The sequence below is a fragment of the Sinohyriopsis cumingii genome, chromosome 14 (genome assembly GCF_028554795.1).
Source record: "Sinohyriopsis cumingii isolate HCF-2022 chromosome 14, ASM2855479v2, whole genome shotgun sequence".
Classification (NCBI taxonomy): Eukaryota; Metazoa; Mollusca; class Bivalvia; order Unionida; family Unionidae; genus Sinohyriopsis; species Sinohyriopsis cumingii.
In genome coordinates this window covers 91860596-92109865 of record NC_142974.1, presented here as the reverse complement: position 1 = coordinate 92109865, position 249270 = coordinate 91860596, and the positions used below count along the sequence as shown (strand labels likewise).

The 249270-nt window shown below is 34.9% G+C and overlaps 7 protein-coding genes across 7 annotated transcripts; 1 reads left to right on the top strand and 6 right to left on the bottom strand.

Annotated features, from left to right (window-relative positions):
• Positions 1–8453: 8453 nt before the first annotated feature.
• On the bottom strand, positions 8454–14454 carry LOC149784390 (uncharacterized). Its single transcript, XM_089933262.1, has 3 exons — positions 13823–14454; positions 11293–11482; positions 8454–10779 (listed from the first exon to the last, which is right to left on the bottom strand). Exons 1-3 carry the CDS (start codon positions 13955–13957, stop codon positions 9782–9784), a joined length of 1323 nt encoding a protein of 440 aa, XP_089789388.1. The 5' UTR covers positions 13958–14454; the 3' UTR covers positions 8454–9781.
• Positions 14455–33371: 18917 nt separating this feature from the next.
• On the bottom strand, positions 33372–40500 carry LOC149784389 (uncharacterized). The gene is made up of 3 exons (XM_089933261.1): positions 40149–40500; positions 36668–36866; positions 33372–35562 (listed from the first exon to the last, which is right to left on the bottom strand). The coding sequence occupies exons 1-3, from the start codon at positions 40281–40283 to the stop codon at positions 34661–34663; spliced, it is 1236 nt and encodes a 411-aa protein (XP_089789387.1). The 5' UTR covers positions 40284–40500; the 3' UTR covers positions 33372–34660.
• An 11724-nt stretch (positions 40501–52224) lies between these two features.
• Positions 52225–230481, top strand: LOC149784385 (uncharacterized). The gene is made up of 9 exons (XM_089932983.1): positions 52225–56432; positions 191616–191821; positions 195030–195089; positions 200684–200899; positions 208383–208523; positions 210837–212754; positions 221778–221858; positions 226899–226975; positions 230377–230481. The coding sequence occupies exons 2-9, from the start codon at positions 191648–191650 to the stop codon at positions 230479–230481; spliced, it is 2772 nt and encodes a 923-aa protein (XP_089789109.1). The 5' UTR covers positions 52225–56432; positions 191616–191647.
• On the bottom strand, positions 73197–75180 carry LOC149784388 (uncharacterized). Its single transcript, XM_089932984.1, has one exon. It carries the CDS (start codon positions 75178–75180, stop codon positions 74092–74094), a length of 1089 nt encoding a protein of 362 aa, XP_089789110.1. The 3' UTR covers positions 73197–74091.
• LOC149784387 (uncharacterized) lies at positions 91548–102899 on the bottom strand. The gene has a single exon (XM_089932448.1). It carries the CDS (start codon positions 100147–100149, stop codon positions 97936–97938), a length of 2214 nt encoding a protein of 737 aa, XP_089788574.1. The 5' UTR covers positions 100150–102899; the 3' UTR covers positions 91548–97935.
• On the bottom strand, positions 173870–179366 carry LOC149784386 (uncharacterized). The gene is made up of 2 exons (XM_089933260.1): positions 179131–179366; positions 173870–175775 (listed from the first exon to the last, which is right to left on the bottom strand). The coding sequence occupies exon 2, from the start codon at positions 175734–175736 to the stop codon at positions 174141–174143; it is 1596 nt and encodes a 531-aa protein (XP_089789386.1). The 5' UTR covers positions 175737–175775; positions 179131–179366; the 3' UTR covers positions 173870–174140.
• A 6631-nt stretch (positions 230482–237112) lies between the features above and the next one.
• Positions 237113–245606, bottom strand: LOC149784384 (uncharacterized). The gene is made up of 3 exons (XM_089932447.1): positions 245063–245606; positions 243552–243863; positions 237113–238747 (listed from the first exon to the last, which is right to left on the bottom strand). Exons 1-3 carry the CDS (start codon positions 245391–245393, stop codon positions 238326–238328), a joined length of 1065 nt encoding a protein of 354 aa, XP_089788573.1. The 5' UTR covers positions 245394–245606; the 3' UTR covers positions 237113–238325.
• Between the last annotated feature and the right edge of the window lie 3664 nt (positions 245607–249270).

The following is a 249270-nucleotide window of genomic DNA, read 5'->3' as shown; positions in this document are numbered from 1 at the left end:
TGTTGTAACAAAATAAAATCCTATCTCCCTCAATTAAGAACATTAAAAGATATTCTTCAATGTGTATATCATGCCACACCTGGAATATTCTTCTTCTATCTGGGCTAATAGTGATACGGAAAATCAAGAAAGACTACTGAAATTTCATAATGGGCAGCTAGAGTTATTCTTGATGATGATTTAGATACACCATCATCAAATCTTTTCTTTTTTTTTACGTCCCAGGTTTCTATTTCAGCAGACGACTCATCTTCAGAAGGGTTTGCTTACAAGTCTATAAATCCTCATTGGTTCCTGATTAACTTAAGTGAAACTTTAAATTTGTTGAACATATACATATGTATGAACTAAGATCCATCTGAAACAACAATTCATATTTACCTAATTTACCAACTTCAGAGTTTTAAAGAAGAGTTTTCCTTTTTCTGGACCTACACTATGGAACTCCATACCACCGATATAAAGTAGCTGACTTGTGCCAAGTATTTGTTTTTAGTCAAAATCTACAGAAACATTTGTTTTTATATATGATTTTATGTAATTTAGGTAACATAGTTATTTCATGTACTCACCTATAATGTTTTACACATGTTTACTACTACCTTTTGCATGAAGCCTGTATGTTACTCATCCTTAAAGCCTTGTGCATATTTTATAGCAATAGATCAATTATCTAGTGTTTAAAATCACTGGTTGTCTAAAGACACCTCATCACGTAACAATTGTGTATCATATATAAGTACAAATGTATATGAAGAAGGCCTCAAGGAAGATTGGTCAGTTGAATAAATGAACTTTAAAGTCATCATCATCATCATCATTATTATTATTATTATTATTATTATTATTAGAAAGAGTAACAGCATGACAGTCCAGTTAGAATGTAGGTTTAGCAAGAAACTTAATTGTAGAATATTTACAATTTCAGTATGATTGGAAAAATATATTTTTGGTTAAGTCTCTTGCATTTCAGTTATTTTTAAAGTGGGCTATGTTTTACTGTCTTATGTCCATTCAGGTCTGTAATAAAAGTCGATATGTATTCATGGTTTGTTGTAGCCAAGTCATAGCTAAAAATAAACCAACTTCAAGGCTGTTGAACAATAGCATAGCCAGTTCCAAAGAAGAAACCTTTTGGATTTGGACACATCAAAAACTTCATTGGAAGTATTCCAAGATGTATGCATGCCCTAATAATTCACAAAGTTTCAGTACAATACAAAACATTATTAGTCAACAGATTTATAACAGATAGACAGTAATGCATTTAACTGTGGCTTAGTTGGACTTGAGCCAGCAAAGTCCATTATACCATGGTCAGTAAACTCAGTGGGAATTTTAGCTAAATTACTGGTACCTATTAATTCAGGTTTTTCCAGGAGCAAAATGTCTGCACTCAAGAGTTTTTAAAATTGCTGTTTTTCCTGCTGTTGATATATTGGTTTTCAGTGACCTTTTGAAACAAGTACCTTTATTCTAGGGATTTGATGGAAAACATTTTTCCTTGTTACACATCTAATTAAAATAAAAGTAAAAAAAAAAAAAAGTTAAAATGGAATGTACAGCAATAAGAATTCACATTGTTCTCCTTCACATACCTCAAGTTCTCATTTTAACTAGCTTGTCCAGGCAATGTTTTCAATGTTTCACTGATTTTCATCCTGGCTGCATTTTGAGGTCAACATGCCCACGCCATTCAAAGCATACTTGTAGTGACCTACTTTTCAGGATTTTTTTGACATGGCTTATATATTTTATATGCTTTTAATATTACACTGTACTACTAAACTGAGATCATTAAAAAAAAGTCTTTTTTATTGTCCCGGTAATAAGCAGACCATTGGGTCGGTGAACCATCCCATGGTCACCTTACAACTAATATAGCCTAGGGACAATAAATACAGAGTAGGAGAAAAAAAACATGCACACATGCACATATTTATGTATTACACAATCTCTTATTTGACAATTTTGAATACACTTCTAGGTGACACACTGTACACTATAACATGACGCTATTAAACATGAATTTTAGTTAAACACATCATTCTAGTTACTGCGGAATTATGGCTCCCAAATCAACATAAACACTCCTTTCCTTTCAGATTCTATTGCAGTATATTTTTCCAGATTATAGTGATCTTTAATAAAAACTTTCAAACCATCCAATCTAGGCATATACCCTTTCATTATATATATATATATATATATATATATATATATATATATATATATATATATATATATATATATATATATATATATATATATATATATATATATATATATATATCTGTGTGTGTGTGTAGTATTTGGCTAAAAGAAAGAAAAAAGAGAAAGGTTGTTCATATATTCCATGTCTATTTGTATATCCTAACATAAGTTTTTGCACTTGGCACAGTATTTTTATTCACTTTATTCTGAATCCAAAGGATAACTTCATTCCTCAGCTTGATTATCACATTTACATTCCTAAAACAAATGCAGTATTGTTTCTGGGGTACTTTTACAAAAAGCTCATTTATCAGTGCTGGACAATTTTATATTATGCAGAAAAGAATTCAATGGCAAAATTCTATGAGTATTACGAAAATGAAACCATTGTAATTTTGAGTTTCTTGTTAATTTTAAAAACTATATTATATATGTCAGGCCATGTATCCATATTCAGATTGAAAATTTCATTCCTTTTTTTTCACTAGATGTTTTAACATCCTGTTTTAAAAGTAAATTGTACTAGTCTTTACATTCTTTATTGTTATGAAATACTATTTCTAAATTTAAAGGGATAAATGGTCTGACCAGTGTTGATTTACCTAACTGTAACATTTTACAAAAGGACTTTACACACTGAATTATCCCATGAAAGGCAAGGAAATTAATATTGAGACCTGGATCTTTGCAAATTTGTCCACATTTGAGATAAGGAACTTGTTACTATATTTAACTACATTTTTCTTCTCCCACTTTTCTTTGAAAAATAGGGATTATTTAACTGGAGCTTTCTGTTTATCTCTCATGTTGCCATTCTGTTCCTCTGTTAGTCTCAAATTCATTTTTGCACAGTAATTCTCCTAATACTTATTGCAATCCAACCAGTTATGTATGCAATTTGATGTTGATGGGACTTCAGCTGTCAACATCGTACGTCATTGATTGGTTGAGTTTTAATGCCTTTAATTGTGAGACCCACCATTATAACTCCGTTAATTATTATTAGATTTCAACCAAATTTCTTAAGCAGCTTTTTATGTGGCCTCATTTAATTCTGATTGTCAGCATAATTTCATTGTGGACTTCTCTGGTGGCCTAGTTGTTAGAGCATCAACCTTGGATGTGGCAGGATGCAGGTTCAAACCCCAGCCAAGATATACCAAAGACTTACTATAATGGTACTAGCAGCTGCCTTGCTAGGTACTATTAGCATCAAGAGGTCAGTGTTAGGACTGGTCAACCTGGTGTCAGGATAATGTGATAATGCTAGACATCACTTTTAACTGTCACACTGCAGACATCGTAGCAATATGACTTAAACATTATTAAAGCTATGTTAAAAATCCAAATCACTCATTCACTCAGCATTCATTGTTCATAGCAGAGTTATAGTCCCTGATTGTTAGACCCACCTACTTTTGTTTCTGCATGATAACTCCAACATGATATTTAGATTTCAACTAAATTTGGTAGACTGTTTGATATGGATGGCAACTTGTCTGAGTTTGTTTGCCAGCTTTCTGTGTTCATATTTAATGGAAATATACTAATCCCTTTGCAGTTGGATTCATTCACTTTGAACTTTGCACAAAAATCTCTTTACATTGTTGGATATCAACTATATGTGGTATGCAGCTTGATACTGAGCAGATGATTGTTTGATTGTCAGCACCTTTTAACTGACCTGTTTTTGTTAAGCCCTGACATGGCTGTGGAATGGGCATACTGTGTTATCCTGGTCCATCTCTCTGTATATCCATTTGTTCCATAATCTGTCTGTGATTCCTTAGTTAAGTTTTGCATTCAGGTCAGTTTCTCAAGCATTGTTTGCCCCAATCATCCATCTTTTTATGTGTCTTGGTGAGTACAACATCACTATACCAAAAGTTTGTCACTGTGACCTAAATTTCTTTGCTTTTTTGGGTTAAGTCAGTTTCTTAGGCATTGCTGGCAGTGACTTTTAATATCAATGTATCTTTGTTTTGTGCAATACAGTTGTGCCAAATATAGGTCACTATGACCTAAATTTCATGATTCAGAGACTTTGGTTCAGTTTTACGTTTAGGGTAGTTTCTCAGACTTTACAAGTCCCAGAGTTATGCATCTTGGTATGTAGATGCATCTTAGTGAGTAAAACACTACGATACCAGAAGCATGCCTCTAAATTTCAGGCTTGAGTGACTCGGTTTTTCTGTTTTAATGGCAGCAGGGGAGTTAAGTGTTTGTGCTATTAACTGTGTTACCCACTTGAAATAAATACAGTATTGTTATTGTTCAACATGTTGTTATTATTATTATTACATGTATTATTATTATTATTTATTACTATTATTATTCTTATTCGCTCAGCTGGCCATTATAAATGCCAAGTGAATTATTGGTATGACCATGAGTTTGTAATTCATCACCCATTATCCATCCATTTTGTGTCTTTCAACATTTTCTCGTAACAATATTGACTCTTGAGGCCAGGTTTTTCATCCAGTTTGATCAAACTTTAAATAAGGGTTTATAATGATCAACATCTTGGACATGTTTGACTATGAGTAAGAGCTATATATTTATGAGATAATCTTGCATCTGATTGCCTGGGGCTCTTACCACTCTGGAGACCATATTTCTAATCACATTTTGGTTAGACTTGGAATAAATGTTGGTTACATCATCAAGACTGCAGGAGCAAGATTCATACATATAAAATGAGGTGATCTTGCATTTGGCTGAGCCTATAACCATCCTGGAATCCATATTCCTGATTAAACCTAGACTATACACTAATATCATCAAGATCTCAGTTATGAGCAAGATACACAAATGTTAATGGGGTAATTTTAGATTGAACAGCTGAGCTTATTATTCTGGGAAAGCAAGGGAAGTAACCTATAATGACTACTCTATTTATATTTTGAGAGAGTGACATATGTAAGGTGAAGTGGTTTGCATTTAAAACATGCACAGTGGAGAGAATGTTGGCATACCTCTATGCTACATTAATGTAATGTGGATGATATTTCTTTGGATATTGTACTTTTGGAAATTGTACATGATCATAGCCCACTGCAAACTTAATGACTGCTCCCTTGTGCAAAAAAATCAGCCTGAATTAGTCAAAAGTACACTGTCCATAGCAGCTATTAAAATAGTGAAAATGAATTTTGCCAGACTAGACAATACCAGCTTCTGAAAGTGCAATGAATGAATTGCCAACTATATAAAATGTAAAAAAAATAGTTGTTGGCTCTTTTTTATACAATTTACCTCTGAAGTTCAGGAAGTGAAAATGACCAAGTGGAGCTAGCACTATTTTGAAAGGTGCACATCTGGAGTAAGGCCAAGCTGTATTCTCTATAACCCATATTACACCCATCAATCATACACCAAAATAAAGGGAATTAAAGTTCTTTGAACTATATACCTAAGATATACAAGGCCTTTTTCTAAGCCAGTATAACCAGTGAGGAAAGCCGGGGAAATTCCTTTTCTTTAAAATTCTAAACCTATGCAAAATACGAAACTGTAGAGCGCCACCTTTAAGAATAGAAGATGCATACATTTCGATAGAAAACATTATAAAAATAACTAATTCAAATTAGGGAGTATAATGAATATAAGGCCATCACATTTACACTTGTAAAATGATACCCACTTAACACATTAACTCCTGGTGATGCGTTTACGTGGCAGGAGGTAGTAGCCTACTGCTGAGCTCTGTAGCGTCAAGGTCATGTATGATACACTAAATTGGGTGGTATTATAGAAAGGTAGACAGATGTAGCTCTACAATGATACCAAATGATATGGAAGTTCTAATTGCACTACAAAATTCAGAGGAAAAAAACCTCATCTTTTGCACCCAATTTTTTTCCACCCAAAATTTGTCTGTGCTCGGAATCCAATTTTGTGTTTGGATTTAGACTTTTTGGTCTCAGATCTAAGGCAGACTGGTATGAACTGCAAACAGACTGATGAACCTTTGCAAAAAGTAGGATGAGATGGGCATTTGTAATAAAGAGTCATCTTGATACAAAAATAATGGGTCCGTAAAAATTTAAAAAATAATTTAACTTTTACTCTTTAGCTCATGCAGGAGCCAAATAGCCAATGAAAAAATGATGTTTCTGACAGAACTACCAGTAGGCATTATGTTATTGGAAAATCACCTGGAAGTTGATTTATTAGGATTTATTCAGAAATAACTCAAATTGCAGGCAAAAAGAACAAAAACCTCCAGGGGTTAATGTGTTAAAGGATAGCTATTAATGTAGAAGTCAAATTTTGTGTGTCTTGTAACTGTATTTTACAGACAGGTTTTGACAATGTACTTTAGGACTGTTGATAACTGCAGGTAATCTAGTAGGCACTAAATGATGGGTAAATATGTTTCAATATTAGCAAGATGTCCAGTCTAGAAGTGTAGAAAACAGCATCATAGGTTATTGTTTATGAAGAAGTTGTCATTGTTTCTTTCATGTGTACATATTCTTTAGTTGATCTATATGTCTATCTTTGCATTATGATACAGAAATTTTTTCCAAAAGAAAGCGTGTTCTAGTTACAATACATTTAGGTTAACTTTGTTTTTGTGGTCAGAGACTGTAAAAGAAGGAAGCTAGTAGAAAATATACCACCTATTGCTGTCAAACTTCATTTCCTACTATGACGGTGAAAATCTAGTTAACTAAATACGCGCATGCTCATGTAATTTGAGAATTGACCCGTATTTAAGGTTTCAAGACAGTTTGATGCATTGGAGTGTCACATGGCTGGAACATCATGGGCAGAATATACTTACATGGCATACTGCATTTAAAAAAAATATATTCAAGGATATCTGTTGAGTCTGATAAAATAAGTCAATGTTTGTTTGGCCATTTGCCATGTTTTTGTGTACAGAAAATGTTGCCATGTACTACCTAGAGCTTCCAGTATATTACTTTGGTGTAAGGAATATTGGGCCATGTACTACCTAGAACATCCACTATTATACTTTGGTGTAAGGAATATTGGGCCATGTACTACCTAGAACATCCACTATTATACTTTGGTGTAAGGAATATTGGGCCATGTACTACCTAGAACATCCACTATTATACTTTGGTATAAGGAATATTGGGCTATGTAAGACCTAGAGCATCCAGTATATTACTTTAGTGTAAGGAATATTGGGCCATTCCTAGAGCAGAGGTGGGCAAACATTCCAGTGCAAGTGCCGCATACACAAATTTACACCTTATCGCAGGCCGCATAGTTTATTAAGTAAAATAATTCATATTTGAAATAACAAAAACAAAAGGTTTTTCTAAACAACATCTAATTAATTTTCAGTTGTTAATATGTTGTTAATATTTGAAAACTTAAACTTAAACTTCAAAAGAAGCACATTTATTTGATAAACAGAGTAACATAAACAGAGTCAGTGCGAATGATGACTTGTTCCTAGGCCGCATGAAAACCCTTGGCAGGCCGCATGCGGCTTGTGGGCCATAGTTAGCCCACCCCTGACCTAGAGTATACAATATATTACTTTGCTGTAAGGAATATTGGGCCATGTACTACCTAGAACATCCACTATTATACTTTGGTGTAAGGAATATTGGGTCATGTACTACCTAGAACATCCACTATTATACTTTGGTGTAAGGGGGGCCCCGAGTGGCCGAGTGGTCTAAAGCGCTCACCGTTCCAGATCACTGCCATCTCACCTCTGTCTGCGTGGGTTCGAGTCCAAGGCTCAGCTAGCGTGGGTACGTGGGAAAGCCTGCCAGTAGCTTCTTGTGGGTCGGTGGTTCTTCCCTGGGTTTTCCAGGGTTCTTCCTCCACCAGCTATACTGGCCGCCATGTATAGTCTATCTTGTGCTGAAAAATGGCGTTAAACCCTACAACAACAACAACTTTAGTGTAAGGAATATTGGGCCATGTACTACCTAGAACATCCACTATTATACTTTGTTGTAAGGAATATGAGGTAATGTGTTACCTAGAGCATTTACTAGAGTACTTTGATGTAAGGTAAACTGTGTCATGTGCTGTCTAGAGCATTTAGTTGATTACTTTGGTGTAAGGAATTTTTTTTATGTGTTATCTAGAGCAAAATGTAAAAGAAGAAATACCATTACTTTCAGAATAAACTTAATGCTAATAAGTGTTGATTTTATTTTCACGCATTTTTCTGTATTTAATATACAGAGAGAAAATTAATAAATGTAACATGGTTATGCAAAACTTGAATTTTCTGTTTAATTTAAGACTTAATCTAACCTGCCTTAAATGTAGTCTGTATAAGTAGCACACACCCTCACAATCAATGTTGTATCTTGCACACACATGCGAAAGAAACATTTCTCTCTATATTTCTTTGTTTTTCATACTTGCACACACATGCAAAAGAAACATTTCTCTATATATTTCTTTTGTTTTTCATACTTGCACACACATGCAAAAGAAACATTTCTCAATATATTTCTGTTTTTCATACTTGCACACACATGCAAAAGAAACATTTCTCTGTATATTTCTTTGTTTTTCATACTTGCACACACATGCAAAAGAAACATCTCTCTGTATATTTCTTTGTTTTTCATACTTTCACACACATGCAAAAAAATGCTAGTCAATATTACTTGTACAGTCACACTTTGCCTAACAAATTTTATTTCTCTCCATGCAAGCAGCATACATTTTTTAAACAATATTTTCAATGTAAATAATTTAGTTGTAAAAAATAAATATACAATAAACTAATCCTGAATATGCTTCATACACACTAATAATATATTACTGTCATATTGTCTTGTGGCAAATAAATTGGATGGTCTCTGGCTCTACAATGACCATAGGATGGTCTCTGATGGTTTTTGGTTGTAGAATGGTCTTTGCTTGTGCTTTTGTGATTTATAACAAATCTGAGTCATGTACTTCATAAGTTTAATGAGTTTCATACTAGGTCACGTTTTGTTGTTGATATTTTCCCCAAAATGTATCGTCATTTACATAGTTACTCAGATCTTGAGGACTTTATTTCTAGATTTTAAACACGTGTCAGGAAAATATCATAAATTGTCTTCCAAACTTTCAAGTGATCCTTGTTTTTCCTCTTTTTCTTTCAATCAGCTCTGCTGTCTGCACTTGTTAAATATTTGGGAGACATTCTTTTATCCAATGAATATGTACTGTCATAGAGAGGCCCTTTGTCCTTTGATTCTTTCTCTTCATTAATTTATGCAGCTCTTAGGGAACATTTGGTGGTCTAATGTCATGAATTTGCATTGCAGCCTGGCCCATTAATTTGTTGTACTTCATGAGTTGTTGAATTGCATTTCTAGATAAAATTGTGCTACCTGTAGTGTGGAACGTTTTCATTCCTGGAATAGTTTTCTGAATAAGGTGATCAGGTTTGTGAGTTGACTCAGCTACTCACTTATAAGTCAGGTCCATTTGGAAACAACATGGAGATTTATATCTACTTTATCCCCTACCATATTCCCAAAGAGACGCTTAGAAGCCTGGCAGTTGTCTCTGTCGTTCTACTGGAGTGTGGAGTCCTTGTAGTCAGACTGCATGTTGATGATCAGGGCTTTTTGGAACTAATATGTGACTGTCTTTTTATTATTGGTGTCCTTTTTGTTCTTCCTTTTTTACTGTTGTATTGAAACTGTTGATTGACTGTTGAACTTTGTCTTGTTGACCCAGTTCTTTTTGTCTGTGACACTTTTAAATCTACCTTCTGTCGATAATTAGCATTTTCACCATTCACCTTGGATTCTTGCAGGTCTTTTACTAGTTTTCTCAAGTTTTCTAATGTTTTCTCCTTCTCTACATGTTGCATATTTAGCTGATAAAGGGATTCACACTTCTGCTGAAGTAGTAGCTTTTCATGTCTTAATCTTGTGATCTCATCATTTTTTAAATCTACCTGATTTTTCATGTGTTGTTGCAAGTTCTCCAGTTTTGTTATATTTGTTGAATTTTTATACAACTCTGTCAGCATGTTTTCATTGTTCTGCTTTTCTTGGTCAATTTCTTTTTCGTACTGTTTATTTTGCTGCTTTATTTCTCTCACCAGGTTTAAAGTGAAAGACTTTTTCTCAGGGTCACCCAAAACTTCATGGATTTTGGTAATATGGCTTTCTAATTCTACAAGTCTATCAAGTATGATATCAAGGTCATTTTCAATAACAGCCAGAGTGACATATCTGGGAATATCACAGGGAGATACTTTGTCAGCCACATTATTATTTACCTCATTTTCAACTTGTTCCACATGAGGTTCACATTTTTTGTGGAGTTGATTGAGCTTTTTTTGAAATTCAGCCAGTAGGACTTCTGAAGGCTCAGGGCTGGTGGCTTTCTCCATTGTGTTAATGGCAGATTCACAGTCATTTGGAAGAGGTTGAACATGTTTTCGCTCTTGTTGTAACTGGTCTGCAAGAAACTTTTCCATGGCCTTTATGTCTTCATGGTTTAATCTCTTGCTTTGGCCAAACTGTTTGCGCACAAAGATCCCAACCTTGCCTTTGACATCAGGGTATGCTGATTGTTCTACTGATGTTTGTCTTGAAGATGCTTCTGCATGGAGAGAAAAAGAAAGCGAAGATAACATAATTACAAAATGTGTAAGCAAACCAGTCATTTTGTGTACTATTTTTTTTAGGTAAATTCTGTTTGATCCCATTAATGGACATTTACAAATTTACCTTCAAGGAAGTTACAAACTTTAGGGTTCTTAAATGAGGAACTCTTTCAGGGGTTGTTAGGCATCCCTGTATGAATTCATACAGATTTTCCGATTTTGTTTTTACTTCTTAACATTTTGCTTTCAAATACATGAAGGTCCATTCCTTCCCACCCCACCTCTCAAAATCATTATGAGTCTAGACACCATTCAAATGCCACAAAAATATTATTCCTTCAATATTTGGAGCTCTAATGTGAAGAAAAAGCACATTTAATTACATTGGCATACAGAATATACAGTTTTTTGGTCTAATTGGTCAAAATTATCCTTATTACATTTCTTATACAAAGCAGTGTACAAATTAAATATTAAACTTAAACTCTAGCTGACTGAGGTCTACTGACCTGTCTCAGTTTTAATGCAGGCTTTAGCATTGACCATGGTCATGCTTTGGTTGGCTGTATTGTTCAGCAGTGTAGTCAGCCAGGGGTAGTCCTCTTGAATTGCCCTGATGAACCCGTCAAAGGCACAAGGGCCGCGCTTTAGCAGCATATTTAGCATCTTGGACACCTGGTCGGTTTCCGTTTTCTCTGCCTAAAAAGCAACACACGCACCAAAGGTTATGACATATTTAGATTTTGGAGAAATCAGTAATGTTCATATGGGCAGGTTGATTTTCTTAATCATTGATGGGCAATGTATTTAATTAACCAAACAATTTCAGAATACTTGTCAGAGCATTTGATTTTAAAAGGTAAAACTATTTAACATTTTCTTAGAATTCATATTTATATCTACTGGTAGATAATGCTATTCACACAGATGTTATTAAAAATGTTATCTTTCCTGTGAGAAAATGTCAGGGTATGTAGGTATAGTACATGGCTTTTATTCTCTTCATCTGGACACACGTTAGTGTCTATTCTTACAGTACACCTAGCCATAAGATCAGGAGAGTTTTTTAATGCATGTGAATCTGTCATGCTTTGTACATAATGTGCTCTGTGTTGGGTATCTGTCAGCTTGCTGGTATGCTATTTTCAACCACTGAACCTTACGGCATTCAAATTTTATAAGAAGTACCTTTAAGACTTTATATGTTGTCAATTAGTTTATTTGTGTGGATCTTAATTTTCATGTTTTAGTATAAACTTTCTTTTGTTATGATGTAAAATGAATATGGGAGATAGCATACCTGCCAGAAACAATATGTCGTGCAAAAAACATAATTTTTTACTATAAAAAACCCCACAGTCATGTTAGAAAAACACAATTTTCAGTACAGGGGTTATCTTACTTCCAAGAGATAGAGAGATGGATGTTTATTGACACCATCATATATGCCCATAACCTGCATAAACAGTAAACAGTCATGTTCTAACCTCATTGTATCTTATACATTTGATCAACATACAGGTGAAAATATGGAAAGTTGGTCAGGGATAAATTACCATTGATTGATTGGTTCTCATTAACCAAGGATTTTCATCTTTAGATTTTAGCCAATTCCCAACAACACAAAAATATAAAAACCTTGAAACAACCTCATCCAAGAAGAGCATTTAATCAGGTTTGTTGGAGAGCATGCTAGACACAAGGCTTGTTAATTGTGTAGAAATGATGCCTGTGTCATCATACATGGATGCCATTACTAAGAAGAGACAAACATAACAAACAACCTCTCAAGAACTATGCAACAGAACTCTATGAAATTTTGTATACAGATCATTGTGGCAACAAGTGTTTTCAAACTTGTATAAAAGATGCTGATCTGCTGTGTGGTTGACCATCATTCATAAAAATGGAAAACCGTTTCAGCTTCTAACAGAGCACTCAACGTAATTTAATAAAATTTTACAAAGTGTACTGTCGCAAGGTCTTTTTAATTTATACAAATCATGGCATGGAATATGGCTACTGTTTTAGCAGATTTTTATGACTTGATCAATCGAATGTAATCTAATACATGTATTAATCATCATGGTATCAAGTCCTTTCAGATAGGTATGTATGATGCAAGTCTGCCTGGCAACAACCCCTTTCAGATGGGTACACATGATGCCAGTCTGCCTGGCAACAACTCCTTTCAGATGGGTACATATATGTCAGTCTGTCTGGCAACAAGTCCTTTCAGATGGGTGCACATAATGTCAGTTTGTCTGGCAACAAGTCCTTTAAGATGGGTACACATAATGTCAAACTGTCTGGCAACAAGTCCTTTCAGATGGGTACACATAATGTCAGTCTGTCTGGCAACAAGTCTTTTCAGTGGGTATATAATGTCAGTCTGCTTGGATAAAAGTCCTTTCAGATGGGTACATATAATGCCAGTCTGCCTGGCAACAAGTCCTTTCATTGGATACATATGATGCCAGTCTGTCCAGCAACAAGTCCTTTCAGATGGGTACAAAAAGGTCATTGTAACTGGCATTGTAAAAACCTGGAATATTTTTCTTCTCAAGAATGGCTATTAATTAAGGTTCAACAGTATGTATTTTGGCACTGAGGTCTTTTCAGCTTGTACAAATGTGCAGATCTGCCAGAGTTTGGTTGCTAGAAGTAAAAAACTTTTATTATACGTGTATATCCAAAAAAGAAATTACTACAGGAAGCATTCTACTGGCCTAGATTTGTTGAGTTAGCTGTCAGGAATATATCAGCTAGGTGAGCAATCTTGGGCCTATGATTTATGAATTATGGACATCAACATTAGAAGATACAGCCTTTAGCAACATAGAAAAATCTAAAAATGACTAATTGTTAAAAGTAATCAAGAGAATTAATGACCTATTTTTATAGAAAGTATTCCACTAACTCACAATACATGGCATATATTGCTGAAGTATTTGACCTTTATGTCCATGTCAGCCAGGTAAGTGATCTCAGACCCACTTGGGTTACTTGTTTATCACATGACCTTAAGATTAAGCTTACCTTGATTATTTCAATCATGTCCTTATCAAATACCCCATTCTGATTCAATGCAGCAAACAGTTTCTCTGTTGGCATGATGTCATTCATCATTTGGACTTGATGTTGCTTTATTGCTTCCTTCTGTTGCCAATTCATTTTGATTAGATTTATACCTGATCAGTTATTTGAATTTTTTTTAAAGAGACTTCCTGGCGAATTGACTTTCTTTTGTTGTTTCTTGACTTCATCAAACAGTGTTTGTAATTTTATATACTTTTTTATCAATGTACTCTGCTGACAGAATGGTGAAATAAAATGTTCACTTTCCTGAACAAAATATGATCTCGTAAATGGTTCTGCAAGAATTTGCTTGCATTTGGCACCTGATTTTAATTGTACAGCTGTATTTCTATTTCAGCCTGTCATATTGCTGTGCACAGGAGATATCCAGAAATCAAATAGTTAAATTCTTTATATTTCTTTACTGTCCAATGGTAATATCAAAGTGGCAAGAGATTTCCGAAGGCCAAAATCACAAATAGCCCAGTGATGACAGGCTGTTATTGTGAGTCCTACTGCTCCAGTGACTTGATTATGTCACATTATATCAGTTCCCAATAGTTCTTGTAAACTGATAGGTAGTTAACCAACATTTGAATCAACAAACCATCATGTGACCAACAGGTGAGAGATTGTTAGGCTATTGGGTTACAATATCTACATGATTGCACCATACCCCTCATTAATCAACAGATAATCTTGTCCTGTCAGCTACTACAAAATCATGTATTTTGATAGCTTAGCTCAATTCTAGTATGTGTCAATAATGCTTCTTAATGCAGAAGTAGTTAGGCAAATGAGTCTTTATCATATACACTGACCATAGGTTTTAGAATTGTGGCAAATATGATTATCAGAAAAACTGTGTTGTTGTTTTGGGGCATTTAGCAGCCTAGTGTATCCAAGTGTTGGGTATTGTTTGCTTTGGGGCAAAGATTTGCTAGTTCCAACCGCTCATAGTGATATCTATTTCAGCAAAGTATTTATTTTATAGTTTATATAAATACCAATGCTGTTGATTTTTAATCATGTGAGGGTTTAAACTGTAGGAAAAATGGTGTGTGTGTGTGTGTAATCCTGATTGACAGAAAAAAGGAAATAAAAAATAACCAGTTAATATTCAGCAAGTTCTTGTATCCTTCTGTTCCTTATTTTATACACCAGTCACATGACACAGCATATCTGACTTGTTCCTTATTTATACACCTGAGTCAATGGGCACAGCATATCCGACTGTTCCTTTTTTGTACATCAGTCACAGGTAACAGCGTATCCAACTGTTTCATTTTTGTACACCAGTCACAGAGCACAACACCCCCAACTGTTCCTTATTTTGTACACCAGTCACAAGGCACAGCATATCCGACAGTTTCTTTTTTGAATACAGTCACAGGGAACAGCATGTCCAACTGTTCCTTATTTTGTACACCAGTCACAGGGCACAGCATATGCAACTGTTCCTTTTTTGTACACCAGTCACAGGTAACAGCGTATCTGACTGTTCCTTTTTTTGTAAGCCAGTCACAGGGCACAGTATATTGGACTGTTCCTTTTTTGTACATCAGTCACAGGTAACAGTGTATCTGACTGTTCCATTTTTGTACACCAGTCACAGGGCACAGTGTATCTGACTGTTCCTTTTTTGTACACAAGTCACAGAGCACAACATATCCAACTCTTCCTTATTTTGTACACCAGTCACAAGGCACAGCATATCCGACAATTCCTTTTTCGTATACAGTCACAGGGAACAGTGTATACGACTTTTCCATTTTTGTACCCCAGTCACAGGCCACAGCATATCTGACTGTTCCTTTTTTGTACACCAGTCACAGGTAACAGCATATCTGACTGTTCCATTTTTGTACACCAGTCACAGGGCACAGCATATCTGACTTCCTTATTTTGCATCTGCAAAATAACTTCAGTAGTCCACCATCTACCATTACCACACTTTTTAACTTGGAAACCAAGGTCACTTAGACTAAGAAGGGAAATGGTTTCTGTATGATATATTGAGTTTATTTTTCTCACCAGCTTTGATCAGACCTTTTAGGTGGTTTGCATTTGAAACAGAGAAGACACATTTTGGATTTAAAAGGTCATAAATTCTGGGTCACACTAACTGAAAGAAATGTTTTCTATAAGACCATTTCAGTTTATACCGCAAACAATAAATTTTGCACTAATGGCTTGCATTTGAAACATTGAGGAAGACAACTGTTGATGTGTGATGTGGGTATCAAAGGGTCAGTGGTCAATAGACCCTAACTTAGATGTTGAAAATATATCAGTGGTCCAGTTGGCTGATTACCTTTAACATTATACTGAATAAATGCTGATATCACATGAATGAAACCAAAACCAATGCCCTACATTATATATATAACAAGAAAGGTATGAGATGATTCTAAGCAAAAATAATATATATATATATATATATATATATATATATATATATATATATATATATATATATATATATATATATATATATATATGGTAAAGCCTCTGTGAAGTCAAACTGATAAGTATATTACATTTAAAACTTGTTATCTTCTTTTTTTAAATCTTTTTTTCTTCCCATTTTTGATTATGCTTATCAAACTTAAGATTTGAACCAAAGTATTGTTAAGTAAAAGCTTCTAAGCTTTTGTTGAGATTGTTTTAGCCACTTCTATTGTGTAAATACTGCCAAATATAGGACATTGTATAATCTACTTGAGTATTACCAGGTAATTTTGAAATCAGCAGTCTTGTTTGCTCTCATCTCAGTAGGACTTGTCTTGAACCTTCCACTTGAGTACATTGATATGTAGAATAGTATATACAATATATCCACCTGTAAAACACCATGGTTAGAGAAAACAGGATAGATTACCCACCTGTCCTAATTATACATGGACTTGTATCCATGCAGATGGTAGGGAAAAGAGGACAGAAAATACCCACCTTTAATCATTAAACATGGAACTGTACACATGCCAAGGATAGAGATAAGAAGACATCTGTCATCTTTCTACATTAATATAGAAACATGACATATTACCCACCTGTTATCAGTAATGTCCTTAGATTCTAAGCAAGCTTTGTCAGTTTTAATCTTTTTGGAATAAATCTGGAATCAATATTACCCAAACGTATGGAATAAATTGCATGTATAAAAACAAAAAAATGGACATATCTTGATTAGAATCGTTGTGAAACCAAATCGTTGTGAAACCAACAAAAGTAAAATCTTATATTGGACCATAGAGTTGATTATATGATCAATAAATATATGACAAATCTTGCTTAAACTTGTAAGTTATTTCAAAAATCAGATATGGAAAATTCTTCAAAAATTATAATCTTTTTGTGTTTTGTTGATCAATATTGGTAAACAAAAAATAGCTACATCTCTGGTCAGATTTACTCCCACAGAATTCCTGAAATTTACTGCTAAAGTCAGTGATGAGTTAGATTGTCTAATATTACTAACTGCATTATAAACCTTCTGTGATTTCGACTTGGGTTTTTGCTTTCATTTAGTACAGAATAGGCATTCATCTATACATGGAAGGGTGGTTTGATAGCGTTCCACAACTTTGGACAACACTTTGGAGGTATGATATTAAAATGTCCACTGACAATAGCAGTTAGAAATAGGTCCTTGGATGACCTGAGGCTATTTGCACACAAACATTAATGTGTATAAAACTATACTGATAATTGGACTACATCAAATATTGTATGGTCTCTGCTCATTTTCTCTCAGTAAACTTTACTCATCTCTGATGATCAAACTTCATTATTTTCTCTCATGACTCATCGTTCAAAATTAAATCCTGTGACAATCTCATTCAAACGTGTCTGTTCACTCATTTTGGATTTGGTGAGTTCCTGTTTGGCGATTTCAGCTTGAGTGTGATTTTCATCTACTGTACTATCAACAAATGCACAAACATTGCTGAGCTTATACTTCAGTATACTTAATGCCCATGTTAATAGAAACAACCTCTTCTGTTTTTGAGTCAATGGTCCTGTTCGAAGCAGCCAAATTTGTGGACACAATAACATTTATGGCATTTTGGGTTATCATGTTTGAATTGTAAACATTCTGTAGAATCTATCATTTGACTGAGTTATTGTCTTTTATCCGTACGAAGGTAGCCTGCAAATTTAGTTTCCGCTATTTCTCAAATTTAGCGTTCAGTTTTAAATCAGCTTTTATATTTTATTGTCAGTCTTCTGTGTCATAATTCAGTAGTTAGGGCTTGTGGTTTACTGTGCTTTAATTTCAGGTATGGATATAATTTTAAAAATGCCATTGATCAAATAGAAAACCCTGCTGGAAAAAAAATCAAAGATTGTTCAACATCTGGTATCTACGGATTTTACAGGCATTGAAAAATGTCTGGAATTTTTTGGCAATCAGGGTAATGTGCTGCCCTTAACTGTCTGTTGGGTTAAGTTTCGTGTTACTTACATTTCATTGGCACAGTATGGCCATTATTGTACTGAGGTGCCATTAAACAGGCACTGAGGTGGAGCATTCTTGTATGATGACAGCACATTTCGTTTTTAACCCGTTGTAAAATATTGACATAACTCTCATTGAAATATCAGTTACTAAAGTGTATGGTAAGTTTCTTAGGTATTTAAGACAACTATTTAGTATGCAAGCAGAGATCTTAAGAGGTGTACAAAACTTAGGTCTCTTTTAGAACTGAAGTTGGTTGGTGATGATGGTGGGGATTGCTTCCCTCCTTTTTCCAATTGTAAAATGGCAAGGCACAGTTTGGTTGATTTACAATAGATTTTGAGAAATCGGCATGAATCTCAAACTCACACATCTTCGAGTCTGTTTCCATTGTAGAATAAAATTTGCTTATTGGATACTTTTCAGACAGTATTATACATCTACCACATTTAACAGCGTCTAATATAGGGGCCATACTTCTATCAAATGAGTATGTGTATGTGTGTGTGTGATCTGGATTTTTAACCTAGCTTTAACAGTTTTTCAGTCATATTGCTATATCTGCAATGTGGCATTTTATAGTGATGTCTAGCACTGGGACATCATGCCCAAGACATAGCATGATGTCCCACCCAGTCACATTATCCTGACACGTGGCCAACCAGTCCTAGCACTAACCTTTTAATGCTTAGCACTGAGCAAGGCAGCTGTTATTACCATTTTTTTTAAAAGTCTTTGATATCACTCAGCCAGGGTTCAAACCTGCAACCTCCCACATCCAAGTCAGATGCTCTAACCACTAGGCCACCAGAGCTGCTTCTATCAAATGATATTTAAAGTTAAAATTAAATCTATATGATTTCTCGTTGCAATACTTTTATTTCTCAATTATGTCTGAGTATCTTTTGGAGAAAAATATTAGACATAGCAAGCATGATGTCAACAGTGCCATCAACCCATTGTTAACTATAGTATGGCAAACCCATAAATCTGATAAGGAAAAAACAGTTTGCAGAATTTTAAAATTAGAAAAAGAGACATATACTTCTAGATAAACCTTTTGATGCAGCTGATCAGACCCCCTATTTATACAAATATTAAAATGGAAGTGAATTGACATATGAATTGAGTTTTGTAAAAATAGCTTAATATATAAAACCATTAATGGAACTGTACCACAAGATATACATAACATTAGCCGTATACAATAAATGTATGCACAATGGCAGATTAAAATCTCTTGCTACCACAACCTAAAAGACAGCAATTCAAGAAAAGCTTTAGTCTGGAACCGCTTGTCTTTAAACATAAAACCAATTTTACTCAATGCTTTTAAAAATAAATGCTTTGACCTCATGTTAAATAAGAAAATATGTATTTTGTATAAGTCTGTCTAACCTTGTATTAAATTTGATATTGCACAAAAGTAGAATATAGAAAAGGCCTCAAGGGAGATTTGTATTAATTGAGTTAAAGTGTCATTATTATAAAAACCATTTAAGTTCTGTACCAAGTTGAGGCTAAACTATGTAAATGACATATGAAACTTTTGGGGTCAAAAGGTCAACAGTCAGATTTACAAAACTGGTAGAAGGAGAAATATTTTCTACAGTACCATTTCATTTCTATATCAGCAGCTTCAAGTAAACACTGAAATTGGCTGTTTGAGACAAGAATACTCCTGTCGATATTTGGGTGAAAAGGTCAAATGCCAATGTCAGAGGGACTACAAGTAGGAAGGCACTTTCCACAAAATAAGTCCTATGCCATCAACTATGACGAAACTTGGCAAATGTCTAACATTTAAAACAAGGAAGATCAATATAGTTGGGGTTCAAAGGTCAAGTATATAACCAATGAAAGTGGGTTCTACATAAAATGAGTCTAATAACACTTTTCTACATGGCAGGCATATAATGTACGATTATGGTACTCGTTTTTCTTTTAATTTCAGAATGTTCATGATATCCTTGTCACTAAACATGAGAATCATAGGCTGTTTTTGTATTAATGTATAAAACCTTTATTTGGATATATTCATATATTTCTCTTTTATATATCCCATTAATATTTGGAGATAATTGTACATTATAACATCACAAATGTTTGATGATTGGACTTTTTCAAAACAGTCTTACCTTGTCATGATCCATTTGGTTACCTGGTTGTGAACTGTACTAAAGTGTATGTCAACATGGTAATGTTGACACATTTACTTTGATGTTAATTGTTGTTCTTAAATTTAATACTAATATAGTTTAATCAAATAATACTAATATAGTTTAATCAAAGTCACTTCAGTCCTGAATGCTGAATGCTCGGCACTTTAAATATCATCAAAATATTTCCAGGCCAATATTATTCATTGCTATGGACTTCTAATAAGGGGGGCCAAGTAGTTAAATGGGTTTTAAAAGAATGTGTGTCAGGTCTATCAAAACAAATGACAGGATAGTAAGACATCCATTCTAGTTTGTACTGGATCACACCTTTAGGTTGACCTGGTCCAAAAATGTCCATGTACTTTAACATTGATTTTTACTGTATGTATTTCTCAGGCATATAAATAATGACCTTTCAAAGGACTAAGGATGTATGAAGATCCAAATAAAGTGAATAATCACAGTTTAAATATATGTGTAACTAAATTCTAAACAATTATACCCATTACTGAAACCCCCAGGACTGAGTTCATACATGACCTGTTTGATTTGTGCTAAAGAATAGCAATCCATATATTTTACCGCATTAAAAGCAAATTTTGTGAGTTATACAGGTGACAGTCAGTGAGAGTTTTGTATTTTCCTCAAGGCATAAAACTGTACAAAATTTTTAAGTATTCATTGTTCAGTGAAATTGAATTTGATTGGATTATGCATTTTGCTGCCTGTTTCATTTTCAATCTTCAGCAAATCATTGCATTTCAGATGAGGTGCGATGGTATTCTAAGGTCATTGAATGTACATTATAACAAGAAATAAGGTGTACATTTTATCATACTATGATTATTCAACATGCATTCAATGAAATAAGATGAACTTTTCTCACATACAATGAAATAATACACATACATGCCATATTCCTATACAGTGTCAGGTGCATTTAGAAGCCTCAAAAGGTTATATTAGGGACTGTATGCATGACTCCTAAAAGTGACATTGCCCAATGGAAAATAAGTTATCTTTTCAAATAAGCTTGCATAAAATCACTGAAAATTCAAATGTGATGACCAAATGAAAATAACGTCAGTTTTCTTTTATAATAATAATAATAATAATAATAATAATAATAATGACCTTATTTAAAGAGGGTAACACAATTAACTAAAAACTAATCTACCTTGAGGCCCTCATACAAAGGAATTCATTTATTTAAGCTGCATCTCTGAAGTCACTGGATATATTGGGTTTGGAAGAAGGAAATAGAGTGGGCATTTCTAATCTCAACTGGAATACTATTCCAGAGCAGAGTTCCAGAGTATTGGAAACTTTTTTTAAATAACTCCTTATTTGGTTTGGGAATTTTATACTGTTTGGTAGACATGGATCGCAGGTGGGGAGTATTACCAGGTAGCCTATACTGAAATAGTGATTGTAAATATTCAGGAGCACTATTCTGAGATATCCTGTACATTAATTTGGCTTTTCTCAAAACAGATTCGGTCTTTAATAGGTAATATTTTTAACCTACCAGCTAAACTTTCCTTGCTTTCTTTCTGGATTGATATTAGCCCAAATGCTCTTTTTTGAAGATGTGCCAGCTTTGCTGTTTTTATCATTTGAATTACCCTATACTGTACTACTGTAGTCCAAATAGGGTTGTATGTAACTGTTATAAAATAGTTTTCTGTGCCTTTCAGGGAGAAAATGTCTTATCCTCCTGAGAAGCCATAAACTTGAATTGACTTTTTTACTGATATGTTTGATATGTTCAGTCCATGATAGGTTATTATCTACCAGAACACTAAGTAGTCTCATATGACAGACCATTTGCAAATTTGTATCCTTCCATGTCAGACATATAGTTCAACGCTATCAAGATTTGTCCTTCTTTGCCGTGTTGAGATAAGTATTATTTTAGTTTTACCAGTATTTACCACCATGCCATTACATGTGCACCAGTTTTCCAGTTTGTTTAGTGCATTCTGTAAGGAAATTTTGAGCTCATGCTTTGTGTTTTGGATGTCTGCATAGAGATCTGTAGATGATATTGAGTCTGTTAGTAAAAGTGGTAGGTCATTAATAAATAAAATGAATAGTAATGGACCTAAAATTTTGAAGCATTTAAAACAATTACATGCAAAACATAGTTGGTAGATTTGTAAAATATGACTACTGCATACATACATGTGTCAATACTCACCAGACACATTATTAAATATATAAAAAATATACCAAGTTTATGTCTTTAAAATACATTAGAATATTGTATTAATTAGATGCAGTTTGTGCAGTTCTCAGTATTTGGGTGGGGGAGGGGGTTGAAGGTAATGCAGGTGTCATTTATGAGTTTATCTTTGCACTTGTTAGAGACTAGATAGTACCGAACTTGAAACTTTCCCAAAGTTCTTGTTGAATTTTTCTTAGCATAAATAATGGTCTTTATGCACCTGCGTTACTTCGAGTTGTTGTTGTTGTGGGGTTTAACGCCATTTTTTCAGCACACGATAGGCTATACATGGCGGCCAGTATTAATGGTGGAGGAAGAATCTGGGAAAACCAGGGAAAGAACCACCGACCCATGAGAAGCTACTGGCAAGCTTTCTCACATACCCACATTGGCCGAATCCGAGACTCGAACCCACGCAGACAGAGGTAAGATGGCAGTGATCCATAACATTAAGTGCTTTAGACCACTCGGCCACTCGGGGCCCCCATTACTGTGAGAGAGTGTCAAGTATGCTGAGTGGTTTTGCTATGTCAGTGGATGTTGTACAATCAAGAATGACTGATGTCATTATGGTGTTTGCAGTGTGTGCAAAAAATAAAATGTTCCCTGCACTTTAGAAAGTCAAACTGTGGACTTTGAAATTTAGTTTAGCAGGGTTTTGTTTGTTTTACAGATGACTCATCCTATCCTGAATCTTGGTTGCATTTGACATCATGCCTTGTACAGTGCATGATTCCGACTATGGAAGTAGTCATATTTTGTGTTTAATATATGGAGTGAAACCCAATGTCAAATAAATGTTGCTACTTATCACAAACTGTCAATAATCTTTAATACAGATGGCTTTAACATTCTCATTGAAAGTAATGATGTTTAATAAACTTTTGTTCTTAACACACTTCTTAATTTACATAACTTCAAATGAATTGGGTTGTTCCATTTTGCCAAAACAAATTAAACTAATGGGGTATCGCACAGCAATCTTAACTCATTTTGCCTTGGAGGTTTTTGTTGTTTTTGCCTGAAATGCGAGACGGAAAGACATTTTGGGGGCTATTTCTGAATACATTGACTTTCAACAGATTTTCCATTGCGCATGAGCAGAAAGATTTTTTAAAAAGTTTTTTTTATTTTTTATTTATTTTGTTTATTTTATTATTATTTTTATTTTAATTTTTGCTCAATGGACCCAACCCATCATTTTCGTATGGAGACCACTCTTTATTCCAAATGCCCACCTTATCCTCGTTTTTGCAAAGGTTCACCTGTCTGTGTGCAGTTCAGACTGGTCTGCCTTAGATCTGAAACCAAAAGGTCTCAGATCTGGACACAAAATCGGATTCTGACCATGATCAAATTTTGGGTGAAAAAAACGGGTCCAAAAACTTAGGTTTTTCCTTTTGTATTTTTGTGCAGCTAGAACGGCCAGATTGTTTGGTATCATTGTAGCGCTATATCTGTCTGCTTTTTTGTATTACCACCCACTTTGGTGTATCTTAAATGACCTTGATGTTGCAGAGCTTGGAAGTAGGGTACAGCCTCATCATGCCTACAGGCAGGATTGAGGCTTTATGAATTAAAAGGATTTAACCCTATTTACAGCTAGTTAAGTAATCTGTGAAATCGCAATTGCTAATGTATGACGGACTTACCTTTCAATTGTCTCTACAGTAATATATGGTATTAACTGCCATGTGGATAGTTTTATGTTGACTCAGCATGACTGTTTACTATTTATACAGACTACATGCTAGGGACATATATTGTGCCAGCCAAAATCTCTTTTTCTCCCTCAGTTGTTTTTTTAATTATTATTTATTGAATAATACTGCATAGTTATGTATTTCAAAACACAGCTATGTTGGGGAGTTTGAGGGTAAAATGTGTGTTTTTCATGTGACTTTTGTTATGGCAGGTATGGTGATATAAAACTAATCTCATGGACAGACATATAAAACCTTGCAACGGTTATCAAAATAAGTCATTTGTAAATAAAATATAAAACACTAAATAAACATAGTATTATAAAGAGTTATAAGTATTGCTTAGTGATTATATTGTGTAATCATATCCTTTATACAGTGGAATAACCTGAATTACAAGATCGTAAATCATTACTCTTTTGTAGTGACATATACTTTTTTCTTTAGTGCCTTAGCTTTACTGATTTACCTCATTTCATTTGTCTTGTGGAAACAAAAATATGGCTTGCTGACCCACTAGACATGCTGACCAAAACCTAGCTTCTTCCTCGGTCAGGAATTACTTCTTTTATTGAAATCGCTCATAAAGCATTGCAGTTAACATTCCAGGGGTCAGCAGCAGACCTGAGTGAGTTTCACAGTAAACCAGTCCAAAGAGTATTTGAAATGTTAATTCATACAGCAGTGAAATGATAAATAATTAAAACTCAAGAATGAATTCATACCTACTTGTGAATCATATAATCTAAAAATATAAAACCACTAAAATTGGATTAAATCCATGATTTAATGTGACAAATATCAGAAACTAACTCTCTGTGTGTGTGTGTGTGTGTGTGTGTGTGCGTGCGTGCGTGCGTGCGTGTGTGTGCGCGCGCGCGCACGTGCTAATCAGATCTGCTGGGAAAGAAAACTACAAGTACAATTCCTTCTCCCCAAACCCCAATAAAGATTCCATGGTTGGTTCCTTGATATGCCAGCCATGAATTTACTGAATTCTTTTTGCCATGTACTATAAATGCCAGTCCAGGCCAACTCTGAGTGGACTCGAGTGGCAGTTACATTTTTGTCAGTCCCCTATTTCTTGTCATAACAGAGCAAAAGACAGAAAATGTCAACACAAAAAACAATATATTTAAGCACATAATAAACAGAATGTAGGTGTAAAGAAGGCTACATTGGACTAATGAGATAATTTGTTCAGATTCTAGCTCAAGCATTCAGAGACAAATGTATATGATGTTATGTTTATTCCATGACTTCAGATAGATGTTTTCTCCAGAGAATGGGGTTTACGATCTGCACCATAAATATTATTGAAGATGCATTACCAAAATAGTGGCAGTAACCATGGCAGAAGGTACAAACAGGAGATACACTAGTGAAGGTGCAACGAATACCATATATTGTGGCCAAAGATAGAAGGTGCTCAAGATGTACTATATTACATGATGATGGTACGGTCAAATCAGATAACTATACCAAGATTCATACAGTAGGATAAGGTGCATACATTACAACCTCCAAAGTTGCACATAGTAGACTAACTGAGTGAGGATGCTACCCAGAAGGTACACAACCCTGACAAGTATAATGACAGTACCTTTTACACCATAATGTGTATTGTGTCTCCAGCATTGATAATTACATATAAAGAATACAAATAATATGGTGAATCACAATCCTTTCAAGTACACTGGATCCAGCAAGGGATCACATGTGTCGGGGATTGATTAAGATATGGCTTATCAATTTCTAGGTTAATACAAATATTTTCCACTATCAGCAACAAGCTGAAATAAACTAGTTGACACATAATAGAGTTAAAAGGTAAAATTCCTGTAGAAACAGCCATGTAAAGTTTTGAAACATAACCGTTTTTCTGTTTTATTTGTTTGTCTTGTCTATGTTTTGTATTTGCCTTTGAAAAAGACTCATTAAAGAGTGGAAAGCACTCGGCTAGCTTAAGATACTAGTTTCGCACTATTTGTTGTCAGTTTATTGCATATATATATATATATCCCGATGGTGCACACACTATAAAAGTAGACTGTTACAAACCTATCGTATAAAAAAAGCAAGAGTTTTAAAGGTGTACCTACAACCACATTGAGGGTTCAGTGTACCAATCAGTACTCTCTAGAGGTAATCATAACCACTATGTTTAGAATATCATTTCCACGTTAGTGTACCATCTCAGGATTTAACATGATTCCTTCTGAGTACAGTGGCTTTCAGAGCCATGTTTGGTTATTAGAAGGTGCAAATAAAGATGGAATTGTGTAGCTGTATGCTATGAAATCAGATTGAATCTTTCCCACTGGGAACTGTTTGCACATGACCATGAACTGTTTGCACACGTCTTTTATACTCGTCTTTTATACTTGCTATCCTAGCAATGGGGGTAGCAACCAATTGGAATACTCATTACACCACTGGCAAAAGTAATCAAACATTGCCTTATCCAAACAAAGGGAGGGCAGAGACAACATTGCTGATTACTCACTTAACAAACCTAATAACATTGCATGATTACTCATTTAACAAACCAATCAACATTACATGATTACTCAGTTAACAAACCTAACAACATTGCATGATTACTCATCTAGCAAATCTAATAACATTGCTGATTACTCATTTAACAAAGTTCTTCTTGAATTGATAAGACTACTATAAAAACATACATACACCTGGTAATTTATGTAGAATGTATGAAGAATAAACTATGGTCGTATGTTCAAGCTAAGTTGTACACAAAAGAAAAGAGCCCCACCCCATTTTACTGATCAATCCCAGAAACTCTTGAAGAAATTTATTTTCATAACAGTATCACATCAATTTGCACTGATATAGTGTGATTGTATAGGAAGCTGATTAATATTTGACAATTGGAAAAAGTTCCCCAAAATTTCTTCCTCTTTTCTTTATAATTATAATGCTTTAGCAGTTGTACAATTTAGTTACCATTGCAATTAATATTTTATCAAGGGTGTAAGACTAAGAGCCTTATACCCTTGATAAAATATTAATTGCAATGGTATGTAAAACTTTAATGGCAATCACTGACATTTAGTTACAGAGGATAAAATATTAATTGCAATGGTATGTAAAACTTTAATGGCAATCATTGACATTTAGTTACAGAGGATAAAATATTAATTGCAATGGTATGTAAAACTTTAATGGCAGTCATTGATGTTTAGTTACAGAGGATAAAATATTAATTGCAATGGTATGTAAAACTTTAATGGCAATCATTGACATTTAGTTACAGAGGACAAAATATTAATTGCAATGGTATGCAAAATTTTAATGGCAATCATTGACATTTAGTTACAGAGGATAAAATATTAATTGCAATGGTATGTAAAACTTTAATGGCAATCATTGATGTTTAGTTACAAAGGATTTTAATTTTGGGTCATTAGACTTTTTGGTCTCAGATGTAAGGCAAACTGGTATGAACTGCAAGCAGACAGATGAGCCTTTGCAAAAGGTAGGATAAGATGGGCGTTTGGAATAAAGAGTGGTCTCTACACCAAAATAATGGCTCTCTTTAGCAACAAAAAAAAGAAAAGAAAGTCCAACTTTTACCCTTCTGCTCAGACGTGAGTCAAATAGCCAACGAAAAATGATGTTTCTAACACAACTAGGCAGTATGTTATTGAAAGATGACCGGGGATTTGGTGTTTTTGAGTCTATTCAGAAATAGCTTTCAAAATGTGTTTCCTACTCGATTTTGAGGCAAAAATGGCAAAAACCTTCAGGGGTTAATGTGTTAAGGAAGACACAACACTGGTGTGGCAGGGGATATATGACTGTCTTCTTATTTCACTCAAAGTAGATATATATGATCTCATTGGTAGGACTACACCATGATGAACTATGGCACTTATGTCTACCATTTGCCAGTGAATGGACTACATCATGATGAACTCCGGCACTTATGTCTACCATTTGCCAGTGAATGGACTACATCATGATGAACTATGGCACTTATGTCTACCATTTGCCAGTGAATGGACTACATCATGATGAACTCCGGCACTTATGTCTACCATTGCCAGTGAATGGACTACACCATGCTGAACTATGGCACTTATGTCTACCATTTGCCAGTGAATGGACTACACCATGATGAACTATGGCACTTATGTCTACCATTTTCCAGTGAATGGACTACACAATGATGAACTATGGCACTTATGTCTACCATTTGCCAGTGAATGGACTACACCATGCTGAACTATGGCACTTATGTCTACCATTTGCCAGTGAATGGACTATGCCATGATGAACTCCAGCACTTATGTCTACCATTTGCCAGTGAATGGACTACACCATGATGAACTCTGGCACTTATGTCTACCATTTGCCAGTGAATGGACTACACCATGATGAACTCTGGCACTTATGTCTACCATTTGCCAGTGAATGGACTACACCATACTGAACTCTGGCACTTATGTCTACCATTTGCCAGTGAATGGACCTCAACATGATGAACTATGACACTTATGTCTACCATTTGCCAGTGAATGGACTACACCATGATGAACTATGGCACATATGTCTACCATTTGCCAGTGAATGGACTACATCATGCTGAACTATGGCACTTATGTCTACCATTTGCCAGTGAATGGACCATTAAAGCAGTATTTGGAGAACTTTGTTTTTATCCCTCTGACACATGTTACATAGGGAAATATAACTCTTGGTGTCTGTCAATCTGTCTGTCTGTCTTCAAACAGAATTGGTATTTGGTCTATATGTCAAGCATGTTGTGTCAAGGCATAATACAATAGTCCACATTAAATATTTTTTATGATACTTGAAAATTAGTGAAGCACAAAAGGTCTATAAATTGAGAGCCCTGGATGATAAGATATTAACATTAGTTGTTTAAAAACTGAGAGCAATGAACCATACAGTTGATTCAATAGGAAACGTTATGTAAGCAGGAGATGAGGGGGGAATATGCCATTTCTGTTTGACTTGTATGTGGTTTATCATGAATATTTTACTTGTGATACCCAATTATAGCTGTATGTAGTTTATCATGCTTGTTTGAGTCATCATACCCATGTATATGGTTTATCATACTTGTTTGACTCATCATACCCAGGTGTAGCTGTATGTAGTTTATCATGCTTGTTTGAGTCATCATACCCATGTATATGGTTTATCATACTTGTATGACTCATCATACCCAAGTATAGCTGTATGTAGTTTATCATGCTTGTTTGAGTCATCATACCCATGTATATGGCTTATCATACTTGTTTGACTCATCATACCCAAGTATAGCTGTATGTAGTTTATCATGCTTGTTTGAGTCATCATACCCCATTATATGGTTTATCATGCTTGTTTGACTCGTCATACCCCATTATGTGGTGTACCATGCTTGTTTAACTCATCATACCCCATTATGTGGTGTACCATGCTTGTTTGACTCATCATACCCCATTATATGGTTTATCATGCTTGTTTGACTTGTCATACCCCATTATATGGTTTATCATGCTTGTTTGACTCATCATATGCCATTATATGGTTTATCATGCTTGTTTGACTCATCATACCCCATTATGTGGTGTACCATGCTTGTTTGACACATCGTACCCCATTATATGGTTTATCATGCTTGTTTGAGTCATCTTACCCCATTATGTGGTTTATCATGCTTGTTTGACTCATCATACCCAAGTATGTGGTGTATCATACTTGTTTGACTCATAATACCCAAGTATGTGGTGTATCATGCTTGTTTGACTCATAATACCCAAGTATAGCTGTATGTAGTTTATCATGCTTTTTTGAGTCATCATACCCCATTATGTGGTGTATCATGCTTGTTTGACTCATCATACCCAAGTATAGCTGTATGTAGTTTATCATGCTTTTTTGAGTCATCATACCCCATTATGTGGTGTATCATGCTTGTTTGACTCATCATACCCAAGTATGTGGTTTATCATGCTTGTTTGGCTCATCATACCCCAGTATGTGGTTTAACATGCTTGTTTGACTCATGAGATCCCAGTATGTGAAATTTTGCCATAACCCTCATTGAAATATCAGTTACTAAAGTCTATGGTCAGTTTTTTTATGTACATGTATTTAAGTCAGCCTTTAAATATCAAGCAGAGAAAAACTTAGCAGTTATCCAGAGTCAGTACTAGAACTGAAATGGAGTCATGAGTGACTGTTGGGAATTGCTTGCATCCCTCGCTATGTTTCATAATGGGTTGAAATTTCTAATATAGCAGTATGTGTATGTGGTTTATCTTGTTTGACTCATCATACCCACGTATGAAATGGAATTGAGTGACTGTTAGGAATTGCTTGCATCCCTTGCTATGTTTCATAATGGGTTGAAATTTCTAAATAATAGCAGTATGTTGTTTATCTTGTTTGGCTCATCATACCCAAGTATGAAATGGAGTAGAGTGTCTGTTAGGAATTGCTTGCTTCCCTCGCTATGTTTCATAACGGGTTGAAATTTCTAAATATAGCATAGATTTAAGAAAGAAGACAAAAGTATGACTTGTAGATATGATGCACAATTATTTTTACATATTTAGTTGATGTATGGCACAGTTTTTTGAGAAATTAGCATGAACTCTACAATCATGTCTCAGACCCTTGTTATCAAAACTTGTTCATTGAATCCTTCTTGAAAAAGTATTATACAGGAAACCAAATCCAAGGGATATCTAAGACAGGGTCATAAGGTCTATGAAATAATGATGTTGAAAGCTTGTAATACTGTAATTTCTCATTTTTGTAATACAATCTGAGATGGCATGATGTCAGTGGTGCTGTCAACTGCCTATCAAGTATTTTATGGCAAAACCATAACTGACAAATAAAAGAACATTTTGCCAAACTTGTGTTGAATACATACATATTCTCAAAAAAATCTCTGACTTGAAACTGTAAAAAATAAAGCAAAATGTTGGACATCGATGGATTAAACTACAGTTTGTAATGAAGCTTAACATTAGAAAGACCTTGTCCAAGTTCATTTTGCACCATTTTCTTGCAACGTTATTTTACAGCCCATTTGACTTTGAACTTAGTCCTAATGTTTTGTGTCTGCTCTCTAACGTTTGAAAAATTCATGAATTGAAGTGATATTTATTATAAGGTTTTACATTAAGAAGTCATAGTTCTGGATTTTCATCCTTTTCTGTCAAAATTTTTAGCTATAGCCCATGACTATATACTTTGGACTTCAAATTTTGTTCTGACTTTTAACTTTTGAAGGACTTCATTAATTTACATAAAGATTGTCATGAGAATTTTTTTTTAAAACACGTCAGGTTCAGTTTCACAGTTCTTCCTCTAGACAAAATGAAATTATGAAGAGTGAAATCCCTCTGGATGAAATGAAATTATCATGAGTGGATAAAATGAAATTATCAAGAGTGAAATCCCACTGGATAAAATAAAGTTATCAAGAGTGAAATCCCACTGGATAAAATAAAGTTATCAAGAGTGAAATCCTGCTGGATAAAATAAAATTATGATGAGTGAAATCCCACTGGATAAAATGAAATTATGATGAGTGAAATCCCACTGAATAAAATAAAGTTATCAAGAGTGAAATCCCACTGGATAAAATAAAGTTATCAAGAGTGAAATCCCACTGGATAAAATTAAATTATGACGAGTGAAATACCACTGGATAAAATGAAGTTATCAAGAGTGAAATCCCACTGGATAAAATGAAATTATGATGAGTGAAATTACACTGGATAAAATAAAGTTATCAAGAGTGAAATCCCACTGGATAAAATGAAATTATCAAGAGTGAATCCCACTGGATAAAATGAAATTATGACGAGTGAAATCCCACTGGATAAAATGAAATTATGACGAGTGAAATCACACTGGATAAAATGAGATTATCAAGAGTGAAATCACACTGGATAAAATAAAGTTATCAAGAGTGAAATCCCACTGGATAAAATGAAATTATGATGAGTGAAATACCACTGGATAAAATGAAGTTATCAAGAGTGAAATCCCACTGGATAAAATGAAATTATGACAAGTGAAATCACACTGGATAAAATAAAGTTATCAAAAGTGAAATTCCACTGGATAAAATGAAATTATGACGAGTGAAATCACACTGGATAAAATGAAGTTATCAAGAGTGAAATCCCACTAGATAAAATAAAGTTATCAAGAGTGAAATCACACTGGATAAAATGAAGTTATCAAGAGTGAAATCCCACTGGATAAAATGAAATTATCAAGAGTGAAATCCCAATAGATAAAGTGAAATTATGATGAGTAAAATCCCACTGGATAAAATGAAATTATCAAGAGTGAAATCCCACTGGATAAAATGAAGTTATCAAGAGTGAAATCCCACTGGATAAAATGAGATTATCAAGAGTGAAATCCCACTGGATAAAATGAAATTATCAAGAGTGAAATCACACTGGATAAAATGAATTTATCAAGAGTGAAATCCCACTGGATAAAATGAGATTATCAAGAGTGAAATCCCACTGGATAAAATGAAATTATCAAGAGTGAAATCACACTAGATAAAATGAAATTATCAAGAGTGAAATCACACTGGATAAAATGAAATTATCAAGAGTGAAATCACACTGGAAGAGTGAAATTCCACTGGATAAAATGAAATTATCAAGAGTGAAATCACACTGGATAAAATGAGATTATCAAGAGAGAAATCACACTGGATAAAATGAAGTTGTCAAGAGCTCAATCGATATCACCATTTATCTGATACAATGCAAGTGAGAAAATATAAATTCGTTGATCTTTCATATATTAAGTTATTTACTTAAGGTAATCTAGCAATACAGAAAATCACAACCTACGAATCTGAAAAATGTCAACAAAAAAGAAATCTAACATGTGGTTGAAACTTCAAAACTTGTTTAATATTTGAAGGGGAAAAAAATGAAGCAAACATTTCCTTTGCAATCTTAATCAGCTGAAACAATGAATGAAAGATGAGGAAGAAAACTATAAGAAGAATGAATAATTGTGATACAATATGTTTTACCTATGCATGTAATTAGTCTAAAGTGAACTCACAAAATTGGTCATATTCCAGGGAGGAAGAATCTGTTTTTAGTGAAATATTCAATAAATACATGTAACAATTAAACTGCTAAAACAATTAAATGAACACTAAATCACAAACATAAATTCCAAATCATTAATATTCTTAATCAATGAAACTGAAAATCTTTGTTTTAAGAAATACAAAACATGATCTATTAATGCTGAAAGTTGGTTAAGTTGGTTGGTTGTCAGTTTAGTGCCATTTTTCAGTACATGACTGGTCTGTATATATGGTGGAACAGAAGAGCCTGGAAAAATGCCAGGAAGGATAACCGACCCACAGGAAGCTGCTAGCAAGCTTACTCATGTACTGAGTCTGAAACTCCAACCCACACAGACAGGGTGAGATTTGTGGGTGATCTGTAAAGGTGAGTGCCTTAGATCACTCTGAGACCCAATGCTGTATGTGCAGTTGTGAGACATTGATCCAAAGTTGCTCAGATCCTCTTTCACACAAGAACAACAAAAACTGTATATCTTTTTCTCACACTTGCACACACAAGAACAACAACAACTGTATCTCTGTTTCTCACACTTGCACACACATGCACATAAGAACAACAAAAACTATTTATTTCTCACACTTGCACACATGCACACAAGAACAACAAAAACTGTATGTTTCTCACACTTGCACACATGCACACAAGAACAACAAAAACTGTATCTCTATTTCTCACACTTGCACACACATACACACAAGAACAACAAAAATTGTCTTTATTTCTCACACTTGCACACACATACACACAAGAACAACAAAAACTCTCTCTCTCTCTATTTCTCACACTTGAACACACATACACTCAAGAACAACAAAACAAATTGCAAAGACCCAAACACAGGTGCATGATAAGTATCAGATGCATCACCATGTTTACAAAGTTCTACTGGAGAGGAAACTTGACTCCTGGTGGACATAGTTCACATATTGGTGACTATGTTTGTTGGAACTGAGATATGACTGCAATTTTTTTGATGATATCCTCCTTGTTCTTATATACTTAAACTGTTCTAATCTATAGCTATATAATGTAATAGGATTTGTTGGTCATCAATGGAACAGGCAGCAGCACAAAATAGCTGGTAATCTTCTGGCAGGTTATAGTGGCAGGTAAATGACTATCGGCGCTTGGAGAATACCCTGGATATTTGTCTTGTTGCCCCAGTTCTTGATGCTTTCTTTGTCCGTGATACTGTTAAACCTGCCTTTTGATAATTAGCATTTTGACCATTCAGCTTCGATTCCTGCAGGTCTTTATTAGCTTTCTCAACATGTTGCATATTGATTTGATGAAGGGATTCACATCTCTTTTGAAGGAGTGAATTTTCTTGTCTTAATTTTTCTATCTCTTTTTCTTGTACATCTAGCTGATTTCTCATTTGTTGTTTCAATGGTTCAAGCTTGTTTATATGCTTGGAATAGCTGTTAATGTCTGTCTTTAAGTTTTCATTCTTCTCCCTTTCTTGATTCAGGTCTTTTTCATATTGTTGATGTTGGTTCTTTATTTTCTTCACCAGTTTTATAGTTAAAGACTTTTTCTCAGGGTCACCCAAAACTTCATGGATTTTGGTAATATGGCTTTCTAATTCTACAAGTCTATCAAGTATGATATCAAGGTCATTTTCAATAACAGCCAGAGTGACATATCTAGGAATATCACAGGGAGATACTTTGTCAGCCACATTATTATTTACCTCATTTTCAACTTGGTTCACATGAGGTTCACATTTTTTATGCATTTCATTCAATTTGTTTTGAAACTCTGTCTGCAGGACTTCTAAAGGGTCTGAGCTGGAAGCTTTCTCCATAGTACTAATGTCAGATTCACAGTCACAATAATGAGGCCAAACACATTTCCGTTCCTGATGTATCTGCTCTGCAAGCCACTTTTCCATGGCCTTTATGTCTGCTTGGTGTATTCTTCTGCTTTGGCCAAACTGCTTGTGCACAAACATTCCAACCTTGGTTTTGATATCCAGTTCAGCTGATTGTTCAAATGATAACTGCCTTGAGGTAACTTCTGCACAGAGAGGATAGAAAGTAAATTTAACAGACTAATTCCATAATGTTTGTGCAAAATAAAAGACAGTTGGCTAATGCTATTATTGTACTCTAATTCAATTAATAGATTTGTATAAATTTGCAATCTAGTAAATAACAAAATTTTAGTGTTTTGTTAAAGTGATCATAAAGGGGCTCTGTCCAACTTCATGCAAAATTTGCAGTATGCTATAACTGATGTGAAACATGAACCATATTTTAAGAATTAAAAAATAATTAAGAGAAGAATCTTTCTAAACTGTTCTCTTCAACAGGGATGTGGAAATATTTTGCAGTTAGAATGTGTTATTCCTGTGTCACTGACAAATATGTACATGTGTGTCTACATGGTTGTCAATTTTGTAAAACCCTGCATGCAGTCAACTAAATGAAGCCATCTTGTAAATGTTGCAACCTTAGAAACTTTTTGGTTATGTTGCCCCTATGTTGCCCATTTGCAAAAAGGATGCTGTTATAGACTGTTTTGTCTTGGGTTCATGCACGGGGGTCAAAGATCAAATTTACACAGTTGAAATTACAATCAAATTTTCAAGTATTTACTAACCAAACTTCATTTACTGTCACATGAGAATGAAGCATTAAATATATGACTGATTTAGTGTTATTACTAACTGAGTTACTGATTGTGAGCTAATCTATGAATGGGGGGGGTCCATAAGGGGTTTTGATGGAATATATAGTAAAATGTATAGGGATTTATGATGGCAAGAAATTACAGGTGTTTTTAAGTATATTTAAGTAGAAATCTACAACATAGCAGCATTTTTTAAAATACTTCTCTCTGCTATTTATTTACACTACATCACTCTAATAATCCTGCTTTCAGTGTACAGATAAAAATTATATTATTGTTAAAGACCCTACCTCAAAACATATGTATGAAGTCTGGGAACCTCTATATTAAATTAAAAAATATTTGGGTGATATTATATATGTACATGTGCATGCATCCTCAAGCAATGCATTTATAAAGAGCAGAATTACATGGTCCAGGCTGTTGTCTTGGAAAGCCAATGCATTGGATACAAAATAACTACCTATTACTAACTCAGGTCAGTACTGACCTGCTTCAGTTTTCATGCTGGGTTTAGTGTTGCCCAAAGCTGGGTTTGCCTGTGTCTGGTTGGCTGAACCGATGAGCATTTGGGTCAGCCATGGATAGTCATTCTGAATTGCCCTGATGAATCCATCAAAAGCCTCAGGGCCACGCTTTGGTAACATATTTAGCATCTTTGATACCTGGTCAGTGGCTGTCTTCTCTGCCTATAAAGACAAGTTGAACAGAATTAAAAGAAATTTAGCACAAAGAATCTTAGCAATGCCTGTGATACAAATTTTTTTCAGATGGGTACATATGATGCCAATCTGTCTGTCATACAGGTCGTTTCAGATTGGTACATTAGATGTAAAATCTGCCTGTCATGCAAGTCCTTTCAGATTGGTACATATGATGCCAATCTGCCTGTCATACAAGTCCTTTCAGATGTGTACATGTGATGGCCCCAATCTACCATTCAGCATGTTGTTTCAGATTGGTACATATGATGGTACAAATGATGTCAATCTGCCTGTCACACAAGTCCTTTCAGATTGGTACATGTTATGCCAATTTGCCTGTCATACAAGTCCTTTCAGATGGGTACATATGATGCCAGTCTATCTGTCATACAAGTCTTTTTCAGATGGGTACATATGATGCCAATCTGCCTGTCAACATATCATTTAAGATTGGTACGTATGATACCGATCTGCCTGTCATACAAGTCCTTTCAGATGGGTACATATGATGCCAATCTGCCTGTCAGCATGTCATTTCAAATGGGTACAAATGATGTCAATCTGCCTGTCACACAAGTCCTTTCAGATTGGTACATGTTATGCCAATCTGCCTGTCATAGAAGTCCTTTCAGATGGATACTTATGATATCCCCAATCTGCCATTCAGCATGTTGTTTTAGATTGGTACACGTGATGCCAATCTGCCTGTCATACAAGTCCTTTCAGATTGATACATATAATGCCAATCTGCCTGTCATACAAGTCCTCTCAGATTGGTACATATGATGCCAATCTGCCTGTCATGCATGTCCTTTCAGATTGATACATATGATGCCAATCTGCCTGTCATACAAGTCATTTCAGATTGATACATGTGATGGTACATATGATGCCAATCTGCCTGTCATACAAGTCCTTTCAGTTTTGGAATATGATAGAAATCTGCTATCAATTATTGCCTGTATCATTACAACAGATAATGCTTTTAAGCAAAAACTCCATGAATAGCATTTAACAGAATTTAACTCAGTTTGAAGGGGGGAAAAAGGCATCCTGACAGCAACGTCTTTCACATTTATACAGATCAGCCATAAATAAATACTGCTATACTGAAAACAGAAAAATATTCTTTGAACTTCTATCTAAAGAATCACTCAACAAAATTTAATAAATTTGACAGAAAGACTAGTGACATCCAAACTTTTAATATCCAAACAAATGATGCCAAGCTCCCTCCAGATATGGCCATTGTTACTTAAAATGTACAACCTTTAAACACTGTTTTCTCAGTAACAACCCAACATAACTGAGCCTACTTCAACAGAAAGTACTTTGACATTAAGGCATTGTTAAGTTGTATAAATGCTGTAATCAGATGTACTGTGGTTGTTGTTACTAAGGTAAAGAGGCTTCTAAATGAGTGACCAAATTTTACAGAATGCATGCTTGCATCAAGGTCTTTAATGCATGCTGGCATCAAGGCCTTTAATGCATGCTGGCATCAAAGCCTTTAATGCATGCTGGCAGCAAGGCTTTTAATGCATGATGGCATAAAGGCCATTAATACATGCTGGCATCAAAGCCTTTAATGCATGCTGGCATCAAGGTTTTTAATGCAATCTGGCATCAAGGCTTTTAATGCATGCTGGCATCAATGCTTTTAATGCATGCTGGCATCATGGCCTTTAATGCATGCTGGCATCAAGGCTTTTAATGCAGTCTGGTATCAAGGCTTTTAATGCATGCTGGCATCAAGGCCTTTAATGTATGCTGGCATCAAGGCTTTTAATGCATGATGGCATAAAGGCCATTAATGCATGCTGGCATCAAGGCCTTTAATTCATGCTGGCATCAAGGCCTTTAATGCATGCTGGCATCAAGGTTTTTAATGCAATCTGGCATCAAGGCTTTTAATGCAATCTGGCATCAAGGCCTTTAATGCATACTGACATCAAGGTCTTTAATGCATGCTGGCATCAAAGCCTTTAAAATGTTTTAAAAAGTAATAGAGATTGACAACATAATATGGCATTGTTTTGTAAAATAAAACGTAAAGATATGCAACTTTAAATTAGATCTCAAAAAGCCATGAATAGAATTTGGCCTGATTTGAAAGAAAGCATTCTAGCGTCAATGCCATTTATATTTTTATTTTATTTTATGGCTCTGTTTCCATTTTTTATCATCCATCTATTATGGATTAGCTGTTGCTGCTTTCATCTTAGAGGCTGAAGTTCCAGAGTTTTGAATAAACTTTTGTAATAATTATCTTAGTTTGCCAAAATGTAAGGCCTTTTAATTCTTTTTACACATTATGCCAGTCTGCCATCATAGAGGGCCTTTCAGTTTTGTATAAATTATTTCAGTATGTCACTATGTAAGGCTTTTCATTTTGTGTACATGTATGGCTACCCTTATTAAAAATAGAAGAAAAACATTCAGCTTACTTTTTTTAAATAAAAGGTACTAAAGAGCATTTGACTAAGTTTGACAGAAAATATCCAGGCATGAAGGGATTTAAATTGATACTAATGATGCCAGTTCACCATTACTGAAAATAGAAAAGCCTTAAAATGACTTAAAACACTAAATAGGATTTAACAGTATTTCACAGCAAGTGTCTTGGAATCATTGGCTTTCAACTTTATACCAATACTTCTGATCCACCATCAGATATGGCCACCATTACTAAAAATAGAAAAACCTTTTGAAGGCATCTTCTTTGAAACATTGCAACATAATCTGATTCAATTTGACATAACTTCCTGTCATAAAAGTCTTTTCAAATTTGTACAGATGATAGCAATAAACCTTCAAGTATGGCCACCTTACTTAGAAAAATATTTGAACAGAATTAACCAAATTTGACAGAAAGTTCTTGGTATATTAGACCTCAAAGTACAATCAATATCATGGAAAAAATTCTAAAGGAAGCATCACATTAACCCACATTTCTTAGCCAACAGCTCTTGAGTTCTTGGGCATGTGAGCCACGTTTACAATCTCAGGCTCACTTGGATCTCTTGTTTTATGAATGATGGATATCTATATTAAAATATAGCTGTGATTAGTAAAAATATTAAAATATTTGTTCTTCAAAGTATTGGCAAGAATCTGACGAAGTTTTACAAAATGTATCCTACCAACTTATAGTGCATGGCATGTTGCTGAGACATTTTACACTTATATGCAGATGTATCCTAGGTAAGTGAGTTGTGGTCCACTTATGTCTCATTTTTATCACATGAAGTTAAAATGCACACTTACCTTGATCATTTCTATCATGTTCTCATCAAATATCCTGTTTTGATACAAAGCAGCAAACAGTTTTTCGGTTGGGATGATGTCCTTCACCATTTGGACTTGGTGTTGCTTTATTGCTTCCTTCTGTTGCCAATTCATTTTGTTTAGATTGATCAGCAATTTGATAAGAAAAAATGACTTGCTTGAGATTGGACTGGAATTATTTTAAAACTTTCTTGACTACATCAAATAATCTACATAATTTTGTATTGTCTTTCATCAAGGTACTTTGACGGCAGAGTTGTGAAATAAAATGTTGATTTTCCAGAACTAGAATATAACCTTATAGATGGTTTTAAAAGATCCAGCCTGCATATGGCCAGTGAAGCTAATTGTGCAGATTTATTCCAGATTTTAATCTTATTTCTGTGCAGATACGAGCATAAAATTTTTTTTAAAAACCCAGCAAAGTTATAATAGGATCTAATCAGATTTCCATTGATTTATTGCCTTGATTATTTTGCATTGTATCAGTTCCAATTAACCTGATCACCTGATAGGTGTTTATCAGACTTTGAATAAAGTTAAACAGCAGACAGGTGGTTAGGGTATTGGATTACAATATCTGTATGATTACCACATACATGTACCAACAATAATCTTCAAATCAACCTGGTTCTATTATCTACTACAAAATCTTGTATTTTGACTGCATAACTTAATTATAGAGTGTATCAGTAATCCCTCTTAAACCAGAAGTAGTTGTATAGATAAATGAGTCTTTATCATATACACTGACCATATGTAATCTCTTTAGATATGATTATCAGAAAAACTGTGTTTTTGGTTTGGATGCTCAAAGGTACTCTCCCTAGTCCAGTTTGTCTGAATGTTATGTACTGTTTTGAATTATGTATTGTTTTGAATTCAGTGTGAGAATTTGTTGTCTGTTCAACCAGTCATAATGACAGTTATTTTAGCAAAGCCTTTCCTTTATATTTTATTTCATTACCATTGGATTTTTTTTAAGAGTAAAATTGCACTGACAGATGTTTGTGTGTTTTTAATCTAAATTTCATAGAAAAAAAGAGATATACAAATAATATTAAATAAACTAAAAATAAATATTGTTCTAGAGCAAAATAAGTCTTTAGACCCCATAGCTTTTGACCTTTTCATAAGGCCTTTGTCAGAGGAGAAGGTAGAAGACCTAGCAGTCTAAAAACTTATTCTTTTACAAAATTGTATCTAATTTTAGTTAAATAAACTGCATTACCACTCTTTTTAACTTTAGTGTGCAGAGGTCACAGTGACTCCAAAAGAAAAATGTTTTTTGCATGGACCACTCTGGTGGCCTGAGTGGTTAGAGCTTCCACCTCAGCTGCAGAAGGTTGCAGATTCAAACTCCATATGAGTCATATCAAAGACTTATAAAAATTGTACCAGCAGCTGTCTTGCTTAGCAATCAGCATTAAGTGGTTATTATTAGGACTGGTTGGTCCCGTGTCAAGATAATGTGACTGGGTGGGACATCATGTTACATGTCTGGGGCATGATGCCCAGATATCATAGTGATATGATTCATATTGTTAAAGCTATATTTTTTGGTAAAAAACATGATATGAGCTTTTTATCACATACTGTGATAAACATTGTGAATGGCTTACATTTGAAACATAGAAAACATATATTTGAGGCCAGAAGGTGAAGGTCAATAGAACTGACAAGGAAAAAAATTATTTCTACAAAAGCGGTTTGAATTCTGTACCCCAAGCCTTGAATAAACTTTGTGGTTGGTTTGCATTTGAAGTGGAGAAGACATGTATATTTTGGGATCAAATGGTCAGAGGTCAAGGTTACATAAACAGAAAGAAGAAGTCACAGTTTCTACAAGGACATTTGAGTTCTATACCACAAGCTTTGTTTAAACTTTATGGTTGGTTTGTATTTGAAACAGAGAAGACGCGTACCTTTTAGGATCAAATGGTCAAAAGTCAAGGTAACATGGACTGAAAGGAGGAGTGACAATTTCTACAAGGCTATTTGATTTCTATACCACAAGCCTTGATTAAACTTTATAGTTGACTAGCATCGCAACAAGGAAGACACCTAATTCATTTTATTGTTTAAAAGTCAATGTGACCCAAAGAGGAAAAACTGTTCCAGCAAAATAACTCCAATGCAACAACAATTACCAGACTTTGTCTATAGCTTGCAATTGAGACGAGGAAGACATCTATTGATTAAGTGTTTTTATGACAATTCTAAGGTCCAGTTTGGATCTTCAAGGACCTCAGAGTATACTGATAGAAATAAATGTTATAGGACACTTCTATGGTCCAATATGAATATTCATGGCCATCAATGTATATTGATAGAGATAAATGTTATAGGGAAATTCTAAGGTCCAATATGGATATTCATGACCTTCAATGTATATGATTGGATACAAATAAATGTTAGATGGAGGAATATAAAGACTGTCCATTTGCAGCTTTGTTGTTTGGAAACCTCTTGAATTAGATATGGTGGAAGCCCAATTCATTGGTCCTATTTAATTTTTTATAGCTTTGTAATTTACTGTTTGTTTAGGTTACATATTATAAGCAGAGTGCAAAGTGTCAATACTACCAAATCTTTACATTGTGCAATGTACTCCTGTTTTACAAAGAATGTGAAATCCACTTGAGCATTGCTGGGTACAAAGCAATCTTATCTGCTGTCATGCCAGTAGGACCTATTTTGAAGATTTCACTTGCTTCATGACCATTGATATGTAAAACTATACAGAACATACTAGGACCTGTACATGTGCCAAGAGTAGAGAAAAGATAACAGATCACCCACCTGTCATCATTATACATGGACCTCAAATTATGCCAAGGGCAGAGAAAAAGGACAGATTACCCACCTGTCATCATTATACATTATTATAGAAAAGATAACAGATCACCAACTTGTCATATTTATACACAGACCTGTACACATGCAAAGAGTAGACTAAAGAGGACAGATTACTCATCTGTCATCATTATACACTGTACATGAACCTTTATACATGCTAAGAGTATAGAAAAGAGGACAGATTACCGACCTGTCATCTTTACACATTACTATAGAAAAGATAACAGATCACCCACCTGTCATCATTATACATGGACCTCAAATTATGCCAAGGGTAGAGAAAAAGGACAGATTACCAGCTTGTCTTCATTATACATTATTTCAGACAAGAAAACAGATCACCCACCTGTCATCATTATACATGGACCTGTATACATGCCAATGGTGGAAAAAAGAGGATAGATTACCCACCTGTAACAAACATTCCTATATAGATAATTCTAACCATGCCTTGTCAGTATTGTATTTACACAAGAGTCATGTATTTCTCTATCCTCCAGTTTGGTCATGTAATGAATGCTTGTGTGAAAGAAACACAAACAATGGCGCATGACGTAGCAAAAACTAGGTATAATTTTGGAGCTATCTTTTGAGGGCGATTCTCCAAAATCAGTATGAATAATAAAAATGTATTCGCTTCAAGATTTCCAGTTTTTCTCCATTTTTTGGCAAGATATAGAATCTAAATGAGGGATTCTTTCTAATGTTGGGAGAAGTATCATGATGAAGATTTTTATTTTTTTTTATTTCGTATTCTTTATTCACCCCAGTGCTTTTATGTTCTCTCCAGTTCAAGTGTTTGAAGACCATAACGAGCTTGTCTATCATCCTGTTTGTGCTGAATGGTTTATCAGAACCCCTCCAGGCTTGGGGGGGTGTATAGCTGATGTCAGCCATTTTGTTTTGGGCATAATCATCATGATCTTACACGTTTAATTATTTCTTGTACTTTCCTGTGTATAGATTACACTTTTAGGTACACTGATCTGAATAAAACTAAATACGGCAATGCAAGGCTGTCATTCCCCTTTTCCAAAATCTGTATAATCCCCAGATATTATTTATGTGTGAGAGAATTCTATGAAAAAAGGCCCATGCACAGCACTTGCATATTCAAAAGAGAATACATACTAAGCATGTACTTTATTATTGTTTTAATTAGGGACTTACTGTTTAATTTGGGGGAGGACAGCCTGGGATTTTATTTTGAACCAAGATATTTTATTTTTGTTTACCTCAAGGTACTTTTTGAAAAAATTAATTTGGTGGGTATAATTGTGTTTTTTTCTTCTAAGAATACGAGCAAGAATATATTTTTTCAAGCTTGAAAAGAGGAATGGAAATTGTTTTTTTGAAAGAATATTGTGCCCTCCTCCCCCACCCCCAAAAAAATTAAATGGTTAGAAACCTGACTGAAAAAGGATTAAACTTGTATCTTGCCTTAGAAATAGCTTTAATTGGAAGTTTTAAAATAGATTCATCTTATCACATGGGAAAAGTCAAAACAATATAACATAAAATGGAGTACCATGCAATACAACTTCTGTAGATAACAAACCATATCTGTCAAACTGTTACAAAGGAAATTACCATTTCTTCTGTGACAACACTGCTACTTATTCCACTGACTTTAGACACGTATTAGACCAGTGGTCACGATGTGCCTTTTGCTACACATATTAGGAATTCTTTAGTTTCAATATTTTTGTTTTTATCTATCATTCTGAACCTTTGTATCCATTATTCACATTTTTGTTTCTGTAATATAACTCCAGGTACATTCAATATATGTCATTTTTGGTGAGAGCTTTGATATACGTACAATAATTCATGCAACTATCTTGTAATGAACTATGATACATAAATCCTTTGCCATTGATTGATGAGACTATCTCATGATGAACTATTCTAAATGTTCCCTTTGTGAATGATTGATGGGATTATCTCATGATGAACTATTCTAAATGTACCCTTTGTGAATGGTTGATGGGATTATCTCATGATGAACTATTCTAAATGTACCCTTTGTGAATGATTGATGGGATTATCTCATGATGAACTATTCTAAATGTACCCTTTGTGAATGACTGATGGGATTATCTCATGATGAACTATTCTAAATGTACCCTTTGTGAATGACTGATGGGATTATCTCATGATGAACTATTCTAAATGTACCCTTTGTGAATGATTGATGGGATTATCTCATGATGAACTATTCTAAATGTACCCTTTGTGAATGATTGATGGGATTATCTCATGATGAACTATTCTAAATGTACCCTTTGTGAATGATTGATGGGATTATCTCATGATGAACTATTCTAAATGTACCCTTTGTGAATGACTGATGGGATTATCTCATGATGAACTATTCTAAATGTACCCTTTGTGAATGACTGATGTGACTATTTCATGGTGAAACTTATACATGTACCCTTTGCCAATGATTGATGGGACTATTTAATGATGAACAATGATATATGTACCCTTTGCCCTTCACTGATGCAACTGACTCAATATGAAATATGATACATGTACCCTTTGTTAATGACTGATGAGACTATCTCATGGTAAACTATTTCTACATGTACCCTTTGCCAATGATTGATGTTACCATCTCATGATCAACTATGATACATGTACCCTTTGCCAATGATTGATGGGACTATCTCTTGATCAACTGTTCTACATGTACCCTTTGCCAATGATTGATGTGACTATCTCATGATGAACTCTATAATACATGTACCCATTGCCAATGATTCATGGGACTATCCCATGGTGAACTGATACATATATCATTTGCCAATAAAGAAGCTATTAAAGCAGGATTGGAAAATCATATTTTTATCTCCAGGATGTGTAGCATGAGGGTACAGGTGATATCTGTGTCTGTTAATCAGTCTACCTGTCCTAAAAACATTCTTGGTTGCAGAGCAGAACACTCCAACATTTCAAGGACTCTTTCAATTGAACATTGTACACATGCCGATTATGGTGTGTAGAGGTCCCATTGGATACATAAAGCTTTCCACAGTCGATACATGCCTAGGCTGTTAGATTGAATATAAGATGTGTATAGTCAGATATGTAGCATATAAATTGACAGTGTTGGTCTGTCTAGAAATTGAGAGTACTGGACCATAAAGTACTTTCAGTAGGACTTTTACACAAGTCAGATACTGGAGGGAATATACCATCTGTGCATGGTTCTTGATTATTATTGATCAATACTATGGTTCTTGGCTGTCCAAGAGAATTGGTATTATTTTGATGTAGTCCTTCCTTGACCCCATCTGTCCTGAGTATCCTCAAAAGATTTCAACCAAATTTTGTGGAGGGGATAGTATTTATGAGATTTTTTTATATCTCATTTGAATTATAAGATTCTGTGTAATCTATCATGTCTTTGAATTATGGTCTATGATCCACATGAATTATCATGCAAATTTACTTTCCTCTAGTTTTGCATTCAGATTTAGTGTTTATCACACCGATGACTAATGTGTTATTGATGTTAATATACCCACATCATAACTTTCATATGTGTAACCCATGTAATAACACATCATTATCTCACAAATGATTCCATAACATCTGGGAAAAGAAAGGAATAATAACAGAGGCTTCCAGATATATGTCATTTCACTATGCACTCTGGTAAAGTGGAATCAGTATTTTTCATCGTGTAATGAATAGGATCTTGCATTTATCATGTGATGAATAGAATCTTACATTTATGATGTGATGAATAGAATCTTACATTTATGATGTGATGAATAGAATCTTACATTTATCATGTGATGAATAGAATCTTACATTTATCATGTGATGAATAGAATCTTACATGTATCATGTGATGAGTAGAATCTTACATTTATCATGTGATGAATAGAATCTTACATTTATCATATGATGAATAGAATCTTACATTTATCATGTGATGAATAGAATCTTAATTTATCTATCATGTAATGAAATCCAAGAATTCATTGACTAAATTAATTCTTTTTACTTGTCTTTCTTCTAGTGTCCAAATATTTTAAAGACTCTGACATTTTATATATATTTTTTTGGCCAAGTCACCATTGTGTTTTACAAGCCTTTCAGTATGCAGCATTTAATCAGACTTTCAATATACAAGCATTTAAGGAACTTTTCAATATACAAGCATTTAAGTCAGCTTTTCAATATAGAAGTATTTAAGTCAGCTTTTCTATATACAAATGTTTAAGTCAGCCTTTCAGTATACAAGCATTTAAGTCAGCTTTTCAATATAAAAGCATTTAAGGAGCTTTTCAATATACAAGCATTTAAGTCAGCTTTTCAATATACAAGTATTTAAGTCAGCTTTTCTATATACAAACAATTAAGTCAGCTTTTCAATATATAAGCATTTAAGTCAGCCTTTCAATATACAAGCATTTAAGTCAGCTTTTCAGTTTACAAGTATTTAAGTCAGCTTTTCTATATACAAGCATGTAAGTCAGCCTTTCAATATGCAAGAATTTAAATCAGCCTTTCAGTAAACAAGCATTTAAGTAGCTTTTCAATATACAAGCATTTAAGTAGCTTTTCAATATACAAGCATTTAAATCAACCTTTCAATATGCAAGAATTTAAGTCAGCCTTTCAATAAACAAGCATTTAAGTCAACTTTTCAATATACAAGCATTTAAATCAGCATTTCAATGTACAAGCATTTAATCAGACTTTCAGTATAGAAGCATTTAAGTCAGCTTTTCAATATGCAAGCGTTTAAGTCAGCTTTTCAATATGCAAGCGTTTAAGTCAGCTTTTCAATATGCAAGCGTTTAAGTCAGCTTTTCAATATGCAAGCATTTGAATCACCTTTTCAATATGCAAGCATTTGAATCACCTTTTCAATATATAAGCCTTTAAGTCAGACTTTCAGTATACAAGCATTTAAGTCAGACTTTCAGTATATGAGCATTTAAGTCAGCTTTTCAATATGCAATCATTTCTGTCAGCCTTTCAGTACACAAGCATTTGAGTCAGGTTTTCAATATGCAAGCATTTAAGTCAGCCTTTCAATTTACATGCATTTAGGTCACCTTTCAATATGCAAGCATTTGAATCACCTCTTCAGTATATAAGCCTTTAGGTCATACTTTCAGTATGCAAGCATTTAAGTCATACTTTCAACATTCAAGCATTTAAATCAGCCTTTCAGTATGCAAGCATTTAAGTCAGACTTTCAGTATATGTCCAATTTATTCAGCATTTCAATATGGAAGCATTTGTCAATTTTTCAGCATAAGGAAAACAGGAATTATCCAAATTCTGTTCTTTAGAGTGATTTCCCTCCTCCATTTCTGAAAAGGGACAATTTAAGAAAGTAAACAATCAATGGCTTGTAAATGTGATGCATGAGTTTAGGCATATTCAGCTGATTTTCTGTTTATTTTTTGAGAAATTACCATAACTCATTACAACTACTAGTATGACCCAGGTTACCATTGTACAAAACAAAGTGACTTAGATCTTTTCCAGACTTTCAAAAGCCAAATACTAAATCCAGTTGATTGTTCTAGATCATTTCAGATACTGGTGAGACATCTGTGCTCCATGAACACATGTTGAAGTTTCAGTAGGTATGGGGTCTGGATCTAATTTGTATGCTCCTTCCATATGGAGACATGGATAACCCATGTCCATCAATCCCATCCCTGCACATCAGATCACATCCGTCACAATTCTGACTTCCGCTCAACAACTTTTAAAGGATCTCATGGATTAAAATACAATTTCTTATGATCCCTAACATTAAAATTACCCAGGCCAATTTTGATTTTCCCTTTTTCTGGCAAAATATTGTTACAGCTCCTGTTTGACTTGGAACATTTTCCTTCATTTACATGTCTGCTCATGTAACTTTTGAAAAACTGAATGGATTTAAATCATTTACATGTCTGCTCAGTAACTTTTGAAAAAATGAATGGATTTAAATCATTTTTGGTGTAAGGCTTTACATTAACAGGGCCTAGATTTAATCATTTTTTGCCTAATAACTTTTGAAGGAATTTAAATCAGATTTTGGCATATGCTAAAACATTTGGAAGATCTGGGTCGGGTTCAGTTATCATTGTTCTCCTGTAAAAGTATAGGGGTTATGGCCCCTGTTTGAATCTGCAACATTACCATGTGAATTTAGTTCTGCTGAATTACTTTTAATGGATTTCATTGATTTAAACCAGTGTTTCTCAAACTTATTTGTCTTGCGGCACACCAAAAGATCTAAAAAAAATTCACGGCACACCTGAAAAGATTTAACAATTTTTGTGATGAAGAACTTATTTATTTTTATATATATATTTAATTTTAAATTTAATGTGAAGGATGTGCCTGCTTTCAAGAGCAAAACAGATTGAAGCAAGGCTCCAAAGTTGACAAACAAGCATGCATTTCATCGTCAATTTTAAGAAGTCTCTCTCGGTGACTTTAGATCTGATTTCAGCCGATGCTGAAAATCCAAACTCATAAAACCACGAAGACACAAATGGCAGAATTACTTTGCTTTTGAACTGATTGCAGGATATGACTTCTTGATTGAGATCCAAAACTAATCCAGGATCTTGTCAGGAAATATTGACTGAAAAAATGTATCGTTTTTTAAATCAATGAGCTGTTCTTCTTCTTCGGTTGTAAGATTTGTAGTTTCTTTGTTTCCAAATGGATTGATCACCCATCCATATTCATCGCTTGCATGTGATGGGAAGTAATGCTGCAGTGCCGATTGTAGGTCTCTCAGTGTGTCCAGAATTTCGGTGATAAGATCTTACACAAGTCTCACATTACAAAAGGAACCAATGAATGACAGACTGACAGCTAGATTGTGTTTTTATATATGTTACTTTTTTAAACTTTTGCGACATTGATTTACCATTTAATTTTTCGATATGTTCAAGGTTTCAAAATATTATTTTAAATATTTTTCACAACTCCCGTGGCACACCTGCAAATCTTTCAGTGTGCCCGCTGCACACATTTTGAGAATCACTGATTTAAGCCATATTTGATACAAGACTTTACAGTTAGAAGATCTAACTGAAGGTGAAGTTGTTTTCAGTTTCATTTTCCAGTCACATATTTTTGAAGGACTTCAATGATTGAAACCAAATTTGCTATGAAGTTTTATATGATGAAGACCTACCTATACTAATTTTCGATTTGATTTATACTATTTTCAGTCAACATTATATGGAATTATTACCAGTTACAAATTTCTCATTGCTTTGGCAGGGGCATATTTGGCATATGAACACATTTCTGGTTCCAGTTTTATTTCTGAGTTTAATTCTTATTTTGGCATTCCTGCTGCCAAAATGGATATAACTTGAATTTCCCAGCTGAGTCACCTGCTTGCTGAATTAAAATGCTTTGTCATTTAATTACTGTATATAAACAAAGATCAAATTCAAGGACAGAAGTAATCACGAGAGGTTTTTCATTTTGTTCAGTTCTGGGTTTGGTTTATTTATAAAACTATTCTGAGAATAGCGATGATGTACCTTTTTTCAAGCTGTACAAAATTTAGGTGTATGTCTGTCAATGAGAGAGCCACCATTTTATATAGGGCAGTAGCTTTACTCTTATAAGATTCCACATTTAAGGGCCCTGGCATATATTGGTGTAACTATGTAAGTAGTAGGGTTACTACCTGTTAAAGATTTTAAGGATTGTAGTGAGTTGTGTATTATAGAATTGTACCATGTCGATTTCTTAATGTTTTTCTTGTTTTGGAGCTCTTCAGGTGGCAACCCTTCTCAGTAGAAGTGAAAATTATGTAGTTTTGTAAATGGATGGAGAGGGGCTAGTTGTATTTAAAAGGTATTTACTCTCAAATAAATGTTGCATTTGGGAGTAGTTTCCTTCAAAACTATGTTGCATTTGGGAGTAGTTTCCTTCAAAACTATGTTGCATTTGGGAGGTAGTTACTTTCAAAACTATCTTATATTTGGAAGGTAGTTACTTTCAAAACTATGTTGCGTTTGAGAGTAAAGAGGAACTTGTTAGTCCAGACTCTCTTATGTCCAGAACCCTAGCTATCTGGACATAGTTCAATAAGAATTAAATGTTAATATGCTCCGTTAATCAAAACATCTGCATTCCAGATCCGGAAATCAAAATTGGGGACCAAAGTGTAAAATTGCTATGAAACTTGCCTCAATAATCTGGAAATAATCAGTCCAAAATTAAGAAAATTTGAAGAATCATATAAGAAAATTTAGTCAGATGGACTACACATTTCTGGAGGTACATCGATTTATCATTCTTTGTTTGGTCAAATTTAGTGGCACATTAAGTTATAAATTGATCATTAATCATGTGTGTGGAAAAACTTGAAGTAACAAGACCACATTGTACAACCAGCATTTGTATATACACTGTCTGTTTTCACTACTTGCTGTCAGGGGGTGTTAATAAATAAACACACTGATCTCCAATCATCCACTTATGACACAATGTATCATTAATAAATTAAGTGTTTCATTAAGTCGCTTTGTTGTTTATCAGTTGTATGCAACATTCACAGTTTATTGATGGATGCACAAGTAAAATTGATCAATTTAAGCTTTAGACAGTATAGGGCTTCTTTTCCAAATAAAAAGTTATGTCAATTATTGGCTCATTAGCAGCTATAACAGTTGCAGAATATGACTTACAAAAATGACTGCATTTTCCTTAGTTTACCATAATGCATTTAACTGTGAGATATAAGTTTTTTTTCCTTGTACTATTTTACATTATTATGATGAAACCATCAAGCAAATGTTTAGACATGTTGAGATATTGGCCAGGATATTAAGGAATAGTTGCCAGCACAAAGAAATCCCCTAAAAACTACCATTTTAGAGATCTGCCAGCATATCATATCTGACTCAGCCATAGACATTGGCAAGTCGACAATTGCAGGTATCATAAAGAAATAAGAACAAATTGTTGTCCATACCTGCCGACTCAGCAAACCTATACCCTCCATGTCAAATATGATGAAAAGTCAGTGTGGTTCTCAGACATGTTGGCCTGCCACACTATTTTATATTTGCATGTATGTACAAGTGAATATAATAAAGAGAAATAAATACGAGTCAAAAGATATACTTTTTAATTTAAGAAACCTTTATTGAATATAAAGTGCATACACAGTTAGTTAATCCATATACATATATACGGTATAACGACATCATAGAATAAAAAGTGCATGATTATTTTATCCAGAAAACTCGTTAATCCAGATATATTTACGGGGAATAAAGGTGTCATGATTAAAGAGATCCCAAGGTAGTTACTTTCAAAAATATGTTGCATTTGTGAGGTAGTTACTATCAAAACTATGTTGCATCTTGAAAAATAACCTAATGATCAAAACACAAAATATCCTAAAACTTGGATACTTGGAGAGATACTGCTGTATATACACATGCAGTTGCTTGACTAGTCAAGTCACAATTGGCTTGAAACAAGTGACCTATGCCACTCACTTAGAAGTCACATGCAGCTCTCCACAGTGAGCATTTTTTGTTCTTACGGCCATCTGATGAATAGACATGTACATGGATATTTCAAATTGTGACATCAATATAAGAATTTGAAAGCATGTAATAAACTCAAAATGAAAGAGACATTGCTTGTTGACATAAATATAATGCAAAGAAATGCACAAACAGGATTCACATTGGAAACATATGCAGTTTATTTTTAACTGCATAGTCAAAATTGTAGACTGATAGCATTAGTTATCATAGGGAAGATAGTGAAATTTTAAGGTGCAAGATGTTACGAATTATGTTACGAGTTTCTTTATGAAATAGACTATGCTCAGGGGAATTAATTGCAACAACATGATAGTCAAAAGATTCATCAAAGCCAGTTATGTATTTTAAAAAGTGAAAAATAGCAAGACAACAAAACTCATTAGAGATGGTCAGTGGAACTATTCAACACAAATGTAAAATTCATGGTTTAATTGTGTAAAATATTAAAAACCAAGTGTACTTACACTTCCGTTTTAATCATGCACATATATTTAACAGAATGGAATTAATCCTTGCAACAATGGGCAGTGTTAACGGTGATAGACATCGAGTGTAAATTTCTCAAGTTCGTAGTCTTTGTCACTCATCAAAATCTACTGCAATAGCAGGTTGTTTTTATTTCCATCATAGGACATGTAATAGTCATATTGTCTGTCACATGTAATAGTCATATTATCTGTCACATGTAATAGTCATATTGTCTGTCACATGTAATAGTCATATTATCTGTCACATGTAATAGTCATATTATCTGTCACATGTAATAGTCATTTTGTCTGTCACCTGTGTTGAATCAAACTTTTCAAAATTCACCTGTTGATGAAATCACAACATACTATTCCTAAAACAAAACCCAAGTGCAGACTTGTCTGTCTGATGCTAGTGGTATGCATATGGCATCAGGCAGCCCAGGCATAGAGTCCTGACTTTTAATGTCAACATCAATGGCAGCCTGCTTGCTGATAGCTTACACACATGAAAGAATAATTACTTGGTTGTAATACACGTTTCAAGTTGCTTGAATTCTTTGTACAAGATTACATTAGATTTTATTTAATCATGAAATTAGGGGCAGCACATGGAGAATTAAAAACAACGGTTTGTAAAGTAAGAAAAATCATTATAATATTCAGTAAATTGTTTCAATGTGGTTTAATAGTCCTAAATCATATTTTAATACATCACTGATTATAATCTGTGTAGTATTGATACATACACAATAAACTGAGAGATGAACACAGTAATTTATAATGAATATTTAATTAAATTTTGTTGATAGTATATGGTTTGTTTTGATAACCTATTTCTAAAAAAATTGGGAAATGTTGCTGTTCCTTCATAATAATTTAATCTGTGTGGCATAAAGAAATCACATCTCCTTATTCCTGTTGATTTTTTGTATCATAAAACTGACTTATATATGAGTATATATGGTGTATGCCAGTTTTAATCTTGTGTGAACTGATGTGGTAATGAGGTATATATCTTAAATCTGCTTGGTTGGTATTGGGACCCCAATTAGTGTGAAGTGTATCTTAAATCTGCTTGGTTGGTATTGGGACCCCAATTAGTGTGAAGTGTATCTTAAATCTGCTTGGTTGGTATTGGGACCCCAATTAGTGTGAAGTGTATCTTAAATCTGCTTGGTTGGTATTGGGACCCCAATTAGTGTGAAGTGTATCTTAAATCTGCTTGGTTTGTATTGGGACCCCAATTAGTGTGAAGTGTATCTTAAATCTGCTTGGTTGGTATTGGGACCCCAATTAGTGTGAAGTGTATCTTAAATCTGCTTGGTTTGTATTGGGACCCCAAGTAGTGTGAGGTACTTGACTTTACAAATCACATAACCTTATCTCAGTCTACATCAGTTTGATTATCAGCTTGATTATTGTTGGTATGTGAAGATACTTGCCAGTAGCTTTTCATGGGTTACTGGTTATTCTCAAGCCTTTCATATACTAAATATATTTGCTGCCATGTATGACCTATCATGTGCTGAATAATGGCATTAAAGACACACAAAAATACAGTTAACCTCCACCATTTCTGCAGAGTGTCTTATACAGTGACCCTGTTTATTTCTTTGACCATCTGTCCATCTGACTGTTAACTTGAACAATTCTGTACAATAGTACGGTTATGTAGCATATACCTCTGCCAAATGTTGTGGATATATTGCACACAGAGTAAGGAAGAAACCTATTAGTTTTTGGGTGAAAGGTCAAAAGTCAAGGCTGCTGTTATTGAAAGAAGAAAATGGTTTCTGCATAATATCTTCCAAGTTCATAGTTACCAGCCTTTGAAGCTAGCTTGTATTTGGATATAAGATATAACCTTATTGAAATTGCAGTCAAAATTTAAAAGGTCAGGGTCACTGACACAAAAAATGGCTTCTACACAATGACTCAAGTTCTCCACCTTCCACAGTTACCAAACTTTGTGGATGGCTTGCATTTAGGGTAAGATAGAACCATATTGATTTAAAGTTAAATTTCAAGATTGCTGTGACTGAATGAAGAAAAAAGTTTCTGCACAATAACTGGAGCTCTCCACTACCCACAGTTACCAATCTTTGTTGATGGTTTGAACTTGGGGTGAAGAAGAAACCTGTCAATTTCAGTTATCAAAAGGTCAAAGTCACTAGAAATGAATAAAGAAGCTCATTTATACATGATAATATTAGTTATGTACTACAAGCCTGGACAAAACTTTGTGGGTTGTCTGCACTTGGGGTTTTGCAGAATCCCATCGATCTTGAGGTTAAAGGTCAAGATTACTTTGTAACTGAAAGAAAATGGTTTCTGCATAATAAGATTAATATATATGACAGACCTTGACCAAATATTGTAGATGGCTTGTACTTGGGGCAATGGAAAGGCTTTTTAATTTGAGAGTTATGGGTCATGGGTCAAGGTTATTGTAACTGCGGGAGGATTAGTTCTACATCACAGATGTGGACCTAATATTTTGGACAGTTTGTACTTGAGGTGAGGAAGAAGCATAGTGATTTAGAGGTTAAATTGTCAGAGTTCAAGGTCACAGTTACTGATGGAAGAAAAAATTATTTATTCACAAAAGAATTTTAGCTCTTAGCCATTAAGTTTAGTTCAAACGTTGGTCATAGTTTGAGGTTGTGACCCATTGTTCAGTAATTTCCAGAATCAAACAAGCCTAACTAGTTCCTATATAAACGACTATTAAGCATGTGATGAACATATAATGATGTTCCACCCAGACACATTAGTCCTAACACTGACCTCTTAATGCTGAGTGCCAAGTGAGGCAACTGTTAGTACCATTTCTATAAGTCTTTGGTAATTGACTTGACCGGGGTTTGAATTTGAAACAGACACTCTAACCTCTAGGCCTCTAGGCCACCAGAACATTCTCCAGTTAATATGATTACCAGCAGTGTTTCATCACATTGCAGAATTAAAGCCCCCTGCCTGTCCATTGCTGCCACAAAACTTTATAAGTAAGTATCATATTGACATATTTGGAGAGAAAAAAATACAGTAGGAAAAATGTAAACGCATTTAAAATGCACAAAACACTTTCATATTAAACACTTACTCTTACATCATCATATCTTGTACTTAGAGTTAACACACAATTGTCTCACTAAAGTGCATTGGGTTTTAATAATCCGCTACATCCTGTTCAATACAGCTTCTAAATCCCACTCAGTACAGCTGCTATACATCATGTTCAGCACATTACTAAATCATGAAAACAGTACTAGCAGCTGCCTCGCTTAGTGCTCAGCATTAAGAGTTTAGTGTTAGGACTGGTTGGCCTGGTGTTGGGATAATGTGACTGCAGCAGCAAAATCTCTAAGGAGGTATGTTTCTCTATCCCACCAGTGTCAAAAAACGTTGTTAAAAAATGTCTCAGTGAACTTGATACCAAGAAAGCTACAGGACTTGATCAGATAGTCCACGACTCATTAAATCTTCTGCCTTTGCTATTGTAGATAGCATAACATTCATAATTAATTTAAGTATTGCAACCTCATCTGTCCCCAAAATATGGAAAACTGCAAAAGTAACTCCTATTCACAAATCTGATTCTAAGGATGATGCTGATAACTACCGACCAATCTCAATACTACCAAACTTGTCAAAATTGATTGAAAAACATGTCCATGACTCATTCATGTCATATTTAACCAAACACTTGCTGTTACACTCTAATCAATCAGGCTTTAGACAGAACCATTCCTGTGAGACTGCCTTGATCTCCCTAACTGATAAATGGCTTCAAGCACTTGACCAAGGTAGAATAATAGGAACTGTATTTATAGATTTCAGTAAAGCTTTTGACATGGTGGATCATGAAATCCTTTTGAAGAAACTGAAAATCTACCAGTGTGATGAAAGAACAATTAGATGGTTTACTTCATACTTAAATGAGAGAACACAACATGTTTACATAAATAATGTTCTGTCTGAACCTGAAACAGTTAGATATGGAGTACCACAAGGCTCAATTCTAGGTCCATTACTATTCATTTTATTTATTAATGACCTACCACTTTTACTAAGAGACTCAATATCTACAGATCTCTATGCAGATGACACAACATTGTCAGACATCCAAAACACAAAGCATGAGCTCGAAATTTCTTTACAGAATGCACTAAACAAACTGGAAAACTGGTGCACATGTAATGGCATGGTGGTAAATACAGGTAAAACTAAAATATTACTTATCTCAACATGGCAAAGAAGGACAAATCTTGATAGTGATGAACTATGTCTGACATGGAAGGATACAAATCTGCAAATGGTCTGTCATGATAGGCTACTTGGTGTTCTGGTAGATAATAACCTATCATGGACTGAACATATCAAACATACCAGTAAAAAAGTCAATTCAAGTTTATGGCTTCTCAGGAGGATAAGACATTTTCTCCCTGAAAGGCACAGAAAACTATTTTATAACAGTTACATGCAACCCTATTTGGACTACTGTAGTACAGTATGGGGTAATTCAAATGATAAAAACATAGCAAAGCTGGCACATCTACAAAAAAGAGCATTTGGGCTAATATCAATCCAGAAAGAAAGCAAGGAAAGTTTAGCTGGTAGGTTAAAAATATTACCTATTAAAGACCGAATCTGTTTGAGAAAAGCCAAATTAATGTACAGGGTATCTCATAATAGTGCTCCTGAATATTAATACAATCACTATTCAGTATAGGCTACCTGGCAATACTCCCCACCTGCGATCCATGTCTACCAAACAGTATAAAATTCCCAAACCAAATAAGGAGTTATTTAAAAAAAAGTTTCCAATACTCTGGAACTCTGCTCTGGAATAGTATTCCAGTTGAGATTAGAAATGCCCACTCTATTTCCTTCTTCCAAACCCAATATATCCAGTGGCTTCAGAGATGCAGCTTAAATAAATGAATTCCTTTGTATGAGGGCCTCAAGGTAGATTAGTTTTTAGCTAATTGTGTTACCCTCTTTAAATAAGGTCATTATTATTATTATTATTATTACTGGGTGGGACATCATGCTACATGTCTGCAGCATGATGCCCAAGTGCTGGACATCACTATAAACTGCCACACTGCAGACATCATAGCAATATGACTGAAAAATTGTACATTAAAATTCCAAATCACGCACACATCGCTAAATCCATTCAATACAGCTGCCACACATTACCCTTTAAATACAGCCACACCATCCCATTCAGGTACAGTGACAGTGTCCCATTCAGTACAGCCACACCATCCCATTCAGGTACAGTGACAGTGTCCCATTCAGTACAGCCACTATAACCCTTTCAGTACAGCCACTACACATCCCAAGCACTCATGCGTCTCAGCTCAAGATATGCAACCTTGCATATGTTCATGACATGTTGGTGCAATGTGAGAGTACTGTCCAGAGTAACACCTAGGCTTCATACTGATTGTGTGAATTTACAGCCACTACATCCCACTCATTACAGCCACCATAGACCACTCCTGGAGTGGCCTAATGGTTAGAGCATCAGCCTCGGATGTGGGAGGTCACTGGTTCTAACCCCAGCCAAGTCATACCAGAGACTTATAGAAATGATACTAACAGCTGCTTCACAGTGCATTTAGATTGGGATTTCATTTGGATTTGATGTGCAGCTTTTTTAACTCTATTGATCAACGACTAGTTTTTGTTTTGTTGTTCTAGGTTTAATGCCATTTCTCAGTGCAAGATAGACTATACATGGTAGTTGATATAATTGGTGGAGGAAGGACTGGGAAAGTCCTGATAAGAACCAGCAACCCATGGGAAGCTATTGGCAAGCTTTCTTACATACCCACATTGGCCGAGCCCAAGACTGAAACCCATGTCGACAGAGGTGAGATGGCAGTGATTTAAGTAAGCTTGAAGATCACTTCACAATCTGCAGTCCAGTCAATGACTAGAAGAGCTTATGTAATGATCTGTTTTCTGGCCATTTGTTTTCCATCTATTAGCACATTATTGCTACTCCTGCAAAACTACTTGAAGGATTGCCATTAATCTTTAAAACACATTCATCCCATGGTGTTATTGTTCATAAATGAAAATGGTGACGTTCAGACAACCTTTATGCCCACCCTGGTTGCCATCTTCACATTCTTGTTGTTGCTGTTCTTATTAAATGGTGAGTCATATCAACATGGGGTTTTTATCAAAAGCTTTATCATGCTTACTTGGTCCTAAAATTAAAAATGGTGCCATTAAGACATCCAATATGGCTGCCATTATGACCATCTTGAAACTCCTGTTATTGTTAGTTCTATGACCGAAAGGATTTTTAGTGTGGGGGAAAAAGTAAAATATACAAGTTTGAAGGGGCAGGAAATAACGGAATAGCAGTACATGTACCAATATTAGTTTTCTAACTAGTAATATGTTGGGTGTGAAAGTCTGGGAAATATAAGAATTCCTGGGATAGATGTGGGGGAAGCAATGATAAATCTGGGTAACTAGGTCAGCATCATGACAAATCTGGGTAATTGGGTCATATGTAATGCTGTTTTAGCACCATTTAGTCATAGTATGTATAACCTGGGAGGAAGGGGCTGTCTTTCATTTAGCAATAGTTGGCCAATCATATTCTGTATGTAAGGAAAGGGGGGGGGGATAATGATATAGTAATAATAAGAGACATGCTGCACATAGTCATAAGAAGAAGAAGAAAGAAAACAAGAACCAGACACAAGTTTGATATACAAAAATTGGAACATAACAGAGATAGGATACCTAGCAGACATAATGGAGTGATAGTGTAGAAATTGGAGAGGTGGATGGAACTTTAGAGGTGTATATTAGACATAAACAGTAGCATGTGAAATGACTTTGTGTTTTTATTATTATACCACTGGTCTCCCCTCAATGCAAAGTCAGGAAATAGACCCGACAAGTCAGACCACGCCTGACGGATCAGAGTTCTTTAAACAAATAGTCCTATCAACATGAGGATTTCACTTTAAGGACTTTTTATGATTGGTCTTAAATGAAAATGGTGTATAGTCATTATACTAAGTTAGTTATCCTCCAAATATTAATTATTATTATTATTATTATTATTATTATTATTAATACTATTATTATTATTATTATTTTATTAACTTTTACTTTAGCTCATTGTTTTTATCTAAATAGTCCCTGGAAACCAATTTATCAAGTCAGGTACAACTAACATTGCTTAAAGGGCCTTGTGTTTTTATGCATTCAGGAATTAGCTTTACAAAAATAATTTATATGTGGTGTATAAGTCACTTACACTCATTGCTTAAAAAGGGTCTGTGCACTACATATAAGTCACTGTGTATTCACTTTACCTATTTCACACTCATAAGTGACCTATAGGTGTAGATTAGGATTTTAATTAAGTATTTCACTAATTAACAGGTTTTGACTGACTGGTGGCTGTGTAGTTTTTCTTTCATTTTACTTTGGTTGGTAAATGAATGCCATCTAAAAAAAAATCAAATGTCAGCATGTGAAACATGCAGTTTTTTTTTGTTGGTATATTGCATAGTGCTGGAAAGGACAGTAAGCAAACACACACAAAAATCACCAAAAGGAACATACTGACATTAGTTCCATCTGCAAACAAAATTGGTTTAATTCTGGAAATGTATAATTTGGCTAAAATCATGATAGCATTCAACTCAGAAATCAATCAGGCTCTGGATTTTCACCACTGAAACATCTTTTTTTAATATCAATTAATTTTTTAGCATGCATAAATAAATTTCCATGATTTTAATGACATATGCATACTTTAGTTGTTAGTGCTGGATAATGTTGTTTAAAATAAAATTACAGAGAAGAATGTATTGCAGAATGCTGAACTAGTTGTAGTTTTAAGGAGTCCCCAAAGTGTGGTTGTGTTCAATTATGCCTCCATTTTACAACGTACACTTTTAATCATTGAAAATAAAACATGATGAAATTATCTTTAAGTTATAAAAAGTTTAACAGAAATTCATAGTAATATCTTATTTGTTGGATTTGTTATTTTTTGCAGTAAAACTTGGATGTGAAACTGTTCTGCACTAACTGTTAAAGCTGTCAATGTCCATGAACTTACAATTTACTTAGACTCATCTTATAAAGGCTTGTACCTTCTACCACCAGGATGTGTAGTGACTTTATAATTCACTTATACTCAACTTATGAAGACTTGTACTCAACCTTTAAAGACTTGTACTCAACTTATAAAGACTTGTACTCAACTTATAAAGACTTGTACCTTCTACCACCAGGATGTGTAGTGACTTTATAATTCACTTATACTCAACTTATGAAGACTTGTACTCAACTTATGAAGACTTGTACTCAACTTATAAAGACTTGTACCACATACCACCAGGATGTGTAGTGACTTTATAATTCACTTATACTCAACTTATGAAGACTTGTACTCAACCTATAAAGACTTGTACTCAACTTATAAAGACTTGTACTCAACTTATAAAGACTTGTACCTTCTACCACCAGAATGTACAGTGACTTTATAATTCACTTATACTCAACTTATAAAGACTTGTACTCAACTTATAAAGACTTGTACCTTCTACCACCAGAATGTACAGTGACTTTATAATTCATTTATACTCAACTTATGAAGACTTATACTCAACTTATGAAGACTTATACTCAACTTATAAAGACTTGTACTCAACTTATGAAGACTTATACTCAACTTATAAAGACTTGTACCACCTACCACCAGGATGTGCAGTGACTTTACAGTTAACTAATATTCAGCTTTTAAAGACTGGTACAGAACTGAACTTATAAAGACTTGTACTCATCTTATAAAGACTAGTACCACATATCACCAGGATGTGTAGTGACTTTACAATTACACATATACTCAACTTTTAAAGACTGGTACTCAACTTATAAAGACTTATACTCAACTTATAAAGACTTGTACCACCTACCACCAGGATGTGCAGTGACTTTACAGTTCACTAATACTCAACTTTTAAAGACTGGTACGGTTTGAGTCCCGGATTTGGCCAATGTGTGTATGTGAGAAAGTTTGCCAGTAGCTTCTTGTGGATCGATGGTTCTTTCTGGGGTTTTCCTGGGTTCTTCCTCCACCATTAATACTGGCCACCATGTATAGCCTATTGTGTGCTGAAAAATGGCGTTAAACCCCACAAAAACAAACAAAACAAAATAAAGACTGGTACAGAACTGAACTTATAAAGACTTGTACTCAACTTATGAAGACTTATACCCAACTTAGAAAGACTTGTACCACATACCACCAGAATATGTAGTGACTTTACAATTTACTTATACTCAACTTATAAAGACTTGTACTCAACATATAAAGACTTGTACCACATACCACCAGAATATGTAGTGACTTTACAATTTACTTATACTCAACTTATAAAGACTTGTACTCAACTTAGAAAGACTTGTACCACATACCACCAGAATGTGTCGTGACTTTACAATTTACTTATACTCAGCTTATAAAGACTTGTACTACATACCACCAGAATGTGTAGTGACTTTACAATTCACTTATACTCAGCTTATAAAGACTTGTACTACATACCACCAGAATGTGTCGTGACTTTACAATTTACTTATACACAACTTGTAAAGACTTGTTCTCAACTTAGAAAGACTTGTACTACATACCACCAGAATGTGTAGTTACTTTACAGTTCACTTATACTCAGCTTATAAAGACTTGTACTCAGCTTAGAAAGACTTGTACTACCTACCACCAGGATGTACAGTGACTTCTATGTAACTTTTAAGTGAAATATTGGTGAGGCTTGGATTAATTTTTTTCACTTATATTGTCCTGATGTATGCATACATACACTTTTTTACTTACTTTACATATGCAGATTATAAGTAACTTGTAAGTGACCTGTAAGTCCCCTCTATGCCAAGCAATTATCACTTATAAAGCTGAATATTAAGTTCATTTTATAAGGAAAACATTCATACCTCTTTTCTATTATGCTTTTTTGGCTGTATGTTTAAACAGTTGGGAATTGGGGATCATGTCCTGTTCAAGTTAAATGGTAACAGTTATGTTGCGTCATTTGACTATTTTTGCATATGATTAATACAGATACAAATTTTCTAATTCATAGTTGAGGTAGGATTCATTTTATGAGTATTTTGGACTGATTTTAAATAATAATATTTATAGTTTACATACAGAAATTACCTTCTAGCTTTTGATCATTCCAAGGCTGTATGAATTTTCTTGGTGAAGGTGAACAAAAGAAGTGACAGAAAAAGTCACGTAAAATGATTTTATTACTCAACTTGGCCAATTATTCTCAAATAAATGAGGCTAACATTTGTCAAATCAATGCTAAAATGTAGATATATCTACCATAAACATTTATATTATGAAACATTATGTACAACCAATTTGAAATCACTTAATTTAATAATTGGCAACTCTGACATCTTTTACTCTAAATTGCTAGATTAACCATGTTAATGAGTTTAATTGACTATAAATAAGGAAAGAAACTTTATAAATATAGGTGAATTCATGAATAACTAAACGATATATCTTGGTACTCAATTTATGTAAGATATGTAGACTGATATAGGTGTAGAAAATAAGCATCATTATGTGCTATTATCAGATGATGTATTGAAATCTATGGGCAGATGTTAGGTGTCAAGGTCTTCAAATAGCTCTTGTGTTTAAATGAAACTATGTTTTTTTAACCATCTTGGGTTTATAGTGACTAAATGGAGATTATTTTATAAGAAATTAACAGATAACAAATATAGGACTGGCATCAACAAAGCCTCACATTGATATAAGATTTTGAGTAAGTTAAAGTAATGCACTTTGACTAAAATCACCTATTGCCATCTTTAATGGTCATACACCAGAATGCAGTTGCCTTTATCCATCATCAGTTAGCACAGGTTGGTTATTGCTACTCCAAAACTACTTGGAGAATTGCCATGAAAGTCACACATTTGTCCCAAGGTCTAGTTGGTACTCGACGAAAATGGTGCCACTAGGAAATCCAGTATGGCTGCCAGAGCAGCAATCTTGAAAATGCTGCTATCTCTATCCCACCTGAATAAATGTTTATTTCAGCATGGGGTTCTCAATAAAAGACTTCTTTGATGTCTAGTTGGTCATAAATGAAAAACGGTGCCAATTTGACATCCAGTATGGCTACCATGGCAGCCATCTTGAAAATCTGGTTATTGCTACTCAGCTTGAAAGGAAAGTCATGTTGACATGGAGTTTTCAATGGAAGACTTCTTATGATGTCAAGATGGTCCTAAATGAAAATGGGGCTGATCTGACTTGCAGTATGGACACCATGGCAGCCATCTTGAAAATTATATTATCACTGCTCCTGCTAAAGAAAGTCAAGACTACTTGGGGTTTCTGCAGAAAGCTTCTTATGGTGTCTGGTTGGTCCTAAATGAAAATGATGTCCAACATATTATTCCTTTTCCAGTATGCATGGTCCTATTGAGATGGAGTTTTCACCAATGGGGTCCTGGTTGACTAGGTGGTCTAAAGTGCATGTTTTTACCAATCACAGCCATCTCACCTCTGTCCATGTGGGTTCAAGTCTTGGGTGTGGCTAGTGTGGGTATTTGAGAAAGTTGGCCTGTAGCTTCACATAAGTTGGGGGTTCTTGCTACAGTTTTCCCAGGTTTTTCCTCCACCAGTTATACTGGGAATCATGTAACGCCTATAAATCGGGGAAAAGGATGTTAATGCCCACAACAACAACAACAAACTAAAGACTTGTTATGATATCTAGCTGAAAATGGTGATGATCTTACATACAATACGGCCATCACAATGGCCATCTTAAACATTTTGTTGTTGCAACTCCACCTGGGAGTTTTCACTGACAGTTTTCTTATGTCTGATTGGTTCTAAACAAAAATTGTACTGGTTACAGATCTAATATAGCTGCCATGGTGGCCATCTTGAATGTCATTATCATCCAGTAATACAATTTATCAGTGACAGATTAAATACTCAGCAATTAAAGAGATTAAATGATCTTAAATTGGATTCCCAGAAATTATTCTTGGCTGCTAGAGATTTTAACTCACTTTGATAGAAGTGAGATGGTGGTGATCTGTAAAAGTGAGTGCTTTAAATCAGTAGGGTCCCCCTTCTGAGATTAGGGAATTTCATATTCTTGTACATCATTACTGATAACAGCTCTTTCTCTTTACATTTCCATCCATCACTTCTGTTCTATAAATGGCATGCCTTCTGAGAATAAGGAATTTAATATTCTGGTATATTATAATTACCATAATATGTGTCACATTCTACATTTGGGGTTCTGTGTTCAGGTCCAAGGTTATGGGTCAATGATTTACATCTGGGGTTCTGTCTTCAAATCCAAGGTTATGGCTCAATAATTGGCATGCCTTGTGAGAATAAGGAATTTAATATTCTGGTATATTATAATTACCATAATATGTGTCACATTCTACATTTGGGGTTCTGTCTTCAAGTCCAAGGTTATGGGTCAATAATTTACATTTGGTTCTGTCTTCAAGTCCAAGGTTATGGGTCAATAAATTAGGTTCTGTCTTCAGGTCCAAGGTTATGGCTCAATAATTTACATTTGGGGTTCTGTCTTCAAGTCCAAGGTTATGGGCCAATAATTTACATTTGGGGTTCTGTCTTTATGTCTAGTGGCTGAGTGGTCTAAAGCACTCATCATTACGGATCACTGCCATCTCACCTCTGTCTGCGTGAGTTCGAGTCTCAGGCTCGGCTAACATTGATATGTGAGAAGGTCTGCCAGTAGCTTCAGGGTGGGTGGTTCTTCCCGGGGTTTTCCAGGGTTCTTCCTCCACCAATTATACAAGCCGCCATGTATAGACTATCTTGTGCTGAAAAATGGCATTAAACCCTACAACAACAACAACTGTCTTCAAGTCCATGGTTATGGCTCAATAATTTACATTTTCATCAGACTTTTCGTACATCTAATTTTCAAGCCATTTGATATTAATGGATGATATGCGGTATATTTATACATCATCACTAGAAATTGTGACATATATTCAGAGTGCCTATCTTTAAGGTCATAGCTTATATTCATCACTTTTCCATTGTACTCATAAATTTCAAGGTCATTTGAAATAAATGTATGAAACTTCATATACTTACGCATTACTAGAAGAGCTGTTATCAATGTGTAATCTTTTCCATTTTCCATCACACTTTCCCTTCCACTCCATAACTTTAAAGCCATGTGAGATTAAAGGATGAAACTTAGTATACTTGTGCTACATCACTGAAAAATGAGTTGCACACTATACTGGTGGTATCCCATCTTCAAGGTCAAGGTCACAGTATAATAATTGTCTTTTCCTTTTCTCAAACCTTCCATTTCACTCTTTAACTTTAAAGCTGTTTGAGATGAAGGGATGAAACTTTGCATACTTGAAACTTTGCATACTTGTACATCACTAGAAGTTGTTGTGTACCACACTGGAGGCCCACACTTTGAGGTCAAGGTCACGACTCAGTCATACATTCTTTTCCTGTTTTTGACTGGAGAGCCATTTTACAAACAGGGATGAAATATAGTATGACTATATATCATAACCAAAAAGGCATGTTGCATTATGTGCTGGTAGTCTACTTTTCAAGGTCATGGTCTTGTCAGTATAGTAGGTTTCAGTCAAATTTGTCTTTCTGCTTTCTAACTTAACAACTGTTTAAGATAAATATATGAAGCTATGTATTCTTACCAATAGAAGCTATGATACATTGCATGTTTGAGCTTGTATCCTTAACGTCTATGTCAAAGGTTCGTTATTTTCGGATTTCTTTTGTTCCTGCTTTGTATCATATAGACTCTTTTTGACCCAGTAATGAACATGGTACATTTTTGCTTCTTAATTTGAGGGCATCTCATGTGTAACAGTCAAGGTTTTATCTTCAAGGTCATGGATACTAGTCAATCATTTTCTGCAATTTTCGTCTAATGCCCATTGCAGTAGGTTAAAGAATCTTTGTTAATTTCATTATCTGCTCAGTAATTTGAGAATACTATCTTAAAGGTCAAAGGTTTCGTTATTGATAAAGTTTGACCTCACCACAGCAGACAAAAAAATGGACTGAATTTGCTTCATAGTTTTAAAAGTTATTGTGGGCAGACTTATGACTTTTCAAAAAAGAAGCATAATGGTTAAGGACAAACATTACTTTCTACATGGTTAGTTTGTCTTATACATGTTTCAAAGCATTTGACAGTTTCAGTTTTAATGATCATTTGCATTATTAATTATATGTAATAATATTATATGTAATAATATCATATGTAATAATATGTAGGATAATAATTGCTTATTCTTCACCTCATATTTGTTCTTTTATAGAACTACTTATCTGACAATTTACAATTGAACATTTGCAAGCACACTTGCAATACTAGTATACATATGTACACACACACACACACACACACACACATGCATATGCACACATGCACACACACACACACACACACATTAGACCAGAGAGCACTAGTGTAGCATTAATGATACACCACCCTTTGAGAGAAAATGGCAAGCCCCCTTTATCCAAAAAATTAAGAATTTAAAGGGCAAGTTGTGCTCAGGTTTTACAGATGTTGTAATTAAAATTAATTCTATTACAGTACAAGTCACACGGGTTATGTACACATTCAGCACTATTTCAGTAATGGCTGTCATTTTTTAGAATTTCATTCTACATACCTTAAGTGGCACATTTTCAATTTATTTGGATTCATATACGTCCATATTCCTTTGGAAGGTCATTATATAGATGCTGGAGAGGTGCATATAGCAAAATCAATATCAAAGTATGTAGACATATTTGGATGAAATGAACCTAAAGGTATGATCCAGTACAATCCATATTGAATGTTGTGCACTCAAATGTCACCATGAAAGCTACGCATATTGAGAAACAAATTCGTACTACTTGCGACTGTGACAATTCCACTCAACACGCTCTTAGTTTGACCCAAGTATACTACTACATGACCACATTGTAAAAGTCCATAGTGATAGATAATTTTCATCTGGAAGTTTCTTGGTGACCGTTATGGTGCAGAGCATTCAGTAATCAGGTTTGAATAGACTTTGATTAAAGAAAATTAGTGATAAATTTTAAAAGAACAATTTATGTTTAATTTAAAATGAGCAAAAGCACATACATGACCCATGTGACTTGTACTATAATTGAGTAAAATTATATGTTAGCCCAGATTTTCCCCTGAAAGTTATCCCATTCTCTTTGGGGGGTGGGGGGTGGCATTGAGGATGGGTAAAAAATATATAATGAACTCTGAGAGCAAACTTTAAATTTTATGTTGACAAATGCAGACGTTATTTAACGTTTACAGATGACACTCCTTAAAGGGCTACCAAGAAAGCTGTTTGTTATATACACCGATCATCATCTAACTCTTACAGGAATCAAGGAGCATTAGTCAATCCAATGGAATAAAACAAAATAGAAGTATCATCAAAATGACAGTGATAATCTAATCATCACAATGACAGTGATAATCTAATCATCACATTGACAGTGATAATCTGATCATCACAATGACAGTGATAATCTAATCACAATGACTGATAATCTAATCATCACAGTGACTCTGATAATCTAATCATCACAGTGACAGTGATAATCTAATCATCACAGTGACAGTGATAATCTAATCATCACAATGACAGTGATAATCTAATCATCACAATGACAGTGATAATCTAATCATCACAGTGATAGTGATAATCTAATCATCACAGTGACAGTGATAATCTAATCATCACAATGAAAGTGATAATCTAATCATCACAGTGACACTGATGATCTAATCATCACAATGACAGTGATAATCTAATCATCACAGTGCCACTGATAATCTAATTATCACAGTGACAGTGATAATCTGATCATCACAATGACAGTGATAATCTAACAAAAAGTGACTTTTAGAGCAGGTTAAACAGAAAAGTTAGCAGCATTTCATGAACATTTTGGGTGAAATTTAGTGAAGTTATATAACAGGTTGAATTTGTACATGTGCAGTGAATTCATCAGACAGTCAGGTAATCTGGCAGTTTCATAGGCAGACAAGCTTATTTCCCCAGACATTATTATGTAGTAAATCAGATATAGCCTGGCACAAGAGTGGGATGCAGATCATCTTACATGTTATACAGTCAAACTGGCCAAGATGATAGTCTATTCATTGGGCTATTTTATAGTCATACAAGATTAATGCTCCAGATGTTTTTAATGTAATACATAATACAGAGATCAGCTTGAGAGTGGGCTATTTTACAGTCATACAAGATTAACGCTCCAGATGTTTATAATATAATACATAATACAGAGATCAGCTTGAGAGTGGGCAGTTCTCCATTATAGATTAAACAGAGATCAGCTTGAGATGGGCATTTGTCCAGTGTAAATCAAAACAGAGCTAGGCTAGGAAATGGGCAGCTATCAATTGTAAATTAAAAATCATTGTGAGAGTGAGCAGTTGCTCATTGTAGTTGTCAGTTTAAAACAAACAGATAAGCTTGTGAGCAGTTGTTCATTGCAGTTGTCCAATGTAAATTATACATAGATAGTTTGAGACTGAGGAGTTCATTGTAAAATCAAACAGGGTCCAGCTTGAGAACTGGCAGTTATCTGTTGTAAATCAAACATAGCCTAGCTTGAGTGGGCAGTTGTCCATCACAGTGGTTCCTAATTTGTGGCTTACGGACTCTTTGGTGTCCACAGGGCTAGTTAAAGGGAGTCAGAAAGTACAACTATTAGCATATGGGGGTCTGCAAAATTATTTTTGATGTTAACAAGGGGTTCTAATACTCAGAAAGGTTGGGAACCACTGGTCCATCATAAATTAAACAGCCTAGCTTGAAAGACTATACGCTGCAAATCAAACAGCAGTTGTCTTTTGTAAACAAACTGAGTCTAGTTTGAGTTGGTACTTGTCTTTTCTAAATGAACAGAACCTGAAGCTTGAGTGCGCACTTTTTCATTGTTAATCAGAAACTGGCCCTACTGGGCAGCTATCAGTTGTAAACCGAACATGAGAGAAGGTACTGGAATGTTAAATAACATTCGATTAACAGCTGGTGGTAGGAAGTGGGGGATTGATCACTTAATATAAATCTCTGCTAGCCAAGGTTCCAATATGTTAACCCTATCTACAGCTTGGCATATCAAGTAGATTTTTCTGTACTTTGGGTTTGTGAATTTCATTGGATGCAGTGGCAAGCCACCACATCCAGTCAAAGTTAAGTTGTTCAAATTTGAAGGTTGTTCCTACATTATCAGCACAAGGGAAGTAAACAACTTGAATGGATTCATAAATAAGCAATTTTCCACTGCTGGTCTATGTTCGTACAAATACCTTTCACTCAAATAAACATGTAATGGCTTCTCTCTGGTACACAGTCATACTTTCAATGTTAAATTTATGAAGTCAGTTGCCTCCACCATTTTTGGTCGATGTACAATGCACCACTGTTACATGCTAATGGTTAGTTGGCATTGCATACTAAGGGAGGCAACTCATGAAATCCAATAGATGTTGCTAGGATGAAGCACTAAAATATGTGTTCGATCTGCTATGATGTAGATAGGGTTAACATATCCAAACCTTGGCTAGCAAAGATGCTTAATACACATTTTCAATGATCAGCTTCATGTACCATACTAATTTCAGTACAACCCACCATGTACAATATAGATTTTGAATAGGACAACATAAAATTATAAATAACTCAATAGTCAATCCAAAAATATCCTATACTGTCAGTTGAAATCATTGTTAGCCTGATTAAGATATTACAATAACCCTGACCATGGAAACCAAAAATAAGCACAAACACAATCTCAAAGATATATTCCCAGAATTATTTACATGACACTGGAAAGGCAGGTCACCAGTAAATATTAGGAAAATCATAATTCTTTATGCTATAAATTACTGCAGTCTTTGTATGTGTTTACAAGTAATCGACAAAGAAACAATGTACAAGGACTTGATAGCTGTTGTCTATATTTTAATTGGTTAGTCCCTTTCTTGCATTTAATGAATTCCATTAAGTTCCATAAGAAAAGAATTAAGTAGTTTCTATTGTCATGATTGGATTAGGGATTGTGTGTGTGTGTGATTTTGATTTTTAATGTAGCTTTAACAATTTTTCAGTCATATCGCTACACTGTCTGCAATGTGGCAGTTAATAGTGATGCCTAGCACTGGGGCATTATGCTGCAGACATGTAGCATGATATCCCACCCAGTCACATTATCCTGACACCAGGACAACCAGTCCTAACACTAACCTCTTAATGCTGAGCGCCAAGCGAGGCAGCTGTTAGTACCATTTTTGTAAGTCTTTGGTATGACTCAGCCGGGGATCAAACCCACGACCTCCCGCATCCAAGGTGGACGCTTTAACCACTAAGCCACCAGAGCAGTGTGGATTAGGGATCAAATAATAGGATATAACTAAAGCATGTTTTCATTATTGGATTAGGGGTCAAATGATAGTATATAACTAAAGCATGTTGTCATTATTGGATTAGGGATCAAATAGTAGGATATAACTAAAGCATGTTGTCATTATTGGATTAGGGGTCAAATACTAGTATATAACTAAAGTATCTTGTCATTATTGGATTGGGGATCAAATAATAGGATATAACTAAAGCATGTTTTCATTATTGAATTAGGGGTCACATGATAGTATATAACTAAAGCATCTTGTCATTATTGGATTAGGGGTCAAATAATAGGATATAACTAAAGCATGTTGTCATTATTGGATTAGGGGTCAAATAATAGGATATAACTAAAGCATGTTGTCATTATTGGATTAGGGGTCAAATGATAGTATATAACTAAAGCATCTTGTCATTATTGGATTAGGGATCAAATAATAGGATATAACTAAAGCATGTTGTCATTATTGGATTAAGGGTCAAATACTAGTATATAACTAAAGCATCTTGTCATTACTGGATTGGGGATCAAATAATAGGATATAACTAAAGCATGTTTTCATTGTTGAGTTAGGGGTCAAATAATAGTATAAAACTAAAGCATCTTGTCATTATTGGATTAGAGGTCACATGATAGTATATAACTAAAGCATCTTGTCATTGGATTAGGGGTCAAATAATAGGATATAACTAACAATTGTTATTTTATATATCAGACCAAAAGTCTTTGATAGTGATTTGGTATGTTGATGAATTTTAAATTTTAAAACTTACCATGGGTCAAAGATAGGGGCTGGTGTAGAAGTTGTAAAGAATTGGTTATGGCACTTTAGATGGTATTTAGAGTTATATTTATTTCAAAAGTTTCACATTTTTCTTAACACAAAACTTTGTAAATGAAGTTATACAAGGAAAACACATCATAAGTGTAATCAAGTTTTGGTTCTGGTCCCCAGGTGATTGTCCAAGGGCAGGGTGGGGTGATGGGACTGTGATATTTGTGGGGAAGAGTAAGAGGGGATATGTGGAGATTTCTGATAGTCTTACAAATAGCACAACTGCATAGTGATTTCAGTCAGAATCAGACCCATTTCCAGAAAGAGGATTTTTTTTGTGATGGCATGTTCTAGTTCAAAATGTACTTTCATCACATCCTAAGTATGATTTGGAACCTCAAGATTTTAAGAACTATAAGTCATGATATATATATATATATATATATATATATATATATATATATATATATATATATATATATATATATATATATATATATATATATATATATATATATATATAGACACACACACACACAGAAGAGATAGTTAATTCATTGTTTGAAGAATACATCCCTTTTCTACAGGGTGTTATCTCACTTTGTCCACAGTTTGTGGAACCTCTATTTTGAGAATGTGTATGCATAAATTCCATGTATTCAAAGATTCTAAACAGAACTTCTACAATTTTCATTTTATTCATTTTAACTGATGGTTTTTGTTTATGTTGTCAGACTGGAATATCTAGCCATTTTATCAATAATATCCTGATGTCACAAAAAGAATTGTTGCACTTAATTTTAAAAATTAAAATGTTTAATTTATACTTCATATTTTCAATGAAAATTCAAAGTATAAAAAAATCTTGTCATTTTTAAGTCTTTATGGAAGCTCTGGTTATTTCATTCTATGAAGTAGGTCATGTCAGCATATCATTCTATGAAGTAGGTCATGTCAGCATAACATTCTATGAAGTAAGTCATGTCAGCATAACATTCTATGAAGTAAGTCATGCCAGCATAGAAAATTTTGCAACAAATTCATTTTAAGGGCAAAAAATACATTTTCCACCATGATATAATTTCTTTTTGGTGATGGAAAACATATGATGTGAGACTATTGAAATTTAAATGGGAAAAATAGACTTTGCCGTCCAACATATTGCACTGCAGACAAGAGAAACAATTCCTAAATAAATCACTCATTGTGAACAAGGTGTGTAATAATTTATGTAATTATAAAAATAAATCTTCATTCAGGTGTGTCTGTGTGCAGAAGCAGAACATACAAAGTATACATTGATACACAATTTTACAACAGCACTTGTTGAAAATAAATGTATTTGTGCATATTGTGCTGGCAGATATGATTCTATGCAGTTTGTTAGCAATAATCAGTAGAACAAACAATATAGACCCTGATATGCATGTACATTGTGCAAGGGCAGATCAGAGTCTATGTTGATAGCAGTTGGACCAGAGTTGTTAAAAAGCATGTATAGTATTTTGGATGAGTACTATTTCATACCTATCAACTTTTCATAAAGCATCAATCCATAAAAATGAGGTTTATTTCTTCTCTAATTTTGTCTTCTGAGAACATTTAGTTAAGTATTGAAGTTTGGGGAAGGAGGTATTTACCTAAGATAAATATAATTCTTACTTTTTTGATCATTCATATACCTGCCAAATAAACATTTTTACTATACATGATATCCAAAGACACAACCAGGTGCATCAAGAGGTTTTCTGCAACATGACCACTTATAGACAACTCTTGCAAGTTTTCCATTTTCATCATAATGCTCTTTGATTTCCCTCCCCTTGTGGTGAAAGTGACATGCTTTGTAATGGTTTTCTGGAGGCTTAAAGAATTGCTGACACCGTAGACACTGTGCCACACCTGTATGGCTGTTTCCATTACGATTTGAGTAAATTTGCTTCTTTAGCCTCATTTTCCACATAGCCATTTCTTCTCCAGGAACTGGGTAGGATAATAACTGATCACCTTCAACATAAGTTCGTTCTCGAATTGGCAAACCAGTGGTAGGGCTCTTATCCAGTGATTTTGCTGTTCGTGGAGTTTCCGTTTCATTAAGGTGGAAGTTGGATCCATTATGACTCTCATTATAACGCTTTACAATTTGCTGCAGTTTTTGAGCCTCTCTCTTCAAGGACTTCAGTTCACTAGTAAGCCACATTATTTTATGATTTTTCTCCTCTATCTGTATCTGGTAGTCTTTATTCTGCCATTTCAACTTTTCTAAACTTTCCTCTAGAGCTTGAATGCTGTGCTGATGTTTTCTATGTGCTTTTTCAAAGTCTGCCATTGAAACATCTACGACCCCTGCTTTAACTTTAAGTTGTCTAATCTGAAACTTAAGGCTTTCAATAAACCTGTGCATGATAAATTCTTGGTCCATTTCTCTGTCGCCCTCTTCATCTTCCTCAAGGATTGAGGGGGTGGATCGTTTGAGGCTAGACTGAATCCCTTTCATCAGTTCTTGGATTTCGCGCTGGGTGTTAAGCAGAATGCGGTGCTGACGATCAATCTCATGCATTGCAGTCTGCAGCCGCTCCTTCCACTGGTTCCTCTCGGCCTGCAGCGTCTTAGTGATGACTTCATCAAGATGGATCTTTTTGCCATTTATAAGGTTGTTGCGCTGTGGATTGACAGCCAAGATCATCCCCACTGTGTGCTGGATGTCATCATCGATAACATCCACCATACATCTGACTGAATCTCTCTGAATCAATGGGTTGTCACTTTGAGTGGCAGACACAGCTAGCATTATTGGTTTATTTCTTTGGTACTTATCCCCATTGGTTGATCACGCTGAGTTCCTTTGATTTGTTACACTGGGAAAAGAAGAAAGATTCAGACATAAATAAAGCAATGATATATATTTATATCTTTGTAAATATGTACTTTGTCTGATAATAGCCCCTCTGTCTTAAAATTTACCATTTCTTATTTGATTATTTTTTGGGCCAATAGAAATTTGCAGTGGTGGATTTTATGCCAGGAACGTCTGTGTTCTTCTTGAAAATGTAGAAACATACTGATATTTTGTCGTGATTAAATCAAGATTATTTATTTATTTATTGCAGTAGAAATGTTGTCATGATATCACAAAAATACTTTGATAAGCAAAATAGTTTATATTAATTGTTTCCAGATAATTTGCAAATTTGGCATTTATCAATGTACATGTACTAAGCAGAATTGATTCCCTATTTAATTTATTCACTTGTATGTTTATATACCCACTAATGTGATATTTTCACAGAAACTTAATTCATGAACAAAAGAAAATGTGAACAAAAGTAAACATATGAAAATTACAACCTATACCAGCTAGCATGATTTTGATAAGAGAAATTTTTTTAATACAAATTTTCTTTTGTAGACAGTTGGATAATAGTAGTTAAATAATTAAAACTTTTGAATTATCGTATAATTAACTGAGGAAATAAAAAATCATCCCATGAATTAACAATCTCCAGTTAACAATTATATCAGAAAAGGCCTAAATTATAAAACAATGAATAATTATGGTACCTAATTTACATAGTATTGATACTGTGCAAAAATCAACAACATCACTGACAGAATAATGAACAATGACCTAGCCAAATACAAACAAATTATGATTTTAGTAGGTGGAAATGATGCCTGTGAGGGAAGGTCACTAAATCAACTCAAAACAGATTTTGAAAGTTTATTGTATGCTGCTAGATATTGCAGCCCGAATACATGTAAATTAATGATATCGGGACTACCTCCTCGTGTGGACACCAAGGCCAAAGAAATAAATGATCTGATAATTGACTTATGTGAAGATTTCAACCTACAGTACATTCCACAATATAAATCTTTCTTCATTCAGAATCAGGATGTCACAGAGCCAAAATTCATCTAAGCAGAAAAGGAACCTCTCAGCTACTGAGAAATATTAACATGTATGCCCCTATTTTCAAGCACTTTAATGAAGAGTGTTGTCTCAACTGTGGAGAAACTGAGCACATGACACAGGTATGCCATCATGGCAAACAGATCGAGTGTTTTAGGTGCCATAAATATGGACACAAACAAAGACTTTGTCCATCAATGTATACATATTAGGAAGCTGGCAAAGAGGAGAATGCCAATGCTTCATTTACAAAAAAACTAAATGTACCCAGTGGGACTCTTGACTCTAACTATTCAATGGACACTATTGTAGATGCAAATGTAAATGGATTTTCAGGGTTTGTATGTGACTTTGAAGATGCTAATATATATGAACATTTAAATATAGAAATAGGAGGTCAGAATGATAAAAGTAGTATGGAGACAATCTCAGTGAGTACCCCATTGCATGATGACATACATGTAATTGATATGAAACTAAATACAAAAGGTTTTAACATAGGTCACTTAAATGTACAAGGTATAGTGGGAAAGATAAACCAGATTAAGTTAATGTTGTCTTCCATGGAAAATAATATACATGTTTTAGGATTCACTGAAACCAAATTAAATGCTAACCACAATGATGATCTATTTCACTGTCAAGGCTACAATAAACCATTTCGTAGGGACAGAGAGACAGCCGGGGGGGGGGGGGTCTTGTTGTATACATTAGGGAAGATGTAAATGTAAAAAGGCGACTTGACTTGGAGTCACATGAAATTGAGAGTATCTGGGTGGAAATTTTTCAAAATAATACAAGATCTTTCCTAGCTGGTTTCATTTATAGACCACCTTCCTCCAAAGCATTTTGGAATGATAACTTTTTGAAACAAATAGAAAATGTTCTAGCACAGGAGAAAGAAACATATATACTCGGAGATATAAATAAGGACCTTCTCAATACTCAAATAAGGAACAACTGGATGGAATTTATTGAATCATTAGGTCTAGACCAGCTGGTAAATGAGCCTACAAGGGTGACAGAAAAATCAAGCATCTTATTGATCACATTTATACTAACCTACCAGACAATGTGGCTTGTGTTAATGTACCGAATGTTGGTCTTAGTGACCACTATCCTACTTTTTTGACAAGAAAGATTAAATGCAAGAAAAATAAGAAAAATACACATAAAACGATCACTTACAGATCGTTCAAAACTTTTAATGAAGAACAATTTCTCAGTGACCTATATAAAGTTCCATGGAATATGATCCAAAATTTGGATGACATATATGAAGCCATGAGGGTGTGGACTGACTTATTTATGGATGTAGTATCTAAGCATGCACCACTGAAAGTACATCGAGTAAAGACTGATATTCAACCTAATTGGCTTACTACTGAAATCCTAGATGCTATGAAAACACGAGACAAATTCAAGGCTATGGAAAACCATGCACAATATAAAGTATGGAGAAATAAAATAACAAGTATAATCAAAAAAGCTAAAAAAACTTATTATCAATCATTGCTTGAAAACAAAAAGAGCAACACAAACTCCATTTGGAAAGTCTTCAATGAACTCACTGGAGGAACGCACAAAAAACAAACAAATAAAATTCACTCACTTCTGGTAAATGACACCATAGTCACTGATGAAACTGACATTGCAAATGTTTTCAATGATTTTTTCATCAACATTACCACAAAGTTAAAAGAGCCAGTGATAGAAAACAACTTTAATGAACTGAAAAAGTTCTGCAGCAGTAAAATCTCAAAGGAGGTATGTTTCTCTATCCCACCAGTGTCAAAAAACTTTGTTAAAAAATGTCTCAGTGAACTTGATACCAAGAAAGCTACAGGACTTGATCAGATTGATCCACGACTCATTAAATCTTCTGCCTTTGCTATTGTAGATAGCATAACATTCATAATTAATTTAAGTATTGCAACCTCATCTATCCCCAAAATATGGAAAACTGCAAAAGTAACTCCTATTCACAAATCTGATTCTAAGGATGATGCTGATAACTACCGAACAATTTCAATACTACCAAACTTGTCAAAATTGATAGAGAAACATGTCCATGACTCATTCATGTCATATTTAACCAAACACTTGTTGTTACACCCTAATCAATCAGGCTTTAGACAGAACCATTCCTGTGAGACTGCCTTGATCTCCCTAACTGATAAATGGCTTCAAGCACTTGACCAAGGTAGAATAATAGGATCTGTATTTGTAGATTTCAGGAAAGCTTTTGACATGGTGGATCATGAAATCCTTTTGAAGAAACTGAAAATCTACCAGTGTGATGAAAGAACAATTAGATGGTTTACTTCATACTTAAATGAAAGAACACAACATGTTTACATAAATAATGTTCTGTCTGAACCTGAAACAATTAGATATGGAGTACCACAAGGCTCAATTCTAGGTCCACTACTATTCATTTTATTTATTAATGACCTACCACTTTACTAAGAGACTCAATATCATCTACAGATCTCTATGCAGATGACACAACATTGTCAGACATCCAAAACACAAAGCATGAGCTCGAAATTTCTTTACAGAATGCACTAAACAAACTGGAAAACTGGTGCACATGTAATGGCATGGTGGTAAATACTGGTAAAACTAAAATATTACTTATCTCAACACGGCAAAGAAGGACAAATCTTGATAGTGATGAACTATGTCTGACATGGAAGGATACAAATCTGCAAATAGTCTGTCATGATAGGCTACTTGTTGTTCTGGTAGATAATAACCTATCATGGACTGAACATATCAAACATACCAGTAAAAAAGTCAATTCAAGTTTATGGCTTCTCAGTAGGATAAGACATTTTCTCCCTGAAAGGCACAGGAAACTATTTTATAACAGTTACATACAACCCTATTTGGACTACTGTAGTACAGTATGGGGTAATTCAAATGATAAAAACATAGCAAAGCTGGCACATCTTCAAAAAAGAGCATTTGGGCTAATATCAATCCAGAAAGAAAGCAAGGAAAGTTTAGGTGGTAGGTTAAAAATATTACCTATTAAAGACCGAATCTGTTTGAGAAAAGTCAAATTAATGTACAGGATATCTCAGAATAGTGCTCCTGAATATTTACAATCACTATTCCAGTATAGGCTACCTGGTAATACTCCCCACCTGCGATCCATGTCTACCAAACAGTGTAAAATTCCCAAACCAAATAAGGAGTTATTTAAAAAAAGTTTCCAATACTCTGGAACTCTGCTCTGGAATAGTATTCCAGCTGAGATTAGAAATGCCCACTCTATTTCCTTCTTCCGAACCCAATATATCCAGTGGCTTCAGAGATGCAGCTTAAATAAATGAATTCCTTTGTATGAGAGCCTCAAGGTAGATTAGTTTTTAGCTAATTGTGTTACCCTCTTTAAATAAGGTCATTATTATTATTATTATTATTATTACACAGTGGAATATTGTTAACTTAAAATAAATAGCATGAATAAATTATATTTGAATGTGTATGAATAATGTTTCTTTTGTAAAAAGAGCTGAGCAATGTCATTATTATAATGGTGGAATGTCACATTAAATAAATCTGGCTACACCCAGTTGTAAACATAATGAAAACATCAGGCAGTTTTCCACAAAATTATAAGTGACACAGTGTTACAGATAGGGCCAAAATTCTATTTATTATAGCGTTAACACTAAACAACTTTGTATGAATGTCACTAGGGTAAATTTTTAATGCTAGAGTTGTACGATTGTCAGTGGGGTAAATTTTTAATGCTAGAGGTGTGTGATTGTCACTGGGGTAAATTTTTAATGCTAAAGTTGTTGCATGATTGTCAGTGAGATACATTTTTTAACGCCAGAGGTATATGATTGTCAGTGGGGTACATTTTTAATGCAAGAGGTGCGTGATTGTCAGTGGGGTACATTTTTTATGCTAGAGTTGTATAATTGTCAGTGGGGTCAGTTTTTAATAATAGAGTTGTATGATTGTCAGTCAGGTACATTTTTAATGCTTGAGGTGTTTGATTGTCAGTGGGGTGAATTTGAAACACCGAAGATGTGGATAAGTTATCACACAGCATCTCCATCTTTAGAATGCATATCATTTTATGGTAGGAAATGTGGAACATCAGTTTTCTGCAAAATAAACTTCATGCCAATTGGGTTTGAGATTTTAAAGTCACAGTTGTTGTGCATGGTTGTCGAGTGAAAACCATCTCAGTGTTGGGCACCTGCTTGGTACATGTAGTTCTCAAAGTAATTAGTTATTTTGCAGAAGAATGGTCTGTTAATGGTCCACTTTTCTATTGACTTTTTACTTGTTTTTGTCTCAGAATAAACATTTTTCCTCAGTCATGTAGAGTTTGATTTTTACTCACTGTTGGAGGATGTGAGGGAGGGTGGTGGGAAAAAATGTGTAAAATAACTTAAAGATTTGTTTGTCATGGAAATATTTTATTTATGTAGTTTTCCATCTTCAAATGGGCGTTACAATACAGTATGTGCATGTTAATTGTTAAGTATCACAGTGGTGCATGCGGATATATGAATCTTGCACAATACAGAATTTAGTCCTACCTAATAGTCCCTCATTAGACATACAGGTGTCATGCAAAATGATATTCCGATTATTTCCTTATTAGACATACAGGTATCATGCAAAATGATATTCCGATTATTTCCTCATTAGACATACAGGTATCATGCAAAATGATATTCCGATTATTTCCTCATTAGACATATAGGTATCATGCAAAATGATATTCTGATTATTTCCTCATTAGACATACAGGTGTCATGCAAAATGATATTCTGATTATTTCCTCATTAGACATACAGGTATCATGCAAAATGATATTCCGATTATTTCCACATTATTCCACATGCAAAATGATAGTCCAATTATTTCCTCATACAGTGGTATTGTAATGTCCTATAAGTGAAAGGATTGCTTGACCAGCTTTGTTTATTGCATAATTGAGGCATTTGCAACCTACGGCCCACAACCTGGTTTTATCTGTTTACATTTACGTCATAACGTGTAGTTTTATGCATCCCATACTCTGGAGTACATTACACATGCCCTTCGTTCTTACTGAATCAAAGAAATATAAAAATTCCCAATTTAATTACATTGAAAAACAAAATGTTTAATTGAATACACTATGTCTGTTGTATCTATTAAGCTGTTTATATATGGATCAGCTCATGAACCATTACATCTTGTATTTTTCATGAAGGGTCACTATTACATTGTAGAATATTGACCCCAGGGTTGTTATTTTAAGGGGTACCGGTGAGTATTCTATGTAACTCTGGTTGCATGTACAGAATAATGGATTGACAAACATAGGGCTTGTGCATGATGAATTGCAGACCCTTTGTTAAGATACATTTTTTAGAGTTTCTTTAGTGATAACAATTTATGGCCATTATTTTCTCATATCTATTGTCAGAGAAAATTGGCTTTAGGATCAATGACAAACAATTGCTAATTTTTTGTACAAACATAGTCAGATAAAGAGAAGTCAGTTTGATCTGCCTTATGAACAAAATCAATTTTCTTAACCTATATTTAGTATTGTGTATTGTTATTGAATAATAGCAACTTGTCTTAGAGATATTTAATTACGTGTTATTTATGTTCTATCCATGAATGGTAACAAAAGGCATGGCATATGGACAATGCCATTAGACTTTTTGTTTGCATTGTATTATATATGACTGGTTTATGTCCAATGCTTTGCCAATAATCTTTTGTATATCGAGCTTTGAATTACACTTCATCTGAATAATAAGTAATACAGAATGACTTTTGTTGGGTTTTTTGTGTGTAATTGAAATTGATTTTATTATTTTCACAGCATATAGTGCAACTGCAGGAACAATATGAAAAATCAGTGATGAAATAGATGGATAGGGCATTAGTGGTTGTAAATGCTGCTGTCAATATTACATACAATAATGTTACTGTCAATAATGAATACAATAATGTTACTGTCAAAAATCCATACAATAATGTCACTGTCAAAAATCCATGCAATAATATTACTGTCAAAAATCCATATAATAATACTACTCTCAGTATTGCATACAATAGTGTTACTGTCAGTAATGAATACAACAATGTTACTGTCAAAAATCCATACAGTAATTTTACTGTCAAAAATCCATGCAATAATGTTACTGTCAAAAATCCATATAATAATGTTACTCTCATTATTGCATACAATAATGTTACTGTCAATAATGAATACAACAATGTTACTGTTGAAAATCCATACAATAATGTTACTGTTGAAAATCTATACAATAATGTTACTGTCAAAAATCCATACAATAATGTTAGTGTTGAAAATCCATACATTAATGTTGCTGTCAAAAATCCATACAATAATGTTGCTGTCAAAAATCTGTACAATAATGTTGCTGTCAAAAATCTATACAATAATGTTGCTGTCAAAAATCCATACAATAATGTTGCTGTCAAAAATCCATACAATAATGTTGCTGTCAAAAATCTATACAATAATGTTGCTGTCAAAAATCCATACAATAATGCTACTCTAATATTCTGTACAATAATGCTATTGTCAACATTCCATACAATAATGCAACTCTCAGTATTCCATACAATAATGTTACTGTCAATGTTGCATACAATAATGCTACCATCAATATTGCATACAATAATGCTACTGTCAATATTGCATACAATAACGCTAATACAAATTCCATATTTAAATGCTGTACTTCAACCCTCTTTGCTAACACAGCAGATTTTGAGTCAACAACTCATTCCTTACTATTTATCTGTCCATGAAATACTTAAATCCTGTTCATAGACAACACATTCTCTCCTATTATACTGCCAGTAGTATGCTTACATCATGTTAGCTAAAACAATAAACTTGAGTATACGTCTCATTTCCTGGTCTTTTAGTGACACACACAAATCATGTTTGCTAAAATGCAGATTGACATCATACTTACGGACTTAAAACCCCTTCGTGCTGGTATGTTTTCCCCTAATGCCTTTTTTAAAATAAAAAGGAATTTAAAGAATTTTTTAATTTTAGTCACTGTGGTCATATTAAATGGCAAATTGGCATTATTTGTATAAATTTAAAAGCCTCAACTTGCCAGAATATTTTGTCAGATTTGGTCAACCGCTTTTGAGTGGCTGTGGGTTGGCATCATTTGTACAATATTGCAATAAAATTTGTGCCATGTTTTCTGTCGATTTCAGTTAAATTCTGTTGCATGGTTGTTTATGTTGACTGTATACATGCATTTGGATATTTTGTTGACCATCCATACATCAGTATGTTATCAGTTTCATACCCACACAATAACTTGATTTGTCCACAATATATAATTACCAAACTTAATTTGTGGATGGCTTGCACTTTGGGTAAGGAAAAACTTGATTGATTTTTGGGGTGAAAATGTCAAAGGTCAAATTTGACAGGATTCTCAAGCAATAACTGGAGTTCTCCACCATGTGCAATTACTCAACTTTAGGGATGGCATGCACTTGGAGTAAAGAAGAACCCAATTGGATTTTAGGTTAGAGGGTCAAGGGTCTTTAGGGATGGCATGCACCTGGAGTAAAGAAGAACCCAATTGGGTTTTAGATTAGAGGGTCAAGGGTCTTTAGGGATGGCATGCACCTGGAGTAAAGAAGAACCCAGTTGGGTTTTAGGTTAGAGGGTCAGGTGTCTTGGGGTAAGGCAGAAACCTATTGGTTTTAGAGTTAAAAGGTCCAGGTCACTGACAGAAGGAATTCAAATGGTTTCTGCACAATAACATTAGTACTGTGTAATATACATGCACCAGAATTAGAGGTTTGCTTATGTTGTAAGAAATATAAATTTGGGGTCAAAACCTCAATGACCAGGGTCACTATGAAAGAAAGAAGAGTATGGTTTCTGCACAAACATTGCAGTTCTTAACCATATACCTTTTCCAAAAGCTTGCAGATAACTTACACAATGGGTAAGAAATAAACCAATTGATTTGGGTGCACAAGGTCAAAGATTAAGGTCATTGTGACTTAAGAAAACAAAGGTATTTGCATAATAACTTAGTTGAAGAACGTATACCTTGACCAAATGTTTTATAGGGCTTTCATTTTAGATGTGGAAGAGATATGTTGATTTTGGGGTCAAAAGGTCAACTTATTATGGCCCAAAGTAAAAAAATTGGTTCTGTCAATTTTTTACATGATATATTTATTATTATCAGATATTATTATGCATATTTAAGTTATATTGTGTGCTTAACTTTTGTCCATCTTTGTAAGTTGTAAGCAGAATGTTTGCATAGCATTTAAGTGCAAGGTCAGTCTTGTTTACAGTTAGACTTAGTTTTTCTTTCGGAGTGCTTCATATTCTTTTATGACGTAGGTCAAGTGAAATTTAGTATAAATAGGGATATGATCAACAAATAATACTGTTCTATATCAATCTGTGGGAATCAAAATGTGATGAGAGTTTGAAGTTGTTTTGTTAAAATCAGATGTAATTCAGGTGGAATTATTTATTTAAAATATTCTTTGAAATTACTAAAGTATTCATTGACTTTTGGATTAATACATTACTTTGGGTTTCATGAACTCATTCAGAGACAAGCTAGATTACATCATTTTGTTATATTGGGCCATTCAAGACTGTTGGAATACATTTGGAACATCATGTAATTTTGAACTTGTGATAGGACATTTAGGATATTTTGGAATTTAATTTACAATTTTATAAGTATCTCTTGAATTTTCACATTGTATTGCTTAGAAAGATTTTACTTGCATTGTTTGTTTCACTTTTTTCTGTTTTGTATTTTAAGACCTACAGTTGTAACAATTTGCATATTGACAAATCTCCATGCTCTTGCAGTTTTTTTTAAGAGTTAATTCCCCTTTCATCCTGCAGCTGATTGAAGTATAAGAGAGAATATTGTGAATACCACTAGTCTTGAACATTTTGGCTCATCTGGTCTTAGATCCAAAGACAAGTGATAATAGTTCATCTGGCTGACTTACAGTGTCCATTGGCACAAGTTTGTTATCAATATTCCTCCTAAGCTGTTTGGAAGATTGCCACAAAACCTTATAAACACATTTATCCCAAAGACTAGTTGTAAAAGAAAATGGTGATCCTTGCACAGCCAATATGGCCACCATGGCAGCCATCTTGAAATTCTTGTTCTTGCTACAACTTCTCAATGGATGGACATATTGATATGGGGTTTTCATTGACAAATCTCTTATGTATAGCTAGTCCTGAATGAAAATGGTGCCAATCTTACATGCAAATATGACAGCCATGCTGCTACCTTGAAAATCTTGTAATCAGACTGTGAACATGTCCAAATAGTGGTAATGTTTGTTTTTCTGCAGAACATGTCCAAATAGTGGTGATGCAATCAAATTACTTTGAGAACAATTGAAGTAGATTCATGAATTTGAAGACCCTTTTGTAGATTTATTGTGTATGCCAATGCTTCAGAATTTTTGTTTCTAGCACATTAATAGCATCTAATAATTTATTTTCAATATTTGCGGAAACACATTTTCATGGAATAATAAAGACAGGGTCAGCAAATCTGAAGCCATTTTGAACTTGATTCAAGCTTGACTATATGTGCATCACTGCTGAAATACCTTGTAAATAGATGTTACAGAAAATTCATAGATGATTATTTGAACTCATTATTAACCTCATCCCAAGCTAACTCATTCAAATACAAGCACTTCCTCTTGAGTACAGCTGTGTCACTAACCAAAATGTCACTAACCAAAATGTCACTAACCAGAATGTCACTAACCAGAATGTCACTAACCAGAATGTCACTAACCAAAATGATGTTTCACTGAAAAACTTTTGGTTTTGGCACGCAGGTATAGAATAATTACCTGGTTATAGATTCATTGAAAACTGAGAATATTGAATGTAGAATCAATTTATCATGACTCTCTCAATGCAAAAACAAAGGTGTCAGAATGTGTTATAATAATTCTATTTTGATATGCCTTTACATATCAGATGTTTGCGGACGACTATATTAACAAATTAATTTTGCAGGGCAGTCATGTTTTCTTAGCTGGACTGTGTACAAACATTGCTAATGCAGTATATGCTATATGCTATCACATATTGAACACTTGATGAAAACTGTCCTCGTAATGGAATAAATCTCATGCTTGCACACAAGTCATGAAAATTACAATAAATTGTATTGTGTTTACTTAATCCAGGTCTTTTAATCTCAAAATATATTAGTTATGTTTGAGTTAATGAAATCTGTGCATGGCATAACCAATTTGTGTTTAATCTGAAAATTATTTCTAACCTAATAGTGCAGAATGTAATAACATCAATATTACATTCACCGTCGTGAAACTCACTAATGTTAGTGTCTCCTTGTAATAATGTCAAAGAGGCCTTGATTAAGACTTATTAGCTTGTTTTTATTTTTTTGTGTGCAAAACTTACTATCAAGATGTTGCATCAACTGAATGCTAAGATATATTCCCACATTGATATAATAGGTTGTGATTAATACATGGGTGGGTTTTGATTGGCAACCACTGTGGTTCAGCTGAAAGACAGTAAGCTTTTTAAGAGAGCTAACATTTGTATGAAGTTTAGACTTTTAGTGTCTGTATGTTTGTAACACAGCTTTAAAGGACTGGATAGGATTCCTAATACTTGTATTAATGATAGAATTCTTCTGTCCACTACACTGAAATTAATATCATCCAGGGAACATACCCATTCTATTTCACACAGAGAGAGGGAATGTGTGTGTGATTTAGATTTTTAACGTAGCTTTAACAATTTTTAAGTTATATTGCAACGATGTCTTGTCTGCAGTGTGACAGTTTATAGTGATGTCTAGTACTGGGGCATCATGCTGCAGACATGTAGCATCATGTCCCACCCAGTCACATTATCAACACCAGGCCAGCCTAGCACTAATCTTGTAATGCTGAGCACCAAGCAAGGCAGCTGCTAATACCATTTTTATCATTCTTTGGCATTACTCAGAGGGGGTGGGGATCGAACCCACAACCTTCCACATCCAAGGTGGACACTCAAACCACTAGGCCACTGAAGAGGCCATCTCAGAGTAAAGCCTCACAGTATTTGGACCATCTCACAGCCTCATTCTCTTAAATTCAGTTTATCACAAAATAGTAAATTTTATATGTAGAGAATTTTTGTTTGCAATATTTATTTTAAATTTTAAATTTCAGTTAATTTAAATGACATGATGCAAAGATATAAGACTAAACAGACCATACTATGCAAGCATTTTCATACTAAAATGGATTTTTTAAATAAAAATATGATCATTTCAGTCATTATTGGGACCATACATTTTTTATTTTGTTAACACACTGTGAAGTGAACTCAAGGGACAGTTTGTTAACAAACTGTAAAGTGAACTCAAGGGACAGTTTGTTAACGCACTGTAAAGTGAACTTGAGGGACAGTTTGTTAACAAACTGTAAAGTGAACTCGAGGGACAGTTTGTTTAAATTTTGCATCAATGTAAAAGTCTTGCATCAGAAAAAATATCTGAATTTATTCAGACTGATGCATTAAATTAAAACAGATACGGTCTTTGTGTAATCACAGCATGTCGTCTTGTTGGCTGAGCTCACAAAAGGGCTGTCTCATATTTTTAGGTTAAATGGTTTAAGTTTTGCTTTACTCCAGTAACAAATTTAATAGAAATTAATTCAAAATCAGGGGTACCTTAAAGCAGTTTGATTGACCGTAATGTATTAAATGACTTAAGGGAGTGGCAATATTGAACTAACATATGATAAGAAGAAACGTTGGATTGAATGAAGCTACACCTCAAGTAACTTCCTGCTCTAGTAAATCTGTAATGTTTTATTATATAGAGACAATAATAATGGTATACTATGCATAGCATGTTTACGAACACTTGAATGAATCATAAAAAAATAATCACTGGTTTAAAATTCAGTACTGTTACTAAGAAAATTTAAACAGTTGACTTGAATATGTAATACTTAAAATTTTCTTCCTACATCTTGAAGAGTTTAATAATTATTGGATATCACCTTTAATTGATAAAATGTTAAATAATTCATGCCAGTATTGTTAATGTTTTGTACATAGTGTATTTGTATGCAAGTAAGCCAGTTACCTGAGCGTAAGTGATAGTTACATTCCAAAGATTGGTAACATAACTCGAAGTCGCAACTCAAATTTTTTGGGTTCACTGCTTTTAATTTTCATTTAGTAATATGTAATTTCGTTAACTTTAGTACCGTTTATTAACGTCATTTACTAGTCTTACCTTTTGTATTTTAGACAAATAATTTCATTACTTTTTAGTCTTCACTAAAACAAATTTAATTTTTAAAAATGTGCTGTTTTTGGGAAGGAAGTATTATACAGATGTTGAGGATTAAAGTTCAGAGGTCATGGCCACAATAACCAAAAGAAGGAAAAATAGTTTATATATGTTTACTTGTTTTCTACATCATTTTCCAACAAATTTCATGAAGGGAAGGATACTTATAATGACATCGCTTTTGGGGTTAAAAGATCAGAGTCAAGGTCACAGCGACCAAGAGATGGAGTTTATTTCTGCATGATCAGCTGAGTTCAGTTCAACATATCTTAATCAATGGTTTGTACTTTTGGAGAAAAAAATATTAGATATTGTATTAACAGTCAAAAGATCACTTGTCAAGGTCACAGGAAGGAAAATGATTTATGCATGATTCTGCTTGTGTCTTATTACAATGCAATTAAACACAATGAGATGGGAGTTAAGATTACTCTTGTTACCTCTATGCTTTAAAAAAGGCATGGGGATATTGTGATACAGTCTGTCCATAGGTATATATGGATGGCTAGATGTCTGTAGGTGTTTAAAGCCATCTGACTCCTTATACACTGTTCGAGCTAAACACATGAAATTGAGGTCAGTGATATCTCTGTGGGTATAGATTGTGCCAACATTTTCAGATTGGTGATCATGCCTCTGAGGGTGGGATGAATTTCAGATAAATCCCAAGTAGGTTGTTCAACATGTCTTCAAATTATTTTATGATAACTTGCCAAAGAGTCAATACATGCAGCCTTGGGTGATGCCCAGGGGGTCTTTTCTACCACCAAGAACTTAGCTCCTGGGTCATAAGATGGAAACTATTGAGAGCACAGCCGTATAACTATATATATATATATATATATATATATATATATATATATATATATATATATATATATATATATATATCCTCACCCTATAATGTTATGTACACTTACTGGACATAAAAAAAACATTTATATTGCAGCTGACAATTGACCCCGAGATCTATTCCTGCCCCCCCCACAAGAACTTAGCCCTCAAGTCATAGATTGTAAACTTGAGATCTACCTAGCTCTTCCCTTCTTACATAGTTTTGAAATACATCCATTTATGATGAGCTTATAAAATGGGACTGCTCCAGTGGCCTAAGTGGTTAGAGCATCGCCTTGGATGTGGCAGGTCATGGGCTTGAACCCCAGCTGAGTCATACAAAAGTCTTATGATAATGGCACTAGCATCTGCCTCGCTTCGCACTCAGCATTAAGAGGTTAGTGTTAGGACATGTCAGCCTGGTGTAAGGATAATATGATGGGGTGGGACATGATAATACATAACTGCAGCATGATGCCTCAGTGCTTAGACATCACTATAAACTGATACATGCAGACATCATAGCAATATAAATAAAAGTTAAAAGTCTAAATCACACACACACACACACTCTCTCAATACAGCTGTTTCTAGTTCACATTCAAAGTACAGAGATCTCAGTACAATTGTTTGTTTTTTTAGATCTAGCTGCATTCCTGTGGTGGTAGATTTTTAGTGTTAAGGCTAACATGATTTGTGCATATGTAGTAGCCATTAGCATTAGTTTTTACACTCAAAATTCCCATCTGCATCTTCAGTAATTGATAATATTATATAATCTGGACAATAAACATACATGAAAATAAATGCACACAGAAAATATGCACACATGGGCTTTCCAGATAGACGCACTTACCTGCGTGCAACAGAAAACTATCAATTTGGAGACATAAAAGTTTCTCTATTATTAGGTCCCAATTGTGTGTAAAATGTGACTATCTATATGTACTATCTAATGTTGTTACCTGAATACCATAGGTACTCGCTTAAAAGATGGATCCATTTGCACACACATGAAAAACATAGACCCTTATCTGCCATTGCATCATGCACTGGCAGATCAGGGTCTGTGTTGTTTGTTCAACTGATTACACATTACAAACGGCATAGCTGGACCTGACTTGTAAGGGAATATAGATGGCTTCTTCCTTCTTTGATCCATTACCAGTATCCTGCTGTAATGTAAATGCTGAATTTCACAACATGTTGTATTGTGATGCATTTTACTTCTTATAAACAACTTTTAAAAGACAGGCTACTAATTTAAAATCTATATCTACTTATTATTCAGATTCTAAAGGCTCTGTGGATAATATCTTCTTGGATTATTGTTAATCTTGTATCAGTTTATCCTACATAACTTAATACACTTTGTCCTGATTGCATATTTAACACAAATATAAGGATTTATCATAACTAGAATACTTTTTCTTCTAGTTCCAAGCAGTTGTATGTTAAATTTAGCTATAATTGGAGGGACCCAAGGTGACAGAGTGGTCTAAAGCGTTCGCATTTACCAATCACATCCATCTCATCTCTGCATGGGTTGAAGTCTTGGGCATGGCATATGTGGGTATGTGAGAAAGCTTACAAGTAGCTTCCTATGGGTCTGTGATTTTTTCCAAGGTCTTCCCAGGTTCTTCATCAACCACTTCCAGTTATACTGACCGCCATGTCTAGCCTATCATGTCCTGAAAATTGACATTAAGCCCACAACAGCTTTTGATTGGATCAATAAGGTTAAACAAATGTTTAAAAATGGTTTCTTCACAATTTTATCTTTTGGCTCCTTTACTAAACCAGCAAACATTTGTACTTCTATTTCCAAAGTCATTTCATTGTTTCATTAATTTACAATAAGTGAAAATCTGCTCAATATGTTTCCAAAATTAAAACATTTTCAAAAATTAGGTCAATTTTTGTAGATTCTTCAGAGTGTTTCAATGTAATCACCAACACTGCACAAAAAGTCATGTTGTGTTCAATGGTAAATGGAGGAGAGTTAGTTTGCAAATAGCTAATGCATAGTGATAATAAAGTGCTCTTTATTTCAAGTCAGCATATATCACAAATAAAACTAATAACAAGTATAGACATAAAAAGACTAGGTTAGACATGTTCCATTCATATCAAAGCATCATGATGATGGCAGTGATATAGACACTCATCTGGTGGATGCTAGCTGCCAGTCACTTAACAGTGAAGATTAAAATTAGATTACAAGATTGTTACCATAGTAAAATGATAAATATATGATTGAATATGCAGCCTGTGAAATGGGAATCATGAATACCAATTTATAAAATTAAATTTTCAAAACAAAATGAAGAAGGATGCCTTTTTTTCATCTTGAGCTTCTGAATTTATCTGTGTTTTAATTTACTGTTGAAAAAATGACCTCAATCTCCTGAATGCTTTAGCAGGGCTGTTGTGATATGTCCTCCATACAACAGCTGTTACCACATCTTGTAAACCACCTCAAGAAATTTATCATAAAATAGATGAAGAAAAAAAATGACTGTAGTCACTATTGTGACCAAGTATCAGAAATGTATTATACAAGCTAAACCTTAAGGGAGAATTTGTTTGCAGTTTAAATGGGGAATTCCATATTTGTCTCCCACCCTGTGGGTCCTTTATGGGAGTAGAACATAATTTATACACTCCATACTTGGCTCCCACCCAGGGGTCTATGGAGAAGGTCAAATATCAGTTATACATTCTATACTTGGCTTCCACCCCAGGGGTCCTTGGTTGGTGTCAAACACCAGAAATACCTTTGATACTTCCCACTACAGAGGTCCTTGGTGTACTTAATTTCAATTGCAGCAGTGACATTTATAAATATTCTGCATTAATAAATATTCTTCTGACAAAATTTATATATGCAGTCATAGCAGGAAGGTTATTCTACATGTATGGTGGAATTAGGTAATTGTCAGGCATAGGATGTATGTAAAGTACCGGTGTTGAATATACATTTAAATATGTTGAGATCTGAAGTGATGAGCCAGTGCTGTTTCTCGTGTTGTTTTTAAGTTGATGTATCCACCAAAGCTAAATCAAATTCCCCTATTAAACTGATATGACTAGTTCAAAGTTTGTTTTGAATTTCATTGGTAAACTATCACATGGGTCAGAGTAACAAATTATCAATGAGGAATTTTATGTGACCATTTTTACCCCACTGAAAAGGATAAAATACATGCACATTTGTAGTATACATTATGAAGTATGAACCATGATGAAAACATATCTGAAATAAAACTTCAAAAAACTCATTGCTAATTCCTTGCCTATAATCACACTAAATTAGCCACTTAATAAAATTAGGTAAATATTTAAAGCATGCCTACATAAAATGAAAAAACCAAGCCATCATAAAATGAAATAATGCCTACATAAAATGAAAATAATGCTGACAAATTAAAGTATGTGTAAATGTAACATATATTACAGCTAATTTAAGTTACCATATATACTCGTTTATAATTTGAGCCCAACAGCAAACTACACAGACTCAAATCTGCCAGCACATAATGTGCCAGCGAATCTGGGTCTATTCATTTTGTTTGCAATAATATGTAGAACAACCAGCAGTGAAGTTGACCTGCCAGCAAATTATGCAATGGCATGTCAAGGTCTATGTTGCCTGCAGTTGGACTAAGCCTATAAGCCAGTACATATGATAAGAAAAAGAACTAGAAGCAACTAACACTGATGAATAAAATCACAATGTTGCTGCTAAAACTAATGATCATGCCTATATCTAAAAACCTGTGCATGAGAAATGTACTGAAACACAATAGGTCAAAGTATACATGAACACAGTCTACTAAGGCCCAGTTTATTTTATGTTGCCAGGCTCCTTTAACATATTAGCATGATCTCTCAACCTCCAACATTGTTTCTTGTATGCATATATACAAAATTCGTTGAGACCATAATTATAATAGCTATATGAGAATAAAGATAAAAAAAATAACTTTTGTCTCAAAAGCTACAATGTAACATGATGTAACAGTTTCATGATTGTACACAGTATAAACCTTGTATTATACCCAAAAGGCTTTGTTTTCTAAGGACAACAAAATGCTGTACAAGACTTCAGCTTAAAATGCAAGTCTTTCACTGAATATGAATATAAGATGCAGATTTAAACATTTTGTTAAACTTCCTATTTTTAACCCGAAGTCGTTTCATATTCTGTATACAGTATATGCCGACATTCAGAAATTTTGACCAGTAAGGTTTACCTCAAGAAAGGGCCCCCAAGATGTGGGCCAGATAGCAGTTTTTAAACCCAACTGAATATAAGTCTGGCCCTGGACCTAATGTGGCCCACTGGCTAATTTTTTTCACCTGCATTGTGTACCGCATTCAGGGCACCTTGATGATCAGAATTACCCGAATGTAATAATACAGTTAGGACTGTCTGTATCTGCTTGATAACTGCTGCATTTATAATTTCATAAAATGTCAGAATCAAGGTAAGCAATCAAATTTCATTATTATACCATTTTCTTTGAAATAAAAACACAAAAAATTCACAGTGTCTAACCATTAGGGTAGTAGACAACATCTTGGACAAACAAAGCACAATGGAGTATCATTGCGCAACATTTCACTCATTGCCTGGGACAGTGTTGGCTTGCTGCCTATCAGAATAAATAATGACCCATGGCATGGATTTGGCAATTCCTAAACCCATGTGTTTATGTAGACTCAAACAGCACACTGATATTTACATTTCTGCATTCCTGTGTTGGAGGAAATACAATCTATGAGTAATCCAGTATATTCACAGGTCTGCTTTTCTTACTTTTAAAAAATGTATAGATGCTTATCTATGCAATACTCATGCTTGCCTGAAGACCGTTTGTATAAATTTCAAAACAAAATTCTTTGTTTAATCTATATTAAAAAAATCTGATAAAACAGAAGGAAATTTGTATTCGTCAATTTTAAGTTCTATAGTACATCTTTAAAGTTATTTTCAGATCTGATATCATGACATTTTCCTCTTCTCCTTCTTCTTCTTATTATTATTAGTATTAGTATTACTGCTTTTATTATTAACGGTTGTGATGATTTTCTTTTTAATTTAAAGCCATGAAGGATAAAAAAATGCCCAAATTAAACAAGTAGTTTGAAAGTGATCTTGTCCAAACTTTTACATAAGTTGAAAGTTATATGTTGCTATAATTCATGACTCATGTTTACTTTTTACTGCGCAATCACTTTGGTATTCATGTACCATATACATGTCTCTAAGTTGTGTCTAAGTGGAGAAACCCAGTCTATGACGTTTGTTAGGAGTACTGTGTCAGTAGAAAAAAACAATATAGACTCAGATCCACCTATGTAATATGAAATATCAGATCAGGATTGTTGTTGTTTATAGATGGACTTGTTAGCATGTATATACATTAAGTACATAAATACCTTGACAGCTTAGATCAACTTCCGTTTTAAACGTTTCTTGGGTTATTTTTGTTTGTTGGTTGCTTTTTTTTTCTTTTGACATTCCATTTATTTCAGTACCATGTACATGAAGGTTTGGATATGCATACAGTATTGACTATTCATTTGAGTCATGGTGGTGATGAAATCTTAAAGGTAGCATTTCAGTTGTTCAGTCTCAAGGATGACACTTAATTAACAACAGGTGCTTACAGTATGTGCATTTATTGTCTATATTCACTTTCAAGTCAATACCAAGTACAAAGAACATGGACTCTTATTTGCCATTTGCATAATGCACCAAAAGATCGGGGTCTATGTTGCTTGTTCTTAAACTGCATAGACCCAGACCTGCAAGCATATATTAGGCTATGATAGATCTGGGTCTGTGTGATTTGCATTTGAAATCAACTTATAAGTAGATAAGTCGTTACACAGAGTGCCGGATTACCAAATAGGTAGAGAAGGCACCGGCCAAGGGACCCCCGCGACAACGGATCAAAATAATATTGATAAAACATATTAGGAGATAATTTGCCAGGGAGGCGCCAAGATTTAGAATGCCAAAGCTCCTCCACAGGGTTTAATCCAATACTGGTTACATGAAAGTGAAAATGAAGTGGTAAAATGATAAATACTTAACTGATTCACAGCTTTTGGCAATATCATGGTGAATTCTTCCTTCATACTCTTTATAATGCCTTATACTGGATAAAATGCCTAATACTGCATATAATGCCTTATACTTTATATAATGTCTTATACTTTATATAATGCCTTATACTTTATATAATGAATTCTACTATTAATAATGACTTATACTGTATATAATGTCTTCGTAAAAAATATTAGTTTTCAAAAACTGCTCATTTCCATCAGATAGGGAAATTATACTAATTTAAATTAAATAATGAAATCCCACCCACACCTACCCCCAAAAAGGTTGTAAACTTTACAGTAGTATAGAAAAATCTGCAAAATCCAAATGCAGTGTGGTCTGTGAATGAGGTGAACCAGCATGCAGATAATTTATGGTACATGTATGTACCAGATTTTTATTACAAAGTACCTACAATGTTTGACATGACAATGTTTGCAATCATCCAGTCCTTTAATCCTTAAGCTAATAATTGTAATGCATGAGTTGATAATGTACTAACACAAATAGTTACTACTATGTTCATTTTTAAGTCCAGTCTAGCTGCAAACAACATAGACACTAATCTGCTGTTGTACTATGCATTAGCAGCTCTGAGGGTCTGTGTTGTTTCTGATTACTCTTGACAAATGACATAAACCCAGATCTGCCAGGACACTATGCAGTGTATATTAAGTTATTATGTTTGCAGTTGGAATCAACCCTATAAGCAAGTGTATACTGTATTTATTTGGTTCCGACTTTTCACTTAATACTATGCTAAATTAATACAAAAGCAAGGACAGAAACTGGTACAAATCCAATGGCAAGTACATACATGTAGTTGATAATAGCGTGTCTGCTGTAGAATATTTGAATGGCATCACAAGTCTTTAACTAGGATGTCCATTTTTTAAATCTGATATTTATATATTTTATCCTGGTTTATTACTTCAGGAAAGTTGGCTTTACATATAGTATACAGACATGAAAATTAAAAGTGAATTGGATTTTTTTTGGGGGGGTAACATTTTTATCAATTTTCCTCCAATATTTTGCAGTTTTCACCTTTTTCTGTAATAGCTTGATTTTAGGTCTGAGTACACAAGCACATGTATGTATGTATGTGTGTGTGTATGTATGTATGTGTGTATGTATATATATATATATATATATATATATATATATATATATATATATATATATATATATATACATACATACATGTATATATGTACACATACAGTGTCTCCAAAATCATGGAAAATTGAAGAACTCCATTATTTCACAATTTCAGCAATGTCTTTTTTATGATGTCTTAATTATGGAATAGAAAATTATGCAAATCACGGAAACAAATTTAAAAAGGGATCGGGCACAGTATTTGTACACCAACAAACATTTAACTTATCTGGCACAGTATGCAATAGGGATATAAATTTCTGGGTCAAGATATTTCAGAAACTAAGGGAAACGTGATATTTTTTTAATGTGAGAAAAATTTGATTGAAAGAGGTTATAGTTTCCGGTGATCCTTTGAAACGATTTTCAGAACATAATTGTTTTGCAAGCAATTTACAAGATTAAATATTGCAGTGTGCCTAAATCACAATGATGAAAAATATAATTCAGGAATACTGACAGATATACTGAGAGCTGGGATTGAGCAACGGTTATCATAGTAGACTTGTAACTAAAATCGAGACATTTGAATCCTACCACTGGATCAACCCATGCTGGCTTTACTGTGATTTGCGCATGAGCAAGGCACTTCACTCCAATTACCTCAGCACCAAAGAATCTACTTATGAAGCTTTGGCAGTAAAACACTAAACCAAACCAAAAATCAAAACGATAAAACACAACAAAAAATAAAGAAATGAATGCTATAACTGCTGGTAGAAAGCCAAACTCATAATGTAAAGATTCCTGGTTCAATACCCATCTAAGCAACCCCAGGATAGTTGTCACAGTGTGTCTTTGGGAAAGGCACTTAACTCCCATTTCCTTGTCATAATATAACCAATCAAGTGTACTGTTAAAAGCTGATCAACCTGAACCAGCAGACCAAAAGGTGCACTGTGACTGTAGACAGGAGAAAATACAATTTTAATAATAACAGTTGCTGCTATGAAGTCAGATTTGATTTGATTTATGCAGTGTTTTTTTTTTTTATTCTAGTGTTCCAAACTTTCACTCCTCTTCATTATCATATCTAAATTGTGAGAATAATTGCCAACTTGAACATTTTCTGCCATGTCTCTGTCATAAATGTCACGCCTGGAATTCCTCTTCCAATTAATAACCACTTTACTTTTACACCGGAGAATCCTTTTCCGAATATGGGGAATGGTCATCATTCCTGTTCAATGACCTCATCTCCTCCTCATCCCCATGTATCTCCTCCTCCCCTTCACTGGGTCCTACCTTGACACACAGAACAATAGTTAGGATCATTCCCAAGAACAAAACACCACAAATGATACCCAACACAATCATACCAATGGAGATTATTTGGAACAGTTGATTGCTGATTGGCTCAAAACACCCTTCAACATACAAATTCTCATTCTTTGCATCATATGGAGGGTGAAGTGGGGGTCCATAGAGAGGTGGACCCAATAGATCTGGGTCTCCTCCCTGACAGACAGCAATGTCCATATGATTATCACAGCAGCTCTTTGGTACATAATTATGTCTTTTCTGCTCAGGTTGCATGAGGCGATGCCACAAGCTCTGTTTACGATATAAAGCCCATGATGTGTTGTCATTCAAGCCTCCATAGGCTCCACAGCATTGATAGGTTTGCTGCAAGATATCCACAGACTCTGTAAAATATTGGTTAATTTCACTTGTATTAGTCATGAATCCATAGGTTTGAGTGATACTGTAATGAAATTGTTCCTTCACTGTATTAGTGCTCAGTTTGTCTCGAAATACAACACTCATAACACATGCTCCAGCAATAATGATAGTAACAAGAAAAAGGGAAAACAGGTAACATCCCAGACCTGAACGGTCACGTCGTATCCCACAACACATACAGAATGACAAGAGGAGAGTTAAACCTCCACCTCCTATTAGTCCATAGGCAATGATTTTCGGTAGGTCATTTCCAAACAGAATGGCAATCCGTGTGACATTTACTCCAGTAGTAAGACTCCATATTCCTGCAGCAACAGCTCCAGCACTCACAAGGAAAATGAATATATTTAGAATTTGTAAGGCACAATTCAAACAGGTCAGAGCTGTGAGACCCTCCTCAGGATTAACGCTATAACTTCGATGACTACGAAAAGAAAACACACTTGATAATCTGTCTAGTTTAGGCCTACGTGGTGAGTAAGAACTGGGATCAGCATGTTTTAGTGGGCTACTTTGGTCATCAGTCTGATAGTCATATGCTGATTTACCTGTAGAAGGAATATCTCCCGTAGAAGGTTGACTTTCATTCCTTGGAACAGTCGAACATGTTGCAGAGGAATGCATAGTGTTTGGACTTGTTTTCACAGGAGTTTGATGAATAATGCAGGCTGCCTCAATTGGAACACGATTGATGGGGTGTTCAGCCTTTGAATACCTTGAAAAATTGGTTGCACAGTTAGGAGATGACACATTCGATACACACTCTGAGTATGCTGAGGGCTTGATTTCAGTCAGCTTTCTATCACTTCCAGTGTCTAGTTTGAGTAGCTCAGTTTCAGAAGGATCCCTATGCATCCCTGTGACATAGACGTTGCATGCAGTGTTTCTACAGTTGTCAGATCTGGTTTGGGTTTTTCTGTGGTTTGCATAACAAGAAGAAGACTCCTCATCTGATATTCTGTTGAGGGTGTTTGACCTCATATCATTTCCACTTGAATCAGTAACAAGTCCGGAGTCTGTATTCTTACACTTTACATTGGTATTTCTTGCCTTGGTAGTGTATGGACTCCGTTCATTGTCATATTCCCAGTTGTCTGGAAGATTCTTTACCGTATCAGTAAAATGTGGTTTTTCACTAATTCTGTTGTACTGACAGGAATAAATTGTGTCATCTACAAAATTGTCACAGTAATCTGTATCAAACTGTGTTGTCTCAGATGTTACACTTGTACTCTCTGGAGATGAGCTCCCATGCTCTAAATGGAATTGATCCCAATCAAATAGTGTTGATTTATATTTTTCATTAGAATTTCTCTTAGGTCTGGAAGGTTTTCTGCGCCTGTATTTTTTGTCACACTTGCAAATCAGATGTGACTGAGATAATAACCCACCTTTCTGAGGGATGTGAAGGGATTGTTCACTTTTTAGTCTCTTCTGCAATTTTGCACGTTGTTTAATAGAATTGTCATGTTTTGGACAGCCGTGGAACTCCTCTGTGTCGTCAGTGTCCGATGGATAATAGTGTAATGGAAATGTATATTGAACAGGAGGTTTTTGTATAACTGTCAGTCCTGGTAGGTCGTCTGTTTGGATACCAACAGTTTTTCCACGTTTATTTTCCTTCAAACTGCCTACTTGAAAATCACATTGAATGCTTCTGTCCATGATTTTGAGGAGTATGTTTCTACTTCTACTACAGTATCTACTTCTACAAATAGAGAAATGTCTAATATACACATTGCAGAGAAAATCAGAAGTTTGAACTATAAAAAAAAATTATTTGATCATCAATAATTTTTCACTTGGTACACTATAAATCCACTTAAACTTGCATATTGTTGTATGCAATAGGTAACTTCTGTCCAGCAACACTTTTATTTAGAATCTTTGGTTAGTACGATCCCTTCAGTTTCTATTATTCATAAAGGACTGACTTATGGACACTTACTGTGATATACATTTTGTGCATTCAGCTATTAATGGATCCAAAAACTGGACATGTCCATAAATTGGAATGTGAAATTTGAAGTGTTTGCTCAGTTCATCAGCCTGATTGCTTATTCATCATAGACATTGAATCTCTCACTTGTAATTAATGATTTCTGTCAACATATTCTCATGTAGCCGTCATCACGTTTAACATATCTGAATCCAGATTAACCTCTATTGATAACTTACATCAACTTGGATTTACATGTGTACCAGTAAGCTTTCAATACTGCACAGGTTCAAATTATGAAATCACATGGATTTCTTTCCTTCTGGATCATAGAAATAAAACTGAATCAGACTAATTGTCACTGATTAGTTTATATTGATTGATAAACACACCAGCTTTTATGATACAGTTGCATTCAAAAAGTTATGTTTCAAAACTGTATATATTGTAGGATCAGAATTGATATGAATTCAGTCATTAGACTGCACGAGTTGTTACTATTTGGTTCACTGATTGTTCTCAGGTCTCATGAGACTGTGAAATGATGAGAAACTCCTTTAATTAATTGCCTGCTGAAATGAGAATCACAGTATTGGTCTGAAAATAATTGGGCTTGTAGGCATAATCCACAATGCATCCATCACTCAGCAGATTAAATTCAGTTCATGTTCTTTTTAGTATTTGCTGATGGGATGCATCTCAAAAAGTTCTGGCTGCAGCAAATGATCAGAAATTAAGTCAGCATTCAGAACATAAAGTTTCTAATGGCCACTTTTGCTGTGACCATATTGCATCAGCGTTTAAAAAGCTAATGTCAAACAGGAATAGAAAGTTGCATGTTAATTTTGATTGGTATCTAAATGTAGTATCTTTGCAATTTGCCTGTATCATTGGATGGTATCCTTTTATTTGCCTGGCTTAAAAGCATTGGTACAGATTTCAGTCAGGTGTCGGTAATTATGAATACTGGTCTTCGTTTACACAATTTCTATTGTATCAATAACAGTCTAACAACAAAAGGTGGTGCACAGATATCAGTTTTATGGCATCAGAATAAAATTCTACATTTCTGATTATCATAAACTGTTCATAATACACTAAGTTACACTGGATCATGGGTTATTTCAAATTGAAAAAATGTAATTTAAAGCAGAAATTGTTTTCTTCCAGAATGATCGGCTGAACACAAAATCCTTGATATTATGTGAATGTTAAAAGACAATCAATTCCCAATTTCTGTTGGTCAGGGACTATTATTAAGTAGTATCCTCTAACTTTAAAATGGATTTTGTTACAGGCCTGTAGGGTTCAATGTGCTCATTTCCATTCCCACAAAGGAGGTAGAATCTGCACATTTATATTCCTAATTTGAGAACAACTTTCTCATATTAACGTTTCTGAACAAGCTGTTGTTAGAATGATTTGAATTAGTTTAATATCCCATTTTAGAATAAATTGTTTATGAAAGTAATAATGTGCACTTATTTAGTGCATTTATCAAATCTCCCTGTACGAAACATGAAATCTCAAATAGCCAATTTTTATATTCACTTTGCACTCAGCTGTTCCACAAATTATGAAAGACGAAATCCCAAAGTCAATCATGAAGTACAACACGACTTCAATGTGTTCTCAAAATATGTGCATACAGCTTTAGATGTATCAACAATGCTGCATTTGTAATTCTTGAAACGAGTCCCCGAGGTTCAGTCACACTATAAATGGAGACAATTGAATGGATGCAGTCACACATCACCGTAGGAAAGACATGAAATGGCTGGCTGTAAATAAGTACATGTATTGACCCAGAAGTCACTCCTACAAGTACACTGTACCTTGATCACTCGGCGAACATAGGATAACCAGAACAGAAGTTTATGGTGCTTTGTCCATCTATCTTACGTGGCGGTTACCACATGAAATACTGTGCTAGTCAATCAAGTCAGTTATTCCTCCTAGTGTACTTTCCAATTTATCCACAATCCTTTAGTTCAAAACATCACCAAGTAAACTGGAGCATTTACAAAGACTTAGATGTAATTTCCATGCATAGCTGTTAATATCCAGCAACACAACTTAATCCAGGTGCATTTAGATAAAGAAAGTTTTCAGTCCAGCAATTTAAGTCACAAACCACATTCTCTTTTCTACTAAACACACGTGATTTTGTTTTCCTTACTTGCGTTGTAAAAATGCTTGCGGTAGATCTTTCTCAAGTTACAAAAGTGTATGCATTAGCCATTGAAACTAAATCAAAGGGAAGATTCTAGCAAACACGTCTGTGAAAGACCTATAATTGAACAATAGGACTTTCCTCCCCCCCGAGCTCTAACAGGACTATTAAAACCAACTGTAGACAAGTAGGTGTACCTTGCTCCAAACTGATAAATTCCAGGACTGTTACCTCGTAGGTTTAGCCCCAAGCTCCGAAAATGGGACGTTCATGGGGTAATTTAGTCTGTATAGATAACACGATGACAACTACCATACAGTTCTGTTCAGCTGTGTACTTCTAATTAGAAAGAATTCAGTGAGAAGGGTCGACACTGGTGACGTATGGGCTGCCACAGGTGGTCACATTGATCATTGATGTAGTTTCAGATATTTAGTATCATGACACGTAGGAGAGGCAAGAGCAGACTTTTATATAAGGTATATAGTACCTTATACTTATGTAAGGTAAATACACTCTGTACAAGGGTTACCTGTAGACAGGTGTATACAAACTACCTATTGTGCACAGGTAAATAAAACTTGCTTAGACCAGGTCTAGTGCATATAAAGTTGAGGTACTGAAAGGGTGTTTACCGTGTATAAGGATAGCCTTAGAGACTGACCATTTAATTTTATGGGGAGGGAGGGGTAAGGGTGCTTGGGACTTTGATTTAACACTAAATCATTTTAGTATATATATATATATATATATATATATATATATATATATATATATTAAGGTCACTAATTGATTCTGAGTATGAAGAAAAAATTGAATAGTACAATGCTCAAAAAGAAACCTGTGTTTGTGGAAATCATATTTCTCATTTGATTTTAATGATCACTAACAGTGAAGTATGGGCCTATTAAACACAGACATGTGGATTCAAAGAATCAGGTTGTCATTATTTTATAAATAAAATTCTGATAACCAGGATATTTGATTACCATGAAGAAATTACATATATAATTATGTATATGAAGTAAAAATACATAGATATTTATGAACATGAAATAAAAATAAATACATATGTATTTTTGAACATGAATAATGTTCATGTTCTTTTGAATTGACAACTTTTCTTTTGTGTAGCCATACCCTCATCCTCCTTCTTGCGAACACACATAGCTCACATTTCCTCAGTATGATATAGCCAATCATGTGCTCAAAGTACTTTATATAAAAAAATCCAACCATTAACAACCTTCACCCACCCACCATGTGCACATCAACATAATGGCATATTTATTCATGAGGTTTGGTGTTATTGACAGTTCACTACAGTACTGTTATAATTAGGGATTTTGTTTGTGAGGTCTCCTGTTATTGAGTTCACTACAGTACTGTTATAATTAGGGATTTTGTTTGTGAGGTCTCCTGTTATTGAGTTCACTACAGTACTGTTATAATTAGGGATTTTGTTTGTGAGGTCTCCTGTTATTGAGTTCACTACAGTACTGTTATAATTAGGGATTTTGTTTGTGAGGTCTCCTGTTATTGAGTTCACTACAGTACTGTTATAATTAGGGATTTTTTTTTTTTTTGTTTTTTGGGTTTGGTGCTTTATAGCATAAAAGTAGGTTATTTAGTGCCAAGGTAATTGGAATAAAGAGTTGTGCCCAAGGACACACCATGGTAGCTAACCCAGGCTAGTTTGTTGATTGGATTTTAACCCAAACCCTTTCGGTCCTGAGTCCAGCACACTGCCCACTGAGTGGTCACCATTCCATATACATGTAATTAAGGAGAGCTGTACTGCAGACTATATTAGACTTGTCAAATGTCCCCGCCCAAATAAGTGTCCCAACCCCATTTTGAAATTATTTAAGGCATTATTATACACTTGGGATTTGTTTATCTTCAAACACTCTGATGACAACTATGGTTAGAATTCTTCAATTTGTATTTGTCAATTTGTAATGGATACCATGTATGCCTAATTATATGGTAAAGTAGGTGGCTGGTGGTTCTAGTACTGCTTATAGAATGCAGCTGGAGTGGGCTCTCTCTGAAGTAAGAATCAAACCAACTACAAAAAGTGCCAGCACAGTGACAATAGGGCAAAGTTTATAAAATAAAACAAATTCAGGGTGGAATTAGTACTCTTTGAAACTTTATGACTTTTTACAGCTTATCACCAGCACAGATAAAGAGAGTTGGCAATGGTAGTTGTGGGAAGCAATGAATTTAAGAGTGACAGTTTTCCTTCAGTATTTATCCCACTACATTTTTCAATGTGTCCTGGACACTTATTAGGCCACCATGAACCTTAGAAAAGTGTTGAAGTTTGGGGGATCTTGTCATCTTAGTGAAATGGTGGGTTAGAGAGAAGATTGGAATATACTGCAAATGTGGGAGAATTTTTCATTGCCAACAGTTGCTCTAGTTTAACTTTATGCAGATCACATTTTTATTGAGCCCATTTAAATACCAGTCAGAATATAAATCCATGAAGTACTTAATCAATTTTTGATTCATTTACAATTTTTAGGTGAAACAGGATCCATAAATAGGGAAGATTTTGACAGATAAAGGTTGAAAATGAAATGTGACCTTCATCATCCAAATACTTAAGATCCAGATAAATGTTTTTAACCTTTAAGCATCCAAAAGTCATTGGGTATTTGGAAATCTGGTTGCCATATGCTACATTAGTGTGTTTAACCTAAGCTATACACTGTTTGATTGTGTGTTTAAGCATGGTAAGTCTCATAAATATTGCTAACAGATAAGGTAAACTTTCTAGGTAAATTGTTTCACTAATAGACAGATATTAATAGGGGTACTCCTACTAATAAAAATAATAATTTTATTTGATTACAGGGTTTTTGGTCAACAAAAAAATAGAAGTGAAAAATATATAATATGTAGACCAACTGATCAGAGTTTACATTGTTTGTATTTGCACTTAAGTTACAAGTGAGTATAGGTATACACATTAAATACTATTACCCAATACTACTACCCATGTCCAGCCATCCATTAAGCTTTGAATTTAAACCATTTCAGCCATTGTGGTGGGGCATCTGTGTCCCATTACAACATTTCTAGTTAGAGTTCAGATATGTATAATTTAACTACCACTTAATGAAATGAGGTCATTGACTTCACTCACCTTATAACAGGAACCATGTTATAATGAAATGCATTATAGTGAGGGAGTACCATTAAAATGAAAGGCCTTATGGTGAAGGAGTACTGTGTTATAATGAAGGGCTTTATGGTGAGGAAGTACTGTGTTATAATGAAGAGCATTATGGTGAGGGAGTACTGTGTTATAATGAAAGGCAGTATGGTCATTGAGAAGTATCATAATGAAAGGCCACATGGTGAGAGAGCACTGTAATGAAGGGCTTTATCGTAAGGAAGTACTGTATTATAAGGAAGAGCATTATGGTGAGGGAGTGCTGTGTTATAATGAAAGGCCTTATGGTGAGGGAGTACTGTAATGAAGAGCTTTATGGCGAGGGAATACTGTGTTAAAATGAAGAGCTTTATGGTGAGGGAGTACTGGGTTATAATGAAAAGCAGTATGATCAGGGAGAAGTTTCATAATGAAATGCTATATGGTCAGAGAGTACTGTGTCATAAGAAAAGGGAGTGCTGTGTTATTATACTGAAGTACATAATTCTGTCTACTGCAGCCATGTCTGCCTTGATCTATATTGTATAAAAGTAATATTCCTGTAAGTTGTAATCATTCCAAGAGAGGGCCTTGTTGTATTTTGCCTGGAGTTATGCCATCATTTGATAATCTTGTTGATCTAGATACACTAGATAAGACATTCATTTAGTGCCTTATGATAGATGATACAAGATATCATATCTTAGTCTGCCATATGCTTGGTAATGCTACACATCCCAATACACTGCATTGATTACAGCACTCATTCATGTGAAATAATTCTGTATTGAAAAGGACCATATTTCAATCTCAGCATCAAACTGTTTAAGTTTATTACTTTTTTTTAAATTTTTGTGCAGTTCAAGTTGAGGAATTATTTCATTCTTCATGAAGTGAAAGCCCAAATTTTGGCACAGTGTCCATAAGTTTAGTTTCTTGGCTTGTATGCAAAGCTGTATTGCATTAGTTTGCTTTTTTGACTTGTATACAAAGCTGTATTGCATTAGTTTGCTTTTTTGACTTGTATGCAAAGCTGTATTGCATTAATTTGCTTTTGACTTGTATGCAAAGCTGTATTGCATTAATTTGCTTTTGATTTGTATGCCAAGCTGCATTGCATTAGTTGCTTTTGGACTTGTATGCCAAGCTGCATTGCATTTGTTTGCTTTTGATTTGTATGCCAAGCTGTATTGCATTAGTTGCTTTTGATTTGTTTGCCAAGCTGTATTGCATTAGTTGCTTTTGATTTGTATGCCAAGCTGCATTGCATTAATTTGCTTTTGATTTGTATGTCAAGCTATATTGCATTAGTTGCTTTTGATTTGTATGCCAAGCTGCATTGCATTAATTTGCTTTTGATTTGTATGCCAAGCTGTATTGCATTAGTTGCTTTTGATTTGTATGCCAAGCTGTATTGCATTAGTTGCTTTTGATTTGTATGCCAAGCTGCATTGCATTAATTTGCTTTTGATTTGTATGCCAAGCTGTATTGCATTAGTTGCTTTTGATTTGTATGCCAAGCTGTATTGCATTAGTTTGCTTTTGACTTGTATGCCAAGCTGTATTGCATTAGTTTGCTTTTGACTTGTTTGCTCAGCTATATTTGCATTAATTTGCATTTGATTTGTATGCCAAGCTGTATTGCATTAGTTGCTTTTGATTTGTATGCCAAGCTGTATTGCATTAGTTTGATTTTGACTTGTATGTCAAGCTGTATTGCATTAGTTTGCTTTTGACTTGTTTGCCAAGCTGCATTGCATTAATTTGCTTCTGACTTGTATGTCTAGCTGTATTGCATTAGTTTGTTTTTGACTTGCAACTGTTTTAACTCTGAGGCTGAACACAAGCTTTACCGTGACTCATATTTGTGATTAAAGACCTGTTTGTAATCTGTGCAGCAATCTGATGAAGTGGTGTTGTAATCTGTGCAGCAATCTGATGAAGTGGTGTTGTAATCTGTGCAGCAATCTGATGAAGTGGTGTTGTAATCTTGTGCAGCAATCTGATGAAGTGGTGTTGTAATCTTGTGCAGCAATCTGATGAAGTGGTGTTGTAATCTGTGCAGCAATCTGATGAAGTGGTGTTGTAATCTGTGCAGCAATCTGATGAAGTGGTGTTGTGTGTATTCTTATTTACTGTAAATTAGTATAATATTTGTGAATATCAGTTTTGATGGTTAAAATTGACTTTTTGTTTGATACATTACTCAGTGGACTAGGCAATGAATACTTCATGTTTTAAGTACATTACTCAATGGATTGCAGAAGAAGTACTTATTGTTTTCAGTTTTAAGTGGACAAGGTAATAAGTATTTCATGTTTTCCATACCTTACTCAGTGGACTGGGGAAATAGTACTTATAGTTTTAAGTACATTACTCAGTGGATCAGGAAGGAGTAATTATTGTTTTCAGTAAATTACTTAGTGGAATGCAGATGGGATACTTTTCAAATTTTTAGTACATTACTCAGGGGACTGGGATAGATTACTATATTTAGTACATTTGTTATGTACATATAATTTATATTGTGTGCTTGACCTTTGTCCATAATTGACAGTTGAGTTTTGGTCTAAATGTCTTTTTATGTTTTTGAAGATATTTACTAAATGAATGAGTTCAAGGCCTAGGCTTGTTTAAGAGTTTGGTATTTCCTGGAAGCAAACTTACTAACAATATGTTGAAATTTTCCATTAGATTTTTTAGTTTATTCTATTACAGCATCGGTCAAGTGGGTATGTGTGTTAAAAGATGTTTTTCTAAACAAAGTCTTCATTTATTTTTCATGTTCAGTCCGTGGAATCATTTACTGTTGTATTCAGATACAATTGGAGAGGAAACATTATTTAAGTTATTGGAATTACAAATGCTGACTCTTTGAGCCAAAATGCTACTTTGGGATTATTGAAAGATATTCTGGATTATATTATTTTGATACATCAAGACATTCAAGACATTCAAGACTATTGGTACATCATCACTTCGAAGAATATTGGTACATCAGCACATTCAAGACTTGGAATTCATTCATTCTATGAGTTTGGTCTTGTTATAGAACATTTAGAATTATTTGGGATTTATTTCACAATACTGTGTCCTTTAAATTTTCACTGTTCTATTTTAGGGAGATAAATTATTTGTTGATTTTACTAAAAACTTGGTTTTGCTTCTTTGTTACACAGTTTCAGAACATAGGGACAAAACACATTACACATTGAACTGGGGACAGCATGCTGTTCTTCAGTACAATAATCAGTTGACTTGGGACACCATACTATTGTTCCATACATTACTCATTGGACTCGAACTAGGCTATCACTGTTCAGTACTATACTCAGTGGAGGGGCCCAGAGTGGTCTAAAGTGCTCTCCATTACTTATCACTGCCATCTCACCTCTGTCTGCGTAGGTTCGAGTCTCGGATTCTGCCAGTGTGGGTATGTGAGAAAGCTTGCCAGTAGCTTCTCTAGGGTTCTTCCTCCACCATTAATACTGGCTGCCATGTATAGCCTATTGTGTGCTGAAAAATGGCATTAAACCCTACAACAACATTATGCAGTGGACTTAGGACACCATACAATTGTTCAATTTAGTTTTCCTGAGACCTTTCTTGACACCATGATATGCTTGTAACATGTATAAACAGTAAACAGTTGTGACAAATAATTATAGAAAACTATTCACTCCATGGCAGTTTATACATTTTATTGTCATAGGGGTGATTGAAAGACAACTGTCCTGGCACATTACTTAATTGTCTGGCATTAGCTTGAGTGATGTTGTGTTAAGACTTTGATGACTTACAATAGTTAGGGTGATGTGTTAAGACTCCTTTGTGGGGGAACCCATTGGGTTAATTTGCATAGGTAAAGTATACAAAGTGGTACAACCCAATTCATTTTAACGTTAGGTAAGTTAAAGTCAAGTGTTGAAGAAACAAAAGTAATTATTCTTTATTTTCCTTGACTGATAATGTTTAGACCATGTTTTTTATAATTATTGACGACTTTTTGATTAGCAGCAGTGCTTGTTGGAAGTCAGATTTTACCATTATAACATGCAATACATGATTATTTTGATAGTTAAGATAGTGTAGAAGGGTGATTATTTTTCAAGGCAAAATGTTACAGTGCTGCTGGATTCAGGAAAGGAAGACAGTATAGGTGCATGATATTACCTGTATATTGGCTTACCACTGTATTTTTCTTCTGTGTTACACTGGACAACAAATTTTTACAAAAGTCATGTTACTGAAATAAAATTAGTCAATTCTTATCAATTTTTATGTGCTGAACACGAATATGACAGTCAAATTGCAAAATTGGCTCTAGTTTTTTTGTAATCTGCAAGAAATTAATGTTTACATAACGAAATGCATTCCAATAGTAAATGGTCAACTGTAATAGCCTACCTATAAAAAATCAAGTCATTGACTACATCTTAGATTTCTTCGCCTGTCTCTTGTACAGCTGTTCGGGAGCATCTCTGAGGAGTGTCCAGCAGTAGTCAGCCAGCATTGTAGTGGACCATTTTCCCTGGTATCTTTGTTCCATTGTTGCGATATCTTGATGAAAACGTTCGCCGTGTTCATCACTAACAATACCACAGTTGCTAGGAAAGAAATCCAAATGGGAATGAAGGAAGTGAATCTTTAGAGACATATTGCAGCCAAGTTTCTTATACTTCATCAACATGTCTTCTACTAGTTCCTTATAGTTTTCTGCCCTAACATTTCCGAGGAAGTTTGTAGAAACTAGGCGAAAAGCATTCCATGCTTGTTTCGCGTCACCTTCCAGCAAGTTGTTGAACCGGTCATCTTTGAAAAGCTCTCGAATCTGAGGACCCACAAAAACTCCCTCTTTAATCTTTGCTTCGCTGAGTCGAGGGAATTTTTCATGCAGGTATCGGAATGCTGGCAAAGTCCGGTCAATGGCTTTCACGAAGTTCTTCATCAAACCTAGTTTGATGTGAAGGGGTGGTAGCAAGATTTTCTGAGCCTCAACCAGAGCTGGGTGTTGGATATTCTTCTCTCCAATGGCTACATTCTGCCTGTGAGTCCATTCCTTCCTCATGTAGTGCATTTCCCTTGCTCGGCTATCCCACTCGCATAAGAAACACATGTATTTTGTATATCCTTGCTGCAGTCCCATTAAAAGGGCAACTACCTTCAAATCACCACAGAGGTGCCAGCTGTACTTGTTATACTCAATGGAATTCAGTAGCTGCCTTAAGTTATCGTATGTCTCTTTCATGTGGACAGCATACGCTACTGGAATAGATGGAAGAATGTTTCCATTGTGCAAAAGCACAGCCTTGAGACTCAGTTTCGAAGAGTCCACAAATAGTCTCCATTCTTGTGGGTCATGAGTGATTTTTAAAGCATTCATGAGGCCCTCAATATCGGAACAGAATATCAGATTACTTTCCTTTCTGAAGAAAGGCTCCAATTGCTGGTGGCGCTTTCGATATGCAGTAATTGTGACATCTTCTTCTAGAAGATTCCATTGTTGGAGTCTTGATCCTAGCAATTCTGCCTTGTTCTTTGATAAGTCCAAATCACGAATCAGGTCATTTAGTTCTTCCTGTGTTATTCTGTGTGGGGTTGATGATGCACCACAGTGAAAATCTGGATCACTGCATGCTGATGGACCAGGAGAAGAACAGGTCGACTCACCTTTGTCTTCGTCAGATGAATCAAGAGAATATTCTGCTGGAGGTTCTGGAATAGGAAGTCCCTCACCATGTGGAACTGGTCTCAATGCAGACGGAATGTTTGGGTAGACTATTCTCGACTTCTTTCGCTTCGTTATTCCGCCGGAAAGAGGAGGAACCAAGCAGAAGTAACAGTCATTTAGGTGGTTGCTTGGCTCTCTCCACACCATTGGGACTGCAAACGGCATTGATGACCTTTTGCAATTCAACCACTGTGAAAGCTGTGTTGTACATGTAGCACAGCATATATGCGGAGCCCAAGGCTTGTCTTGGTCACCGACCTTGCATCCGAAGTAAAGATGATATGCCTTCTTCACTTGAGAATTGATACTTTTCTTCTGGTTGGCAAATGTCACTTCCCCACAAATATAGCAAAAATTGTCCGCGGTATTAACACACTTTCGAGGCATTACTGTTCTTTATTGTACGTAAATGGATAAAATAATAAGTTTTATGTAACAGTAGCTTGAACTGTCTCGCACAACGTCTAAAATATTTTAAATGCTGAACCTATCTGATTGGGCTTTATATAGTACACTGCTTACGTCAGCTTCAGCAGCCGCCTGGCATTAGTATAATAGGCCTACACATGTATAGTACACTGCTGACATCAACTTACTTCAGCAGCCGCATGGCATTAGTATTGCATTGCATCAGAAAATGATGCAATCAACTGTGGATGATGTGAGCATGATGGTATTATGCAATGTTACATCATTATTCCGGATGTTGCTGCAGTCCTACTGGAGAAATTTACACAGTGAAACATAGAAAATGAGGTATATGAATATCTTCAAAACGAGAGCCAATACAAATTTTTCACAGTTATATTCGTGTTCGGCACACCAAAATACTACAGATTAGGGCCTTTTCAAGTCAGTAATGATTTCACTGTTGACCAGTGTTATAAACAACATATATATAGTTAAGATACACAAAGAAATTTAATGTATTATATGATACAGACCATTTAATTTTCAGTGGAGGGGGCTGTAATTGTCTTTCAAGTAGATCATTTTGTTTTCACTGAAGATAATACTTTCTTTTCTTCAAATGACATAATGGTCATAATATGGTGTACCGGAAGTTTGGGCTCCAAATCAAAGCAAGATACTTGTTTCAGCCATAAATTTACCCCAAAAATCCCAGGCCTCTGCCCCAGAAAATGAAGCTGTTGGAGCTGTTGGTCTCTAATATAACTACAGTACACCATGGTATGTATCACAGTATGTTCTGAAATACCATGGTACAAAATATTGTATGGTACCAAGCTTTTATCGGCAGAATGACCAAACCCCAGCAAAATTGAATTTCTGAACTCATGGTTGATACGTTTAATTGCACTGTGTGAAGCACATCAGCAAAGGGCTTCATTCTATAGGTTCACACAACACCAACACCATATTGATATGCTTCATTCTATAGCTTCACACAGCACCAACACAATATTGATACTAGTCATTCTATAGCTTCACACAACACCAACACAATATTGATACTAGTCATTCTGGAGTGTTTGAAATCATCCAAAATACAACCCCATCCAGCAGTCAGACTGTACACAAAAGCAGGATTCAATCATATGACTTACATGTTTCAACATTTTACCTTGTGTGGCTATTGGATTTGACATTCCCTTGTAACAATGTACATGCAGAAAAATCATTTCCTATGCTATGAAATATTCAATAATATCTTTGGGAAAGTTTAAACAAAAGTACCATCTGTTCTCTGATGGGTGCTAACATGAACTCCAATAACACTTGCATCACCTTCAGATCTCAGAATAAATGGCATTTTTTTATTCTTTATTTAGAGCAGCAGGAACTTCATCAAGTAGCCTGTATTCCAATGGACTTAAAGACAGAAACTTGGTACAACTTTTTTAATGTTAAGTCTATTTTGTTGTAATTATGTGAGTGTATGCACTGATCCATCTGCCAACTATTTTCTGTATAAATTAAATGCTTGAAAGAAAACTTTTTTTTTCTTCTTTTTTTTCTTTTCTTCAGATTGAAATTTCTGGTTGTTATTTTTTTCTTTCTCTTCAGGCTTATATGAAAACTTAATAAATGTTCTTTTTTCGGTTGCACATTCTTTCTCCCCCAACTCCACTCTCCCCTCCTGCCCTGCTTGGGACAGAAAAACACTCTTTGCATCTCAAAATAGCCCCATCTCTGTCCAGGAGGTTGGCAAGTACAAGGCAAGTTAAGAACATCATTTCCTTGACTCTTTTCAAAGTTACAAATCATCAGAATTTGGCATTTATGAGCTAGAAGTTGAGGTTCTTGCTCACAAAGCTTTGAGAATGCCAGGCCTAGAAATTATATTATATACAATGGTACTGTAAATCATTATTAAAATATAAAAATACTGGATACATATATATATATATATATATATATATATATATATATATATATAGACACACACACACACACAATGGTATGTTATTACATTTCAAAATGGCTTTTACTGAAGGGTTATTTTGGTGTTTTGTATGGAGTCTTGAATGATAAAATGAGACTGCTAGTATCTCATGGGACAATATTGGCTCTTCATAGAGCAATGTAAGCTCCATATGCTCTTTGTTCTTGTTTCCATTTATTACAATCATTGTTTCCATTTATTACAATCATTGTTTCCATTTATTACAATCATTGTTTCCATTTATTACAATCATTGTTTCCATTTATCACAATCATTGTTTCCATTTTTTACAAACAATCATATATTCTATTATTATTGTGGATTCTGGAAAGGACACTCCATCACGTAAATTCCTGGATCACTTTCTGCACAGCTTAAGTTTGCACTATCTGCTGTCTGATGTCCTAAGAAAGTTCCCTCCACTCCAAACAAATTGTTGATCAGAGAGCTAAACTGAGAAGTAGGAGTGCATTGCTGAGGAAACCTACAGTTTGCTGCCAGATGCTTCCAAAAATATGTGCAACAGTGTGACTTCAGGGGAGACCATTTTGACACCTGGTTATTTAGGAAAGGTCCATGATTAACACTGCTGAGTGTAGCAGGTTACCGTAACATACTGCTGTTCCTTGGGAGGCCACTCAGTCATCTGGTTCTTTGAACATGTAAGGCAGGCAACTCAGACCACTACAAATTTTGCTAATCATTATCTGCCTTCCAATCTATCAGGCTTTACAGGGATATTTCCCAGCAGTCTATCAAGCTTTACAGGGTTCTGTTCCACCAGTCTATCAAGCTGCACAGGGTTTTGCCCCACCAGTCTATCTTTCTTTACAGCAGTGCTGTCCAACTTTTTTTACACCATGAGTCACTGAAAAATGTTTTTCTTGAAGCTGAGGACCGCAGTAGAAAACTGAAAGGCAATGACTGTGTAGCTGCTCGAGCTCTGGCAGGCCATTTAAAATCAGACCACAGACCACGGGTTGGACAGCACTGCTTTACATGGTTCCGTACCTCCAGTCTATCAAGTCACAGGTTTTTTTCTCACTCAAGTCTATCATTAGCTTCACAGGGTTCTGCTACTCAAATGAAAGTCACTGTCGTCTGGTTCCCAGAGCCAGTTTCTATTCAGACTCCTTAGGACTGCACATTTGCTTCTGGAATGGTGGGGGGTGTTTACTCTCCAACAGCAAGGTACAGATGAACAGGTCTTGCATATTGACAATCAACACTGAGAATACTTCTGATCTTGTGGACTGTCACCCCCAGCTTATGGTTGCTTGGAAATAATTTGGTCTGTTTAGTAGATTTGGCAGTCTCCATAATCGTTTTGTGCAGTCGAGACCATTCTTGTATATTCAACAGAAAAATGCTGATAGTATTGTGAATTCTGGGAAGGACACTCCATCACGTAAATTCCTGGATCACTTTCTGCACAGCAGGTCCAAGTTTCACACAACACTGAGAATACTGCATAGAGTTCTGATTTCCTTTGGAAGGGCCTATTTTACATGTCAGGCAGGATTCTTAGAGCAAAGAAAATGTTGTTGATTGCAGGTAGGCCAAACTCTTAACATGATGCAGCCATCTCTATGCAGAAGAGTTCACAATTCTAAAAGTGCTTTTGCAATCACATCAGTATAACCATGGTTCTGATCAGTCATGTGACTAGCTGAGTGTCATCTCATAGGATCGTAGGACACTTATGGGAGAAGTGAAATTCAGTTCTAAAAGTTCTTTTGCCGTTATAGCTGCCAGAGTTTTTGCCAGAATCTTGATTGGTCTAAGATGTTTACTGTCAGTTTAACAGTTTTTTGTGGCGTTTTTAATATCAATGCTATAAGAAAGACCAATTAACAATGAAAATTCATAATGTAACTCTCATCATGACAGTGTAAGATTAATATTAAGGGATTAGAGAGTACTAATTTAGTGTTGTTGTGGTGAGGGGTACATGTAAAGGATTATAAAATGATTGGATAGATTATTAGACAGTTTGACAACCATAGTGGGCACCTCTTGCATGGCTTTATCAGTCAGTCAATTCTTCCAGCTGCTGATGACTGCCATTCTTATTAAAGATAAGCTGCCCTTGCTACATAGGCTTAATCCATTGATGGATTATACAATTAATCTAATTGGTTTTCATTGAATCACTGTATCCAATGTTCCAGTAACCTGTAATGGATATGTTATATGTAGTAATTTGATCACTATATTTGCTATAAAACTAGCTATGCCAATAATCCAAACATGTCAGTCCCATTGGAATTGTTAATTTGACCTGTCTTTCTGGTTGAAAATGATTTAACTTGTCTTTCTGGTGTAGAAGGATGTTGACCCCATGTTTCTTCATGGATTGAGGAATTGTCTAATTGTACAACCTTTATGGCTGTATGTGTATGTATGTATAATTTGGACTTTTGATGTTGCTTTAAAAAAATATCAGTCAGCTATGATGTCTGCAGTATGGCAGTTTATAGTGATGTCTAGCACTGGGGCGTCATGCCGCAGACATGTAGCATCATACCCCACCCAGTCACAGTATCCTGACACCAGTCCGACCAGTCCTAACACTAACCTCTTAATGCTGAGTGCCAAGCAAAGCAGTCGCTTGTACCATTTTTATAAGTCTTTGGTATGACTCATCTAGAGTACAAACCCGCAACCTCCTGCATCCAACCTTTATGGCAGTAGCTAATTGATTTTAATGTTATTTTTGCCCCTTGCATAGATTAGCACATTAAATATCTACTCATAATCCAAATCATAAAACTGGCCATACAAGAAAGAGATTTGTCGAATTAGAATGATGGTATTATTAATGTGTAATGATTACATATTGGGTTGAATATTTTTTCATACATTTATTAAGTTTTCAAATAGAAGGAGATGTAAAAACAAGCGTTTTACAAAATACATGTGCAGAATCCTTGGACATCTCAGGGAAAACTTTGTTATTAAGGTTAATGCAAAATTCTAAGATACATGTCTGTTGCCATGAACTAGTCCAGTTTTGAGTAAATGATGCAAACATTTTGCCTTGAAATGATGCTGATGTTATGCTTGTCTGCCTGTTCCAGAGGGAAAGAGTATGGGTTTATGAAGCACATTACCAATTACTGGATCAAAATTTGCTAACTTGTTTGAATTTTATTATTAGTCTAAAGAATTAAAAATTATGTGTGTGTGTTAAATGCATGAGCATTTAGAGGTGCAGAAATGCTTTTAAACTGTAATCCAAGCCTCACATTCAGGATAATGGCTGAGACAGCTTTATGGTCTTTATTGACATGCTGTGGGAAATATATAGGTTGTATTCATCTGGAACAGGTATCACACGTGCTTTTATGCTTTTTGATATTTGATATTTAAACAGATTATTTAATTGTCAGTCAGTAAAAGAAAATTTAGCATTCTATATGTACTCACTTAAAAGTCAAGTCCAACTGCAAACATCGTAAACCCAGATCTGCTGTCACATAATACACTAGCAGATCAGGTTCTGTATTGTTTGTTCTACTGAGTACTCCCAACAAACATCACAGACCCAGATATGCTGTCACATAATGCACTTACAGATCAGGTTCTGTATTGTTTGTTCTACTGAGTACTCCCAAAAAACATCATTGACCCAGATCTGCTGTCACATAATGCACTAACAGATCAGGTTCTGTATTGTTTGTTCTACTGAGTACTCCCCAAAAAACATCATTGACCCAGATCTGCTGTCACATAATGCACTAACAAATCAGGTTCTGTATTGTTTGTTCTACTGAGTACTCCCCAAAAAATATCATAGACCCAGATGTGCTGTCAGATAATGCACTTACAGATCAGGTTCTGTATTGTTTGTTCTACTGAGTACTCCCAACAAATATCATACACCCAAATATGCTGTCACATAATGCACTAACAGATCAGGTTCTGTATTGTTTGTTCTACTGAGTACTCCCCAAAAAACATCATTGACCCAGATCTGCTGTCACATAATGCACTAACAGATCAGGTTCTGTATTGTTTGTTCTACTGAGTACTCCCCAAAAAATATCATAGACCCAGATGTGCTGTCACATAATGCACTTACAGATCAGGTTCTGTATTGTTTGTTCTACTGAGTACTCCCAACAAACATCATACACCCAAATATGCTGTCACATAATGCACTAACAGATCAGGTTCTGTATTGTTTGTTCTACTGAGTACTCCCCAAAAAACATCATTGACCCAGATCTGCTGTCACATAATGCACTAACAGATCAGGTTCTTTATTGTTTGTTCTACTGAGTACTCCCAACAAACATCATAGACCCAGATATGCTGTCACATAATGCACTTACAGATCAGGTTCTGTATTGTTTGTTCTACTGAGTACTCCCAAAAAACATCATTGACCCAGATCTGCTGTCACATAATGCACTAACAGATCAGGTTCTGTATTGTTTGTTCTACTGAGTACTCCCCAAAAAACATCATTGACCCAGATCTGCTGTCACATAATGCACTAACAGATCAGGTTCTGTATTGTTTGTTCTACTGAGTACTCCCCAAAAAATATCATAGACCCAGATGTGCTGTCAGATAATGCACTTACAGATCAGGTTCTGTATTGTTTGTTCTACTGAGTACTCCCAACAAACATCATACACCCAAATATGCTGTCACATAATGCACTAACAGATCAGGTTCTGTATTGTTTGTTCTACTGAGTACTCCCAACAAACATCATAGACCCAGATATGTGCACTTTGGACTCGACTTATAAGTGAGTATATATAGAAGGTTTATTTTATAATTTATGAATGGAATGCAAAGCACGAGTGAGTTTTCATTATTGATATTTCCCTGTTTAATAAACAATACTTAACACATGAATGTAGGCAGATATAAAGATAAGAATTTCCAGTATTAATTGCATACAAATCCCATGTCAGTTGATACAGCAGTATGACATCAGTATAAATTGTATAAAATCACTTTTATGTGGATAGAGTAGTATGAGATCAGTATAAATTGTATAAAATCCCTTTTATGTGGATACAGCAGTATGAAATCAGTATAAATTATATAAAATCCCTTTTTTGTGGATAAAGCAGTATAACATTATCAGTATTAATTGTATTCAATTAAAAAAAATGAAACCTTAAATTGCAATAGCAGTATAAAGGTGTTGTGATATCAACCTAATTAATAATGCAGTTGTGGAAATATGAAACAATGCTTGATCCAATAAACATTTTCATCTTGCTTAAAAATATGTCAGTTCAACATTTTTAAATTAATCATCTCAAAGGAACCTTTCTGAACATCACTCCTTATCTACATTAGCATTTCAATATGAGTACATTTGAAAACTTGCCAGTAGCTTCCCCTGGGTCAGTGGTTCTTTCCGGGGTTTTCCTGGTTTCTTCCACCACCAGTTATACTAGCTGCCATGTGTAATTTATCTTGTGCTGAAAAATGGCATTAAACCCCATAACAACAAAAACAACAAAGATTTAATACTTTACAGTGTAATCCACCAATCACTGTGGCTGTGCTACTGCTTAAAACAAATTCTTAAAAATTGCTTGAATTATTGATTTAATTTGACTGATTTCATTGTGTCTTCAAAGTAACCCCGATTATGTGTCCCATGTCTGACACCATATTTATTACAGTTTAAACACCCTTTTGGCTTTATTTCAAATTTGGGCATACCTGTATTAGCTACATTTTACAAGGTTTCAATTGTATGGGCATCAGCTTTAGAGATTACAACTTTCTAAGATCAATCAATCAGCTTAATCAATCCTGTTAAATGTACTCAAAATCATGCCTTCCATGTTTCTTCTCACCACACTGTCACAACAAGACCAAATCCACTTCTTGTTGAATAATTCAGGTAAAGGATTATCTCACCTTTTTAGGTAAAATAATTCAGAGCCATTTGTTTTTCATGGAAGTAATCATGAGTGGTTAATATCAATATTTCCAAGGTGTTAACTTTCTGCTCACAAAGAACCGTAACAAAAAGGGCATTGCGCCAAATCACTTTCTTGTGCATGTTTCATGTTGTATACCTTGAAAACTGAAATATTATCCAGTTTCATTTGTTTTCAACTGGCATGCAACTGGTTATATTGTTCTTGTAGGATCAGATACGATCAAAATAACTATGCATTGGGTTACAAACTGAAAATCATGTTTTTCCAAAATGTATGACATTACTAATCTAATGTTCTGTTGTTGAACATCCTATTCCAGACATTTGTTATAGTCAACACTTTCAGTAAATCAACTGGTAATGCATGCCATACCCAAGTCTAATTCAACTGTCTTTTTCCTATCAATGTAACGCTCATTTTTTCACAATCACTACTTGAAGAAAAGGATGAAAAGGAAAACTGCCTTCACTTAGTAAAATTTTCATGATTTTTTTGTTCTTGTTAATGATTTATCTACAAAACTGTCAAATTTGGGAGCACCTATATCAAAGAAAATTGTAACCAAGTTGAAACAGATAGGTGTCATCTTTAGAGCCACATCAAAATTAGAATCAATACGGTACATCTGTATTTCAGTCCAATTTAATCCAGTTGATTGATCCAAGGAACACTGGGACCTCTTGTAAAGATTTTATCCAGTATAATGCAATTCTAATAGTTTAAAATTTTTATAATCAATCCTTTTGATTTTCAATTTGCAAGCATATATCTATTAATGTACTCCATAAAATTACCATCTGTTGAATCAGTAGTAATTTTTGCAGCATTCTTTTTTCAAGTACAGAAATGTTGCAAACAAATTTGAGTTATGAATTTCTTTATTAAAAGAAACATGACAATTTTAAATCAGTCTTTGTCATGTCACTTGGCTGAAAATAATTTGTGTATGACACCATTCACAAACTACCAGAAATATTGAATTTTCTTTGGGATTATATCGACAGGCTTTCAGGATTATATCAACAGGCTTTCAGGATTATATCAACAGGCTCACCTGACTTTGAGACCAGAGATACAAAAAAATGTTTGAATTATATGTTTACATCTGCTGCAGCAGTGCTGATCAAATACTAATTGAAATTCGTTTAAGACAGTGTTTACTTATCTGTGTACAGGACTGAGTACTATGACATGAAACAGTAGTGACACATAGCAATACTTGCCTAATCCTGAAGGAGTTGTCTTCCTTTACATTGCTATAAGAATTCAATGAAATGATTCTAAGAAATACCAAGACACTTTTGGTTCATTATGCCTGTAATATGATCATTAAATCTTTTCTAAATACAGGGACAAGAAAACCAATAGTGAGCCAAGTTTACAGAATTCATTTTGCTTTAAAATGGTCACAAGATCCAAATTTGTTTGTGATTAGATTTCCAGCAAGCGTTCTACTTAGACGAGACATTTTAGCAAGGATGGCAGCAATTGTCTAATTTTAATGTCTAAACTGTCATCATATCTCTGTCATTTTGACACCAACAAAAAAAAAAAATGGTTATTGGCAAAAATATGAGACTGATGGTATTTTATCAGTTTATTTGTTACATGAATCCCATTCTGATGTTGTCACCCATGGCAACCCACGATTGGGAATGCAGGTATAATCAAGAAAGCAACAACTACAGGTACTAATGTTCTTTGAGTTTTATGTCTATTTATTTTGGTTGAGTTTTTATACTGATCAATTACATAGAGAATGTAGATTGTAAAGTTCAGTCTTTATTCCTAGGTGATTTCTAACATATAGTCTAATAAACAGTGGTGACATCACACTTGTTAATGAAGGCAATTACTGCAGTCTGCAATACACATTTGTGACTGATCAATTACATAGAGAATGTAGATTGTAAAGTTAAGTCTTTATTCCTAGACAATTTCTTATAGTCTAATAAACTTTAGTGACATCACCTGTAAAACAAGGCGATTACTGCAGATTGTGATAAATGTTAGTGACATCACACCTGTAGAATAAGGCAGTTACTGCAGCCTGTGATAAACTTTATCAACGTCAGAACTTTGGAATAAGGCAATTACTGCAGTTGATGATAAACTTTAGTGACATTACACCTGTGGAACAAGGCAATTACTGCATGACACATTAAATCATCACAAGTGTTAAATGTTTTTAAATGAGTTCAAAATTAACTGGACATGTCAGTATGGAAAACATTCTTTAATCATGATAAGCACAAAAATATCATCTTGAGATATCTGCATATTTTCACCCCAAATCCTCAGAAATCTTTGATCTTAAAAGCAAACTAAAGAACATACTGGTAGTTCATAGGGGACTAAAAGTCTTTTTTGCAGAGTTATGGTAAAATTCTGTACATCTTGCACATTTGCAAAAGGTTAAAAAGAAAGCCTTGAAAAAAAGTATAACATGAAAAGGGATAGTATAGGAGTTTATATATATATATATATGTGTATGTATGTATGTATGTATGTATGTATGTATGTATGTATGTATGTATGTATTTCAGCAAAGAGTTACTATCTTTCCAAGGGACTGTAACATGATATATAATAACAAATCTCAGCAAAGAGTTACCATCCTTCCAAGGGACCATAACACAATACATAATAACATATCTCAGCAAAGAGTTACCATCCTTTCAAGGGACTGTAACATGATACATAACAACATATCTCAGCAAAGAGTTACCATCCTTTCAAAGGACTGTAACATGATACATAATAACATATCTCAGCAAAGAGTTACCATCCTTCCAAGGGACCATAACACAATACATAATAACATATCTCAGCAAAGAGTTACCATCCTTTCAAGGGACTGTAACATGATATATAATAACATATCTCAGCAAAGAGTTAACAGCCTTCCAAGGGACTGTAACATGATATATAATAACATATCTCAGCAAAGAGTTACCATCCTTCCAAGGGACCATAACACAATACATAATAACATATCTCAGCAAAGAGTTACCATCCTTTCAAGGGACTGTAACATGATATATAATAACATATCTCAGCAAAGAGTTAACAGCCTTCCAAGGGACTGTAACATGATACATAATAACAGATCTCAGCAAAGAGTTATCATCCTTTCAAGGGACCGTAACACAATACATAATAACATATCTTAACAAAGAAATACCATCCTTCCAAGGGACTGTAACAGAAAGAAAAAAACATGTATGATTGCAATTCTTACATAAAAATGAAAAAATAATCCTGTAAATTTTACAAGGTAATCTCAATATTTTCGTGAAGGTGCCAGTCTGGCATGCTATCTTTACTTAATCCTTTTCCATGGTGATTTATGCCTATGATTAGGTGATGTTACACAGTCAGTGTACACGATTATCTTGCAGCAAAACAAACTTTGAAGATCGATTGACAGATAAGCGCATTTATGACTCATTAAGCATAATATCTGTCTGTCATTTCTGGGGAAGAGAACAACTACCCACTGTTTGGCATGTAAATGCACCAAATTAGACAGGATCTGGAATATGTATTGCTTGATGCACAGTAAAAATAAACGCTGGAACAGACAAGTGGTGGGGGGAATGCACTTTGCTTTGCAGTGTTTTTTCTATCATTCCGGGTGAATACCAAAGCTGGGTACCACAAATAATTTTGTACCATGGTATTTCTGAGCATACCATGATGTGTACCATGGTATACTGCATTGATATTACGGACCAACAATTTAATGTTTTGGGGTAGGGGCCTGACATGTTTTGTTTAAAATGTATGCTGGTCAGTAGCTGGGAAAAAAAAAAAACCTTTGTAGCAACAACAAAAAACACCATATTACATTGTATATCGATTACATTATTTGAAACAATATTCATCTTGAGATAAAATAAAATAAAATATCTCAGGAAGAAAAAAAAATTCACCCCTTCCCCTTGCAATTTTTTTAATACTGCTTTATAGTAGATGAATTTGCTGTGTTAATTGTTGTATAAGTTATAATCTGAAACTAACTAAAGTGGGATAATTAAGATTACATTATATTTGACACAGTGAAAGATATTAGGCTGACATTAGACAGCTTGTTGGCAACAACAGGAAGTGTTGATAATGAATGCATCAATTCATTAGCTTCACTATTGATATAATAGGCAGGGAAACTTTGAGTGGGATGCCAACACCCAGGCAAGATATTTATCAAAGAGTGCCAGTAAACATAAAACACACTTACTCTACAAAGGAGAAAATGTTTAGTGTACTTGAGAAATGATGTAAAATTCAAACAAAAACAAACTGCTCTCTTAAAACTCTTGGGATGATTCTCATTCTTATGAAGGAATACCTGTAATTAACACATTAACATACAGTCTAGTAAAAACTAAAATATTACATTTTTTAAAATTTAAAATTTTGTTTCTGCCGAAATATCTTTAACAACGTCCCTTTTGGCCACTATGCTGGCATGTGTGATATATATTAAAAAACGTGTTTAAAGGATCATAAATATAATTGTATTTGTAATATTGTGACAAATACAACTGTTTTGTTAAAATAAATATTTTTTGAAATTATTTTGTCATGAAAAATGAAAACTTGCTGTTAAACATCATTAAATTCATAACAAGATTACTTGGGAATTTCCATACATTCCCTGATTACAGAAACTACCAAAGTACTAGTACAATGAAAAGTACAGTGGTACATACCACAGGAGAAAATACCACAGTATGCTGGTAATACTGTGAATATATGTTAAGGCAAATATCTACATGGAAAATGTCTGTCCTGTATGACTAGAAAACCCAACAATTTTTAATTTTGACATGAAAACCCATTCATAACACAGAATAAAGAGTCATTTGTTTTTGGGTGCAGCTCAAAAAAGGATAAGGAAACTAGATCATCATTGCCAATGAAATCTCTGTTGATACACAGATATGATCACGATTCATTCACTTTTTCCAATAATGCTGTACAAGCGTTTTTATGTAAAAATCACTAACAATGCATTGCCTGCAGATAGTTTGTAAAAAAATTCAAAATCATCCTAATATTTAGTAAGAACAACAAAAAAGATTCAATTTCTACCTGATGTATCAATCTTCATGCTGCCTTCATTTCTCTGTCTTCATTATTTTAAGTTAGTTGCAGACCACCACATAGAAAGGTCAGTGATTTGGCCCACTTAAAGCTTTTATTGCTTTGATACTTACAGAACTCTTCAGAAATTAGCATACTGATGTGTTCCTGGTATGAATATGCATAAACACATAGGTCATGACTATTGTCACTATTAATCAGAAAGAAAATATGTATACCCATAATATTTTTATGCCAAAAAATGTCTTGGCTTAGTGTACAAGAGGTGTGGTTACTATATACTTACGAGTCCAGTTGAAAACTGCACAGATCCAAATCTGCTATGACATAATGCACAGGCAGACCTGTGATAATGTAACTTAATATTAGTAGAACAAACAACATGACCCTGATCTGCTAGTGCATTATGCAATGAATCAATGTCTTTTTTGGGGAGTTGGACTCAACTTGTAAGAGAGTACTGACAGTACATTGATTTTATTCATTTAGCAAAGCAAGTAGCTTGGACAAAGAAATGTCTTTTCCTTTCAGAAAAGTGTAACAAAAGGTGGGTAAATACAATTCATTTTTTCAAATGACTAATCTCATGGCTGGTGTCCTTTTGTTTGGTATGCTCATTAATTGACAGTGATAATTTTGAAACAAATGGTTCAAAGATATTCAAAATCAGAGCTATTGCCCACAAAGATAAAATCATTGCTAATACAAATAGGTACATGTAATATGCTTCTGTCTGGGTTGAGATCTGGGTCGTTGTTGTAGTTTTGGTCCATAGGACCTTTGTATATGACCATAATTTATTCAGTTTACTGTCTATTCAAGTTTACCTTTTTAGTAAAACCTCTGAAGAATGAAATATAAGTAATCTGTAATCTCCCAGAATATAACACAGAAATTTGTCTGGAGAGGTGAACATTCTTTCTTTTGCATTGTAAGACAACTAAGTCATCTAACTTTATTTTGTTTTATTATCTTTTTAGTGTGCATTCATCAGGCTGTCCAATTTTTGTTTCTACGTGATAACTTGGGCATGATGACTTTAATTTCCACATGATAATTTGGAAATGATAACTTTAATTTTGACATGATAATCTGGGTGTGATAACTTTAATTTTGACCTGATAATTTGGGTGTGATAACTTTCATTTTGACATGATAATCTGGGTGTGATAACTTTCATTTTGACATGATAATCTGGGTGTGATAACTTTCATTTTGACATGATAATCTGAGTGTGATAACTTTCATTTTGACATGATAATCTGGGTGTGATAACTTTCATTTTGACATGATAATCTGGGTGTGATAACTTTTATTTTGACATTATTTTAGCGTAATAACTTTAACGTCCACATGATAATTTGGAAATGATAACTTTATTTCCACATGACATATAACTAAATTTGAAAACAATAATTTGGACATATAACTAAATTTTGACATAATAATTAGGGAATGATAACTTAAAAAAACTTTGTCCTACGTGACTGGTTTGGGAAGTCAGTATGCCATTGAATTGGGGTTTACATCTAGGTTACAGCAAGCTAAGAAAGAACATTGCTTTCTACATCATAACTGCATGAACTCTGCACCATTTTTTAAATAAAAAAAGAATATGAATAGTTTGCCCTTAGGGCAAGGAAGGCACCTATTCTTTTCTGGATGAAAAGATATTTGGGTCACTGTGACTCATCAGTAAAGGTGGTTAGAAAACAGGCATTACTGGTTAGTGCCAGCATAAATTTCTGTTAAGCATGATGCATGCATGTAACTTACTGTTTAATAAGTTATTATAATTACAGAGTGTTTTAGTTACAGACTAAAGTTTTGAGATTCGTAATGGCTTCAGGTACAGTCTTTAAACCTCAGATACTTTTTTCTCTATGGATTTAACATACATGCAGATTAAATATATCAGTTTCAGATAAATGCCATGCTATATACGGTCAATTTCTTGTTCAGAATTGACCTCTTGAGACCCTTAAAATTACTTAATTATAATAATTCTATGGAAGTCCAAATTAAGTTTTTGCTGTAAATTTGTTGCATCCTGAAAACTGAGCTGTATTTAAAGTTTTCTTCCTCTCTGAAAGCTGGAGATTACTATAGTTCAACTTGAACAGCCAGCCATTTGAATAGGCAGTTTGTTTGAACAATTAATAGTATATGAAAGTGGAAAATCTCGTTATCAGAAAATTATATTACTCCACACACACTCACAAAGAGAAAGTTGATTACTAGAACTGATACTCTGGGTGAAACAATTGACAGATTTATTAATGTGTCATTAATTTGCTGTTTTGGTGTAGATATTAACATAAAAGGTGGAGAATCAATACAAAATGATGCTTATCTTTTTAAAGTTGCTTTAAGTCTGTAGCAGTCATTGCCTCTTTCATCAGAAAATGTGTATTAGAATGTATTGTTGGTTGTGTATCTATAATTGGTACAGGCATATTGTTTAACCCTATAACATGTAATACTTCTGGAACAACCTTCAGGTAGATTTTCTTATTATTTCAGGGAGATTTTCCACACAAAAAATACATGAGAAGGAAATTCTTGATTAGCTTCAGAGAGATATCCACGTTTTGTTCTCACTTTTTTGTTATATGATGGCATACCCCTATCTGCAAGTCAGGATATTTATTGGTCCCCCCTGTCCATTGGGAAGGTTTTGCATGTGGGTCAGTTTGAGGCATTATAGTGTGAGGCATCCCAATTCCATGAAACATTTGGCCAAATTTTAGAGCTCAAAATTCCAGGTATTATAGGGCTAAATTTAGTTATTTCAGGTGCTATGGTATTTATATTAGTTTTAGAAGGAAAGATATATTTGTGTATAAATTTTCTAAATTCTCTACATAAATTTAATAACAGTATGTCTATGATAGAGTAACTCTACAGTCACTGTCAGATTTAGAGGCAGAGATTTGGGGTCAATACAAGGTTACCAGCAGCTATTCAAATGCTATGGTGTCAAGTTACAGTCCAGAGAAATTGAAACAAAGGAGTCAGTAGAACAGTTGGAAGATGTGTTTGTAAAGCTAATTAAAATCAATTATAGCAAGTTTGCCATAATACTTAAACATTAAAATTAGTGACCATTTGAAGGGAAATTTGAATCTCTTTTAGTAGGTATAAAGTGCTTAAAATAGAGTTGAGTAGTTATAGTTTAATTTTGAAGTAATTTGCTCAAAACGATAAAGTTTACAAGTAATTTCATATTCAAAATAATATTTTTGTAAATTCTAACACACAGCATCAGTGGAAAAAGAGTGTGTATGGAGAGTACATATATGGCTTTATTTTGGATTACAAAATTTAGATTCTGTGCATTGTGATATGTAGATTAGAGTTAGATAAAGGGTCTGCACCTAACACAATCAGACCAGAATATTAGTTTAGAATAGGTCTTCAGGGAATGTTTTCTCTGAAGTCCGCTAGGATTGTTTAAATAACCAGGTCAAACATAGTGCAGGGAGTCAGCATGAAGAACTAGGGGCAACATACATCATTAAAGGTAGAAAAAGAAGAAACCCTCTTGCTTGTGACTAATTCCCCATAGCGCAGTGACATCAGAAAGGCGCTACTACAGTTTGGTGGAGAATTTAAAATGGAAATGTTGTGTTAAAATTGTATTCTAAAACTTTTACTGGATTTTGGGGAATTCCATTTTATTTTAGACTGTGCTGACTCCATATGAAAGTTAAGTAGCAAAATTTTTGTATATTCATCTTTAGGACCTTTCTTTACACTTTATTCTACAATTTTACGAAGTGATCTGTCAGGTAAAAATTTGTCATTAGAGATCTATATGTGCCTTTGATTCTTGTGATTTTACTGCATCAAAATGGATAGAAGCTGCATGAATTTCAGTCTCATGCCACCTTTTTCTGGTGATGGAAGCCAAGAACAACTAGCCGCAGCAGTGGGAAAATGAATGGATCAAATAATAAAAAAAAAAAAAACAGGAAACGATAAAGGACTATGATCTGAACACGGACAACACTATTGCATGGACTTCTTAACAAAAAAAAAAAAAAAAAATCATTAACAAAACTAGACATAAAAAAAAAAAAAAAAAAAAAAAGAAAAATTGTTGACAACCAGGAAACGATAAAGGACTATGAACTGAACATGGATAATACATATGCAAGGACCCTTAACAGAAAAACAAAAAGCAATATCGAACACTGGAACAAGGACCTACACTCAGTGTATCAACGGAAAACAGACAAAATGATAACAACCCACACGGAACGAAAGAAACAACACCAAGGAAGAAATGAGGGAGACATGTACAATGGCTAATGACGGTTTCTTAAACCCAGGCCACTAACAAGAACCGAGAGCAAGGCTGCAAATCACCCTTGTGTTGACAGAAAGAACACATGTGGAGAAACACAGCTCCCCGATACCACACATTCTAATGCGAAAGAACCTAACTTTACTGGATGTTGATGAAATTCTAGCCTGTAGTCGGCATCGTGGCAAGCGTGTTTATAGGGTTAAATGGCAAGACTTCCCCAAGACTACATGGGAACCTGAAGAAGCTTTACCGCAGTTTTTGCTCCGGGAATTTCATGTAACAAAGACACAAAAAGGAAAGAGAAGAAAGTATGCAAAGTGAAGATTCCAAAGGGACTTGATCAATTAGTTCTTAAAGGTGGACTCATTATATTTGTTTTGCTGTGCTATACTTTCCTATCAACCTTTTCTTCCATATCTATCCTGCACATCTTCCTTCCTATGGTATAGCAGAACAGATGTATAAATCCCACACTTGGACAATTGACAGCTATGTTGCACATTCCAAATGGATTATTCTTTGCAAACAAATAACTACTGTAATTTTAAAAGCAGTCTATGGCACAATGTTAGTGCCAGTTCTTATTCAGTTCAAGAAAATCTTGAAATCCTTGTGATACCTGCAGATTACATTCAAAGCGAAGTGACATTCATGGAACATTATACAAAGTACTGTAGATTGGTGAGAAGTCAGACATTTATGGAACTGTTGTTCATGTGACTTTTGGTAGACAAAGATGATATATAAATTATTAGTGTGATTAATAATTAAGTGTTTGAAATTATTTTACATATACATGTATCAAGATATTTACCTAAAATTAGCATCCATAAGACCTCTTGGGATTATAAAGTTATTTCTGTTTCTAATTGAAAAGATTGTAATAAATCGCAATATTTTTGTACCTTAATACCCTGCACTATGGAATGTAAATTCTATTTAGGGAGTAGATTTTGTAGGTTTGTAGTGTGCAAGGAAGTGTGTGTGAACACTGATGCCACATAAAACATTATGAAATACATGTCTAAATCCAATTTATTCAATAATTTGACAAAAACAATAGTATGTTATAAAAATTTGGGGACCAAATTTTGCTGGGCCGGAGGGACATATTATAGGGCTAAATTTAGTTATTTCAGGTGCTATGGTATTTATATTAGTTTTAGAAGGAAAGATATATTTGTGTATAAATTTTCTAAATTCTCTACATAAATTTAATAACAGTATGTCTATGATAGAGTAACTCTACAGTCACTGTCAGATTTAGAGGCAGAGATTTGGGGTCAATACAAGGTTACCAGCAGCTATTCAAATGCTATGGTGTCAAGTTACAGTCCAGAGAAATTGAAACAAAGGAGTCAGTAGAACAGTTGGAAGATGTGTTTGTAAAGCTAATTAAAATCAATTATAGCAAGTTTGCCATAATACTTAAACATTAAAATTAGTGACCATTTGAAGGGAAATTTGAATCTCTTTTAGTAGGTATAAAGTGCTTAAAATAGAGTTGAGTAGTTATAGTTTAATTTTGAAGTAATTTGCTCAAAACGATAAAGTTTACAAGTAATTTCATATTCAAAATAATATTTTTGTAAATTCTAACACACAGCATCAGTGGAAAAAGAGTGTGTATGGAGAGTACATATATGGCTTTATTTTGGATTACAAAATTTAGATTCTGTGCATTGTGATATGTAGATTAGAGTTAGATAAAGGGTCTGCACCTAACACAATCAGACCAGAATATTAGTTTAGAATAGGTCTTCAGGGAATGTTTTCTCTGAAGTCCGCTAGGATTGTTTAAATAACCAGGTCAAACATAGTGCAGGGAGTCAGCATGAAGAACTAGGGGCAACATACATCATTAAAGGTAGAAAAAGAAGAAACCCTCTTGCTTGTGACTAATTCCCCATAGCGCAGTGACATCAGAAAGGCGCTACTACACAGGCAACATATGTTTGATGTTGTCTAAATCGGAATTAATCTTGTGGTTGCAAAATTATTTTTGTAGTATTGGAAGTTATTTCAGAAGATCAAGACCTGGAACATGATACTTAATGTGAATTCATTTTTTGTGGTTTTGTAAAATACATGTATTTAATACAAATTTGTTCAAACATAGATTTTAAAATATGTCTTTGCAAAATTGTTTTTACCATATATACTCACTTATAAGTTTAGTCCAACTGCAAACAAAAGTAAACCCTGGTTTACCGTTGCATAATGCAGCAATAGATCAGGATCTGTGTTGTTTGTTCTACTTATTACTCCTAGCAAATGGAATAGACCCAGATTTGCCCACACCTTATGAAATGGCAGATCTGGGTGTGTGCAGTTTTGCAGTTAGACTAGACTTCTAAGCATCTATATACAGAATGTCAATGATATGTTCCATTAGCATTAAATTTATAGCTTGTAGTAACCATGAAATCTTTATAAATTTGTGAGCCACAAATAAAGTAAATCTTGTAGTCACCAGAATCCCCCCACCCCCTTCATCCCACTGTCTTACCACCCCTTTTTCCCTATTTCCCAGCCCCTTTTAAGGCAGATAGCCATCATCTCAAGCTTATTTGTTTAATAGGACCTATGGAAGAAACAAATGTTTTGGTATGCTTATTGTATGCATTTGACCTATGGCTGGTATAGTTGAATAATGATATACAAAGGTCAGATTAACCATTCCCACAAAACTTAGGATTATGTGATAAGATTCTATATATGGTTGAATTATAACCTTTCATTGTTATGACTAAATTGATTTTAGTGTGGGGGAAAATTAAATATACCAGGTTGAATGGGCAGAAAATAACAAAATAACAGATACTAGTATCAGGTTTCACAATACGCATTTCAGAAGAGTTGCCGTTCCTGATAGTGAGTGTTAAATATGAAAACAAGGCTCTCACTGCAGGGTGACTGTTCTTTATTTTGACTTGGAAGTGGAGATCAGTGTTGGAGAGTCTGAATAATATCATGACATCATGTATGTAAACTAATAAAATAAAGATCAGTGTTGGAGAGTCTGAATAATATCATGACATCATGTATGTAAACTAATAAAATAAAGATCAGTGTTGGAAAGTCTTAATAATATCATCACATCATGTATGTAAACTAATAAAATAAAGATCAGTGTTGGAAAGTCTGAATAATATCATGACATCATGTATGTAAACTAATAAAATAAAGATCAGTGTTGGAAAGTCTGAATAATATCATGACATCATGTATGTAAACTAATAAAATAAAGTTCAGTGTTGGAAAGTGTGAATAATAACATCACATCATGTATGTAAACTAATAAAATAAAGATCAGTGTTGGAAAGTCTGAATAATATCATGACATCATGTATGTAAACTAATAAAATAAAGTTCAGTGTTGGAGAGTCTGAATAATATCATCACATCATGTATGTAAACTAATAAAATAAAGATCAGTGTTGGAAAGTCTGAATAATATCATGACATCATGTATGTAAACTAATAAAATAAAGATCAGTGTTGGAAAGTCTGAATAATATCACATCATGTATGTAAGCTAATAAAATAAAGTTCAGTGTTGGAGAGTCTGAATAATATCATGACATCATGTATGTAAATGAATAAAATAAAGATCAGTGTTGGAAAGTCTGAATAATAACATCACATCATGTATGTCAACTAATAAAATAAAGATCAGTGTTGGAAAGACTTAATAATATCATTACATCATGTATGTCAACTAATAAAATAAAGATCAGTGTTGGAAAGACTTAATAATATCATTACATCATGTATGTAAACTAATAAAATAAAGATCAGTGTTGGAAAGTCTGAATAATATCATTACATCGTGTATGTAAACTAATAAAATAAAGATCAGTGTTGGAAAGTCTGAATAATAACAGCACATCATGTATGTAAACTAATAAAATATTAATAAACAAATATAAGTATTAATAATAATAATAATAATAATAATCCCAAATGTTTTTGTTTTTTTAAATAGACACACACACACACAGCCAAGCAAATGAAAAGTTTCTCTTAGAAATTGATTTGATACTAAAATGTGTTTAGAATGTATTTTAACTTATATAGCACTAAACCTATTTAAGCAAGTTCTTTAAAAGTTTTAATTACATTTGTCAATTCATGTTTAGAGGTATATACTGTTTGTCAATCAAAGCATGTTTAGAAGTATGTACATGTAGTTTAAATAAACTGTAACTACAATCAATGGAATTACAACCACTATCCTTGCACATGCAGAAGGCACCAGCCATCCCCACCCTTTCTGTCGAATTTAAAATAAAAATATTCCTTAGTCCCATTAGACTAATACAGACATTTTTGGTCTAGTGAAATCTGCAAGTCTCTGACCAGTGGGCTATGGTTAGTTTCAAACACTGAAAATGTCTCTAGAAACCCATTTTCAGAATCCTGGATCTAAGCCTGACAATTAACATAACAATTTAAATTTAAAATAACAGTATTCTATTGTTCTGTTGTTTTTGGTATTTTAATTAAAATATCATTATACTATAGTTTTGGTATTTTAATTTTTTGAAGAGAAAAAACATTTACTTTAGGTATTTTATTTTAAGTAACATTATTCTCTAGTTTGGGTATTTTATTTTTCATGAATGCAGTCACTTTTCATGTACACAGATAATGCCTGTTCCTTGAATCTTTAATCTAAATGATTTGCCTTTCAGCAAAAAATGCAAAAGCAATATCTTTTTTTCAGAATTTGTTTCTTTTATCACTGTTTTTGTTTTCTCTACTAAATAGTCGTAAATCTGATGGAAATACATTTCTGATAATGTTTTCATCCAGACCATTGAGCATTTTCAGAGAGCTATCCTTTTTCCAGCAAATTAGAGCATAGGTATGAAATACTAGCATGGTATATATATATATATATATATATATATATATATATATATATATATATATATATATATATATATATATATAGATAGTAACCCTAGAGCATTATTTTTAGGTATTGTGAAACTGACCCATTAGCAACAAGTGTGAAGGGAGAATTTGGAAAACATGTGAACATCAGGGACAGGAAATCAGGGTAACTGGGTTAGTATCACTGTAAATCTGGGTAAATGGGTCATATTTAAAGCAGTTTCAGCATCATTTAGTTATGGTATGGTCTAGTGGTGGTGGAGAAAGTAGAAGTAGGGAAATACAGAAAGACATATACAAATATGGGGACTTAATAGAATAAATAGAAGACATAATAGATACAATAATGGAACATAATGGAGATATATATATATATATATATATATATATATATATATATATATATATATATATATATATATATATATATATAGTATTAGAGTAGATAACCATATCCATATCTTGAAACAATGTATATAACCTGTATTGTGGAACTTGGAAAGGTGGACAGAACATTAGTTTGGGTATATATAGATATAAAGTGTTTTAAATATTGTACACCAATGAGGCCTGTCCTTTCCCCAAAGCTAGAAGAAAAGAACCAACGGGTCAGATGTGGTAGAGAACCCATGGGTTAGAGTAATTTCAAATAATGCTTATGCCCGATGAAGACATATTATTTGACAGGAACAAGATTAATTGTTGTTATTATGCTAACCTACCTGAAAATATTAGTAAGGAAGCTTATTCCAGTCTCCTGGCATTGTTGTCCTTCACTTCATTTATTTTAATTGTTTACAATTCAGTTTCTGTAACGCTGTTGCTTGCAGTCATGAAACTTGTGATTGGCATACAGCTGATTGACTACTACACATACAAACTAAAGGGGATCTACTTGTCAGTCTCCCATGACTTCTACTACACCACCAAACTAAAGGGGATCACCTTGTCAGTCTCCCATGACTTCTACTACACCACCAAACGAAATGGGATCACCTTGTCAGTCTCCCATGACTTCTACTACATCACCAAACTAAAGGGGATCTACTTGTCAGTCTCCCATGATTTCTACTACACCACCAAACTAAAGGGGATCACCTTGTCAGTCTCCCATGACTTCTACTACACCACCAAACTAAATGGGATCACCTTGTCAGTCTCCCATGACTTCTACTACATCACCAAACTAAAGGGGATCTACTTGTCAGTCTCCCATGACTTCTACTACACCACCAAACTAAATGGGATCACCTTGTCAGTCTCCCATGACTTCTACTACATCACCAAACTAAAGGGGATCTACTTGTCAGTCTCCCATGACTTCTACTACACCACCAAACTAAATGGGATCACCTTGTCAGTCTCCCATGACTTCTACTACACCACCAAACTAAAGGGGATCACCTTGTCAGTCTCCCATGACTTCTACTACATCACCAAACTAAATGGGATCTACTTGTCAGTCTCCCATGACTTCTACTACACCACCAAACTAAATGGGATCACCTTGTCAGTCTCCCATGACTTCTACTACACCACCAAACTAAAGGGGATCTACTTGTCAGTCTCCCATGACTTCTACTACATCACCAAACTAAAGGGGTTCACCTTGTCAGTCTCCCATGACTTCTACTACACCACCAAACTAAAAGGGGATCTACTTGTCAGTCTCCCATGACTTCTACTACACCACCAAACTAAATGGGATCTACTTGTCAGTCTCCCATGACTTCTACTACACCACCAAACTAAATGGGATCTACTTGTCAGTCTCCCATGACTTCTACTACATCACCAAACTAAAGGGGATCACCTTGTCAGTCTCCCATGACTTCTACTACACCACCAAACTAAAGGGGATCTACTTGTCAGTCTCCCATGACTTCTACTACACCACCAAACTAAATGGGATCTACTTTTCAGTCTCCCATGACTTCTACTACACCACCAAACTAAATGGGATCTACTTGTCAGTCTCCCATGACTTCTACTACACCACCAAACGAAATGGGATCTACTTGTCGGTCTCCCATGACTTCTACTACATCACCAAACTAAAGGAGATCTACTTGTCAGTCTCCCATGACTTCTACTACACCACCAAACTAAATGGGATCAACTTGTCAGTCTCCATTGACTTCTACTACACCACCAAACTAAAGAGGATCACCTTGTCAGTCTCCCATGACTTCTACTACACCACCAAACTAAATGGGATCTACTTGTCAGACTCCCATGACTTCTACTACACCACCAAACTAAATGGGATCTACTTGTCAGTCTCCCATGACTTCTACTACACCACCAAACTAAATGGGATCTACTTGTCAGTCTCTCATGACTTCTACTACACCACCAAACTAAAGGGGATCACCTTGTCAGTCTCCCATGACTTCCACTACACCACCAAACTAAATGGGATCACCTTGTCAGTCTCCCATAACTTCTACTACATCACCAAACTAAATGGGATCACCTTGTCTGTCTCCAATGACTTCTACTACACCACCAAACTAAATGGGATCACCTTGTCAGTCTCCCATGACTTCTACTACACCACCAAACTAAATGGGATCTACTTGTCAGTCTCCCATGACTTCTGCTACACCACCAAACTAAAGGGGATCTACTTTTCAGTCTCCCATGACTTCTACTACACCACCAAACTAAATGGGATCACCTTGTCAGTCTCCCATGACTTCTACTACACCACCAAACTAAATGGGATCTACTTGTCAGTCTCCAGTGACTTCTACTACACCACCAAACTAAATGGGATCACCTTGTCAGTCTCCCATAACTTCTGCTACACCACCAAACTAAATGGGATCACCTTGTCAGTCTCCCATGACTTCTACTACACCACCAAACTAAATGGGATCACCTTATCAGTCTCCCATGACTTCTACTACATCACCAAACTAAAGGAGATCTACTTGTCAGTCTCCCATGACTTCTACTACACCACCAAACTAAAGGAGATCTACTTGTCAGTCTCCCATGACTTCTACTACACCACCAAACTAAATGGGATCACCTTATCAGTCTCCCATGACTTCTACTACACCACCAAACTAAATGGGATCTACTTGTCAGTCTCCCATGACTTCTACTACACCACCAAACTAAATGGGATCTACTTGTCAGTCTCCCATGACTTCTACTACACCACCAAACTAAAGGGGACCACCTTGTCAGTCTCCCATGACTTCTACTACACCACCAAACTAAATGGGATCACCTTGTCAGTCTCCCATGACTTCTACTACACCACCAAACTAAAGGGGATCTACTTTTCAGTCTCCCATGACTTCTACTACACCACCAAACTAAAGGGGATCACCTTGTCAGTCTCCCATGACTTCTACTACACCACCAAACTAAATGGGATCTGCTTGTCAGTCTCCCATGACTTCTACTACACCACCAAACTAAAGGAGATCTACTTGTCAGTCTCCCATGACTTCTACTACACCACCAAACTAAATGGGATCACCTTGTCAGTCTCCCATGACTTCTACTACACCACCAAACTAAATGGGATCTACTTGTCAGTCTCCCATGACTTCTACTACACCACCAAACTAAATGGGATCACCTTGTCAGTCTCCCATGACTTCTACTACACCACCAAACAAAATGGGATCTACTTGTCAGACTCCCATGACTTCTACTACACCACCAAACTAAATGGGATCACCTTGTCAGTCTCCCATGACTTCTACTACACCACCAAACTAAATGGGATCACCTTGTCAGTCTCCCATGACTTCTACTACACCACCAAACTAAATGGGATCACCTTGTCAGTCTCCCATGACTTCTACTACACCACCAAACTAAATGGGATCTACTTGTCAGTCTCCCATGACTTCTACTACACCACCAAACTAAATGGGATCTACTTGTCAGTCTCCCATGACTTCTACTACACCACCAAACTAAAGGGGATCGCCTTGTCAGTCTCCCATGACTTCTACTACACCACCAAACTAAATGGGATCTACTTGTCAGACTCCCATGACTTCTACTACACCACCAAACTAAAGGGGATCACCTTGTCAGTCTCCCATGACTTCTACTACACCACCAAACTAAAGGGGATCACCTTGTCAGTCTCCCATGACTTCTACTACACCACCAAACTAAAGGGGATCACCTTGTCAGTCTCCCATGACTTCTACTACACCACCAAACTAAAGGGGATCTACTTGTCAGTCTCCCATGACTTCTACTACACCACCAAACTAAAGGGGATCACCTTGTCAGTTTCCCATGACTTCTACTACACCATCAAACTAAATGGGATCTACTTTTCAGTCTCCCATGACTTCTACTACACCATCAAACTAAATGGGATCACCTTGTCAGTCTCCCATGACTTCTACTACACCACCAAACTAAATGGGATCACCTTGTCAGTCTCCCATGACTTCTACTACACCATCAAACTAAATGGGATCACCTTGTCAGTCTCCCATGACTTCTACTACACCACCAAACTAAATGGGATCACCTTGTCAGTCTCCCATGACTCCTACTACACCATCAAACTAAATGGGATCACCTTGTCAGTCTCCCATGACTTCTACTACACCACCAAACTAAATGGGATCACCTTGTCAGTCTTCCATAACTTCTACTACACCACCAAACTAAAGGGGATCACCTTGTCAGTCTCCCATGACTTCTACTACACCACCAAACTAAATGGGATCACCTTGTCAGTCTCCCATGACTTCTACTACACCACCAAACTAAAGGGGATCTACTTGTCAGTCTCTCATGACTTCTACTACACCACCAAACTAAATGGGATCACCTTGTCAGTCTTCCATAACTTCTACTACACCACCAAACTAAATGGGATCACCTTGTCAGTCTTCCATAACTTCTACTACACCACCAAACTAAATGGGATCACCTTGTCAGTCTTCCATAACTTCTACTACACCACCAAACTAAATGGGATCACCTTGTCAGTCTCCCATGACTTCTACTACACCACCAAACTAAAAGGGATCTACTTGTCAGACTCCCATGACTTTTAGTTTACACCTATGTATAACCAGGATAATCTTCAGTATGTACATGTTCTTTGTTTGGGTTAGTTTTTAAGACAGTGTTACTGGTAAGGTGATATGAATTTTTGTATACAATTACATCTTGAAGAGTTCTACACCATCATACCAAAAGAGGTCACTATGAGCTACTGTTCATGCTCAAGTGACTGTGTATGCTTTAAAGTTTAGGTAGTTTCTCTAACACTGTTACTTGCATCCTGAGAAGCATTTCACTACCAAACCCCAAAAATGGTCACTATGACCTACAATTACTATTTTGTGTTTTCATCATCACCAGTAAGTAATGATCAGTATAACCTGGTAATTATAAAAGGAAACCACTCTTTGTCATAACTTAGGTATATTGTGGAGGCTGGAGATGCTGGTGGGGTTGATTGGCAGATTGTACCTTCTTACAAGGTGTCCGCTTTATTTGGTTATTGTTATCTAGAGGGTGATCGCCTCTCAGTGTTGTTGCCCAGTTCGAGTAAATATTAATATAAAGTGTGAAATGTATAGAAAGAATAAATAGAGATCTGAGCAGATATATAAAACAGAATGACACGAGCCACCTTACTTGATATAGAACAATTCAATCAATTACATAAATTGATTAATTAATTGTTCTCTTGCCCAAATGAATGTGCTCTTTATAGATCGACAGACAGACATTTGCACCCTTACATACATGTATATTTAGCCAAGCTTTGATGTATTTTGGCAACTATATGTTTTGTTTATTTGATCCACCTGCCAATTTTCAAGACATAACTAATTAAATCGATTTATTTTAAAGTCATACATTTGACACTTAAATGCATGTTAAGGGAGTTAATAGATATTTCTGTAGACATTTATGTCACAACACAGACAGGATTTTGTAAACAATTTATGGGAATAAAAGTTGGGTTTGCCACACTAAGAAAGTGCACGTCATAAAATCTTGATGAAACTTTTCTTTGATATTTTTCAAAACTGAACAGCACACAATGCTAAGTACTGTGTGAAAACACTACATGCCTGTGATATATCTTGGTGTGCAGTAGATGTAGATGTAATAAATTATATGTCATGTCACGATTGTGTGTGTATTCCACATGATCAGTAACTAACTAAGAAATCAGAAATGAGAACGCAAAAGACTGCATTTTATATCAATACACTGTGAATAACTTCATGGGGAAATACAACAGATCTGACAGAATTGGCATACTTTATTTAATAACACATGATGTATAATAATGTACCATTCGGGGTACTCTCATTTTATTATTAAACACATGATGTATGTATAATGTACCATTCAGGGTACTCTCATTGACCATATGGAGATTTGAAAATTGGATTTTTGTACAATTTTTACTTTGAACATGATTGGGTTTTTTTTAATAAATATATTGAATGCCATTCAAGTGAAGTAACATTTTGATATGCACCTGTTTTTTATGCTCTCTTCCTTTGATCCCAGTTTAGCTCATTAGCATGATTGTACCAAAAAAACTTGAGGTAGTTAATAAAATAACCTTTGGAAGGCAGTTTTCTGTGCATATATGGATAACCTGATTGAATTTTCTTGTTGTTTGAACAATTTTGGAATTATATTTAAATCAATGTTATACACTTTTTGGGTTTTTATACTGAAAACCTTGTTAGCAGGATTCTCCAGAAACTGCCTGACTTGGCAAATATAACTAATTGGTAATAGTTAATAAATAATAGGTTAGGTTTTGTATATTTCAAATGAGTTTTCTTTTCTTTTCTTTTTTTACTTTTTTGCCTACAGTACCTGTGTGTTTGAAGTTTCCAGTTCATTTCCAGATCAGTTCTTTAAGTGCCTACAAAAAAAGATTGATTTTTAGCTCACCTTGCCATAAGACCAAGGCAAGTGAGCTTATGGTATGGCCCATCATGCATCTGTCCATCAACAATTGAATGTTAGCTCTCTAGAGTGCATATTTCCGATTTTAATAAAACTTGGAATTTGGGTTTATATCATCAACACATTGGATAGATTTAAAAAAAAGAGCAAGATTCACCTATCTAGAGTCGATATGCCTGTTCTAATTTCAGTCGGGCTTGGAATATGGGTTTTTATCATCAACACGTTGGATAGATCTGTTCTAATTTCTAATATGGGTTTTTATCATCAGGATCTTGGATTGATTCAATAAAGAGCAAGATCCATTCGTGTCAGGGAGATAATCTTGCATCTGAATCATGGAACTTCTTGCCACTTTCGTAGCTATATTTCTTGTTCGATTTTGATCAAACTTGGAATGTGTGCTTATACTTTACTCTTAAGGTTTTGCACATGTTCAGTACTGACTGAGATCCATACATACTGACGAGGTGATCTCTGGAGCCACATTTCTGATCCAGTTTTGATCAAACATGAAATATATACTTAAAAGTTTGATAGTGATTGAAATGTATGCACATTAATGACTTAACCTTGCATCTGAATGGCTTAGCTTGTTACCTTTCTGAAAGCAATGTTTCTGATCTGATTTTGATCAAACTTCATTTAAGATCTTGGATGGATATGATATTGTGCAAGGTCCACAAATACTAATGATGTAATCTTGCATCTGATTGGCTGCACTTGTCATGACTCTTTAAACAATATTTGTGATTCAGTTTTGATAAAACTTAGAATGTGTGCTTCTATCATTAGGATCTTGATCAATTAAAGTAATGAGCAAGATCAATACATATTAATGAAGTGATCTTGCCTCTGATTGACATGGCATTTTACCATTCTTGCCATAATTGTTTATCTCTTGCATTTATTATGAGCAAGAGACTGTCTGTACGAAAACCTGCTTATTCAAATGGTCAGCTGTTAAGTTATTTAAGCCAGATGAATGATATTAGGTCTGATTGGGCCTCTTGTTAAACAAAGAACTTACAATTCACATAGTACTCATTATACTGTAGATCCATTTCTAGCACTTAACACCCTTCCATATTAAACAATTCATGCTAGAAAATTGAGAAAGCATTATCTAAATTGCCTGTTTCTATTTTTATGCTTCAGCGGCACATAATTGCAAATTAGGCATTGCAAATGAAGTGATGAAGTTTAAGAGGGAAATTATAACAAATCCAATTATAGAACTATGTTTTTTTTTGTAAGGAGGCATATATTTAAAAAAAGGATGGTTCTTATTTTGCATAAAATGGATAATTATCTCCAATTTTACTCATAGTGTACTTTCTTAATGGAATCTCCTCTACTTCCACCACCAGAAAAGATTTTATGTGTCTCTTGGTACCAGTATCATTATTAACATGTGGACTTTCAGAGCTCAAAATTAACTTTTTTTTTGTTGCAAGTAGCATTCTGAAAATTTTGATATCTTCATCTAGAACAAAATATTTTCAGTGCTGACTAGCACATTCTGCAGTTTGCAATAAAAAGTTCAAACACTTCAAAAAATATCACTATTAAGAAGGTTCTAGTTCATTATTTTTCAACCAACAATATCAGAACTGTACCAAGCAAAATGCTAGTTGCTAGTGTTAGTTTTGCGCCCTGACATTGATTCCAAATACATTGAAACCTGTCTTGAGAGACCAGATTCTAAATGAGCTGAGATCTCACCTGTCTTGAGAGACAATTATTTTTTGGCAGAAGTGGTGGTCTTTTAAGACAGATTTTACTAATACAAAACATATTACAGTTGACAAAATATAAGAAAAACAGTTGTTACATTACTGTTTAAATTGGTTCAGGTAAACTAAGGAACCATGATGGGACAGTCGTTGACATGTACTCACAATCAGTGGGTTGGTGATTCTAATCTTTGACAGGTGTATCTCTGAGAAATGCATTTTGCCCAAAATGCCTAATCACTCTAAGTTCAGTTAAATCCATCAAACACAAAGAGAGACTAAATTTCAATCCATTTTAATTTGAAGGCTAAATTTAAGATAATAGTTTGAAGATACTGGCAAAGGTAGGACAGCATTATATTTTGAGATGGTATATTAATAGATATGATATGTACAAAAGACAAAAGCATAAGAATTGTTCCTTCCAATATAAATAGTGCAGTGTAAAGCACAGTTACAGGAATGGGTTATGTGTAATTGTGTTATGTATAAATGGGACAGAGAAGATGAAAGAGTTACTTCTTTCAATGCAGAATGAAATTTTCTGAAACCAGATAAAAATTACCTGAAATATTTGTATTTAGCATCGAGAAGTTTGTATTTGCGTGAAGTAGACAATTTCAATTATGTCACACAAAGGACTTGGAACTTCATTTCTTGTATAGCCCACCTTGTGTGTGTCTGCCCAAACCTCTGTCTATATCTAGTATTAATCACAATGTTGAAAGTTTTTATTTCCCTTTATTTTAATACTATTTGATCATATGCTTTTTGGATTTGGGGATATGGCTGAAAGGTGGGCTGGATATACAGGTTTTTGTTAAGAATTAAATCACTGTGTTAATAAATTTGAAGATTTAAGTTTTAAATCTTCAGTTAAAACTTGGATAGCACATTTTGTTTCAAGTTTTCATTGTCATATTGTTATAGGATCGGCTTCAGATGTGTGATATTCATGATGGTACTGAAATATCTATGACAGATTTTGAACTTCATTATCTGTTTATTATGTAACAATTATGTAATGATAACTTACCAATTCCAGATGAATATTTCCATTTAAGTCCGAGTCATTATTAAGTCATTTATCCAGTGACAATACCCTTTGGAAATAAATACGGAATTACTGGCTTTCACTTTTCCAGTCTTTGGAAAAAATATGTTGGATTATTTTTGCAGGACTGAACACAAGATCTCTGTCAAAAACTTCAAAAATGTGCCAGTTCATGACCTTTTACCCTTTTCATTGATCACTTTATACACCATTAGCCTCATGTTCTATTGCAGGACAGCCTGTATTTCTTACATAGTTTTAGTAGGTGTTCCCTCACCTGTTTACTTGACTATTATACTTCATTACAATAGTGTGCCAATAGAAACAATATATACCATACATACTCTCATCAAATCAACCTGCAGACAAAATAGACCCAGATTTGCCATCACATAATGTGCCAGCAGGTCAAGGTCTATGTTGTTTCTTCTGCTGATTACTCCTAACCAGTTGGATAGACCCAGATCTGTCTGCATGAAGTTTGCAGTTGAACTTGATTTATAAGCAGGTATATACAGTACTTGGGTATTAAACAATTCATTAATGAAAAGACATTCATGTTTTTGAGTTCATTGTAGCAATATACAGGACATATCAGATTGTTGGGGTTGGTTTGACATTGCTTCAGTTGTAATATGATATGCACCCTGACCTCAAGTGACCCCACCCCCACCCCAAAATGTTTCCAAAACTTACCTAACATGCATGCATGCTGTTCCTTTTAAAGGTCAGGACATGCTAATGTGTATGTGTTGCTCTGTTAAAAGAACCTGTTTGAATGAATATATTTCATGCTAGACTTCTTACGTTGTCCTATTGACTACTAATAATGTTACAGACCTATAGGCAATTTACACAGACTTAAAGGTATTAAAAACACATTGTTTAGTGTACAGTTAGTTTTCTGTGTGGCTCTGTACTGCTGTCATAATTTCTATATCTCTAGAACAGAGTAAATGCAGTCTTGAAGGCACTGTTACAAAACTTAATCCAGATCTTTTCAAAAAAGTTTAATATATATAATTTGCTATAACTGCCATCAAATGAATTCAGCCTTAAGAAATATTGGATGTATTGTCCACAGTGCCCTAGTTTCTAATTAACAGTACTGCATAATGAATTTTAAATTATCTAAAAGAGCAGGAAATTGAAAGTATATGAAATATATGAAAGTAATTGGTCCAGTGTACTATTGGTTGGAAAAATATGTCATGTAACTTATAATCATTTGAAGACTGACTACTGGTGCCTTGAGACTTATCATGTAAAGAGTGACCACTGATATTACGAGAGTTATAATTATGTGAAGACTGCCTATTGATGTCAAGAGACATAAAAATGTGACAAGTGACTACTAATGTCATCAGTCTGGTATAATTATGCAAAGAGTGAAAGATACTTCAAATTAACAGCTCACGTACAGACACCTGGAAAAATATCTCCATATACAGGATGATCATGCAGCATGAAACCATCCATGAATTTAGAAATTGTGAGTTCTGATGTTGTAAATTGCATTATGGGCTAATCTAAATCAGTAATAAAATATCTACTCTTGACTTTCATATTGTAGGGATTAACAACACTTACTTAAAATGGGATTTACATGTCTGCTAACAAAACTATTGGAGGACTATCCATTTGAACCCTAATGTCCTTCACATTTGATCACCTGACTTTTCAGTCCAGAATGATCTTTCATTTCCCTAAATGAATTAATCTGCAAAATGTGATTAGAATTGATTCATTGATATGTGAGATGTTATAAATGATAAGATCTTTTAAAGTTGACTGGATGTACTAGTGGACTTACAAGGTAATGAAAAGGCAAACATTATCACCCCTATATGATACTTGCTGCAGTGTTTGCAACAGGTGAGATGAAAACCTTATGACTACAGTATTTAACAATGAAGTTTGAGCATTTTCTCAGACTTTCAACATCTCACTAAAGAAGCTTTAAACAATTCGTTATGTGACCTTGCCCTTTGACAGTTTTTTTAACCTATCACCCTTAATTATGTTCCATGTGCCCTCTGGACTTGAGAAAAAAATCTGATGACAGACTATCAATGTTTGCTTTCATAACATTGAAGCAACAGACTATGATAAATCTTATACCTTTTAATCTTCCAAACTTCATGTCACCGTGGGAGTTGGGGGTATGAACAAGTGGTCTAAGGCACTGGCCTTTACAGATGACTAACATGTCACCTCTGTCCATGTGGGATGGAGTCTCAACTTGACTAACATGTCACCTCTGTCCATGTGGGATGGAGTCTTAGCTTGACTAACATATCGCCTATGTCCATGTGGGATGGAGTCTCAGCTTGACTAACATGTCACCTCTGTCCATGTGGGATGGAGTCTCAGATTGACTAACATGTCACTCTGTCCATGTGGGATGGAGTCTCAGCTTGACTAACATGTCACCTCTGTCCATGTGGGATGGAGTCTCAGCTTGACTAACATATGTATATGAGAAATCTTGCCAGTAGCTTCCTGTGGGTCATTGGTTCTTCTCAGGATTTTTTAAGGGTTCTTCCTTCACCAGTTATACTGGCTGCCATGTTTAACCTATCAGGTGATGAAATAATGGCATTAAACCCAACAACCAACCAACCATGTCATATGGCAAACCTCTCTAGGACAACTGATGATAATTCAGGAAATGCTATCAGATCTAAAAACTTGTGCAGTTGATCTCCCAAACTCTTGCTCATGTAACTCAAACCTTTTTATCTTTTGAGTCTTCAGTCTCTTGAGATGTTTCTTATCCATTGTCTGTTCACTAATTGTTATTTGCAACTTCTTAAAATTTTGCTTTTAACAGAGTTTGACAAAAATTTGATACAAAGCATTATTGCATGATACATTTTCAAATGTGTTGAACTGGTGCCAGTTTACTGTCAAATATGGCCATCATAGAAATATAATTTTTTTCAATTAATTCTTCTCAAAAACTGCAAAACAGAATTTGACTGTATTGGAAAGAAAGCATCCTGGCTCAAAGATGTTTCAGATGTGGTCAAATGATGCCAGTCCACCTTTAAATATGGTCACTGTTAACTAAAATTAAATAATAAAACAACTTTATAAGTATAAAAAAAACCACTAATCAGAATTTTACCAAATTTTGACAGTATCCTGGTATAGATAGCTTTCACTTCTGTACAAATGATGCCAATTCTCAATCAAATATGGCCACCATTTACAAACAAAATCCTGAAAACTACTTCTTTTAAAAAAAAACTAATCAGTAGGATTTGACCATATTTAACAGAAAACATCATGATTTGAAGTTTTCAATTTTGTTCAAATATACTGACTTGCCATCTAGTATGGCCACTGTCTCTAAAAATATAAAAGTTTCTAAATGACTTCTTTAAAGCCACTCAACAGAATTGGACCACATTTGACAGAAAGCATTCTGGCATAGATGACTTTTAAGCTTATAGGAATGAATCTATTCCTCCTTCTAATATGGCTGCTATTACTAAAAATAGAAAGACATTTAAATGAATTCTGCAAAACAGCTGGGAAAAACTGGATGATATTTAACAGAAAGTATTCAGGCATGAAGATCTTGTGCATTTATATTAATAAAGATGAGTTGCCATCAGATGTAGCTGCCAGTCAGTGAATATGGAAAAAACTTTTAATGACTTCATCTCCTACACTTTTTAATGTGTGTGTGTTTGATTTAGATTTTTAATGTAGCTTTAACAATTTTTCAGTCATATTGCTACGATGTCTGCAGTATGGCAGCTTATAGTGATGTTTAGCAGTGGAGCAACATGCCAGACATGTAGCATCCTGTCCCACCCAGTTATGTTATCGTTACGCCAGGCCGACCAGCCCTAACAATATCTTCTTAATGCTGAGTGCCTAGCAAGGCAGATGCTTGTAACATTTTTATAAGTCTTTGATGTGACTCAGCAGGGATTCAAACCCACAACCTCCCACATCCAAGGTATATGCTTTAACAGTGGCGTCACTCGGGTTGGTGTCACCCAGTGCGGTAGCTCATAGTGTCACCCCCATGGTCCTCCTTCCATAACAGACCATACAGAATTCTTAGTAATGTCATTTTGGTGTCACCCCCTCTGATGGTGTCACCCGGTGCAACCAGCACCCCCCGCATCCCCCTAGCGACGCCACTGCTGTGCCTGCTAGTCATGTATTTAACTATGATCGGTTATCCGCTTATGAAATCCGACTAGACCGAGCAGTGTGTGCTCTGTAAAATTTGCAATTTTTCATTTTGATGTCACCCCTCTGAGATGGTGTCACCCGGTGCGGTCCGCACCCCCCTAGCGACGCCACTGTGCTTTAACCACTTAGGCCTCTGGAGTGGATGCAACACTGTTTAATAGAATTTTAGCAAACATGATAGAAATCATACATGCCAGTTTGTATATTAACTCATTATCCCCATGTGTGTTTGTCATAAAGTATTACCCTAGTTCCATGCTCTGTAAAATCATTATGATACACCAAAGTGGGTGGTGTTGCAGAAACGAGAAAGATGTAATTCTACAGTATGATACCAGATAATGTAGACTTCTAACTCCTATTAAAAAATATAGTAGAAAAACATCATTTTTGAGACTGCAGTTTTGGAACAGGTGTTTTGTGTCTGGAATTTAGATTTGTTGATATTAGATCTAAAACTGCACACAGACAGATGAACCTTTGTTAAAAGTTGGATATATTTGTGTTTTGGAGTAAAAAGAGGCCAGGACACAGAAGTCAATGGTCCAACAAACAGAATAAACAGAAGTCCTACTATCACCATTCTGCTCATGTATGGGCGAAATAGCCATTTGAAAACAATGTCTTTAATGCGCCTAAGCATCAGTCAAAATGAAAATCTCTCTGAAACCAATGTTTGAATATAATCAGAAGCAAGTACAAAATGTGTTTCCAACCCTCATTTCAGACAAAAATGAAAAGAATCTCCAGGAGAAAATGAGTGAATAGAAGGGAAGTTACCTATAACAAGGACATTTAAATAATACCCTTGGTGTTGCACAGAGTTTGCCTCCACATTGCAGAAAAAAACATAACATATGAGGATAAATGATGTATAAATTTCAATATAGCAAATTATTTAAATTATGAAAATACACCTCAGGCATTATTTTGAATAAATATCATTTAAATGGAAGAAAAAATAGAAAATAGAAATATAACAAGTAATTCCAAGTAGAATAAAATAGAAATATAACAAGTAAGTCTCAAAGTACGTGAAATAAAACTTGCAGGAGCAGAGTTTTGATAATGAGGTTTGTCCAGTCTTTTGAATATATTTGCCCTAATGTGTCAATAAAATGAAGGTATTTTAGTGGTTAGCATGCTGGACACCTTTGCAGGAATAAGTACAAGGTTAACTTCCCAGGCCAGGTAGGGTCAACTAAATACTTTTGGGCTAGAAACTGCCCAACAAAACTAATCAAAGGCACATGGCAAAAGCATCTTACAGGGCTATGCCAAACCAAATCATGATTGTGTTGTGCATCTCTAATGCACACTAATCGTTCCATTTGCTTAGCTCAGTGGTTAGCAGGCTTGACCCATATGCAAGAATATGGATTCAATTTCAAGGCCAAGCTGGGTTGGCTGCTATGTTGTATCCTGAGGCAAGACACTTTGCTGTTATTGCCCAACAACAAAATGGCCAAACCTTTTACACAAAACCCGTTAAAGCTGGCTTAAGTCATCCAAACCAAAAATATTGTATTGTGTTTCTGATGTGCACTAGTAAACTCAAAATAGTACTGACATCTGAAAGTACCTGAAATATTTTTGGCTTGTATGTCATCAAATATATGTGTATATGCATTATTTTTTGGTTTTTAATATATTCAGTGAAATTATTTATAAATTGTTTTAAATTTACATGTTTTTATTGTTCACTTTTAATTTAAAAAGTACAAAAACAAGAAAAAATTACACAAGATGCTTTCCTCTTGAAACGCTTCCAGATTAAATTAATAAGAGCAAAGAAATCCATAGCTTTTCAAGACAGTTATGAGAAATTCAGGTAGTAGATCCACACAGAATCTATAGTGGGAATAGGACCTACATGTACATCTCACATGAGATGACATTTTAGTACATTATCTAGCACTGTAATTTTAATTAGGTACATTTCATTTCACAGTAGCAAGCAAATACAGTCATCTGATTTTTATAGTGTCAAATAAAAAAAAGCTGTAAAATTAATGTAATAAGGAAGATAAATCCATCCAAATAAAATAAAAATGTACATTTCACAGGTCAAAGGGAAAAATATTAAAATTCTTTAAATGGTAAAAAAGAAGCTAAAATAGATGAATTACATGATTAAATGTTCTTTGTTTTTTTTTTCATATCTATAAACCCCATTATCAAAGAAAGTCCAAAATAGTGTGTGGTCATCAGATATCTTTGTTGAATTGACATATAAAGAAAACTTTTTATCTCCCACAGGGGAGGTCAGTTTACTCAACAAAATGTGTTCCTGTCTCAGAGGAGATAAATGTCATGTCTGGTTGAAGTTTATCCATTTGAAGATATGTATGGATCAGTTATGTGTGTCCTATACAAAATTCCATCTATTCTTTGATTTATTTTCTATATTATGAACAGTGCCACTCTCCAATGATGGATTTGATGTTCTGAAGTACATTTTGCCAAGTATATGGTATCACGGTACCAATTGTTTTTCCATATACCTCAATGCTAATGTTTTGTGAAATAAATATACTTTCTGTCCTACTTGGGCATGCATGTCACACACTGTCATATAGAACAATGCTAGATTGTCAATTTGACAATGACATAACCAGGTACTCCATTGCATTTAAGAGAGATAACTCTACTGGAACTAGACAGGGGTAAGAGTTATCTAGTCACAACAAGCACATTTTCAGCCATGTGTACCATATCTTAAAAAAATCATAAAAAATACAAAATATGATCTAGATAGAAATTAACACAAACTCACATGTTGCCAAGAGGCTCAACATTTTTTTAAGCCAAACAGAAAGTACAACTCTTACATAATGCACCAATCACAGCTAGTGTTGTTCTTTAATTCTGAATACAATGTTCCATACACCTTAAGCTCCGCCCACCTGGACTTGCGCAATTGGTACCATTATACCTATAGCAAACCTTAATTTTTCCAATAATCTGTGAAATAGTTCGGGACTGTATAAGTAACAAATATACTTAGTCTCACTTGTGAAAAACAATTTGATGAGGTACTAGCCTATGTCTTATATGAATGTGTATAGAAATGTCATTGAGCTGTTTTAACTATTGTTTTCATACTTTTGCTTCACCATCAAAATCATCTTTTGAAATAAAATGAATTCTTTCAACTATGAGTTGTATCTTATTCATATCAGCAATTATTGAACTTCACATAGGTGATATGGGATAAATCACATTATGTCATATTATGTAATAACTAGGTCAAAGGTCAATGTACCAAATAGTATGTACCTGTCCTACTTCAAAATGTACAATTCACCTAAAAGAAAGGAATTTATATTTGTTTGGTAGGTGCAGAACTTAACATCAGAGACTGGTGGACATAACCCAATCTTATTATAAAGTATAAGCTTTGACCACTTTACACTATCTGCAGATACGAGAGGTCACTAACCACCAGTCCTCACACAAAGGTCCACCTACCCATCCTCTTTGTAACACAAATATTAAGCTTTCCTCCTTTGTAATGTGAATAAAATTGTTTCAGTAAGCCAATCAGTCACCAAATATAGTAAATCACAGCTTCTAAGTGGTTATGTTGGATTGGGGGGTGAAATTAGGGGAATAAAATACAGAAAAATGCCAAATATAAACACCAAGTATAGCACATCAAATGGAGTTAAAAACAGGAGGAAAGTGTTTATCTAAAAGGGAGAGGTAGCTTATGATAAAGGAATTAAAGGAGGCAAAATCAGCAATGCGAGAAATGAGAAGTGAAAGTATGATGACCTTACCTTGGACAAATATATGGGGCAGGGCCCAACAGGTCCAAGGACAGCCCAAAGGCAACTGTGCTATAACATCCCTTACAGGTACCCAAATTTCAAGTGAAGCTGTGTTCATTTCCATCTAATATAAAAGGGTGAATAATTTAGATAATATAGATACATATAAAGTATATTTCTTCTACATAAGAATTTAATAATAATTGGCATAAGATAGAGAGAAACTTATCTCAGATCCAAGCAGAACATACCTTATCAGTTTTTAAACTTGTAAACTTTACTGTGAGAAATTATTAAATTGCTTCTACTTACATTTGCATCAAGATTGAGGGCTAATATAATACTTCACAAATCTTCTCTTTATTTTCATAACCAGTCACTGAAAATGTGAGATTTTATTTCCTTGAAATGTTATGACTGGTGTAAGGGAGATAACTGAATGATATACATAAGGTGTGGTAACCTCTAATACAGTATCCATGTAATATAGATGAGTTCATCAACAACCTGTATTAACTTCATTGCAATTAAATTATCTCAAAATACATTACTGATAAAGTGAGAACCTAACATTTAGACTCCTATATTTAGTGGAGACCTCAAGAGTCATGTAATTTTAATTTCTAAGATGACGCAGCTCTTTCACATTACATAGTTCATATTTTCTACAATGCCGGCATGTAGAGTGCAGCCTTCCATAACCATGCAGATATCATCTCATGCCAATTTGGATTCTTGCGATGGGATGCAAAGTTTCAAGGACAGTGTGGATTTGAATGGAATGAATACGCACTGTGTGACTAAAATGGTTATCATTCTGTAATGTTGGACCAAACATGGAAATTCCACAAGAGCAGCTTGACAGAAAGAAATAGGATTAATTGAAAGTCAATAGTAGATTATAATTGGGCTTATACAAGTGCCAATGGGAAATGAATACTTAAGGAAACTGTTCTTGTTTGTTGGTATTCACTGCTACTTCAACAAAAGGGAATGCAAGAGAACTGAACTAACTACATGAACAATTTCAAAGCAGGAAAGTGTAAAAAAAAAAAGGACAATTAGAGCAGGACAGTTCAAATCAAAGTGTGAAGGAATACCATATCCTTAATAAATTACCTAAAAATTACTCATGCCAGAACATCCCACGTGGTACAAGTGATCTCTCTACAAGTGTACTTAGAGTGTTCTCTATCCTGGTTTATGGCATGCCTTACAAGAACAAGATAGCTGTTTTTGTACACATGATTTTTCATCTTTTGCAGGTAAAATAGCCAATATTTGGCCAAAATCAACTATATTATGTTTCCATAACTTATTTTGTTGCATGCATTCCAATCTAGGAGGTAACAGCACATACATAAAGGCATCAGGTAACACAAGTCTATATCTATCATAGCTATAGTTATCAAAAGTCCCCATCCAAAGCCAACTTGTGCTATTTTCTGAAGATTTCATACATTTTATTCTTAAAAAACTTTCAATATTTGACCAAAACTGTTCAGCACACATTTGTTTTCCTACATCAAACTAGTATAGTTCATAAATGCCGCCCACATGTATGCGTTTCTATGGATACACTGTGAGGCTATTCTTTCCTTTAGGTATCATGGTACCAATTGTTTTTCCATATACCTCAATGCTAATGTTTTGTGAAATAAATATACTTTCTGTCCTACTTGGGCATGCATGTCACACACTGTCATATAGAACAATGCTAGATTGTCAATTTGATAATGACATAACCAGGTACTCCATTGCATTTAAGAGAGATAACTCTACTGGAACTAGACAGGGGTAAGAGTTATCTAGTCACAACAAGCACATTTTCAGCCATGTGTACCATATCTTAAAAAAATCATAAAAAATACAAAATATGATCTAGATAGAAATTAACACAAACTCACATGTTGCCAAGAGGCTCAACATTTTTTTAAGCCAAACAGAAAGTACAACTCTTACATAATGCACCAATCACAGCTAGTGTTGTTCTTTAATTCTGAATACAATGTTCCATACACCTTAAGCTCCGCCCACCTGGACTTGCGCAATTGGTACCGTTATACCATATAGACCATGTCAGTTCATACAATACTTAACAGCCACTTTATGGCATCTGAAACAAGATGACTGCAGAGTAGCTTTGGCTGCATTCTCCCCAGTCATTACCCATAATACCATTGTGACTACTGACAGACATTGTATGGTACAATATACTTTTTCAGATTGTATAAGTAGATCATATTTCTGTAAGGGTTGGGATATTAACAGGTTGTCAAGTTTAATATTTTGCCATGCTTTCAGTGTGGAAAGAACCAAATGACAGTGAAACAAGTTTTTGAAGTGGTTTTTGATGTAATTAAATGATGAAGTATTGCTGTCATTTCCATGGTAACATTAGAGGCTTTGATCCAATAACTGGCACAAGATGGTGTTGTAGAGTGTTGTAACAACAGCTGCAACATTGTCTCCATCTTCTGAACCATCTGTACTATGAAGTCTGTCAGAGTGTCCTTGAAGATCACTTGGCATTACTGAGATGTCATTGGAAAACACCAAGTTAATAGATACATCACTGTACAGCTACTCTAGAAAATTTGAACAAATAATGAGGTTGGAATCAGATTGAATTTTGACACATTTCATATTGTCTCTGCAGACATCTTTTAGATAGGAAATGCAATACATGAAATGATGGGTCTTTGTTAAAAGTTATTTGCAAGCACCTCTACCAACATGACTATGATTGTAAGGTGTTGTTGAGAGCACAATTGCCTGTAATTAATTTTTGTTTTGTTGCCTGAAATTCCTATATCAGACAAACAAACAAGTTTTCAGTTTTGCAGGTTAGGATGTAAAACTTTGCAAATTAAGGATCAATAAAAATGCTGAAATAAAATTCTAAAGTAAAGGTTTCATGAGTTCACAAGTATTTTTCATTTGACTTGGGTCCAGATGAAGCATCCAATAGGTACTTTCTTGAAAGCATAATACATGGTATAGGTATGCCAACTGCAAAGGCAAAATACATGGAATAGGTATACCAACTGCAAAGGCAGAATACATGGAATAGGCATACCAATTGCAAAGGCAGAATACATGGAATAGGTATACCAACTGCAAAGACAGAATACATGGAATAGGCATACCAACTGCAAAGGTAGAATGCATGATATACCACCTGCAAAGGTAGAATGCATGGTTTAGGTATACCACCTGCAAAGGTAGAATACATGGTATAGGTATACCAACTGAAAAGGCAGAATACAATGTAAATGGAATAGGTATACCACCTGCAAAGGTAGAATGCATGGTTTAGGTATACCACCTGCAAAGGTAGAATGCATGGTATAGGTATACCACCTGCAAAGGTAGAATGCATGGTATAGGTATACCACCTGCATAGGTAGAATGCATGGTATAGGTATACCACCTGCAAAGGTAGAATGCATGGTATAGGTATACCACCTGCAAAGATAGAATGCATGGTATAGGTATACCAACTGTAAAGGCAGAATAAAGTGTACATGGTATAGGTATACAAACTGCAAAGGTAGAATGTAAGGTATATGTATACCACCTGCAAAGGTAGAATGAAAGGTATAGGTATACCAACTGTAAAGACAGAATACAGTGTACTGGTATAGGTATTCCACCTGCAAAGGTAGAATGCATGGTATAGGTATACCACCTGCAAAGGTAGAATGCATGGTATATGTATACCACCTGCATAGGTAGAATGCATGGTATAGGTATACCACCTGCAAAGGTAGAATGCATGGTATAGGTATACCACCTATAAAGACAGAATACAGTGTACATGGTATAGGTATACCACCTGCAAAGGTGGAATTCATGACATAGGTATATCAACTGCAAAGGCAGAATATAATGTACATGGTATAGGTGTACCAGCTGCAAGGCAGAATATATGTTATGGAAATACCTTGGTATATCAAAGGTATACCTGGTACCTATTGATTGTCAAATTTTAGTACAGGAAGGTCATATTACAGTCCTATAATCTATGGTGGAACACCTTGAGTACTTTGATGTTGTACAATAAAATGTTGTTGTTGTGGGTTTAACACTTTTTGCCAGCACTTAATAGACTATACATGTTAGCGAGTATAACTGGTGTGATTTGGATTTTTAATGTAGGTTTAACAATTTTTAATTCATATCGCTAGGATGTCTGCAGTATGGCAGTTTATAGTGATGTCTAGCACTGGGGCATCATGCCGCAGACATGAAGCATGATGTCCCACCCTGTCACATTATCCTGACACCAGGCTGACCAGTCCTAACACTAGCCTGTTAATGCTGAGCATCTAGCAAGTCAGCTGACAGACCATTTTTATAAGTCTTTGGTATGACTCAGTAGGGGTATGAACCCATGACCTACCACATCCGAGGCGGAAGCTCTAACCAATTATGCCACCGGATTGTTGGCAGTGATCAGTAATGGTGTATGCTTTAGTGACTCGGCCATCCAGGCCCCCCCCATAAAAAAAATAAAATGTAATGTGATATACATACCATATAAACTTGCTTATAAGTTGGATCCAACTGCAAACAACATAGACCCAGATTTTTTGTCACAGAATGCACTGGCAGATCAGGGTCGGTGTTGTCTACTATTATTCCTAACAAACTGCATATTCCCAGCTGAAAAGGTTGCTTCCTTACTCTGGATCGTTCATGATCATTAGTAATTTCACATATTCAGAAGGGGCCCCAAGTGGCCGAGTGGTCTAAAGCACTCTCCATTAGGGATGACTGCCATCTCACCTCTGTCTGCTTGGGTTCGAGTCTCGGATTTGGCTACTGTGGGTATGTGAGAAAGCTTGCCAGTAGTTTCTTGTTGGTCAGTAGTTCTTTTCAGGGTTTTCCAGGGTTCTTCCTCCACCATTAATACTTGCCGCCATGTATAGCCTATCATGTGCTGAAAAATGGCATTAAACCCTACAACAACAACAACATATTCAGAGCATTAATATCTTCAGAGTTCAAAATTTTCAGCAATATCACACTGCCTTCTTCAGCGACATTAGTCACTGGAAATTTCAAACTCTGAAGATATTTATGATCTGAGTCAGAGAAATTACTAATGATCCAGATCTGCCAACATGTTATGTAATGGTGTATCTTGGTCTGTGCAGTTTGCAAATGGATTTCACTTGTAGGTGATTATATACAGTATAGAAGAATGTTGGAAAACATGACTAATCTAATTACAAATAATCTGATCCTTCAAAAGAAGAATTAGAAGAATTAATAACATTGTGGAATATATTTTACACATACAAGAGAGATGGCTGATTTAATACCCAGTAGTAGAACAGAATTGGTAGATAGTAATCACTATATTTTAACCAAACAATCATTAAAATAAATTAACTTTCTGAATGACATTTTACACAAACCAGGAATTGTTCTAGAGTCCTTCTTAAGATGACAGAGGGTTCTTTTTCCATATGACACCTAAATAAAGATGCTGAACATTTTTTTGAATTAACATTTACCTGAAAATTGCATTAGTTCTAGTTCCGTATAAAGAAGACCAGGTTAGTCAATTAAAAGTGATGTGATTTTGACCTCCCACATCCGTCTGTTAAAAGTATTGAAACATCTCTATTTTTTATTTTTGCTTCCAGAAGAAATATTGGTCACTTAACTGTATTAGCATGAAGTCCAAAACCTGCTTTGAGCTGGATTGGGACTAATATTAATGACATAAATTATAAACAGTTGAAAGTGACCTACCCTTAATCACATAATCATTTTGTCATTTCACTGAAAATTACTTATCCAATACCACACAATCAATTATAAGAACACCTGAATGGAAATCAGATATAAAGTGATGTTATAGAAATTGCATTTAATCAATGTTAAACAGGTAACACAGTCTTGAATGTCCTACTTTCCATTAAGTTCTTACTAAATGGACTTGAAAACATAGATTATGGATCAAGAAAAGAATAATATCCCATGAATTTAGTATAAAATAAATTATATTATACTCACGGGACACTGTCAAGAAAAATATCCTGTAAAGAAATGAATTTGAAATAACTTCATTTTAGAAAACAACTATAAATGATATAATGATTATTTTAATTGTGATTTATAATCTACTAGCTGATAAGGACTTCTTAAACCGATATGGAAATCTGCCTGGCAACTGCTTGGCTTCAGAAATACTGTCATCTGCTTAGTACACTTGAGAGGCAATTATAATCGTCATTTTTCAGCAATATACAAAGAAACATTTGATTTACAATATTTGATTCTCTCTTAAAGTTACAAACTTGGTCCTTTTATGGTTATTAAAACTGAACTGTTGAGAATGAGCTAAAGGTATTAAAATTTTACATATCTACCATAAGGCAGATCATATTATGACATGCTATTGTCCATCGTTAAATCTGTCATCTGTTATTAGTTTCATCTACACATGGTAAGAAGTTCTCTCCCATCTTGTTACCAACTTTGTGAATGGCTTGTAATTGGGGTAAGAAACAAGTTTATGGATGGGGGAGTGAAAGGTCAGGTCACTGACTAAGCATAAAAATTGGTTCATGCACAAAAATTGACCATGTATCTTCACCAGATTTGTAGAGGATTTGTACATTGGGCAAGAAAAAGCTTTAAAATTTTGGGTTAAAAAAGTTAGAAATCAAGATGGTCAGAGTGAAAGAAGAAAAATAATTTTGCTTAATAACTTCAAAATTCAGAATAATGAACACAATACATAAGGAGTATGTATATTTTTTGATGTGATTTAGTCCTCTGTAACTTCTTAACTCTTTAAATCATGGAAACATTTATAATCGTGGAATTCTGTTTCTTTTCTTCATCTCTTCCTCCCAGATATTAGTAGTAGTAGTGGTAGGAATAGTGGTCTTGTTGTTGTTGTTTGTAGTGGTATTTCTCCTGTAGTTGTTACTGTCATAATGCAGCTTAGGCAGTATTGTCATTGTAATCATTGTCGAATATGGTGAGCACTTTGTGTCCGAGCTTTATGATGATTTTATGTACAATGATAAATCTTTTTGACTGTAAAGCAGAGTAGAACTATTCTGTTCTCACTGTAGGACTCACGGTACTGATTCAGTTCCCATAGTAAACCTACACAAACACCATGATATTAAAAATTCAGTAACTTAAAATTTTTGAGTGCTCATGATCAAACTTGATATTTATCAGTATAGATGAAACCTGGACGTCAGCTTGTGTGAGCATGGCATTTTCTAGACCTGTATGTGTTTGAAACATGTGCTTTCAATCCCGGACCAAAGAATCAGGTGCTAATTTTCGTAATGAGTGTTCCAAACTCAAGACTGTTAAAGGACTGAAATTCCATCAATAAAGCAATGCCTCTATTTTTTTTCACTTACAACTAGGATAAGCTCTCAAAAGATTCTTTTTTCTACAACATAACTTACATTATTAACCAATCCTGGTCAGCCTAACCCATATATACTCATTTCCAGGCTGGTTCCCATTTTTCCATACCATTAGTACCGTGTGTCCTGTAGATTACATGTGCAAGAAAGAATATTAACCTGAATTATTATATGTTCATTTTTGTCTCTGTAAACTTTACATTGTTAGAATCTTGTAGTATTTTACAACACTGAACACCTTCATATTGCACGCATGTGCACGACACGTGTGCTTAAAGATATGTATTAGGAAATACTTTGTAAACAAACCATGTACACTCATGTAGGTATGCTTGGCTATGGTCTAGAAATTAAGCCATGCATATTTGTCTCCCCTGACAGCTTTGCTATTCATTTTACACAAACTTGTTATAAATTGTATTTATTTCATCAATAATTGTATCTTCTGGACCGAAGTCAAAAGTAATCTGTATCCTTGCATTTAATGTATCAATTGTATCATCCTGCCTCATCAACTTATTTCCCAGTTAATCAAAAGAATTTTTCAAAACATTTAATGAAAACAGCCACACAAGAAAAAAAGTAATTGAGGTAAATAATCTGTATTATTACAGTGACTTTGATGTACCACATCATGTTCAAAATACACAGCTTACTGGCAAATCTTAATGCAAAAAGGATGCTACCATCTTAAAAAAACACATCTATTTGAAGGCTAGTTTAGCCTCTGCCTCTGTCACTTTTGTGAAAATGATATAGTCCAGTCCAAAGGAGTGGCTCTAATTTATAAAAAAAAAAAAATGGCTAATTATATCAGTCAGCTGAGAGGACGGTGAGATTGTTTATCTAAAGATGATAACCATTCTTCCTGTAAAAAGGTGCTTTCATTTTATCACATTCTTCCTATTACTGCCCATTTTCCTATTTTGTATATAAATGCCTTTCAAAGTTCATTGGCTACATTAAGATAACTTACATGGTGATAATATTGTTATTAAGATCTAAGAGACTACATGACAAACAGTCAGGTAAAATTTGGATCCACACCAACTTTACTTGTGTTTAGCAGGCATTACTGGTTTGTAACAAACCAAATTAGATGTTTATCAGTATCATTGTTTTTAGAAATCTCCTTTGTGATTATACCATCAACAGCAAAATATAGCTGAAAAGTCAGCAATATTTTTTCTTCCCAATTGTCCTGCCCCGCCCTCCTTTGCCATGACAGGCTATAGGCTTCATATACCACTAATGGAGGCAGGGGGGGCAAAGTGGTTCATGTGCAAGACTTGCAAAACCAGTGAGTATAGGTTTTGATCCCACTATCAGATCAGCCCAGATCAGCAACCATGTGTCCTTTTTGGAATGCACTTGACTGTAATTGCCTCAGCACTAAATAACCTACTTTAAATTTGTTGCTGTGCCTTACAATACCAAAGCAAACCAAACATTGATTTGTTACAAAAACTTATATTCTAAATAAAAGTTGGAGCAGTTTTCTAAGAATCCATCATCTTATCCTAGACACGTACACCACTCCCTCGATAACTTGTGCCCTGATAACTCGTGAACCTGCTTATAATGCAGGGTCAAGCATAGATCCCATTTTTTAAACCAGAAAATACCAAAAAATGTATTCATATTTGATGAACTTGAAGAAAATTGCAATCAGAATTGGTAATGGAAACTGATATATTGTCAAAAACGGTAGATAGAACCTGGAAATTTTAATCAACATTATCAAATATCAGCTTTAAAAAGAAGTCATAAATTTGTTCAATTTCTTTCCAAACGACATTCTTAATACATCGTAATTAATGATACTCAAAGAAATTTTGATCAATGAAAATGTCACTTACACCTAGTGGAGGCAGTACTTCAATAAATAAATACCAATTAAATATTTTTTGTATCAACTGAAATGTATGTTCTAGTTCTATCTTTTAGTTCCTTTTAAGTGTAATCATCATAAATGCAGTGTGCCCTCGTGTAAGTAAACATTGAATGTGTCAATCTACCATAACAGCAATGTCTGCAAGCATTTCTCTGAGAACATAATTAGATGCCGACCATGTTTGATATCAGACTAGCAGAAACATTTGTTGTATTGTTGCACTAAAAAAGAAGCTGGTATCCTTTTTTTTTTTTTTCACATTAATTACGTCTTTTGAATCAAATAAAGGAAGTGGAATAAACAAAAAAGTTAAAAGGCATATAAATCCTACATGCTTAAGGACCAGTAGCTCTAGTGGTATGTCGGTTAACCCATTTCAGTCAATCAATCGAACACTGTTATAAATGTTGTTGTGTATGTAATCTAAAAGCTACCTTAAATTAACCTACTCAATCATGACTGTGATTTAAGATAGCAAGGCAGCCAAGCAAAATGAGTACTTTGTAAAATAAAGAGCTTTGTTTCACAGACACGGACCATTGTGAGGAAAACAAGTTTCAGAGAATTCCAGAATTCGCAAGTAGAGATATTCTCAAGGATGATAAGAAGTTTCACTGTTACATGCAATGAAATCATGGCATCAATATTTTACTAACTGAACTATTCAAAAATTGAGTTTCGACATAGACGATTGTCTCGCGAAATCTTGTGGGGTTTTTTCTCCTTTCTTTTAAGGAATTTTATTTGGTAGTGTATCAACAGTTAGTCTGTTCCCTGCTTCATAGACTCCTTGTTTCACAAAACCTACTAAAACACCACTCCGGGAACCAGACTAATCATCAAAAACAAAAATACGTGACATAATACAGGAATGTTTTCGCACACCATATTGGTTGTTAAAACCAGTTGGAATCATTTTATCAATCTCTCAGATGTTGGACATTTTGAAAATAAATGCAATTTGTACAGAATAACAAACACCTTCATCAGAAAAAGCACTTTATTAACAATCATTCTCGACATGATTCTAAAACAAGGATTCAGTGATTTAACAGCCCAGTTTTCCCCCTACCCAACCCCACGGCTCTCTGGATGTCTCTTGTCTAGCAGATATTTGGGAAGTGCCTTGGTAACTTGCGCTCTCGCTTATGGTGCAGTCTAGGTTTTTGGACCCCGATATGTGCGAGTTATCAAGGGAGAGGTGTATATTCAACACTAACTCAGGCCACATCGCTGCTTATATGTAAATAGAATGACACATAAATTCAGCACTAAATCAAGCCATGTCTCTGCTTATTTGTAAATAGAATGACACATAAATTCAACACTAACTCAGGCTACATCTCTGCTTATATGTAAATGGGATGACACGTGTTCAACTCAGGCCACATGTTTGCCTAAATATAAATAGAATGAAAAATGCTAACCTTGCTAAGGCTACATGTCTGCTTAAATGTAAATAGAATGACACATATATTCAATACTGTCTCAGCCATATCTCTGTTTATATGTAAATAGAATGACACATATATTCAATACTGTCTCAGCCATATCTCTGTTTATATGTAAATAGAATGACACATATATTCAATACTGTCTCAGCCATATCTCTGTTTATATGTAAATAGAATGACACATATATTCAATACTGTCTCAGCCATATCTCTGTTTATATGTAAATAGAATGACATATATTTAACACTAACTCAGGCCACATCTCTGCTTAAATGTAAATAGAATGACACATATATTCAACACTGCTAAGACCCCATGTCTGCTTAAATATAAATAGAATGACACTTTCATATTTTCCAATAAATTTTCAGCTCACCAGTTTCAGCTAAATTACATAGAGAGGATCATGGTATGGTTTTGGAGTTCAAGGTCATTATGAATGAAACAAAAAAGAAAACTGTTTTTTTTAAATTTACTTTGGTTCTAGACAGCATAACTTAAAAACATTTGTGGATGGCTTGCTGGTAAAGAAAAACCTTTTTATTTTTGTGTCAAAGTTCAAGGTTGCATTGATAAAGGAAAGTGGTATCTCTATGGTAGGTTTTTATTTAGTCTAAATTCTGCAACTAAACATGCATGATTTGTTTTGGGGTTAAAATGACATATTTGGGATCAAAAGGTCAAGGGCACAGTAAATTATAAAAAGAAAACTGGTCTTTGCAGAGCAAACTTAAATCTAGGCTACTAGTAAGACCAAGCCTTGTGGCTGGCTTGCACATGAAGCATGAAAGAAACCAGGTCAAACATCCCAGGTCAAGGATTATGTTTCACACAGTAAGGAAAAATGTGTCTTTTAAATTACTTTAATTACACATCACACAATGTCGACAAACTTTGAAGAGAGCTTGCTGATATAGACAGGAGATACACTGTGGATGTTAGTTGACAGCACATAAAGTTGAAGGTCAAAATAGCCAAAAGAAAGTTGGTTTTCAGCACCCTCATTTTTAAAAATAAAATCAGAAATGGTTTGTCTTTTGTACAAGAAGGGAATCTAATGATACTGTTTTTATGCTTTAAAAAGATCAAATTGACATAAAATCATTGGTCAATACTGTTCCAAGTGTAAGTACCTTCATTCATACATGACCATTAAATGTGGGCAGGGCATATAATGCACAGTACACTTGTTATCAAAGGTGAATTCTAATGGATGGAGTATGTGAGACTTTACCATGATCAATAACATTCATTCTTTAATCGGATGACATCCTACATTCAGGACTGTATTTAACATATCTTTGTACAAAAGTTTGAAAGTTCAAGCATATTTCTTAATGTGGTTTATTTGCGAAAAATCTGAATCAGTATATAGAGATAGACAGACAGACAGATGTATAACCATAGAATGCTTAAAAAGACTTTTTTGAACACAGTACTAGCTAAATCTCCTAATAATTTTTATGTATGGGAAGGGAGTAAAAACTCACTCTTTCAAGACTAATTACAAGCAGTCTTTAGGGGCCCCGAGTGGCCGAGTGGTCTAAAGCGCTCTCCATTACGGATCACTGCCATCTCACCTCTGTCTGTGTGGGTTCGAGTCTTGGATTCAGACAACGTGGTATGTGAGAAAGCTTGCCAGTAGCTTCTCATAGGTCAGTGGTTCTTCCCTGGGTTTTTCCGGGTTCTTCCTCCACCATTAATACTGGCCTCCATGCATAGCCTGTCATGTGCTGAAAAATGTCATTAAACCCCATAACAACAACAATAACAACAACGAACAGTCTTTCTAGTGACTGCTTTTCCTTCATTTCATCACCTCCCTGTTGTACACTCCTTTTTGTGAAAACCCCCCTACAGTCCCTACTTTTTTTTATGCCCACCATAAGCACACTTGGTGCAGTACCTAATGATGAGATATTTGGGCTGACCTCAACATAAGACACATTTTACATAAGTTTGCAGATTTATTTGTTACTGATTATTCAGAGTGCACGCCTGTTTATTTACATGACACAAATGCAACATTTCAGATTGCCATAAATGATAATCTTGTTCTGTGTTCATAGCCAGTTAAATAAAGTTTCTGTGTGTGTGTGTGTGTATATATATATATATATATATATATATAAAGTTCAGTGTCATTGTGATGCAGTCAATGAAAAGATGTATGCCTTGAAAAATATCAACTCTGCAGCAGAACATGTTTCATGTTGGCCTTGGTGCTGACCCATGCCATAAATGTGGTATTGGAGTACAGTCACATAATCAGCATGCATATCTGTTCACGACTATTATCATGCATGCAAAGAGTCACTGAACAGCAACTATAGAACCTATTGTTTACAAAAAATCCAATGTCATCAGCAGTAGATAGATAGATAGATAGATAGATAGATAGATATATATATATATATATATATATATATATATATATATATATATATATATATATATATATATATATATATATATATATATCATGAGTGAAATAATAGCAGATTGAAGTTATTGCAGTCTCTGATCCTGGTTATATAAAATCAATACTACAAAAATATATCAGTTAAACAATGATTTAATTTTATATATAAGCATGCCAACTGAGAGCCAGCTCAGACAAATCCTGCCAAAGCTTGAGATAAGAGTCTCAAGCCACATGGATCAGGATGGGTTCTGGACAGATGTGTGGAAGTTCAACTACATATTTCTGCATCAAAGCCTTTTCCGTGGGTCAAATTATATTAAAAAGCTAATTTGGCAGTGAGCAGTTATGAAATGTGAAAAGTGATGACATTAGATGTTATGAATGGTTGCTATTGTACTAGCTGCTCTCATCAATGATAATAAAGACCAGCCTCAAAATACAAACAATACATGGGCAAACTTAAGTTTGCTAACATTTAATTCCCAGTTTGACAAACCATATACACATACAGGCAGTTTATTATTGATTTGTTATTGTTGCACACTCATGGGGGGAGGGGGCAGCATCATTACAACAGCTGCTTGTCAATGATGAGTTTTGTTGCAGCAGAATTATTGAAAAACTGCAGCGTACATTTTTGTGAGAATCCAGCAGAAATATTTTGAAATTTACTACAGTGCAATGAAAGATGAAAGTTCCACATGTCATTGACATGGATTTTGAATATTTGAAGGGTCTTGTGCATGCTCCAGAGGTGCAGTTACATACAACACAAATACCTGAACTTATCACATGCTGGCTTTGTTACGTTGTAGTCAGATGTGATTGAGCGACTTAGCCACTAATGTTGTATCATAGCCACTCGATTGACGTGTTTCTTGAATCAGCTGAGGTTACAGAGATATAGATCAGGCAATTGCTCTCCTTGCCAGCAGACATGATTATGGTGATATTCACAAGTTGTCTATTGCCACTCATTGCTGGGTCTGTGGACCTTTTAATACCAATGGTATCTTGAAAGTTCATGATCACTGTCACATTAGTGATATATATAATGGAGCTACACACAGCGCATATAATATATGACTGCATATTTATCCAAGCAAAACAAAATCACATAGTACCCCAATGAGTCTTCTCCCAGCAGTATGGAAAATTATATTCTAATTAGAATGGGTAAAAAGTCATAGATAATAAACAATCAGCAACATCTGGGCTTTTTGTCACCAAAATCATGTATTGAGAGACCCATCGATATTGTTATAGAAGTTTTCACGTATACATTATCAGTATCATGTATCAAGAGACCCAAAAATATTGTTATAGAAGTTTTCACGTATACATTATCAGTATCATGTATCGAGAGACCCAACGATATTGTTATAGAAGTTTTCACGTATGCATTATCAGTATCATGTATCAAGAGACCCAACAATATTGTTATTGAAGTTTTCACGTATACATTATCAATTACATGTATCGAGAGACCCAACGATATTGTTATAGAAGTTTTCACGTATACATTATCTATATCATGTATCAAGAGACCCAACGATATTGTTATAGAAGTTTTCACGTATGCATTATCAATATCATTAGTTGCCGGTGATGAAGTTTGAAGTATTTGAATTATCCAATATACTTTCCATAATGGTACTTAACCATTTTTAGTATTTGCATTTAAGATTTTTTATTGCATATACGTGATGGATTCTGAAATCAACAATGATGTTTCAGAATTTATGGATAGGGTGTTAGATCAGCTGACAGCAGATGCTAACATTGAAAGCAATTAAGTTCTCTTGTTGATGCATATCTGTGTCACAAGGTGTTACCAGGCCCTCAAATAATGTATGTATGGGCAAGATAGAAACTTACTGTTGGGACCACCTGGCTGATGTGTAATTACCAACTCAAGCTAGCCTGGAGTAATAACATTAGCACACGTAAACATGTAAACACCTGGCAAAATGTGACCTCACCATCATGTTTGAAATCAGCCAAAGACTCTTGTTACAATGATTAAGTGAAATTCACAGCCAATGAAAATTCACATCCAAATCCATTCCAGTTACATTCCCCATCAATTATCTTAAACCAAAATGACTCAACTAAAGAAAGATCTTAACTGTTTTAAATAAGGACACACTTATCCAAATAGCAGTTCTTGGACAAAATCAATCATTAGAGACACAAGCAAAGGTGTAATTGGTGTGTTGCTAAGTGGATGTGGTGCCAAACTCCAGGAACATACAATTGGTGTGTTGCTAAGTGGATGTGGTGCCAAACTCCAGGAACATACAATTGGTGTGTTGCTAAGTGGATGTGGTGCCAAACTCCAGGAACATACAATTGGTGTGTTGCTAAGTGGATGTGGTGCCAAACTCCAGGAACATACAATTGGTGTGTTGCTAAGTGGATGTGGTGCCAAACTCCAGGAACATACAATTGGTGTGTTGCTAAGTGGATGTGGTGCCAAACTCCAGGAACATACAATTGGTGTGTTGCTAAGTGGATGTGGTGCCAAACTCCAGGAACATACAATTGGTGTGTTGCTAAGTGGATGTGGTGCCAAACTCCAGGAACATACAATTGGTGTATTGCTAAGTGGATGTGGTGCCAAACTCCAGGAACATACAATTGGTGTGTTGCTAAGTGGATGTGGTGCCAAACTCCAGGAACATACAATTGGTGTGTTGCTAAGTGGATGTGGTGCCAAACTCCAGGAACATACAATTGGTGTGTTGCTAAGTGGATGTGGTGCCAAACTCCAGGAACATACAGTTGGTGTGTTGCTAAGTGGATGTGGTGCCAAACTCCAGGAACATACAATTGCAAAGTGTAACAACTGCTGCAAGATGAAATCCCAAGAGAACAGTGCTACTCATAAACTACAAATGAAATCCCAAGAGAACAGTGCTACTCATAAACTACAAATGAAATCCCAAGAGAACAGTGCTACTCATAAACTACAAATGAAATCCCAAGAGAACAGTGCTACTCATAAACTACAAATGAAATCCCAAGAGAACAGTGCTACTCATAAACTACAAATGAAATCCCAAGAGAACAGTGCTACTCATAAACTACAAATGAAATCCCAAGAGAACAGTGCTACTCATAAACTACAAATGCATGTGTGGTTGTAGATGACCACTGTTGGCCATGGTGCTGGTGGAATTCTAACCACAGCTGCTATCACAAGTACACCAATCAGATTTTTTTCAGAGGTATATCAATAGCAGTTGTCGTTGTGGGCAGTGCTGGTAAATATTCTTGCTGTGATTACACTCAGTCACATATATGTTTGAGTCAGCACTTCTTGCAGTGAAATTGATTTAATAATCTCTACTCATGACCAATGAAGATAAAGAGATTAGCATGGGTGAGTTTGATGCCATGGCAGCAGAAATGGAAACCACCACCATCTCCTGGTGCAGATATTGGAACTGGGGCATTAGTGACCCTGATTTACAGGCAATAAATGTCTGACTGTACTGAGGCACTTCATAAGAACTTCATTTATGAGGCTACACTCATATAGTATTGAGATTTGGAACCATAGTCATCATTCATCAGTTTATAATTGAGTAATCTGTATATTATAGCCATAAAGTACCATATATACTCACTTATAGGTCAACATGAAAATTAACTTATGGGCTTACATGGATTAAATTCATGTGATCAGTAAGTAATTTGATACTAGTGGTTTGTTTGATTACTAATCTAGGTCAAAGCCTTCTGACCTATCATCATATGGACTTTCTTCTTGCATGGGTACTTTGTTGTAACTTGTGATATGAGGACAAAGACATATGGGGATGAAAAGCTTTAACCTAGACCAGTGACAGAATCCAAAACTGCTATTATCATACTACTTTTAAGCATAGGACAAGCATGCCATTTTAAAGTATTTTTTTTAATTTAAAAAGTTAAGAAGTTAAAGAGAACTAAATCACATTAAATGACAAATCATAAGGTAGAGGCTGTTTTTACTCTGTTGCTAGTTCTTTCTTTCAATCATAAAAATACCATTGCATACACACCTTATGTCCTTTTCTTCATGACTGCCATACTCTTATGATTGTCAGGATTCAGGCTAATTTCTATCTGATTTACTAAGATTCTGCTCTCTTTATTTTGTCATAAATGCTTACCTTAATTTTTCCTACTTTTTACCTACTTTATGAAAGAAGAAATAAATATCAGCTCAACCTTATCCTACTTTTGCACAAAAGGGGGCTAGAAACACTGTAAGCAAGTTTCTAATAGATCCCTCTGGTTTTAACTGCTCAGTCTTTATGCAGAACATGTATTTGAAAATGTATCCATTTTGGCAACAATGTTATTATAGTTTCAAAGAGAACCCAAAAGTAATAATACTTTACACCAAAATGGGAATTAGAATATACCAGGGACTTGCAATTCAGTCTATTCAAACTCTTCAATGGCACCATTGCTTTACAAACACATAGATTTTCAAAGCAATAGATATAATTACAGACAGATGCAAATTACATTTATCTGTAAATGTTATTTCTGTGGAGACATTGGGGCTTTTAAGAGAATGAAATCCATGTAAATAGATCTTTGCTTAACCTGTTGATACAAAGTTATTAGATTTTGTTTGTCATTGAGTAATCTTGCATAGAACTCCTTTGTGCTGTTTGTCTTGAGTTTGATACAGTGTATACAACTTACACAAACCATGGCTTTGTTGTGTTTTTCAGCAACTTAAACTTCATTTGTGGTCTAGCCAATATCCTATGATAACATTTCCGATACTGATAGGCCTCTAACCCATTCCCATGACTTGTTCATTATAGCTTTGTTCAAAGAGTTATCAATTATATTCTTCTTATGCATTGTTGTATCTCCTAGGCATGTTACACTCAACATACTGGTAGATTTATTCAAAGGGCAAAATTGATTTGGCATCCATAAAATTAAAAGAAAGGATCAGCTTATAATTTTTGTACCGTATGATTTCACCAAATAGCAATTTTTTTTTTTAAATCAGTACCCTAAGCAGTCATTTTTTTTCCACAAAGAAATTTTAATGACTACTGATACTTTATTTAAAAATTAAGCATCACCAGTTTCACAGTAAGATTTGTGTAAAGAAAATATAGCTCATAGTGTACTCAAATTACAATGCCAGCTTTAAAATAAAACACGTTACTTTTCTGAAAAACAAATATCCAATATATTCACAGAGACCTGGCATTTTCAACTGTTAAATTAAATTCAAACTTTCTCCCTCCTCAAGATTTTATTTTATGAGTTTTGACTTTATCATTTTGCTAAAGTTTTTAATTTGAAGTACAAGATGCCACTTAAGATTTGTATAAGACTTATGATTCCTGAGTATACTCCAATTATCCAAAAGCTGCTTATCCAGATTTCTAAATTAAAGAGAATGTTTACTTGTCATAATTGATTATCGATGCAATTATCCTGACTACAATTTTGGGTCCTGAGAATGAGTTTGGTCATCAAATAGTTTAATTTTACTTAAAATTTGTCCCTCTGTCATAAATGTTGATTTTGTTAGCGCCATTCATAAATACAGGATAATAGAAAACAAAACTTTCAGAATTACCAGGTTATCTACTTTGCATCATGCATTCCATTTTTTGTTGTAAATAACAGTTTTCAAAACCTTTATACAAATCAGGCGATTTACAATATACATGACCAAAGACTTATAAAAATGGTACTAACAGCTGCCTCACTTGGTGCTCAGCATTAAGAGGTTAGTGTTAGGACTGGTCGGCCTGGTGTCAGGATAATGTGACGGGGTAGGACATCATGCTACATGTCTGTGGCATGATGCCCAAGTGCTGGACATCATTATAAACTGTCACACTGCAGACATTGTAGCGATATGACTGAAAAATTGTTAAAGCTATGTTAAAAATCCAAATCACACACACAATATATACATGCATTGAATATTTTGTGAAAGATAGCTGGAAATTTTTTTTTTAAAATATAATGGAGTAATTGCTTTGGTAGTAAAATAGAACCATCATGAGATACCACCCCTTCTTCCAACAAACAGTCATTCAAGGCAGTTGATTTTTCATTATATGTCAGAACACTATATATTTGAATAATCAGTGCATTGAGAGTTTATTCTAACAAAACAAGTGGTCTTTCATGGCAGGTGTTCTTACAAGACAAGTTTTAGCATATTAGCAAAATGAAACTGTTCTTTTTGTGTGCAGTGCCTGGAAATTTCTTTATTTTTTCAAGACAAATTTAATAAACTTGTAAATTTATCCAACTTGCCATGTTAGAGTATTTTGCTTATTGTATGTACTTGCTTATACATCCAGTCCAGCATCAGTCAACGTACACCCTGACCTGCCATTAAATAATGTGACTGCACATCAGAGTCTAAGTTGCTAGTTCTAATGATTACTTCCTAACAGACTGCATACTGGTAGACCCAGATCTGCTGATGTGACAACAGATATGGGTGTGTACAGTTTGCAGTTGAGCTCTACTTACAAGTTGGTATATATGGTAGGTTGCTTGTGATTTGAGTAAGTTTCCTGCTTGGCCTCAGTAATCCCATATGTAAATAATGGAATAGGAATGTGTCAACCCTAGATTACAGCACAGTATTCCCAGACAACAAAAGTTGGATGATACTATTTATTTTCTTCTACTCTTGTATCCAGGTAGAATTGTATATATAAACTACCAACTGACCAGTGGCAATCACAGGTGACCAATGACTTTCATTTTGTCTGTCTGGGTGATGAACACCAGTCATGTTACACTTTTAAGGACTTGCAATGCAGATAAGGTCCAAATGTAGAAATAAGCTGCTTTGAAATCTAGTTTATTTATATATAATTTTTAAATTGAATTATCCACAGTAGTGATTGAGATACAGCAAAATTTTCCAAAACTATCCCCTCTCTTGTGACCTGGTTTTTGCTGCAGGCCTACAATTCTCTAGCTAACCTGGCTTTCACTGCAGGCTGGCCATCCCCACAGTAAGATGACTTTCTATGCAGGCTGGCCACCCCCTCGGTAACCTGGCTTTCACTGCAGGTTTGCCGTCCTCAGTAAGGCCCATTGTCACATTTCTGAAGTTCTTTAGGTTGCTTTATTTTTCTCTCATGAAAATGGACTTGACACTTGTCATGGAAATGTAAATTTTTCCAAGGAAATGTCATGGTCAAATTTTCAAAATTTTGAAAATGGCCATCTGACTGATGATACATTATAAATAATCCACAGGTCAATTTGGAACAAATGGACAGCCAAGTTAAGCTTGCTGTGTTTTTGTACTTTAGTCTCAAGTATGCATACATGTAATTTGTTATTGCATTGCCTGCCCATCCATCAATCCATCTGTTAACATTTACTTTTCAGGGTCATAATTTTGTAATGGTTGGAGAGATTTTCATTAAACTTTGCCCAGTTGTTCATGATGACCATATGATGTGTTGCCCACTGCCTCAAATTCATGACAAGAGAAAATGTAATCCTGTGACTCTTTGGCCCAAGTATAACTTTTGATCTGATTTGTGATGTGATTTGATTTTTTTACGTAGCTTTAGCAATTTATCAGTCATATCGCTACGATGTCTGCAGTGTGGCAGATTATAGTGATGTCTAGCACTGGGGCATCATGCTGCAGACAGGTAGCATGATGTCCCACCAAGTCATATTATCCTGACACCAGGCAGACCAGTCCTAACACTAACCTCCTAATGCTGAATGCCAAGTGAAGCAGGTGTTAGTACCATTTTTGTAAGTCTTTGGTATGGCTCGGCCGGGGATCAAACCCACGACCTCCCACATCTGAAGCGGATGCTTTAACCACTAGGCCATTATAACTTTTGAACCAGTGAAGATACTTTAATGAAATTTTGCCTAAATATATATAAAAAATTGGGACCATGTGTTGCATACCACAGCCATGCCCCAGTCTCAAAGTCAAGGTCACTAAAGGGGAAAATGTTATTCTGTGACATGTATCATTGTTCAGAGCATAAACTTTGAACCACAGAAGAAAGTTTAATGAAACTTTAACCAATAATATCTCACATATAAATGGTACAGCACATATATTAGACATGCCCCATACCTTAAGGTTAAAGGCCATAACAAGGGTAAATGTAATTATGTGACCTGAATCTGCACCTAGAGCACAACTTCTCAACCATTTAAGATATTTTAATGAAACTTAAGCCAATTATATATCATGTATAATGTGTGTTGCATACAAAGGTGAAAGTCACAGAAAGAAAAAATGTAACTTCAAATTGTATACTCAGCCAAAATAATAACTTTTATGTCACTTTAGGTATGTTAATAGACAGTGTATCACATACAGAAGCCATGCTACCTGCCACAAAGTCAAGGAAATGATAAAACGGTGACCTCTATCAATGTATTCGTATAACTTTTTAATTTGGCTGAGCTTCAGGTATTCACATTCATACCCCAAGGGCAAAAGAAGGGCTGTCACTATTTAATCAGATATTTTTTCATAAAATTTTACCCAGGTCTACGACTTATCATAAAATATTCAAGTCCCCTAACTCAGAGGTCAAGGTCATTATCAGGGAAAAGATCATGAGAGGGTATATCAGGTGCCATTTGTGGTATTCTTATTATGATAGATGCCTGTCATTTGTGTCCACATAAGGCTGTATATCAATGTAAAGGTTTTGCTTTTTCATAATGATGAGCTTCTTGAAATGATATATGCATCTTTATAAAAACTGTAATTTGCAAGAACTTAAAATATTTATATGTCTGAAAGTAATAGTATTGACAGAAAAAAATTAAAATACAAGTTTAATAAACAAAAGTTCCTTTAAATTAAAAGTAATTTACAAGCTGTCAAAATTACATACATATATATACCAATAGTATCATCACAGATATGCTTATGGAAAATAAATATTTATGTATATACATTGAAATCATTTCTAGATACAGGTTTTATTTAACATTATTGTTCTTTGCTTCTTTAATCTCCAAGATTTTGTCATATTAACATCCTAAAGAAATCAAAGATGTGTATAAATTTTGTTTGCTGTTTGTTACAAAGATTTATATGTGTTTCCCAGTGCTGCAGCCAACAGCATCAATCCCCAGCATGCAGCATTTCCAGACATAGGAAACTTTTATTAGTTTTCCATGTTCACTGTACTGTTCTATGCGTTCCTTCCCTTTTGGATGATAACAGCAGGCCTTTTTGTGGTTGTCATTTAATGTAAATAATTTGTTACATCTCAAACACTTGGTGACCTGCCCCTTGTACTTTACTGGACTCCTGTGCTGGTGAAGTTTGAACTCATCCAGGTTTTTTATCAGAGATCGAAATGTCGGAGGATTCACATTAGAGATGACAGAGTTTTTCTCCAAGTTCCTAAAGAGAGCTTCCTTGGCCTTTTTCTTTTCTTTGCTTGTATGTCTGGGTTCTTTCTTTGTTTTCTCTTGGACCTCTAGTATTTCCTCCTTCCTTTGTGTTTCCTTTTCTTTCTCATCATCTTTATTTTTTTCATTATTTCCATTGGTTTCAAACTTTGTATTCCATGTATGGAGAGCTGATGGCAAGAGCTTTATATCTTTATGCAAGGATGGAGGAAGATCTGAGACAGACATAAATCCTATTGGTAGCGGTTTCCCCCCACCTAATAAAGGCAGCTGGTATTTTGAGGATTTGCTTGTTTTCCTGAAGGAATCCATCTGACTCAATGCATCTTGTAAGGAATTCTCAAGTTTTTTTGCACTTTTTCTTAAACTGCGTAATTTTTCCTCTGATATCCTAACAGTATTTTCATCTTTGAGCACAGGAGTCGGGGCACTATTCATTGAAGATGGTGATGTACGTCCATGTATTGGAGGAATAACAGGTCCATCTTTCTGAAACTCTTTTTTTTCAAGCTCTTTCTGAAAATCTTTTCTTTCAAAATCTTTCTTCCTTACTTTGTCCCTGGCCTCTTTAAATTTTTGGAAAGTAACTTTAATATCTTGCAATTTAGCTTGCAGTCTGTCTATTTCATCCTGCTTCTTTTGTTGCATTTTGTGTAATTTCTGTACCTCGAGGTTGAGTTGCTTGTTGGCAACCTCAAGGCTGTCCATGCGGTCCTTAACCTCATGTTGAATGCGACGAGTGGAAGATCCAAGGGAGTCAAGGTAGGACTTGAGTAGCTGTGCAAGACTGATGCTTGGACCTTCCAGATCCACCTTCATGACATGCATGCACATCAGTCGGTCTTCCATAAGCATGTTGATCACCTCTGCCAGGCACTGGATGTACATAGGCAGTGCATTACTAGTGTCCTCTTTCTCCATCTGGGCCAGGATATCTTTGTTAACATTACAGCACTCTGCAATCAGCTTCATTTGATCATTACACTCCTGAATAATTGACTCAATCCTCAATGTTTCCTTGCGATGAGCCTCAATTTCTTGCATGGACATTCGAATCTTCTGTGCCCATCCTTCACGTTCCTTTTGAATCTGCTCACCCAACCAGTGGCCCACCTCCATTGCAGTGTCCTGCCAAGATTGGCTGTGAAAACGGGGACTCTCATTCTGGATAAACTGACTCACAGCAGAGACAATATCATCCTGGGTTCGGAGATTGGAGGATTGGGTGGGGGTTGGGGCAGGTGCCAACTGAATAAGAGTTGTCATCATTAGGAGTTACACTAGCTCAATATTTGAGCGTATCTTTTCCTGTGTAAGAAAAAGAACATTAGACAGTTGGATTGTTGGTCTGAGTAATGCTTATTGATTTGCACCAATAAATAAACATAACTTTTTAGTAAGAAAATAACATTTATAATATTTATTGCTAAAGTCATTAAATATTTCAGTAACACAAACAATATTATATACTTTGTAATATTTACATGCAAAATGCAGCTTTTTTTTGTTCACCTCAAGAAAATATTGGAGACAACTTGTTTTACCCCTGGTAACCTTATCACACTTATGGAAGTTCATGTAATATACAAAGGTACAACCTCACTGCATCTCAGCCATTATTTGCCCCTAGATCCTAGGCAACAGTTTGTTCCATAACTCCTTAACTCTGAGAATGGGGACTAAGTATGCTAACTTTGTACATGTATATTATTTTGTACATTCTTGTATATGCATATTATTTGTACATTCTTGTATATGCATATTATTTGTACATTCTTGTACATGCATATTATTTGTACATTCTTGTACATGTATAGTATTTGTACATTCTTGTACATGCATATTATTTGTACATTCTTGTATATGCATATTATTTGTACATTCTTGTATATGCATATTATTTGTACATTCTTGTACATGCATATTATTTGTACATTCTTGTACATGTTTAGTATTTGTACATTCTTGTACATGCATATTGTTGGTACATTATTGTACATGCATATTATTTGTACATTCTTGTACATGCACATTTTTTGTACATTCTTGTACATGTATATTATTTGTACATTTTTGTACATGCATATTATTGGTACATTCTTGTACATTCTTATTTTTTTACATTCTTGTACATGCATATTACATGTATTTGTACATTCTTGGTTAAATCGTTGCATTTAGCTCATGGACTAGAATCATGAAACCTGGTTAAGTGTTGCATTTTGGCAATTGTAACAACCCCATTACAAAATTAGGTCACATTGACCCATATTTCCATCATTAATGACTTTGGTAAACTTTTGTCTTTTAAGTTGTGTTCTTTTAATACAAAAACTGTTAATACTATAATTACCAGACCAGATGACTGTGTCACTGGCAAAGGTAATTCTTTGGTATGACATAGCCATGTGCTGAGAGTTCCAATAAAAAAAAGTATAAAAAAACTATTAGCACCATACTTGTACAGGAAAGTAGATCGTTGTGATCTAAGCAACTGGATATATACCATCCTATCTCAGATCTTGAAACTTGGAATGGGATGCTCCTTGATGAGCACTACACCCTCATTGGAAAGTAGGTCATTTTTATGACATATTTTATGTTTCACTACTTTTTTTGTTAAATGTATAAGAATTTTTAATTAATCACTATGCAAATTTTAGATGTGAAACTTGATACATCTTGATAAGTACATTTAATGCAGAAAAAGGTCTTTTTGACATTGTTTGATGCTTCGCCAACTTTATTGGCATTTTTTAATTTAATGTTCATCTTTTGGGCACTGTTATATGTTAGAATCATGGAACTTGATAATTGTTAGTACTACACTATACAACCAGGGAAGATCTCTGACATTGGATGCTTTGCTGATGAAGGGTAAATGTTTGTAGCTATCTCATTACAACATGCATGCTATACACAACTTTGCTTACACAGAAGGCCCTATCTGACCAGTGATGCTGAAAGCTGGAAAACAAATATGTTTATACAATAGTGAACTTTCCATATTAATGAATACATTGTATATTTTTGATAGGATACACTCAACATGTTAACAGGGGCCCCAAGTGGCCAAGTGGTCTAAAGCGCTCACCATTACAGATCACTGCCATCTCTCCTCTATCTGTATGGGTTCAAATCTCAGATTCGACCATTGTGGGTATGTGAGAAAGCTTGCCAGTAGCTTCTCGTGGGTCAGTGGTTCATTCCGGGGTTTTCCCAGGTTCTTCCTCCACCATTATACTGGCTGCCATGTATAGCGTATCCTGTGCTGAAAAATGGCGTTAAACCCTACAACAACAACATGTTACGAGTGTATTGTACATATAAATGAGTAGCAGTAGTAGAAGACTGAACTGCATGCATTTCAGTGTGGCCTCAGTGTAGTGGCTCATCAAGGTAATTACTGATGCATGAACTATGTAATAATGCTTATTCTTGCTGTCAGTCCAAGGTTACACAGAACCTCTTCCACACAGTAAAACCTGGCTTCTAGTGGTACATGGACAGTGATAATAGCAGTTGAAGCAGATTTTCTGACCAATGATTTGAAGGAGAAAAGAAACAGAAAAAATGTCTGATTTTTATGAGCATTTCAGGGTAATTCTGCTTTGATGTCAAATAAAAGAATGTTCTTTTTCATTGTTTAATGTCTTTTATTCTCAGTCACAGGGCCAGCATTTCATGGACTAATATCACTTTATTCTGAATTTATTTTCTGCCTTTTAATGAATCTTTACAATGGCCTCTAACGACTGCTTAAAGCTTCATAGAAGCAGCAAGCCATGTAGTTATTGATCACATTCAGGTTTAATCATCAGGTAGCTTATATTATTATATACCACCATGCAGTTTTACAAAATATGCCTTTTCCGTGTGTCATTTCTTGTTGCTAAATGAATTTTGTAGCAATTATATGAAATTTCAGTAAGCTTGTCTATTGTAGACACAAGGTCATACATCAAATATTGTTTAATTGTTCTTTTTTCACTGTACATTTTTATAGCTACACTGTATAAAAGAAAACAGTATGGTGTTGATTAAATCTCTTTCTCCATCTTGGAATGAGAATAATAGAGAACTTATTCCAAGCCCAATACCCCGTTTTTGCCTTTTCCATGTGTCATTTCTTGTTGCTAAATGAATTTTGTAGCAATTGTATGAAATTGCATTAAGCTTGTCTATTGTAGACACAAGGATACATCAAATATTGTTTAATTGTTCTTTTTACACTGTACATTTTTATAGCTACACTGTATAAAAGAAAATAGATGGTGTTGATTAAATCTCTTTCTCCATCTTGGAATGAGAATAGTAGAGAACTTATTCCAAGCCCAATACCCCGTTTTACCAAAAATCTCACATTAAAGATTTTCATTCAATTTATTTTAAATTCTTTAAAGTAATTTTGTGATGATTACTTTCCAATGAGTAAAGCTAACATCACCACTATATAAAACAGCAAAAAGAAATGGCTTCTGTACAAACTAATGTTTTATCATAAAGCAGATAGGTACAGTACACCTGTGAGTATAACACGGCCTGGACTTCTTTTCATTATGCAAATAATGATATATTATATAAAGCAGATAGTCTAATCTGCTTGTCAGATAATTCATGTCCACATTATTTTGAAGTAATATTTGAGACATAAATGCTATACCTTGCTTCTGAGTTTTGGGTCATATTTTTCCAGCTTTCTTCTGTCAGTCCCTCCTTGACTCCATATTTAAATGTCCCCCATGATCCCAGTCTGTTTCTGCTCAGCCTACAGAGGAGGTGACTGGTGTCTTGATAACTCAGCTGTCAGCTAGTTTCATATTATTTATGAAATAATAGGCCTGTTGTCTACCCAGTGTTATGATCCAAGATAGGTAATTTAATGTTAGATCCCCACATGACTGTGTTTCAATGGATATCTGTCTTCAAGTCAAATTGATATAGTGAGGCTCCCCAGGAGATGCACACTACATATAGGAATGTATGACAGGTACCAAACACTGACCAAATCCAAAGTAAATAAATATATTGAAGTTGAAGTGTTATTTATTTCTTCAAGAAAAAGGACAAAAAACATCCCCCTATCATGTATCATTTATAAACTTTTTACAATGGAATTTTTTTGCACTGACACTGACTTAGTCCTTCTACAAAATTATTACAAAGTAATGTCATTTCTCTTTTGCCTCTGCTGAAACCTATATTGAGACTTTTGACCACTCAATGTCATTCTTCAAAAAACAGACACTAAGGCTTGTGACCAATCAGTGTTAGTCTTGTGGAACAATTGAAACAGACACTAAGACTTCTGACCAATCAGTGTTAGTCTTGTGGAACAATTGAAACAGACACTAAGACTTCTGACCAATCAGTGTTAGTCTTGTGGAACAATTGAAACAGACATTGAGACTTATATGGCCAGTCAATGTCAGTCTTCAGTAATGGCTGAAACAGACATTGAAACTTAATGACCAATCAGCGCCGTTCTTCAATAACAGGTGAAACATATATTGAAATCTTGACCAATCAATGTCAGTCTTGAGGAAGAGCTGAATCATAGTAAATATGGATTGCAAAGTATAAACTTAACAGAATGTGACAACTATAGGTGAGAACAACACCTTAGTGTATTTAAGAGTTCAAACATATTATAAATCTCCTGATACATATGTACGCTTGTGTGATGTTAGGCTTACTGATACATATGTACGCTTGTGTGATGTTAGGCTTACTGATACATATGTACGCTTGTGTGATGTTAGGCTTACTGATACATATGTACACTTGTGTGATGTTAGGCTTACTGATACATATGTACGCTTGTGTGATGTTAGGCTTACTGATACATATGTACGCTTGTGTGATGTTAGGCTTACTGATACATATGTACGCTTGTGTGATGTTAGGCTTACTGATACATATGTACGCTTGTGTGATGTTAGGCTTACTGATACATATGTACGCTTGTGTGATGTTAGGCTTACTGATACATATGTACGCTTGTGTGATGTTAGGCTTACTGATACATATGTACGCTTGTGTGATGTTAGGCTTACTGATACATATGTACGCTTGTGTGATGTTAGGCTTACTGATACATATGTACACTTGTGTGATGTTAGGCTTACTGATACATGCTTTATAAGCTCATCTTTTCACTCATTATTTATGTCAAACATCGCTTGGTTTATGGATTACAAAATTTCCATTACAGCTAAAGAATGAGCCAATAAAAATGGGATACTCAAATTACTAAAACTATTCTGAGTTTTCTGCAATACATTAAAAATTTGTTGGAATGAGACAGTTACTTATAGGTATGTTTTAAAATAAAATAAAATTGATATGTGTATGTCAGAGGGTTTAATCACTCAGTTTGAGGACACAGGAGTAATAGTTTAGACTGAAGTGAGGGAATCTGTGATGTGCAATAAAATGTTGCATGCTGGGTCAAAGGAATGCATTATTTCTGCATTTTTTCATAAGCCTGGTGCAAATTAAACCTCTGATCAAATCAATTATAGTTCATTTCCTTGATCTGATATATATTGTGACACATAGGCATTTTTGTTTCCCCGTCAAAACTGCAGTGGAAGCCATACCAAAGTCATCTGTGATGTCATACTTTCATTTATGACTGTTTTAAGCCCATCCCTTTGGGGATCTGGCTTGGATGGTCAGCACCTTCCATTGTTCAAAATTCAGAGATGAAATAGCCATGTTTGTAAAGTGGCCTGTAATACTTTACCTCTGCAGAGGTGCAACCCCAGGCAGTGTGCAATATCGTTCACAAACAGGTATGATGACTGCAACATTGTACGTAGAAAATTATAAAAGTTGTGCTGTAAATTTGGCATTTTTATTTTTTTAGACAATTGCTTCCAAACTGATCATATCAATATAACCCTGGTTCTGAGCGGTCACATAATTGTCATCTCATAGTATCATGAGGCACTACTGGGGAAGTGAAGTGAGCTTTTGCATACTTTTCACTTCAAAACTTCATACTGTACATGTTGTGAACAACAATTGTCAGCTGAAACACGACTTTTAATATGTAAGGTTTATAGCTAGGAATCTGAGGGGTTCTGATTACCCAGCAATCCAACTCGAAAAGGCAGGCAAAGCCCAGTTGTGTTGTACACTCGTGGTTGAACCCTCTGTCTGCAAGCAGAAAAAAATAGAATAATCAGGTGTCATTTTGGGCAACCATTTCTCATAATGTGAAAGCATGCTGGGGCAGCCAGATAAAATTTGTTTAAATTATAAAAGTTATGAATTATGATGGATTTTTATTTATTAACCAGTGATAGACACTGATCATTAACTTCTTCTTCTAGTTACCACCAGCATGGTGCCGATGCTATATCCATAATATTCCATAGTTGAATGTTCTAGGTACCACCAGAATGATGCCCATGCTATATCCATAATATTCCATAGTTGAATCTTCTAGGTACCACCAGAATGATGCTGATGCTATATCCATAGTATTCCATAGTTGAATGTTCTAGGTACCACCAGCACAGTGCCCATGCTATATCCATAATATTCCATAGTTGAATGTTCTAGGTACCACCAGCACAGTGCCCATGCTATATCCATAATATTCCATAGTTGAATGTTCTAGGTACCACCAGCACAATGCCCGTGCTATATCCATAATATTCCATAGTTGAATGTTCTAGGTACCACCAGTGCAGTGCCCATGCTATATCCATAATATTCCATAGTTGAATGTTCATTGGTTGCTGCTAGTAAGAGAAACAGCTATGTGGTTTATATAATTAGGGATAAGTGGATAATATTTTTATATTAGTAATTTTTAAAACTGGACCACAAAAAAATCTTGTTGGAAAATATTAAGGAGCAAGGCCAGAATTTTAAAAAATGTTGAAATATTGAAGAGGAAGGATAAAGTAATCAGTTTGAATGAATCTGGGAAATACATGATTATGCAGCTTGAAGGATCATATTTCTTGATTATTCTTGATTTATGTTTTGGAGAGGGGTGTTTGGTTTTTTAAAAATACTTTTTGATATGCTTATCTGAAGCTGGGTATAACATGTTATTGCATTGTCCATCTGTCTGTCAATATTTGTCAGGCCCATACCTTTATAACAGTTGGGGAGATGTTTGTCCTAGTGTGTGTGTGTATATATATATATATATATATATATATATATATATATATATATATATATATATATATCATGGTGAAAGAGTTTGTTTGTAATATAGCTACTCTTCCTGATCTAAGGTCCAGATCACAGCAAAGGAACGTTAATGTAATTCTGTGACTTGTGTCCTTTTCAAGAGCATAAATTTTAAACCACTCAAGACATTTGAATCACACTTTGTCCAAAATGTATATCATTACTAGAATGTATGTAGTATACCATAGCCACATCCCTGTGTCAAGGTCAATGCCATGGGAAGTGAAAATGTTATTCTGTGACTTGTATCCATGTCCAGAGTATTAGTTTTGAACCACCAAAGATATTTTCATTTAACTTTAGCCAGTTATACATGTCACATACATCCATGCCCCCTACTTAAAGATCAATGTCACATCAAGTGTGTAACTTTTGTACTACTGAAGATATGTTAATGAAACTTTAGCTGATTACATGTCGTGTACAGATGGTGTGCTGCATATGATAACCATGCTAATTACCACAAGGTGAAGGTCACAAATTGGAAACTGTAACATGGACTTGAATTCTTATCCTGATTATAATTTGTCAACCACTGTTTATATTTTAATGAAACATTAACTGGTTACATTTATTTATTACAAGTGAATAGAAATAATAATAGCCATATATACATACATATATATAGGTAAGACTGTCAGCTTGAGAGCCATTACAGTAATACATCAGTAAGACTGTCAGCTTGAGAGCCATTACAATAATACATCAGTAAGACTGTCAGCTTGAGAGCCATTACAATAATACATCAGTAAGACTGTCAGCTTGAGAGCCATTACAGTAATACATCAGTAAGACTGTCATCTTGAGAGCCATTACAATAATACATCAGTAAAACTGTCAGCTTGAGAGCCGTTAAAATAATACATCAATAAGACTGTCCGTCTAAGAGCCATTCTAATAATATATGTACCTAGGTAAGACTATCAGTCTGAGAGCCATTACAATAACACATCAATAAGACCATCAGTGTAATGTTTTTCTCCATTTAGTTTCATATAATTAACACACACACACACACACACACACATTCCCACTTGCCATTATATTTGATGGAGAATGATAAAGGAAAAACCCAGGGAAGAACTACAGACCCACAGAAAGCTACTGGCAAGCTTTCTCACATATCCACATTAGCCAAGTTGAGACTCAAACCCATGTGGATAAAGGTGAGATATCTGTCAAGTTGAGTACCTTAGACCAGTCTGCCACCCACAGGCCCGGTGTGAATGAGGGATGCTTTTAACTAAAATCTAAAATAAAATCTTGTAAGATGGGAATGAAGAAGTCACTGCAGGAAGAAGATAAAACAATGCTATGCCAGGTACCTGTTGGCTAATAATGCTATGCCAGGTACCCAAGGGCTAATAATGCTATGCCAGGTACCTAAGGGGTTTTAATGCTATGTCAGATACCCAAGGGCTGATAATGCTATGCCAGGTACCTGAGGGCTAATAATGCTATTCCACAACCAAAGGGGTTATGATGCTCTGCTAGATACCCAAGGGCAAATAATGCTATGCCAGGTACATGTTGGGTAATAATGCTATCTCAGATACCCAAGGGCTAATAATGCTATGCCAGGTACACAAAGGCTAATAATGCTATGCCAGGTACCCAAGGGGTTATAATGCTATGCCAGGTATCCAAGGGGTTTTAATGCCATGTCAGATACCCGAAGACTAATAATACAATGCCAGGTAGCTAAGGGTTTATAATGCTATGCCAGGTACCTAAGGGGTTATAATGCTATGTCAGATACCCAAGGGCTAATAATGCTATGCCAGGTACCTGAGGGCTAATAATGCTATTCCACATACCCAAGGGGTTATGATGCTATGCTAGGTACCCAAGGGCAAATAATGCTATGCCAGGTACCTGCTGGCTAATAATGCTATCTCAGATACCCAAGGGCTAATAATGCTATGCCAGGTACACAAGGGCTAATAATGCTATGCCAGGTACCCAAGGGGTTATAATGCTATGTCAGATACCTGAGGGCTAATAATGATATACCTGTTACTCAAGAGGTTATAATGCTATGTCAGATACCCAAAGGCTAATAATGATATGCCAGGTACCCAAGGGCTTATACTGCTTTGCCAGGTGCGCAAGGGCTAATAATGCTATGCCAGGTACCCAAGGGCTAATAATGCTATTCCACATACCCAAGGGGTTATGATGCTATGCTAGGTATCCAAGGGCAAATAATGCTATGGCAGGTACCTGCTGGCTAATAATGCTATCTCAGATACCCAAGGGCTAATAATGCTATGCCAGGTACACAAGGGCTAATAATGCTATGCCAGGTACCCAAGGGGTTATAATGCTATGTCAGATACCCAAGGGCTAATAATGATATACCTGTTACCCAAGAGGTTATAATGCTATGCCAGGTACCCAAGGGCTTATACTGCTTTGCCAGGTACCCAAGGGCTAATAATTCTATGCCAGGTACCTGAAGGCTAATAATTCTATGCCAGGTACCTGAGGGCTAATAATTCTATGCCGGCTGCCAGAGGGTATTAAGGCTGTCTTCTAGTATATTGGGGTGTACCTGGTTGTGATCAGTTTCTTTCCATCTCATATTACTTTCCTAAATTAAAGATTAGATTATCCCCAGATTTAAGATGGATACATTCCTTTTCTTTCTGATAATCTCATCACCGCTACCCAATTACTTGCCACTATTTTTAAATTTATGACTCCTGCGCAGTACCTGGTAATGAGTCTCCTTTCTTATAGACAGGTAACATTTGTGCTGTACCGTGACTATCATCCAGCCTTAAATTGTTACATGTACATGTACCTATATCCAGATATGATCAGTGACAATAAATTACTATATATGCTCATGTATAATTCTTGTCCAACTGCAAGCAACATAGACCCTGATCTTCCAGCACATTATGTGCCAAAAATGTGTTAATATATTCTTCTAATTAGTCCTAACAAACTGCATGCAACCAGATCTTCCAGCACATAATGCTAAAGTAGATATGGGACTATACAGTCTGTAATTCAGTCTGACCTATAAGTAGGAATGTACAGTACCTGTGCAGGGAATGCTATGTTAAGTGGCTGATATAAAATAATTACAATAATATGATAACAATTCACCAAACCAGTGGGGTTTTTGGTTGTTTTTTTTAAATTAATGACATAAGATACCTAAAGAGAATACACTATAATCTGATTTATACTGTTATCTTCAAAAAGAACTAACACTGATAAATAATTTGTATTTCATTCATTTACTGCTTTTAATTTATCATTATTTATGCCACATTAAAGTCTATTCAGACTAGTATAACACCTTGTCAAAAGAAACTACCAATTTGTAACATTTCTTTTCTACTGTATGCCACATCATATTCTGGAGAAAGCATGTTTACTGTCCATCCCTGTCCGTATTTTCATCCTGATCCTTGTTTTCACTTAGTAAAACCAAATCTGAACTGTAAATTTAATTCAAACATTTTTAACAAGTTTGTATAGCTGAATGTTATATTGATACTTGATATTACTGAATGTCATAAGTGCCCTGAGTCAAAGAATACATTTTATGCTATAGAATACTTCTGATACTGTTATCAGTTAAGGTCTTGTAGTGGAAGAATGAGCCACCTCTGATACTGTTATCAGTTAAGGTCTTGTAGTGGAAGAATGAGCCACCTCTGATACTGTTATCAGTTAAGGTCTTGTAGTGGAAGAATGAGCCACCTCTGATACTGTTATCAGTTAAGGTCTTGTAGTGGAAGAGTGAGCCACCTCTGATACTGTTATCAGTTAAGGTCTTGTAGTGGAAGAATGAGCCACCTCTGATACTGTTATCAGTTAAGGTCTTGTAGTGGAAGAATGAGCCACCTCTGATACTGTTATCAGTTAAGGTCTTGTAGTGGAAGAGTGAGCCACCTCTGATACTGTTATCAGTTAAGGTCTTGTAGTGGAAGAATGAGCCACCTCTGATACTGTTATCAGTTAAGGTCTTGTAGTGGAAGAATGAGCCACCTCTGATACTGTTATCAGTTAAGGTCTTGTAGTGGAAGAATGAGCCACCTCTGATACTGTTATCAGTTCTGGTCTTGTAGTGGAAGAATGAGCCAGTTCTGATAACGTTATCAGTTCTGGTCTTGTAGTGGAAGAATGAGCCTCTCTGGTACTGTTATCAGTTCTGGTCTTGTAGTGGAAGAATGAGCCACCTCTGATACTGTTATCAGTTCTGGTCTTGTAGTGGAAGAATGAGCCACCTCTGATACTGTTATCAGTTCTGGTCTTGTAGTGGAAGAATGAGCCACCTCTGATACTGTTATCAGTTCTGGTCTTGTAGTGGAAGAATGAGCCAGTTCTGATAATGTTATCAGTTCTGTTCTTGTAGTGGAAGAATGAGCCACCTCTGATACTGTTATCAGTTCTGGTCTTGTAGTGGAAGAATAAGTCACTCCCGATACTGTTATCAGTTCTAATCTTGCAGTGGGAGAATGAGCCACCTCTGATATTATTATCAGTTAAGGTCTTGTAGTGGAAGAATGAGCCACCTCTGATACTGTTATCAGTTCTGGTCTTGTACTGGAAGAATGAGCCACCTCTGATACTGTTATCAGTTCTCATCTTGCGGTGGGAGAATGAGCCATCTCTGATATTATTATCAGTTAAGGTCTTGTAGTGGGAGAATGAGCCACCTCTGATAATGTTATCAGTTCTGGTCTTTTAGTGCAAGAATGAGCCACCTCTGATACTGTTATCAGTTTAGGTCTTGTATGATATTTATGTAACAGCCATAGTTGTTTGGTTTTGTGGCATTATTGTCATTTTTCTAAACATGATAGACAATGCATGGCAGTCAGTATATTTTTTGGAGGAAGAACCACCAACCAAGGAAAAGTTATTGGCAAGGTTTCTGTCATACCCTGTTTAGTTGAGCCATGATGCAGAGTCATGTAGACAGAGGTGAGATGTATGAGTGATCTATAAAGGTGAGCACTTTAGACCACTCTGACATCTGGTGCCACTTTAGATCACTGCTGACATCTGGTGCCATAAGGCAGAACATAATTTTATTTTGATGTTGTTCATCCATCAATCTGTCCAACTGTTCCCTATTTCATATCTGCACAATAACTGGAGTACCTCATAATTTATGATTACCAAATTTTATGGATAGCTTGCACTTGGAGTGAGGAAGAAGCCTATTAATACCACAATTATAAAGGTCAGAGTTCATCTTCACTGAGGAAAAGAAGAAAAATTGTTTCTAAACAATACAATTATTTCTACACAAATGTGGACCAGACTAGTTGGATAGCTTGTTCTTGTGGTGAAGAAGAAGCCTGTTGATTTGTAGGTAAAAGGTCAAAGTCATTTTCACTGATGAAAGATAACTTGTTTCAGCATAAACATTTCAGTTCTCAAAACTTGTACCATCACAAAAGTTCATAGATGACTTGCACGCTGGCTACTAAAGAAGCCTAATGATTTTGTGGTCATAGATTAAGATCACTGACTGGAAGAAGAAAATTGTTCTTGAATAATAGGTTAAGTTCTAGACTACATACCTTGAGCTGTTTTTTGTGAAGAGCTTATACATAAAGTACAAATGTCACCTGTTGACTTTGGTGTCAAAAGTCAAAATAGCCAAGGTCAATGTCATTCAACAAAAAATGGGTTTTGCTGAATATTAATTTTTCCGGAGTAAGTTTGTTCACCAAACTTGTGGATGACTTGTGCTTAGGATAAATAAGAAACCCATAAATACAAGGTCAAAGGTCACAGTCATTGTAGTCTAGTCAAAATATGATGCCACTATAAGTTAAGTTCAAGGTCATACACCTTGGCCAAAGGTTGAAGTCAGAGACCCATTGGTCATTAATCTCCAGGGTCAAGCATGTTCAACTAGTGCTTACATAGCAAGTTAAACTTAAGGTGGCCATGTGCCTTTCATGTTATTGTTGTTGAGCTTAATTTTTAGCTGATTGGAAACTCCATTGGGATTTGATGGGGGGGGGGTCCTCTGACCATTGCCAGTAGTTATTTTTAACATCTTACAAATAGATATCAAATGAAATGGACACAGTTTGGTGATGCTCTATTAATGTTGTATATGTCAGTCAATTGGAAACATGAGTAAGAGACTATATCTACTTCATATTGTTGATCTATATTTTTGCTGATATTATTGTTGCACAGAATCCAAGGACAGTATATTACTATGACAGTATATAATAAAATGACACTGTTTATAATTTAATATATCTATTCATTTTAAGGACAGTTCTTTAGAGGACAGTGTAATAACTATCTTTTCACTCAGTCATTAACTGCAGATGTTTGCAACAACAAATGAGGAAAAGTTAAAAATTTCTGAATTGCCCAACATGTCATATGATGTATTCATTGAACCAAGACAGTTGAAGAATGCAAATGAACATTTGTTTAAAGTAGGTCAAACTTGTTGGCTTGATGGTTTAAGACACAGCAACACTGTAGGTTATTTAGTGCCAAGGCAATTCGAGTAAAATGCCTTGCCCAAGGACACACAGGGTAGCTTACCCTGGTTGATCCCAGAGGTAGGATTCTAACCTGCACCCTTGTGGTCATGAGTTCAGCATGCTAACGACTGAGACACTGTGGTACTTAGAGTGTTCGAAGTGAAGTAATACAATCTTAGAAGTCTTTGATTCAAAATAAAAATTCCTAAATGTCCCTTCTTTTAGTTTTACTAAACTGAATGGATTGGAGGGACAAGATTTTATTTCCATTTGAGAGACATGTACCATATTATCCAGCCTGTATTTATAAAATGATATTGATTATATTTCGTAATGTAAGTAAATAAATCAAAAAGTAAATATATATGTTTGATGTGTGACAATGAATTTACCATTTTTGTAAGTGACTGCAAATTAACTGGACAGACCTGTAAGTTTTGTTTGTCCAGTTTCTCACTTGCATCTTTTTATTGTTAAGCATGTTGATTTACCTTGGAGAGAACTAGACTGTCATGCTAAAAACATTTGGACCTATATTTCACACTTAAGTGACTTCTTTTCCCTTTTACATTTAGTCTGTGTGCAATAGAACTTTAGGTTGTTGTTGTTGTTGTAGGGTTTAACGCCATTTTTCAGCACATGATAGGCTATACATGGCAGTCAGTACTGATGGTGGAGGAAAAACCCAGGAAAATCCCAGAAAGAACTACTGACCTACGAGAAGCTACTGGCAAGCTTTCTTACATACCCACATTAGCCGAATCCAAGACTTGAACCCACACAGACAAAGGTGAGATGGCAGTGATCTGACAAACAGAGAGCACTTTAGACTACTCGGCCACTCGGGGCCCTACAACTTTAGGTACACTCATTTATAATGTACAGTCATTTGGCTTTTTTATGGATCCATTACGTTGTACAGTCATTTGGCTTTTTTATGGATCCATTACGTTGTACAGTCATTTGGCTTTTTTATGGATCCATTACGTTTAGTGCAAACTACCATTACATCAGCTACTTTGCCCTGCATTTCATGTATCAGTTACTGATTGAGCTCTGTATTTAGGTCACTTTTTCAGGTAATGTTACTTGTTGGATTATATACCTTTGCGTAATCTGCCGTATGTATGGCACCATTCCAAAAATAACTCACTGTGACCCATATTCCATGCTTTATTGTCATTGCTCAAAGTTCTTGGTTATGGATCAGTTTCTTGTGCACTACAGACTCTCTGGGTAAATTTGTATGCCTATTTATTGATCATAATGATTGATCAATCCCCAATTTGTTTTTAAATATTTTTTTCATATTACCCGATTCATGTACCTCTTATATTTGCTTAAATTCCAATACAACCTGCCTAGTGAACTGTGCTCCAGACTGTGATGTCAGCAATATCAAAACTGCAAAACAATTAAGATATACATATCACTTAGCAAGATAGGAATTCCTTAGAAACTGGAACTATTTGATGGTGGTTAATGATTGACAATAGTGTACAGGTGAGCTTTTTATCAGGTGACAGCTCTTGTTAACCGATAATGCTGCAGAAGGCACTTAATTGTTGGTTATCAGAGGTTTGTGTTTTTTAGGCAAGCGGAAACTGGAGATGTCTTCAACTTAGAGACTTGCATATGCATTTACTTCAATTTATAGTAACTGGGAAACTATCTATTGACTAAGATATGTATAAAATAGTCATTAGAAGATTTCAGATGGTCATTAGATAAATATTGATACAAGTTTCGATGAGTTCTTGCACAATATGCAAATGGCAACATTTTCTCAACACACTAATAAAATGCAGATCAGAGATATGTCAATTACTAAGTATATTTAAAATAGTTGTCAGTAATTGATTATACTGCAGATTTTATGCTGATAACCATTACTCCTGCAGATATGTGTGTGTCATTCAGTGTGTATGAATGAGCAGTGTTTGTACTCACTGATAAAAAGCAGTTAAGAGACAGATATGTATGTGTCATTGTGTGTATGAATGAGCAGTGTTTGTACTCACTGATAAAAAGCAGTTAAGACAGATATGTGTCATTCAGTGTGTCTGAGTGAGCAGTGTTTGTACTCACTGATTAAAAGCAGTTAAGAGACATATGTATATCTCATTCATTATTTATGAATAAGTAGTATTTGTAGTCACTGATAAAAAAGCAGTTAAGAGACAGATATGTATGTGTCATTCAATGTCTGAATGAGCAGTGTTTGTATTTAGTATTTATCACTAATAAAAAAGCAGTTAAGACAAATATGTGTCATTCAGTGTGTCTGAATGAGCAGTGTTTTTACTCAACTAATACAAAAGCAATTATTCCTGCAGATATCTGTCATTCAGTGTGTATGAATGAGCAGTGTTTGTACCCACTGATAAAAAAAGCAGTTTAGAGAGAAAACAATTAGATCTATGTATGGCATCCTTTTGTTTTACAGTGAAGAAGGCATTGGAGCTGAACAGAAATTTGATGTATGTCAATGAGCACCAGAAGTGTATCTTAGCCATGAAAAATGCTGACCTCAGCAGATTACAGTCTGAAGTTTTGGATCTGAAAGTAGCACAAAGTCCACAATCTGACCAGCAAGGGATGAAACTTCAACTGGAAATTGACAACACTTGTTTGAAACAGAAATTAGACAATGTATATCACTGTAGTCGTTATCTCTCTCTTACACACATACACACACACATACACACATGCACAATATACAGTTTTGAAGGACACAAAGACACATTATGAGCAAGTTGAAAAGAAATGAGCAAACGAATAACATTAAAACAAGAAATTGTTTGCTTATAGCCCCTTTGCACACATTATAGAATCCTAGTTGCCTACAGCCTTTTCCAAATCAAACATTACCACAAGAAATGTTCTTGATTTGACTGCAGCCTGACATTTGAAAGATGAAACTCTAACAGTGCAAATTTAATATACACATTTGAATTATCATGAAGTCACATACATTATATACATGCTTATAAGTTGCATCCAACAACAAGTTGCATAGACAAAGATCTGCCATTGCATAATGTACATGCAGATCTGGGTCAATGCAGTTTGTTAGGAGGAATTAGTAAAGGAAACACTATTGACCCTAATCTGTTAGCATATTATGCATATATGTTGTTTACGGTTGGATCTGTCTTACAAGCAAGTATATAATGTACTTGATTCCTGGCTACAAAACATGCAGAGCTACTGTAAATCATAGATATATAATGTACTTGATTCCTGGCTACAAAACATGCAGAGCTACTGTAAATCATAAGACAAGATCATGTGCATGTAGAGGATGAAACAAATAAATATCATGTCACTATGTATTATGTGTGGTCTTGGCCTACAAATTTAAGCTCTAAAATATTAGCATTGTTGACACCAATTTCCAGCTATATTCCGTTAACACTGACAAGTATTCTACTCAGCAGTTCTGTGACCCATATGAATTTCCTGATCTAGAAAATTAGTTTTACCAACACATACATTATACTGCAGAATTGTCTGTTCCCAAATCACCACCCTGATTCTCAAAATACCATGAAATAATTTTGATCTTTTCAAATTCAAAGTCCTCAGCCAATCCTATTTGTTGAGAGCAAATTCAATGAAATCAGAATCTTCTATCATGGCCATACATCCATGCATGCAGATGGTTTGATAGGTGAAGTCAAGGTTGAAGCTGTACCACCACAAAGCATGATCTTGAGGCTGCTACCAGATAAAGCCTCCATTTTACAGCAGAAATTACAGCCATACTTACAGCTTGGGACTACATGGAAACTTCTCAAAAAAACAAACTTCATGATCTTTTCAGATTTATTTCCACACTGAAAACTTTGTAAAATATAAAATTTTGACGATCCATTAATATCACGGATCCCACAGAAACATTATTTTATTGCACAATCTGGAAAACGTATTATGTTACGTTGGCTGCCTAGTAACATTGGTATTAGGTATAATAAAAGGACAGATAAAGCAGCCAAAGCTACCCTGAAATCATATATTTCAAAATGGAAGATTTCATGTACTGACTTAAAGTATGATATAAATCAGTATGTTCTGTATATATGGCAAAATATGTAGAATTGAATTCAAGACACACATACAGTATTACCTGACTGTAGGATTCTGCCTTAAGCGTGAATCTTTATCAGAGTGAACTTATTGCCAGTATCCAATGACAGCCAAACAAATTTTTGTCTAGTGTCTATACTTCCTTAATGTGGGACTGAAGTTATTTTTTGTGAACTCAGCATAGAAACTATGTTGATGACCCATGAGAGAAAATCTTGAATTTATTGAAGGACTGTGGTTTATGTAACAAGTCTTTACCCTTTAAGAATTTTGTATTATTATATGCTCATTTTTTTCCCCGTTAACTTTACATTGGCAGAATTGTTCATTATTTTACGATATTGCACACCTTCATATTCCATTCACGTGCATAAAGGAACTACTTTCTATTGTAAACAGACAATAGATGCAGACACCAGCATTTTTTATTTGTAAACAAAGCATAGTAGGCATTTTATGTTGTGTTTGTTTAAATTTGTTTCTGAATGAAGTAAAGCAGTTGTTGCTTACCAGTTGCTTTGGCACATTCTGCATTAACTTTTTGATACAATGTTTCAGATTTAGGCTAGCTATACAATAGACACAAGAAAGGGTCCTTACAAATAACATACAAGTGTCAAGATATAAACTGTCTTCATTAGCTGGTGATAAGAATGGCAAAATAAAATATACTTACAGTTTTACATCCTAAATTTCCTCAAAATGTACTTTCTTAGTTCTGCAAATCTGAATTACATGAGCCATGTCATAGGTTCTCAATCTTGATTACACATTTCGAAATTGTACTGTAATTTCGAATATAAGTGCAATTACATCCTCCTTACTGCACTCAAAATGAAATAAGGATTAAATTCCATAGTGTCTTTTTGATAATTGCAATTGAAAGACTTCATATTTTTCTTACATTATGATTTCAAACATTCAATGACAGAAACAGAAACACATTTGCAGATGTCAACATGCTTCTCCCTCACTTCTTCAATCCAATGTATTTCATGTGGAATTGTCACATATAATTCCAGTCACTAATCATGAAATTTCGTAGAATCGAAAAAAAATACCAAAATCTACTCATTCCAGATCAAATGGAAAAGTTTTTGCAATGCGCATTCATTCACAATATGATTCCAATTTTCAATTTTAACTAGATGCGCCATTTTCTTTTGAAAGTTATCTCGAGCATATGACTAAGTTCAAATTTATCTGGGCGGAGTTATGTGCGCATTAACAATGCTGTCATTGTGTAATGATGAATCTGTGCTTGTGTATTTAGTTTGGAATATGGCATACATTCAGTTATTTTGTTTCTTGTTGTGTATTTTGTTAATAAAATTAAGCATTAGGTAGAATTTTTAAAAATTAGCATATAATAAAAAGGTTACTGCATTTGTATGTGAAAATATGAACTCGTTTTGTCGGATGAATATACTCCACTCCCAAGGTTGTGCAGTATTTACGTACAAAAAATCTTGTTCATATTTTCCCATACAAATGCAGTAACCTATAATTATTGCACCTTGATCTTTTATTTTATATACCTTTTAAACTCTACCATCAATTGACAACAAAGGTCAAGTTCACAATATAAATTAAATATACAGTACATTTTGCAGTTTAAAGTTCCAAATTTCATGAAAATGTTTTTGAACAAAAAATTTCAGTATTGTACACCTATGATAGCCACAGTATTTTATAATGGTTTACTATCATTAAGTAGAGAGTTTTTTATCACGAGTCTCTGCATGGTTGACTCTTATGTTTTCTTCTTCAGAGGATCAAGGAAAGAGAATGTCTGCTCAAAGACTGTGAAAGCTGGAAAGAGAAATATCAGGTGATAATTTATATTCTAAGCCAGTATGTTATATGGTTTATGACTGCTCCTAAGGGCAGCTTATCTGTGTTTACATGAAGCATGTTAGGGAGGTATTAAAACAATGTCATTTACTTTTTGTCTTTTTTAATACATTTATCGCTTCCAGATTTTGTATACTAACCTGAACACTGTATGTACACCACCGTAACTATGTATTGACTGGACCACACCTTTAATAGCATTACTAATCAAGGGTCAAAATGGACAGGTCATGTGGATCTGCATGTACACCACTGTAACTATGTATTGACTGGACCACACCTTTAATAACATTACTAATCAAGGGTCAAAATGGACCGGTCATGTGGATCTGTATGTATACCACTGTAACTATGTATTGACTGGACCAATCCTTTAATAACATTACTAAACAAGGGTCAAAATGGACAGATCATGTGGATCTGTATGTACATAATGAAATAGCTGCACAAATTTCATTTGACACACGTGGATTAGATGAACAAAACTGTTAATAAAATTTTAATTTCTGAACAGATGACCCCATTATTAATATACAATTAATGATTAGGGTTAAACTCAACATTTGACCCGTAGCCTAGTGGTTAGAGCATCTGTCTCGGGTGCTGTAGGTTGCAGGTTTGAACCCTGACCAAGTCATACCAAAGACTTATAAAAATTGTACTTACTGCTGTCTCGCTAGGTACTTAGCATTAAGAATTTAGTGGCAGGACTGGTTGGACATGGTGTCAGGATAATGTTACTGGGTGGGACATCATGCTACATGTCTGATGCATGATGCCCCAGTACTAGACATCACTATAAACTGCCATACTGCAGACATCCTAGCGAACATGACTGAAAAATTGTTAAAGCTACATTAAGAATCCAAATCACACACACTCAACTTGACATTTTGGCGGTCTCTGTCTATGAAAAGTGTCATCTCCACAAGGATAGCCTGACTAGGAATTTTGGGATTTCAACCAAATTATATATGCAACTTTATGCTGATGAAACCTCAGAAGAATTTGATTTTCGTTTTTTTCTGTCATCGTTTAGAAGATTTGTTGCCTCTGATTGCATGTCCTCCAAACATCTTTTATACAGCTTGACTTTGCTAAGGCTTACTACATTTATCTAAATTTGGCAGGCAGTTCTATATTTTAAGATCTTAAATGGGTTTGATTTCCAGTGTTCAGCATCTTTATAATCGGAGTTATGCCCCCTGTTTTCCCATCATGATGATTCTAGTTTCTGTGTAGTACTTAATCAAGATATGTTGGATTTCAACTAAATTTAGCATGCATCATTACACGGAGCATTCAATATTTTTATTTAGTGTCCCATCACATTACATTGTTCCATTACATTATTTACAGTGTTCCATCACATTACAGTGTTCCATCACATTACAGTGACCGCTCCGGTGGCCTAGTGGTTAGAGCGTCCGCCGTGGATGCGGGAGGTCGTGGGTTCGATCCCTGGCCGAGTCATACCAGAGACTTAAAAAATGGTACTAACAGCTGCCTCGCTTGGCGTTCAGCATTAAGAGGTTAGTGTTAGGACTGGTCGGCCTGGTGTCAGGATAATGTGACTGGGTGGGACATCATGCTACATGTCTGCAGCATGATGCCCCAGTTCTAGACATCACTATAAACTGCCACATTGCAGACATCGTAGCGATATGACTGAAAAATTGTTAAAGCTACATTAAAAATCAAAATCACATCACATCACACATTACAGTGTTCCATTTCGTTATTTACATTGTTCCATTACATTATTTACAGTGTTCCATCACATTACAGTGTTCCATCACATTACAGTGTTCCATTACGTTATTTACAGTGTTCCATTACATTATTTACAGTGTTCCATCACATTACAGTGTTCCATTACATTATTTACAGTGTTCCATCACATTACAGTGTTCCATTACATTATTTACAGTGTTCCATCACATTACAGTGTTCCATCATATTACACTGTTCCATTACATTATGTACAGTGTTCCATCACATTACAGTGTTCCATCACATTACAGTGTTCCATCACATTACAGTGTTCCATTACGTTATTTACAGTGTTCCATCACATTACAGTGTTCCATCACATTACATTGTTCCATTACATTATTTACAGTGTTCCATCACATTACAGTGTTCCATCACATTACAGTGTTCCATTACATTATTTACCATGTTCCATCACATTACAGTGTTCCATTACATTATTTACAGTGTTCCATCACATTACAGTGTTCCATCACATTACAGTGTTCCATTACGTTATTTACAGTGTTCCATTATATTATTTATAGTGTTCCATCACATTACATTGTTCCATCACATTATTTACAGTGTTCCATCACATTATTTACAGTGTTCCATCACATTACAGTGTTCCATTACATTATTTACAGTGTTCCATCACATTATTTAGTGTTCCATCACATTACAGTGTTCCATCACATTATTTACAGTGTTCCATCACATTATTTACAGTGTTCCATCACATTACAGTGTTCCATCACATTACAGTGTTCCATCACATTACAGTGCTCCATTACGTTATTTACATTGTTCCATTACATTATTTACAGTGTTCCATCACATTACATTGTTCCATTACATTATTTAGTGTTCCATCACATTATTTACAGTGTTCCATCACATTACAGTGTTCCATCACATTACAGTGTTCCATTATGTTATTTACATTGTTCCATTACATTATTTACAGTGTTCCATCACATTACAGTGTTCCATTACATTATTTACAGTGTTCCATCACATTACGGTGTTCCATCACATTACAGTGTTCCATTACGTTATTTACATTGTTCCATTACATTATTTACAGTGTTCCATCATGTTACAGTGTTCCATCACATTACAATGTTCCATTACATTATTTACAGTGTTCCATCACATTACAGTGTTCCATCATATTACAGTGTTCCATTACGTTATTTACATTGTTCCATTACATTATTTACAGTGTTCCATCACATTACAGTGTTCCATCACATTACAGTGTTCCATCACATTACATTGTTCCATTACATTATTTGCAGTGTTCCATCACATTACAATGTTCCATCACATTATTTACAGTGTTCCATCACATTACAGTGTTCCATCACATTATTTACAGTGTTCCATCACATTACAGTGTTCCATCACATTACATTGTTCCATTACATTATTTACAGTGTCCCATCACATTACAGTGTTCCATTACATTATTTACAGCGTTCCATCACATTACAGTGTTCCATCACATTACATTGTTCCATTACATTATTTACAGTGTTCCATCACATTACAGTGTTCCATTACATTATTTACAGTGTTCCATCACATTACAGTGTTCCATCACATTATTTACAGTGTTCTATCACACTATTTACAGTGTTCCATTACATTATTTACAGTGTTCCATCACATTAGTGTTCCATTACATTATTTACAGCGTTCCATCACATTACAGTGTTCCATCATATTACATTGTTCCATTACATTATTTACAGTGTTCCATCACATTACAGTGTTCCATTACATTATTTACAGTGTTCCATCACATTACAGTGTTCCATCACATTACATTGTTCCATCACATTATTTACAGTGTTCCATCACATTACAGTGTTCCATCACATTATTTACAGTGTTCTATCACACTATTTACAGTGTAATATCTGTGAATGTCATTTCTTCTGAATCTGTTTTTGTGCAGCATAACTTTACATAAAGATTTACATGTAGATGTATATTGATGAATCTTTGAATGAGCTCAGTTACCAGCATTTCACATCATCCTTTGGAGGAGTTATGGTCCCTGAGTTCAGATCTCCCTGACTGGTTTCTGTATGACAACATTACCACAGCTTATAGGATTTCAATTAGTTTGAATGAAACTTTATTTTGACAAGACCTTGAATGGATGATTTCCAGCATTTTACAACATTTTAAGAGGAGTTATGGTCTATGACTTTTAATCCTTGGTTTCTACCTTATAACTTTCAGTTAAATGTAGCATGCAGTTTATTAAATTTATAGCCTTCCATGGCATAATTTACAGGAGTTATGACTGACTGTCAGCCCACCTGACTTTGGTTTAACATCATTCCATTGATGTTATATTGGTAATCATTTGTCATAATGCTTTATATTGATGCCGTGAATGCTTTATTTCCAGCCTCCATGTTATCATTTTGAAGAATTGTGACCCATCCTCCTATATTTGGTTTCTGCAACATAATTTCAATGTGGAATATTTGATTTCATCCAAATTTACAATCCATCTTATATTGATCTGACAGTGAATGAGTTATTTCCCCTAAATAAAAATTGTCTTGACTTTGATTTACCAATGCAAGTTCCTATGTTTAAGATCAAGTAAATTTTAGTAAGTCAAGCAATGCACTCATCAATAATAGCTCTAGCTGTTACATATATATAATTGCTATTATGAAATGAATGTGTAATTATAATGACATAGTTATGCAAATATGCTAACACTTACAAGACATGCAAGTATTTGTGGTTAGAGCATTCGCCTCGGATGTGGAAGGTCGTGGGTTTGAACCCTGGCCAAGTTGTACCAAAGACTTATAAGGTTAGTGTTAGGACTGATCAGCCTGGTGTCAAGATAATGTTACTGGGTGGGACAGCATGCTATATGTTGGCGGCATGATGCCCCAGTGCTAGACATCGCTATAGACTGCCTCACTGCAGACATCGTAGCGATATGACTAAAATAGTTTTTGAAGCTACGTTAAAGATCCAAACCGCACACACACGCCTTTGTAATTCTTGTCTTTTTGTAATTCTTTTTCACTAAAAGGGTGCATATTATTAGGTCTATTCACAAGTCATTTGGATAGATAATCATGGTAGTGCTTACTACATAGATGCAAAATGGGTTTTTTTAAACATTTTTATCAGCTGCTTTCTTGTATAATGTCAACCTCTGAGTTTGCTCAAAGCAATAAAAGTTCATAACCTTAACTTAATGATATATCGCAAATGTTCTTTTTTGTGGTACCAGACTTGTGCAGCTTAATGTCTCTTTAAGAAATGATATGGGACACAAGTTTTATTATATAAGTAAATTGATGTGTGACAACATCCAGATATTGGTTAACAAAGTGTTGGAAGAGGCCTATGTTTTGTTTCAGTGTGATAAGATGATTATATTGAGAAAATCCAATTTAGCATTAATAATTTCCAATAATGAGTGTCACATTTTAAATGTCGGCATAAAATTTACAGATTAAACACTCTCATGCTCAAATAGTTTGCCTATGAAAATTGTATGGGTTTTATTTACCCTGGGAAAGTTTTAAAGGGCATTTTGATATGAAAATAAGTATCTGACTTGCATGTAATTTGTTATATATTACTCAGGATGTAGAAGGATATTTAAGTGGAATATTTAATTTTTCCTTGGAAATGGGTCAGGTATGTGGCCGCAAGGTCTAAACATCAAGACCACCTCGTGAAATTAATAAATTAGTAATTATATTTAAAGAAAACAGTGCCATAATTTGAAAGTCAGGCTAATGGAGTGATATATCCAACTTCTAGGGCAGTGTGGCCAGTCTACAGGAGGCTCACTCTCTCATTGCGGTCAACCTCCAGAACCTAGAGAGGTACAGGTCAGAGGTCAGAAGTAATGAGGAAAGAATAGAGAAGCTGGAGGCAGAGCTAGATGAGGCCACTCTTTCCCTGACGTCAGCTGACAGTATGATAGAAGAGGAGAGGAAAAGCTTCAGCATCACTGAACAGAAGTGGCATGCCCAGGTCAGATTATGTAACAATGTTGCAGATGGCTACACAACTGTAGTTATTGGTGAGTGGTTACATTTTGCATACTCATTGCAGATTTTTGGAAACTACACCTATCTGCAGTGAAAATGTATCCATTACACTGTTGTCCATCATTGAGCTAGCGTAGTGGTCATGTCTATTCATATCCCTAAGAAGGGTCAATGTTACTACTGTATACACTTTACAGGTAAACTTATGAAATTCACACCTGCCATAGCCAGGTTTATAGCATCAAGGTTTTCTTATATATTTGTTTTGTGTGTTGACTCATGGCTGAATGCAATGAAATCATTGAGGGTGCCATAAAATACACTATTGCTGCAATAAAATGCATGATGAAGCTCACTAGACTGAATGTATAACCACTAGGCTTAGTGGACATCCTCCAGACACAGTGGATATTCACCATTTGTAGTGAACACTTAATCCCTTGCCTCTTTTTTCAACATACACTGTATTTAGTGTTCAATCTGAAATCTATGATTCATGTACTGTATTATGCACTAAAACTTAGTAGACGCAGCTGAAATTTAGAGTTAAAAGATAACAACTTTTTGTGAGCAGATATTTGCTTTAGCAGGTATTCAACTTTGCACGCATATGATATCCACATTCAAGCAAATATATGCTGGCAGGTATTCACTTTTGCACCTTTACAATATCCATATTCTGGCAAATATTTGATGTGACAGGTTTTCACCTTTGCACTTTTATGATATCCATATTTAAGCAGATATTTGATGTGGCAGGTATTCGCCTTTGCATCTTTATGATATACATATTTAAGCAGATATTTGATGTGGCAGGTAATCAGCTTTGCACCCTTATGATAATCAGATTACAGCAAATATTTGATGTGGCAGATATTCACCATTGCACTCTTATGATATCCATATTCAAGCAGATATTTGATGTGGCAGGTATTCACCATTGCACCCTTATGATGTCCATATTCAAGAAGATATTTGATGTGGCATGTATTCATTTTTGTACCCTTATGATATCCATATTCAAGCAGATATTTGATGTGGCAGGTATTCACCATTGCACCCTTATGATATCCATATTCAAGCAGATATTTGATGTGGCAGGTATTCACCATTGCACTCTTATGATATCCATATTCAAGCAGATATTTGATGTGGCAGGTATTCACCATTGCACTCTTATGATATCCATATTCAAGCAGATATTTGATGTGGCAGGTATTCACCATTGCACCCTTATGATGTCCATATTCAAGAAGATATTTGATGTGGCATGTATTCATTTTTGTACCCTTATGATATCCATATTCAAGCAGATATTTGATGTGGCAGGTATTCACCATTGCACCCTTATGATATCCATATTCAAGCAGATATTTGATGTGGCAGGTATTCACCATTGCACTCTTATGATATCCATATTCAAGCAGATATTTGATGTGGCAGGTATTCACCATTGCACCCTTTTGATGTCCATATTCAAGAAGATATTTGATGTGGCAGGTATTCATTTTTGTACCCTTATGATGTCCATATTCAAGCAGATATTTGATGTGGCAGGTATTCACCATTGCACCCTTATGATGTCCATATTCAAGAAGATATTTGATGTGGCAGGTATTCACCTTTACACCCTTATGATATCCATATTCAAGCAGATATTTGATGTGGCAGGTATTCATTTTTGTACCCTTATGATATCCATATTCAAGCAGATATTTGATGTGGCAGGTATTCACCTTTGCACCCTTATGATATCCATGTTCAAGCTGATATTTGATGTGGCAGGTATTCATCTTTGCACCCTTATGATATCAGTATTCAAGCAGATAGCAGATATTTGATGTGGCAAGTATTCACCTTTGCACCCTTATGATATCCATATCCAAGCCGACATTTGATGTGGCAGGTATTCATCTTTTCACCTTTACAATATCCATATTCAAGCAGATATTTGATGTGACAGTGACAGGTATTCACCTTTGCACCCTTATTATTTCCATATTCAAGCAGATATTTGATGTGACAGGTATTCACCTTTGCACCCTTATGATGTCTGTATTCAAGCAGATATTTGATGTGGTAGGTATTCACCTTTGCACCATTATTATATCCATATTCTAACTGATATTATTGTAACTATAGAGGCATCCTGAAGGGACATGCTGTTTTCCTCGCAGTATCGGCTATACTTCCTATGAAGGATGCGGATTTTTATTCCTATTGTATGTACATAGAAATCACTATCAGAGCTTAACTACTTGCCAGAAAATCAAGACAAAATTATTTCAGATAGCAATATGCAAAGGTACCAGCATCTAAGAACATGCTGAGTAGGTGTGATGGCAAATGCATCATGATACAGACTGAAGCTGTTGATACATTAATAAACAATTTTGACAATTTGTACCATGATTCATACTGAAACTGTTGATACACTAATAAACCATTATGACAATTTGTACCATGATTCATACTGAAACTGTTGATACACTAATAAACCATTATGACAATTTGTACCATGATTCATACTGAAGCTGTTGATACACTAACAAACCATTATGACAATTTGTACCATGATTCATACTGAAGCTGTTGATACACTAACAAACCATTATGACAATGTGTACCATGATTCATACTGAAGCTGTTTATACATTAATAAACCATTATGACAATTTGTACCATGATTCATACTGAAGCTGTTGATACACTAACAAACCATTATGACAATTTGTACCATGATTCATACGGAAACTTTTGATACATTAATAAACCATTATGACAATTTGTACCATGATTCATGCTGAAGCTGTCGATACACTAACAAACCATTATGACAATTTGTACCATGATTCATACTGAAGCTGTTGATACACTAATAAACCATTATGACAATTTGTACCATGATTCATACTGAAGCTGTAGATACACTAACAAACCATTATGACAATTTGTACCATGATTCATACTGAAGCTGTAGATACACTAACAAACCATTATGACAATTTGTACCATGATTCATATTGAAGCTGTTGATACACTAACAAACCATTATGACAATTTGTACCATGATTCATACTGAAGCTGTCGATACATTAATAAACCATTATGACAATTTGTACCATGATTCATACTGAAGCTGTTGATACATTAACAAACCATTATGACAGTATGCTCCATGATGCAGACTGAAACTATAGATACATGATTATAGTGAAACATAATATAAACTTCACTCTTTTATTTTTTCAAGTAGCTTCCCATGGGTCAGTGGTATCCCAGTTTCTTCCTCCACAAATTATACTGGCCACCATGTATAGCCTATGATGTGCTGAAAATGATATTAAACCCACATTTTTTTATCTTCTTTGTATTCCATTGTGTCAAGTAAATAACTACTTTATCTACCAAACAGAACTGCTGCATTTTTTAAAATGAAAAAATTGTGATCTATCACATGATCTCACCGCTGTCTGCATAGGTTCGGTTCAAGTCTCATGCTTGGCTAATGTGGGTACATGAGAAAGCTTGCCAGTAGCTTCTCGTGGGTCAGTGATTCTTCCCAGGGTTTTCCAGGGTTCTTCCTCCACCAATTACACTGGCTGCAAACCCTTGAACAACAACATCTATCACATGATGGTAGGTTTTATTTCTTTATTGGAAATTAGACTCATCCAGGAAATCTTCATTTTTAATTAATTGAGCTCATTTAACAGATCTCTTTGATTCACTCAGGTAACTGAGCCCATTGATCTTTGCTTTGATTCTTTCAAGGAATTAAGCCTGTCCAACAAATCTTCTCTTTGATTCACTCAGGGAATTATGCCCATTCAACAAAGATTTATACAATTATACAAATGATGTTTGTTTTCCAGACATTAATTTACATGTATGTTTTAAAGATCAGAAGAGCTTATGTGAGTGCCTGTTGTCTGTTATGTTCATTATCACAAATTTGTTTGACAGCTCCGGTGGCTTAGTGGTTAGAGCATTTGCCTCAGATGCTGAATGGGTTTGATCCCCAGCTGAGTCATAGGAAAAACTTATAAAAATGGTACTAAAAACTACTTCGCTTGGCATTCAGCATTAAGAGGTTAGTGTTAGGACTGGTTGGCCTGGTGTCAGGATAAAGTGACTTGGTGGGACATCATGCTACATGTCTGTGGCATGATGCTTCAGTGCTATACATCACTATAAACTGCCACACTGCAGACATCGTAGCAATATCATTGAAATTGTTTTAAAGCTACATTAAAAATCCAAATGCCATCACATCACAAGTTTGTTATTGCTGCTCCTAGACTATTTGCAGGATTGACCTGAAACTCTACCCACATTCATTCCTTGGTCTAAAATTAGTCTAAAATGAAAATGGTGCTCCTAGCGCATCCAATATGGCCACCACAACAGTCTTTTTGAAAATCTTTTTATCGCTAATCCTCCAGATTGGTCATATCGAAAATGGGTTTTCACTAAAGTACTTTTTATGATGTCTGGTTGGGCCTAAATGAAATTGGTGCCACCCAGACATCCAATATGGCCACCACAGCAGCCATCTTAAACATTGTATTGCTACTCCATGTAAATGGATGATTGTTTCAGTATAAGATTTTCACTTAAAGAATTTGTATGATGTCTAGTTAGTCCTAAATTAAAATGGTTCTAATTTGAAATCCAATATGGCCCACACAGTGACCGTCTTAAAAAATATTGTTATTGTTAACCCTTCTTTACAGAAAGTCCTATTGACATGAGGTTTTCGTTGGAAGATTTCTTATGATTTCTGGTTGGCCTCAACTGAAAATGGTGCTTATATAATTTCCAATATGGCCACTAAAGCAGCCATCTTGAACATCTTATTGTTGCTACTCCTTCTTAATCGAAAGTCATTGACATTTGGTTTTCACCATAAGTCTGTGATACAGTATGACTACCATGGCAGCCAACTTGAAAATCTAGTTATTGGTTCCACTCCAAAATGGAAAATCATACTGACATGGGGTTTTCAACAGAAGGGTAATTATGATACCTTAAGTTGATCCTGAATGGAAATGGTACCAATCAGACCTCAAATATGGCTGCCACAATATGGTTGTGTTTTGGGTTTAATGCTATTTCTCAGCAAAAGATTGCTTCTACATGGTGGCCAGTGTAATTGGATTGGGAAGAACAAGGAAAAATCCCCGTAAGAACCACCAACCCAAAGGAAGCTCCTGGCAGCTTTCTCACATTTCTGCATTGGGTGAGCCTGAGAGTCAAAAGGCTGCCACAATGAATGTATAAAAAATATTTGTTACTAATTCTTCTAAAGTGTCCTATCAACACTGGTTTTTCATCACAAGACTTCTAACAGTGTCTAGTGTGTCCCAAATAATAATGGTGTCAACCTCACAGCTGGTATGGCTGAAGATTTTGTGACTCCAGAATATCATGAATTGTTACACCACTCAGCAGTTGAAAAGAAGGTATTATCTAATCTTGAATTCCTGGAAAATTGGTTGGTAGGGTATCAGTCCCTTTGAGCCAGTCTTGTTTATACATGTCACTCTCTTCTTAAAGATATTGTATCACAGTTATCATAATACAACATGACTGCCAATACCCAGCTGTTGTTTAGCAGTTTTATGACTCAGTATAGAGATGTTTGTTAGGACCCATCTTACAAAGCTCCCTATCTGTAGGCAGAATTGTACTAAAACTACAACTCTGAATGAAAAATTCTTACATTTAGCCCTACTGGTCATAGACCTGGAGGGCTTATGGGATATCCTGTTGTCTCCTGTCCATTGTCCATCCATCTGTTAAGACAACTTTGTTATTGCTGCTGCACTTAAACTAAATGTAGATTGCCTTGAATTTGGGTACACATTCATCCATTGAATCGTGTTGGGCCTAAAATGAAAATGGTGGAGCTTGGACTTCCAGTTTGTCTGCCAAGCAGCCATCTTTAAAATTCTTATCATTGCTACTCCTCCAGAATGGATCGTTAAAGCAACAAGAGATTTTCACTACAAAAAAAACTTCTTATGTCTATCTGGTCTTAATTTAAATGATTCCAATTTCATATAGTCAGCATGGCAGCCATCTTGAAAATCTTATTGCTTCTTCACCAGAATAGAAGCTCATACTGACAAGGGTTTTCACCAGAACACGTCTTATGAGGACTAGTTAGTTCCAAATAAAATGGTGCCACTTGCAAATCCATTATGGCCACCCTAGCAGCCATCTTGTTGACCGAGTTATCACCTTTCTTCCTGAATGGAAAGTAATAATGATATGAGGTTATGAGCACAGGACTCCTTATGATGTGTAGTTGGTCATAAAATGCTAGCACATTTAATATTCTTGTGACTGTGGCCATCTTTAAAATATTGTTTTAAAAAAAAGGTGCCAAGTGATACCTTAAAGACAGCCAGCATGGTGTTGATTTTGAAAATCTTTTTATTGCTACTCCTCCTAGATAGATGATTACAATAGGGTTTGTACCAGAAAGTTTCTTGTGATGTCTGTTTGGTCCTAAATGAAAATGGTTCTGATCTATGGCCCCCATGCAATCATCTTGTGATGTCTGTTTGGTCCTAAATGAAAATGGTTCTGATCTGACATCCAAGTATGGCCCCCATGCAATCATCTTGTGATGTCTGTTTGGTCCTAAATGAAAATGGTTCTGATCTGACATCCAGTATGGCCCCCATGCAATCATCTTGTGATGTCTGTTTGGTCCTAAATGAAAATGGTTCTGATCTGACATCCAAGTATGGCCCCCATGCAGTCATCTTGTGATGTCTGTTTGGTCCTAAATGAAAATGGTTCTAATCTGACATCCAGTATGGCCCCCTTGCAATCCTATTGTGATGTCTGTTTGGTCCTAAATGAAAATGGTTCTGATCTGACATCCAGTATGGCCCCCATGCAATCATCTTGTGATGTCTGTTTGGTCCTAAATGAAAATGGTTCTGATCTGACATCCAAGTATGGCCCCCATGCAGTCATCTTGTGATATCTGTTTGGTCCTAAATGAAAATGGTTCTGATCTGACATCCAGTATGGCCCCCTTGCAATCCTATTGTGATGTCTGTTTGGTCCTAAATGAAAATGGTTCTGATCTGACATCCAAGTATGGCCCCCATGCAATCATCTTGTGATGTCTGTTTGGTCCTAAATGAAAATGGTTCTGATCTGACATCCACTATGGCCCCCATGCAATCATCTTGAAACTGCTGCTATCACGAAGAAATTAAGATTATTCCATAAAGAAAGTATCTATAAAATTATGGATCCTTTAACTCTTTGTGTTTTAGTAAATGCTGTTCTGGATTTTACATGCTATTTGTTGATTAGTAATTAAAAATTATATACATTTTTGATTAAAAACCTTTTATCAATATAATATTCACATTGAGGCATAAAAATAACCTTTTCAATAGAAGAATTTTCATGTCCTCCCATTTAATTTGTGATTTAAGGAGGAAAGATACCTGTGCGATATAGAGCAGCTCAAAACAGAGTTGGCAGTCCTTAGGACCCAGCTAGAGAAGAAAGATGCAGCTCAGCAGGAAGTGATTAATCAGGTCACAAGTCTGAACATGGAATTAGACATGCTTAAGGTACACTATCCACAAGTCTAAATAAGGAAACAGACTTGCTTAAGGGACACTATCCACTGTAATTCTACACAACAAAATAGAAAAAGTCTACACAAGGGAATATACATGCTTAAAATACAGCATCCACAAGTCTACACAAGGGAATATACATGCTTAAAGTACACTATTCACAAGTTTAAACAAGGAAATAGAAGCACTTAAGGTACACTACCACAAGTCTACACAAGAGAATATACATACTTAAAATACACCATCCACAAGTCTACACAAGGGAATATACATACTTAAAATACACCATCCACAAGTCTACACAAGGGAATATACATGCTTAAAGTACACTATTCACAAGTTTAAACAAGGAAATAGAAACACTTAAGGTACACTATCCACAAGTCTACACAAGAGAATATACATACTTAAAATACACCATCCACAAGTCTACACAAGGGAATATACATACTTAAAATACACCATCCACAAGTCTACACAAGGGAATATACATACTTAAAATACACCATCCACAAGTCTACACAAGGGAATATACATACTTAAAATACACCATCCACAAGTCTACACAAGGGAATATACATACTTAAAATACACCATCCACAAGTCTACACAAGGGAATAGAAATCCTCAAGGTACACTATCTACAAGCCTAAACAATGAAATAGACATCCTCACCAGATAATATGTACTTTAGAGAGAGTAACGTATGTAAGGTGAAGTAGTTTGCATTTAAAACATGCACAGTGGAGAGAATGTTGGCATACCTATATGCTACAGTAATGTAATGTGGATGATATTTCTTTGGATATTGTACTTTTGGAAATTTTACATGATTTAAGCACACTGCTAACTAAAATGACTGCTCCCTTTTGTTAAAAAATCAGCCTGAATTAGTCTAAAGTACACTATACATAGCAGCTATTAAAATAGGGAAAATGAATTTTGCCAGACTAGACAATACCAGCTTCTGAAAGTGCAATGAATGAATTACCAAATATATCAAATGTAAAAAAAAGTTATTGGCTCTTTTTTATACAATTTACCTCTGAAGTTCAGGAAGTGAAAATGACCAAGTAGAGCTAGCACTTTTTTGAAAGGTTCACATTTGAAGTAAGGCCAAGCTGTATACTCTATAACCCATAGTACACCCATCAATCATACATCAAAATAAAGGGAATTAAAGGTTCTTTTAATTATACCTAAGATATACAAGGTCTTTTTTAAATAGCCAGTATAACCAGTGAGGAAAGCCGGGGAAATTCTTTTTATTTAAAATCTTAACCCTATGGAAAATGTGAAACTGTATAGCGCCACCTTAAGGTACACTATCCACAAAATCTTGTAGTGTTGATGACTATACCATATTCTTGACTCATCTTTTTATGTAATTATAACAATGCCAAACAGAAAATGTATCTAATAGCTACCCAGATAGTCGCATTTAGCCATATCATGTTTGATATAATGAATAATTAAGCTCAGTTCTTCACTTACTGAAAAATAAAACAAGAATTATTATTTTTTATACAGTGAAACCTGTCTTCAAAGATCACCACGTCTGCCAAAACAGAATGGTCTCTCATGATGGGTGGTCTCGCATGACAGGTCATAACACTATATATTGTATTTCATGTATTTTTTTGTACCCTTTAAATTTTCATACCCAATCCAGTTATCAAAAAAAAATTATTTAAATGTATCATAATTTTTTTGTACATACCACTTTGTATTTTTCGAAAAAATCTATTATATTATCAGACATAAAATTTTTACTAAGAAGATTTACGTTTGCAAAAAAGATCAAAAATAGCATATTGCCATTTTGTTTTTACAAAAATTAATAATATATTGTTAGGGAGAAAATACAATGATTGATGCATAAGCATTGGTGCCTGCATCATAAGTCGGGGAGGAGGGCAAATCAATGCCACCCCCACCCCCCCGAAAATCAAATACGGTAATCAATAAATCTGCACAAGGAGAACCTGGTCTCTCATAGCAGTGATCTCTCAAGACAGGTTTTACTGTAGTATTTGATTAAATACATTTAGTTTTAAATGATTCAATTCATGGACTTCACTTTTCTCAAAAGTTGATAATTATTCGGTCTGTTATTCTAGAATATATACAAATGACAGAAAAGCTTTAACCTCTCATACCAAAACATTACTTTAAAATATAATTCTTCATCGGATAGGAAAATTCAAGTCGGATCAGGATTTTGCTTTCTGACACTTGGCACATGAAGGATTCTACTTATCTTACAAAAATTGAAATAAAATTGCACTGTTATTCATCTTCCAGACTATTGTCAGTGTAGAGAAGGCCAGCCTGCCCTGCCAGACAAATCTATGTATGCTGAAGGTAGAAGATCATGAATGCCAGACAGTAATAGAGGTACAGTGCCAGCAGGTCCAGACTGAGAGGCATCTAAAAAATACCAGTACCACACAGACTATTAATGCTGCCCTCAGAAACTATGCATGTCAAACAGAGAACAGCAGCTACAACAGTTTGTCAGACAGTCCTAGTATACCATCAACCCAAGGCCATGGACTTAATGAACAAATATCAGAACAAGGCAGTTTACAAGTTCCAGAAGATTTCTTGAACAAGAATGACACACATAAAAGGGAAAAGGAAAACACCAACATAAAGTGTTTTAGGAAAGAAGAAAGTGATGTTAGATGCAGTAATAGGGACAGTTCTGCAACTCAGACCCCAGCTGAAAGCAAATTCATTGATGTTGCCAAAGTCTTAAGTGATACAAAACTAGATAATCTGTATGCAGAGGATGAATTAGAAGCTACCTTAAGGAAATCCAAAGTTTCAGGAAATATATCCAAGTTTTATCCTATGAACTCACATAAGCCTATTGCTGAGAATAATAAAACTGAGCAGCCTCCATCTCCTGTACATCATGTTGTGTCCTTAGTTACAAACATAACAAGTACTTCAGGAAACACAAAGGACAATTTAAAACTTGTCATAGAAGATGAAGCACCAGAAGAATCAGCAAATATCCAACATTCTCCAGATCAGCCATTGGATGGTAATTTAAATGGCAGCCGTCGTCAGAATGATGATATGGTAGATACCTGTTGGACTACACTTGGATGCGCTGAGTACAGTCGTCTCAGTTCAGCAAAGGGAGCTCATGAAGAAGAGAGCTTAAAAGATGAAACCTTTACGCAGGATACAGAAATCCCACAGGAAAAGGAAGACAAAAAGCAAGAAGATGATGAAATGATTGCCCCCTCACAACCAAGCATTTTCTCAGATGGATCTTGCATGTTACTGACTGGCAAGAAAAGGGGCTTCATGGAAGGTGATAAATGTATCAGTGCAGATGAATCTCTGCTTTCAAAACCCAAATATTTCAAATCTGACATTGTAAACGAAACCAGGGATGAAACGTTTGTGGAATCTAGTTCGGAAAAAAAGATTTTGCATCTTGTTCGCAGGATTACATATTCTCAGATTTGCAAAAGCAGTTCACATACAGCCAATACTGCTGATGCTCGAAATGTAACACAGGATGCTTCTTCTCAAGACAGTGATCAAATTAGATTATCTTGCCATAACGAAAAGGAAAATCCACGTGGAAAGGATAGTAAGACATCAAAAATTGAACAGTCGACCTCGTGTAACAAAATCTGTGTACGTACTCCTTCTGCTTTGGATGAAAATATGTCATCTTTTATGACTCCAACAATTTACATGCAAAGCTACAGAGAAACTAGACCTTCATTATCCACCAAAATATCATCAGGATCGCAGTCATCAGAGAAGGGTCATAGTTTCTCATCTATTGTTGGCTTCTCGCCTTTGCACAGAATACCACAGTATAGAGAGTCACCAAAGAGGTCCCTTGTAGCTCAAGTGTCATCTTCAGACCTAAGTCCATGTTCATTCTCATCACCTAGAATTTCAGCTGTCGCAAAATGTTTTACTCCAAAACCATCTGCATACAGCACTCATGATAGTCCTTCAGTTGATGTTAAAACAGAAAAACCAAAGACTTTGCTGTCAAGGTTTGGTTTTCTGGACAAAAAAAGAAGTATATTTGATGATGATTTTAATTTAACTTCAAACAAGGTTGAGTCAGTGGTACACACAGAACCCCCCCATGTGTTGTACAGTCGCTTTCTGTCCAGTGTGAAGCCCCCAAAATCATCAGGTGAGACGGAAGAGTCCAGTGTGAAGCCCCAAAAGTTATCAGGTGAGACAGAAGATTCCAGCAGATGCATTTCCTTGTCAGTCAATGAACCAGGTATTTAAGATGGCTGTAATGATCCATTTCCATTTGGAAAGATAACAGTGATAACAAGTTCATCAATATAAAAAAAAATTAATCATCTTTTACTACCAAATCCGTCTAAGCAGGTTCTTAGTGAACTTAATACTCTTGTTCACAAATTTTTTTTGCAAGGGCCAAAGACCAAAATCAAAAGAAACTTTGCTCTGAAAGGGGATGAAATATGATACATTTTCTAAATGCTTGGAGACTAATATGGCCTTGAAGAAAAATGGTTTTTGATGAGTCAAAATAAAACCAGTTTGAAATTTCAGTATTAAATAGTGTGAACCTGTTTTTACTTGCTGTTGATTTTTGTTACTCAGTAAAGAAGGATCTAAATCCTTTGTAGAAAGAGGTTTTTGATGCATATTTAGAACTTTGTCTAGTTAATTCAAAATGGTCACAGCTAAATGTCTTTTAGAAACACAGATAGGGTTTGATCCCTTGTTATAATTTTTTAAATCTCTATGTGTTACAAAACATTGTTTCAGAAAGGTATTAGATTGGTGAATGATTTTGTTAATGAAGATGATTCCTGGATAAATTCTGATAATTTTGAAAATATATTTTATAATAATATTAATTTTAGATATTTTCAAAGCATACATGCAGCTATCAAGTCATACAAAAATAATTACAGTATCAATTATGACTCGAATATGCAATAACCCTTTATAAATATTGTTGTGTATACCATTATCAGAAGAAGAATATATATATGTATATATTGTGGAGATATATATGTATATATTGTGGAGATATATATGTATATATTGTGGAGATATATATGTATATATTGTGGAGATATATATGTATATATTGTGGAGATATATATGTATATACATGTATTGTGGAGATATATATGTATATATTGTAGAGATATATATGTATGTATTGTGGAAATATATATGTATTATTGTGGAGATATATATGTATGTATTGTGGAGATATATATGTATGTATTGTAGAGATATATATGTATATACATGTATTGTAGAGATATATATGTATGTAATGTGGAGATATATATGTATGTATTGTGGAAATATATATGTATTATTGTGGAGATATATATGTATGTATTGTGGAGATATATATGTATGTATTGTAGAGATATATATGTATATACATGTATTGTGGAGATATATATGTATGTATTGTGGAGATATATATGTATGTATTGTGGAGATATATATGTATGTATTGTAGAGATATATATGTATATACATGTATTGTAGAGATATATGATGTATGTATTGTGGAGATATATATGTATGTATTGTGGAGATATATATGTATGTATTGTAGAGATATATATGTATGTATTGTGGAGATATATATGTATGTATTGTAGAGATATATATGTATGTATTGTGGAGATATATATGTATGTATTGTAGAGATATATATGTATGTATTGTGGAGATATATATGTATGTATTGTAGAGATATATATGTATGTATTGTGGAGATATATATGTATGTATTGTAGAGATATATATGTATGTATTGTGGAGATATATATGTATGTATTGTGGAGATATATATGTATGTATTGTGGAGATATATATGTATGTATTGTGGAGATATATATGTATGTATTGTAGAGATATATATGTATGTATTGTGGAGATATATATGTATGTATTGTGGAGATATATATGTATGTATTGTGGAGATATATATGTATATATTGTGGAGATATATATGTATGTATTGTGGAGATATATATGTATGTATTGTGGAGATATATATGTATATATTGTGGAGATATATATGTATGTATTGTGGAGATATATATGTATATATTGTGGAGATATATATGTATGTATTGTGGAGATATATATGTATGTATTGTGGAGATATATATGTATATATTGGGGAGATATATATGTATATATTGTGGAGATATATATGTATGTATTGGGGAGATATGTATATATTGTGGAGATATATATATGTATGTATTGTGGAGATATATATGTATGTATTGGGAAGATATATATGTATATATTGTGGAGATATATATGTATGTATTGGGGAGATATATATGTATATATTGTGGAGATATATATGTATGTATTGTGGAGATATATATGTATGTATTGTGGAGATATATATGTATGTATTGGGGAGATATATATGTATATATTGTGGAGATATATATGTATATATTGTGGAGATATATATGTATATATTGTGGAGATATATATGTATATACATGTATTGTGGAGATATATATGTATATATTGTAGAGATATATATGTATGTATTGTGGAAATATATATGTATTATTGTGGAGATATATATGTATGTATTGTGGAGATATATATGTATGTATTGTAGAGATATATATGTATATACATGTATTGTAGAGATATATATGTATGTATTGTGGAGATATATATGTATGTATTGTGGAAATATATATGTATTATTGTGGAGATATATATGTATGTATTGTGGAGATATATATGTATGTATTGTAGAGATATATATGTATATACATGTATTGTGGAGATATATATGTATGTATTGTGGAGATATATATGTATGTATTGTGGAGATATATATGTATGTATTGTAGAGATATATATGTATATACATGTATTGTAGAGATATATGATGTATGTATTGTGGAGATATATATGTATGTATTGTGGAGATATATATGTATGTATTGTAGAGATATATATGTATGTATTGTGGAGATATATATGTATGTATTGTAGAGATATATATGTATGTATTGTGGAGATATATATGTATGTATTGTAGAGATATATATGTATGTATTGTGGAGATATATATGTATGTATTGTAGAGATATATATGTATGTATTGTGGAGATATATATGTATGTATTGTAGAGATATATATGTATGTATTGTGGAGATATATATGTATGTATTGTGGAGATATATATGTATGTATTGTGGAGATATATATGTATGTATTGTGGAGATATATATGTATGTATTGTAGAGATATATATGTATGTATTGTGGAGATATATATGTATGTATTGTGGAGATATATATGTATGTATTGTGGAGATATATATGTATGTATTGTGGAGATATATATGTATATATTGTGGAGATATATATGTATGTATTGTGGAGATATATATGTATGTATTGTGGAGATATATATGTATGTATTGTGGAGATATATATGTATGTATTGTGGAGATATATATGTATGTATTGTGGAGATATATATGTATATATTGTGGAGATATATATGTATGTATTGTGGAGATATATATGTATGTATTGTGGAGATATATATGTATATATTGTGGAGATATATATGTATGTATTGTGGAGATATATATGTATATATTGTGGAGATATATATGTATGTATTGTGGAGATATATATGTATATATTGTGGAGATATATATGTATGTATTGTGGAGATATATATGTATGTATTGTGGAGATATATATGTATATATTGTGGAGATATATATGTATGTATTGTGGAGATATATATGTATATATTGTGGAGATATATATGTATGTATTGTGGAGATATATATGTATGTATTGTGGAGATATATATGTATGTATTGTGGAGATATATATGTATGTATTGTGGAGATATATATGTATGTATTGTGGAGATATATATGTATGTATTGTAGAGATATATATGTATGTATTGTGGAGATATATATGTATGTATTGTAGAGATATATATGTATGTATTGTGGAGATATATATGTATGTATTGTGGAGATATATATGTATGTATTGTGGAGATATATATGTATGTATTGTGGAGATATATATGTATATATTGTGGAGATATATATGTATGTATTGTGGAGATATATATGTATGTATTGTGGAGATATATATGTATATATTGTGGAGATATATATGTATGTATTGTGGAGATATATATGTATATATTGTGGAGATATATATGTATGTATTGTGGAGATATATATGTATGTATTGTGGAGATATATATGTATATATTGGGGAGATATATATGTATATATTGTGGAGATATATATGTATGTATTGGGGAGATATGTATATATTGTGGAGATATATATATGTATGTATTGTGGAGATATATATGTATGTATTGGGAAGATATATATGTATATATTGTGGAGATATATATGTATGTATTGGGGAGATATATATGTATATATTGTGGAGATATATATGTATGTATTGTGGAGATATATATGTATGTATTGTGGAGATATATATGTATATATTGTGGAGATATATATGTATATATTGTGGAGATATATATGTATGTATTGTAGAGATATATATGTATATACATGTATTGTAGAGATATATATGTATGTATTGTGGAGATATATATGTATATATTGTGGAGATATATATGTATGTATTGTGGAGATATATATGTATGTATTGTGGAGATATATATGTATATATTGGGGAGATATATATGTATATATTGTGGAGATATATATGTATGTATTGGGGAGATATGTATATATTGTGGAGATATATATATGTATGTATTGTGGAGATATATATGTATGTATTGGGAAGATATATATGTATATATTGTGGAGATATATATGTATGTATTGGGGAGATATATATGTATATATTGTGGAGATATATATGTATGTATTGGGAAGATATATATGTATATATTGTGGAGATATATATGTATGTATTGGGGAGATATATATGTATATATTGTGGAGATATATATGTATGTATTGTGGAGATATATATGTATATATTGTGGAGATATATATGTATGTATTGTGGAGATATATATGTATATATTGTGGAGATATATATGTATGTATTGTGGAGATATATATGTATGTATTGTGGAGATATATATGTATGTATTGTGGAGATATATATGTATATATTGTGGAGATATATATGTATGTATTGTAGAGATATATATGTATGTATTGTGGAGATATATATGTATATATTGTGGAGATATATATGTATGTATTGTGGAGATATATATGTATGTATTGTGGAGATATATATGTATATATTGGGGAGATATATATGTATATATTGTGGAGATATATATGTATGTATTGTGGAGATATATATGTATGTATTGTGGAGATATATATGTATATATTGTGGAGATATATATGTATATATTGTAGAGATATATATGTATGTATTGTGGAGATATATATGTATGTATTGTGGAGATATATATGTATATATTGGGGAGATATATATGTATATATTGTGGAGATATATATGTATGTATTGGGGAGATATGTATATATTGTGGAGATATATATATGTATGTATTGTGGAGATATATATGTATGTATTGGGAAGATATATATGTATATATTGTGGAGATATATATGTATGTATTGGGGAGATATATATGTATATATTGTGGAGATATATATGAAAAGCTGATTGGAAATAACAAAATACCAACTTAAAGAAGCAGATGTTAGACATTTTTCTTCCTGCAATATGTTCAAATCTTAACTGCTTACATCTTAAAATATGACATAGAACCTTTTCTATGAATGTTTTTCTTAACAAATAGAATTGTTTCAAATGATTTCTGTTTTTGTTGTATGCTAATAGCAGATTCAGTATCTCCTCTTTACTGGGACTGCCATATAACCATGATTTTTAAAATGTACAATGGATAAAATGTAAATGTAGCCACACAGATCATTTGAAATTCATAAACAGAAATATTATCTTTGGAATTAAAAACAAAACTTGTGCTGATGATGTAATTCATTGAATAATTCTGTATGCAAAAAAGTAAATTTATTAGTTTGAGTTAATAGATATAGGTCACTTTTGTCATGGTTCAGAATGACTTGAGGTTTTAATTTTACTGAAGAAAATATGCTTTTAGAAACAGTACTTTGGAAGTTTGTCAATAGATAGCTATTGTGCAGACAGTTATGTTTGACAGTAGATGGCTGTTATGCAGACAGTAAAGTTTGACAATAGATAGCCATTGTACAGACAGTTAAGTCTAACAATAGATGACTATTGGACACTTTAGTTTGTCAGTAGATGGCTAATGTACAGACAGAAGAACCATAAAGTATTTTATTTACAATATATTTAGGCTTTTGAATGTGCATGTTTGAATTTTCAGAAAAGATGGAATATGATGCGTATCATTTGACAACTGTATCTGTGATATTGTATACATATCATTAGGCAACTGTATCTGTGATATTGTATACATATCATTAGGCAACTGTATCTGTGATATTGTATACATATCATTAGGCAACTGTATCTGTGACATTGTATACATGTCATTAGGCAACTGTATCTGTGACATATATATATATATATATGCCCTGCCCTGGACGCCATTCCAGACCTGCCTGTCATGGAGGAGCTAGACACACAGCCCACCCTGGAAGAGCTCAGAAAAGCCATCGATTGCCTTGCCTGTGGGAAGGCTCCTGGAAGCGACGGCATTCCGCCTGAAGTCCTCAAGAGCGGAAAACCAGCACTGCTCCAGCCCCTACACACACTCCTCTGCCTTTGCTGGGAACAGGGATACATCCCACAGGACATGCGTGATGCCAACATCGTCACTTTGTACAAAAACAAAGGAGACCGTAGCGACTGCAACAACTATCGGGGCATCTCCCTCCTCAGCATCGTTGGAAAGGCCTTCGCCCGTGTTGCCTTGGCACGCTTGCAGATCCTAGCCTCCCACGTCTACCCAGAATCCCAGTGTGGATTTCGAGCCGGCAGGTCAACTGTAGACATGATCTTCTCACTACGTCAGCTGCAGGAGAAGTGTCGCGAGCAGCGGATGCCCCTCTACATTGCCTTCATAGACCTGACGAAGGCGTTTTGACATGGTTAGTCGGAGTGGACTCTTCAGACTCCTGCAGAAGATCGGCTGCCCCCCACGTCTGCTTGCTGTCATTATGTCGTTCCACGAGAACATGCACAGCACAGTGTGCTTCAATGGCGCAACATCTGAAGCATTCCCAGTCGTTAGCGGAGTCAAACAAGGCTGTGTCCTTGCACCGATGCTCTTTGCCATCTTCTTCTCCATGCTTCTCCAGTACGCATTCAAGGACTGCAGCGAGGGAGTGTACATCCATACCAGGGCTGACGGCAAGCTGTTCAACATCGCCCGTCTCCGTGCTAAGACTAAAGTCACAGAGGTACTCATCCGTGAATTGCTCTTTGCCGATGATGCAGCCTTGACATCACACACAGAAGATGGACTTCAGCAGCTGGTATGCTGCCTCTCCCATGCATGTAAGGAATTTGGACTGACCATCAGTTTGAAGAAAACAAATGTCATGGCACAGGACACAGACTCCCCTCCCTCTGTCTCCATCGATGGGTACAATTTGGAAGTTGTCGAGAACTTCACATACCTCGGGTCTAACATCTCCAGCTCACTCTCCATTGATTCTGAGGTGGGCGGCAGGATTGCCAAGGCAGCAGCAGTGATGGCCAGACTTAACCAGAGGGTCTGGAACAACCCCAACCTCACAGAGAAGACCAAACTGCGTGTCTACCAAGCGTGCGTGCTCAGCTCACTTCTCTACAGCAGCGAAACATGGACCACCTATGCAAGACACGAGAGGAAACTCAACAGCTTCCACCTGAGATGTCTGCGGCGCATTCTGCACATCCAGTGGCAGGACAAAGTACCCAACACAGAGGTTCTAGAACGCGCCAACATGAACAGCATGTTCTCCATACTCAGCGAGAGGCGCCTTCGCTGGCTCGGCCATGTCAAGAGAATGGACCCAGGTCGCATTCCCAAAGACCTGTTATATGGGGAGTTAGCAGAAGGTGCACGACCAACTGGACGACCACATCTGCGCTACAAAGATGTTTGCAAGAAGGATATGAAGACAGCAAACATCAACGTCAACGACTGGGAGAGCTGTGCAAACAACCGTTCCAGCTGGCGTCTAGCTGTCAGGCAGGGAGTTCAAAACGCAGAGGAAAAGAGAAGAATAAAGCAAGCTGAAAAGAGAGCTAAAAAGAAGGATAAGCAAAAGCGTACCTTGGAGCTATGCCATCGTCTCTCGTAGACGGACGGATGCCAAGAGATATATATATATATATATATATATATATATATATATATATATATATATATATATATATATATATATATATATATATATATATATATTATCATTAGGAAGCCGTATAATGTGACATTATATACATATCATTAGGCAACTGTATCTGTGACATTGTATACATATCATTAGGCAGCTGTATCTGAGAGATTGTATATTTATCATTAGGCAACTATCTGATATTGTATACATATCATTAGGCAGCTGTATCTGTGACATTGTATACATATCATTAGGCAACTGTATCTGTGATATTGTCTACATATCATTAGGCAGCTGTATCTGTGATATTGTATACATATAATTAGGCAGCTGTATCTGTGACATTGTATACATATCATTAGGCAGCTGTATCTGTGATATTGTATACATATCATTAGGCAGCTGTAACTGTGATATTGTATACATATCATTAGGCAGCTGTATCTGTGATATTGTATGTATATTTTGACATTTTATACATAAGACAGCTATATCTGTAACACTGTATATATGTCTGTATAATAGATTGTGATTTGACAGTGTGCACTAATGTGGCAGCCACTGGCTACTTTAGAGGGGTGACCATCATAAAAGAATACTTTTGAACACACACTCATCAATCCTAATGGATTCTGGCCATGTAAAGTGGGGGGCTGCTAGTCATGGTCAGGGGTCTGTTTAGGAGGTGGACCACTAGAATGCTTTGTCATATTGGAAAGATTTGGATTTGATGTGTATTATCAAGACAGCAAATGAGAAGCCATTTTTACACAGATTTAAGGAGAGGCTATAACACATGAGATGGTCTGTGTTTTTTGCATATAGTATTAACATCTCCTTTATCTTGTTCCAGATAACTTCTCAGAAACAAACTCTACCAGTGAGTGCAGCAGTCCTTACAGTAATCTGATGCCCACAAAGGGAATACTAAAAGGTATCACCATGCTGGTCCATCTTAATCCCATCACCATACATGTCCATCTTAATCACATCACCATGCTTATCCATCTTAATCCCATCACCATGCATGTCCTTCTTAGTTCTATCACTATGCATGCCCCTCATAATCCCATCACTATGCATGTCCATCTTAATCCCATCACCATGCATGTCCATCTTAATCACATCACCATGCATGTCCATCTTAATCCCATCACCATGCTTATCCATCTTAATCCTATCACCATGCATGTCCATCACCATGCGTGTATATCTTAATCCCATCACCATGCCTGTCCGTCTTAATCCCATCACCATGCATGTCCATCTTAATCCCATCACCATGCCTGTCCATCCTAATCACATCACTATACATGTCCATCTTAATCCCATCACCATGCTTGTCCATCTTAATCCCATCACTATGCATTACCATCCTAATCACATCACCATACATGTCCATCCTAATCACATCACCATACATGTCCATCCTAATCCCATCACCATGCTTGTCCATCTTAATCCCATCACTATGCATGTCCATCCTAATCACATCACCATACATGTCCATCCTAATCACATCACTATACATGTCTATTCTGATCACATCACCATACATGTCCATCCTAATCACATCACCATACATGTCCATCCTAATCACATCACCATACATGTCCATCCTAATCACATCACTATACATGTCCATATTAATCACATCACCATGTATGTCCTATTAATCACATCACCATGTATGTCCTATTAATCACATCACCATGTATGTCCTATTAATCACATCACCATGCATATTCATCTTAATAATATCACCATACATGTATATCTTAATCACATCACCATACATGTCCATCCTAATCACATCACTATACATGTCCATCTTAATCCCATCACTATGCATGTCCATCCTAATCACATCACCATACATGTCCATCCTAATCACATCACTATACATGTCCATTCTAATCACATCACCATACATGTCCATCCTAATCACATCACCATACATGTTCATCCTAATCACATCACTATACATGTCCATATTAATCAATCACCATGCAGGTCCATCTTAATCATATCCATATCCATATAATCATATACATGTCCATATTAATCACATCACCATGTATGTCCTATTAATCACATCACCATGTATATCCTATTAATCACATCACCATGCATATTCATCTTAATAATATCACCATACATGTATATCTTAATCACATCACCATACATATCCATCTTAATCACATCACCATACATGTCCATCTTAATCACATCACCATATCCATCTTAATCACATCACTATACATGTCCATCTTAATCACATCACCATATCCATCTTAATCACATCACCATACATGTCCATCTTAATCACATCACCATATCCATCTTAATCACATCACCATACATGTCCATCTTAATCACATCACCATATCCATCTTAATCACATCACCATACATGTCCGTCTTAATCACATCACCATATCCATCTTAATCACATCACCATACATGTCCGTCTTAATCACATCACCATGTCCATCTTAATCACATCACCATATCCATCTTAATCACATCACCATACATGTCCGTCTTAATCCCATCACTGTGCATGTCCATCTTAATCACATCACCATGCATATTCATCTTAATAATATCAGTCAGTCAGCCATGAACCACAGCTTCAGCCAGGCCAGTCTTGGCCAATGCCCTCAAGAACTGGGACTATGTTCAGTTAACTCTTTTCTTGGTAAATACAGTCCTGAACTCACAGCCCCCCACATCCAGTTATACCAACTCCAGTCCCTATTCTGTCATTGGTGCATTGTGTAACTGGCAGCTGATCCTGTGAAACTGTCTTTAACCATATTTAAAACCAGAACATGGAGGAATATGTGAGTGATGATACTCAAAATAAATTTCTGGAGGTCACTGTATCACATCCAAGGCAGACTCCTTTGATAATACTCAGAGTGAAGTTGTTTAGGTTACTTTGTCCCATCCTCGACAGTCTACTATCCTCATTTCATGTCTGCATGTGCTGGCTTTGCTAGCTCATTTGTCACTATTTTTACAAGAGGTTTCTATGTCACCTGACTCTTCTGTATTAAAACACATGCTCATAAGCACCATCTTCCTTCCTTGGTCTGATGATGTTCAGGGTAGACCCAGTCTTCTGTGTCTGCTGAAGGAGCACCTTATGCCTTCAGAATTATATGTCTACTCCTACTTTGTCAGTGGCAGCTTACATCATTCTAACATCTGTCAACCAAGAATAAGCAGTTACCAGTCTGACATTCTAAACTGCTTTGGAAGGCAACTTCAGTACTCAAGCATCAGCTTGACTTGCTACAAGACATACTCACTGGTCTTTCACTCTGAAGTATCAGCTGTCAAAAGACATCACAGGTATTATAATGTTGAAACCTTCTTCTGTCTGCATGTCAGCGACTGGAACTTTTCATTAATACTCAACAACAACTGGTTTGGTAGGTCATAGTAGTTGGCTCCATGCTTGATGTGGTCTTATTGGCTATATTTCAGCAATCTGAGTATACCATAGACCTTTCCATTGTTAATCCTTCTGAAAGACACTCCTGGGAAACAGTCTCATTTATTGCTTATGTATTCAGTAGGGCAGCTAAAGACTCTTCAGTGCTTTAGCTGCTTCAAATTATTCTCCAAGTCATGGAAAGAGATTTTTTCATGTCCATCTCTGTACTACTAAAAGGCCATTGCCAGATCACAACCAATTGTTCCAGTGTCCTTATTCATAACTACTTAAAGAGGTCACGAAACAGGCTGCCAAAGAGGTAAATCTTACAACTGTCCAGCAACCCAAAAGACAGTCTTTGTTTCTCAAGAGGGACCAGATAAGTGGGAATGGCCTCTCTAAGATGAAACAGATGGGAAAACTTTCCTGTAAACTCTACTCCTCAGCAAGGAACTAGTGCCCAGAGCGAGTCATGACATGTCACAGGAAGAGAAGGATCCATTTTGGCTGGCAGCTCCCCTCCCTGGCAAACTTCCCACTCAGAATTACAGAATGCCTGTGGCCCTAATTTTAATTCTGCAGCACCTCATCAATGTTTCCCTAATGTCCTGTGCTCATGCAAAAAATAAACACTAATGAGATAAAGGGCAGTCAAGTTTGTTTGTAACACAGATCCACAGGGATTCTACAGGAGACCATTCTAAGGTCCCCCGAGCAATACTTTCAAGCACTGCGATGATCATGCTTACTGAGATTGGGCCCTTGTGAAAATCATGGACTCATGCCTCACTTTAAAACTACTACCACATATGTCATCTGTGACATCCTTCAGAATGAGCAGCATTTTCAAGCAAGACATGGAATCCCTTCTTGCACTCTTGCATCATTTCAGATTCCTTGTCAACACAGTGAAATCCCATCTAGCTCCATCCCAACCCTTCCTTCAGTTGGAGTTTCAAAGCCCCTTCTTTCAGCTGAATATAAGTTTATAAAACCCATCTTTCAGCTGAATATGAGGTTGAAACTCCCTTATTTCAGCTGGATATGAGGATCAAACCCCCTTCTTTCAGTTGCATGTTAGGTTCACACCCTTCTTTCAGTTGGATGTTAGGTTCAAACCCCCTCCTTTCAGTTGGACTTTAGGTTTAAACCCCTTCTTTCAGTTGGATGTTTAGGTTCAAACCCCTTCTTTCAGTTGGATGTTAGGTTCAAACCCCTTCATTCAGCTGGATGTGAGGTTCAAACCCCTTCTTTCAGCTCAGTTTGCAAATATCTTTCAGTAGATGCCACTAAAACACTTGTGTGTTCATTAGTACTTTCAAGACTGGACTATTGTAACTCAATTCTGTCTGGTTCATCTCAATATCTACTCCAGAAACTTCAAAAAGTTCAAAACACAGCTGCTCAGATCATACTTAGAGTACCACGATCAGAGCACACCTCCCCACTTCTCTGTACCCTACACTGGCTATCCATTCAATCCAGAATCAAACACAAAATTTGTTCTCTGTGCTACATTTCACTGTCGGACTCTAGTCCAACATACCTATCTGACCTCACCCATGTGTATACACCAGCAAGATACTTACGCTCCTCTTCTGACAATCGTATACTCATTATTCCCACTATGAAAACAAAGTCATATGGACAGCGTTCTTTTGCATACCAGAGCCCAGCAACGTGGAATGAATTGCCCACTGAACTTAGCCACAAAGACACAGTGATCACATTCAAGAGGGCTCTCAAAATTCACTTATTTCGACTGCAAGAACAAACTTAAAGATCTAATAATGTTTCCTACCTGAAATATTCTCAGCATGTTTTTTATTTTTTAATGTTTTTCTAGTTTCATGTTGTTTGTTTTTGTAATAATATTATTATGTTTCTTATCTTATAGGTGTTGTCTAATGTTGTAAAACACTTAGAGCTTCTAAAGATTAGGCACTATACAAAGTCCTCATTATTATTATTATTATTATTATTATTATTGATGTGATGTTCCAACTACTTTCACCCAGATGTCAGGTTTAAACCCCTTCTTTCAGCTGTATGTGAGGTTCAAACCACCTTCTTTCAATTGGATATGATGTTCAAACTCCCTTCAGCTGGATATCAGGTTCAAACCCCCTTCTTTAAGTGGGGTGTCAGGTTAGAACCCCCTTCTTTCAGCTGGATGTCAGGTTCAAACACCTTTCTTTCAGCTGGATGTCAGGTTCAAACACCCTTCTTTCAGCTTGATGTGAGGTTCAAACTCCCTTTCAGCTGAATGTGATGTTAAAAAAAACTTTTTTCAGCTGGATATCAAGTTTGTCTCCCCCAATAACATCACCTGAAAAATAAAGATGAAAGGTGTTAGAATGGTATATAAAATAAAAGGTAAACTGGTAGGAAAATAATAATAAACTCTTAAAAGACACTAGATATCTGTTAAAATCTTAGCTTTCATTCTGAATCTTGATTACATGAACTTTGACTCCAAGAAGTTATATAGCTGTTGCCATTTCATTCTGATTTAAGTTCTGCTTTACAGATCCTCTGACTTCCAGAACATCCAGTACAAAGAATGTGCATTTCTCTTCCCCAGTAGAATCTCCAGTTCCGCATCAGGTATTGCAAGCATTTTTATGTATGATGTAGATTTGATCAATGCACATGTCTAATTTCCATATCTGGTGTAGATCTTCTCAATGTACATGTCTAATTTCCTTGTCTGGTGTAGATCAAATCAATGCACATGTAATTTCACTGTCTAGTGGAGATCAGATCAATACACATGTAATTTCACTGCCTGGTATAGATCTGATCAATGTACATGTCTAATTTCCATGTCTGTTGTAAATCTGATCCATACACATTGTCTAATTGCCATGCCTGGTGTAGATCAGATCAATGCACATGTAATTTCACTGTCTGGTGTAGATCTGATCAATGTCTAATTTCCATGTCTGGTGTAAATCTGATCCATACACATTGTCTAATTTCCATGTCTTGTGCAGATCTGATAAATGCACATGTCTAATTTCCATGTCTGGTGCAAATGCGATCTATACACGTTTAATTTCCCATGTCTTATGTAGATCTGATAAATGTATGTGTAATTTCACTGTCTGGTGTAGATCTGATCAATGAACATCTAACTTTCATGTCCGGTGTAGATCAGATCAATGCACATGTAATTTCACTGTCTTGTATAGATCTAATCCATATACATTGTCTAAGTTCCATGTCTGGTGTAGATCAGATCAATACATGTGTAATTTCACTGTCTAGTGTAGATCTGATCAATGCACACATCCAGTTGCCATGTCTTTTGTAAATCTGATCCATACACATTGTCTAATTTCCATGTATGGTGTAGATCAGATCAGTGCACGTGTAAGTTCACTGTCTGGTGTAGATTTGATCAATGCACATGTAATTTCACTGTCTGGTGTAGATTTGATCCATATACATTGTCTAAGTTCCATGTCTGGTGTAGATCAGATCAATGCACATGTAAGTTCACTGTCTGGTGTAGATTTGATCAATGCACATGTCTAATTTCCATATCTGGTGTAGATCAGATTAATGCACATGTAAGTTCACTGTCTGGTGTAGATTTGATCAATGCACATGTAATTTCACTGTCTTTTATGGATCTGATCCATATACATTGTCTAAGTTCCATGTCTGGTGTAGATCAGATCAATGCACATGTAAGTTCACTGTCTGGTGTAGATTTGATCAATGCACATGTCTAATTTCCATGTCTGGTGTAGATCAGATCAATGCACATGTAATTTCACTGTCTGGTGTAGATTTGATCAATGCACATGTCTAATTGCCATGTCTGGTTTAGATCAATGCACATGTCTAATTGCCATGTCTGGTGTAGATCAGATCAATGCACATGTCTAATTTCCATGTCTGGTGTAGATCTGATCAATGCACATGTCTAATTTCCATGTCTGGTGTAGATCAATGCACATGTCTAATTTCCATGTCTGGTGAATCATTGCACATGTATGATTTCCATGTCTGGTGTAGATTTGATCAATGCACATGTCTAATTGCCATGTCTGGTGTAGATCAGATCAATGCACATGTCTAATTTCCATGTCTGGTGTAGATCAATGCACATGTAATTTCCATGTCTGGTGTAGATTTGATCAATGCACATGTCTAATTGCCATGTCTGGTGTAGATCAGATCAATTCCCATGTCTAATTTTCATGTCTGGTGTAGATCAATGCTCGTATCATTTCCATGTCTGGTATAGATATGATCAATGCACATGGCCTAATTCCTATATCAGATCGGTATATCTCTCTAATTTAACTGTCTGGCGTAGAACTGATCAATGCACATGTCTAATTTCCATGTCTGGTGTAGATCTGATTAATACACATGTCCAATTTCCATGTCTGGTGTAAATCTGATCAATGCATGTGTATAATTTCCATGTCTTGTGTAGATCTGATCAGTACACATGTCTAATTTACATATCTGGTGCAGATCTGATCAATACACATGTCCAATTTCCATGTCTTGTGTGGATATGATCAATACACATGTCAGATTTTCTTACATACTTTCAACAAGGATGAAAAAGCATTCTAAGGGCATTGCACTGTAATGTGCTCATGTTACCACACACACACACAGACGTGCACATGCACACTCCAAATTCTTGAAGGGCATTGCACTGTAATGTGCTCATGTCACCACACACACACACACACCAATGATTGAAGGGCATTGCACTGTAATTTGATCTTGTCACCACAGACACACACACAGATGTGGACATGCACACTCCAAATTCTTGAAGGGCATTGCACTGTAATGTACTCATGTCACCACACGCACACACACCAATGATTGAAGGGCATTGCACTGTAATGTGATCTTGTCACCACACACACACACACAATCCAGATGCTTGAAAGACATTGCACTATAATGTGCTCATGTCACCACACACATACACACAATCCAAACGCTTGAAGGGCATTGCACTGTAATGTGCTCATGTCACCACACACACACACACACACACACAGACATGCACATGCACACTCCAGGTTCTTGAAGGGCATTGCACTGTAATGTGATCTTGTCACCACACACACACACACACTCCAAATTCTTGAAGGGCATTGCACTGTAATGAGCTCATGTTACCACACACGCATGCACACACACTCCAAATGCTTGAAGGGCATTGCACTGTAATGTGCTCATGTCACCACACACACACACACACACACACACACACATGCACACTCCAAATGCTTGAAGTCATTGCACTGTAATGGGCTCATGTCACCACACACACACACACCAATGATTGAATGGCATTGCACTGTAATGTGATCTTGTCACCACACACACACACACACACACACACACACTCCAAATGTTTGAAGGGCATTGCACTATAATGTGCTCATGTCACCACACACACATGCACACATACACACAATCCAAATGTTTGAAGGGCATTGCACTGTAATGTGCTCATGTTACCACAAACACACAAAGACATGCACATGCACACTCCAAATTCTTGAAGGGCATTGCACTGTAATGTGCTCATGTCACCACACACACACACACACACACCAATGATTGAAGGGCATTGCACTGTAATTTGATCTTGTCACCACAGACACACATGCACACACACTCCAAATGTTTGAATGGCATTGCACTGTAATGTGCTCATGTCACCACACACACACACATGCACACTCCAAATGATTGAAGTGCATTGCACTGTAATGTGCTCATGTCACCACACACATGCACACTCCAAATGCTTGAAGGGCATTGCACTGTAATGTGATCATGTCACCACACACACTGACACTGCTCTTTAAGAGCTGATCATATTGACTTGGGAGTTTTACTTATATATATATATATATATATATATATATATATATATATATATATATATATATATATATATATATATATATATATATTGTATGTGTGTTAGTACATGTGTTTGTCCTAATCTTCAGACTCTGGAACAGACAAAGGACAGCCTTGAGAAAGTTGTACCCTCCCATGAGGATCCAAGCTATCCTCCAGCACAACAACAAATACCATTTGATGAGACAACGTAATATATATCTTACTGTTACTTGATCAATCTGTATTCCACACTTATGAAGGTTATCTAGGTCTTAATTATAATTAATTAGAAATATAATTTGAATGGCATTTATGGTCTAATTAGTTCAGATCATGAGAAAATAATTTTAACACAAGTCTGTGCTTCAGAAAACATGTAAACATAGCAATCCATTTTTGATTATTACTCAGTCATGAATTAACAACAGAGAAAAGAGTTCTATAAAAACTGGAGACAAAATTCAATTGGACAGTACAATATTGATGTTTGACTTCAGTAAATGTCACAAATTTACATGTTTTCAAATTTGATGGAACTGACCAACTAACAAAAGAACTTGGAATACATCTGTTTGAAAATGTTATTGAATGTGAAAGTAGCTAACTCTTTTAATTCATTTAAATATTTTTATCCCAAGGCCAACTTTAATCCTCATCAAACAAGATGGCCTTTGATCACTGCATTTGAAATTTATAATGTGGCAAAGAATGATAACGAAGTGGTGATATATCTAATTGTCCTAATTACAAGGAATTGCGACAGGAGATTTTTTATATGTGAAAATTTGTTTCCATTTTGGGCTTCACCAATCAGCTATGATGGATCAGCTGTATTATACCCAGGGTTCCCGCTTTCATTTAATATAATTTATATTTTGTACAACAACATTAAAAAGAAGTTTGTTGTTCATATCATGTGACCAATGGACTTCGATATCGTTTGAGATTTGTGAAGTCATCTGACTAATGACGCAAATGGTGAGTACCGGGTCAGGTTTCATCCATGCTGAGTTTCGTCTAGTCTGTCAGCAGATTAAACACAAAATGATTATAATACTTGCCATTTCTGAGAAAATAAATAATTTTCCTATCGATTTCATGCAGGTATAAGTAGATATAACATAGTACAGTTTCAGTTTGTTAGGCCCGCAGGTAAGCTATCTTACAGTGGCGGCAGATTCCATATTTTTTATATGTAATTGCTCTGAACCCACACTCCATCCTACATGTCCAAATTTGAAAAATGGCATTGGAATATTCTGAGGAAACATGGATTAGAAAAATTACGAATCCCTGAGCTAAACATTGGTGTGAAACTATTTGCACAGTGACATGTAGCTTGAAGCATTGATTTCAGATCTTAAATGGAATGCAGGAGAAATGGGAAATTGTTGTCCCTTTTATTATATATTAAGAAACGATAAGAGCCCAGGTATCAGTATGGGTTTGGGGACTGGTTTATTGAACTACAAGAAGACAAGTTGATTTTACAGAAAATTCAGGCCTTGTTTATTCAACAGTATATAGTTTTGAAGTTCTTTTGTCAAAATTTAAATCAACCCTTTTGTAAATGTCTTTAAATGATGGAATTTTTAACCAAATCATCTTAAGGAGTTTAGGTTGGTTGAAAAATCTTGTTTGAGATTTTATTGACACACATAAATTCAGGGTTAAACTTTTTTCGTTACAAGATAAGATTCTAATATTTTGCATTTATTGTTGGCTTTTTTCATACTGGGAAAGGAAATGTTTACTTTGTATAGCATGCACATATATTGCTCTAGAATTCTTTAGAATTGAAGGTTTGAAAGGAAACAAAACAATTTATGCTCATTATGTTGTTTCAACATAGCAACATGATACAGGTCAGGAAAGTAAAGTTAGGATTTGTATTCTGCACATTGAAATGGCTTTAAATGCCAATTTATAGAAATATAGTCATATTTGTTTTGTGTGACTCATTTTGTGGTTTTGTACATGATCATCTTTTCTGACATATATGTTTTGAAGTCTTGAAAGAGAAACATCTTCAGATTTGGAAAATGCATGTTTAATAATCCAAAATGTTCTTTAATTCCATTCAGTATTGATCATATGTTAACCTTGAAAAAATTAATTTCATCCTGGAAAAAACCTGGAAATTTATATTTAGAAAAAGCGCGGGAACCATGTATACCATTTGTATGATGATTTTAATTCCCTTTAAGTGTTACATTAGTTTAAAAATAATTTTCAGAATGTTGTAGAAATGTATAGCAAAAGAAATAACTATAAAAATATAAGTAATGAGACAGTTTTCTAAGCAGAAGGTTGTTTGCAACTTATTATTTTTGTATTTACACTTTTTGTAGTTTTTTGGGAAACAAAATCCCTTACCTGTTATTTTATTCAATGCAGTTATTTTCTTGTTGTTGTTATTTAAATCAGTGTTTTATGTCATTCTGTTTTAGAATGCTTTTATACAAGGCCCATGCTGGAAACTAACAGACCAAAGATGAAAAATTATACAGTCTTTTCTCTGAATTGGTCTTTACTCTAATGCTTCTAGACTAAACCAATAAGTAAACCTTACTCACGTCTTTCTTTCATTTCTCTCCATCAAAATGTTACGTGAACATATATGTACCTGTGGCTTTCATTAGCTTCAAAGGAACTTTACATTCTAACATGTTAAGGTCTGAATTTTCAATAGCTCATTAATCATAATAAATTTGGTCCTAACTGGTACTAGTTTGAACTCGCTGGTACAGAAAGTATAGCAATAGTTGTATTTTCATATCAGGTCAAATTTCTATCTTTATAATTGTTGGGCTAATTAATGTTTTATATTTGATGATTTTCGCTCCTTTTTTAAGTAATTTACACTTTATCTTTTACCTTGCAGTATAAGGGTTGTCAGGCATCGATATTTATGTATGTGTATACATAAATTTCTTGAGCGTAGTAATTGTTGGTTGGTTTTAATGGCACTGTTAACACATTATTAGCTTCTTCATGATGAGGAGCAGGCAAATAAATGCCATGCCAGAAAACACTCTAAGGCAGCAGACACAGGCTGGTCTGAGTGGGTATCGAACCCATGTTCTGCAGACTACAAAAACTTCAATGCTATACCATCTCAGCTGCCAAAACTCCCCTGCTAGCTGTTGGAGTCCATTCAGAAAATAAGATGTATTGGTAATAAATGTGGTGTTCAAGTCCGTTGAAACAATAGGATGTATTGGTAAGAATTGTGGTGTACGAGTCTGTACAAACAATAGGATGTATTGGTAAGAATTGTGGTGTTCAAGTCCGTTGAAACAATAGGATGTATTGGTAAGAATTGTTGTGTACGAGTCTGTACAAACAATAGGATGTATTGGTAAGAATTGTGGTGTACGAGTCTGTACAAACAATAGGATGTATTGGTAAGAATTGTGGTGTACGAGTCTGTACAAACAATAGGATGTATTTGTAAGAATTGTGGTATACGAGTCTGTACAAACAATAGGATGTATTGTGTTGGGTTGTGATATACCCTCTTTAGACCAAATATTTTATATCACATGCCAATTCACTTGTTAAAAGTCTCCCACATAGTTATCTTGTTTTCATTTGTTGAGCAGTGCTTTTTAATTTTTGTTAGCCTTGTTGTGTTGGTCAATAAAATTGTTACACCAAATAGATATCTTCTTATCATTCAGTGAAATATTTGTTAGGCTGAGATATTTCTAAACTTGTGGTTCCATGCATTTAATTGGACATTTAGTGATAACTGCATCAAGTAGTTGCAAGGAGGAAGTATTTTGTCAATATGCACAGAATTCATGCAAATTTGATGACACTAATTCTATATCTATGAACTGGATGCTTGAAAATTATTCATGTTTTTCCTATTTGTCACAGTGCCTGGTTTATATTATTGAAAATAATAGTTGAATACAAATTATAAATGTGTTACTTCGCTTGGTTTAAATTTTATTTTGAAGAAAATATATTCTTCTGTTAAAGTAGTTATTACTTCACCTAAAAGGAATTTGTGAACACACGCCCAGTGACTACAAGATTGCTACCAATTCTAAGACTCACCTCTAATTTTTGATGTCTAATTGACGGATGTACAAGTGGGAGAATTGTAGTCACGAGGCCATGACCATCACCCTTCAGTCTTTCTCTGTGACGAAAGATCTTCCTAGCAAACAAGACAACTAGATATAAAGAGTTTTCGATATAACACTGGCATTAACAGTAATATCAGTATTGATGGATTAAACAAAAGCCAAGGTAATTTAATGAATGAAATATTCACAATTCTGCACATCCAGATATTGTCAAAGTCAACTTCATTTGAAAGAGTGGTTTACATTATAAACACAACTTTGAAAATATTTTAGATGTATTTTTTTTTTTCTTGGTGTAGTTGTAAATTGTATAAAACCAGCTAGCAATTCTTTGTTGCATCGAAGTTCGAAAGAGCTGTATAGAAAAGACCAGGTCTTATACCTCTCTAATGAGCCATTTTTCTGTGGAAAAACAAATGTAAAATGCCTAGTTTTTGTCATGGCAAAATGAACAGAAGAATGAAGAAGGTACAGTGTTTGTATTGAAAGTACCAACAACTAATCAATGTATGTAATAAAATTATGAAACAAATTCATTTTAGTGACCCAAACATGGAATAAAAACAGTAGGAAACGCTGACTTCTATTCTTAGATTCAGGATTAATAATTAGGGCCAATATGGGTAGTACCTTTTATGTCGCCACCACCAGAGGTTTATTCTTATTGGCAAAGATGAATTAAAATGAACGTTGGTGACGACTAACAATGGCAAAGATAACTTGAAATAGACGTTGGTGATGACTAACAATGGCAAAGATAACTTGAAATAGACGTTGGTGATGACTAACAAAGGCAAAGATAACTTGAAATAGACGTTGGTCATGCCAAAAAATATCAATGAATGTTGTAAAACACCATCAGGTAGAAGGAAAGTTGTATGAATGTGTTGGAGATTTATTCAAATTATTCGCAGACAGACGGTTTGTCGGATTGTGTTAAAAGACCAGCTTAGATTTTTTTTAAACTGACACAGATAGGGAAGTAGTCAGCTGTTAACTTCAGTTTCTATATTAAATTACACCAGTGTCTATTTTTGTTGAAATATGATATATGATTTATAAAAGGACTAATGGCATTAACTGTGAAGGGGTCAGAATTTCCAAAACTTCATTCATACATCGTTGCAATAAAAAGGAAGCCGCAAATAAAAACAAACATGGCCCATGTTTCCTACCTAAACTGAATCTTTACTAAGTGAGAAATACGCGTCTGCTTGAATCTTTAATAAGGAGGAAATACATTAACAGTATACTACAATCTTTGTTGATGGGAAATACATTATCAGTCTACTTGAATCTTTATTGAGGGGGAAATACATTATCAGCCTACTCGAATCTTTACTGAGGGGGAATACATTATCAGTCTGTTTGAATCTTTACTGAGGGGGAATACATTATCAGTCTACTTGAATCTTTACTGAGGGGGAAATACATTATCAGTCTACTCGAATCTTTACTGAGGGGGAATACATTATCAGTCTACTCGAATCTTTACTGAGGGGGAAATACATTATCAGTATGCTCAAAGAGTGAAGGTCAGTAGGTTAAATGTCCTTGAACAGCACAAGTAACTATTGCCGACTTTACCTTTACATACGAAACTTCATTTAAAACTGTCAAATTGTCGACAATCTCTTCTAATTGCAAACGTAAATTCAGACTGATTTCAGAGTTTTATAATTCTGTTTTGGTGAAGGAGCCAATAAAAGGTTTACATTTTTCTACCAATCCAGGTTAAATTTGCATGAGATACAAATCTCTATCCATTAAAGAGTATTTTGCAAGTTTTTACAAATGATGACAATCTGCCATCAAATACGGAGCCCGTTGCTAAAATTAGGAAAACATACTGATATGTAGGCCTTACAAATCTATATTTAAATAAATACCGATCCACCATAAACCATGGCTAACACTACGACAAAATAGAAAATCTATCATGTGTCAACCAATAGTTGATATTTTCAAATCAAAACCCACTTGACAATTTCAAACAGTCTTTGCATAGAGTATTTTAAAAGTCGATACCTTTCAGATTTATACAACTGATGCCAGTATGTCATCAAATATGTCTGATGTTACTTAAAAAAGAAAAATATTGAAATCACGTCTCAAAAACCATTTATTACATTTTAACCAAACTTAAAGCATCCTTGCATGAAGTTTGTATAAGTGATGATGATACTCCATCAGATATAGCCGCCTATTGCTAAAATTACAGAAAACATCAGTGACTTCTTTATTTTAAAACAACTGCTTAATAGAATTTGACCAAACTTGACGGAAAGCATGCTACCTTGAAGACCTTCCCGTAGAATCGATAGGAAATTTACATGAATGGCTGAAGTACGTTAGTATGATTTTATTTGATTATAAGAAAAGATACACGATTCAGGCAAAATAGTTGAGAAAGAGAAAGAACAACTGAATACATTAATAAACTTGTGATCAATTAATGGTCGTTGCAGGAGTTAATTATGGAAAGCGCTTCGTGTCTTTAATATGTTTGGACAAACGAATGTTAACGTTCGCCATAAAGTCTGAAGATTCACAAATAGTCACCGCAAGATACTTTTTTTCAACAATTATAACGGATGTAATATGTTCATTTTTATCTATAAATCAGAGTAAAAATATTTTTGGAAGCTATCTGAGAGCCAAATATTTTTTCAAACGAATATCAGACACCCTAACCCCACATCAAATAAAATAATTTTTCAGTCATTTAGAGTGAGATCAGGTCAATGGTTTCTTTTAAATTTTATTATATCCACAATCCCACACATTCTTGCATGTACATGAATCAAACGTTTACAAAACGTCATGAACATTAATGTTACGTCTAACTACGTAATATCTCATCGTGTACGAAAAGACGAAAATTAAATGCAATGGAATACATGTCTTGTTCTCACCGGTATCTCTAGCTTATAAACTATACAAAGTAGGAATAACTGAAACTCGGGTTCACGATGATTCACATACAAATCCATTGTTGCAAACCAAGGTAATTCATGATTGAAGCTTGTGCAATACGATTAAAAAGACGTAGTTTTATAGCTACATAAAATACATTAGTTATATAGCTAAATTCAAATATTAATTCGAACCCTGTATGGTATAATCAGTATAGTAAATTATTCCTTTCAGTGTTTTACAGCATTATATGAACTTCTCAACAGCCATTTTCATCCAGTACCACCTATTCAAATACCACTGTAATATCAAAACAGGAGCCTGTGCGTACAGTGTGCAGTGTGTTTCAGTGTGCTCACTGAAACAGGAGCCTCTGCGTACTAAAAGTGTGCTAACTGAAACAGAAGCAGCTGCCCTTGCTGAAGACTACACCAGAGACGTAAATGTTACACATGTCTCTGATTACACCAAGTAGACCTGACCGAAAACCAAAGTACAACATTTGCACTGTATGTCTCAGATTTCTACATCTTTTCCACGGAGGTGAAATTGTAGCGTCGAATATGAATGTACTAATAAGTAACGATCGGCGCACCTGACAGTACTACGCAAACAAACTAATTTCCAAGTCTAAGGTGGTGTATTGAGCAGATCTGAAGCCATCTGTCACATTATAGCTCTCGCCATATTGTTCAAAATTCTGTAATAGATGCCAGTTTCGAAGATGTGGTAATCCAAGAACTGCCTTTTCCATAACCATTCTCGAATTTCTGTATTTCATTGACTCCAAATCAGTATGTAAATCAGCAAATGTGGTCACAGATTTCAGTATTTGTTCACAGACTTCAGTATTTGGTCACAGACTTTAGTATTTGGTCACAGACTTCAGTATTTGGTCACAGACTTTAGTATTTGGGCATTTATTTTAGTATTTAGCCCATTGCGTGAAACAGGTCTCATTCCGGGTCAGCACAATCAAAGACAAATACTGGCCGATAGTAGATATAAATGAATTTTTTCTCCTAATATAAACCACCTGGTCAGAACAGCATGCCTGCATTTGCAAAAACTTCCTTTGTTACAGCAATAAAACAAATTTTACAGTTATAATCGGAATGTTTTCTACAACAGTGACAACGGAGTTTTGAGAGTCTTCCGAATAACATCTCAAACATTTTCAATCTTTTAGAATATATTTTCAATTTCATTTCGTGAGACACAGTTGCAAATACTGGTGACTGTTCCAAGTCGAAGGATTTCCTCTTGATGGCTAGTTCTATACTTTCCTCTCGAAGACGTGGTAGGTTGTATTTATCCGCGGCATTGAGAATGGTGACCAGTCCGTGCACCAGTGGTTTTTCAGACTTCTTACAGCGTGCTACTAAATGATCCTCGCACTTCTGAATCAAGTCCCCTTGCTTAAATTCTGCGGCCAGTTGAAGGACTTTGTGAACATTCTCATCTGAAAACAAAGCATGTAGAAAAAGTCAAATACATCGACCCATCGTCACACTATGTACACCGTGTCAATTACATCGACCCATCGTCATACAATGTACACAGTGTCAATTACATCGATCCATCGTCAAACTATGTACACCATGTCAATTACATCAACCCATCTTCATACTATGTACATCCTATCAATTACATCGACCCATCGTCATACTATGTACACCGTATCAATTGCATCGACCCATCGTCATACTGTGTACACCGTATCAATTACATCGACCCATCGTTATACTATGTACACCGTATCAATTACATCGACTCATCGTCATCCTATGTACACCGTATCAATTGCATGGACCCATCATCATACTGTGTACACAGTGGTCATGGAAACATTATTTTAACATTATAAATAAACAAACACTGAATGGCAAGAATGGATTCTGCTGACTGCTTCGATAAATACGTTTTTTACGTGCCGTAAGTTTAAGTAAAATTCAAACTTCGATGTTTTGGCTCACCCTGCATAGGAAGCCTATATGGCATTCTCAACTTGTAACAAAGGGCAGTTAGGCTTGCGCTTGATTTTAAAACGAGGATCAGACAGATACAAAGAAAAGTGAAAATTAGTGGTGGGCAAATGTCAGACATGTTCCAACAGAGGCGATCAAGACCATTATAACTACCTCAAACTTGTATTATCATAATATTAGCTTAGATATAGTGTGTAAGCCAATATTACATGTGAAATGCAATTCATGATTGAAGCTTGTGTTTTTGTATATGAAAAAGGTTAGCAAGAACTTGGCGCACACGTGACTCAAAACTCCACTCTACAAACGAACTTTTTTTTTATTATTTAGCTCTAATGAACTGGAATAAAGTGCCAATTACGATCCTCAACCACGGCCGTAGAGAGCGATCACGGGCCCTGGGGCAAGAAACACCCGGGCCTCTCCTAGATCTTGTTCAAACAAAAAATTTATTTTACAAAATTAAAAAGTGTTGTTTGGCCGGGGACCCCTTATCCCCACCCCACCCCACCCTTGTCGGCCATGTCCTCAACTCATCAATGACCATTATTACTAAGCATAGACTGAAACTAAATAATCGTGCAAGAATGAGCCAATAATTCTTTTTATTATCAATGATATCTTTGATCTGACAGTGCGTATGCTTGAGTCATTTTATTAACGCTGATTTAAGTTTGCAACTCGCGTAATTTTAACTGCTTTACAAATCGATTTAAAATTTGTAGCTAGTGTAATTTTTTTACTACTTTACAAATCCATTTTAACTTGCAACTCGTGTAATTTTTTTACTACTTTACAAATCAATTTTAACTTGCAACTCGTGTAATTTTTTACTACTTTACAAATCCATTTTAACTTGCAACTCGTGTAATTTTTTACTACTTTACAAATCCATTTTAACTTGCAACTCGTGTAATTTTTTACTACTTTACAAATCCATTTTAACTTGCAACTCGTGTGATTTTATCTACTTTACAAATCCATTTTAACTTGCAACTCGTGTGATTTTATCTACTTTACAGATTTATTTAAAACTTGTAACTCGTGCAATTTTAACTTTTTTTACAAATCCATTTAAACTTGTAACTCGTGTAATTACTTTACAAATCGATTCTAGCCATTCATGATTACAGTATCTGTTTTGTTTTTAGAGGTGGGGGTATATTTTTTCTGTTACATTTTGTTTAGTCATACATTTACAAATCTTTTTGTATTCGTATTGCAACAAAATGTAACATGCTTGCTTACTGGTGTATTTTGTATATAAAAAGGCTTGCTAACTAATGGAATTATTTGACTTTCTTAAGTGAAACTATACTTAATTTGAATGTATTTACCACATCGGATAACATTTTGTTCCAACATTAATGTGTCGGGTACCCGACCTGGTTTTGAACTACCCAGAAATACCCGACCAGGCCTGGTTTTCAGATATAAAATTTGATCTTCCCAGGTCCGGACCCTCACCAACTCCGGTTTTTGTGGGTGTGGGTCATAAAATATTTATCTAAAGAACCTTTCATGGTTGACAAAAATGGGGATGAGAGAGGGGTGGCAAACTGGAAAAGTGGAGTGGAAAAACCCGACGTAATTTCCCTAACTATCTATCTCTCTCTCACACACACACACACACACACACACACACACATACACACACACATATATATATATATATATATATATATATATATATATATATATATATATATATATATATATATATATATATATATACAATAATATGTTGCCCTCAATAAAGTATTCCTCCTTCTCCTTATTTTTCCTCTTATTATTATTATTATTATTATTATTTTCGATGATGATTATTTTTTTAATCATTTCAAATATTTAGAAAAATATATTATTTATATCGAACTGAGATTTTTTATATGGCAATAGAGAATGGAGCTTTTTCATTCAAAACTATTTCAAACATAAATGCCTATTATTGAAACCCAAAATACAAGAATTCATCTCAACTGACATGGATGAATCCTTTGCAGTTTTACTGGATTTAGATGGGAATTTTACAAGAGAGAACGTTATTAGAATTTGAATGTTACTTCCTTCAATCCTTTTTTATATTAAAAATATTTCTACAAACTGCATTCTGAACAGAAAATGGAAAACTTTTGAGGATTTTATGTCTATATTAACCTGAGTACTGTAAATCATTTACAAAATTTTCTTTGAGATGTGTTTTGAAAAGTTTAACTGCATCTGCTATCGTCACATCTTTATTACCTGCTATTTTAGTTAAATATAGTATTTTCCTAAAATTTTAGTTGGAAGTGTTTCTAATTTTATATTTAAGATATTTTACACATAGTTTATAATGGAATAAATTCGTTTTGCATCAACATTGTTCACAAATTGTTATGTATTTACTGTAAAGAAAAGGAAAGAACATAAAATAAATTTTGAAGAAATATTATCTATGCCTGCTGATTTTGTCTCAACTTGATTTGTTACTAGTGGTAAATTTTGGTTGGCATATTGGACCTATTGTAAGCTAGTATACCACACTGGTAATTATAAAGTGGAATCGACATACTTTGGAATCCGCACGTGTTGGGTGAATATCCTGACTTTAAAGATGTTGAAATCTTTTGTTTTTAACCCCTAACAAAATCTGGCCTACGTGTACTTCGTCGTTCTACCGTTACTTTACTTGTACCAAGGTTCTAACTTTGGCATCAATCAAATTGAATAAGCTTATCCCATGGCATCAATCAAATTGAATAAGCTTATCACATGGTATCAATCAAATTGCAAAAGGAAATGTTGGATACGCTTATCACATGGATGTAATTATCTGTTTCAGTCATTTTATACGGACTTGTTTTGACAGCACCTTGCCCGATTTGTCCTTGCTCCTTGTGTACAGGTATTTGGGGATAGGTGTTGTACGTAATTGGCTTTATTATCGGCAAATTCATTGTTATATTTATATCCTAGCCGTATAATAGAATGTTTGTGAACCTTACACTCCATATATATATTTTATAAGTTTTAAGTTACCGTGTTAGTACAAAGAGTAACAATAGAACTGGTTCAAAACGCAAGGTGGTAAATAGGACCATGCCCTTGGCTCATCGCCTTGGTTAGGATGTCAGACCGTCCCCCTCTTTGATATCACTCTACAACAGGCAAAAACTGTTATTAGCCTGGTGTTTACAAAAAGTGGCAACTCTTGAATGAAGTATACACTTGTTTATAATGGATCAAAACTAACGACATGATTTTAGGAAAACTAAGTCCTTGCCAATAAAATAAGCCAAACAGACATGTCCTCAAAGGTACTTATAATATATGCAATTAATTTTATCAAAGCTAAGTGAAAACTGACGATTATAATATTAGTCACTTGGCCATGTAACAGTTTCAAAACTGGCATTTGGATCGATGGAGAGTTTAACTATGTAAATTGAGTGGTCGATAACAAGGTGTGATTGCGTTAAGAAAATAATTTGGCACGGCTATGGTGGTTCATGTATTAAGGATAGTCTCTCAATTAGCACGATGTATGTTTTTCCGAATTTGGCACGAGTAAGCAGAACCATTGCATGGCGTATAAACTGTATATCATTGACTAATTAGCTGATTGGGCTTCGTCACTGTTTTAACAAGCGACATACGTCATCACAGTTCTGTTCAAATTTTAAAACAAGATGGTAGGCTTAGTCTTATGCAATGTGGTGTGTGTGTTTGTATATATATATATGTATGTATGTATGTGTATGTATGTATATATATATATATATATATATATATATATATATATATATATATATATATATATATATATATATATATATATATATTGATCCAATGGAACATTTTTGCACACAATTTAAGTTCTCAATGTGAAAGGTTCGTATAGATGAGGGTAGATTTGAGATGCCCCTAAAACGATTTTGGTATGGGAAGTGTAATATTCTCTCCTTACAAAATATTTAAATAAAAACCATTCATTTCCTTTCTTTATGACTGAAATTTAAGATCTATCACTTAAATAAATGTACCGCTGCCTCTCCGATAAGACATATTAATGCACCTTTCTAGCTCTACGAGCCTAAACGAGTCGAGAAAATAGATATAACAAATTTAAAATCAGCAGCTACTATATATGTTTTATGTGGATCAATAGCTATCATATAACATATCTAGTTTCATTCGGGAAAGAAGGTTGTCTTGTTTTTTGTTGGTATTTTTTAAATCAATAAATTAGGGGTGGCCTGTTGTTAAAGAATACGAGTGGATTAAGATACAACATACCAGATATTTTCAGATCTTCCAAAGCCTGTGATCTCCTATACAACAGCTTGTTTCTGGTATCTGAGCTCAGGCAGGAAAACTCTGGAATCTCCTCGAGCTCACAGCATTGTTGCACTTTGGTGACACGTTCAAAAGCCGCCTCATAGAGACTGGGTAAGGTGTAGAGTTCCGCCGTCAGTAGCAACAGGACTAGTTCTTTGTGGGATGCTTCATCTCCATTGCACTTGTTGAGGAGGTGAGTGAGACACTTCTGCCTCAATAGGTCTACTTGGTATTCCTCCGCCAGACCCAGCACAGAAAACACGTTCTCGTCTGCAAACAGAGAGGACATTTCATTTATCATTAGACCTACTCATATCCATAGCCACGGGTTTCATAATTTGGTTTTACACGTTATCTCAAAGAAGACTCAGTTTAAATAAACAAAAACAAAGAATAAATAGATATCAGTTGTGTTGGAAGACGTTTGATTCTTTTAAAAAAGAAAACAAAATGTTGTCAAAAGATTGTGTGTGTGTGTGTGTGTGTGTGTGTGTGTGTGTGTGTGTGTTACCATTTAAGTGAATAAATCTTTAGATTTCACAAATGGAACGAATTGCTGGAGTTAATGCATACGGATCATTATTTTAACTGCGTGCTATGTCCAGGATTAGATTTGTGAATTTCTCCTTTTTTGTGGGAATGGGGTGGGTGTCTAAATTTTACGACCAACATTGTTTTAAAGATGATGGACTTATTAATAACACATCTTGTTTTCACCATAATCAAAAGCCTCGAACTCCTTCGTCTGGTTTTATTGTGACTGGTTATAATCTAAACCATTTCAGTAATCCAAAGATATTGTTGAAGCATTTAACAGTAATCCATATATGTCGTGGAAGCATTTAACAGTAATCCATAGATGTGGAAACATTTAACAGTAATCCATAGATGTGGAAACATTTAACAGTACACGGATATATCGAGTGAGAATAAAGTTTTATGTAGACCTCAAGAAGGAGATTTTCTGTTCCAACCATGCTTAGCAATATAAGCAAGAATTCAGATCAAGTTCAATTACAGAAAGATTCTGCAGTTGTGACATACACTAAGGCAGTAAAAGAGAAATACAGTCTTAAAGGCTTTTGTTTGAAGTTTATTTTTCGCAATCAATACAAGTCTCATGTCCGTGTATATACTGCTGTCCATGACGAAGAGGAGGATGCCTAGAACTGACACAGCTGAATTGATTCTTTGATTTTTTTTTAAATTGAGTCCTTAAATATGAAACATCTTGATGCAGCTAGGATTATCTTGTTTTTGGAGTCAAGAAAACTGGTTTGTGCTGAGAAATTGGCAAGACGGGAATTTGTCAAATTGGGGGGGGGGGATCTGAGCTCATATCGTACACAAAATAAAAACTATCAAGAGTTGTATGGGTTTCTTTGTGGTGTGTGTGTGTGTGTGTGTGTGTGTGAGAGAGAGAGAGAGAGAGAGAGAGAGAGAGAGAGAGAGAGAGAGAGACTTTGTACCTGATATTGGTTTCAGTATATTTGGGTATAGACAAGACAAGAAATCCACCATATCGTCATATGTTTTGTCAGGAAGGGGTATCGTGTTTGCACCCCTCTCTTTGAAGTCAGACTCGAACATTCTTCTGAAGACAGGGGACATTAGGGCCAGCACCTCCTTGGACACGTAAAGGATCTTGTCCCCCTCCACAATAAATGTGATGCTTGTCGTGATCCCATTTGGGGCAGAGAACGGCCCCTTATCATCTCTTCCCATGTTGCTTGCAGACTTCTCTGATTGGGGTCGCCTCACAAGTCTGATTACAGCACGCGGTGACCTGTTTCCCGACATTATCTGAGTAGAATGTACACATTAATCCGTTTAAACCCAATTTTCACCAGCGACTTCCTTACTATGAAGTCACGTGTCTTTAATTACTGATTTTTACAAGCTGTGCATTCCGGGTAGATCAGCGATCAATATGATCAAATAAATACACAGTACTATTGATCGTCTCTATTTAGGTTAAGTACTAAGGACTGTGTATTCGTTACATCAGGTTTGTTTACCTATAGAATTGGAAGGGGCAGCTTGCGGATCGTATATAATAAATCATTACCTCTACTGATTACAACTTCTGTGGGTGGAAGAATAGTCTCGACTGTGTGACGATGGTAAATACATTATTATGGTGTATAGAAATTGTGTATACTTTGGAATAAAGCGATAATGAATAAAATACCTACCTGTGGCATTATTACATTCCGATTAATCATGATAATTCATATTCATTACCAGTCATCGATATAATTGTTGTCCACAAAAAGAACAAAGCTTAGTAATATTCATCGATAATTATTGTTACGAATAGACAAAGATTATGGCTGTCTTACATCAGCTGTTCGAAGGCAACAATAGTCAATGTATTACGTTTTATCTGGTTTTAATGTTCATTCAAAGCAGAACAAGTGATAGGAGTACAACTACAGTGAATGGACAGCGACGGTCCGGATCTTTATCTGTCCGAAAGTTAAAGCCCCTGTGACGTGTCCTGTTTCTTTGTTTGTAAACATCTAACCTGCAAAATATGATCAAACTTGTAGATGCATGCTTTATAATCGCGTCTCCAATAACCCCTCGTCAATGGCTTCACGCAGAACCTTTCGCATATATACATTGTATTTATGTATGTATGTATGTATGTATGTATGTATGTTGGGTTGGCGCCGTATTATGCCAAGGGGTATTTAGTCCTAAAATTTCCAAGAGATTATTATAAGATTTTATTTATTTATATACTTCATCTCGTAAATGCGTTAGCTGACGATGTATTTCTCTTGTTTACATTCTCGGTTTTATGTTGTGTTTCTAATATGTATAATCCGTGTTTTTATTAACCTGATCTAATCTTTACTGCACTCGTTCCATGGTCATCGTGCTTCCCAAGAAAGGAAACCTACAGCTATGCCAAAACTACACAACCATCAGTCTGATCAGTCACACGAGCAAAGTCATGCTGAAGATAATTCTCAACAGACTAAAGCCTCAAGCAAAGAAAATTATTGCTGAAGAGCAGGCGGGCTTTCGAGCAGGAAGGAGCACTACAGAACAAATATTCAATCTCAGATTCCTTTCCGAGAAATATACCTTCAGCATCAGCAGAATATATACCACGTATTTATAGATTTCAAAAAGGCCTTCGATAGGGTATGGCATGCTGCCTATGGGCAACTACGAGGAAGTACAACATCAGGTCAAACCTGATGCAGGTTGTTGAGCATCTCAATGTCAAATCCACCAGTGCTGTCCTCATCAATGGCAGCAGAGAAGATTGGTTTTCAACAACAATTGGAGTCAGACGGGGATATATACTGTTACCTACACTCTTCAACATCTTCCTGGAAAGTATCATGGAGGATGCCTTGCATGACCACAAGGACACTGTCAGCATCGGAGGAAGAACAATCACCAACCTTCGCTTCATAGATGATATTGATGGTTTAGCAGGAGATGAAAAAGAACTAGCTGACTTGGTTGAGTGCCTCGACACAACCTCCACAGCATACGGTATGGAGATTAGCGACGAAAAACCCGAACTGATGACAAACAACATCAATGCATAAATAAAGGTCAGTGGACAGAAGCTGGAAAGATCACGATCTTCACAAACATGGGATCAATTATCACAGATGAAGGCTCCAAACCAGAACTACTTTGCAGGATTGCCCAGACGACAGCAGAAATAAGAAGGATGAGACCAGTATGCCAAGATACCAATATTACTTTTGGTTCAAAAATAAGGTTGATGCGCTCACTTGTCATATCCATATTTCTATATGCTTGTGAAATATGGACGCTCACGTCAGATCTACAAAGAAGAATTCAAACCTTCAAAATGAAACGCTGACCATGTAACCAATGAAGAAGTCCACAACAGGATCCAACGATCCATCTGATCCATTGAAGTCTTTTTGACCTGTAAAAAAGCGTAAACTGAAGTGGTATGGTCTTGTCTCAAGATCATTTGGACTGACAAAAACAATCGTGCAAGGCACAGTACGAGGGCGCAGAAGAAGAGGCAGACAGAAAAAGAGGTGGGAAGACAGCATTAAGGAGTGGACAGGCATGGATTCGGAGATTCCCAAAGGGCAGTATGGAACAGAGAAAGATGGAGATAATTGGTTGTAAAGTAAATTATGTGTGCCCCAACGACCTCTTGGATTAAGTGATTGATGGTGATGATGAGAATGATGATGATGCATCTTTGCTGGAGAGGAAATGAAGTCAGTCAGTCAGTCATAGATAAATACCCGCCCGCCCGCACGCACACACACACACACACACACACACACACACACACACTTACATACATACATACATACAGTATGTAGAAAGAAATACATATATAGCTACCCTTGTATACGTTTACCATTTCCTTTTCGTTACTATTTCAAAGTTAATGTTAAGCACATAACAATATATACGTACTAATATTTTTGAAGTATTATCATCATCAAGCAAATGTTCAAACCTCAGTGCCATGCTAACCCAAATGCTAGTTAGCTCTGACAAAATAGTTGTATGACTGCAGGTATTGAGATGTCTCGTTTTGTCAAATACGGAAGCTTAACACAGTAGTACATTTTTTGTTGCTGTCACTTTTCTATTGTATTTCTTGAATTTGTATTATCCTGAATTTGGTTTATCTGATGTAATCTCTGTTGAAGAGGATATAAAGTCAGTCAGTCAGTGATACATACATACATGCATACATACGTGTGTGTGTGCGTGCGTACATACATACATACATACATGCATTATTTGTCTAGAAACAGTTTTAATTGTTTTTCCTTTCGTTTGGTGTTTAATTGACATGGCGCTCATTTTCTTTTTTGTAAGCCATACGGATATCCGTATGAAGCAACGTAGTGTCACATGAGAAAATCTACCTTCTCCATATTTGTCCGTTGAAGGAGATCACTTGGTAGTTGTCGTAAAAATTATTTCATAATCATACGCTATATATAACGTCACCGATTCTGGTGAACTTACCGAAAAATAGTTATTGAGCATTATTATGAGGACATCTAGAGCAGAGGTGTGGAAACAGGGGTTTCTAGAGCAGAGGTGTGGAAACAGGGGTTTACCAATCCTCAAAACATGTGAATATCTTGATTAACCATCAATCTGTGACAAACAAATCTGAGTTGGAATCACTTTTTAAATTAATGTTGTTGGGTGGGTGGGTGGGTCTTGTTTGCAGTTGTGAATGGCAACATGACTAATACTGATAAAATTACCTACACGTACCTGAAAACTAGACGGTGTTAGATCTGAATGCATCTGTTTATACCACAAGTAACAGACGCGTTACAAGGCAAAAGTAGTAGTGAAAATGTTGTGAGTTCAGGACGTCTTTTCTATTTTACACTAGTGACATTATAATATGAAAATATATCTGGAAAAATCAGTCCTACACCACTTGTAATTTTTGAATTATTAATTTCTCATGTAGGGATACAAAGAACACCCTGAAATCACTTGTAAATTAAGAATAATTACCTGGTTGTGTAGGTGCACAATAACAACCCGAAACCATTTCTATGTTCTAAATTAGTAGGATATCGTGTAGAAAAAGAAGAAAAAGAGTGCTGTGATTAAAATTTCTTAGCTTGATATTTGTATTTGGCCTCACTCACATAAAACAAAAAGTCTAGTCTATTCATGA

Coding starts and splice junctions, on each gene's coding strand:
- LOC149784390 (XM_089933262.1), bottom strand. CDS start 13,957: ATGAATTGGCAACAGAAGGAAGCAATAAAGCAACATCAAGTCCAAATG. Junction 11,483..13,822: donor ACATGATTGAAATAATCAAG/GTAAGCTTAATC, acceptor GTTGCTTTTTAG/GCAGAGAAAACGGAAACCGA. Junction 10,780..11,292: donor CTGCATTAAAACTGAGACAG/GTCAGTAGACCT, acceptor CTCTCCATGCAG/AAGCATCTTCAAGACAAACA.
- LOC149784387 (XM_089932448.1), bottom strand. CDS start 100,149: ATGGACAGAAGCATTCAATGTGATTTTCAAGTAGGCAGTTTGAAGGAA.
- LOC149784388 (XM_089932984.1), bottom strand. CDS start 75,180: ATGCTAGCTGTGTCTGCCACTCAAAGTGACAACCCATTGATTCAGAGA.
- LOC149784385 (XM_089932983.1), top strand. CDS start 191,648: ATGTATGTCAATGAGCACCAGAAGTGTATCTTAGCCATGAAAAATGCT. Junction 191,822..195,029: donor TGAAACAGAAATTAGACAAT/GTATATCACTGT, acceptor TTTCTTCTTCAG/AGGATCAAGGAAAGAGAATG. Junction 221,859..226,898: donor CACAAAGGGAATACTAAAAG/GTATCACCATGC, acceptor TCTGCTTTACAG/ATCCTCTGACTTCCAGAACA.
- LOC149784389 (XM_089933261.1), bottom strand. CDS start 40,283: ATGAATTGGCAACAGAAGGAAGCAATAAAGCAACACCAAGTCCAAATG. Junction 36,867..40,148: donor ACATGATAGAAATGATCAAG/GTAAGTGTGCAT, acceptor TTGTCTTTATAG/GCAGAGAAGACAGCCACTGA. Junction 35,563..36,667: donor CAGCATGAAAACTGAAGCAG/GTCAGTACTGAC, acceptor CTCTCTGTGCAG/AAGTTACCTCAAGGCAGTTA.
- LOC149784386 (XM_089933260.1), bottom strand. CDS start 175,736: ATGATGACAACTCTTATTCAGTTGGCACCTGCCCCAACCCCCACCCAA.
- LOC149784384 (XM_089932447.1), bottom strand. CDS start 245,393: ATGTCGGGAAACAGGTCACCGCGTGCTGTAATCAGACTTGTGAGGCGA. Junction 243,864..245,062: donor TATACTGAAACCAATATCAG/GTACAAAGTCTC, acceptor CTCTGTTTGCAG/ACGAGAACGTGTTTTCTGTG. Junction 238,748..243,551: donor GGAAGATCTGAAAATATCTG/GTATGTTGTATC, acceptor CTTTGTTTTCAG/ATGAGAATGTTCACAAAGTC.